Genomic DNA, 242,888 nt, shown 5'->3' with positions numbered 1-242,888 from the left:
CACGGCCTGTGGGATCTTCCCAGACCAGGGCTCGAACCCATGTCCCCTGCATTGGCAGGCAGATTCTTAACCACGGCACCACCAGGGAAGCCCTATTGATGTAATTTTATATTAATAGATAAATGATGAAAAACACAAGATTATTTCAATTGAATTTGGAAAAAAGGCACTTTATAAAGTTCACCTTATTATTACAATACTTTTTAAACTCAGCAACCTCAACCTGGTAAAGATTTTATACCAACAATTTACAGCAAATATTACATTTAATTGAGGCTTCTTAGTGTGTTGCTTTTAGACTTGGAACAAGACCAGGATGTCCAATCACCACTATTGTTTAACATATTACCGGAGGTCTGGTCAATGCTGTAAGGAAAGAAAAAAGACTGAAGAGACATGTTTTAGGTGGAGTAACTCAAAATTATATAAATGTCAACTCTCCCCAATGATCTACAAATTAATTGCAATCTCAAAAAAATAATTCTAGATTAAAGATCTACAAGTAAAGTTCCACCTTGAAAAGGCTTTGTGAAGAAGGGAGACTAACCTTATCAGATACTAAAATACACTACAAAACCATAGGAATAAAATATATTGAACACATTTTTGTTCAAGAACAAACAGACCAATGAAATAAAATCCAGGTAGATATGAGAACTTAGTATACGAGAAAGGTGGTACCACAATCAATGTAGAAGGGGTGGTTTATTTTTTACGTGGAGGTGGGAAAACTGACTCACAGTAAATGTGATATACAAAGGTAGGCTCAAAATGGTATAAAGACCTGAAAAGGCAAAAGTCTTGAGTTAAAAGGAGAATCTATTTCACCTAGGAGTCGTTAAGTATTCCTTAAATAAAATTTAAATCGAAAGCACAAACTATTTTGATCACATTAAAATTAAGGATTTCTATTCAAAGCATGATATAATGGACAGAGTTTAAAGATGGAATACAGAGTGGAAGAAGATATTTGTAATAATTAAAACTGACAATGACTAAACAAACTAGAATTCCTGCAAATTAGCATTGGCAAAGGATATATGAGCAGACAATTTACAGAAAAGTTAAAGTGAAAGGCTAACAAGCAAATGAAGAGATGCTCAAGCTTATTAGTCATCAGAAAAATGCAAATTAGAACTATGGTGAGATCCCACTTCATACTATTAGAGTAGCAAACAGTAAAAAGGCAGATAATCTGAATGTTGTCAAGGACAGAGGCATATAGGACCTCAGGTCTGCAGCCATTTTAGGGATCAAAATATCTGAACTTGATCAGATTAAAGATAAGCACATCCTATGATACATCAATTCACTTCCTATCTTATATTCCAAAGAAATGTTTACAATGGTCCTAACAGAACTTGTACAAGAATGTTCATCACGGCCTTGCTTGTGTTTTCAGAGATGATGAGGCACAAAGTGTCCATCACTGGGGGAAGGGAAGGATGAAATGGGGCAGATGCACTCAATGGAGTGTTAGGCTTTGGTACACAGAGCACTAGGAATGGATCTTTGAAGCATACTGTCATGGAAAAAAAATTTTTTTAAGTAAGAAACACAGTCCCCAAACAACCCAATCAAAAAATGGGCCGATGGTCTAAATAGACATTTCTCCAAAGAAGAGATACAGCTGGACAAGAGGCACATGAAAAGATGCTCAACATCACTAATATTAGAGAAATGCAAATCAAAACTACTATGAGGTATCACCTCACATCTGTTAGAATGGCCATCATCAACTATAAATAGCAAATGCTGGAGGGGGTGTGGAGAAAAGGGAACCCTCCTACACTGTTGGTAGCAATGTAAATTGGTGCAGCCACTATAGAGAACAGTATGGAGCTCCCTTAAAAAACTAAAAATAGAGCTACCATATGACCCAGCAGTTCCACTCCTGGGCATATATCCAGAGAAAAACATAATTGGAAAGGATACATGCACCCCGTGTTCATTGCAGCACTATTTACAATAACCAGGACATGGAAGCAACCTAAATGTCCATTGACAGATGAATGGATAAAGAAGATGTGGTACAGGGGCTTCCCTGGTGGCTCAGTGGTTAGGAGTCTGCCTGCCAATGCAGGGGACATGGGTTCGAGTCCTGGCCCGGGAAGATCCCACATGCTGCGGAGCAACTAAGCCCAGGCGCCACAACTAAAGCCTGCACTCTAGAGCCTGCGAGTCACAACTACTGAAGCCCGTGTGCCCTAGAGCCTGTGATCCTCAACAAGAGAAGCCACCGCAATGAGAAGCCCACGCACTGCAAGGAAGAGTAGCCCCCGCTTGCTGCAACTAGTGAAAGCCCATGCACAGCAACGAAGACCCAACGCAGCCAAAAAAAAAGAAAAGAAGATGTGGTTCATATATACAGTGGAATATTAGCCATAAAAATGAATGAAATAATGCCATTTGTAGTGAGCGACATGATGGACTTAGAAATTGTTATACTGAGTGAAGAAAGTCAGAGAAAAACAAATATCATGTGATATCGCTTAAATGAGGAATCTTAAAAAATGGTACAAATGAACTTATTTACAGAACAGAAATTGAGTCACAGATGCAGAAAACAAACTTATGGTTACCAAAGGGGAAAGGAGCAGGGGAGGGATAAATTGGGAAATTGGGAATGACATATACACACTACTATATATAAAATAGATAACTAACAAGAACCTACTGTATAGCACAGGGAACTCTATTCAATACTCTGTAATGACCTATATGGGAATAAAATCTAAAAAAGAGTGGAGATATATATATATGTATAACTGACACACTTTGCTGTACAGCAGAAACTAACACAACGTGGTAAATCAACTACACTCCAATTAAAAAAAATAATTAAAAATAAAGAAACACTGTCTCATTCTCATAAGTTAAACTCAAACACACAAAGGTACTGTTATTAAAACATTATTGAGGGCTTCCCTGGTGGCGCAGTGGTTGGGAGTCCGCCTGCCGATGCAGGGGACACGGGTTCGTGTCTCGGTCTGGGAGGATGCCACATGTCATGGAGCGGCTGGGCCCGTGAGCCATGGCCGCTGAGCATGCGCGTCCGGAGCCTGTGCTCCGCAACGGGAGAGGCCACAGTAGTGAGAGGCCCGCGTACCGCAAAAAAAAAAAAAAATTATTGAAATTTATAATAATAATTATAATTCCAAGGATTAACTAAATTATTGTCCTTGAGGGGAGAGGAAGGAGAATGGGATTGGAAATGAGGGAAAGAGAGATGTTATTCTGGTAGCAGTGGGACACTGTATAATAAAGGGGCAGGAATGTAAACGAGGTGAGAAGTGTGATGGGGAAAGCTCTGCTATCAATTCTGTACTTGGATCTCTTCAACAGTTTCCAGATAGGCAAGTGAAAATTTTGACCCTGGGTCTTTGGGTAGAATGATCATATGCCAGTTTGCTGGCAAAAAATCTTGGTTTATACTCAAGATATCCCAGAAAATAATGCCTCCTTTCACTCCTGGTTGGGATGATAAATTATGGTCACCATACTTTTGGGATATATCAGTGAATAAACAAATGTCTTTGCCCTCAGGGAGCTTAAACTCTACTCTGGAGAGAAAGACAATAAACTTCGTAAATTATGTATTTCATTAGAGAGTAAAAGTGACAAGGAAAAATAAAACATAGATTAAGGTAAGAGAAAAAAAGATTTAGAGGACTCAAATGTGCTGAGGGTGGGGGTAGGGCACACAGATTGCAGCGTTTAAAATGGGTCCCAGGGCTTCCCTGGCGGTGCAGTGGTTGAGAATCCGCCTGCCAATGCAGAGGACACGGGTTCGAGCCCTGGTCCGGGAAGATCCCACATGCCGCAGAGCAACTAAGCCTGTGCACCAAAATTACTGAGCCTGCACCCCTAGAGCCTGAGCTCTGCAACAAGAGAAGCCACCCCAATGAGAAGCCCACGCACCACAACGAAAAGTAGCCTCTGCTCGCCACAACTAGAGAAAGCCCACGTGCAGCAGCAAAGACCCAACAACAAAGACCCAATGCAGCCAAAAATAAATAAGTAAATAAACTTTAAAAATAAATAAATAAATAAATAAATAAAAAGGGTCCTCAGGGTAGATAAGCCACATTGAGAAGGGGACATGTAAACAAACACTTGAGGGAGGTCAGGGAGTTGGCCAAGCTGACACCTGGAGGGAAGAGCAATCTAGGCAATGGGAACAGCCAGCTCTCGCAAAGGCCCTGGCGTAGGAACAGAAAGAGCAAGGGATAGAGAAGAAAGAGTAGGAGAGGAGGTCTGGCCTAAGAGGCCATGGCGAACACTGAGATGAGGAGCCACTGCAGGATATTGAGCAGGGCCGCCACATGATGTGACTTATGTTTCTATAAAAGATCACTCTGGCTGTTGCCTCAGGAATAGACTGAGCGGGGGCAAGGATAGAAGCACAGAGACCTACTTGGAGGCTGTTTACAGTGAACCTAAAAAAGAGATGATGCCAGCTCAGACAAAAGTGGCATCAGTGGAAGTGCTAAGAAGAGGCTGGCTTCTGGCTCCTTCTTGAAGGTAGAGTTAATAGGATTTCCTAAATAAAGGAATGAGGCAGGGGAGGGTGAAAGAAAAGAGAGGAATTAAAGAAGGTAGCATAGCAAGGGGGGTGGTCATGGTGATGAGGCGGTTCTCCCTGGATTTAGGCAATAAGGAATAAAGGTGTGCATTTTCTGTAGAGAATATAAAATAATAAAATGGGCTAGATGTTGGTCTGCTGTTTGTTATCAACATGCACCAGCAATTTTAAGCAATGTCTAAAAAGTTATAAAATACTCCCTCTCCACCACAGCAGACCACTGCATTGTCTGTCCCACTCTCCATCCCCACCTTTGGTATACCACTAAGATCACTTGAGGATTTGGAGGCCTGAGTACTGGAAAGGTGCCCTCAATTTTGGGGGGGAAGGCTATGGAATGAGGAATTTGGGGGAGCAGAGGGAGAGATTAGGAGTTCAGTTCTGAACATTTTTTAAAAATATTTATTTATTTATTTGGCTGCATTGGGTCTTAGTTGCGGCATGCAGGATCTTTGTTGCAACGCATGGACTTCTCTCCAGTTGTGGCGCCTGGGCTTAGCTGACCCTGCCATATGGGATCTTAATTCCCTGACCAGGATGGAACCCGCGTCCTCTGCATTGGAAGGCGGATTCTTAACTACTGGACCACCAGGGAAGTCCCAGTTTTGAACATTTTAAATTTGAAATATCTATTCAACTTTCAGCAGATTCAAGCAGTATGTGACTAGACAGATGAATAAATTTGGAGTTCAGGAAAGAGGTCTGGGCTAGAATATAAATTTGGAAGTTGCTGGCATACAAATGGAATTTAAACTATAAAACTGGACGAGATTGGCAAGGGGGTGCAAGTAGGGAGAGAAGAGAATAGGATCAGATTTTGAGATGCGGAGCACTCCTACATTAAGAGGTCTGGGAGAAGGGGAGGAATCCACAAGGAGACAGAGAAGAGATGGGAGGTGGATGACGTGGAGTCCTGGAAACCAAGACAAATAAGCGTATTGAGGAGGAGGAGGGAATTTAACAAAATGGAGGGCATTGGTGACCTTGGCCAAGCAGTTTCAGTGGAATCCTGGGGCCAAAACCAGATTGGAGCAGGATTAAAAGAGAATGAGAGGAGAGGAATTAAAGATAGTGAAGAGACAAGACATAACTCTTTGGAGGACATTGGCAGGAAGGTAGAGTGAAGAGAAGTTTCTTTTAAGATGGTAGAAGTAGAATGTTTGTAAACTGATGGGAATGATCCAGTAGAGAGCAAAAGTGGGTGATGTAGAGAAAGAGGAAGATCAATGGAGCAATGTCCTCAAGACTAGTGACTCGGGTGATTGGCTTTAGGTAGGAACACGAAAGTTCATCTATTGTAGTTAATAGGAAGCGTGTATGTAGGTTTAGAGTTTGAAATTGCCATTGTTTCTAGACCATTTCTTTAACTAAATCTGCACCATGAAGTCAAAACACATGGGCCAAAATTTTATATTCAAACATAGAAAAATGTCGTCAGGCACCTAGTAAGTGCTCAGGGAATGATAGATATAATAATATTATTATTCCTAGCTCTTTATTTTCAGCAGACTCAAGTCTCTCCCCACTGGCTCAACTCAATCTCTCTCTTCCCCTTCGTAGCCAAAGTACTTGAAACAGTTGTCGACATAAAGATTCTACTTCTTTGCCTTTCCTTCATCCTTCAACCATCGAAATCTTGCTTCACTCTCACCACTCCAACTAAAATCTCTTAATGCTAAACCCAGTAAATATGGCTCATTCCTCATTCTCCCTGATCTGTCATTTGACCCTGACGACTATGCCCTACTTGAAACTTCCTCTTTTCTTGCTTCTAGTAATACCACCCTCTTCTGGGGTGCACCTTAGACCCACTACTTTTCACCTCCTTCCTGGGTTTATATCCCTTGCTATGTAATGGGCATTGGTGGCTTGTGCATACACAGGCTCCACTTCCCCTTCGACTGAGAAGAATAGATCCATTTTCCTGTGGGGAACCATCCTTCCACCTATCTTGGTTCAAGGGACACCAATCCCACCCCCAAGACAAGAGAAAGCTTATGACCTAGGCCTAGCCAATTCATTATGGCTCAAGAAATGTCTAATGACTCAATACGGACCATTGAGAATCATTCCCAGGACTTTTGCTAGAACTATTAAGAAAGCACTATGTTCTTCCTATGGACTTTAGTTGTTATCTTTTTGTTTTTGTTTTTGCGATACGCGGGCCTCTCACTCTTGTGGCCTCTCACGTTGCGGAGCACAGCCTCCGGACGCGCAGGCTCAGCGGCCATGGCTCAGCGGCCTAGCCGCTCCGCGGCATGTGGGATCTTCCCGGACCGGGGCACAAACCTGTGTTCCCTGCATCGGCAGGCGGACTCTCAACTACTGCGCCACCAGGGAAGCCCTGTTGTTATCTTTTTTATAGAAAGAGCTTGCTTGAGAAGAAAGCTAACCCAGAGGACAAATGCCATGGATCTAGCCATACCCCAAAGCTAGTTTTTTTTTTCTGAGTCAAGAAACTCTTTTTTTGTTTTGTTTTTGCTTAAGTCAGTTTTATTTGGGTTTCTATTATTTACAACAGAAGAATCTTGGAAGATATAGCCTGCATATTTTATGTTGCTGTTTCTCATGCTTTTAATCCTGGATTCTCTTTTTTTAATTGATCTTTCCTTGGGTGATTCTATTCATGCAGCTGCAATTTATATACTAATTATGCTCAGATTTAAGTGTTCAGTACTGACTTTTCTCATAGCCATCAACTGTTTATTAGACTCTTCCACATGGATATCCCACAAATATTGAAAACCCAGTTTGTCTAGACCTTCACTCATCATCTTACTCCTCCTCCCCAAACCTACTGTTTATTCCTAATTCTGTAAGTGACACCACCATTCACCCAGCTGCCAAGAAAAATTATACTAGACTTTTCTGTGTTTCACCCAATCAGCCCAGAAATCTCAGGTCATGGCACCTTCGTTATCCACACTCTTTCATCCAATCCACCACTGAGTGTGTGGCAAGGACTGAATGAGATAACCCAAGTAAACTATTTAAAATAGGGTCTGAGGGACTTCCCTTGTGGCACAGTGGATAAGACTCTATGCTCCCAATGCAGGGGGCTGGGGTTCCATCCCTGGTCAGGGAATTAGATCCCAAGTGCATGCCACAACTAAGAGTTCTCATGCCACAGCTGAGAAGCCTGCCTGCCGCAACTGAGACCTGGTGCAATCAAATAAATAAATATATATATATATATTTTTTTTTTCTTAAAAAAAGGGTCTGAAACATAGTAAGTCTACCTGCCTGTCTTCCATTAGTCCCAGAGGCCAGGGACTATGACTGGTCCATTTTCAAACATCCTGAGTCTAGCAGGGGCCTGATATGCTTATTGAATGAATGAATGAAATGAATGATTGACAAGATGATATAGGGAGAAGCCTAGAGAAGCGATCTAAGGTTATATCATCATGTACTTGAGGAATGTAGGAAGAACCAATTAAAAAGTTTTGAGAGGGACTAGGTAAACCAAGATGGTGCTACACTTCAGAAAGCTAAAGCAGAGTGAGCCTGAGTAAGGACTAGCTTGCTCATAGGTCCCAGGGTTTTTGTTGTGATTTTTTTTTTGGTTTTTTTTTTGCGGTACGCGGGCCTCTCACTGTTGTGGCCTCTCCTGTTGCGGAGCACAGGCTCCGGACGCTCAGGCTCAGCGGCCCTGGCTCACGGGCCTAGCCGCTCCGCGGCATGTGGGATCTTCCCGGACCCGGGCACGAACCTGTGTCTCCTGCATCGACAGGCGGACTCTCAACCACTGCGCCACCAGGGGAGCCCAAGATCTGCTTTTTTGACTGCAGTGTTGACGAGTTATCATCTAAAAAAGAAAAGAAAAGAAAAATATCCTATTGGTATCTGAGGCCTGGCCAAATGTGATATATTTTATCTATATTTTATAGTTCACACCATCTGCTTCTATGTGTCTGTACTATGAGGTTACTGTTATTATTAGTAGTAAATTAAATTTACTAATACTTTCATAATGACACAAATTATTATGTAATAACTATCATGAATCCACCATTAAAAATCTACAGGGCTTCCCTGGTGACGCAGTGGTTGAGAGTCCGCCTGCCGATGCAGGGGACACGGGTTCGTGTCCCGGTCCGGGAGGATCCCACATGCCGCGGAGCGGCTGGGCCCATGAGCCGTGGCCGCTGAGCCTGCGCGTCCAGAGCCTGTGCTCCGCAACGGGAGGGGCCACAACAGTGAGAGGCCCGCGTACCGCAAAAAAAGAAAAAAAAACAAATCTACAAAGAATTACATAGATAAAATTAAAGATTATTATATAATGACCTGCCAATTATATCAATTGTTTATTTACTGTTATAGAAATTTCATTACTACAAATATTATATACTGTTAAAGTTTATTAGTACATAACACTGATAATATTTTAAAGTGTTATGAATAATAAGATAAAATACTAAATTATAATATTATTTCTTCTCAGATAAAAAAAAAATTTCTTTTTTTAAAGCACCATGAGATCCAGGGACCTCCCTGGTGGTCCAGTGGTTAAGACTGCACTTTCACTGCAGGGGGCACAGGTTCGATACCTGGTTGGGGAACTATGATCTCTCATACTGGGCAGTGTGGCCAAAAGTAAATAAATAAACAAACAAATATTTAAAAAATAAACTTAAAAAATTAATCATGAGATCCAGAAAAAGAAATCAGAAAGCTGTTAAATAAATTTTATTTATTTAAAAAATATGTATGTAGTTGCTTACAATGATCTAGGCACTGTCTTCAGCATTCTGCTTCCATTAACCATACTTAGCAATGCCTCTAGATGACTAGATTTCTGGAAAAATTAAATGGATTGCCAGAAGAAAGGGAAACAGTTCAGAGGTACTAGTTTTAGCAAAACACAGCACTAACACATTGCTGGTGGGGCAGGATGGGAGTTTACTTTGGTCTTCCACACTCTCATAACTGATGGAATTCAAGAAAAACTAGAAGAGAGGAAAAAAACAAAAACTAAGAATCCATTAAACCAAATGTACTTGCTGCCTGTCAGGTACCTGACCACAGAACCACAGAACTTTGCATATTAAACAGGCAACCCTGGTTGAAATGATGTATCTCAGGTAAGAAATGTTGTTTCCAAAGAACAACATTGGTAGGAAGTTTTGGAAAATTAATACTCTCAGTTCTTCTAAAAAAAATAATCACTAAATCCTGGTTACTTTATTCTACCTCAAAGGATTCTTTATTTTGTCTACATTGTAAAGTCTTTGGGGATGGGAAAAAACACACACACACAAAACAAATCAACACTAGAATGAAAATGAAAGCAAAGATTGGCAGCATTTACTGCATATTCCTAATAAACATGAAGAAAGTTAAAGGCACACCCACCAAATTGAAATCTGATTCCAAAAATATATCCGGTGAAAAATGAGAAAAAATGGGTGCTGTTTTGAACATATGATACTTATGATTCACTTTTTGATGAAGGAATATCCAAGCTCATCCAAGAAGTTTGAGTGTGGGAAATGTTCTTAATTTGGCAGTAATCATAGCAGAATTTGATACAGTTATGTCAGAATATTTATGCAAAATATAAACACTGACACAAAGTAATATTACACATTGTTTAGGGAATAAAAGACAAAACAAAATAATTAAATATATGTAGATATAGATGCAGTGAATAAGAACATGTTGAATAAAGTAAGAAATGTTAGACATTACTCAGTTATTTTAAATACAGTTCTAGGAACAAGTTATGTAGAATACATAACAATTATTTCAGATTTGTTGATTTCCAAACTACAAAAATACCTATACGTGAACATCTTGGGGAATTTTGTTTAGCAGATGAATTGACTAGAGAAGGACTTTACATTCTCAGTAGACCACTTACCAAAACTGAATCTAGACAAAAATAACCCAAGAAGCCAGGAATATGACAATGCAGCAAAAATGCATGGAAAACCATAATAGATTGTAACAAAAGATTCTTGAAAAATAATTCTGGGAAATCTGTTTTCTTTGTTTTCTGTATTCTTTAAAATTAATAGTGAATGATGTGGTAAAATATTCTTTTGACATCACGGAATTTTTAAATATTGTCCAGGAAAAATCCAGCAAAATTTCAGTTTTGATGAAATGCTGGAGTGTTTTGTTTTTCAGGGGGGTACGCGGGCCTCTCACTGTTGTGGCCTCTCCCGTTGCTGAGCACAGGCTCCGGACGCGCAGACTCAGCGGTCATGGCTCACGGGCCCAGCCGCTCCGCGGCATGTGGGATCTTCCTGGACCGGGGCACGAACCCGTGTCCCCTGCATCGGCAGGCGGACTCTCAACCACTGCGCCACCAGGGAAGACCGCTGGAGTGTTTTAAACATGTATTTTCAAACATAAATTTTCCAACACTGAATGGCAATGTTGAATTCACAATGAGAAAGTTAAGTGAATGCCATAATGTCACTAAAAACTCAAGAGGCAGGATGCAAAGCCCTTTTTAGGAACTGTTAATTATATTATCAATAATAATGATATACATTCTAGAATGCAAAGTATATGCTAGCAAATTTCAACTTTTAAATGTATTTGCTCAGGGCTAATATGAAATGGTGTTTAGGTAAAATCTTTTAAATAAACCTTACAGGAACCAAAAGTTAATATACATAATGCCCTTGAAAGCGCTGAAAACGTTATGTTCTCTGTCTAAAACAGGAAGCAAGATTTATGAAAAATAGGTTATTGATATCAAATTACAGAATTTCAACATTGATGCCATTCCCATGTAGAAAATGCTAAGAAAAAGAAGGAAGACTCATTTTATTGTGATTTCCAAGAACTAAAATTTAATTTCAAAATTATTTCAATTTATTTTGCTATACCCGACCCACTAATAACATCCTTTAAAGAAAGATTTATGATACTGAAAGAATATTATGACCTTTTAAAAATGTTCTAATCCAGACAACATATATAACTTGAAGAATATGATAAATATGGACTACTGCAACTCTGTATAAAATTTACAATTGAAATAAACTTTATACATAAAAGAAGATTTTGATGGGACATTAATGTATTAAGAACCAAACATCTTGTTATTTTCTGAACTCCAATATGACTACCATTGAAGAATTGTAATACATTTGCAACAATGATAATTTTCTATTATTTTACATTCAGTATTTGTGTAATTTACACAGAATGCCTTAATGTTTGTCATAATTGTAATATTGAGAAATAATAAACTAACTTATAAAATGTCTTATTGGAGAAGAGGGTGACTTTTTCTAATTCTTTAAAACAGGGATCAGCGAATTCCCTGGTGGGGCAGTGGTTGGGACTCTGTGCTCTCACTGCCAAGGGCCTGGGTTTGATCCCTGGTCGGGGGACTAAGATCCCGCAAGCTGCGAGGCACAGCCAAACATTAAAAAAACAAACAGAAAACAACAACAAAAGAAAACAACAACAAAAGAAAACAACAAAAAAACCCGAGGATCAGGCTTCCCTGGTGACGCAGTGGTTATGAATCCGCCTGCCAATTCAGGGGACACGGGTTCGAGCCCTGGTCCGGGAAGATCCCACATGCCGCGGAGCAACTAAGCCCGTGCGCCACAACTACTGAGCCCACATGTCACAACTACTGAAGCCTGCACGCCTAGAGCCGGTGCTCCACAGCAAGAGAAGCCACTGCAGTGAGAAGCCCACGCACCACAACCAAAAGTAGCCCCTGCTCAATGCAACTAGAGAAAGCCTGTGCGCAGCAACGAAGACCCAACGCAGCCAAAAATAAATAAATAAGGCTTCCCTGGTGGCGCAGTGGTTGAGAGTCCGCCTGCCGATGCAGGGGACACAGGTTTGTGCCCCGGTCCGGGAAGATCCCACGTGCCGCGAAGCGGCTGGTCCCGTGAGCCATGGCTGCTGAGCCTGCGCGTCTGGAGCCTGTGCTCCGCAACGGGAGAGGCCACAACAGTGAGAGGCCTGCGTACCGCGAAAAAACAAACAAACAAAATTAATTAATTAATTAATTAATTAAAAAAAAAAAGAGAGGATCAGCAAAGTACAGCCTGCATGTTGAATTCCCAACCTGCTCCCTGTTTTTATATAATCCCTACAAGCTAAGAATGGTTTTAACATTTGTCGATGGTTGAAAAAAAAATCAGAAGGAAACTATTTCTTGACATGTAAAAATGATATGAAATTCAAATTTCAGTGTCCATACATAAAGTTTTGTTGGAACACAGTCATGCACATTTGTTTAAGCATTGTCTGTGACTGCTTTCATGCTCCAACAGCAGAGCTGAGTACTTTCGACTGAAACCATATGATCCACAAAGCCTAAAATATGCACTATCTGGCCCTTTACAGAAAAAATTTGCCAACCCATGTTCTAAAAGGTACCCTATGAGCTTGGTGCGGACCTGCAGAGCCGTCAATCCAAGCAAAGTTCCCTACAGATCTCCCCATCACCTAGCTGCCCCTTGAGCATCTCACCTTGATGGGTCACAGGCATCTTGAATTTATCCTGGCCCATACTTCCCCACACCTGCTTCTTCTGGCACCTCTATCAACCCAATGGTTCAAGCCAGAGCTTTAGAGGTATTCTTGAATCCTCTCCACTTGAACTTCCTGCTCCTCCATCATTAATACCTCCTCTGCATCTTGGAAGCGCATACCCTTCTCCATATACTTCCTGCCACCCTGGCTGAATTCATTAGCATTTCCTGCAGGATGACTAGACCAATGTCCTCAGTGGGGATCCTAGCCCCTACTCTTGGGCCCTCTAATCCATCCTGCACCAGGGAGCCAGAATGGTCTTCCTAGAATACAAATGTGACCATCATTTCCCTCCTTCCATCACCTCCATGGTAGAGAGCTAGACCACTTGTCTATCCACGATCTCTTCCAGTTATGGCACCATCTTTCCTCTGGCCTCTTTGCTGGATTGACAATCGCAGCATCCGGCCAATGGGCCACCCCAGATGGGCAAGAGTCCCACACTGGGCCAATCAGGCTCTCTTTCCTGGGATTTTTTTTTTTTTTTTTTTTTGGCCACACCTCGGAGCTTGCAGGATCTTAGTTCCCCAACCAGGGATTAAAACTGTGCCCCCTGCAGTGGAAGCATGGAGTCCTAACCACTGGACCGCCAGGAAATTCCTTCTTTCCTGGGAATTTTCATCTTGAGTGAAGATACATAGAAATGTTAAATCTATTGATATGAGGGGCAGCTTTATGGGGTGGGGTTTTGGGTGTGGGCTCTGGAGCCATATGGCTTAGATTTGAATTTCAGCTCCACCATTCATTGAACTGTATGACTTTGAGCAAGTCACATAACTGTCCCACGCCTCAGTGTCGTCACCTATGCGGTGGGGAATCAGAACAACTGGTCCCACTTATTGAGGCTTGGCCACTTGAGGATTTAATAGGCTCATGCATGGGAAGGGCTGAGAGCAACACTTGGCACATGGTGGGAGCCTAGTAAAGGAAGCTCTCCTTACTACCTAGAGAGTTAGCACACAAGTTCCTGTAGCTGGGACCCCCCGCTTCCTCTTCCCTGGGCCTGCCTGTTTGTTCTTTCAGCTCTCTTTAAGAAAGCCTTCGTCTTTCTTTCTTTTTTTTTTTTTTAAAGAAGATGTTGGAGGTAGGAGTTTATTAATTAATTTATTTAGTTTTGCTGTGTTGGGTCTTCGTTTCTGTGCGAGGGCTTTCTCTAGTTGTGACAAGCGGGGGCCACTCTTCATCGCAATGCGCGGGCCTCTCACTACCGCGGCCTCTCTTATTGCGGAGCACAGGCTCCAGACGCGCAGGCTCAGCGGTTGTGGCTCACGGGCCCAGTTGCTCTGCGGCACGTGGGATCTTCCCAGACCAGGGCTCGAACCCATGTCCCCTGCATTAGCAGGCAGATTCTCAACCAATGCGCCACCAGGGAAGCCCTGTCTTTCTTAAAATAGTTCAAGTGGAATTTTGTTCATTTTAAACAAGGAACTCTAGCCAACACTCTGTGGTTTCTCACCACCCCAGGGGCCACAGGTCAGAAACCTCCACAAGGGCTAGAGGTCCTGGGTGCCCCAGCCCTGTCAATCTCCCTTTCCACTGCCTCTCTTCACCACCTCCCTCTCCAGCTCCTTGTGTGTCCCTGAATTTGCCAAGCTCTCCCTTTGAACCCAGGCTTCAGATTCTCTGCTTCCTAAACAGAAGTGCTCTCTCCTGGCTTCCACACACCTACCCCCTTCCCCGCTTCAGGTAACAACCTTTTTTTTTTTTAATTTATTTATTTATGGCTGCATTGGGTCTTTGTTGCAGTGCGTGGGCTTCTCATTGCAGTGGCTTTTCTTGTTGCGGAGCACGGGCTCTCGGTGCACGGGCTTCAGTAGTTGTGGCGCGTGGGCTCTAGAGCGCAGACTCGTAGTTGTGGAGCACAGGCTGAGCTGCTCCACGGCATGTGGGATCCTCCTGGACCAGGGCTCGAGCCGTGTCCCCTGCATTGGCAGGCGGATTCTTAACCACTGCACCACCAGGGAAGTCCCAGGTAACAACATTTTAAACTCCTTCCCATTCTGGTAAATAAAAGCAGGTCACATCCACCCACTCCTGATAGGCCTCTGGAAAGGGACAAGGCCCTGCCCCACCCCACCAGGTTTGGGATCACTGATAAGAGACTTGTGACAACCCCTTTGACCAGATTTCTTGACCAGATTTCCTTCCATTTTACTTTTTATAGTCTGCATTAAGAAAAAAAGATCCGGGGTACTTCCCTGGCTGTCCAGTGGTTAGGGCTTGGTGCTTCCAATGCAGGGGACGCGGGCTCAATCCCAGGTCAGGGAACTATTGATAAGATCTCACATGCTGCACGGCGCGGCCAAAAAATTTTAAAAATTTAAAAATTAAGGCTTCCCTGGTGGCACAGTGGTTGAGAATCCGCCTCCAATGTAGGGGACATAGGTTCGATCCCTGGTCCAGGAAGATCCCACATGCCGCAGAGCAACTAAGCCCGAGTGCCACAACTACTGAGCCTGAGCTCCAGAGCCCGTAGGCCACAACTACTGAGCCTGCACGCTGCAACTACTGAAGCCCACATGTCTAGAGCCCGCGCTCCGCACCAAGAGAAGCCACCACAATAAGCCAACGCACCACAAGGAAGAGTAGCTCCCGCTCACCACAACTATAGAAAGCCCGCACGCAGCAACGAAGACCCAATGCAGCCAAAAATAAATAAATAAAAAATAAATAAATTTATAAAAATAAATAAATAAAAATTTAAAAAATCAAGGGTTGGGGGAGGGATAAATTAGGAGTTTGTGATTAGCAGATACAACCTACTATATAAAGTAAAGAACAAGGTGCTATTGTACAGCATAGGGAACTTAGGGAACTATATTCAATATCTTGTAAAAAACCATAATGGAAAAGAATATGAAAAAGAATGTATATATATGTATATATGGGTGCACATATATGTATTATACACCAGAAACTAACACAACATTGTAAATCAACTATACTTCAATAAAGAAATAAAAGCTAAGAGTTTTGTTTTGCATTTCCAAATAAAAGTGCTGTTGTAATATATTAATATAATATTCTTTTTTAAATGGGGGTTCTGCTACATGCCCTTCCTTCCCTCTCCTTTCCCACCTCTCTCCCCTACTTTCCTGGGGACCCCCACATTCAGTACCTCTTACTTGTCCCTTGTCCCCAGGCTGAGAGCTCTTGGAAGGCCAGGTCCTCAGCTTCCCCACCTCGGAGGCCCCACGGCCTGCCCAGGGAAGGGGTCGGTTAATGTTTAATGAGAGAGTGAATGGATATATTTTAAAGGGAGAGATAAAGGAGAGAGGGGTTTACCCTCTGCCCTCTGGGCCCCTTTCCGCTGAGTAAAGTGGCCGAGACGGAATCTCTGGTCATCTTATTGGTCACAGAACCCTTTCCCCCTTGCAGCAGCAGAACAAATTGTTGCCACTCCCCGCCCAATCCTCCACTCCAGACCCCGCTTCCAGGTAAACCTCTCCCAGAGCTGCGCCCTTGACTCCGCCCTCTCCGCGCGGGAGGGGTGCAGGGAGTGAGCGGGCCCCGACTCTTCGTGGACCCAGGAGGGCTGTAACAGGTGAGGACGGGGTGTCTCTGTCCCAGCCCGACGGGTAAATAAACGTCACAGATGTCCTGTAACCCAAAGAGAAGAAACAAACTGTTAACAGAAAGGTTAGCTAGTACCTGATGCCGGGAGTCGCTGTGTTTTCATTTTGTGTTTTCCATTTCGTGCTGTCTAGAACATGTATTACCTTTTAAAACGAAAGGAAAACCAGAATAAATATTGCTTTCCAAGTTGTCTTTTTGTAAATGTGTCTTGATTTTGTGGTTTACTATTCTTTATTTTCAGTTGTGTAAAGCCAGGCTTCTCTCCCCAGGGCACACACAGACTCTGCACACATACAAACCCCAGGGATGAAGCCGCTCTACGAAATTATAAGTGGGAAGAAAGGGCTGGGAGAGGAGCCAGGCCCTGGAGAGGTCCGGGTGTGGAAAGGGCATTGAGTACGAACAGGAGAAGATGCTTACACCCGCTGCCCTCTGGACTATGGCCCCGCTGCAGGCTCTACGCCACCTTACCCACCCCCCAGCTTGGCCACACTCAGTCGGGGGAGGAGGGGGGTGGGGAGAGGAGGAGGGAGAGGAGGAGGGGGAGGAGGGAGGGGGAGGGGGAGGAGGGGGGGGAGGGGGGGGGGGGGGGGGGGGGAGGGGGAGGGGAGGGGGAGGGGGAGCACAGGTGCGGGCAGCCTTGAGGAAACTTTAGATTTTTGCTACAATCCCTCTGTGACCTGTCTTTTCATAAAAAAGAATGATTTCGCATCGGCTATTTTCCTGTAAACATCTAAAACTTTTCAAAACCAAACAGCTAAGATTTTTTTTTTCTTTTCTTTTTTCTTTTTTTTTTTGCTGCGGTACGCGGGCCTCTCACTGTTGTGGCCTCTCCCGTTGCGGAGCACAGGCTCCAGACGCGCAGGCCCAGCCGCCATGGCTCACAGGCCTAGCCGCTCCGCGGCATGTGGGATCTTCCCGGCCCGGGGCACGAACCCGTGTCGCCTGCATTAGCAGGCGGACTCTCAACCACTGCGCCACCAGGGAAGCCCCAGTTAAGATATTTTTAAAATGTGATTTTCAAAGCAACTGGTGGGATGGAGCTCTCTTTTTCTTCTTTCACCCTTCCTCTGTCCCTACAGCGTCCCCAGGGGTGGGGGAGGGGTGCGTCCGGCTGGACCCTTGAAGTTCCCGCCAGGCCTGCCTCCACCGCTACCACCCCCAGCTGGAATTTTAGAGGGAAGCAGTTCCCTCGGGCCTAGAAGGAAATGAGTCCCCGCAAGATGGCTGACCCCGGAGACCCTCCCAGGGACTTGCACAAATTCGTTTTACAACCGGCCTAAAAATTCTGGGGACCTTGGAGTGCGAAGGGCTTTGCTTCTGGCTTTCTTAAGGCTGTCTCCTGCTTAATTAAGGAAATCCCTGCTGTGCTCAACAGTTGAAGACACACGAGAAGGATCTAGAAAGGAACTTCTCCCAACTCCACCTCCCCATTCTGCCTCAGAGTCCAAGCGAAAGCTTGGCTCCATGAGTAGGGCTGATGGAAGGACCAACAGGCTCAGCTGCAGAGCCAGGCCATTGGATGTGGGCTAGAATCCCTGCTGAACTACCTCAGTTTCTTCATCCAGGCACTGCCCTACAGGCTTGATCCGTATCGATTCATCCTGACCACAACCCTATGAGGTGCGTGCTATTATTATTATCTTCATTGCCTGGACAAAACCAAAGTGGAGAAAGTTGCTAAGGTCACACAGCTAGAAAATGGCATAGCTGGGATTTGAACCCAAACAGTTTGGCATCACTAAACTTCACTGCTGCCCTTTGTGGAACACATTTTCATCTCAGAGAATCTCTTAAAGGAAACAGGAATGTAAAATGCTTCCCTGAGACTTCGTGAACTCTCAGTCAACAGCCCATCATCATGGATTGTCCTATCCGGTCTGTTCGGAGGCAGCCACAGCCTTGGCCCTGACTGCACAAACGTGGCAGTGTCCTTAGGTGCTTAAAAAAAAAAAAATCACACTGAATTTAAAAGAAGGAAGGGCTTCCCTGGTGGCGCAGTGGTTGAGAGTCCGCCTGCCAATTCAGGGGACGTGGGTTCGTGCCCTGGTCCGGGAGGATCCCACAGGCCACGGAGCAGCTGGGCCCGTGAGCCATGGCCGCTGAGCCTGCGCGTGCGGAGCCTGTGCTCCGCAACAGGAGAGGCCGCAACAGTGAGAGGCCCGCGTACCGCAAAAAAAAAAAAAAAGAAAGCAGGAAAAGGAAGAGGAGGAGGAGGAAGAAGTGGAGAAGAAGAACTAGGAAAGAAGGAGAGAAGGGAGAAGAGGGGGAAAAAACCAAAAACCAGACCCTGGTGATTTAGACAGACCACTGGATTTTTCTCTTTAGTGCTTTTGCTTTAAAAGAGCACTTAGGTTTCATTAATTTCTTTATTGTTTAAAAAGTTATAATTCTCATATGTGCTCATTATAAACATCTCAAATATAACCCAAAAAAGTCACAGCCATTATGGCAAACAGTATGGAGATTCCTCAAAAAATTAAAAATAGAGCTACCACATGATCCAGCAATCCCACTCCTGGGTGTATATCCAAATGAAATGAAATCAGGATCTTGAAGAGATATCCGTACTCTCATGTTTACTGCAGTGTTATTTACAACAGCCAAGATACGGAAGCAACCCAAGTGTCCGTTGCCAGATGACTGGGTAAAGAAGATGCTGTGTATGTACAATGGAATATTATTCAGCAGTGAGAATAAAGGAAATCCTGCCATTTGCTAAAAGCTGGGTGAAGCTGGAGGATGTTATGCTAAGTGAAATAAGCCAGACAGAGGAAGATAAATACTATATGATCTCACTTGTATATGGACTCTTAAAAAAAAAAAAAAAAGGAACTCATAGAAGCAGAATAGTGGTTACCAGGTGCTAGAGGGCTGAGGGAAATGGGGAGATGTTGGTCAAAGGGTACACAGCTGCGTTAGGTAGGATGAATGAATCTAGAGATGCAATGTACAGGCAGGATAACCACACTTAATACTACTGTACTGAGCACTGGAAATACACTAAGAGAGTAGGTTCCAGGTGCCTTCATTACACGTACAAAAAAGGTAACTAGATGAGGAGATGATATGTTAATTAGCTTGACCATGTATATGTAGTAATCATTTCACTATGTATATGTGTATCAAATCATCACATTGTATGCCTTAAATATATATATATAACTTTTATTCTTAAATATATAAATAAATTTAAAAGAAAACCCCCAAAGTCCAACGTGGATGTCTTCTCTCAGCCCACATCTGTTGCTGTACAACTTATTTTTCTCCTTCAATGAAATATCACAAACGGGGACTTCCGTGGTGGTGCAGTGGTTAAGAATCTGCCTGCCAATGTGGGGGTTCAATCTCTGGGCCAGGAAGATCCTATATGATGCGGAGCAAGTAAACCCATGCACCACAACTACTGAGCCCGAGCACCCAGAGCCCATGCTCCACAACAAGAGAAGCCACTACAATGAGAAGCCCACACACCACAATGAAGAGTAGCTCCCGCTTGCCACAACTAGAGAAAGCCCTAGCGCAGCAATGAAGACCCAATGCAACCAAAAATAAATAAACAAAAATTATTTTTAAAAAATCACAAACTATACCTTCAGCTCTACTGCATCCATTTTACCAGCTGCATAGTGTTTCATAATGTCATTTTTTTCACGCATCCCCCTTATTAGGGAATATTTATTTTGTTTGTAATTTTCTTTTCACTATTTCATATAATGCTTCAATAAATATTTTTATAGAAATGTCTTTGTCCCCTTATGAAAGTATTTTTCTTTTTTTTAAATTTATTATTTTACTTATGAAAGTATTTTTCTTTCTTTTTTTTAAAAAAATTATTTATTTATTTTGGCTGCACCAGGTCTTAGTTGCGGCACTCAGGATCTTAGTTGCAGCATGCGGGCTTCTTAGTTGCGGCATGCGAACTGTTAGTTGCTGCATGCATACGGGATCTAGTTCCCCGACCAGGGATCGAACCCAGACCCCCAGCATTGGGAGCGTGGAGTCTTACCCAATGGACCAACAGGGAAGTCCTCATGAAAGTAGTTTTCAATGATAGATTCCCCGGCATAGAATTTCTGCACCTAAAGAAATATAAATGTTAAATTCATGCATTTCTTTAGTAAGTTAAATATTTATCAAAGACTTATAATGCTATGTATTCTTACTGGTGCTGAGAACACAACAGTGGGTATGACAGATGAGGTTCTTGCCATCATAGAGGTTACATTCTTGGGGAGGGGGAGGGGAAGGCGAGAAAGCAAATAATTCAAGTGTTAAGACACACAAATTGCTCTTCAAAATGGTGGCCCAATTTCAAATCCATTAGTAAAATATAAGGGTATACAAACACACACAAACACTTCATCACCAGCACAGGACATCATGAAACTTTTTTAATTTTGTCAATCTGATAGATGAGAAAATTGTATTCTTTTGTTGGATTTTTGTAACTTTGCATAGTTGGGATTTTAAAGCTCTCTTTATCTTTCTCAGCCATTTCTTTTGTGAATTGCCTATTTGTATTCTTTATTTTTCTATTGAGTTGTTTATTTATAGGTGCTCTGTGCTTACACTATGTTTATCAGTTATATATGCTATAAATATTTTCTCCCAATCTAACATTCGTCTTTTAACTTAGTTTTGGACTCTTTTGCGGTGCATAACTTTAGATTTTTTTCTCATCAAATTCATCAATTTTTTACATCATGGCTTCTGTTTTTTTGTCCATTAGGAACACCTTCCTCAACCCCACATTATAAACTTATTCATCCTTTTTTTTTTCCTGAGTTTTAATGGTTTTAGGTTTAATATTTAAATCTTCAAGGGAGCTGGACTCCATCTGGATGAGAATCCATCATCTCTCTGAGAACTGTCACTCCTCAGTCATGAGCAACATGGGGGGGGGGTCCTTAAATCTGATGGCCCTGTGTTCCCTGCTACAGAGGTTGATACATACTAAGCCATCCTTAAACAAAGAACTCTTTTCCAAATAATCCTGCAAAAAAATCACTGCAAACTCCCAAAATGGACTGCCTTGGTTCAAATTCCAGCTCCACTACTTAATAATTGTGTGAATCGGGGCAAATTACTTCACCCCTCTGGGGTTCTCTTGGGGCCCTCATCTGCAAAACAAGGATGAGGACAGCACGTAACTCACCCTGTTGATGTGAAGATTAATTGCGCCATTGCGCGTGAAGTGTTTAGAACAACAGTCAACCAACTACAACTCATGGGCTACCCATTTTTAGAGACCTCACTATCTGGGGCTTCCCTGGTGGCTCAGTGGTTAAGAATCCGCCTGCCAACACAGGGAACGTGGGTTCGAGCCCTGGCCGGGGAAGATCCCACATGCTGCAAAGCAAGTAAGCCTGTGCACCACAACTACTGAGCCTGTGCTCTAGAGCCCGCGAGCCACAACTACTGAGCCTGCATGCCGCAACTACTGAAGCCCACGTGCCTAGAACCCATGCTCTGCAACAAGAGAAGCCACAGCAACGAGAAGCCCACGCACCACAACGAAGAGTAGCGCCCGCTCACCCCAACTAGAGAAAGCCAGTGCGCAGCAACGAAGACCTAACGCAGCCAAAAATAAATAAATTAACTAACTTTAAAAACAAAAACAAAAAAACAGAACTCACTAGCTGAAAGTGGTTTTTACGTTTTTTAAAAAAATTTTTTATTGGAGTATAGTTGATCTACAATGCTGTGTTAGTTTCTGCTGAACAGCAAAGTGAATCATACATATACATATACCCACTCTTTTTTTAGATTCTTTTCCTATATAGGTCATTATAGAGGTTTTTACATTTATAATTTTATAAAAAATTAGTGGAAACTTGTTTTCTGTCCTGTTATATACATCCCTATTTGATAGTGTCAATTTTGGCTCTTGACCTGCAAATCTTAAAGCATTTACTGTCTGGCTTTTTACAGAAAAAGTTTGCCAACCCCTGGTTCAGTCTGATCCCTGACCCCTAGCAAGAGCTCAGTGAATGTTAAGTATTTATTAAATGGGAAGAGATAAGTATTTTTTTCTGTTTTTACAGATGGTGAAATTGAAGTTTAGAGATGGAAGTGACCCTGGCCATGGCTATGATTCTTGCAGTATTGCTCTGGGATGTTTGAGATGCTGTGAGAGTGCCCTCGGGACCACCCATACAGATGCCTCTTTAATCATCACTTAGTCATTGGGAGTCATGTTGGAAAAGACTTAGAGACTTCCTGGCCTCAGCACAGGAGGTGAGGTACAAATTCCCTTCACTTGTAGATCTCCCCTCAAACTGTCTGGGGATTCTAGCAGCCCTGCATCATCCACCCATCACACATTCATAAAATAATATTTATGGAGAAACTCGGGACTTCACTGCTTCCCTTCTGGGGCTGCGGGTGGAACAGCTAGGCAGCTGGTGGGCTTCTGCCCACGGCCTCACTGCTGCAGCTCAGAATGGGACAGAAAGCTCTGTGGGAAGATGATGGATGGTGGATGCTGAGAACAGCTGGAGAGACAAGAGACCTGGCCACATGCTGACCCCCGAACAGAGGTTTGTGTGCCCATGAAGTTGAAGGCTGTTTCCCTGTGAACTGGGCATCATAAATCTGTACTGGTTTAAAAGTTCAGGGTTTGGAGTCAGGCGACCTGGATTTGAATCCCAGCTCTAGCTGCTATATATGTGGCCTTGGGCCAACTGCTTCCTCCCCCAGGCATGGAAGCAGAAGTGACCTTAACAACCATCCAGGCTGAAGTCTTCATTTGCAGTTGAGAAACTGTTATGAAACTATGTCCCCCTAAAATTCACATGTTGAACTCCTAACCCCCAATACCTCAAAATGTGGCCTCATTTGGACATAGAGCCTTACAGAGGTAATCAAGATAAAATGAGGTCATTAGTGTGGGCCTCAGTCCAATATGACGAGAGGAAGAAATTTGGAGACAGACATGCACACAGAGAAAACACCAATTGAAGATGAATGAAGAAATTGGATGATGATTCTATATGCCAAGTACCCCCAAGATTGCCTGCAAACCACCAGAAGCTGGGGTGAGAGGCATGGAACAGATTTTTCCTCACAGTCCTAAGAAGGAACCAACCCTGTCAACACTTTGATCTCAGACTTCTGGCCTCCAAAACTGTAAGAAAATAAATTTCTGTTCTTTAAACCAACCTGTCTGGGACTTCTCTAGCAGTCCAGTGGTTAAGACTCTGCATTTCCAATGCAGGGGGTGCAGGTTCAATCCCTGGTTGGGGAACTAAGATCCTACATGCTGCGCAGTGCGGCCAAAAAAAAAATAAAATAATAAATAAATTTTAAAAAATAAACCAACCGGTCTGTGGTACTTTGTTATGGCAGCCCTAGTAAACTGCTACACAAACTGAAGCCAGGTGACCTGTGTTCTGTAGACCTGTAGAATTAGCTGTGTAACAACATTGAATCCTGTCTTAAGCTCAATTTCCTCATTTGTAAATTGAGATCAGGATCCTACCAATTCAAAAAATATTTCGGTCTCCTCTTGTGTTCCAGGTTCTGGGAACTCAGAAGTAAATAAAACCCTGTTCCTGCCCCTGGAGAAAGCACAATGGGGGCACAACTCTGCAAATTTGTTGCAATTTATAATGCAGTAAAAGATTATCAGCAGGTTGATAGAAATCAGTATAGAGTACAGTGGGAGCAGGGAGGAAGGAAAGGTTGATCCTCCCTGGGAGGTACTAGATGACATGTGTGCTGGGTATTGAAAAGTGTGTTGGTGTTCACCAGCCTGGCAAGGCAAGGCAGGAGGGGTAGGTGAGGCATTCTAGGCAGGAGCAGCTTGGGCAAAAATCCAAAGGCATGAAACAGCAAGATGGGTTTGGGAAATTGCAAGTCATTCAGTAGTGTCAGTCCTCCAGCAAAGTAGACAGATGGGAAGTAAGGCTGCCCCTGAGTGTTAGCCTGGTCAGAGGAGTAGGCCTGGAGTCACACATTGCCTCCTATCAGGCATCCAGTGTGAACATGGGCAGGTTAATCGACTGCTCTGGACCTCAGTTTCCTCATTTATTCATTCATCTGACTATTAAACATCTACTCTGTGCTGGACACTGTGTTGGATGTTCATAATACAATGGCAAACAGGGTAGTCAGGGCTGATGGGTCCTTGCGATCACGGAGCTTCAAGTCTATTGGGAAAGAGACTATAAAACAAATAGTGTGTTTTTTTTTTCCTTTGAGGTTAAACTTTTTTTTTTTTAACTGATGTATAGTTTATTTACAATGTCGTGTTAGTCACAGGTGTACAGCACAGTGATTCGGGTATATATATTCTTTTCCCTTATAGGTTATTACAATATACTGAATATAGTTCCCTGTGCTATACAGTACCTTGTTGGTTATCTAAAAACAAATAATGTTTATTAGGGTTAGGTTTAGCTGCAAATGCAATTAAGCCCAAACTAACTGTGTCTGGGTGGTGGTTCAGGATTTGTATGTCGTTCTATTGCCAAGATATGTTTCCTCTATTTTTGTGGCTCCACCATACTTGGTCTATAACTTCACGGTGCAAGAAGCCAGATCTACACTCCAGGAAGGAATTAAAAAGAAGTGAAAGAGGCATGAGCCATCACACAAAGTTCCTTAATAAGAGTTTATGCTTAGGACTCTTAAGAAGAGTCTCTTAAGAATAGAGTACTTCCATCTCCATCCCATTGGCCAGAGCACTGTCATATGGCCACACTAGATAGATGCAAGGAAGTCTGGGAAATGCAGTCTTTATTCTAGGTGGCGTTGTGCCCGTTGAATACTGGGAATTCTATTATCAGAGAAGAAGAGGAGAAAACTAACAGGCTCTGCCATGCAAACATAACAGGAAATAGTGTTGAAATTTTTTTGTTGACCAGATTTGGGGATTTGGCCCCAAAGGGGTACAAAGGTGATAAGTGCCTCAAATTCTGAAAAGAACCACAATAACTGGGGAACCTCCAGATAGCACTGACTTCAGGCATGTGAACTCTGCAATCTCAAGGGGCCCCATCCTCCCCAGGGCCTCAGGCTTGGTTAATGCTCAGCTGTCGCCATCCTGACATTCTTAATCATTCTGTCTTTGAACTTGTGTTTTGTATGAGAAATCTGAGGGAATGATGAAGCATGCTCAAGAGCAGAATAGATAAGCACGATATGTGTCTGCCATTCCTCGCCACCTCCATTTGCAGAGAGTGTTCACAGGTGTCCAATGGACCCGTGATGTGCGGGAATTCAGCAGGATTCAGTAAGTGCAAAGTAAGGGGGTTACATCTAATGGTTGAGTAAGCAGGAACTTTGATAGTCCCAACAGGTCATGGTTCCTGTTCAAACCAGAACTTGATTGGAATGAAGAAAGAAGGTGATGGCATTCTAAGAAACACAAATGACCAGGGCAACCTTCCATATCCTTTCTTATCCATGTTACTTCCCTGTATTAGCCAATCACCCTGAGAAGGACAACAAGAAGGAAAGGGAAAGATAGGCAACTCATAGGTCATTTCATTCCTTATTTATCAGTATTTCATATGATTAACTATTAGTAGTAGTGCTTATTATTTAGATTAACATTATTATTATATATAATATGTATTATTATTATATTTCATTTCTTTCCTTATTCATCAGTAAGTCAAAGGTAGACGGTGTTGATAGAATCTGTGCACATCCAGAAGTGAAATAAAAGCAGCTGAGTTAGTTCAATACAGTGTTTCCATTATTCTGGTAAAATCAAAATACATATGCATGTACAATTATGAAATACAAATTGTGTAAGTTTGGTGAGTTAAATGCTCTTGTATCTGCATTTAAAAGCAGAATTTTAGGGAATTCCCTGACGGTCCAGTGGTTAGAACTCCTCACTTCCACTGCAGGGGGAACAGATTTGATCCCTGGTTGGGGAACTAAGATCCTTCAAGCTGTGTGGCACGGCCACAAAATAAATTTAAAAATATATAAGAGCAGAATTTTACATAAAATGTAAAAATATAACGTATAAAAGTACATAAACATAGGGACTTCCTGGTGGTCCAGTGGGTAAGACTCCGCGTTCCCACTGCAGGGGGCCTGGGTTCCATCACTGATCGGGGAACTAGATCCCGTATGCATGTCGCAACTAAGAAGGCTGCATGCCACAACTAAGACCCAGCGCAGCCAAAATAAATTAAAAAAAAAAAAAAGAGCTGTTTATTTTTTTTAAGTACATAAATATATAAAATATAAAGAATGGCAAATTTAATTTAACAATTTATTATTTTAATTTTTTTACTTAAATGACATTAAAAAGCAAACGAAAAACACCATGACAAGTCAAGCGCAAGACCACACATTATTAGCATTATGTTTTCAAGGTTCATTTAAGCTGTAGCCTGTATCACTACTTCATTCCTTTTCATTGCAGAATAAAATTCCATCGTGTGAATATACATTTTATTTATCCATTTATCAGTTGATGGAGATTTGGGTTGTTTGCCCTTTTTGGATGTTATGAGTAATGCTTCATTTATAAACATTTGTGTACAACTTTTTGTGTGGATATAATGTTTTCATTTCTTTTGTGTATATACCTAGGAGTGGAATTGCTGGGTCATATGGTAACTTTAACATTTTGAGTAACTGCCGAACTCTTTTCCAAAGCAGCTGTACCATTTCACATTCCCACTAGCAGTGTATGAGAGTCCTAATTTCTCAACATCCTAGCCAACACTTATTATTTACCCTTGTGATTATCGCCATCCTAGTGGGATTAGCTAATTGTTTCTGTAGAGGGCAGGCAGTTACTCAAATATGATGACGTAGTGTACAAGCAGCCATAGACAATACAGAATGAATGAGTGTGACTGTTTCCAAAAAAAACTTTATTTACAAAAACGGGGCTGGGAAATTTGGCCCAGAGGCCATAGTTTGCTGATCCCTGTTGTAGATCATTATAATGTGTGAAATCCAGCACATATTTAATATCTGAAAGTGACTGAGGATTTGTGGTCTCTGACCTAGAAGTCATATCATTAAGGGTTTTATTACTTGGCTGAGGGTAAAGATGGAAGAAATAAGGAACTATCATGTTTGTCACACCAGCAATAACAATGAAATGGTATAACTGGTATGGAAACTCGTTGTAGGAGTGCCTAACCTAATTCAAGATGAGGATGAAAATATGGGGGCAAGGGGAAGCGATCTGGAGGCTGAAGCCTGAAGAGTGAACAGCATGTGGTTGCAGGAAGAGAAGTAGAAGAGTGTCCAGGTGGAGAAAACCCAGTAGCAAGAACAAGATTACTATGTTTGAAGGAAAAGAGAAAAGTTCAAAGTTGCTGGAACCCAGTGTGCAAGGCAAGGTGAGAGCAGTGTAGGGGGCTGGGTGTTAAAGTCCCTTATTATTATTATTTTTTAATAAATTTATTTGTTTTTATTTTTGGCTGTGTTGGGTCTTCGTTACTGCATGGGGGCTTTCTCTAGTTGCACTGCGCAGGGGCTACTCTTCGTTGCAGTGTGCGGGCTTCTCATTGTTGCAGAGCACGGGCTCTAGGCGTGCGGGCTTCAGTAGTTGTGGAACGCGGGCTCAGTAGCTGTGGCTCGTGGGCTCTAGAGTGCAGGCTCAGTAGTTGTGGCGCACAGGCTTAGTTGCTCCACAGCAAGCGGGAGTTTCCCAGACCAGGGCTCGAACCCATGTCCCCTGCATTGGCAGGCGGATTCTTAACCACTGTGCCACCAGGGAAGTCCTAAAGTCCCTTATAAACCAAGATAAGGAAACTTGAGTCTGAGTGTAACAGGAAGCTGTGAAAAGATTTAAGATTTAGGAGCTGTGTTTCAAAAAGTCTTGCTGCACAGACACCTTCACTATAAAATGGAAAAGTTAATATCTACTTCCTAGTGTTACTGTGGCAATGAAATACAATTATGTTCATAAACTACTTAGCACAATGCCTAATAGGAAATACACAGTAAAACTGTCATCAGTAGCAGAAGTAATAAAAGTGCCCCATAAATCATATGTGATTAGATACCTAAGGGAGTAAATCAGAAGTAACAGATGTGGCCTTATAGCATGTTTTCTTTTGGCAGAACTGTATTTTACAAGTTTAAAATTTAGTTGCTAACATTTAAAAATCTGGAATTTTTACATACATTTTAGATTCCCAGTTTCTCTTAAAATCAGAAGACCTGGCAACTTTGGTCACATAACCAGACGGCAGAGATGTGAAGAGTTGTCTGGTGGCAGCTCTCCCACTAAGAGGCACAAACTCTCAATTCTCCCCAGTCCCCACCTGGCCCAATTCATTCATTGATGATATCTGCCTAAATCCTCCAGGCATTTGAATTTGAGAATCAGGGAGGAAATTAACTGTGTGACCGAGGATTTAGGAAGCAACCAAAACTCTGATGCTGGGTACCTGGGAGTGATCTCAAGCAACAAGCCAGGACCCTGATCAGTTGCACTGCAGTGTCTTTGCAAAAAGGCTGAGGGAATGGTGGGGGGCCTAAGCCGAGAGCAGAGAGAGAGAGAAATTGACGATGTCCCTCTATCTTAGAAATGTTTTGGTTACTGGTAGCACAGGCAAGTTTCAGCTAGCTTAAGCAGAAAAGGGAATTCTATGAAAAGGTGACCAGAGAGGCTGTGGTTCAAGATGGCAACCCGACCCTTGAATTACATTCTGTCTGGAAACCCAAGTAAAATGATAGAAAATGACTTCCCTGGTGGCGCACTGGTTAAGAGTCCGCCTGCCAATGCAGGGGAAACGGTTCAAGCCCTGGTCCGGGAAGATCCCACATGCCGCAGAGCAACCAAGCCCGTGAGCCACAACTACTGAGCCCTTGTGCCTGTGTGCCTAGAGCCCATGCTCCGCAACAAGAGAAGCCACCGCAATGAGAAGCCCCGCGCACCGCAACGAAGAGTAGCCCCCGCCCACCGCAACTAGAGGAAGCCCGCGCACAGCAATGAAGACCCGCTGCAGCCAAAAATAAATAAATAAAATAAATAAATTTATAAAAATAGATAAATAAAATAAAATAGAAAAATATTTGGAAGTTATGTATCTGCACCTTAAGAAAAAAGGAGATTCATTCAATAGTGTACTGGAAGTTTCAACAAATTTCAGGATGATGGCAAATGGATGGCAAAGAGTTGACTGAGGAAGCATAAGCCAGAAAGCAGCAAATCAGAAGATGTGGACAGAGGACTGTAGGAAGAGAGAATCTATAATCCTGGCAGAATTCTAGAAAGGTTCCTGACTGGGAAATGAGAATTGGGATAAAGGGTTGGCATCGGAAATGGGCTGTAAATGTAGGTACTAATTGAATGTCCCACCCAAAGGCTCTCCCACCCCCTAGAACGGAAGGCTATAATGGAAGGCTCCTCTCTAAAGCAATTGAACAGTCTCTGCAGACTATGAAGACAGCTGGAGTGGGAGCTACTGCTCCAGTAAATCTTTCCTTTAGAGGCCCTCCGGCACCACGACGGCCCCTCCCACTCCTCCAGAAAGGAGGTCTTCAGTCAGAAATCCTCTGGCAAGTCCTTGCCTTTCCATTGCCTCTTTCTTTCTTTCTTTTTTTTTTGGCTGCGTTGAGTCTTCGTTGCTGCGTGCAGGCTTTCTCTAGTTGCGGCGAGTGGGGGCTACTCTTCGTTGAGGTGCACAGGCTTCTCTTCGCGGTGGCTTTTCTTGTTGCGGAGCACGGGCTCTAGGCTCACAGGGTTTCAGTAGTTGTGGCGCACGGGCTTAGTTGCTCCGCGGCATGTGGGAATCTTCCTAGACCAGGGATTGAACCCGTGTCCCCTGCATTGTCAGGTGGATTCTTAACCACTGCGCCACCAGGGAAGTCCCTCCATTGCCTCTTTCTTAGAACTGTACAACACACAAGGCTTCCCAAGGCTTCTCTCTTTCATTTGATGAAAGCCTGCTGCGTGCAAGCGTGAAAGAGGAAGGCCAAGATAAACAGGTAGAAAAAAAGATCACAGAGGTAGCAAAGATAATTTAGCCACCCTAGTTAGTATCCTTGGAAAAATTCGAAGTTATTGTAAGCCATGAAACAGCAACAGCATGCTTTTTTAAAATGAACTGAATAAGACTTCTTGGAATTAATAATATGCTTGGTTTTCAAAAAACAGTGCAGTTGAAGAATTTTAAATAAAAGTTCTCAGAATGTAGAACTGAGAAGACAGGCAGAACATTTGAGAGCTGACCCAAGAATGAATAGAAAGCTTGAATCACGGATCACCAAGAAGACATCGGAAAGTGACTAAAGCTCTATTACTTTTTTAAAAAGGTATGAAGTCAGATGTTCAATGAGGAACAGGTTACTTAAGTGATCTCAAAGTAATGCCCCATAAATATTTATTAATTTCAAAGAGAAAAAATTGTAACTTTGCAGTGAAGAAACTTGGAGGACACCAACTTAATCAAATGGTCAAAGTTAACATCACCATGATTGGGACAAGCTGATTTTATCAGGGTACTATGCATTGAAAAGGACACAGCTCATTTCTGTGATATTCCTGCTGAAAAGGCATAACCTGAATCCAATCATGAGGAAACATTAGACAAAACCATCTGAAGGATATTCTACAAGATAACTGACCTGGACTCTTCCAAAATGCCAAGGTCAAAAAAAACAAATAAAGGCTGAGGAACTATTTCAGATGAAAAGAGATTAAAGACAGGACAATTAAATGCAACTCATGCTCTTGGATTCGATCTTGCACCTGAGGAAAAATAGCTCCTAGGGCATTATTGCAATAATTTATGAAATTTGAATATGGATTATATATTAGGTAGTAGTCATGCACTAATATTAAATTTCCTGATTTTTACAATTGTACTGTGGTTATATAAGAGAATGTCCTTTTTTACATGTGGGAAGGTGGGAAAGAGAGAGAGAAAGGATGAGAGAATTATGTAGGGCAAAATGTAAACAATTATTGAATCTGAAATTCCTTGTTCTTTTTTTTTATAAAATTAATTTATTTACATATTTATTTTGGGGGGCGTTGGGTCTTCGTTGCTGCACGCAGGCTTTCTCTAGTTGTGGTGCGCAGGCTTCTCACTGCAGTGGCTTCTCTTGTTGCGGAGCATGGACTCTAGGCGCACAGGCTTCAGTAGTTGTGGCACATGGGCTCAGTAGTTGCGACTCGCAAGCTCTAGAGTGCAGGCTCAGTAGTTGTGGCGCAAGGGCTTAGTTGCTCCACAGCATGTGGGATCTTCCCAGACCAGGGCTCGAACCGTGTCCCCTGCATTGGCAGGCGGATTCTTAACCACTGCGCCACCAGGGAAGTCCTGAAATTCCTTGTTCTTATGACTCTTCTCTAAGTATAAGATTATATCAAAATAAATAAAAAATCATTTTGAAAGATGCCAGATTATTTCACAGCTGAATTCTCTCTACTCATTAAAAATCAAGTATATCTAAGATTATTTTAGATCATAAAATTGAAAGCCTCACAATTTATTTATATGAAACTAGAATAACCTTACTATGTAGACTTGATAAAGAAGCATACAAAACTACATACCAAATCACATTATATAGATGTAAAAGTTCTTAATAAAACTTTGGCAATTCAAATCCAGCAACATATTAAGAAAATAATACACTATGGCCAAATAGACTTAATCCTAGGTATATGAATGCATTAACTATGAGAAACTATAATGACATAACTTAAAGAAAACCCATAAGATTATATGAATTGAGGCTGAAAAGGCATTAGCAATTGTTCCTAATAAAAACTCTTAAGTAAAGTATGAATAAATGAAGACAGTAGCAGTTGTACTAATAATGGCCAAATATTCATCAACAGGAGATGTGAAAAATGAATATCTTATATTTAAATAGTGGAATATCATAGAGCAATGAAAAAGAATCAGCTCTCACTCTACACAATAACATAGGTGAATTTCATGGACACAATATTGAGTGAAAGAAGCCAGATGTCAAAGAGTACATGACACATGGTTACATTTATATGAAATTTAAAAATAGGCATAATTGCTCTATCATAATAGAAAGTTGAGGGGTATTGCTGGGAGGGGCAAGAGAGAAGCTTCTGGGGTGCTGGAAATGTTCTCTATTTTGATCTAAGAGTCAGTTCCATGGGTATGTTCATTTCCAAAATTTAAGGAGATATACATTTAAGTTTGTGCACTGTATTGTATCTATGTTATACCTCATTAATTCCTTTAAATATGGATAAATTAAAACTACTTAAATATGATTTTTTTAAAAGCCCAACAACTTATTAATCAAACATTAACAGCAAGCATCATTCTAAATGGTTGAACCCTGGGACTTCCCTGGTGGTCTGGTGGCTAAGACTCCGTGCTCCCAGTGCAGGGGGCCCGAGTTCGATTCCTGGTCAGGGAACTAGATCCCACATGCTGCAACTAAGAGTTCGCATGCTGCAACTAAAGATCCTGCATGCTGCAACTAAGACCTGGTACAGCCAAATAAATAAATGTTAAAAAAGAAAAGGACTTCCCTGGTGGCGCAGTGGTTGAGAGTCCGCCTGCCGGTGCAGGGGATGCGGGTTCGTGCCCCGGTCTGGGAAGATCCCACATGCCGCGGAGCGGCTGGACCCGTGAGCCATGGCCGCTGAGCCTGTGCGTCCAGAGCCTGTGCTCCACAATGGGAGAGGCCACAGCAGTGAGAGGCCCGCGTACCACAAAAAAAAAAAAAAAAGTTTGAACCCTAAAACCATTTTCATCAAAATTGGCAAAAGATTGGGATATCTACTTAAATGTTATTACTCAACATTGTTTTCAGAGGTTTTATCAAATTAGACAAGAAAATGAAGTAACTAATATAAATATTGGAAAACAAAGGATAAAATTGTTATTCCAGATTCCTTGAAGCCTCCACCCCACTTCTTTGGTTCCCTTACTGCAAAATATCTCAAAATAATAATCTAGTCTTATTGCCTACACTTTTTCTCCCATTTTCTCTTAAATGTACTCTAATCAGGCTTTTGTCCCCATTCCTCCACTGAAACAAGGTCACTGATGACCTTCATGCTGCCAAATCGAATAGTCAAATTTCAGCCCCCTGTACCTGCCAGATGAGCCATTTCTGACCCAGTTGATGACTTCCTTCTCCCAGAAACCCTTTCTTCACTTGGCAGGTGGGGCACCACACTCCTGGTCCTCCTACCTCTTTGCCTTCTCTTCCTCTGTATTCTTTGCCAGATCTTCCTCACTTTTCCAACCTCTAAGTGTTAAAATTCCCCAAGACACAGTCCTTGGATCCCTTCTTATCTACATTCTCTTCCTGGGTTATTTCATCCAATTCCATGGTTTCAAATTCTGTTTCTATTCTGACAATCCCAGATTTGTATCACCAGCTCTGACTTTTCCCCTGACCTCCAGACAAGGAATTCCACTGCCACCTAAACTTTTCCACTCCGCAGTCCAAATAGGCACTTCAAACTTAACCTAATCAAAATGGAATCTTGAGGGACTTCCCTGACTGTCCAGCGGTTAGGACTCGATGCTTTCACTGTGGTGGCCTGGGTTCGATCCCTGGTCAGGGAACTAAGATACCGCACACCTCCCAGTGTGTCCAAACAAAAAACAGGAATCTTGATTTTCCCTGCAAAGCCGGGTCCTCTCCCAATCTTCCCAATCTCATTAGTGACAGCTCCATTCACCGAGTTGTTCAGGCCAAAAATATAGTGACCTTCTTGATTCTTCTCCTTCTCTTATGTCTCCCCTTTCCAATCCATCAGCAACGCTGTCAGCTCTGTCTTCAAAATATACCCCTAACTGGGACACATCTTACACCCGTACAATCACTGGGAGAGCTGCCATCATCTCTCTACTGAATTATTTAATTTGACTCCTAATTGCTTCCACCTTTGCCCCCATAGTCTATACTCAGCAGCCAGAGTGATACTTTTAAAACTGGTCACTTCTCTACTTAACCCTTTATCCCCCAAACACATCAAGCACATGCTCACCTAAGACCTTTACCTCTGCCAAGAATATTCTTCCAGTAATTTACATGATTCGAGTCACTGCTAAAATGTCACCTGATCACAGTGGTCCTCCGTGATCATTGTATCTAAAATAGCCCTGCTGGTCACTCCCTACCTCTAAGCCTGCTTTATATTTCTTATGGCAGTTTATCGTCCCCTGATAGATATCGTCCCCTGATAGATTATTTATGCCTGATTATCTATCTCTCCCCACTAGATTGTAAGCTCTGTAAGGACAAGGAGTTTCCTATGTTTCACATATTAATGGTATCCCGACACCTAGAACCTTTGGCCCATAGTAGTCCTTGCCTGATAGTTGGTGTTCAGTAAATATCTGCTGAGTTAATGAATGCTGAATGATATTTTTATTTACTTAGGAAAACCCAGTAAACGCTAGTTAGAAAAACAAATAACAAAAAACACCAAATTAGCTGTGGTAGGTTGAATGGTGGCTCCTCCCAAAAGATATGTTTACCTCCTGGGTCCTGTGAATGTGACCTTATTTGGGGAAAGAGTCTGCAGATGTAATTAAGCTAAGGATGTTGAGACAATCCTGAATTATCTGGGTGGGCCCTGAATCCAATGACAATTGTCCTTATAAGAGAACACACAGAGCAGAGATGGACAGAGTAGAAAAGAGACCATGTGAGACAGAGACAGAGATTAGTTATTCAGCCACAAGCCAAGGAACACCTGGAGCCACCAGGAGCTGGAAGAGGCAAGGAAGGGTCCTTCCTCAAACAGCAGGCCCCTGCCACCTTGATTTTGGACTTCCAGCCCCCAGAACTGTGAGAGAGAACAACTTCTGTTGTTTTAAGCCACCAAGTGTGTCATAGTTTGTTATGGCAGCCCTAGGAAACAAATACACTACCAGACTATCAGTGGAATTTGGCAAGAAGGATGACTGCAAGATAATGACAACGGATGACAAAATCAATAGTTTTTCTTTGTATTCTCATCAAGCAATCAGAAAAAATTAGGAGAGCCACACACACACACACACACACACACACACAAAGTTACTGCACCTACTTGTAGAAAAGTATAAAATTTTGTAGAACAATATAAAATAGGACCTAAATAAATGGAAAAAATATACAATTATTTCAGACTTCATGCAGAAGAGTAACATTTTCAACCGGCCAAGAAAATGATAAAAAAAAGAATAAGGATGGGGTCTTGCCATACCAGCTAATAAAACTTGCAGTAAAGAAGTCTGACAAATATTATAACTTAATACATATATTAAATACTATAAAATTAAAAGAACCAAGAGGAATCCAGAAATAGATTTATGTATACACACACACACACACACACACACACACACACACACACACACACACTTATGTATGTGTACATATGGCAAGGGTAGCATTTCATTTCAGATCAAAAATATGGTCATTTACAGCTTCCCTGGTGGCGCAGTGGTTGAGGGTCCGCCTGCCGATGCAGGGGACACGGGTTCGTGCCCCGGTCCGGGAAGATCCCACATGCCGCGGAGCGGCTGGGCCCGTGGGCCATGGCCGCTGAGCCTGCGCGTCCGGAGCCTGTGCTCCGCAACGGGAGAGGCCACAACAGTGAGAGGCCCACATATCGTAAAAAAAAAAAAGAAAAGAAAGAAATTAAATGGAGATGTACATAATATGATCCTACTGTTGATTTAAAAAAAATGACAAAAAAGGGTATATATACTATATATACATAAAATAATTGTGTGAGCATGACGAAAGACATGGAAGGATATACATTATAACGTTCAGAATGTTGTAATTGATTACCTTTGAAAAGAGAGGGGGAAAGAAGAGGCAAGAAAAGTTTTTAATTGTTCAAACAAGGACAATAATATAATTGTTTTTAAACAAGTATGAGAAATACATTCATAACAAAAATGAGGGAACAATCTAATTGTTTGCTTCAGGGGTTTGGTTAAATTAATAATGGAATGGAAATCCCTCCAGAAAAATAAAGGATAGCTATTAGGAAACAGTGCTATACATGTATATTTCCATGCTGAATGTGCCAAGTGAAAATAACAGGCTACACAGAGCACACACACGTTAAGATCTCTTCTATTTATGTATGTGTATGTAAATGAAAGGTAGCCTGAATGGATAAGGGCAAGAAAGTTCATGGTAGTACCTGTGCTTTGGAATTCAGGGTTATCATCCCGCCTCCCCATACCTGCCTTAATTTCGTTTACCTGTATTTTCTATTTTTTCTAAATTAACTTCAAATCTAAAAGAAAAAAGACAGGAAGGTGAATTCAGAAGGAAGAAGAATATCTGACTACTAGGAATTACAGAAAGAGAAGAGAGAAGACATGTTAGTCCTTCAGACATGGTCTAATAACACTGACCCTTGAAGAGAAGGGTCGGTGTTTCAATCTGATCATTCCCAGATTGCAAATTTCCTTCCCTCCTCCTGTTTCCATCCAGATACCAAATTGGAGAGGCAGCCCTTGTTAGGCCACAAAGGGCACCTTCGCACACACACACGCACACACACACACAAATACATAACTAATAAGGATCACTCCAGGAATCCTTTTCTGGACAGTTCAGCCCCTAGGTAACTGTCCTTCCAGGCTGAGAAGCAAGCAACAACTTTAAAACAGCAGCTTCTCTTGCTAAACCAAAACTGAACATCTATCTCACCAGGCAGGCTTCTACATTATTAACAGCTAACAGACCATTAAAACCTGCCCTATCATGTCCTCCCCTGACCCCACCCCAGGCCTAGAAGAATCAGAAAGCCCGAGCTAGATGTGCTAGCAGGACCCTAATTTCATATGCCTGGGCTTGTCCCTCCTGTTATTTACAGAGGATCAACCTAAATTTCCAGTCTGGGCAGCAAGTTCAAGGTGGCTCATCTCAGGGGCTACCAAACTCAGATCAGACCTGGTCTCCTGTGCCTTTTCCACTCCACTATTTAGAAAGACTTATGTGGGAATTCCCGGGCAGTCCAGTGGTTAGGACTCCGCACTTCCACTGCAGGGGGCCCAGGTTTCGATCTCTAATGGGGAACTAAGATCCTGCAAGCCGTGTGGTACGGCCAAAAATAAAAATAAAATAAAATAAAATAAAAGGCTTATACGACCACAGGTGATTCTGCGCAGGAAAGGGTGACCAGCGTGTTGGAGGCTACCTGTGGTGTGCTGGTCAGTGCCCAACGATGGGCTCTCTGGGGAGAAAAGACAGCTCTGGTTTGCGGCATTTGTCAATTTCCTTGGTGTAAATCCTCTCACTATGGCTGATTGCAAGCTGATTTCCAACTTGACGTCCACCTGAAAATCGAACAGTCTGCTCTTGGACTCTAGCATACCATGGTAAACTCAGGGCCCTTCGCAGGGGACATACAGACCCAGGGTTCTGACACCTTCTAGGTCAAGTCTTGCCCTTGTCCCACCTCAGCAGGGCCCTGTTATTTAAAAAAAAAAAAAAAAAGTCATTTATAAGGATTTACGCTGAGGCAACGTGAGCAGAATGGGACAGAAGCTTGGGAGTCCAGTAACCTTAATTTCCTACCAATTAAGCAGCCTCACCTCACTGGACTTGAGTTGCCTCACCTGTAAAATCAGGATAATGATTCTTGACAAATTTGTTGTGAAAAATGAATGAGATAATAGTCATGAAGTACTTGACAGTCAATATGACTTCCTTCTATACATTACCATGAACAACTGCTTATGACATGACACTACATGCAGAAATCAGAACACCAAATTCCTCCTAAGTTTTATTATCAGGGATGCACTGATTGCCTGGGATGAGGGTGAAGAGACTAACAGAGAAGGGCATGAAGAACCTTTTTAGGTGGTGAAAATATTCTTTATCTTGAGAAGCCTGTGGGCTACAGGAGTGTATGCCTTTGTCAAACCTCATCTAACGGTACACTTACAATCTGAGGATATCATTCTATGGAAATTATACCTCTATTAAAGAATGAAAAAAAGTGGGTAAGGGGACATGATTATAGATTCCAAGTGACTTTTGAAAGCATACAAATTAGCAAATGGATGAGAAAGAGCTGGGTGGGCAGGCTTATCATCAGGAAAGGCCAAAACCCTCCACCTGGCTTTGCCGAGGATAGCCCGGCCCAAACTCTCTCAGCAGCGTGGAGACAGCTGCTAATCACAGCTCTGGGGGTTCTGGAGTTAGACAAGGGCACCGTGTGTCAGGCATCATCACACACCAGCTAACATCTCTCCAGCAAGCCACTGCTCTAAGACCAAGTGCTAAGGGAAGCAGAAGTTAAGAAGTTAGTTAAGGCTTTGCCTGGGCGAGGGATGCTCAACCCAGGCAACAGGACTCAGCTGAAAAGTCTCACCCAGCCAGAGTTGGCTGTTGGACCAAGTTTATTGGACAGACACAGTCATTGACCCCAGCATACCTTTGAAGACTGTTGAGCAACACCTTCCTGCTTCCTAGATTCCTACAGCCAGTGCCTCTTGTACTGTACTGAATTCAACCCTCTCCAACCTGCTGGCATCTGTGATCTGACCGGAGACTATTGCCAAGAAAGAAAAGGCTTAGGAAGCCCAAAGGAAACCTGTCCTGCAACATTTACAAAAAAAAAAAAGAAAAAGTTGTCAGAAACATTCTCCCAAACAGAAATCAATAAGAGCTTGTCTATTTGTACTCTTTCCTAAAAAAAGAAAAGGAGAGAAAAGAAGAAAAGAGAAGAGAGAAGAGAAAAAAGAAAAAGTGCCACAAATAAGCCAGGAAACAGCAATTACTTCAAAATGAAAACTGAGTAATTAGTAAGAAGAACAGAACTTCCCTTTTCTATCATTCAGAAGATAGATACTTGGCCTGAGACCCTAGCAGATATACATTTTTTCATGGTGTGTTCCCATTTCGTTTCCACTGATTGTAATCTGGCTACCAAAAGACTGCAAAAGAATTCAATATTAACATTCAGCTTTTACAGCACTATTTACAATAGCCAAGGCATGGAAGCAACCTAAATGTTCATCAACAGACAAACAGATGAAGAAGATGTGGTATATATACAATAGAATATTACTCAGCCATAAAAAAGAATGAAATATTGCCCTTTGCAGCAACATGGATGGACCTAGAGATTATCATACTAAGTGAAGTAAATCAGAGAAAAACAAATATCAAATGATATCACTTATATGTGGACTCTAAAAAAATGATACAAATAAACTTATTTACAAAACAGAAACAGACTGACAGACACAGAAAATGAATTTATGGTTACCAAAGGGGAAAGGAGGAGGGAGGGTAAATTAGTAGCTTGGGATTACTATATATAAAATAGATAAATAACAAGGATCTACTGTATAGCATAGGGAACTATATTCAATATCTTGTTATAGGCTATAATAGGAAAGAATCTGAAAAAAATTATATATAATACTGAATCACTTTGCTGTACACCAGAAACTAACATTGTAAATCAACTATACTTCAAGTTAAAAAAAAAAAGATTCAGCTTTCACAACTTAAATGTCCATCAACAGATGAATGGATAAGAAGATGTGGTATATATATACAATGGAATACTATTCAACCGTAAAAAGAATGAAACTTTTGCCATTTGCAGCAACATAAATGGACTTGGAGGGCATTATGCTAAGTGAAATAAGTTAGAGAAAGACAAATACTGCATGATATCACTTATATGTGGAATCTAAAAAATACAACGAACTAGTGAATATAACAAAAAAGAAGCAGGCTCACAGACAGAGAACAAACTAGTGGTTACCAGTGGGAAGAGGGAAGTGGGAGGGGCAAAATCAGGGGTAGGGGATTAAAAAGTACAAACTATTATGTATAAAATAAGCTACAAGGATATATTGTACAACACAGGGTATATATATTCTTTTTTTTTTTTAACATCTTTATTGGGGTATAATTGCTTTACAATGGTGTGTTAGTTTCTGCTTTATAACAAAGTGAATCAGTCATACATAAACATATGTTCCCATATGCCTTCCCTCTTGTGTCTCCCTCCCTCCCACCCTCCCTATCCCACCCCTCCAGGCTGTCACAAAGCACCGAGCCAATATCCCAACACAGGGTATATACCCACTATTTTGTAATAACTATAAATGGAGTACAACATTTAAAAATTGTGAATCACTATATTGTACACCTGTAACTTATATAACATTGTACATCAACTATATTTCAATTAAAAAAAAATAGATTCAGCTTTTAAAAGTCTAGGACTTCCCTGATGGCCCAGTGGTTAAGAATCCGCCTGCTAATGAAGGGGACACGGGTTCAAGCCCCGGTCTGGGAAGATCCCACATGCCACGGAGCAACTAAGCCCGTGTGCCACAACTACTGAAGCCCATGTGCCTCAAGCCCATGCTCTGCAACAAGAGAAACCACTGCAAAGAGAAGCCTGAGCACCGCAATGAAGAATAGCCCCGGCTCACTGCAACTAGACAGAGCCGGCAGGCAGCAACGAAGACTAACGCAGCCAAAAATAAATAAATAAATAAATTTATTTAAAAAAAAAAAAAAGAGTCTAATGTGGTTTACTTAGTTTTATCCTCTGGGTGGCCAATTAATACAGAAACATCTAAACATCTAATTAGGGACTTCCCTGGTGGTTAAGACTTTGCCCTCCGACGCAGGGGGTGCGGGTTCGATCCCTGGTGGGGGAACTAAGATCCCACATGCCTTGTGGCCAAAAAACCAAAACATAAAGCAGAAGCAACATTGTAACAAATTCAGTAAAGACTTTAAAAAGGGTTCATATCGGGCTTCCCTGGTGGCGCAGTGGTTGAGAGTTCGCCTGCCGATGTAGGGGACACGGGTTCGTGCCCCGGTCCGGGAAGATCCCACATGCCGCGGAGCGGCTGGGCCCGTGAGCCATGGCCTCTGAGCCTGCGCGTCCAGAGCCTGTGCTCCACAACGGGAGAGGCCACAACAGTGAGAGGCCCGCGTACCGCAAAAAAAAAAAAAAAAAGGTTCACATAAAGAAAAAATGGTTAAAAATGGTTCACATCAAAAAAAAACAACAACTTTGAACATCTAATTATACTGAACATAAAATTTTTTTTACAATAAAGAATAAAGGAGCACTTGGTTGTTATCTCTTTTTATCCATAAGAGTAATGTATTTATAGTGTTTCCCTATTTTTCTGGGAAAATAATTTTTTAAATTACATAATACTGATTTGGGGGAAAGTATCTCAACAGGGGTTTTTGTACGCACTGATGCCAAAAAAACCTCCCACAATTTTTACTCTAGGACACAGCTTGTGATGCTCTATAGCTATAAAATGGAATTCTGAATAAAAACAATGTGTCTTACAAATTAGGAATTTCAGAGTATAAATTCACTACTGCCTTTAAAATAAGACACTTGTAAACAAGTTGTCTACATATACTGAATTTATTTTGTTGGTGAATGTATTTCAGTTTATCTATTTCAAAATAACCCAGGTAGAATAGTCAATAGTCAATCTGCTATAGAAAAATCCGTCAAGTGACACTGAGGACAATATTTGTAAATAACTTACTTTTATTTTTCTTTTGAAAGAACATGTGCGTTGAGAGTTATGATTTATGCTAGAAATTGACACCATGATATGAACGCTTGAATAAACACCAAAGTTGCTTGAATTTTCTCCAGGGGCAAGCTAAATTAAATCTTGTGTTATCAGAGGTTACTCAGCTAAAGAAATGTGTGTGTTGCAATCCACTTCCCAGTTTTTCTTTCTGTCCAAATATGCCTTGATGAGTAATAAACCAAAGTACAACAAAAGGAACAAAAGATAACCCGTGGCACTGTGTACAGCAAGCATTCTCTGTCACTAGGGAATAGAAATATAACAAGCGTATCTGAAAAAAAAATTCCTGGACACAAATGGCAGTCATAATTAGTAAACAGGAATAGCAATAAAAAGACTTTACAGGGTTAGGGTCACAGGTCAAGGGCATCTTGGAAAGTAATTTACTTTGCTGCAGAAGGATCTTTGTCTCTGGTGAAAGCAGTTGGTACTGGCTAGCTTTCAGGGCCATCTGACCTTAGGGATATTGAGTATAATCTGAGTGGCCATTTTGTCATCATTATAGTACTAGATTTCTAAGTGAGGCAGAGGGGTTGCATGCTTAGGCACGGTGGCCAGGCATGCGGTGGGGCAGAATGTGGAGCAGCATACCAGAGACAGAGTGGTTACTTCCTTATGTATTGATACAAAATGTCCCATTTCACCCTTACTTCACTTGGGCTAAATCAAATTAACATTCACAAGCTGAATGTTAGTCCCTGCCTTTGAATAATTGTTCCCCTTCCTAATATTTTACAAATGCTAGCAATGGTTAAAATACGAATGCTAGTGCTTCCCTGGTGGCACAGTGGTTAAGAATCCTCCTGCCGATGCAGGGGACACTGGTTCGATACCTGTTCCGGGAAGATCCCACATGCCGCGGAGCAACGAAGCTCACGTGCCACAACTACTGAGCCTACGCTCTAGAGCCTGCTAGCCACAACTACTGAGCCCACGTGCCACAACTACTGAAGCCCGCGCGCCTAGAGCCCATGCTCTGCAACAAGAGAAACCACCGCAATGAGAAACCCGCACACCACAACGAAGAGTAACCCCAGCTCACCACCACTAGAGAAAGCCTGCGCACAGCAAAGAAGACCCAACATAGCCAAAAATTAAATTAAAAAAAAAAAAATACAAATGCTAGCAAGTGATTTTTGTAATTTTTTGGTGAAAAACATTTTTCCTATACTTTAAAAATTTTAATTCACTGTCAATCTCTCAAAATGGACAAGACTTTTACAAGGATTGCAACTACATTTTTCTTTTAACATTCATTTCTTTATGAAAGTTTCTATATTGCCACATTTTAATATTAATATCACGTGCTTTCCAAAATTGTTGTAGACTGTTGAACCATCACTACATTCTAAAGCATTCTTTATTGATCTATTATAACACAGTCAAAGTTCAGGGAAAAAAATTAAAGATAATACTAAGAACTTGACCCAGAAAAAAAAGAGATGAAGGAAAAGAGAGAGAAATTAAGAGACGTGGAGGCCAGATTGAGAGCATCTAACAGGCAATCCAGGAGTTGAGAATGGGGCGGTTGGCAAAGAGGCAATACTGGAAGAAATAAGGGCTGAAGATTTTTCCAGAATAGAAGAAAGACATAAGTTCTTCAGATTGGAAGTGCCCAAGTACTGAGCAGCTTCAATAAAAATAAGTCAGCCAACTGATAGCAGTGGTTACCTCTGAAAGGGTTGGGATTGGCACGATGCTCAAAGCAGATTTTAGCCTTAGCTGTAATGCATGCATTTTTTATAAGGAGACTGCATCTGTGTATTTCATATGCAACCGGGAGCTCTTTTTTTTTTTTTTTTTTCGGGAGCTCTTTTTAAAAGAACCTAACCAGACTGAAATGTTGAGTTTCTTACTGGGAGACCAATCAGCTGGAAGCCGGGGAGAGGAGTCTTGAGTGAGCAGCCACTTGGATGACCACCTGGGTGTCTGCCCTGGAGATGCTGATGCCTGGGGCAGACAGAGCCATGGAAAAGTACACTGTGGAAACTCTCAAAATAGACGGAGACATCAAGTGCTGGCAGCAGCAGCTCCTGTTCATCATCATGCGGATGATAATGCCAGGTGGTTAACAAGCAGTAGCTGATCCGAATCTCACTACACTCCAGCAAGGCTGGGCTCTCGCGATTTTCATGTTAGAGATAAGGAATCTAAGGCTTAGAAAGATTAATGTACTTGCTCGAGGATAAAGTTATACATTAGCAGTCACCATAGCCAACACTGAACTGAATGCTCACTACAAAGCAGGCACTGAGAACTTGTTATATGCATGTATTAACTCATTTAATCCTCACAACAACCCTGTAAGACAGTACTAGGTTATCCCATTTTACAGGTGAAAAAACTGAAGCCCAGATGTGTTAAGACCCTTATCGAAGCAAGTAGGTGGTAGAGCTAGGATTTGAACTTCAGCTGAACAGAGCCTATGCCCTTAATTTCATAATATTTTGTATATGTGCTGAGGACACAGAATAGGCTAGGAAATAATCTGCACTTGAGGATGAGGGGTTCAGGTTGGAGCAAGGCAGGATACTTGTGAGTGGGTATTAAAGGGTGAATAGGATTTTGCCAGGGAGAACTGAGGAGGAGATAAAGCCTGAGCAGGGTGGCCAGGGGTGGTGGTGGGGGGGGAGTGTGGGCAGGAAGGGAGTGTCCCATTGAGGGGAGGGCCTCTGATGTATTGTACTTGAGTTTTAGTCTTAGACGGCAAGGAAAAAGAAACCCACCTGTTTCTTTATCTGTTTTATGGAGAAGATAAAGGGACCTACCTTAAGGGTCTATTGGGAAGATTAAATGAGATTATACACTGAAAACATTTTCACAGTGCCTGGTACATCATAAATCTCAACACACATCAGTTATAATTATTAATTATTACATAAGTAAGTGTAGTTGCCCTCACACATTTCTATATTAGGCACAGATCTTTATTTCAAATGATGGAAACCCAGATCAGACAAATGTTTTGGGTTTTGTTTTGGAAGACTCACTTGGCCATGGAAAGTACAGCGGTCCAGGGACTTCCCTGGTGGCACAGTGGTTAAGAATCAGCCTGCCAATGCAAGGGACACGTGTTCAATCCCTGGTCCAGGAAGATCCCACATGCCGTGGAGCAACTAAGCCCGCGTGCCACAGCTACCAAGCCCTCATGCTGCAACTACTGAAGCCTGCGCGCCTAGAACCCGTGCTCCACAACAAGAGAAGCCACTGCAATGAGAAGCCCCATGCACCGCAACAAAGAGTAGCCCCCGCTTTCCACAGCTAGAGAAAGCCCATGCGTAGCAAAGAAGACCCAACACAGCCAAAAGTAAATTAAAACAAAAAAGAAACAGACTCCGCGATTCCAATGCAGGGGGGAGTGGGTTTGATCCCTGGTCAGGGAATAAGATCCTACATGCTGCACAGTGCAGCCAAAAGATTAAAAAAGAAAGTACAGGGGTCCAGCTTGCACTGGATTCAGGGACAGCCGACTCACAGGGCTCAGACACTGCCAAGTCTCTCATCTCTGCCTCTCTTTGCCTGAACGCTACTGTTTCAAACATATGTTGGGATCACGGTGGCCAGCAGCTATAGAATCTCCCATCTTTACCACCCAGGAGAAAGTTAGAGTTGTTCTTTCTAGCTCTGCATCTAAACAGTCTTGCGGAGGCTCTGATATAACATGGCCAGGGAGTTGGGGGCCTGTAAGACTAGGGAGCCCCCATTTGAAACACATGGTTTATGTGGGGGACAGAGATAGGACCATTTCCCAGAAGAGTGAGATGTAGTTCTGAAACAGGAGGGAAGGGGGGCAGGGCACAACCCTTAAAAGAATGACATAGCCATAGAACGTGACAAAAACTGGTCAGAACCAACTAGGTCCAAGACAGTGGAAGATTTGACTTCCAGTGGACCTTGACCCTCATTATACACTCATTGTTATACATTAGCATAAGCTAAGTGACATACCCGCCAGCGCGCCATGACAGTTCAGAGGCTGACCATCAAAGATCAAACAGTGGGTGGTGGCCCAATTCCTGGAAATCCCCAGCCCTTCCCCTAAATAGTTGGAATAATCCTCCCACTCATTAGCCTGATAAATTACCCAGCCCATAAAAACTAACCACATATTTCAGGGTCTCTTGCCTTCTGAAATGGCCCACACTTGTCTGTGGAGTGTGTTTCTCCCATGGTCCCTCTCACTTTCCGAGACGTCCCCATGCTCTGGGGCTGCTGTTGCCTTTTGAGACAGACTTTATTCCATCTATGGAATGTACATCTCTATAAATTAATCCACTTCTTACCTATCACGTTGTCTCTCACTAAATTCTTTCTGCAACAAGACATAAAGAGCCTGAATTTCATTAAGTTCTGAGACCAGGTGTGTGATCTCAATTAAAAGACAGTGGGTTCAGGGGACTTCCCTGGTGGTCCAGTGGTTAAGACTCCATGCTCCCAAAGCAGGGGGCCCAGATTCAATCCCTGGTCAGGGAACTAGATCCCGCATGCTGCAAGTAAAGATCCCGAATGCCACAGCGAAGATCCCATGTGTCGCAACTAGGACCTGGCGCAGCCAAATAAATACAAAAAAAAAAAAAAAAGGAAAGTGGGTTCAAGTCCCATTCTGGGTTCTGGCTGGGCTTGAGTCCTGGCCCGTGGGTTCAAGCCCCGATATGAGTTGTACAGTTTCACTTGTACATCATGCTTTTTGCGTAGTAACAAAGTCAATGTCCTTTGCTTACCAAGATTTAACATCACAACCAGACTCTGTGTGTGCATGCCTGTGGAAAACTTGTTTTTCTCTCTGGAATCTTGTAACATCTTTTTTTTCCTATTGTTCTGAAATTTCCTGCCGATGTAACGTGGCATGGAGTGATTTTCATCTAATTTTCTGGGAACTCAGTGGACCTCACTATGGTAACTAGTGTTCTTCAGAGTTCCTGAATTGTTTCTTTGAGGATTTCCTCTGCTCTGATTTCCTCTCTTCTTTCCGGAACTCCTGAAACTCAGACCTTCTAGGGTGGCCCTCTAATTTTCTGATAATTCCTCTCTTATTTTCCATCTCTTTGATGTTTAGCTCTACTTTCTGTGACATTCCCATAACAACGTTCTTTCCAACTCTTCTGTTCTCATTTTCATTGCTATTATCATCATTTTCATTCCAAAAGCTGTTTTACATGTGTGTACAACATCATTTGACACAGGGGAAAGAAAGGTTTGAATTTTTTTTTTTGGTCATGTCGCACAGCTTGCAGGAACTAAGGTTCCTTGACCAGGGATAAAACCTGGGCCCCTGCAGTGAGAGTTCTGAGTCCTAACCACTGGACTGCAAGGGAATTCCCAAAAAGGTTTGAATTTTTAAAAGCATCTCCACATGCAAAATAAAGAACAAAGTTCTTTTTACGAGACTGGTTTTCAGAGTATTGGGTCCAGCTCATGAAGGTAGTTTCAACTTCACACAATTAATGGCTGAAAGCAAGATGCCTTTGTGCAATGGCCCAAGTGCTGATTTTACTGGCTTGCATGGAATTAGTGAAAATTGCATTTTGGACCAAGAGAAACATCATGTTTTTGTTTGTTTGTTTGTTTATTTTTTATAAATTTATTTATTTTATTTATTTATTTTTGGCTACTTTGGTTCTTCGTTGCTGCAGGCGGCTTTCTCCAGTTGCGGCGAGCAGGGGCTGCTCCTCGTTGCAGTGCGTGGGCTTCCCATTGTGGTGGCTTCTATTGTTGCGGAGCAGGGCCTCTAGGCGCACGGTCCTCAGTAGATGTGGCACGTGGGCTCAGTAGTTGTGGCTCGCGGGCTCTAGAGCGCAGGCTCAGCAGTTATGGCGCACGGGGTAGTCGTTCTGCGGCATGTGGGATCTTCCCAGGCCAGGGTTCGAACCCGTGTCCCCTGCATTGACAGGCGGATTCCTAACCACTGTGCCACCAGGGAAGCCCTGAAACACCATGTTTAGAAGCAAAAGGAAATGGGAAAGATATCACTTTAGACTAATACTGTGCCATTAGCTGGACATTGACAACATGTCAGACGATTTAGCATTAGTCCAGAAAAATGTTAAATACGATAAAGTTTTCATTGTAGATTGATGATCCTACAGACTGTAGTAATTGTTGTATTTATGTGGTACCAGTTAGAATCCCAAAAGAGTAAAGTCTGGAAGAACTTCTGAAGTTCCAAGACAATCTGCTGGAGATGAAATATTCAAAACGGTAATAAAGGCTTTGAAACTCATGAGCTATTTGGAAACACTGGGTGAGTCTGGGTACTGATGGCCAGGCAGGAAGCAGGCAGCTCTACATCAGGAATTCCTTCTGGGAAACCTGCAAGTCAGGTAATGCTTGTCTTATTTGTAAGGAAGCTTTTCTGTATGAGCTTGCAGAAGTTTGCCCATAGATCTGAATCCCACATTAAATGAGGTTAGCAGAAATGATGGATCTAAGGAATACAAACTGCTGCAATCTCTTCTGCTTAGGATCGGGATACCACTTCTGAGATTTCATATCAGAGTACACGGCTTCCAGGGACAAGTTTATAGCTCAAAGAAAGACCTTTTTTTTTTTTTTTTTTTTTTTTTTTTTTTTTTGCGGGCCTCTCACTGTTGTGGCCTCTCCCATTGCGGAGCACAGGCTCCAGACGCGCAGGCTCAGCGGCCATGGCTCACGGGTCCAGCCGCTCTGTGGCATGTGGGATCCTCCTGGACCGGGGCACGAACCTGTGTCCCCTGCATCAGCAGGCGGACTCTCAAAACCATTGTGCCACCAGGGAAGCCCCTCAAAGAAAGACTTTTTTTTTGTGAATAATTCTTACTTTTCAGATTTGTCAAAGGTTATTATTATCTTTGAGAAGGTTTTATTCATTTGACTTTTTTTTTTTTGAAAACCTGATTGATCTTAATTAAAAATTGCAAAGATGGCATGAAACTAGTTAACCAGTATTGACGAAAATGTTCATAAAGTTAAGGCATAATTGAACTTTGGGAAACAGATTGAAAATGATACGTTGGTGGTATGTGAAATAGGAGAAGAGTCTGAGGGTCTTACGCTTCTCAAAGAGCATTTCAACAAGCCTCCAGTTCCTAGCCCCACCCTCGCTCCTAAGCCAGAGCCACCTGGTTCTACCGTTTCCTGAGCTTTGTGGGAATGCTGCAGTGAAATTAGGTGGCTTCTCAGCTGTGCCCTGGCTGGTTTAGATTCAGCTCAATCACCTTTCTTCTCATTTTAGTTAGAAGAAACACATATTGAAGTGTGCGTACATTCTGCCATATTTAACTAGAAATAGTGATTTTTCAAACTCTTTTTTTTTTTTAACCAGAGAACCTTTTTTTTTTTTTTCCAGGGGGAAGTCACTTCAAAGTCCAATTTATGAAAGAGAAAAAGTGGAGTTGCTTTGGTTGGGGTAGGAATGAGGCTGTTTCCACATGGGATATTTTCTATTTCTGAGTCCCTTAATCCCTGACCAAGGATTCATTTGACCCAGTTTGACTCAATTAATTGGCAGCAATAATGTGATTTTTATGAGCCAGGCCTTGTGCTAATTCCTGAGGATACAGATGTGGACAACAAAGTCCTTGCCTCAGGGAGTTTATGGGCCAGTGGCAGAGACAGATGGATAATAAAGAATGACGAGGTTGCAGCTTCCTGAAATGAGATGTGGAGTGGGCATTCATTTTTTTCCTAATGGAAACCCAATCAAACTAGCTTAAGCAGAAAGGGTGGGAGTGGGTGAACCTGAACTGGTGTTCATCGGAATGACACAAGTGCATGTGATGGTTTCCCAGGGCAAGACGTGGGGCTGGAGGCCCTGGACCCAGAAACCGGCACAGCTGTCTCTGGCAGTCACGTGGGCTTTCTGGTTGCTGGTTTCTCTTTCTCTGCTAGTCATCCTTGGAGTCATCCTTTTTTTCCTTTTTTTGGACGCACTACAAGGCTTGCAGGATCTTAGTTCCCTGACCAGGAATTGAACCTGGGACCTCACAGTGAAAGCGTAAATCTGAACATGTCACTCCTCTGTTCCAAACTTCCCAGTGGCATTTCTCATTCATAAGGCCCTACAGATGCAGCCCCGATGGCTTATCCAGCTCACTCCCACCCCGGGCCTCTGCCTGGACTGTTCTTCTCCCAAGGACCACTGGGCTGGCTGCCTATCTTCTTTCAGAGCTCTAGTCAAACATCACCTTCTTGCTGAAGACTTTCCTGGACGCCTTAACCAACATTTCAGTTCTTGCCCCAATACTTCTTTCTACCCCTCTTCCCAGCTTTATTATTTTTTCTTCTTAGCTCTGAACATCATCTAACTTTTATTTTTCTTATTCATCTTGCTTACTGTCTCTCCCCCACTAACCAAGAGAGCACGGATTTTTGATTTCATGGTTCACTTACGTATCTCCAGCACAGGGAATCATGCCTGACACACTGTTGCTGCTCAATAAATATTTATCAGATCAAAGGAAGTCTGGTCCCTCTTTACTCTCAGTAGCTTCTCTTCTCCCGTGTCCCTTCCTCTTCTTCCTCCTGCTTCTCTTCCTTTCCTCCTCCTCTTCTGCCTTCTTGCTTCTGGAGGTAAACTGCTGGGTCAGTTCTGGAGCTCTATGATAAATTCCAGCTTCTCAGCTCAAGGACTCTGCCTGACCCAGTTTGAGTCAGCTGTTGTGCCCTGGACCAATCAGCTATGGTCACTGGGGTGGGATCATATACACACCCTGCTCTGTGGTGGGGGTCAGTTCTCAGAGAATCCAGGCTGGACACATGGCCCCAAATGTCTCTATGAATGGGAAGAAGCAACAGAAAATTTCTCTAGAAAACAGAAGCTGCTATATCCATTTTCTTAAAGCAGAAAAAAAAAAAAAAATTAAAACCCCCCAAAAAACCAACTTTGTGTTTTTGGTTCCTTTTACATTTGTGGCAAAAATGCAAGTCAAGTCTCCTGCCACATTCAACTTCCCCACTGACTTAAGCTGCCCTGGTTCCCACAGTCCTTCTGAGGCTGTCCTGGCCAGAGAGGAATGGCAGGGATGGTTCCCTGGCCCCAGGAAAACCAATCCTTTTGTTGGGTTGAAACAAAGGAGACTCTTTCCCAGGAACTTGAGTGAAGAGACCCACAAACAACGGTCAGTAGGTGCTGGGCTCCAGAAAAGGTCCTGATGTGGAGGCAAGACCTTGATGGGTCCAGGGGCACCTGAACTGGGGTGGGGGTGAGGGGGCAAAGTGATGGGAGGGCAGCAACTAGCTGTGAGTGGTTGTCATTGATGTGTAGAGAGGAGTGGCCCGGGGTGGAGGGGAAGCCCAAGAGCAAAGCAGAGACAAGAGACAGCCTTGCCTCAGAGAGAGAGAGACGGAGACAAGCTGCCTGCTGACGTCCAGCTCCTCCTCACCATCACTCGGCAGCCAGTTGTTGAGCATCTCTTCCTTGCCCTGGGCTGCGCTAGTCACTAGGGATGCGAGTGAACAAGACAGAAGGGGCTGCCCTTGTGGAGCTCGCACTCCAGTGGGAGATAAAAATATGAAACAGAGAGTCATGGGATAATCAATTCATTAATTAGAAGCATAATCACCAATGTGAATTAATGACAAGACAAACTATTTATGCGTGCTCCAAAGTAAAACACAGAGTGCTATAAAGACAGAGGACATGGGATGTCACTCAGCCTGGGACCCCAGGGGAGGCTTTTCTGCCAGGACCTCATAGATAAGTAGGAGTTAGCTAGGCAAAGAGGGAAGGGGAAGAATATTCTAGAAAGAAGAGATGGGCTGTGCAAAGGCACTGAGGCAATAAAGGGTATGGCACATTCTAGCAACTGAGTAGAGTCCACTGTGGCTGGAGTGTCATGCACAAGTGGAGGAGAGCGTGAAATGAGATGGAAGTGGTAGGTGAGGCTATATGAGGCCACCCCTGTAGCCGAGGAAGGAGTTTGGATTTTATTCCTCCAAGTGCAGCGGGAAGCATTACTTCAAGGGCTCTATCAGGGGAGTAGCATGTCACAGGCAGTTTAGGAAGGTCACCCTGGAGGCAGGTCTAGATGTGCTGACATGGACATTCAAGACAGATCTTTAAAGAAAAAAGGCAGGTTGCCAAATGCAACACACAGAGTGATCCCAGTTATGAAAAACAAGCAAACAAAATACAAGTCTGAGTGAAAACACATAGTCGAAGGTCTGAAAGGACACACATATAATCAACAGCACCGTTTGCCCTCTCAGGGAGCAGTGGACTTGGGACTTAGGAAATTAATCATTGCTCTGTGCCCAGTTTTGTTTGAATTTTACAGGGATACTAAAGTAAATGTCTGGGGCTTCCCTGGTGGCGCAGTGGTTGGGGGTCCGCCTGCCGATGCGGGGGATGCGGGTTCGTGCCCCGGTCCGGGAGGATCCCGCGTGCCGCGGGGCGGCTGGGCCCGTGAGCCATGGCCGCTGAGCCTGCGCGTCCGGAGCCTGTGCTCCGCGACGGGAGAGGCCGCAGCGGTGAGAGGCCCGCGTACCGCAAAAAAAAAAAAAAAAAGAGTAAATGTCTATTACTTGTTTAATTCAATAAATAAATAAATGAATTCTGTTTTAATAAAAGCAAAGAAACAAATAGGTGGGTTTTTCCAGAAGCAGATCTCAAGATAAAGATTCTTCTACAAGTGATTTACTACCAGGAGAAACTGGTTAAGGGAGCATGGGAAGCAGGTCAAGGAAGGGGAAGACGGCAAACAAGGATGTGATTTCAGACAAAATCCTGAGGTGGCTGTAGCATCTGCTTGACCCTTGAGGGAATTCTGGAGTGGAAGTACAGCCTCTAAGTTGTCTGGGCCTGAGGCGAGGGAGCTGGGCTGCCATTTCCGTTCTGATCAGTCCTGCCCACATAGGGTAGGGGTGTGGGGTATGAAGCCAGGGCTGGAACTTAAGCTTCCAGGTACTTCTAGCTCCCTGGAAGGCAAAGCAGCCCCAGCAGCTGAGTCCAATCTTCCAGAGCAGGCTCTCAGGGATGGGCCATTGGAAACTATATCACCAGCACCCAAAGCAGGGGAGATGCACACAGAAAAGGATAAGTGGGAATCTAGATTTAACATCAACAGTGTCCACTACAACGTTAAAAAAATTTTTTAATAGGTAATATGTACAGCGCAGAGTAACTAAGCCCATGCTCCACAACTCCTGACCCTGCGCTCTAGAGCCCACGAGCCACAACTACTGAGCCCACGTGCCACAGCTACGGAAGCCCGCATGCCTAGAATCCATGCTCCGCAACAAGAGAAGCCACCGCAATGAGAAGCCCGCGCACCACAACGAAAAGTAGCCCCCACTCACCGCAACTAGAGAAAGCCCGTGTGCAGCAACAAAGACCCGATGCAGCCAAAAATAAATTTATTTTTTTTTAAAAAAGGTAATATGTATACACGGTATGTTCCCAGAGCTATTCTGTACATGTACAAGCTTGTATGTATATATTTCCTACCCTCTTTAAAAAAGAAAAGAAAACAAATAGTAGCATACACTGCATATTGTTTCTTCCTTTCCTTATTCCACATCCTGGAGATGGCACATGGCAGTACGTTTAGATACATCTCATCCACTTCAGTGACACAGTATTATATTATATGAGCAGACTTTAAGTATTTGAGGGCTTAACATTTGGATTATACCTGGCCTTTACTATAACAAAAAAACTGCAATGAATCTTCCTTGTATATGTCTTTATGTACATGTTAGATCTGTAAGTCAGATTTGTAGATGTAGACTTTTTTTTTACATCTTTTTTAAAAAAATTTATTTATTTATTTATTTATTTATGGCTGCGTTGGTTCTTAGTTGCTGCGTGCAGGCTTTCTCTATTTGCAGTGAGTGGGGGCTACTCTTCATTGCAGTGCGTGGGCTTCTCATTGTGGTGGCTTCTCTTGTTGTGGAGCACAGGCTCTAGGCACGCAGGCTTCAGTAGTTGTGGCACGTGGGCTTCAGTAATTGTGGCACGTGGGCTCAGTAGTTGTGGCTTGCGGGTCCTATAGTGCAGGCTCAGTAGTTGTGGTACATGGGCTTAGTTCCTTCGCAGCATGTGGGATTTTCCCGGACCAGGGATCAAACCCATGTCCCCTGCATTAGCAGGCGGATTCTTAACCACTGCGCAACCAGAGAAGTCCCTTTTAACATCTTTATTATAGTTGCTTTACAATGTTGTGTTAGTTTCTGCTGTATAACAAAGTGAATCAGTTATACATATACATATGTCCCCATATCTCTTCCCTCTTGCATCTCCCTCCCACCCTCCCACCCTCCCTATCCCACCCCTCTAGGTGGTCACAGAGCACCCAGCTGATCTCCCTGTGCTTTGCGGCTGCTTCCCACTAGCTATCTATTTTATATTTAGTAGTGTATATATGTCCATGCCACTCTCTCACTTCGTCCCAGCTTACCCTTCCTCCTCCCCATATCCTCAAGTCCATTCTCTAGTAGGTCTGTGTCTTTATTCCCCTCTTGCCCCTAGGTTCTTATGACTTTTTTTTTTTTTTTTAGATTCCATATATATGTGTTAGCATACAGTATTTGTTTTTCTCTTTCTGACTTACTTCACTCTGTATGACAGTCTCTAGGTCCATCCACCTTGCTACAAATAACTCAATTTCATTTATTTTATGGCTGAGTAATATTCCATTGTATATATGTGCCACATCTTCTTTATCCATTCATCTGTTCATGGACACTTAGGTTGCTTCCATGTCTTGGCTATTGTAAATAGAGCTGCAATGAACATTTGGTACATGACTCTTTTTGAGTTATGGTTTTCTCAGGGTATATGCCCAGTAGTGAGATTGCTGGGTCGTATGGTAGTTCTATTTGTAGTTTTTTAAGGAACCTCCATACTGTTCTCCACAGTGGCTATATCAGTTTTCATTCCCACCAACAGTGCAAGAGGGTTCCCTTTTCTCCACACCCTCTCCAGCATTTACTGTTTGTAGATTTTTTGATGATGGCCATTCTGACCGGTATGAGATGATATCTCATTGTAGTTTTGATTTGCATTTCTCTAACGATTAATGATGTTGAGCATCCTTTCATGTGTTTGTTGGCAATCTGTATATCTTCTTTGGATAAATGTCTATTTATGTCTTCTGCCCATTTTTGGATTGGGTTGTTTGTTTTTTTGATATTGAGCTGCATGAGCTGCTTGTAAATTTTGAGATTAATCCTTTGTCAGTTGGTTCATTTGCAAATACTTTCTCCCATTCTGAGGGTTGTCTTTTCGTCTTGTTTAGGGTTTCCTTTGCTGTGCAAAAGCTGTTAAGTTTCATTGTCCCATTTGTTTATTTTTGTTTTTATTTCCATTTCTCTAGGAGGTGGGTCAAAAAGAATCTTGCTGTGATTTATGTCATAGAGTGTTCTGCCTATGTTTTCCTCTAAGAGTTTGATAGTGTCTGGCCTTACCTTTAGGACTTTGATCCATTTTGAGTTTATTTTTGTGTATGGTGTTAGGGAGTGTTCTAATTTCGTTCTTTTACATGCAGCTGTCCAGTTTTCCCAGCACCACTTATTGAAGAGGCTGTCTTTTCTCCAGTGTATATTCTTGCCTCATTTATCAAAGATAAGGTGACCATATGTGCGTGGGTTTATCTCTGGGCTTTCTATCCTGTTCCATTGATCTATCTTTCTGTTTTTGTGCCAGTACCATACTGTGTTGATGACTGTAGATTTGTAGTATAGTCTGAAGTCAGGGAGCCTGATCCCTCCAGCTCCATTTTTCTTTCTCAAGATTGCTTTGGCTATTCGGGGTCTTTTGTGTCTCCATACAAATTGTGAAGTTTTTTGTTCTAGTTCTGTGAAAAATGCCAGTGGTAGTTTGATAGGGATTGCATTGAATCTGTAGATTGCTTTGGGTAGTATAGTCATTTTCACAATGTTTATTCTTCCAATCCAAGAACATGGTACATCTCTCCATCTATTTGTGTCATCTTTAATTTCTTTCATCAGTGTCTTATAATTTTCTGCATATAGGTCTTTTGTCTCCTTGGGTAGGTTTATTCCTAGATATTTTATTCTTTCTGTTGCAATGGTAAATGTGAGTGTTTTCTTAATTTCACTTTCAGATTTTTCATCATGTGTATAGGAATGCAAGAGATTTCTGTGCATTAATTTTGTATCCTGCTACCTTACCAAATTCATTGATTAGCTCTAGTAGTTTTCTGGTAGCATCTTTAGGATTCTCTATGTTTAGTATCATGTCATCTGCAAACAATGACAGCTTTACTTCTTCTTTTCTGATTTGGATTCCTTTTATTTCTTTTTCTTCTCTGATTGCTGTGGCTAAAACTTCCAAAACCTTGTTGAATAATAGTGGTGAGAGTGGGCAACCTTGTCTTGTTCCTGATCTTAGTGGAAATGGTTTCAGTTTATCACCTCTGAGGACGATGTTGGCTGCGGGTTTGTCATATATGGCCTTCATTATGTTGAGGAAAGTTCCCTCTGTGCCTACTTTCTGGAGGGTTTTTATCATAAATGGGTGTTGAATTGTGTCAAAAGCTTTTTCTGCATATATTGAGATGATCATATGGTTTTTCTCCTTCAATTTTTTAGTATGATGTGTCACATTAGTTGATTTGCATATATTGAAGAATCCTTGCATCCCTGGGATAAATCCCACTTGATCATGGTGTATGATCCTTTTAATGTGCTGTTGGGTTCTGTTTCCTAGTATTTTGTTGAGGATTTTTGCATCTATGTTCATCAGTGATATTGGCCTGTAGTTTTCTTTTTTGTGACATCTTTGTCTAGTTTTGGTATCAGGGTGATGGTGGCCTCGTAGAATGAGTTTGGGAGTGTTCCTCCCTCTGCTATATTTTGGAAGAGTTTGAGAAGGATAGGTGTTAGCTCTTCTCTAAATGTTTGATAGAATTCGCCTGTGAAGCCATCTGGTCCTGGGCTTTTGTTTGTTGGAAGATTTTTAATCACAGTTTCAATTTCAGTGCTTGTGATTGGTCTGTTCATATTTTCTATTTCTTCCTGGTTCAGTCTCAGAAGACTTCTGCATTTCTAAGAATTTGTCCATTTCTTCCAGGTTGACATTGACTTTTGACACATCATCTCATCATGGTATCTTTCCCAGACAGGAAAGGAAGGGAACTGTTTGTAGTTGAGTACCTACTAGGCCCTTGACATCTATTATCTAAATTGGTCCATGGTGTTGTGTTTACTCCCCACCTCTCACATCCATTCCACATCCAGGTGATGCAGCCGAGCTGGTCATGATAATTCTACCCCCCTCGACCACGATGGCTCAAGAATGATCATGGGAACAAATTCTGTCCTGACAGGGCTCTGCTGGTGGGCTTCTGGGTAATGTTTTCTCCAAAGAGAGACTCACAGGATGGTGTGGATCCCCTCTCCCCCTGGACGTAAGGGCTGGAACTGTAGCTCCATCTTTCAACTGGCCTGAGGATGAAGCCAACACTAAGATTGGCAGATCAGAGAGATGGGCAGAACTTGGGACCTGGATGGCATTGTGGAATCATCAGCCAACCTGGAAGCCCTCCCAAGTCTGGGCCTTGTTTAATGTGAAGTAATAAACATCCTTATCCTTTAAGCCAGTTTGAGTTGGGTTATCTGTTCTGTGCAACAGAATGCAGTGCAACTGATTCATACCAATATTGTCAACAGCCCTTCATCACACAGGTAGGCTGCTGAATTTGGATCAAAACATAAAATGCTTTTACTGTGCTTTACCTGAGGATACATACAGTTACCATGATGTCTGGCAGACAGATGGCTGAGAGGTGTAACAACTTCAGCTGATGCCCAGTAGAGATCCTGTCTGGACTGTAACATGCAAGACGTTAGCCTTCTGAGTATGAGAGAACACGGTGAAAGTGGGAATTGTTCTTCTCCAACAGTAAAACAGTTCTAAAGGCACCTGACCCAGCATGATACCTGTGAGTGTTTTGTAGACATCATGCAATGTCAAGGTTCTGTGGTTATATTGCACTGTAATTACTTCTAATTTGCATGGTGTGATCATCAGTCTTTACATTCTTTCAAGGTTGCTACCAAAAGTTCTTTAAATTTAAAATGTGAAGGGACTTCCCTGGTGGTGCAGTGGTTAAGAATCCGCCTGCCAATGCAGGGGACACGTGTTTGAGCCCTGGGCTGGGAAGATCCCACATGCCACAGAGCAACTAAGCCCGTGTGCCAAAACTACTGAGCCTGAGCTCTGGAGACCACGAGCCACAATTACTGAGCTCACGAGCCACAACTACTGAAGCCCGTGGGCCTAGAGCCCGTGCTCCGCAACAAGAGAAGCCACCGCAATGAGAAGCCCACGCACCCCAACGAAGAGTAGCCCCCGCTCGTCGCAACTAGAGAAAGCCTGCATGCAGCAACGAAGACCCAACGCGGCCAAAAATAAATAAATAAAATAAATTTTAAAAAAATGTGAAATAAACATAAAAAGGTCAAGACTGAACCACTGCTATATAACAATGCTGTGAGTTAGCAATAGAGGCTCAAAGAGCTCAGTGTCAGACCCTGGGCTTGAGCTCAGACATGTTTGCCTCCAAAATCTTGCCTCTTTCCAGTACAAACTGTAGGCACAACTTTCCAGGTTCAACTACATAAAGTCATAATGGAATGGCCAGAATTTTTTGAAGAAGACTTGTTGCACTGGCCTGCCCAATACTCCTTCCCTATCCTTTTGGGGATAAAAACCTTTTTTATAAGGATCTATTCTATGTGGTTTGACTGATTCTAACTCACCTATTCCTGCATGACAGGGGTGGGCACATGACCATGCCTTGCCCAACGGAGTATCCTATTGGCCTAGCCTCAGTGATTGGATCAGGGAAAGAATGGGCTCTTGCCTCTAGGTGAGTCAAATGAGTGTTCCTGAGAGATTTTCTCCCAGAACTTTTTTTTTTTTTTAACATTTGAATTGTGTCATATTTAATTCTGCATGCTCATGTAAGTCAGCAAAATATTCCATATATCATTTAAGTTGTCACTTACTTTTTTTTTTTACATCTTTATTGGACTATAATTGCTTTACAATGGTGTGTTAGTTTCTGCTTTATAACAAAGTGAATCAGTTATACATATACATATGTTCCCATATCTCTTCCCTCTTGCATCTCCCTCCCTCTCACCCTCCCTATCCCACCCTCTCCCAGAAATTTTGGAGAAAATTACCTCTTTTCCTTGAAGTTGCTAAGCTAAATCTTGGACTGCTGGAGGCCGTCATACTTCCCACTTAGACATCCTGTAAGACAAGAGGAATGGAAGGTATCATTTGAGCTCCTGGATCCAGCCATACCTGAAGCCAATAGTGTCATATTTCTAGTGTTCTAATCTCATTTTTCTTCAACTTATTTGATCTGAGTTTCTGCTCCTTTCAAGAGAATCAGTCCTATCATACATCACAACCTACAATACTGACACATGTGCTCCTTGAGTCTCTCAAATATATGAAGAGATTTTTACGTGTAACTCAGGGTCAATACTAAGAACTTGCTTGAGAACATTTGGATGTCATTCATTTTGCATAGGTAACTTTTGGGGGTGATGTAAATAGGTGGATGGGATTCTGACCCCTTGAAGGTTCCTTTGGAGTATAAGGCCTCACCCTGATCCATGGAACTAAAAAGGCCTTGGATCCTCCTTTATGGTAGAGCAAAAAGAATTGAGTGCCAGCCAGGAAGGTGATATTAGGCAGAAGGGAGGGGGGAAGGGCATAGTTTACAGTCATTGTCCAGTAGGGTTAATTGCACAAGCTTCAGGGTTAGTGACTCTGTCTGAATCCCATCTCTACCTCTTAATCTCTGTATGGCCCTGGGAAGTTCACTTTCCCTCTCTAAACCTCAGTTTTCTCAACTGCAAAATTGGGTTAATTATAGTGGCAATCCCATAGATTTTTTTTAAGGATTAATGAAATAATGCACATAAGCTAAGACTCACTTCATTTCCAAGTGATAGAACCCCAAATCAAACTCTCTTTAATCATAAAAAAGAATTCATTGGCTCATATAACTGAAAAGTCCAGGAGGGACAGTGTCAGGCATAGCTGGATCTAGGGGCTCAAATGATGTCATCAAAAGCAACTCTCGGGGCTTCCCTGGTGGCGCAGTGGTTGAGAGTCTGCCTGCCGATGCAGGGGACACGGGTTCGTGCCCCGGTCTGGGAAGATCCCACATGCCGCGGAGCGGCTGGGCCCGTGAGCCATGGCCGCTGAGCCTGTGCGTCCGGAGCCTGTGCTCCACAAGGGAAGAGGCCACAGCAGTGAGAGGCCCGCGTAACAAAAAAAAAAAAAAAAAGCAACTCTCTAGTCTCTGCTTTCTTTCTTGTATTTTATTTTATTTATTTGGCCATGCCACACAGCATGTGGGATCTTAGTTCCCTCACCAGGTATTGAACCCACAACCCCTGCATTGGAAGGGCAGAGTCTTAACCACTGGACCACCAGGGAAGTCCCTCTGCTTTCTTTTGCTCGGCTCCATTCCGAAATGAGCCATGCCAAATCACTCTATTTTTCACCACAGCTACTACCCTAGTCCAAAGCACCATTGTTTCTACCCTGATGACTATAACAGCCTCCCAACTGGTCACCCTTCTTCATACACCCCTACCCCTCACTCCCAGTCTCAACTCCACAGAGTGCTCTTTAAAGAGCATGAGTCATTACATGACTCCCCTGCCCAAAACCTTCCAAAGATCCTTGGAGTAAAATCCATATCCCTCTCTAAGGCCCACCCGGCCCTTCAAGACTGGCCTCTGCCTGACCCCCTGACCTCATCTCCTGCTTCCCTTCTCTCTCACTGTACTGTACTGGCCTTCTTCCCATTTTTCCTCATGCTGGGGGTGTTCCCTCTGCCAGGAACTTAGCCCTGTACCTTGTTCCCTAACTTAATACAAAACTCAGCTTCCTTGATCTCATCTCTCCAGTCTTCCTTCCTCACAATTCCAAGTCCAGTAAGAAAAAGAGAGCTCTCTTGCCCAACAGTTTATACACAAGTCCGGGGCTAGCTTTCATTGGCCCAAATTGCACTCTGGGCACATCCCTGAACCAATCACTGTTGCCAAGGGACTGAGATGACCTGATTGGTTAGGCTCGAGTCACATGTCCACCTGGACCTAATGCAAGTGTGGCCTGCCCATGGAGGAAGGCAATTCCCCAGAGAAAATTTGAGGCCATGTTACCAGATGGGTGAAGTAATGCTAGGCAGCCGAAATAACAGATGTCTATTTTCTGTGTTTTCATAAGTGCTTGACAAATAAGTGTTTGGGGAAAAGGAAAGAAAAAACAAAAAGGGAAGAGAAAAAAGCTAGCAGCCATTGCCTGCAAACGTCCCCTGGGATCTTCTACAACGTTCATTCATTTAACAAATTTTTATTGAATCACTCAATTCCAGGCTCTGTCCTAAGGGACTCTGCTACTCTCTTAAATCAAAATGTGATAATATAATAGATTATATGACTTGTCTAGAACAGTGCTGGGCATTCATTCAACAATATTTATTGGGCTTTTATTAGCATTGGGGAGGAGCTCAGATCACAGCGGTGAACACCATAGGTGGTCCCTCTCCTCCTGGGGCTTATATTCTAGTGAAAAAAAGACAAATAGCCAAAAAGAACATTTAATCTTAAAGGAAGCACACGACATTCTTAATTAAGTCTGATACTTTCTAGAGAGAAAAAAGGAGTGGCCTGGGCCTCTTCTTTTTTTTTTTTTTTTTTAAATTAATTTACTTCTGTATTTATTTTTTGGTTGCATGGGTCTTTGTTGCTGTGCGCGGGCTTTCTCTAGTTGCACTGACCGGGGGCTACTCTCCGTTGTGGTGCGCTGGCCTCTCACTGCAGTGGCTTCTCTTGTTGTGGAGCACAGGCTCTAGGCACGCAGGCTTCAGTAGTTGTGGCACGTGGGCTCAGTAGTTGTGGCTCACGGGCTCTAGAGCGCAGGCTCAGTAGTTGTGGCGCATGGGCTTAGTTGCTCCGTGGCATGTGGGATCTTCCTGGACCAGGGCTCGAACCTGTGTCCCCTGCACTGGCAGGCGGATTCCTAACCACTGCACCACCAGGGAAGTCCCTGGGCCTCTTCTTTACTGATGAGCCTTTTGAACCTTTGGAATTGTGTACTCGTATTAATCATTTAAAAAATATTGATTCATTATTTTTAAAAGTAATGCCATAAGGAGATACATTGCACCCACTAGAATGGCTAAAGTGAAAAGATTGGCAATGCCAAACGCTCAGGAGCACGTGGAAGAACTGGAACTCTCTCACATCGCTGATGAGAATCTAAAATGGTACAACCACTGTAGAGAACTATTTGGCAGTGTCTTATCAGATTAAACCTACAACAACCCTATAACCCAGAATTCCACTCCTTTACCTAAGAGAAATAAAAACTCAGGTCCACAAAAAAAATTGAGACGTTCATAGCTTAATACTAGCCCCAAACTGAAAACAACCCAAATGTCCATCAACAGAATAATGAATAAAGAAATTATGGTATGGCTATATAATGAAATACTACTCATCAATGAAAAGAAGCAAATTACTAATCATACGATATGTATGAAATCTCAAGAAGAATATGCTGAATGAAAGAAAGCAGACTCAGAAAAGTCATACTGTATGCTTTAATTTATATGACGTTCTAGAAATGGCAAAACGTATCCAGGGTGATAGAAATGGGAACAGTGGTTGCCTGGGGTGGGAGGTGGGATTCATTGGGAAGGGAACTTTCTGTGGGGCTGGCAATGTTCTCTGTTTTGATAGAAGTTTAAGTTACAGGGATATTTTCCTTTTTCGGTTTTTGGTTTGTTGCTGTTGTTGTGTGGCCACGCAGTATGCAGGAATTCTACTTCCCCCACCAGGGATCTAACCCGTGTCCCCTGCAGTGGAAGCGCAGAGTCTTAACCACTGGACAGCCGAGAAAGTCCAGGGATGTTTTCAATTTCTCAAAACTCGTGGAACTGCATGTTTAAGTTCTGTTTGTGCATTTCATTGAACGTAAATTATACCTCAATTAAAAAAAAAAAAGTAATTGCAAGTATTTGAATCGGGGAAGTTACTGCCTACTAAGAAATGTGTGACAGGATGACTCCAGGAGCCTGTAGGTGCGGGGGAGATCAGGGAAAGCCCTTACTGAGAAAGTGCGATTTCAAAATCCTGAGGAAGGCCAAGAATTGTCCGTGCAAAATGGGATGAAAAGAAGGAGGTGAACTCAACACATAAGTGTTAGCTTTTTATCAGTGGCGACCTTCCAAAGCCAGGTATTTAGCGTTCACTTTGGGCCTGCACCTTTCATAGCTGTGTTTTCGCAGTTAATCTCCCAGATGACGCTTCGATAGCAGCATTTTGGTTCCCATTTTACAAGTGAGCAAACTGAGGTTCAGGAAGGTCAAAAGACTTACTCAACGACTAGGACGTGGCAGGAGCCAAGTTTTAGGGCTGCATATTTGGTGTCACTGTCCCGAAACGTAACCTGAAACAGTAACCACAGACTCCAGGTTGGGAAGGCTGGAGCAAAGGAATGTTCTCTGAACAAAAGAAGGGCGGGGCCGGCGCGGTCGCACCTCCCACATCCCCAGGCGCCAACCTCCAGTTCTCTTGGGAGAATGGGGTAGGGGTGGGGCGCCAAGGTCTGGTTTCATTCCGCTGAGTCAGCAGCTCCCAACACCCGGGACCCTTGGCTCTGGAACAAAGGAGTCCATGGGGCTGAGGGGCGGGGCCCGAGCCGGGGAAGGAAGGGGTGGAGGCCGGGGCGGGGCTCAACTCTGGGGAGAGGGGGCGGGGAGCGGCGGGGTAAAGTGCGGAGTGGGCGGGGCCCGACCTGGGGGAGATGGGCGGGGCTCGGAGGGGCCCGGAGCCTGGGAGACGCGCTCCACGGGGGTGGAGTTGGAGGCGGGGCCCGAGCTTCGGGAGCTGAGGGCCGGGAAGGACAGTAGTGGGGGAAGGCGTGAGGTTGGAGGGGCGCAGTGGGCGGGGCCCGAGGGCCGGACGCCGAGTCTGAGCGCCTGGGGGGGCGCCCCAGACGTTTCCAGGAAGCAGCTCGCTCCGCAGCTCCACCTGCTGGTCCCGCCAGATCCGCCCGTCCTGAGGACCAGCAGGTCCGATACTCTGCTAAGTCCTGGAGCAAGTCCTCCCCCTGCGCGGGTCCTGCTCCTCTTCTCGTGGTCACAGGTACAGTGACCACGACCTGTCTTGTTTCGCAGGGTTGTTGGAGAGTGGATTGGGAGAATGGAAGTGAAGAAGACGCCTTGTTGTCAGACCCGTAACCAACATGCATTTTATATACTTGCTAGGAAGAATTGTATTAATAGCTGTACTAATACTTCACACAATTTCCATTTTTCCCACACGACAATCCGTAGAATAGGTAATATTATCATCCTGTTTTACACTGAGAAAACTGAGGCTCAGAAGCGTTTATGTGGCATGCCCACGTTAACACAGCCAGTAGGTGGCAGAAGCACTTAAACCTGGGGTCTGACTTAGCATTTTTGGAGTCTTTCTTACCCTAAAGCCCATGCTCTTAACCACCATGTAATTACTGCCTAATTATTTATTCACTGATTCATTCATTTAAAAAATATTTATTGATCACCTACTCTGTGTTTGGTCATATAATGGGTGGAAGGTATGTAGTGAAGAGTTTCTACACAAATAAGTCTTACAGTCTAATTGGAAGACAGTGAAAAATTAATGACAAGAATAATTACTCAATTAAAATCGTGACATGTACTTTGGTGGAAAAGTATAGGGAACTATAAAAATGGTGTTTTCTGGGCGATGCGTGCCTATTATGTGCCAGGTTCATGCTAAACCTTTTATGAGTTCACTTGGGTCTCCTGCCCACTTTAGATCTAGATTAGACTTGTTTGAACATTGTGGTAACCAGGATTCTAGCAGTTGCAAGTGGCAGAAACCTACCACAAACTAAAGCCAAAAAGGGTTGGTGGTGGGCGGGGAATTACTGACAAGCTCTACAAGTATACTAGTTTGAGGTGTGGCTCCATCTCTCTCATCATCCCTCAATTCTCTTTTCCACGCAGCCAAGCAAGATGATTACAAACAGCCCTAGGCTTTCATTGAGTTTACAGCTCTCAGTCCCAGAAGAGAGAGCCTACTTCTGCCCAGCTTCAGCATAAGAAAAGAAGTCTTGGGACTGTTTCCCCTAAACTTCCTGAAGTTGTCCTAAAACCTTGCAAAAGCTGAATCCCAAAGCCAGGTCTGTCTGAGCTCCTCACTGTCTCCTATCTAAGGTTACAGCATTAACTGTTTTTCTTTTATAACAAGTATTGAACTTAATGTCTGTACCATTTGGCTTTAAATTAAGCATTGTTTTGTCACATTCTGGATCATGACCACATTAACAGGTTTTGATTCAGCTCCTCCCCCTTGTGTGTTGGGGGATAGGCACATGGATGTACAATTTATTCATTCAGCAAATATTTGCTGAGCTTTTGTTATGTGCTAGGTAAAAATCATCTGGTGAGGAGAACAGACCCCAATCTTGCCCTCATGGGAATTTATTGTCTGGTGGCGAGACTGATAACAGACACTAAACACAAATGAGTATATAACTATTCTTGTGAGTAGTGCTAGGAAGAAAGGTAGGATGCTCTAAAGGCTTCTAAGCGGGGACACTGGCCTGGTCTGAAAGGTCAGAGAAGACACCCACCCCCCCACCAGAGGAATGTTTGATGTGACATCTGAAGGATTGATAGGTTAATTAGGCAAAATAGGAGAAAGAGCATTTTAGACAGAGGAACCTGCATGTGCAAAGGTCCTGGAGTAGAAGGGAGCACGGTAATGTCAAGAACTTGAAGGAAGATCAGCGTGGTGCATGCAAACAAGAATGAGGACTGGCATGAGATGAGGAGGAAGCGGTGATCAGAAGCTGGTGGATTTTCTCAAAGCTTACAGTCTGAGGAGACAGGAGCTGTGCACAGAGGCTAGTAAGGATAGTGGCTACCATTTTTGTGTGTAGGTGGAAATCAAATGAGGTGATGTGTGAAAAGGCATAACAGTGCCTGGCATTCAGACAGTAAATGGTAGCTTCTAATATTGTTCCACTGAACTGTGAATTCCTAGGGGTCAGGGATTGTATCCAATCCATTTCTTCTCTGTGTCTACAGGCCCTCTATGGAGGGAGAAGACTCAGCAAATATTTGTGAACCAAGCTGGAAAGGGTGGCGTTTAATCTATGTCTCAGAAAACCAGGAAAAGAAAGAGCACTTCTGGCCAGGGGAGGGTATAGGCCATGGCCTGGAGGCAGGAATAGACTTTATTTGTTTGGGGAAGGGGGAAGAGACTTTGAGGTTGGTGGAAAGCGGAGGGGGTTTGTACCATAATGGTCATTGGTGGATTGCCTCCCAAGCAACCATTCCCTCTGATGATTTTTTTAGTATAAATTTATTTATTTTATTGTTTTTGGCTGCGTTGGGTCTTTGTTGCTGCGCGCGGTCTTTCTCTAGTTGCGGTGAGCGGGGGCTACTTTTCGTTGCGGTGCGCGGACTTCTCATTGCGGAGGCTTCTCTTTGTTGCGAAGCACGGGCTCTAGGCACGCAGGCTTTAGTAGCTGTGGCTTGCGGGCTCTAGAGTGCAGGCTCAGTAGTTGTGGTGCTTAGTTGCTAAGTGCAGGCTTAGTTGCTCTGTAGCCTGTGGGATCTTTTTTTTTTTTTTTTAGCCTGTGGGATCTTCCCGAACCAGGGCTTGAACCCGTGTCCCCTGCATTGGCAGGCAGATTCTTAAGAGGGAAGTCCCCCTCTGATTTTTATTTGGAGATCTACCAGTTCCCCTGCATTTAGACAGGTAAGGATGGAGCTATAGCCTCAGCATCAGAGCACATGAGGTGGCTTGGCCAATCTTTTTATTTTTTTGCGGTACGCGGGCCTCTCACTGTTGTGGCCTCTCCCGTGGCAGAGCACAGGCTCTGGATGCGCAGGCTCAGCGGCCATGGCTCACGGGCCTAGCCGCTCTGCGGCATGTGGGATCTTCCCGGACCGGGGCACGAACCCGTGTCCCCTGCATCGGCAGGCGGACTCTCAACCACTGCGCCACCAGGGAAGCCCTTGGCCAATCTTTATATCCATTTTCTTGGCTGTGGTGATTGGCTCATGTGTGGGCACATGACCTACACAGGTCCAATCAGAATGGGTTTCAGGCAATGGCCTGGTGAGGTTGGGGGCTGGAGCATGTCCCTACCATGAGGGCCTGTCTGAGATTTGGGCCAATCCAGAAGCCTTGTCACCGAGAGATGAAGAGGGAAAAACCAGTCTTTGGGGACATGATTCGAGAGCCTGCAGCCAGGCCTATACCTGGGCTGTTCAGCTGTGGGACCAATAACTTTGTGCTTCCCCTGGTGGGCATTAGGCTTTCTGTCACTTGGCTCCTGAGGTTAAAAAGTTGGTGAAACCAGTCTGGGAAGAGCCTAGATGTGGGTCCAACCTGACTTCAATGAGGAGACAAGTCAGCCCCATGCTATGTCTTTTTTGACCCACAGCACAGGAACATGGTGGAGACAAGGGTTCCCAGTGCAGAGTGAGCAGCAGGAGAGGAGCAGGCAGTGGAGGTGTGTGAGCTGAGACAACTGCAGAGACCTTGATGATGACAATTTTGCAGAGAATGGCCTGGGTCCTTGAGTAACTGCAAGGAACAGAGCTGGCCACCCACCTGGATGATTAACAAACTAATTCATTCTGGCTTGACACAAGCTAATTCATTCTCCCTGTTGCCCAGCAAGCTCCTTCTCATCCTTTGAGGCACAGCTCAAATGTCCCCTCCTCCAGGAAGTCTTCTCTGAACTCACCCAGAGGAATAATCAGTTCTCCCTGCTCTGTGTTTCAAGGTTGTGCTCCTAAGTCCCTCCTTCAGGCCTCCGTCACCGGCCACATCTGATTCCGATGTGCTCCAGTTTTGTCGAGGGTGCCTCCCCTGTTGGATTGTGACACACTCCCCCACCAAGGGCAGGAATCGTGAACCCAGGTTGTGATGGATCATTTGATTCCTCCATTCATATACTCTGCAGAGGTCCCTACACTTGCAAGATGTCTGCAAAATCCTGGAAATGCAGTGTGGGGATGGAGCTAGGAATTTGAGCCCCTGTTCGTGCTTAATTAGTTCAGCTCATGGAAGTATCTCTGTCCTGTTCTCCTGTCTCTGGTACTAATTTTTTAAACCAGATCTAGAACTCAGCCTCTTTCTCTGATTCCCACAAATCCCCCTCACACAGGCCTTTGTGTGGGTAGCAGACTACTGAAGTAGTTGTGGCACGCGGGCTCTAGAGCGCAGGCTCAGTAGTTGTGGCGCACGGGCTTAGTTGCTCCACGGCATGTGGGATCTTCCCAGACCAGGGCTCGAATCCATGTCCCCTGCATTGGCAGGTGGATTCTTAACCACTGTGCCACCAGGGAAGTCCTGCAATTTGTAATTATTATTTTTTAAAAAATATTTTATTTATTTATTTAGGCTGCGTCAGGACTTTTTTTAAATTTATTTATTTATTTTTGGCTGCCTTGGGTCTTCGTTACTGCACGCGGGCTTTCTCTAGTTGCGGCAAGCGGGGGCTACTCTTCGTTGCAGTGCTTGGACTTCTCCTAGCGGTGGCTTCTCTTGTTGTGGAGCACGGGCTCTAGGCACACGGACTTCAGTAGTTGTGGCACACAGGCTCAGTAGTTGTGGCTCACAGGCTCTAGAGTGCAGGCTTAGTAGCTGTGACGCATGGGCTTAGTTGCTCCACAGCATGTGGGATCTTCCTGGGCCAGGGCTCGAACCTGTGTCCCCTGCACTGGCAGGCAGATTCTTAACCACTGTGCCACCGGGGAAGCCCTGCATCGGGTCTTAGTTGCGGCACACGGGATCTTTCATTGTGGCACGGGCTCTTTGTTGTGGCATGGGGGCTTCTCTCTAGTTGTGGCATGCGTATTTTCTCTCTCTAGTTGAGGCACTGCAGCATGTGGGATCTTAGTTACCTGACCAGGGATTGGACCAGCGTCCCCTGCGTTGTAAGGTGGATGCTTTACCGCTAGACCACCAGGGAAGCCCTGTAATTGCTATGCTTATCTGTCTTTTTACTTTTTGTTTGTTAGTTTGCGTCCTCCACGAGACTGTAAGTAGGGACCTATCCTGCTCATCATCATGTTCACAGTGCTCAGCACTGGTGGACAGGAGATAGACATCAGCTGAATGAATGAATGAGAATATTAGACATCTGTCTGAAAAGTTCTTCCATCGGAAGATTTTCATCCAGCTCACCCCCTGCAGGTTTCCCAGACTTTTCCCCCTTTCTCCCCTTCTTCCCAGTTTGTTCCACAGGGCCTCCAACTTTCTTCTCTCCCTGTACGTGGAAGATGTTCCATTCTCTCTAGCCCCTACTCCCCTGCAAATCCACCCCCTTAGGAATTCAGAAGAAACAAGACGCCTTCTGTACGAGAGAATCTTCACTCCTTAGGACACAGCCGTAGCTTTAAATGTCCCCTCTCCTCCGCCATTACCATTTCATCTTTAGTACCCTGTACATTGGCACAGTTGGAGCTGAGACTACCTATGTTGTATTAAATTCAGGGGAATGGAGAGACTTTAGATGGTGTGACAGATTGAAGGTGACCACAGATTCTTTGCCAACCCTCTCATTAAGAGGTAGGGTCAGGAATTGCCTGGCGGTCCAGTGGTTAGGACGCCGCACTCTCACTGACGAGAGCCTAGGTTCAATCCCTGGTCAGAGAACTGAGATCCCACCAGCCGCGTGGTGCGGCCAAAAAAACAAAAGAGGTAGGGTCAGTGGTTCCCTCTCTTGAATCTGGGCTGGCCGGTGGCTGCTTTGACCAATGGACTATGGTGGGGGTGATACTGTCCCAGTTCCAAACCTAGCTTTTCTGAGTACCGGCAGTTACCACCTTGGTTTCTGGGAGCTCTGAATCACCATGTGAAACTCCAACCATTCTGCTGGGGAGGCCACGTGGGAAGACCCTGAGACGACACGGAGAGGGGCCCAGTTGAGCTCAGTCTTATTGCTGTTGCCACCAAGACGCCAGGCATGTGAGGGCAGCCTCATGGGTGCCTTGGATCCTAAGACCAGACTAACCTAACCACTCACTAAATATTGCCCGTGGCCTGGGTTGATGCCATGGTGCAGAATAGCCCAGCCGAAACCTTCCCAAGTCCTGACCCTCCAGATTGTGAGACATATTAAAATGTTTTAAGCCACTACATTTTGCGTTGATTTGTGAGGCAGCAATAAATCATTGGAACAGAGGGAGCAAGCCCTTTGGGGAGCCAGACCAAGGATGCTGGCTGGGCCAACACCAGGACTCAGGAGGGCAGGCGAGTGACACTCTGGTGGGAAAAGGGAAGCAAAGAGAGCTTCATTTGCACCCTGATAGGGCTGTGGCTGGAGGCACAGGCAGTCACGGGCCACCCCGTCTCTCCCTGGCTGGCCTAAGCTGAAAGACTCCTTGGCGGTCCATGGCATTGGCTTCACCATGGAGGTGCTGATGTACCTTGTACTGATGACATGGGACAGAAAAGGCGCATGTATATTGAGTTCCTACCGTGTGCCAGGCACAGTGACGCATGGCTCCTTACAAACCCAGTACACCCCAGAGACAGAGAAAGAGGGAGAGAGGTGTGCAAATAACAGGTCTGTATAAGGAAAACAGAGGCTTGCAGAGGGAAAGTGATTTGCCCTGGGGCGGAGCTGGGATTGGAGCCTGTGCTGCCTGTTCCAAAGCTCCAGCTCCGGAACTGTGGCCTGGCCACATCAGAGGGGTCAGAGGGCCTCGAAGACTTCCTGGTGGTGGTGGCGGTGACCACAGGTCCCGGTGGGGCCGACCCGTGCATTCACCCAGGGAATTAGGTCAGCTGTTCTTACCAAGCCCTCGGAGAGCAGGAAATGCCGCAGGACCCAGGCACAGAGGCAGAGTCTCCACCCAGAGGAGGACAGTGGGTTTAGAGTCGGAGACAGGAGTCTGGTCACGGCTGCGTGGCTGGCGAGGGAAAGGGCCCTTTGCCTCACCAAGCCTCAGTTTCCTCATTTGTAAAAGGGAATAACCATACTAGCCGCCCTGCTGTTCTTTCACACATTCGTTTAGTCATTCATTCATTCTCTTACTCACTCAGCAAACACCTACTGGGCACCGACAGGACCAGGCTGATCACCTAAGGTGCGGCCCCAGCAGCAGCGTGCCCGCGACCTCCAGACCCCCGGCCAGTCCTTGCAGGCATGGAGTGGGGAGGCAGGATGTTCCCCAGACCTGGAACAGTTCCTTTCCCTTCCAGGGGCTCTGTTTTCACTTCTGGGCAATGGGAGTACTTATCACAGTGAAGGCTCAGGACACTTCCTGGGGCCTCTGGACAAAGGCTGCAGGGAGATGAACAGATCATGGGGTGGAGAGAAGGCACAAGGAGATGGTGGCTGGTTCTCAGGGCCAAGGCCTGTGACAGTGAGATGGGTCCTTTGCCCATTGCCATCCCAGGAGGGCAGACTGGGGCTGCAGAGGCAGATGGAGGAGGCCTCTGTGAGCCCCATGGGGGGTCAGAGCTAAGACCCAGGTGCCACCAGACTGCTCCAGAGTGTGGGGTCTGGCAAGGAGGCCTCAGGCCACTCCCAAATATAATGAGTTCTTTCCCTGTGTACAGCTTTTGCAATTTCCAAAGCCCTTACCCTATAGGGCCTGAAGATATAAATTATTAGGGTCATTTTACAGATGGGAATCTTGAGGCTCAGAACAGCAGCTGACTTGTCTAAAGTGACCCATTAAACTGAGAAAAGAACTCACCTTCCTGGTCGCTCCCAGTGCTGTATGTCACCGTGACTCCTCCCATCTCCCCATTGACCTTCTCCCAATGGGGTCCCATTGACCCCAGCTCCCCATCTACCATCTCCTTGGGGCCCTGAAACCTCCCTGTCCCCATCCATGGTAATTCATGAGATGTTATCTTTCAGGAAGAGGGGAGATGCCAGGGAAGGGCAGGGATCCAGAGGGCACAGGCTGGAGTGGAATCCTACTGCATCACACTCACTCCAGGCAGGCAGAGAGGACACCTGCTGTGCCTGGAGGCCAAGGGAAGGGAACTCACACTTCATATGTTACATTCAGCACCACCTGTGATCCTCAGAGAACTCTGCCCAGTGAGGGATTTTACAAGTGACACAATGAGCTCCTGAGAAATGATAAGACTTGGCCAAGATTACCCAGTTAGTAAGTACCAGAGCCAGGACACAAACCCTGGTCAAACTCCAGGGCCCATGATCTTTCTGAAGCTGAGAACAAGAAAGGAGAGGGAGAAGGAGGACACTGGCTAGGCCGCAGGATGGCCAGGCATTCAGGAGGACATGGACCCAAGGGTGAGCTAGGTGGTCCCCTCCCAGTCCAGATGTCTGGAGGCAGCACAGATGCAGCGCCAGCCAGCAGATGTCGCTGTGACGCCGTGCTCCCCAGTTTTCTTACGGAAGGTGGCAGAGGGAGATAATGCGAGAGCAAGATTAAGATTGTGAAAACAAGCGAGAGACAGCAAGGGTAAAGCAGGGGCTGTACCTCTGCTAGAGATGGTGGGGAGGATGAACCATATCATTTATGAAGAGTGCCCAGCCAGGCGCTCTACAAACAGGCGTCTTCCCCCTTCACCACCTGTGAAATCTTAATTTCTCTGTGCCTCAGTTTCCTCATCCATAAAATGGGAATTACAGCAGCTGCTTCACAGGGTCTCTGTGAGGATTAAGGGAGTTAATGTAAGTCTGGAACGTTGAGAGGACTCGGTGAGTATTTAATATTGATTATTTTCTTCCTGTCAGTAGCATCCTACCCTGCTGGGTCCCAGGCCTTTAGTTCCCACCACCCTCCCAAACCCCACCAGTCACACTGAGGACCCTCCCTAGACACAAGAGCAGGAGGCCAAGAATGTGGACAGAAATGCATATAGGGTGTGTTCACCTGGAGAGTGAGAGAGTTTGGAAGTCAGTGTCCTTGGCAGGTGACATGACACGATACTATATATAGAAAACCCTAAAGACTCGACACAAAAACTACTAGAACTGATAAATGAGTTCAGCAAGGCAGCAGGATACAAGATTAACATACAAAAAATTGTTGCATTTCTTTACAATAAAAATGAAATATCAAAAAGGGAAAGTAAAAAAAAAAAAAATCCCATAAAAAAAAAAAAAACTTCAGAATAAACCTGACCAAGGAGGTGAAAGACTTATATGCTGAGAACTATAGGACATTGATAAAGGAAACTGACAATGATTCAAAGAAATGGAAAGATATCCCATGTTCTTAAACTGGTAGAATTAATGTTGTTAAAGTGACCATAGTACCCAAAGCAATCTACCAATTTAATGCAATTCTTATCAGTGTCCTTATCTATGAAATGGACACGATATCACTGAATGAGGCAGCGGCGCAAGTGAAACCCCAAGCTATGTGCCTGGCACAGTAGCTGCAGGACTTGGTGTTGGTGCTGGGGGCTTGGGAGTCCCTGCTCTCATATAATCATCAACCGATTTGTGATTCTGTTTTTTTTCTTTGCAGTACGCTGGCCTCTCACTGTTGTGGCTTCTCCTGTTGCAGAGCACAGGCTCCGGATGCGCAGGCTCAGCGGCCATGGCTCACGGGCCCAGCCGCTCCGCGGCATGTGGGATCTTCCCGGACCGGGACACGAACCCGTGTCCCCTGCATCGGCAGGGCAGGGGACACTCTCAACCACTGCGCCACCAGGGAAGCTCACCGATTTGTGATTCTTAGTCTGCTATTCGGAAGCCTCTGGTGACAAATGGGGTCCTTGTGCTCTCGTGGTATTTCTGAATCCAGAGAACCATCCCATATTGATGTGGCAAGAGGTTGTCAAGCCAAGAGGGGAATCTGTTCTGGGCTGGGATCACCAACTCTCTAGGAAGTCATGTGGTGAGTCCTGCCCCACAGAGCTGGGACAGCTGCCTTGGGCAACTGGGAAATAAATTAATCATTTATCAATGCTCTCTTTTTAAAAATGGGACCAGGATGAGGGTGGTAATTAGAAAGTTGGGAGGCATTGATGTAGCTTCATTCCTCTTCACCCCAGTGCCACTGTGTGGGCAGAGACACCGAGGCACTAGTTTGGGGCCTAAGGATCACAGTCTCAAAAGCCGTCCGTGGTTTGACGAGACTGGGGTCAGGGGTTGTCATTTTTGTCTTACAATGGAAAGGAACTAACATTTATTGGGGGCCTTCTATGTGTCAAGTGCTTTACAGGTATTCTCATTAGTTACCACAATAACCTTGCAAATATTGTGCCATTTTACAGATGAGGAAAAGGAGGCTCAAGTTAAGTGTTTTACCCGAAGTCTCACTCACCCCTCCTTGATGACTTAACTCACTTTATTTCCTCTGTCTAGAGAGGTAATTCTCCACCAGGGGCAATATTGCCCCTCGGGGATATTTGGCAGTGTCCGGGGACACTTTTGGTTGTCACTGCTGAGGGTGGGGTTACATCTTGTGGGCAGAGCACGGGGTGCTGCTAACCGTCCTCCAGTGTACGGGACAGCTTCCCGCAGCAAGGAATTATATGGCCCCAGATTGGAATAACACTGAGTTGGAGAAACTCTGATCTAGAGAAATCCATGCCTTTCCCTCTGCGTCACTCCAGGAGGCCCTCCCTGAGTGCCCTGGGAGAGGTTGTGCCTCCTTGTAGCCCCTGCAGCCATCACCTCCCCGAATAGGTGCTGATCGTGCTGCCTCGAACCAGAGCTCTTTGGGTAAATGGAATTGGATTGATAATCAGTAAATGCTTCCTGCCTTGACACACAAGGTAGTGCCTGTCTTTCTTTTCTTTTTTTAAAAAAGTTTATTTATTATTTTTGGCTGCTTTGGGTCTTTGTTGCTGCGCGCGGGCTTTTCTCTAGTTGTGGCGAATGGGGGCTCCTCTTCGTTGCGGTGTGCGGGCTTCTCATTGCGGTGGCTTCTCTTGTTGTGGAGCACGGGCTCTAGGTGCACGGGCATCAGTAGTTATGGCACGCGGGCTCAGTAGTTGTGGCTCGCGGGCTCAGTAGTTGTGGCTCACGGGCTTAGTTGCTCCGCGGCGTGTGGGATCTTCCTGGACCAGGGCTCGAACCCGTGTCGCCTGCATTGGCAGGCGGATTCTTAACCACTGCACCACCAGGGAAGCCGGTGCCTGTCTTTCTATTAAGGCTTTGCTTCAATTAGGCTGGTGATTCCTAGCATTTCAGGACTGGAATGAAAGACCTCCACGGCCTCTTTGTCCTGGCCGGAGAGATGGTGAGCTTCCCGTCACTCCAAGTGTGCAAGTTGAGGCTACGAGACCACTTAACAATGCAGATGTAGTGCAATGCAGAGGTTAAAAACACAGGCTTGTATGTCAGAAAGATCCTGATTCAAGTTCCAGCTCTGCCACTTACTCACTGTGCAGCCCTGGCCATGGTACTTAACCTCTCTGAGTCTCGGTTTCCTCAATTATGAACTGGAGATAATCGTAATAGGCACCTTATAGGGTTGTTGTGAGGTTCAAATCAGACAGTCCGTCCACAGTGCTTAGCACAGTGCCTGGCAGGTGGCAGTCATCTGAGAATGTTGGCTATTACTATTATGAGGAGAGGCAAGGAGCACTGGGGTTTCCGCTAAATAATACCAGGGTTCCTTCTAACTCTGAAACTCCCCAAACATTCTAGGTTCTCTCACACCTCTACGTCTTTGAACAAGCTGTTCTTTTGGCCTGAAATGCCATTTCTCTCCACACAAGTCTTCCAAACACACTCCTCCTCATTCTTCAAGTCTCAGTTCAAAGTGCCACCTCTTCTATGAAGCCTCCCTCGATTGCTCTCTTCTTCTGTGCTTCCACCATGATTCTCCACTGCATCCCCAGATCATACTGCCACTTACTGCATCTATTTTGCTTTTTGCTTTTTGTATTAAATTTCCCCCCCTTCCAGTCTGAGGGCTCCCTCTGGGGACAGGGACTAGGTCAGCTCTATCTTTGCACCTTTGCACCAGAACAGACATGTGGAGGCAGCTTATGAACCCATGGGTTCATAAACCCATGGAATGAACCCATATGTCTGATTATAGGAGGTCCTCCAGCAGGTGTCTTCCATAAATATTTATCAAGTGTCTACCATGTCACAGGCACCATGCACTCTCCACCAATGAACAGATCAGATCCCCTTTTCCCTAGTGCTCAAAGTTTTGAGTTTTTGAATCCAGAAGGTCACAGGGAAGAGTGGAGGAAAGGAGACCGACAGTCCATTTCTTCTATGCACCTGTTTGGTTTCTTAAAAATATTGGGTTGGCCAACAATTTGTTTGGGTTTTCCCATGTTACAGAAAAACCCAAACGAACTTTTTGGCCAACCCAATAATGTAAACGTATTATAACAACAATCAGAGTCGCTGTAGGGCTTTTAAAGTATGTCTACAAATTCTTTGACAATCTTTCCCTCAAAAGGTGAAGACTAATTGCTTACTCATTCATGTGGACTGGACTTAGTGAGTCACTTCCAACCAACAGAATGTGGTGGCAGTGATGGTGTGTGACTTCTGAGACTAGGTCTTCCTAGCCTCCTTGCTCTCTCTTTCTCTCAGATCACTTGCTCTGGATCCACTTTTTATGTGGCTCACTTCCTCCATGTGAAAGGGAACTGAAGCCTTCTATCAACAGCCGCGTGATTATGCAATCTTGGAGGTGGACCCTCCAGCCCAGCCAAGCCTTCACACATCTGCAGCCCTGACCTAACTCTAAACTGCAAGTTCATGAGAGACCCTGGTCAGCACCACCCAGCTAAGCTGCTCCCGAATTTCTGACCCATAAACTTTAAGACAGTGTTTGTTGACTTAAGCTGCTAAGTTCTGGGGTAATTTGCTATACAGCAGTAGAAAGCTAAGAGTATCCTAGAGCAGTGGTTCTCAGCCCTCTGTTATCCTAGAGCAGTGGTTCTCAGCCCTCCCCATGAGGCAGTATGTGTTCAGTGGTTAGATAATGAGTCAGGGGTCAGAGTGGCTGGATTTAAATGCTGATTCTGCCACTTACTAGCTGGGTAACTTTGAATAGGTGACTTAATCTCTCCCAGCTTTAGTGACTCCATCTATAAGATGGTGGTAATGGAACTTCTTAGGATTGTTAGGAAGACTAAACAAGAAAATATATGTCAATTCTGCCTAGAAGCTAAATTGTAAGAGAGAAAGCTAAAGCGTTGTCTGCGTTGTTCATTGCTGTAGCCTCGGTGTCTGGAACAGTGCCTGGAATATAAGAGGTGCTCAGTAAATATTTCTTGATAGAGAGTGAAATCAGTAAACTGAGTGAACTCAAAAGGCTAGTTTGTATCAGCTCCCTGGTTTGCCTACCTCAGCCTTCTCTGCTGGTTCCTCCTAATGTTCTCCAGCTCCAAATGTACAAGTGCCCCAGGACTGTCTTCAACCCTCTTCCCTGTCTACATTCACTCTCTTGGTGATTTTATCTATTGTCGACTTGAAACACCGTCTCAACATCAATGATTCCAAACTTCCTATCTTCAGCCCAGAACTCTCCTCTTTTATACCCAACTGCCTCCCTGACATCTCCACTTGAATGCCTAACAGGCATCTCAAACTTTAGGTGTCCAAAACCAGAACGTGGGAGTCTGTCCCCAAACTTTCTCCTCCTGATGTCATCCCATCGCAAGGGCAACTCCATCCTTCTGCTCACTCAGGCTGAAAACCTTGGGGTCCTGTGTGACTCTGCTCTTTCATTCACATCCCACAGCCACCCCCCCAGCAAATCTTCTTGGTCCTACACTCAAAATATATTGGAATCCAGCCGTGTCTCATCTCCTCCACTGCTGCCATTCTGACCAAGCACCACCATCCCACACCTGGATTATCTTGATAGTATTCTGACCTGGTCTCTGTGTTTCAGCCCTTGACCCCTTACAGTGTGTTCTCCACACAGTATCCAAAGGGATTCTTCCCAGCTCTGTGTTTTCCCATCTCAGATTAAAAACTGAAGCCCTTATGGTGTTCTTCAAGCCAATACAGCACCTGACACTCCCCCCACCCCTTTATCTCTCGGACTTCATCTACCACTCTCTCGTTTCCTTGCTTTGAACCACCCTGGCCTCCTTGCTTCCCTCCAGTATTCAGGCTCTGACTCAGAACCTTTGCACTTGCTGTTCCCTTTGTCTTCTTCTTCAGGTATTTTATCAAAACTTTTTCTCAGTGAGACCTTCCTGACTAACTTGATGTCCAATTTAAAACCAGAATCAATCCCTATCCTGTGTTCCCTTCCCTGCCCTGTTTTGCTCCATGACACTTATCTGACACACCATATACTTTACTGGTTTACCTATGTATGTCTGCTTCCATAGATATCCCCTACGAGAGCAGGGATTACGTTCTGTTTTGCTCACTGCTGTATCCTCAGTGCCTGGCACATAGTAAGTTCTTAATAAATATTTGAAGGATGAATTCAGATGCTTTGGGTCCAATGAATTAGAATCTGGTACATGAGTGGAGCCCAGAAATCTGTATTTTAAAAAGACATCCCAAGTACAGTTAGGATGGAGAAGCCCTGTTCCAGGTCAGCAGTAAAGAAGCCCAGGAATATTCTGCAAAGTCTACCCCTCTCATTTCACTGAAGTAACCAAGACCGGAGGCGGGAGGAGTGGCCCCAGGTCCCAGGATGAGAAAGGGGCAGAGGAAGAACTCAGACTTCAGTTTTGGAGTATTTCAGTATTGGATGCCCAGCACAGGGCTCTCTCTGCAGCCCCAGTCGGCCTGGGCCTGATCAGTCTGGTTGAATCGCTGAATCCCTGGAAGCAAGGCTCAGGGTGGGGTGTGGTCCCCGGCACAGGTGGTGGCAGGCAGACTCAGACCTGCCTTTGCTCAAACTAACCAAGTGGTAAAGTTGTCAGTTTAAGTTCAAGAGTTGATCCTAGACTTTGAAATTATTAACCCATTTTTTAAAAATTTAAGACTATAACAATTATTAACAAATGCAATTAAACTTGGGGGAGAGAGTCTTAGAGTCGAGTTCTGATGTGAGGGAGCTGGCAGGCATAATTTGGTAGGCCTTCCATGACACTGGAGGAGGGCAAGTTTCAAAAATGTTTGAATGCCTCTTTACCTGGGTCTAGGATTTCCCAAACCTGGATCACCTGGGGCACTAGTGAAAAACACAAGTTCCTTCCACTGCCCAGATGTTGGGTTCAGTGTGGCTCAGAGCAGGCTCAGGAATTTGGATTTTTAAGAGATGCTTATGCTCTGCAAGTTTGAGAAACCCTGTCCAGGGCCATGCCTGTGGAGTACTGAATCTTATAAGGCAATAAGGTCTTGGTGTCAGGCCCTCCCTCATGCCTAGTCTGTTTAGAAACAGCAAGACCCAATTCCAACGCATTCAAGCAAACACTAGTCTGTCTACAAATCCCAGGAGACTCTTATGCTTGTCAAATGCACCTTGGGGAATTTGTATTCTAGTGCTTCAAAGAATGGCTTGAGGGGACTTCCTTGGTGGTCCAGTGGTTAAGACTTCGCCTTCCGGGCGTCCCTGGTGGCGCAGTGGTTGAGAATCTGCCTGCTAATGCAGGGAACATGGGTTCGAACCCTGGTCTGGGAGGATCCCACATGCCGCGGAGCAACTAGGCCCGTGAGCCACAACTGCTGAGCCTGCGCATCTGGAGCTTGTGCTCCGCAACAAGAGAGGCCGTGATAGTGGGAGGCCCACGCACCGCAATGAAGAGTGGCCCCCGCTTGCCACAACTAGAGAAAGCCCTCACACAGAAACGAAGACCCAACACAGCAAAAATAAATAAATTAATTAATAAACTCCTACCCCCAACATCTTCTTAAAAAAAAAAGAAAACATTAAAAAAAAAAAAAGACTTCGCCTTCCAATGCAGGGGGTGTGGATTCGATCCCTCGTCAGGAGCTAAGATCCCACGTGCCTTGGGGCCAAAAAAACAAAAACATATAACAGACCAATATTGTAACAAATTCAATAAAAAATTCAATAAAGACTTTAAAAATGGTCCACATCAAAAAAAAAAAAAAAAAAAAGAATGACGGGCACCGTTATGACCCAGCAGTTATTGGAAGGTATGTCCTACCTGGATTATTCGAACGTGCAGAGGTTGCTGGGAGATGGCCCCAGGATGGCAGGAGCCCCACGGGGCTTTGTGGGAAGGCCAGCTTGACTGGTTCCAGAGTGATGAACGGGGACCCAGGGATGTCTGACACCTGAAGTTCATGCTGACATTTACCTCCCAAGTTTACACACATACCCACAAGAACACACATTTACACAGGGAAGTAAGAAACCCTAGGCCTCTTCCAGACAAAACACTGCTTCCTGCTTCCTTCCTCCAACCCACCCTTCCAGCCCTGCCAGTTCTTTCTACAGAACAGTTCTAATTGAGTAGCTTCTGCTCAAAATCCTTCAATAGTTCCCCCTGCCATCACACCAGGCCGATGCACTCTGGTTTGACATTCAGGGCTTCTGGATACGACTCCTTCCCTGGGAAGGCAGAATAATGGCCCCACAAAGAGGTTCACATTCTAATTCCTGGAACCTGTGAATGCATCACATGGCAAAAGGGACTTTGCAGATGGAATTAAGGACTTTGAGAGGAAGAAATTATCCTGGATTATTCGAGTGGGCCCAATCCAATGACACGAATCCTTATAAGTGGAGAACCTTTCCTGGCTGTGGTTAGAGAGATGTGATGGAAAAAGGGTCAGAGATTGGGACTTCCCTAGTGGTCCAATGGTTAAGACTCCACGCTTCCACTGCAAGGGGGCGCGGGTTCGATCCCTGGTCAGGGAACTAGGATCCCACATGCTGCACGGCCAGGGAAAAATCCAAAAGGTCAGAGGGCTGTGATGTTGCTGACTTTGAAGATGGAGGAAAGGGGCCACGAGCCAAGAAATGCACATAGCCTCTAGAAGCTAGAAGAGGAAACGGATTCTCCCCAGAGACTCCAGAAAGAAATGCAACCCTCCAGACATCTTGATTTTACCCCAGTGAGACCCATGTTGGACTTCTACTGAACTGTAAGATAACAAATGTATACTGCTTTAAGAGACTAAAGTTGTGATAACTTATGACCACGATAGAAAACGAATACATTCCCCCCTGAGGCTCCCTCCAGCTAGTTCGTCTCTGGCCATTTTTACCCCAGATACTACGGGTTTTCCTCCCTCCACACCTCTGCTCGTGCTGTCGGTCCATCCAGGATGTTCGGATCACCTCTTTCCCGAGCTCCTACTAACCACCACCTTTCACGCTAAACTGTCCTCAGCATCGACCACCTGCTATCAGCGTCAACTTCTGCCTGCTCACCCTCTGGGCTCCCCACTAGACCATAAACTCCTTATTTCCCTCTGACTCCACGACCAGGAATGGTCCACAGAGGTTTGAAGAGTGGACCTGGGCATCCTTATGTAGAACCTCTGGCTCTTGGCCCCTAACTGCATCAAGGTCACCTGGGGATCTTAAAAATCCCAATTCTACCAAATCATTGTGGAAGAATGGGAGGTAGCGCCACGTGTGTTATTGGGAGAAGATTTCCAAGATTCAGAGTTAGGTGAGAGAAGCAGGGAGTTGAAGAGTGAGTAAAATATGTTTCCATTTGTGTGAAAAAGGGAAAAAAAATTTTATATAATTAAAAAATTTTTGACTATCTTCAGAAAGATATGAAAAATAAGTGAGAGTATATAGCCCCCTGGAACTTTCTGAATCCTGTACCACATATACTTATTACCTATTCACACACAAAAGTAAAATTTTAAAATTGAAAATACTGATTCTTCTTGTACAGTCAGAAAAGGAGCCAGGATGTCCCAGTTGGGATGCAGGAATCTGTGTCTAAAGTACTGTCTGCCAGCTTATTCCAAGTCAGGAACCAAATTTTTAGGAAGAGGACAGAACCAGGATGCAAAGGATATTTGAAAGCATAACCTTAAAATGCACTTAATCGGAAAAATGAAAGCTCTCCAAGGGATTGCAAAGCCAGTTTTGGGAACCCACTGATTTAATCCCTTCTCTGCATTTTATGGATGAGGAAAGAGAGGGAGTGTGACTTGCCCAAAGCTACACAGCCAGCCAGAGGGACAGGCCAGTGCCCCAGCAATGTCTGATAATGACAATGACAGATTCCCAACCTCTGCCCACCCTCCATGCAAAGACTTCTCCCTTAGAAGACCCTGCCGACTCACAGGGCAGGAGGACAGAAAGATAGAGAAGAAAACACCATCTTTTTTTTTTTTTTTTTAATTTATTTATTTTTTGGCTGTGTTGGGTCTTTGTTGCTGCGCACGGGCTTTCTCTAGTTGCAGCGAGGGCTACTCTTTGTTGCGGTGCATGGGCTTCTCATTGTGGTGGCTTCTCTTTGTTGCAGAGCACAGGCTCTAGGCACGAGGGCTGCAGTAGTTGTGGCACGTGGGCTCCGTAGTTGTGGTTCACGGGCTCTAGAGTGCAGGCTCAGTAGTTGTGGCACACGGGCTTAGTTGCTCCGTGGCATGTGGGATCTTCCCGGACCAGGGCTCGAACCCATGTCCCCTGCGTTGGCAGGCGGATTCTTAACCACTGCACCACCAGGGAAGTTGGAAAACACCATCTTTAATCAACCCACCTGCACAGAAACCAGGGCAACACTCCCTGCCTTGCAACGTCCCAGTGAGAAGAAAACAGTCTCCTTGAAAAAACCATCTTACAAAAACAAAAGGCTTCAAAGCACCAGTGGCTCAAGTCGTTGAATAGAAAGGGGCTTGGGGGTGAGATGACAGCTGGCTGGGGGTGGCTCTGAGAAGAGAGGGCTGGAGGCAGGACTTGGTCCAGGAGCAGAGCAGCAGCCAGGCCTGAAGGGAACTGTTGCCCTCCTGAGCTGTACCCATAGCTAACCAGGCTCACCATTTGGGACCTTGGGCCCTGTAGTGACCAGAGGGACTCCTGGGTTAGGCTCTTTGGCACAGACCTGCAGATGGGATAGTAGGGTGGGGTCCAAGTTCAGGATATTTTGGCCTTAGATGGGAGGGAATGCTAGATCAGAGGGTGGAGAGCAAGGAATGGTCCCCATGGATGGGCTCAGGTGTGCAACCGTCTGTATTTCCATCTGGTTCCCCCGTGCCTCCCACCCTCCTTCCTAAGCCAGGACCACTCCTACTTCACAAACTGGAAGCTGAGGCCTGATCCTCCTGCCCTGAGATTCACCAGTCAGCGCACAGGATGCAGGGTCCTCAGAGCGGTCTGTGGAGGGAGGCGAGGAGAATGGGCCCTCATCTCTACTTGCTCTTAAGGAAGGGTGCTGGCCCTCCAGACCCCCCACCATGACCCCCACCCCCATTCTGCCTCTTCAGAACAACTTCTGGATTTGTTAGAGGTTGCTTCTGGACACCGGCATGATCATCAACACTGGTGATCTTTGAACACTATTGACCAGGCAGCACAGGTGAGCCCTTTTCCACTCCGGAACCACAGGTCTTCCAACTGGTGAGGTGGATGGAGCCACCAGGGGTTGGCAGAGTTGCTGAAAGGGTGGGGGATCGTGGGTGCAGCAGGCTCAGGGACGTGGAAGGGGGTGGGGCGACTGAGTCGTGTCCCCCCTTTGCTAGAGAGAGCTTGAAAGCTTTGCCAAGGGTGGACAGAGGCCGAGTCTAAGAAGGCTTCCCTGTGGGTCAGGCTGAATTCAGGGCTCTGGGATCCGTCCATCCTGTTCCCAACAAGAGAACGAATATATTGCTTTAAGAGAGGAGTTAGCAAGTGGTGGTGGTGGTATGTGAGTGTGGTGTATATCACATGGGTTCTAGAGTGTCCAAGCTGGAAGGGGGCTTGGAGATGGGTTTTGGAGTCTGAAACTACAGATCATATTCAAGGCCTGCCGCCACCAAAAGCCCAGCTGTGTGGCCTCAAGCAAATTGCTTTACATCTCTGGGCCTCAGTTTCCGTATCTGCAAAATGGGGATTATGTAAAATCCCAGTATAGTCCAGGGAATTGAGAGTCAAGTGAAAAGGCTAGAAAGAGCTCCATTTACGAAGGGATTATTTTAATTATTTGAGGTCGGAAACTGAGGCCCAGAGAGGGTAAGGGCTTTGCCAGATGTCACATAGAGAGTTAGTGATGGAGCTGCGATTAGAACCCAGAACTCCTGCTTCTAGTTCAGGGTAACTTTCCCCAGGGCTGGTGAATGAATGTGGTGAGATGGGGGTGAGTCTGTCTGTCCTGTCCTTTCTCTCTGGACAGGGGACAGGATGCTGGGTGAAGAAGGGTGAAAGGGAGAGGCTGGAGAAGGGCGGGAGGCTCTGGCACACGCCAAGGTGGAGATAAAAAAATACAAACCCCGCGAACCCCCTCCCCCGCCCCACCCCCGCCCCACCCCTTAAGTCCAGGCGGCTAAGCGCCAAGTCCATGTCTGCTTCGGACCCATGTCAAGCCGACCCAGGCTGCAGTCCGGTCAGCGAGCCGCCAGGGGGCACGCCTGCCATCTTGGCCAGAGCTCGCGGCTGCGGCGGTCTGTCTAGCCGCGGGGGTGGTCGTGGGGCAGAAGCTACTACCCCGCCCTGCAGGAAACAAAGGCAGGTTAGGGAAGTGGACCCCTAAGTACGGAGGCGGCGACAGCCGGCTGCCCTCTCCGCTCCTCCCTCCCCTTCTTTCTCCTACACTAACGCCCGAGCCGGGGTCCCTCCACCCCACCCTGCTCCGCGCCGTGACCCACGTGTACAGAGGCTGCAGTTGTAAATGCGACGTCTTCTGCGGCGCCTGGTATCCATAGGAGTCAAAACCGCCGATGAAATCAACTGCGGAAGGGCAGACGGCACGTGGTTAGAGACGGGCCTGTGAAGGGGGCAAGTTATGGGAGGCTGGGTCCTGAAAGGGAGGGATCTGAGGCCAGACCCTGTACAGGGCCTTAGGGGTTGGGCTTTGTTCCAGTGTCCTGATGGACGGGCCAAGGCCTAAGAGGATAGAGAGCTGGGGGGTGGATGGGGAGGGTGGCCCTTTAAGGGAGAAGGGTGCGGAGAGGCAAGACCTGTTGGGCGTGGGAGTGGGACGAACTGGGAATGGTTGGTGCTTGACAGGAGTGGGGCTGTGGAGCCCCTCAGAGCTACAGGAAGGGGCCTAAGAGGGGCAGGTAGGGGGGCAGTGCTGGAGCCTTGGATCGGGCACCTGGACTTCTGGGCCTCAGCCCAGAATGGGCTGGCTATGCAGATCCCCACTCACCCTGCTGCCTCTTCTTCCCCAGCCCCCAGAGGGGCCCCTTAAATCAGGGATCCCCAACCCCCAGGCCACAGACCGGTACTGGTGTTAGGAACCGGGCCACACAGCAGGTGAGCGGCAGGCAAGCAAGCGAAGCTTCATCTGTATTTACAGCCGCTCCCCATCGCTCGCATTACCGCCTGAGCTCCGCCTCCTGTCAGATCAGCAGCGGCATTAGATTCTCATAGGAGCGTGAGCCCTACTGTGAACTGCGCATGTGAGGGATCTAGGTTGCACGCTTCTTATGAGAATCTAATGCCTGATGATCTGAGGTGGAGCTGAGGCCGTGATGCTAGTGCTGGGGAGCAGCTGCAAATACAGATTATCATTAGCAGAGAGGTTTGACTGCACAGAGGCCATAATAAATCAATGCACTTGAATCATCCTGAAAGCACCCCCCCACCCCCCGTCCACGGAAAAAATTGTCTTCCATGAAACCGGTCCCTGGTGCCAGAAAGGTTGGGGACCGCTGCCTTAGATAACCCAGGGCTCCCTCCTGCTCTGGCCCCTGTCCAGGGTGCTGACTGCGTGGGGTGGCACGCGGCCAGGTTTCCCCAGTTCCCTAGGGGCTCCGCACTCACAGCTGTCCTCCTCCTCCAGGAATACTTTGCTCACGTAGCAGGCGAACACGAAGCCGAACAGCTGGGGGAGGACACAGCGCGTCAGGGAGGGAGGGAGGGAGGAGAGGGAAGCTCTTCCTTCACCCCCTGCCTGGCCCTGCCCACCCCCGCTGGGGGGTCCATGTGTGCTAAGAGGAAGGCAAACCCATAACAACTCCAAGTCAAATGACTGCGCCTTAAACTTAATATACCTGGTTCTATTCTCCGTTCTGGGAGTATGATTTTGGACAAGTAATTATTTTACCTCTTTGAGCCTCAGTTTCCCCAGTTGGACCTGGGCAATACCTTACTGGCTTGTTAAGAGGAAAGAGGATCATGGAACTGTGTGTGTAAAGTGCCTAGGGCAGGGCTGAGACAGGCAGGGGGACAGGACAACTCACAGCCAGGAAGATCTGCAGGGCACTGCTGAGTGCTTCAATGTAGGGATAGTCAAGCAGGCAGCCGGTGACCGAGATGACATGGTGGTCCTCCAGGGCCAGGCGGGAGTTCAGGACAGGTGTCACCAGGCAGCCTGGCCCGTTCTCCATCCACCAGGAGCGGTGCAGGGATGTGTTGAAGGTCATGATGAAGTCCCGGTCCTAGGGGCAGAGGGGCCTAGGATACTGAGCTTGGGCCGGAGGTGGTGGGGGTGGGGCGGAAATCCTCCCCAGGCTCCAGGAGACTTCTTTTTTTTTTTGGCAGCACCGCACTTCTTGTGGGATCCTATTTCCCTGACCAGGGATCGAACCCGGGCCCCGGCAGTGAAAGTGCCGAGTCCTAACCACTGGACCCCCAGGGAATTCCCTCCAGAAGACTTTATATAAGGTCTGCTTCACACCTGGGTTGTTGTAACAGCTTCCCTTCCTGGCTTGATTTGCGAAAAGTATGGAAGTCTGTATCTGCAAGTCTACATTTGGCCAGTAGGTGGCGCTTGATGACCATGCAGGCCTCACTCTATCAGAGATGGAAGGGGCTGCTTCAAACCCACAGGAGTCTCAGAATTTCAGGGCTGGAAGGGACATTAATGGTGACGGGGTCCAATTATCCAGCTGTTGGTGAAATTCTCAATACAGACCCCTTCACAGCCCATTCAGCCTCTCCACTGCTCCCTGTGTGTGACCCTGGGCAAACCTCTTTAGACCTTGGTCTCCCCGTTTGAAATGGAGAAGGGGCTGGCCTACATCGGAAGTTCTCACCCACGTGTGCATCTGTTTTCCTCAGTCCATTCACTCAGGCAGTCTATTAACAAATATTCACTGCATGCTGACTTGGTGCCAAGCACTGAGACGTTCGATCTCCTTTCATCCCCTCAGCAACCACATGAAATTGGGGTTTCTATTCACTATACTTACTAGATGACGAAATTGAAGCTCAGAGAGGGTAAGCCACCCTCGGGACCGCGAGGGAATTCCCCATCACTTGTTTTTAAGAAGTACAGAGGATGCCAGAAATGAAAACGTAGGGATAGGGGATAGGGAGCACAGATTACTCGAATGTGTAGAGGGCGGTCTCTTCAAGAGATGCTGCCCCTGAGACCCACACCACAGGAGCCCTTGGGGCAGGGGATGGGAAAGGTCAGTCTCTGCTCTCTGGCACTGCCAGGCCTGAGGCTTACCTGGGACAGCTGTCCGACCTCCAAGTAGAAGCAGATGATAAACGCATTCCAGCCAACCCAAAGCACCAGCCAGGCTGCATACTGGGGAAAGCAGAGGTGGGATCAGGGTGGGGCCTGGAGGAGTGGGGATGGGGCGGGTCAATGGACGGAGGAGACCTTTGCAGAGGAAACTATGACAATGCCTCACTCAGAAAGCAATATAGTTTACACATCATTTTACAACCATCCAGTCCTTACCAGAGCCCTGCAGGGAAGGCGCTGTCTTTCTCTTTAAAGATAACTAAGTAAAGGCTCAGAGAGGTTGACATTTTCCAAGATCACACAGCTAGGAAGAGGTAGGGCTGGCATGCAAACCTAAGTCCTCGGGTAGCTAATCCTATCCACTCTGCAGAGAACCACAGACACCAGATGACATCCTACCCATGGCAAAGAACTAGAGAGGAGCTGGATATTTCCACCCAAATCCCATGCCTAAGCCAGTGGCAGCCATCTGGCAGACAGCGCCGTTTACAGTGGTGCCGGGGGCTTTCCTGAGAACTGGAGAGAAGGGTCCTCTTATCTCAGGTGAGGGAGAGCTTTGGAAGGGCCCTGTTCACCTGGCTTCTGGAACTGAGCCTGTGGGAGGTGTGGAGAAGCCCTAGAATGAGCGCGAGTGGGTGCTGGGGGGGGCATGACATTACATGGCATTGTTACTTTGGGTGTCAAGCATTTCTGTCGTAAATCTATCGGAAAGCCTTTTCCCTCAAGAGAGGTGTATAAATGAGTCACTGAGGAAGAGCAAGGGACAAGGATGAGACTAGTTGAAAACAGTTTGATAATCACGGACCAGAGCTTGGAAAGAGGAAGTAGGAGGGAGCCAGGGACATAATACATTCCTGGGATTGGGGCACGGGAGGCACTGGCCTCAAGGCCACACTAGCCACACTAGACCACATTTTTGATGAACATCAAGGGACAGAAGCCAAGCCTTCCTGAAGCAACTTGAGAGACCAAACAAGACGAAGTCCAGCCCTCACACGGGCTTACTGGGCAGCGTGGTGATGCGGCAGGAGACTTCGCTCTGGACAGGATGCTCTAACCCTGCCACTTATTAGCTGTGTGACTTTAGGAAGCCTTGTCACCTTTCTGAGCCTCATTTCCTCATCTGGAAAATGGAGATAAGATATACTTCGCAGGGCTGTCGTAAAGATAAGTAAAGCAGGTGAAACTCTTAGCACGTGCCTGGAATATGGTAGGCACTCACTAAATGATATACCTTGTTAATATTTGGAATTTTCTGTAGAAAACTCTTTAGGAAAAATACTAATTTTGTCTCCACTGAGCAAAGAAGCATTGGGATTTGAACATCCACATCACCAGCTGGGCTGGAGCCCAGCCAGAGGCAGGGGTCTAGGTGCCCAGGGTGGAGGGCAGCTTTGGCTGGAGAACAAGGTGGGAACGGATGGGGATGAGAAGAGGGGGTTGGCTTGTGGAGAGGCCAAGTGAGCCATACCAGAATGAGGTACCGGGAGCGGTACTGCACGGTACCAAAGATGCCCAGGATAACTGCCATGATGTGCAGGAAGTTGGCTAGGATAGGAGCCCACTGGTAGCCCAGGAAGTCAAAGATCTGCCGCTCCAACGCAGCCACCTGTGGGAAAGAGCAGGCTGAGGCCACAGTCACCACCTAAAAAAGGAGGACAGGTACTCCTTTTCAACCCTGTGGAGCAGGTGACACCAGTTACCATGGTGATGAGGAACCATGACCTGATTATACACAAGTCTCAGAGCCATCCCAGCCCCGCAGTACCAAAGGGATGCTGGGAAGTGAGGACAGGTCTGTGAGGATGAGCGGGACAGAGCCCTGTTCATTACTTAGAGGTGGGCTAAAGGGAGATGGGAGCCGGGGTTCAGAACGCCTTCCTCCCTGCCAAGAAGCCTCCCCATTGGCACCTATACTTTCCCTGGGGGGCGGGTTTCTGCCCGTGGTCAGGATCCAGACTGCCTCCCCCTAGCTCTGGCCTAGGGCTGAGCCAGGGCCCTGGAGACCCCGGGGGAAACCTGGGGGCTCGGTCACGTTCTTCCAAGGACCCCTATCTGGAGGTTGCCCTGGCCCACGGGATCCATGGGCTACAGAGAAACGGGATTTTTTTCACTCCCTGTCCCTGAGGGAGCTGTAGTAGGTTGCACAATTGGCCTCAAATTCTTTCTCTTCCTACTTCCGTGCTCTTTAGCAGTGCCCTCCCACACTAATTTTGTGCTTGGTCACGTGACTTGCTTTGTTCAAGGGGACTTTAGCAAAGAGCAAGCAAGTGAAGGCTTGAAAAACGCCGGTGCGTTGGAGCTTGCCCACTTGTTGTACTTGTAACACAGAGAACACCTTGTGAAAGAGCTCAAGCCGACCTGCTGGAGGAAGAGAGGCCACAGAGAAAAGAACCAAGGCACCCCAGCTGACAGACAGTCAACCATCAACACACACGAGTGAGGCCATCCTAGATCATTCAGATGCTAGCCAACCCATCAACTGACCAAAGACAGGTCGCCAGACCAAAAAATCTCCCAGCTGACCCACAGAATCGTGAGCTAAATAAAATGGTTGTTTTATTTTTTATTATTATTTTTCTTCAATTTTTGGCTGCGCCACGCGGCTTTCACCATCTTAGTTCCCTGACCAGGGATCGAACCCAGGACCATGGCAGTGAAAGTGCTGAGTCCTAACCACTGGACCACCGGGGAATTCCCTAAAATGGCTGTTTTAAACCACTACATTTTGGAGGGATTTGTTACGCAGCAAAAGGTAACTGATATAGGACTCAATCAACACTCCCTTTCCAGAAGCCCCTGGTTCAACCTTTCAGCTGATACATTTAGGAACAAAGGTACCAAGGATACCAGTTGTTATTGACTGTCCCATATTCCTTCTTCTGTTGACAGAACTTATCTCTTTGTTTTGGAAACTGCCTCCCAGACCCTCAGTCCATGTGGCTTGGGTGGGGCTGAGCCCACTTCTAATTTCTTTTTTTTTTAAAAATAAATTTATTTATTTTATTTATTTATTTTTGGCTGTGTTAGGTCTTCGTTCCTGTGTGCAGGCTTTCTCTAGTTGCGGCGAGTGGGGGCTACCCTTTGTTGCGGTGCGCGGGCTTCTTATTGCAGTGGTTTCGCTTGTTGCAGAGCACAGGCTCTAGGCACGTAAGCTTCAGTAGTTGTGGTACGCAGGCTCAGTTGTTGTGGCTCATGGGCTCTAGAGCGCAGGCTCGGTAGTTGTGGTGCACGGGCTTAGTTGCTCCACGGCATGTGGGATCTTCCTGGACCAGGGCTTGAACCCGTGTCCCCTGCATTGGCAGGCAGATTCCTAACCACTGCACCACCAGGGAAGTCCCCCCACTTCTAATTTCTGCAGTGGGCTAGTGACCCAAGTCTAAGCAAATAGGCAACACACAGTGATCTGTCCAGGGATGGGCACTCAGCCTGCGCCCTGAGAGTTATCCTGGATACTTGCTGGGGCATCAGGACAGAGATGCCACCTGCCAAGATACCTGGATGGGCATAGTGTCAGCTGAGAGCTGTTGGTGGCTGTCTTTGCCACCACTTGGGGGACAGCCAGCTTGAGGAGGAAGCCAAAGCTAAAGGAAAGAGAGTGAGGAAGGAAGAGTGAACAAACAAGGGGAGTGTCTGGGAGACATCGTTTTAGGTCTGAGGAACTAGCCATGCCTAAACAAATTCTCCCTACTTGTACTTCTGATTCTGTCACTTGCACCCAAGAGTCCTGACTACATAGAAGGAGAGAGAAGAGGGTCTGCCTAGGGAGGAAGAAAGAAGATCCTGATAAAGTAAGAAGATCCCAGAAGCCTTTTTCCTGGCAGGGAGGCAAGAGGAGATGGAGCTGATGGTACCACACAGATGGCAAAGCTTGGGCAGAGACCCAGGAAGCTGCAGGCCCAACCCTGGCACCCACCCACCTGGCACCAGCCTGCCTCTTGCTGGTGACTCCCCTCCCAGAGCTCTGCAGATTGTAAAGAGCCTTCCAAGTTCATCTCTCACTAGATACTTCTTGGCAGAAAGGCACTGCTGAGATCATTAACGCAGAAGAAAGAAACCATGAGGCTCAGAGAGGGGAAGTGACTTGCCCAAGGTCACACAGCAGGTTGGTGGCAGAGCCAGACAGCCATTCTGCCTTTGTCTGCCTCCTGTCCCACCTTGGCACCAACACACCACCTTTCCCAGTTGGCACTGGCTCGGGAGTTAAGACATGTGGTTTCTGGTTGAGAGTCTGACACTGGTTCCTGGCTTACTTGGGCAGGCTGCCTTCTCTGTGGGTCTCGAGATCCTCTTACATAGAGGCTGCCAGACTAAATGACCTCTAAGGGCCCTTCTGGTTTTGAATCCAGTGGCCTGCCAACCTTGGGGGAGAAACTCCCCAGGCTGCTTCCCCTCCCCACAGCTCCTGCCCCACTTCTCTTCTCCTTTCTACCCTGACTCTGTTAGGCCTTAGGGAGTCCTGGTGGTTTGCGGTCCAGCTGGATGCTCTCAATTCAGCTGTCCTGGCAAGGAGGGTGAGACAGAGTTGCCCAGGCTCATCGTGTAGTTGGGGAGACACCCTGCCTGGATACAACTACCTAAACCTGACATCACCCCTACCCCCACTCTGGCCCTAGCTCAAAACTCCTGTGTTCTCAGGGACCTCATTGATAAAGTGAGCAGCACTGGAGTCACCAAAACTCAAGTTCAAACTGCAGTTCTGCTGTGTGACTTAGGGCAAATTACTTTCCCTCTCTGAGCCTATTTCTTTAACTATAAATGGGGAAGATAATCCCTCCCCTGAGAAGTTGTTGTGAGGATATGGAGACATCACATAAACTAATAATTAGACTTAATATACGGTGGTTAATTAGTAGGAGACCTAACAGTCAAAGCTTCTTAGTTGGGCTTTGAAGGCTGCTAGGATCTGGTTCAATTCTTTATTCCCAGCCAGTTCCTGCCCCCAAGCAGCTGAAATAACAGTTGAGGATCCACCATCATTTCCCTTTCCTTATATCCAAGTCCTCCTTGGTTTTCAAAACATAGCACAATTTTCTCCATTCCTAGGAAGACCTCCTGACTGGCCCAAAGGGATCTCTCTTTCCACTGAATATGGAACACTGGCTGTTCTTGTCACTCTGAGCCATCCTTCCAGCCTCCCTCCAGCCTCCCATCCAACAACTGCCCACTCATTCATCAAAACGCCATCCACATCCATTTACTCCTCCATCTGACATCTGACATGCCCTCATCCATCCAGGGTACATCATTTACTTATTCACAGAACGTTTAGTCTGTGTCAGACCCTGTGCTGGCGCGGATATGCTGAAATGAATACGTTGCAGTCCCTGCCCTTTGGGAACTCAGAGCCTAGGAGGGGAGACGGATGGAAAATTGGACAGTTAAAAACCACTGTGATCAGCGGGATAACCCAGGCCTGAACGATGCTGTCTCTCCCTCCAATGGTGAGTGCAGAAATCGAGGTAAATAAATAAATAGTTTAATTGAGATTCAGTGTCTTATAAATAACCCCAATTCTAGAGTTGTTACCTTTTATTCAAAAACAAAGGCAAATATTCCAGAACTCCTGCTTCTGCAGCAGTGACATGCAGGTAATTAACAAATAAAGATAAGAACAAAAAATAGGAGGAATATCTTCCCCATCTGGTTGCAATGGTTTAGAAACAATAATCTCAGGGCTGCAGTGGTGGTAAATCATAACTGGCCTTGGAGTGTCTCTTTTTTTCTTCTTCCTTCTGGCCGCACTGCTCTGCATGTGGGATCTTACTTCCCCAACCAGGGATGAAACCTGTGCCCCTTGCACTGGAAGTGCGGAGTCTTAACCACTGGACCACCAGGGAAGTGCCTAGAGTGTCTTTTTCGCTTTGATGGGAGGACCTGTGTGGAGACAATAGCAACCTACTCCGTTGCAAAAAGTTCAAGTACACGTGCATTGAGAGGGCAAAAGTGACTTCGGTGGGCTTCCCTGGTGGTGCAGTGGTTAAGAATCCCCTGGCCAACGCAGGGGACACAGGTTCGAACCCTGGTCCGGGAAGATTCCACATGCCACAGAGCAACTAAGCCAGTGCTCCACAACTACTGAGCCTGTGCTTTAGAGCCCACGAGCCACAACTACTGAAGCCCGTGAGCCTAGAGCCCGTGCTCCCCAACAAGACAAGCCACCGCAATGAGAAGCCCACGCACTGCAACAAAGAGTAGCCCCTGCTCGCCACAACTAGAGAAAGCCCGCACACAGCAACGAAGACCCAACGCAGCCAAATTAATTAATTAATTATTTTTTTAAAAAAGTGATTTCAGGGATATTTTTTCCTGGTTAGCCTACAAGTTAGGTGAGGCTGGCTTCTTGGGTCTCTCTCCTAAGTGGGCCAGCACAGAAGCTTCCGTGGGCAACTGCTGTAGCCTCCCGCCTCATCTCCTGGCAGAAGGAGGCTGCCTACCAACCTACCAAATGCTTTTTCTAAAGCACAAATCTGGTCGAATCACTCTTGTCATCAATGCAGCCCAGAGAGCCTGGGGTAATCCTTATGGCCTCTGGGTCAGCCAATCCCCTGGTCACAAGGACCCCAGATAAGTGGGATGAGTCCCCTGACTGTAGTCCCAGAAAGACAGATGAGATCCAGTCCCCCCAGCCTCACAGCCCTGGCTGGATCTGTCAATGCCCACAGAGTAAGTCCCACTTTCCTGCCCATTGGTCCTCTCTGCCCTTGATCTCCACAACGCTCTATGCCGCTTCCTCTGACCCAGCCCTCCCCTGGCCCCCGGCCCCCTTTCATGACCCCTTCCACACCAGCAAGTGTCTCTACGGCCTCGGCGCCTTCCCTAAGGGGTCCCCCCACCCCTTAAACGTTGCATCCAAGGACGCTGTCTTCCCTGTAGTCTTCTCAGTGACTCTGTTTCTCTTCTCTCATCCCATGCTCCTCAGGCCCAAAGGTGGGGTTGGTATCCTCTGGGGTCCCCAAACTGCCTGCAGAACTGTGCGACCCAGTGGCTATCCCACCCTCATCCACTGCTGGACCCATCATCCACTGGCCTCCGGGTCTTGTCCCTTCCTTGAAAACGATCCCATGACCGCTGCATCATCCTGGTCGACTCTGACATCTGGGGGCCACCCCCTCCAGCACCCTAACCTCTCAAGTCCTCTCCCATGACCTTTGCTTCCATTCTTCCTTGTCCATGGCCACTTCTTGGAATGTGTCATCAGCCATAACTGCCCTGCCTCCGAAGTCGCCAATTTGAGAGCCCCTCTCAGACACCCCAGCTCCTTCCCAACACCCTTCATGATGATGACGGGCCCATCAGCCTGCTGGGATCACATGACCCCTCACTTCACCATCAGCTTTGCCTGTAACCCAAACTGTCATACTCCTCTGCCTTTTCATCACGTCTGTGAGGAAGAGCCCACACCTGGATAAACCCAATTAATAGTTTTCTCAGTTCTCGCAAAGCAGCCAAGCACTTCTGGAGAAAGTCACTCCACGGGGCAGACTGGGGCCACTGGAGATCCGGAATAATCGACTACAAGAAGCTCCCCGATGCTGTCCCACAACCCAACTAGGCTTCTCTGAGGAACTCACTCCTAATATTTCAGATCTTCTTGCTGTCCTCAACCCTCCTGGGTCCCCTTCGCCCCCACCCTGGTAAAGACCTGGTCTCCCCCCACCCCCTATACTTGACGCTCTGTCCCTCCCCGCACTAAAGGTCAATGCCTCCTCCTGCATTCTGAACCCTGTCTTCTACCTACTCGGGAGCCCACATCATCCACGATCTCTTCTCTTGTAAACCCAATCTCTTCCCCTGCCCAGAATCCTTCCCACTGGCTCCTAAACATGCTTAAGCCTCTTCTACTTAAAAAAATAAAATAAATTGGGCTTCTCTGGTGGCGCAGTGGTTGAGAGTCCGCCTGCCAATGCAGGGGACACGGGTTCGTGCCCCGGTCCGGGAAGATCCCACATGCTGCGGAGCGGCTGGGCCCGTGAGCCATGGCCGCTGAGCCTGCACGTCTGGAGCCTGTGCTCCGCACCGGGAGAGGCCACAACAGTGAGAGGCCCGTGTACCGCCAAAAAAACAAACAAACAAGCAAAAAACAAAAAAAAAATAAATAGAAAGTCCCCTCTTCCCCCTCCAACTAATGCCTTATCTAGTCCAATGCTCTTACATCCACAACTGTTTAAAGGTCTCCATGCCCTCCCTGCTACTCACCCCTCCAGCCACTTGCTACAATTTGGTCCAGGGGTTAGGAGCAGAGCTGGGTTAGAATCCTGGTGCCGCTGGTTTTTCTACAACTCTGGGAAGTCACTTAACCTCTCTGTGCCTCAGTTTTCTCACCAACAAAATGGGTATGATTCATGGTACTTCCTTCATCTGGTTGTGAGAAGAGTCAGCATTATTTAAAATTACATTCCGCTGCCGAGCTCCCTGCCTCCCCCCTTGCTTTATTTTCTCCACGGCACTTATCACTGACTAACATACTATTCACTCCTTATTTACTGCCTCCTGCATTAGAAGGCAAACTCCACGAGAGTGGGGATGTTCACTGCTGCATTTCCAGCGGCGAGAGCCGTGCCTGGAGCACACATTCTCCACCTCCTTGGCCTGATTCCGGTGCAGCCTATCCTCCTGTGCGTCAGGCCCCTAAGTATCAGAGCATCTCAGGGCCACAGCCCAGCCCCTCTTCACACTCCACGTGTCCCAGCAAATGCATGTCCCCCCCCCGCCCAGCTTCAGTTCCTTCAGCCTCCAGCCCCTTTATAACCAAGTACCCACTGGATGGTTCATCACGAACTTAATACATCCAAACCTAGTCCATTTGCAGTGATGTGGGCCCCATGATGTGTCCGGCTGCATGACCAAGAACGGTAAGCTGTAGGCCCTGGTCTTCCTGCTGCTCACCTGCGTTCCCAGTGTGTCATCAACTGGCTCTCTGCTTTTCTGAATCTCTCTCACATCTGGCCACCTTCCTCCCTCTACCTTCTCTCACCTGGCCAACTGCAATACCAGCCCCCAGTCTACTTCAAGCCTAACCCACCCCTGTTTCCGAAGTGAGGCTTCCACGAGGCTCCCCTGCTGCCCCTCCCCCTGCCCTTAGCTCCCCACCCCCATCCCTGATTATTTATTTATTGGGTAGCTGCCAGCTGAGGGGGATGCAGTTGCCATGGGAACTTTCAGCCCTGAGTCAGGGCTGCCTCTGCTCTCAGTAGGATGCTCTTGTCTGTCTAGACGCCAACCCCAGGAGCCCAACACCAGGTGGGGGGTTGGGGATAGGGAGTGAGAAATGAATAATGCAGATGGGCCCACCCCGGCCCCCAGGAAGCCGGCTGGGGGAGAGGGCGGGCAGAGGGCTGGGCTTGGGGCCACAGAACCCAACAGAAGCCTCTTGTGTCCAAGCCCTTGCCAGCCAGTTCTGCAAGTCAACTACTTTCCTGTCCAAAATTCCAGCCATATCGCCAGGGGACTTAGATACAGAAGTCAGGCTGTCTGGGGAATGACGAGGAAGGGGCTCCTGAAGTTTCTGGAGAATAGTTTGGTCGCACCTGGTCTCCTTTACTGACATTAGTTCACACAGATGCTGAGGTGGGAAGAACCCGCCATTGGGGGTCAGGCACACCTGAGTTCCATTCCCAGCTCAGTCCCTGACTCACTGTGTGACCTCAGGCAAGTTACTCCCCTTTCTGGGAAAACGTCCTGAGGATTTGGACAGTGCATGTAAAGCTCTCATCCCGGTACTTGGTACACAGTTGGTGCTCAGGATATGACTACGGCCTTTGCTGCATCCCCAAACTCAAGCCCCCCTTTTCCCAATGGATTTCTGAGGCAGCTGACAAAATTAAACTCGACTCAGCCCCTCATCCGTGAAATGAGGTAGTGGGACTGAAGCTGCAGATGGCAGAACTGGAAGGACCCCTGGAGATCTGTTGGTCCAACCCCCTCATTAGAGAGGTGAGCAAACTGACAGCAGAGAGGGGCAGTGACTCGTCTAAGGAGAGGGTCTTCTCTCTTTCTCTGAGCTCTGTCCCCATCTCCAGGGTCCATCTGGCGTCCATGCCATTTGAGTATGAGTTGAAATAAACAGCCAGCAAGAGATTAAAAGGAGTACAGTCATGGAGACCAGGTAGTCTCTGGCAGGGTCAGGGAAGATGGGCCTAAAAGGGACTCAATTCAGCGAACAAATATTTCTTGAGCACCTACTACGTGCCAGGCCCGGGTATACAGCAATGAGCAAGCTGGCGTGGTTTCGGCTCCATAGAGTTCTAGTCTAAAGACAGATACCACAGTCCTCTGGGAGCTGATGAAGGGGGCTTCTGTGCCTGGTTTCCCACCCACTGTGCATAGTGACCTGTGGGGAGTTCTTTCTACCCCCAACACACGCACACATTCTCTCTCTCTTTCTTTTCCAGGGCTCCCACAGCCCTTCTGCCTCTCTCTGTCCCAGCCTGCATCCTGCTGGAAAATGGCCAAGGCTATCAGAGTTAAGTGAAAAAAAAACCAAAACAAGCTGCAGAACAATATGATTCCATTTATGTAAAAAAAACAAAAGCAAAAAAAAAAGACACATGAAATGTGTGTGATTGTAAATGCAGAATCAAGAGCCTGGGAAACATAACAAACGGTTATGAGAACTTCTCTCTAGGGAGCGGGAAGGGGGAAACTTTTACTTTTAAATACATAAACTTTGGTATTTCTAAGATGTTTTAAAACAAAGCTATAATTTTTAAAAAGTTAAGAGAAATGTTGTAAGATGTTGTTGACTCGTTGTTAGACTGTGTGAAAGAGCACTTGGGCGGCTCAGAGGATCTGAGGTCTCCTTCTGTGATGTGAATGTGCCTTGGGATCCAGGGCAAGACTCCTCTGGGCCTCAGTGTTCTCATCTGTACAATGGGGGCCTCTGCCGCTCCAAGTCGCTATCTAGGCCTGGTGTTGCTGCAGCCCGCCTGCCTTCAGGGGAACTGCCTTGGGGTCCTGTGACCTCTGCTGAGAGCCTAATGGCCCGTCTTCACCAGAAGGTGGTTCTGCCAGTCCCTGGTACAGCCTGCCTCTAGGTTCTGCCTGGGTCATCAGAGCCCTGCCTCTCCCTGACTACACACAGATCCACCATCATCCCTCCTCCAGGTGCCATCAGCCCTCTCCCCACAGCCCTTGTGTGGCCACCTTGATATGAGGAGGCTCAGTGTGGTCACTTGAGTCTCCTGAAGTCACTCAGACAGGATGTGGCAGAGCTAAGGTCTGAGCCCTGTCTCTACACCCACTGCTCTTCCCACTCACCAGACATCTCTCCAGAGACAGTCACGGGCATACGAAGGGACAGAGTGGAGGCGGGGGCAGAACCTGCTCTGCATCAAAAGGCCTCTGATGAGCCGCCCAGCCCAGCCTCCCATGGGCAGTGAAGTAACAGCTAATGTTTATTAACCTATTAGTGCCAGGCACTGTCCTGAGTACTTCACACCTGTTCATTCATTCATTCTACCAATTCATTCATTCATTCTACCAATTCATTCATTCATTCTACCAATTCATTCATTCAACCAATTCATTCATTCATTCTACCAATTCATTCATTCGTTCTACCAACAGTTCTTGAGCGTCTTTTCTAGGCTTAGTGCTGAGAACTCAGTGGTGAATACAGAGGGCCCAGCTCCTGTCCTCACGGGATGACAGTCCTGCCCGTAGCCTCCTCAGTGCAGTCATCAGAACACCTGCCCCAGGCCAGAGAGCAGGGGAAGTGGGAAAGGGGCAAGAAGAGAGGAAGCTCTTTCCCACTAGAAAACTAGGGAATTCCCTGGCAGTCCAGTAGTTAGGACTCCGTGCTTTCACTGCCGAGGGCCTGGGTTCAATCCCTGGTTGAACTAAGATCCTGCAAGCTGCGCGATGCAGCCAAACAACAAAACTAAACTAACCTCTCCCAATGGGTCTTAGAATTGTAGAGTCATTTATTGAGTACCTACTGTATACTACCCCTCATACTCGGGTCACATTTCTCTTTTTTTTTTTGGCCTGTGCCGAGTGGCTTGCAGGCCCAGGCCCCCGGCAGTGGAAGCGCAGAGTCCTAACTACTGGACCACCAGGGAATTCCTGGGTCACATCTCTTAATCTTCCCCCTACTGATAGATGAGGAAACTGAGGCTCAGGAAAGCCAAGGGGCTCGCCCACGGGCACACGGAAGAGCTGAGTCTGCAGCCGGTCTGCTGGGGCAGAGCCCTTGGCTCCCCACCAAGTGGTTCTTTGAGACCAGGCTACTCTCAGCCCTACAGCCCTGCTGCATAGCACCTTCTGCTCTCAAGGGTAACCTTCCTCCGCTCAGTGCTGCGCCCTCCTCCTCGGACAGCTCCCCAGCCCCCAAGTCCTCAGACTGCCATCTGTCTGTCCTCACACCCTCCCACTATGGCCCAGCCCCCTACCCCAGTTGGGCCTGGGGGAGCCAGGGAGCAGCTGGTCACTACCTTCCACGTAATTAGCCCTCAGAGACCATGCCTGGAGCTGTTCGAGAGGCCCAGGACTGTCTCAATGGGCTGGTCTGGCCAGCCCTGAACCTGTCAGGAGGCAGCGGCTGGGGCTTGGCCTGTCTCCATGGCAACCCCATCCCCTCACCCCAGTGATTACTGACCCGTCCACAGCTGGGGGGCTCCTCAGGCCCCTTCTGGGCAGACCTATCCCACTATACCTCTGAGCTGGCAGCTCCATTAGAACAACAGGTCTGGTAGTGGTCTAATTAGCATATATCTACATTAATTTGCATAACGCCTGGGCCTAGCAGCCCAGGGTGATATCAAGGTCAGTCTAAAATCAAAGGGTCCCTCTAATCTCATGGGGTGCCTAGCTCCTCATCGACCATCTGGTCCAAACTCACAGGCGCCAGACTGGGAGGTGGTATGGGCAGTGCAGAGAAGGGCCTTCAGGCCAGTGACTCTCTGTGACTCAGTCTCCTGCTCTGTAGAATGGGCACAAGGTGCCTACTTCACAGCGGTGTTGAGAAGATCAACACCGGGACTTCCCTGGTGGTCTGGTGGTTAAGACTCCAAGCTCCCAATGCAGGGGGCCCAGGTTCCATCCCTGGTCAGGGAACTAGATCCTGTATGCCGCAACTAAAAGATCCTGCCTGCCGCAACTAAGACCTGGCGCAGCCAAATAAATAAATATATTTAAAAAAAGATCAAGGGGTCTTCTAGATTCATTCCCAAGTCCAGGCCTCACCCCACTCCTCCAACCCCCAATCTCCACTCCCGGAGCGCTCTGCTTCCTGCCTGTGGGGCAGGCCCTTCTTACAGGCCCATAAAAGCCTGCAGGAACCTGCTCTCCCCCAGGAGGCTCCTCCCACCAGGCCCTCCCTCAACCTTAATTTCTGGGTCCTGGCTGGAAGTGGATTAGAAGCTGCAGGCTACCAGCTTTGGCCTTTCATCAACACCTCTGGGCTTTGACCTGGTTGGTGCACAGCTGAGAAGCAGGGGAACAGAGGGCATCTGGCCTCACCCTGGCCCCCAGCACCACCCACTCCAGCGCACCCTTTGGAAAACCATGTGAGGCAGTTTAGGGCATGCTCTGGAGTCACACTGCTCGGGTTTATCTTCCAAATGAGCCTCAGTGTCTCCATCTGTAAAATGGGGATAACAAGCCACACTCCTTGGAGTCATGAAAATTAAATGAGATAATGTATGTCAAGGGCCTGACATAGTAAGCACTCCATAAATGTTAACTGTTATTATTAAAATAATGACAGTAATAAGAAAGAAACCTGACACCACCTTGAGGGCCAAAGAAGGGTTTACAGAGGAGGTGATATTTAAATTTGGCCTTGAACTGACTATAAAAAAAAACCCAACAGCACTGCAAACACTCTGGATGTCCATCAGAAGGACACACAGTAAATTACGGCATCTCCCTGTGATAAAACCAATACAGCCGTTACAATGGTGAGGAAAGAGGGCCAACCTGCGTGGTGTGAAAAGGCTGCAGGGCCACTTGAGATGTATGATCTTATTTTTGTGTAGAAGAAAGAAAAAGAGGCTTCCCTGGTGGCGCAGTGGTTGAGAGTCCGCCTGCCGATGCAGGGGACACGGGTTCGTGCCCCGGTCCGGGAAGATCCCACATGCCGCGGAGCGGCTGGGCCGTGAGCCATGGCCGCTGCTGCTGCGCCTGCGCGTCCGGAGCCTGTGCTCCGCAACGGGAGAGGCCACAACAGTGAGAGGCCCACGTACCACAAAAAAAAAAAGAAAGAAAAAGAATCATCAAACTGTTAACTCTGGAGAGTGGCATTGGAAGGGGTCTTTGAGAGTCAACTAGAGATATTTCTCTAAGGTTGTTACATTGATGAGTAATACTTTTATAAGAAAACAAAATAAAGAAGAAATTATTAGGGGATGAATGAGCATGGGCAAAACCCCTGAGGTGTGGGCGGGGTGACCAACTGTCCTGGTTGGCCTGGGGCTGTGGAGTTTCTTGAGGTGCAGCACTTGAGTGGATAAACCCCAAAGTCCCAGGCAAACTGGGACAAGCCGATCACCCCAGATGTGGAAGGGTATGGACCACTTATGGGCCTGGGGACAGCTCTGGATGGATGAAATGAGGGGTGGCAGGGTGGGAACACCGGGCTGGGCCTCAGACCTAGAGCTTTATCCCGCTGGCCCCAGGAGCCAGGAAAGGTTTGAGCAGAGGGACATGGAAGCTGGATGCTTCAAAGCACGGGGCTCTCTGGCTGGGGAGGAGGCTGGAGGGGGCGATCAGGTGGAGACGCAGAGGCCTTCCTTGGACGGCTGAGGGCAGGGCCCAGAATCCCCCTCCATGCTCGCGGTCCCACTCTCCTAGAAATTCCACCTTCTTAGAGATGCCCTCTCTACCTCTGCCCCTGTCCCCGTGTCCAAACTGTTGGCACAGCCCCAGTGCCAATCCTCCAACAGGCTCCGGAGCAGGCAGTGAAGGCCTGGGAGGAGGGCGCCCTCCAGAGAGAAGCACGTCAGACAGGGTGGAGGGGAAGACAACCCAGATGGAGAAAACCCACCAAAAACCAGGCTCTCCCAGGAGACGCCAGCTGCAGACAAATGGACATTTGGATAAATATAAAGGTGATTAACCAGATCTCCCCATTAAGTATAATGAATGACACCACATAATTAAGTCAAAAACTCATGGCAGAAAGCACCTTAATGGAGCAGGCACTTAGGCAGGGAGAATTCACTAAGGAGGTGTGGAGAATTTCAGGAGTGGCTATGAGGATGGAGGCAGGTGGCAAAGACCAGAAGGTTGACAAAAACAATCGGGAGTTAACATCTGTCCAGAATGGGACTGAGAACAGAGCCCAGGAGTTATCAGCCCAGGCTCTGGAGTCAGGCAGACCTGGGATGGAGTCCCAGCTCTCACTTACAAGCTGTGGGACCTGGGAAAGTCATTTCTTGGAGCCTCAGTTTCCTTACCTGCAAAATGGGAATACTACTATTACTAATAGCCACTTCCTGGGGTTGTGAGGATTCAGTGAGGTAATGTGAGTAAAGGACTTTGCATATAGTAAGTGCTCAGTAAATTATCATTAATTGGACAAGTCACTTTCCCTATTGGGATCTTAATTTCTTACTGACAAAAAGAGGATAATGTCCTATCTTCTTCCCAGAGAAACTGGAGGATGAAGTAAGATCACAACTGTGAAAGCAATTGCTATACTATAATATGCTTTTTAAACTGTGGAGTGCTCTACCCACATCTGTCATTATTAGGATAATTATTAAGTCCTTGGTTTCATCCCAAGGCCAGATTCTTGCTGTTTCTTCCCAGAGAAGCTATACAGTGTAGTGGTTCAAAGTGTGGCCCAGAAGCCAGACTCTGTGGGTTTGAATTTGACCTTTAATGCTTACTAGCTGTGTGACCATCAGCAAGTCACTTAACCTCTCTGTGCTTTAATGTCTCCATCTGTAAAATGAGGATGATGATAATAGTACCTACCTCATGGGGGTGTCGTGAGGCCTAAATGACGGAAGATGTGTAAAGCATTCAGAACATTTCCTGGCCGACAGCTATAGGTAAAGCCAGGTTAACTGCGATGATTGTTACCCATCGTGTAGACTCCAGGCCTGAGTCCCTCACAGGTTCAGAGGACTCCTGTTCTGAAGGAGACGAGACCACAGTCGTCCTGGTATGCAGGCCCCTTTGGGGCCAGGTATTACTCCACGGCCCCCCCAAACCCCCACCTCACTCCATCCAGTCCAGCAGCTGCCTGGCCCAGCCTGGCCCCTTGCTCCACCCTTGCTCTTCTCACTCACCCACCGAGCATTCGTGGACACTGACTCTGTGCCAGGCCTGCACTGGCTGCACAGACGACCAACTCCAAGTGTCTGCGTAGTGACAGCAGAGAAGAGAGCCAGGCCTCCACTCTGGGCACCTGCCCTGTACACGTGGCTTCATGTCCATTTCACTGACTCCTTTCACTCTTGAGAAGTGTCATTTTACACATGTGGAAACTGTGGAGCAGGGAGTAAAGTCACAGACCCCAGGTCACAGAGCAGGATTCAGACACACAGCTGTGGGCTCCAGAGCCTGCACACCGCCCCACGTTTCCCTATTAGCTCCTCTGGTCCATGCACAACATCGCTGCCACCGTGGCCTGACCACCTCCACCCCTCCGCCACTGCTGAAACTGGTGCCCTCTCAAAGGATCCGTGACAGCCACGGAGAATGCTGCGATGTGTTCTGTTCAAGCCCATCATTTGGGGACCTCCCTGGTGAGGCAGTGGTTAAGAATCCGCCTGCCAATGCAGCGGACACGGGTTCGAGCCCTGGTCCACGAAGATCTCACATGCCGCGGAGCAACTAAGCCCGTGCGCCACGACTTCTGAGCCCGCGTCTACAGCCCGTGCTCCGCAAAAAGAGAAGCCACCGCAGTGAGAAGCCCGTGCACCACAACCAAGAGTAGCCCCTGCTCGCCACAACTAGAGAAAGCCCACATGTAGCAATGAAGACCCGACGCAGCCAAAAATAAGTAAATAAATTTATAAAAAAACAAAAAGCCCATCATTTGCGAGCAGTGTGAAGTCCAACAAGTCTAAACCTCCTAAGCCTCGGTTTCCTCGTCTATAAACAGGAAAAGAATTAAATCTACCTTTCGGAGTTGACATTAAAGGATGTAAAGCAGGGTACCTGGCACAGAAGGCGCACCCAACAGATGCCATTCTTTGGTCCCTCTGGGTCCAATCCTTCCGCCCACCCCCATCCCCACTTTTGTAGATGGTGTTCTGAAGTTTTCTCATTCCTTCAGTGAAGGTTTCTTTCATTCCTTCTGGAGGCCTTTCTTCTAATAAGACAAGGCCTTCCTGCAGCCATTCTGCTATCACCTCAAGCAGGGCGGCCTGCCTGCCTTCACAGCACCCCCGCAAAGCTCCAGTGTTAAGTGTGCTATTCGCTGGGTCCCAGGGCTCCTTCAAAGAGCTCACTTGAAGCTGACCTGGCGCTCCCTCTGAGCCAGCCTGGCTAAGCCAGTCTTTTTTTTTTTTTCTTTTGCGGTACGCGGGCCTCTCGCTGTCATGGCCTCTCCCGTTGCGGAGCACGGGCTCCGGACGCGCAGGCTCAGTGGCCATAGGTCACGGGCCCAGCCACTCTGCAGCATGTGGGATCTTCCCGGACCAGGGCACGAACCCATGTCCCCTGCATCGGCAGGCGGACTCTCAACCACTGCGCCACCAGGGAAGCCCTGAGCCAGCCTTTGAGAGCGGTCAGCCCTTGCCTGTAGCAGAGGCGCTCCGACAAACACCGGACAAGATGCCTCTGTATAAAAACCTCCCGACTTTCCGTGCCTCCTCCCGACTCTGCCTTTTCCTTCCTGGACTCTGGTGTGAGTCTATGACAACCTGTCTGACTCAGAAACTGATGATGCTGAGACCTTGGGCAAATCATTTGACCTTTCAGGGCCTCAGTTTTCTCATCTGTAAAATGGGACTTGTAACCCCTACCCTTCTTGCCTCCCAGGTTGAGGGGTGGATTCAATGGGATAACTGACACCTGGGAACCATCAAGCTCCCCCCCTTGCTGGGGAGACCTCCAGGGCTCGCACTTTCTGTTCCAACTGGGTCAAGAGAAGCAGTGCAGTAAAGCCCAGGCCCCTCCTTCCCACCTGAGCACCCCCAACAGCGAGTCTGGTGCAAGAGAGGAATCTCCTGGAAGTCTGTTTTATCTTAAAAGAATATGCCCCTAATATTGTGCTCTGACACAGAGCCTTCTCCTTCGGTCATTTCCCGCCAGGTCAGGATAGAATAGATGCTCTGCAAAGATGCAGATCTCTATCCCGTGGCTCAGCCTCCTCCTGCCCCCAGCCAGGCAGGTACAGGAACTGCAATCTAAGGAGCCAGCCAGACCGGGTGCAAATCCTGCCTCCACACTTACCCACAGGCCACACAGCTAGTAAGCCATTCAGCATGGCTGAGGCTGTTTCCTCATCTGAAATGGGGATAACTGATCCCAGGGCCCACGTCTGTGGGTCAGGCCAGGGTAAGGCTGAGGGGAATGAGTGAAGAGAAAGGGTCCAAACCTGAGGTCAGGGACGTGGAAGCTGAGTCATCGTAGGAAGGGTCTTGAGAAGACTGGGCTCTTCAGGCCATTATGAGACCTTTTCATTCTCCTTTCATTTGCTCAACCATTACATCGTTACTGAATGTCTGTCCCAATACTAGACACTGGAGATACAGCGGTGAACAAAAGCAGAAACAGACACAGCCGCTGACTCAACCAAACACTCCACTACATGGGAGCAGAAGGGAGCGTCCTCAGCCTGGTAAAAGGCATCTATGAAAACCCCCACAGCTAATCCCATACTTAATGGTGAGAAACTGAACGTGCTTCTCCAAAGATCAGGGATGAGACAACGATGTCGACTCTCCTCACTTCTGTTCAACATTGTATTGGAGGTTCTAGCCAGGACAATTAGGCAAGAAAAAGAAAGCAAAGGCATCTGGATTGCAAAGGAAGAAGTAAAACTACCTCTATTTCCAGATGGCATGATCTTTTTTTTTTTTAATTGAATGAAAGATTCTTTAAATTCTATAGTGCTTTACAATTTTCAAAAGTTTTACCATAATGGAAAAGAATATGAAGAAGAATATGTAAATATATGTATAACTGAATCACTTTGCTGTACACCAGAAACTAACACAACGTTGTAAATCAATTATACTTCAATTTTTAAAAAAGTTTCACACAACTAATTTCATATAATAGCCCTTTTTTTCCCATCCCCATATTGCCCCTCCCCCTTCCCTCTCCCTACTGTAACCACTAGTTTGTTCTCTGTGTCTGTGAGGCAGATGACATGATGTTGTATATAGAAAGCCCTAAAGAATCCACAAAAAACTTAGAGCTACTAAACCAGATCAGCAAAATTGCAAGATCCAAGATCAACATACAAAAATCAGTTGTTTTTCTTTCTTAAAAAATTTTAAAATTTAATTCAATTTATTATTTGTTTATTTATTTTTGGCCGTGCCACGCGGCATGTGGGAGCTCAGTTCCCCAACCAGGGATAGAACCCACGCCCCCTGCAGTGGAAGCACAGAGTCTTAACCACAGACTGCCAGGGAAGTCCCTCAGTTGTTTTTCTATACACTAGCAATGAACAACCCAAACTTAAATTAAGAAAATTCCATTTACAATAGTATTGAAAAGAATAAAGTAAATTTAACCAAGGAGGTGCAAGACTCATACACTAAAAACTACAAAATATTACTGAAAGAAATTAAAGAGCTAAATAAATGAGAAGACATCCAGTGTTCATAGACTGGAAGACTTAATGTTGTTAAGACTGCAATACTTCCAAATTGATCTACAGATTCGATGCAATCTCTATCAAAATTCCAAGTACTATTTTTGCAGAAATGGATAAGCTGGTCCTAAAATTCGTATGGAAATGCAAGGGACCCAGAAGAGCCAAAATAATCTTGAAAAAGAACAAAGTTGAAGGACTTACACTTGTTGATTTCAAAACTTACCAACACACTACAGTAATCAAGACAGCATGGTAGTGAGATAAGGTTAGACATATAGACCAATGGAATAGAATCGCGAGTCTGAAAATAAACCCATATATTTACGATAAACTGATTTCCAACAAGGGGGCCAAGACTATTGAATAGAGAAAGCACAGTGTTTTCAACAAACGGTGCTGGGACAAATAGATATCCATATGCAAAAGAATGAAGTTGGACTCCTACCTCGCACCATATATAAAAACTAACTCAAAATGAATCACAGACCTTAATGTAAGAGCTAAAACTATAAAACTCTTAGAAGAAACCACAGGTATCAATCTGAGTGACCTTAGAAAAGGCAACAGTTCTTAGATATGACACCAAAAGCACAGCAGCCATAGGAAAACTAGATAAATTGGACATCATCAAGATAAAAAACTTTTGAACATCAAAGCACATTATCAAGAAAGTGAAAAATCAACCCACAGAATAGGAGAAAATATTGGTAAATCATAGATGTGATAAGGGTCTAGAATCCAGAATATACGAAGAACTCTTACCAATCAACAATAAAACGATAAATAACCCAATAAAAAATGGGCAAAGGATTTGAACAGAAATTTTCCCAAAGAAGATACACAACTGGCCAATAAGCACATGAAAAGATGCTCAACATCATTAGTCATTAATGAAATGCAAATCAAAACCACAATGAGATGCCACTTTACACCCACTGGGACAGCTATAATAAAAAATACAGATAATAATAAGTGTTGGTGTGGTGAGGATGTAGAGAAACTGGAACCCTCATGCATTGCTAGTGGGAATGTAAAATGGTGCAGCCACTACGGAAAACAGTTTGACAGCTCCTCATAAAATTATATAGTTATCACATGGCCCAGCAATTCCATGCCAAGGCATATACCTGAAAATTAAAACAAAGTTCACACAAAACTTGTATAGGAATCTTCATGGCAGCATTATTCACAGCAGCCAAAAAGTGGAAACCCAAATATTCATCAAGTGATTAATGGATAAACAAAATGTGATACGTCCATTCAATGGAATATTATTAAGCCACAGAAAGGAATGAAGTACTGACCCATGCCACAACACGCACGAACCTTAAAAGCATTACGCTACGTGAAAGAAGACAGTCACAAAGGACCACGTATTGTATGATCCTATTATACCAAGTATCCGGAGTAGGCAAATCCAGAGAGACAGAAAGTAGATTAGTGGTAGGCAGCCAGGGGCCAGAGGGAGGGGGCGATGAGTTTGAGGTTTCTTTTTTGGGGCAATGAAAAATGTTCTGGAGTTAGATAGTGGCCATGGCTGCAGAACTCTGTGAACATATTAAGAACCACTGAATTGTTAAAATGGTGAATTTTATGGTATGTGAGTTTTATCTCAATAAAAAAAGGAGAAAAAAAACCTCCAGACATTTTTGCCCTCCTTGTCCTTATGGAGGTTCCATTCAGTGGCGGGTAGTGGGAGAGGGAACCCCCCCCCACCTCCCCACACCACACACACACACGTGTGCACAGAGACAAACTGAAATTACTATTGTGCTAAGTGCTCTCAAGAATGACAGCTATGGGCTTCCCTGGTGGCGCAGTGGTTGAGAGTCCGCCTGCCGATGCAGGGGACACAGGTTCGTGCCCCGGTCCGGGAAGATTCCACATGCTTTGGAGCGGCTGGTCCCATGAGCCATGGCCGCTGAGCCTGCACGTCTGGAGCCTGTGCTCCGCACCAGGAGAGGCCACAACAGTGAGAGGTCCACGTACCGCAAAAAAAAAAAAAAAAAAAAAAAGGCAGAAGAATCCACCTGCCAATGCAGAGGACACGGGTTCGAGCCCTGGCCCGGGAAGATCCCACATGCCCCAGAGCAACTAAGCCTGTGCGCCACAACTACTGAGCCTACGCTCTAGAGCCCACGTGCTGCAACTACCGAAGCCCGCGCGCCTAGAGCCTGTGCTCCGCAACAACAGAAGCCACCGCAGTGAGAAGCCGGCGCACTGCAACGAAGAGTAGCCCCCGCTCACCGCAACTAGAGAAAGCCGGTGTGCAGCAACAAAGACCCAATGCGGCCAAAAATGAATAAATTTAAAAAAAAAAAAAGAATGACAGCTATAATGGAAGTAGTTGAGGAAGACTTCCGGGAGGAAGTGATCTGAAGGAAGAGAGATTAGCAACGAGAGGAAGGGAGGGAAGAAGTTTCAGGCAGAGGGAAGTGCAAGGATCCTGTATGGGAGGGAGCTCGGCAAGTAGAAGGGTCCAAGACCCCTGTGTCTAGAGTAGGGGGAATGAGAGGGCGCAGGGCACCAGAGAGAAGGGCTGGGAGGCCCACTGTGGCTGGGGAGGGGCCCCAAGCCCTCTGAGTACTCTGGGTCAAGATTCATGGGGCGGGGGCGGGGGCGGGGAGGAATATGCACCTTCTGCAGGGGTCAAGTGCTCCCAGTCAACATCTGGAATGAGTTGGGAGGTCATTTCTCCCGACTGAATCACTCTTCATGTGACCTGATGGAAGGAGGAAAAAATCCAGTTCCCTGACTTATTCAGTGGCACCTCTTGTACTGATGCTCCCAGGGAGGAAATACTGATGAAAACCAGCCTCACTGCTATGGCAACAGCAACCACTTCTCACTTTCCATCCCGATGAAAGGCCAGGTGGGAAGTCTGCCTAGCAGCAGTGCTAGGCGACAGAAGCCCCTCCCAGGGGCTTCAGGAGCCCCTCCCATCACCGTCCAGGCTTTGCTGGGGTCCCAGCTTCTCCTTCCAATGGAGAATCACGCAGCTGCCAGCATCTGAGCAGCCCTTCCCAGCTCAGGGCGTGACTTATGCCACCACCCTGTAACGTAGCGTCGTTAGCCCCACTGGACAGATGCAGACAGTGAGGCTCAGAGAGGTGAAGGGTGCTTCCAGCATCCTTCCCTCTGTGCTGCCTTTACTCCCCCATATGGTAAAGGTCTGTTTATCTGTGCAGGTCTCCTGCTCTGATTCATCTGTGGCATGAAGGAATAAGTGAGTGGAGTATCACCCCCCCACTCTCCTGTCACCCTCTTCCCTCCTTGGTGATCTACAAGTTCCGGGGGACCCCACCCCGCAGTGTTCTGTTCTGGCCAGGGGAGAGGGTCATGTGGGGCCTGTGAGAGCCAGGGCGGTAAGGAGGGATGGCAGGAGAGGGCCTGCATGGGAGGGGGTACCCCCCCTGCCAGGGGACAGGGCTGAAGTGTTTCCCTTCAAAATGCCTGGCTCGGAACTTCGACACGAGCATTAATATCGATGGCTAATATTTTGGGTGCACTTACCGTGCACCAGGCTTTGTGGCAAGTGCTTTGCGCGCGCCCTCTCATTTGAGTGAGGGATTGGTTATCACCCCTGCTCCATGGAGGGGAGTGCAGCCTGAGATCTGAGCTGGAGAGGCGGCAGAGCCGTGGCAAACCAGGTGGTTCTGGAGCCAAAGCCTGGCTCTTAACCAGATACCTGCAGCCCCGAGGAGACCATCTCGTCCTCACCTCCCCATCCCCCATCCCAGAGGCTGGCTGGGAAGATGAAAAGGAAGGGCAAAGGAGCTGAGGAGTGAGAGTGGAGCAGCCTCCTGCAATCGTCTCCTGGCCCCGGGCCAGAAGGCTGCTGGTGGGCCTGTTGCAGAAGATGGTGCACTGTCTGTGTGGCAGCAAGAGTGGAGGGAGGGCCCCTCCCGAGGACCAGGCCCTGCCAGATCTTCAGGCCTGGTTTACAGAAGGAAGGAAAGGGAACGCATAGTCCTCAAGTGCCTACTGTGTGCATATGCTGAGTATCGCCCTTTAGAGGTGGCATTTCCCTTTACCCCCAGAATGACACTGAGAGAGACTAACAGCTAACGCTTAGGATAAGTCAAGCATCTCGGACGCTCACCATGCTTCGATTCATTTAATCCTCACAGAAACACGCCAGCTACAGACACTCTGCACATGGGAAAACGGAACCATGAAGAAGAAAAGTATCTTGCCCAAGGTCACACGGCTGGTAAAGCTTTGATCCAGGTCCTCTGGCCCTAGAGTCTATGAGTAACACACTTTGTATCCTGCTAGGGGAGTGTCGTCCCCATTGTCCACAGCGGGAGAGTGAGGCCCTTTCTTGAGGTCACCAGGGGTCGGAGTGGGGTTTGAGCTCCGTCTCCTGGGAATGTCTGTGGCATTTTGACTTCGTGGCACCCTGCCCCTGCTCCCCACCAACTCCTGCCCAGAAACACTGAGACCACAGGAATGGTTCTAGCTGTAGCCGCTGGCCCATGACTGCCCAGAACTGAGCAAAGAGCAGCCCCCTTCCACCCACCTGGAAAGCTTATGTTTGTTCAGGGTTTCTTTGTCTGGAATCACACATCCAACCGCCATCCTTCCCAGAAATGGCGCCAGCCTGCTTCCTGGAACAGCCCACGAAGGGCCCCGATGCCAGGCTCCCTGACTTTCTTTGGGGCGGCAAGGGAAGGAGACAGGGATTAAACCCCTCGGGCCCTACCGCCTCCCTGGGCCTCTGTGGACCCATCCATACAAAGAGTTGGCACGATGTCTCTGGGGACCTTCAGGCTCCTGCATTCCAGGATTCTCTGCCAGGAGCTTCCCACTCAGCAGTCATAACTGTGCGCCTTACAGACGCACCACCTCCCAGAGCCTCAATGCCATTCCCATTGGCTGTAATTACAGCAGCTCCCATTTCCTAAGTGTTGACTAAGTGCCAGGTGAGTGACTTTCGTGGATTCTCTCCCTGAACTTGCTGGACAGCCCTAAGAGGCAGGTCCAGTGACCTCCACTTTACAGATGAAGCAGCTCGGCTCAGGGAGGCTGAGCGCCTTGCCTGCGTGCACACTCCCTGGGAGCAGCAGAAGCAGGACATCTTACCGTTGCCTCATGCAGCTGGGAGGGGGAGAGCCCATCGCGTATGTCAAGGATTTGGCCACAGGCCTTGATAAACCACGTCCCCACACCCTCCATCCTGCCCCATCAGGCCTGGGCGCCCACCAGCCCAGCCTGTCACAGCTGACAAGCATGGTGTGATTCCCAGACAGCCTCTCACTTCAGTGGAGGATCCCTGTGTCCCTGGAAGCCTAGCATGAGAATGACAGCTAGTGGCAGCTTGGGGACAGCAGCCCACTCAGACGGCCCATGGGGCTGCTGACCGGCAGACAGACAGTGCCAGGCTGGAGCAGCTGGCATCGCCGGAGGCAGGTAAGGCACCTGGGAGCGTCTCATGGCACCCACCCCCAAGTCCAGACCCTTCGCTAACATTTGGGGGCCTTCAGGACCGAGGCAAGAGTACCAACAGCGCACCATGTGTCCAAATATTTAAGTTACAAATCAAGCTGACTAACTCTTAAATAAAATATGTTATATCTTCCCACCCAGACGTAATGGTCTGGAAGGCCAGCCTGTGTGCTGAAATTTCTCAGACTCCCGACTTCCGTGCCAGGAGACAGCAGTGCCTTCTGGGTTCCTTCTGTGCAGGGGCCTCATACACAGGTCTGGACACCCTGGGACACACATGTAGGCAACATCCACACCTGTCCCTCCCCCAGGCAGCCGGCCTTTGTCTATCCCGGGGGCTCGGGGGGCGCACACACCAGCTGCACAGGCTCCCTCCCTCCCCTCCCTCCCTCCTCCCAGGAGATGCCCTGGCAGGTCCTGAAAGTGGGCTTGGAGCTGACCTAACAGGGGACCCTGGGGTCTGTCATGAGCAAACTGGTAAACCCGCACTTGGAGACACGTTCCGAAGAAAGAGTCTCGGACCACACAGGTGCCTGGACTCCGGGCGGCCCAGGGGGAGGGAGAGAGCTTAGGACTGAGCATCAGGAAATCCAGGCAGACACCAGCTCTGCCATGTGCGTGCTGTGACTTGTGGCCAGTGAATCCCCCTCCTGGATCCCATTTGCTCATCTGTAAAACAGGGACGACAGTTCCTGCCTGGTGGGGCCGTAGTCAGGAGTAAATGCAGTAAGTCCATGAAAAGGTTCCTGCCTTGCTTCCAGACTGTTCAACTCCACTGAAGACTGTCTCTAAGAAACCCTCCCTTTAACACTGGACTCCTTTACCGTCTGCTTTTCCCTATGTCCCTGGCCACACCGCACCATGAACACTGACAGCATCTGAGCCCACGCTGGCCGGGTGCCTCCCACACCACAGAATCCCCAGCACCTAGCAAAGGGCCAGACACAGAGTAAACAGAAGCTCTGTGATTATTCACCCGGCCTTTCCACCTGCTTGTGGGGTTCACCCAACCATCGCCATCACTGAGGGCCTTCTGAGGGCCAGATGGCTCAGGCACCTCTCCAGGCCACACGGAGCTCGCAGTCTAGAGAGCGATTTGACATGGAAAAGAGAACAGGTGACAAGAGAGGGATGCCTGCTGTCATGCGGGCAGTAGGGGCAAGGTGTTCCCAGAGGCCAGAGGAAGACGGGTGCAGGAGTACAGTGAGGCCCCAAGAAGGAAATGATGGGTGAGCTGGCCTTAAGGAGATTAAGAGCGGAGGGGACTTCCAGAGACAGGAACAGCCAGTGCAAAGGCACAGAGGTGTGAGGTACAGCTGGTGTGCTTACCTCAACGTGGCCAGAGCTCAGTCTCTTAGGAAGTGGTGAGTGTCAGGGTTGGCGGGGCCGCCAGGGCCACCTAGCGTCCCACCAGCCAGCCCAGTAATTCTCAATGTGTGACTAGCAGAATTAGCAGCACCTTGGAACTTGTTAGAAATGCAAATTCTCAGGCCCCACCTCAGACCTACTAAATCGGAAACTCGGGGCAGCATGCAGAAGTCTGTATCTGAACGAGCTCTCTAGGTGTCTGTGATGCACGCTAGTTTGAGAACCACTGGACTTCCTCCTGAAGGCAACAAGGAACCATGTTATAAAGCGGCCCACATCTGAAAGCTGGCCTCACGCGAGCCCTCGCCTCCAGCGGGACAGCTGTGTGTGGCAGAATAATCTATCTTCACCTGTGAGGGAGGGGGCCGCTGGGAAGTCAGAGACCCCTGGTGGGCACAGGGCCCATTACCAGGGTGACCACCTGTCACTCGGAGAAAGGGGGCAGCACCCTACAGACGGTCAACGGAGGGGAGCTTGTTATCACAGCTACCTCCCCTCAGGTGGGACAGGGTAAGGGAAGAGGGGAGCCTGCGGTGTCAGGTATCCACCCCCATCCCCAGGTGGGAGCATCACAGACCTAGGCTCCTCTTCTGACTGAATCTAGCCCACCATCCCCTTCTCTGTCCATCTGGGCCCCAGGTGGCAATTTCCTCCCCTCCCCATCATGAAGCCACACCCTCCTGTCACAGCCTAAGGGCTGTGGGGCTGTCTCCTTGGTTACAGCCTGGGCTCCTTTATCCACGGTGAGCCTCTCTCAAGAGGCCCCACACCCTCACCTGCTAGGTCTTCACTTTCCTTTGCCAAGGCTGGCTCTAGGGGCCGTGACCCAGATCAGTAGCAGGGCTCTCCCACTCTCTCTTCAGCTGTTGGCACATAGTGAGAAAAAGAGGAACCAGAGGATTCAACACGTTACCTTCGACCAGGAGACGGACACAGAGGGTGCGTCAAATAGCTTTACAAGGTGCAACTTGAAGTTCAAGAGAGAGCAAACTGCACCCTCAAGCCTAGTCAAGTACAAAGCATGAGAAGGTAGGGTTCTCGAGCCCGAAAGCCCTGGGTGTGAGTCTGCACCAACCCTGCGTTATCCTGGGCAGGCTTTGTTACTTCCCGAGCCTCAGTTTCCTCACCTGCATATTGGAGATAATATTAATATCTACCCCCTAGGCTCTCTGCAAGATTAAGTAAGAAAATGCATCTGAAATGAGAAACATAGTACCTGGCACCTCGCTGCATCTTACCTTCCTGCTCCTCAGAGAGGGGGAGGAATGCCTGTTCCCGGGTGACCTCTCTCTGCTGGTGGGACACCTGGTGGGGAAGAGCAGTGGCTCTGGGGTTAGAAACAATCCATAAACATCCACTGCCGGTACCGTTATGATTACTATTAATCACGGGCAATGAATGGAGCCCGGCCTGGTAAATTGTCTCCTCCAGGTCATTTCCATTTCCTATTGTCATTGTAGCCTTCCTTCAGCGCAATCTGATACAGGGATGTTTTCTAGAAAGCGGGAGCCATGTTGTGCTTCTTAGTTATCCTGCAGTGCCTGGCCCCTGGCCCTGGCAGGGAGCACCCAAGCAGCTCAGCGTGGAAGGGACTTGGAAATCACCCACTCTAACTTAGTATGCAAGGCAGAAAGCTCTCCTCCCTGGCTTTATCAAGTGCTTGGATGCCTCCAGGGAGGAAGTCCTTATTCTCTGCTGAAGATGGACTAGTGCCTGGGGCTCCAGGGAGGCTGAGCCCTGCGGGGTGAGCAGGAGCTGAATGGGCAGCCGCAGGAGTTGGGGTGATGGGAACTCCTAGGGCCACCCCTACACCCTAGCAGCCCCCCTTCCTCTCCCGCTGAGAGTTGATAATAGGAATGGTTCTAATTATGCTCTAATTGCTTGCTTCCAGGCAGTTTCTCTGGAGCCAAGGAGTTCAGAGTTCATGAATAAATGAAGAGGGAGGAAGCGGGAGGGGATGTTTATTGATCCACAAATCTCCACGTGCCAATGTCTGCCCCACAAATGCTTGGGCGTGCAGCTGCGTGCAATTTTGCATACATACAAACACACAGATATACACACCACAGCCCCCCAGACGCCTCTCTCCAAAGGACTGGTGGGGGGTAAAAGGAAGGTAACAAGAAGTGTCCTACACTGGCTTTGGGCCCCAGTCTCAACTCTGCCACTGACTTGTATTGTGGTCTTGGGAAAATCCTAGTTTTCCCAGCTGTAGAGTATGGAGGTGAAGTGATGTCTGATACCCTCCTCTCAGAAAACCCAGCCTTTAGGATTTCAATGGGGTATCATCCAGTTAGACAGAACCCTGGGCAGTGCCAGGTGGGCACTGTCGCCCTCAGATTGCCCTTTCACCTGGATGCCTCATTCCCTAAGAACTGGCCAAGCAGCCGGGGGCTTCAGGGAAGTGGTAGGAGGAACACACACATCTCCATCCTGGTGGGACACTTAGTAAAGATGAGTAGGGGCTCTGGACTCGGGGCTGTGGGGGCCCTGGGCAAGGCGCTTGAACTTCTTGAACTTCAGTTGCTTTGTCTGTTAAACGGCAATGAGAGACTCTGTGTTATGAAGGTTCACCCAGGGCATATAGTGACCTCAGTCGAGCGCCTGGCACACAGTGAGCATCTGGTAAGTGGTAGTTGTTATTGCTAATACTGTCAACACCCTGCAAGGTATAGATTGGTGCCTCATAACAGATGAAGAAACTAAGGCACAGAATGGTCAAGCAACTTGCCCCAGGTCATGCATTAAGTGGCAGGATTTTAACCCAAGCCCATCTGACCCTGAAACTTCTGTGTTCCAGTCTTGTTTCTCCACTGTGTCTGATCCACCTGGTCCCCAAGAACTGGCACACAGTAGGTATCCATAATATGCTGAATGACAGAGAAATGTGGAAAAGAAAAACAGAGCATAAAAATACGCTCTGTTTCCAGTGACCAAGGTGGGGTAGACAGATGAGAGAAGAACTAGACCAAGACTCCCTCCAAGATCAAATCGAAGCGTTGGGTCTGGGCGGACCCCAGGCCTCCCTGCCTCGTGGCTGGGGCTAGTCCAGGTGGGGATCAAGGGGGTCCTTGGTATGTGCTTGAGGAAGTAAATCTTTTCACTCTTTATGATTTCCACTAAGAAGCCAAAGCTAGCAGTCCTGGCTTTTGGCATCAGCCCGAACCTGCTATGTCACTGCCTTGCTGTGTGACACTGGGCAATCAACTGCAGCTCTCTGCGCCTCAGAGCCCTCATCTAGGAAATGGGGATAACAGTGGTCCAGCCCTGGGGCTGCTGGGAGGGTGATAAGGGATGACACATGTGAGGCCATACGCTAGAGGTTAAGAGTAGGGCCTGGAGTCCGGCTACCTGGGTTGGTATCCCAGCTCCTCCACTGCCTGACGTAACCGACCGCAGCCTCAGATTCTGCTTCTGCAAAACGGGGATCATAACTGTCTACCACAAAAGGGTGCAGCGAGGGTGAATGAGCTACCACAGGTAGAGCGGTTGCGACAGTTGGCAGTGCTTTGAAACGCTCAGTAAATCTTCTTTACTGGACATTTCACATATGGGGAAACCGAGCCCCTGAGCGGGCAAGGTCTTGTCCAAAGTCACAGAGCCAGTTCAGAGCACAGCCAGTCCTCTGTGGGGGCTGGCTGTTTGCAGGGCCCCTTGTCCAGACCACGGCTTCAATGGGTAACCACAGACCTTTCACAGTACCTGGGCTATCCTGCTCCAGCCTTGAGGACTCTGGGGGACTGAACCCCGCCCCCCTTCCTGTCCTCCCCGGTGCCTCTGAGGCTGGCTCAAACCAGTGGGGTATGTCAGAGGGCAGGAAGGGCTGACCTGCCTTCCTGGCCCACCTGGCCGGCCCCTCCACTCCAGGACTGGCTGCAGAGGCCTCAGAAACAAGCCAGGAGTCCAGGACCAGAACACCATTTGTCAGCCCTGCATGGTAGTGGCAGGCTCATCTCCATGGCAACAGTGCAGTGTGAAGGCATCCTAGCATCATTAGGGAGAGCTCTGAGTAGTATAAACAGAGGCTGCAGTAGATTACATGCCTATTATGAGCAGTCTCAGGCTCTGAGCACTGGTAATTATGCCTAATTGTGCATTTAATTCTGTAATTGAAAACCCACATCTCTGGTTCAGGCTGGGGCTGCAGAACCTACCCCCCAACCTCAAAAGAAAGAGGCATAGGAGCCACCCCTACCCTACTAATCCCAGGGCTGCCTCTCCTTCTAGGGCAAGGGGTAGCCAGAGTGGGCACGGAAGTAAAGCACCTACAGACTCCCATTTCCCCCACTTCCTGTGCCAGGAGCTCTGCCACGCTCTGTGATTTGGGGTAGGGGGGAACATGCTTAAGGCAAAGGGACGTGGTAAGAAAAGCACAAAAATGCTCACAATTTTCATTATTCATAATAGAAACCATTTTGCACTATTGCCACTGTCCTCTCAGGAGCCAGAATCAGCCTCTGGTGGTTCCAAGGGACTCGGATCATCACTAGATCCATTACACATCCAAGTCATCCAACCTACATATAAATTCTTAATCACTGCCAGAGACAGGGAACTCACCACCTGATTGTCAGTCCACCACTGCAGAGCCTCTGTAGATAGTTTGAAGACCGCTGATGGAGTTCAACACTCTCTCCTCCATCCCCTGGTTTCACACACTGGAGAAAATGAGACCCAGAGAGGGGCAGGGCCAGCTCAAAGTTGCACAGGAAGTGAGTACCAGAACCCTGGGATTCTGACTTGCAGCTCAGGGTATATTTTGTACCCTAAAGTGACTCAGCACCAAGAATCGTGCCCAGCACTTTGTAGGTGCTTCATAAATACTTGCTGAATGCAACTCAGGGTAGGGTTAGTTGGTGGCAAAGTTTACTCTCTTACCCAACAATATTTTGCCTTTCTAGGGGTCAGGAAGTCCCCCTGTAGTGGCTCAGGGGTTAATGATGGGCTAGAACCTCCTGCTCTGAACCTCTGGGGTCTGAGACTTGATCTTACAACCAAATATGCCATGTAGGCATTTGGGATGGGGATAGTACCGACACTCATTCAAACAGACAGAGGAAAGAACAGGTCACCTGAGTCCCTGACAGCCTGACACCCAGGTGTCAAGCCTCTGGCACGCCACTGGAGGCAGGAGTCTCCTCCTCTCCCCAGAGCCTGATACTCCCATCTGTCATCGCTGCCTGCAGCAAGGTGGGCTGATGTGGCAGCAGCTCTGATCTCCACCTGGGAAAGGATGGAATTCACTGATGAGTCAGGGCTGGAGGAGACCTTTGAGATGGTGAGTCCAACCATCTCCCTTTAACAGAGGGGGACACAGAGAGCCAAGATTCCTCTCTGATTTCCTCTGAATGAGCACTGGACTCTGTGCCCAGAGCTCTCCCTGCCTTATCTCAGGTCACCCTTACTATAGTCCCATGAGGATGTGCAATTATTATTCCCATTTTACAGAAGAGAAGATAAAGAGACAGTAAGACCAAGGCCACAAAGGTTTAGCAGAACCTCTGCTTCAACTTGGGCCTTCAACTGGTTGAAAAAAAGGACATGTCCATTTCCCATCCCACAATATTCACGTTCACAGAACCTGCTGTCTCACTTCCGGGGCACTGAAGAGTGTGAACCCTTTGTGAGCTCCTACTCAGTATATCTTACCTACGGGAAGGACAATTCTCTGAGGACGATTACTAGTATCCTGATGTAGAGAAATGCAGGTGGAAGCTCAGAGAGGTTAAGTGTCTTGCCCAAGGTCACTCAGCTATAAAGAGGCAGAGATGGAACTCAAACCCCAGCCTGACTGCACAGCTCAAGCTCTTCCCAGTTGAACTCCCTGCCTCTGGACGTACCAGCTGCTCTGAAAGGCAGGGGCCAGGAGGCCAGAGTATCCCATTAAAACCTGCAGCCACAGTAACTGCTCTTCCAAAACGCTGGTACTTGCTGGCAGGAGCACATGTCCCAGAGAGGCGTGCTTTGCTGCCTGAGTCTCTCCCTCAGTCTCCGAATCACCATCCCTCTCCCTGTCCAGGACCAGCAGGGAGACAAGAGCATTGGGACTGGCGTTCCCCAGACCAAAGCCAGCTCCATCTGCTGTGGCCAGGAGTTAGCTTTTAAAAACACATCTCTGGTCTCATCTTGCTCTCCTATCACCTACTCCTCCCTGAAACTAGATGAGAAAAGAGACTTCAACCATTAGAGCTGACCATCTCCACTTGGTCTAGATTTTGCCATTGTTCTCAAACCCTTTCCCTGTGATCATTTATGTGAAGCCTAGACTGTATCTTTTGTTTCCTTGGTAACAAGTCACTTCATTCTCCTGACCTCAGTATGCCCATCAGTAAGTGGGTATAAAGACCATCCCTATCTCATAGAGTTGTTATGAGGGCAGATAACTCTTCAATACAGGTTAATTTCTTTCCCATATAACTTGTTCTTAACCTGCATCACAGTTCCCTTAAACCCAACCCAGGGCTTGGGGTGAGGAGAAATGGGGACGGGGGATGGGGTTAGCATTTGAATAAGCAGCTCAGAAGGTCTGGCATCTAGCAACAACCCTTTATGGATGAAGAAAGATTTAGATCTCTACATCGGTTTCCACATCCAGCATCGCCACAATCCTACGGGGGAGCAATAGGGCATCCAAGGTAGAAGCTGTGGAGTCCTGATGTGTGAATGCTCACTCTGTCCCTACTATTTATGTGGCCATGGATAAGCCAGATAGTAACAAGGGACAAGGTATACAGAGCACTTAAGCACAGTGCCTGGTTCATAGCAGACACCAAATACAAGGAAGTTGTTGTTATTATTTCCCACAGAACCATTCGTTTTCCATATAAAGAAACTAAGACTTGAAGAGTTTATGGGTATGAGTCTGGTCACTAAAATCTCTAATCCAGGCAGAGATGGGGGCTGAAGTGACTTATCCAAACTGCAAGGCAAGTAATAGCCAGCCGCAGGGAGCACTGCCTGGGCCAGTGCTGTCCGGGCACCATCTCAGGGAACCCTCCCAAACTACCACGGGGTAGGAGCTGTTGTCCTGACTACTTTACAGGAAAGAGGCAGAGGCTCAGAGAAGGTAAGGGACTTTCTGGAAGTCACAACGCAAGGCAGCAATGTCTGCCTGATCCCAGAGGTCCTTCACCCCTCTGTGCCAGATGTCAGAGCGGCTGCCATTTATGGGGTACTTATGTCAAAATCCCCCAGCCACCACCCCTGCAAAGGAGCAGAACCAGGGCCATCCACTGCACCTCCCCCCCGGGCAGGGGCCCCTGCTCCATTCCACCTTGCCCACCTCATAAGGGTTTTGAGGGCAGTTTGGCCTCAGTCTGTCCATCTGCAAAAGGGACTTGATCACCCCAGCCTCTACCCTGTCAAAGAGGTATAAAGAACAAAGAGGGTCAGTGGCCTGGACGATTTCGTGCTCTGACTCTGAAGCCCGGCCCAAGGACCTGAAGCACCCAGAGCAGAGCCAGCCCCTCCCCAGGAAGCCATGAGCTTGCAGATGCAGCTGCTTCTGAACGCAGGCCCCTGCAGAGCCTAGCTCCCTCCGGTCTTCACGTCTTCACCATCCGCTGCTAATAACGACATCAATCAGGTTGACCACGTTTCACACCATTACTCGCAGCTCAGCAGGAAGCAACATATTTCCCCCCTCACCCACCATCTTCCAGAAAGCAAAGAGCTTTCCAGAGGGGAAAAGAATGAAACTGATGTGTTTTCTGAGTACCTACTGTGTGCATGGCAGCTGCCTAAGCCCTTTTTCTAACTCTGAGAGGTAAGGAGACTCTTTTTCTTTGACAGGGAAAGACATTGGGGTCCAGAGGAGCGAATGCATGTGTCCAAGGTCACACACAGCCAGGACAAGTACAATCATGGCAGTGATGTATTACTGACCACTCACTGGCTCATGGTGCCAGGCACGTGCGTGATCCTATTGAAACAGTATCATTTTCATTTTCAGATAAGGAGACTGAGGCCTGAAGCAGTGAAGAGACCTGTCTGAGGTCACGGGCTGCTTAAACGTGAGGAGCAGAGTGACATGGGGCGGAGAGGGTGGCTCTCTGCTCCGGCAAAAGAGCGCATGAATCTTGGTGCTGTCACTGACTAGCTTAGAGACCTCTCTGAGCCTCAGTTTCCTCATCAGAAAAAGGGGCTCATAAAAACATCTATCCCATTTTGCAGGATAAAAATAAGAAGGATAAAAACAGTAAAACAGCTAACGTTTATGGATCGCTGAACATGTACCAGGCAACTTTGCCAAGCACTTGACATATGTAAGCTCACTGGGTTTAATGAGGTTATGCATATAAACTGCTTAGCACAGAACTCCAGAAATGGGACCGATCATGGTGATGATGAAGAAATTGATGATGATTCCCTTGGGCAAATCTCCCTGGTTCATCCTTTTACTGGAAGAATAGAGTAGCCTGTAAGCTTTCAGGAAGGAGGTGGACCAGGAAAGAAGGGCAGGGTTTGGACAGGGGAGGGAAAAGGGAAACACATAAAAATTAGGGTGTGAATAGCATTAGTAATGTTAAGATGATATGCCAAGTAGGGAGAAAGCAAGGCACCCAAGACGTTCTACAGAGTGGAACTAGACTGAGACACACGGAAACCTCCAGGCCAGTCCAGACATCCTCCCAGGGTCCCAGATGGGCAGAACTGGCAGGACCCTAGAGACACAGACCAATGGTTCTTCCCATTTTACAGATGGGGAAAAACCAAGGCTTGCAGTAGGGAAAAGACTTGTCCAAGTTCACAGGATGTCAGTGGCAGAGGCAGGCTTGAATCCAGGCCTCCTGACTCTTAGCTCCATGCCCAACTACCTGCTGCTTCCCACAAAGGAAGAGTGCAGGAGGGCATTTGGATATGTCTGGGTCACAATTCCAGGGAAGCATACCAGGGTATACATCATTAAGATAATAACAATCAAAAACTATAGTTTATTGAATGCTCACTCTGTGCCTGGCACAGTGCTAAGCTCATCTGCATTAAGCTATAAGCACTTCATCCTCACAACAACCCTAAGACTTGGGAACTGTTTCTATCATCTCTATTTAACAGATGACAAAACTGTGGCTCAGAGAGGCTAAGCAACTTGCTTAAGATCACACAGCTAGGAAGTGACAGAGCCAGGGCTCAAACCCATGTCTGTCCTGTCAAACTCCAGAGTCTTGTCTCCTTTACTTGTCCACCTGAACGGTCCAGCCCCCACCTCCTTCTCCCACCCTCCAGTGCACCCTCACATCCTACTCCCTCACCCAAAGCAAGTCTACCCCAACTACAGAACAGTGTTTAGAACTGGCCTGTTATCTTGTAATCATCAAGCCCCATAAAGAAAGAAAAACGACGCAGTTCCTCTTCTAAAGTTTTCAGCTGAGCAGCATTTAACAGTCTCTTCCTTCTCTGCGCCTGTCCACTGGATGAGAAAACAGGCTCCCTTCTCCCTGGAATGATGTCAGGCTGGTGAATTCCAGCAGCCGGGAGCACATTACCAAAGCTGCCAGGCAGCGAAGGCTCCTGGGGGTTAGCGACAGCTGAAGGGACCCACTCTGCAATCGGACCAGACAGAGCAACAGACTCAAGAGACCAATTTTCAAGTCCCTCCTCAGAGCACCTCTCCAAGTTATGTCATGTAACCCTCAAACTGCCCAAAGGCACCCAGCCAGGATGTAGAAGGGTCAGAATCCCACCCAGGTCTTGTCTAATTCCAGAGCCCCTTGTGCTGGTGAGCCCTCCAAGTGGAAGCGTGGCTTTAGCTGAGCTGGGGAGAGCTATGGAGGCAGGTGAGTGAGAGGCAGGGATACTGTCTCGCCACCTTCATCTCTCTAGAGTAGGAAGCACCTCCCAAGGGACCCCTGAGTCACCAGAGCCAGAACTACTTTTACAGTTAAGAAGGCAACAGAGGATGCTGGGCAGCTGTCTGGCTTCACAGCCTGGCCCCTAACTGCAGAACTTTGGGCAAGCTACTTCATAGGGTTGTTAGGAGGATTAAATGAGTTAATACATGGAAAAGTGCTTACAGAGTACCTAGCACCTAGTAAGTGCTCCCCAAAGCTAACCACTGTTATTATCATCAACAGAGAATGACCGTGGGCCAAACTGTTAATAGTGCTTACCTTTGGGGTATGGGACTGGGCATAGAAGGAAACGTCTTTAACTGCTGCTCTGTTTGGTTATTTATTGATTTAATCATTTTATAATATGTGTGTGTTACTTTTCTAATTAAAAAAAAAGTTCTAGTTTAAAATTTTAAAATTAACACAGAAAAAGAAATTCCTCGGAAAATTTCAGCACTTCTCTTGGCATTTTATGTTCCTCAAAGGAGATAAAGAGGAACTGGGAGCCTGGAGTTGCCAAATAACTGATTCACTCATTTATTTTACAAATATTAATGGAGTGCCAGGCACTGTTCCAGCTGCTGCGGATTTAGGGGGAACAAGGAAGGTAATCTCTGCCCTTCTGGAGTTTCCATTCTACCTGATCTTAATTAATCCCCTGTGCCACACTCAAGGATGAGGAATTCACCGAGAGGCCGACCAAGATGGCCCAGCCCGGGGAAGTCACTTGCCCTGCAGCCCACAGCTGGGAGCAGGGCTACAATCTTCAGGGCCCAGCTGTTTCAACCGCTGCCCAAGAGGGCAGGTCTGTGGATGCAAGTTCGGGGCTGGGGTCCACAAGAGGAGAGAAAAAAGATGAACGAGGAGGCCTGTATAGCCACACTCAAAGCTTCATTCTGCATTACTGTACACACCTGTGGTGGAGGAAGGGCAATGGATGCAGGCAAAAGTGGAGACCCAGACCACGGAGTCAGGCAGTAGTGAGGCTCAGGTTCCCCCAACTCAGACTCAGACCTGAGTTCCGTCCATGGAGGTCCCCATGCACCTCTGCCCCCAAAGTCCCCAGTTGTTGGGCCTCAGCTCTAGGGTAGGCAGGAGATCCTGGCCTCTCCTTAAACACCTTCCCAAATTCACCTGCCAGAGTCTGAATTGAAGGGCAGAGCTGGTCCCCTTCGGCCCCCAAATTCACTCCACTGGCCTCCCTGAGACAAGAACCTGAGTTCCCTGGGCTGGGATTAGGTATAGTGTCCCCAGATGCTCCCATCCTCCCCAGGGCACCCAAGTATCCCACCCCTATCAGTGCCAGCCCAGGCAGAGGAGCCTGCCTCCCCCCAACCCCCACTCTGGTGGCAATGGTGACTGACAGAATGCCTGTGGCCTCAGCCAAAGCAGGGAGGGCGATCCCCACCTGGTTGGTCAGACTGGCCCAGGACCTGGTAGCTCCTTGTGACCCTCTCCAGGGAGGGGCTCTCCATTCCCAGGCCTGCCCAGTCAGGAGGATAGAGGGAGGCAGGAAGAGCACAAAGGAGTGAACGGTTCCTGGAGTCTATGGTCCCGACACACACAAATGAACATGGACCAGAAATGGTCAGAGATCTAGAGACATACCAAGGAGAAACCAGGAGAGAGACACACACAGGAGCAGAGACTTTGTGAGAAACACTGGGGCGGAGACCAGAGGCTGAGACCCACGCAAACGAGTGATCTAGAGGAAAACACACGGCAGTGACCTCAACGGATCCACACACCAGCCTCGGAAACACCCCCAAACCCCGGTGAGCCACAGTCCCACAGCGCATCTCCCCAACAGAAGGCCGCTCGTACAGTGCGGGCGAGACGCGCCGAGCCCCAGGCGCGGAGCGGGCCGGGGACTCGCGCACAGGACGCACTCGGGGACTGGGGAGCGCCGGGCGAGAAGTGCACACAAAGAGACAGCCGGGCCAGCCCGAGCAGGCTCCGCCCGTCCGCTTCGTGACTCCAGACCACCCCCCCAACCCGGGCGCTCGCCCCAGACCCACACACAGAGACACACACCCCAACCGCACGCCCCGGGACCCCGCCCCGCCGCGCCCCACCCGGCCCGGCCGCCCGGGCGCGCGGCGCTCACCAGCTGCAGGCAGCAGAAGGCGACCAGCGTGCAGCGCCCGCTGCACTTGCCCATGGCTCTGGGGGCCGCGCGCGCCGTTCGCCGCGGCGCCCCTCTAGCTCGGCGGCCGCCGCCTCCTCCGCGCCGCGCGGGCTCCGCGTCCTCCCAGCTGGGCGCCCCGGGCGGCGGGGCCGGGCGCCTAGGGCCGGGCCCGGGAGCGCCGGGTCCTCAGGGCTGCGGCCGGCTGCTCGCGCTCGGAGTCCATGGTCAGTCCGCCCGCGCGCCGGCTCTGCCGCGCCTCCTTTGTCTGGCCGGCCGGCCGCCAGGCGCGTCTCCCGCCCCGGGGCGGCTGGCGGGGAGCGCGGAGCGGGGAGCGCAGGCACCAAGAGCGGCGCAGCGCAGAGCAGCACTGCCCAGCAGGGGCAGCCGCCCGGGCGCTCGGCGGCCGCGGCTTCCCGGCCCCACCACGTGGCTCCGCCGCCGAGAGGTAGGGAAGGAGGGAAAGAAGGGAGGGAAGAGGAGGGGAGGAGAGGGGTGGGGCGGGGCGGCAGAGCAAGCGGAGGGAGGGGAGAAGGGGGAGGGAAGCGCAGAGCAGAGGCGAGAGGCAGGAGTGAAGTGGCAAGAGTGCAGGCTTGGGGACTGATGGCCCTGGGTCAAACCCAGCTTCACTGCTCACTCGCTGTGTGACCTTGGGCAAATCACGTCACCTCTCTGGGCCTCCGTTTTCCTAACAAAATAGGAATAATAATGACTGCTTCAGTGTTGCCACAAAGATGAAATGCAGTTAGGTGAATAAAGCACTTAGCTCTGTGCCTGGCCTCCCGAGGGTGCTGGAGCATTCCTCTGTCCACCTTGTCTCTAGGGCCCGGCGGCTCCAACCTTGGCCCTCTATTTCCACTCCACTTCCCAGATCTGCTCCCCATCCCAGCTTCCCTCCTGAGTTCTTCCTTCCCTCTTTTCTTCTACTGGCATTTATTGAGCCCGACTGACCACATACACACCCCTGGGAGCCCTATGATCCAGAGATGAGCCCTGCAGCACTGTTCCAGAACCCACTGAGCTTCCCAGGCCAGGGAACAGGCAACCCCCAGGGGCATAAGCAGGAGATGACTGATGGCAGCGGTCTGCCCAGGGGGCTGAGGCCAGCCCCTCACCCAGGCTGCAATGGGGAGGGAGTCAGGAAGGGCTTGCCAGTAGAAGACTGCCTTCTTCAAGGCGCCCCCTCCAAAAGCACTCAAGCTCTCAAACACATCCCCAGTCCACTGAATCATCCCAGCCCCACTCCTAACTTCTTATATAGGGATAGCATCACTCAGGTGGGAATCCCTGCAGCATTCTCCCCGCTCCTTTATCCCATCTGACCTGTCATTACATTCTGTGAACTTACCTTCCAGCTGTTATCTATGAAATACCTACTACCTACCAGGCTCTCCACTGGGGATTAAGGGCTGAACCAGTCCTGCACTCACTGAGAGAATAGTCTAGTGAGGAATTGTCATTAAAACCAGAAAACATGCAAATAAATAATGAAATATTCTGATGAGTACCTTAAAGGATAACAAAAAGTGAAAGAATAAGGGGGCCATAACTCAGGTCCGGAGACCAGGAAAGGCCTCCTTGAGGACATGGCATTGATACTGAGAAGACAGTAGGAGGGAAGGAGAGGCCAAGGCCTGGTGAACAGTGTTCTGGCAGAAGAAACAATGTTTCTTTTCTTTTCCTTCCTGTCAGCTCTCACGGGCCCTCTGGACTCAGAAAACAGTATGACACAGATTAAGACCCATGGTTCTGGAGCCAAGCAGCTTGGGTTCCAGTTCCAGCACTGCCACTTAGGCGCTGTTTACAGAGTAAGCACTCAAATGCATGACTTCTCCTAGGACTGGTGACATAATTTGTGTCCAGTGCATAATTTGTGTCCAGTGCATAATTTGTGGGGGCCAGTGCAAAATGAAAACGCAAGACTCCTTAAGGCCCATTAGGAAGGAAGACACAGCAGACCATAAAACCAAGCACAGGGAGGGCCCTGTGTGGCTGCAGAGGACACATGCCCCTGAAGCCAGTCGTGTTTTCTCCCTGGACTGTCAGAATGGTCTCTTCACTGGTCTCCCTCCTCCACCCACTTGTCAGCCGCCACTTTTATTTTATTTATTTTATTTTTCGCCACTTAGTTGTGCTTTTTTTTTTCTTCTTTGACTGCGTTGTGCGGCATGTGGGATCCTAGTTCCCCAACCAGGGATCAAACCCGTGCCCCCCGCATTTGAAGCTCTGAGTTAACCACTGGACCGCCGGGGAAGTCCCAACCACTTAGTATTTTAAAACACACAGAATATTCGTAGAGTTGAAATTATGGGGAGTGGGATGAATTGGGAGATTGGGATTGACATATATACACTACTATGTGTAAAACAGATAACTAATGAGAACCTGCTGTGTAGCACAGGGAACTCTACTCAGTGCTCTGTAGTAACCTAAGTGGGAAGGAAATCTAAAAAGGAGTGGCGATATATATACGTATAACTGATTCACTTTGCTGCACAGCAGAAACTAACACAACATTGTAAAGCAACTATACTCCAATAAAAATTAATTTAAAAATTAAAAAAAAAGAAATTATATGAGCTGAGGTTTTCACCTGGAATAATAAGCCGAGATAACAGTGGGAACTTTTCTCAGCCATGCTTGGCGAGTAACAGCTGTGTCCAACCAGTTTCCACGACTAGACAGGCCTCCAGGAGTCTGTGAAGTCCCTGAAATAATATGCAAATCTTCATCTGAGCAGATGTGTCATTTTCTGGGGAGAGGGTCCACAGGTTTCATCAGATTCTCCAAAGTATATTTCCCACAAAAGAATAAGAACCAGCCCTGCAGAGTCTCAGCCCAGATGTCACAGTTCTCTAGGAGATCCTCTTTGGGGGCTCTTCCACACAGAGCGTCTGCCAGTTCCCTCTGTGACACTAACAGTGCAATTCAGTAATAATAACCATCATGGCTCCCACTTACTGAGGGCTTACTCTGAGCCAGGTACTTGGCATACACTATCTCATTTAATCCTAAAAACAGTGGGTTCCCCTGGGGCTGTGACCTGCCTTTGCCAGGCTGTTGGCTGTACCACAGCATGCCTGTGACGCCCTGTCCCAGGGCCAGGCTGACTCACTCTTAAGTTTGTCCTATGGGACCAGGGATGATGGCCTGACATCAGCAGAACTAGCCTCTGCCCCTGAGCCATTCCGTTTAGTCGAAGTCTTGCCCACACCACACACACACACAGCATGCCCTCTCTCGCTTCCATGATTTGCACGTGTAGTTCTGTCTAGAATGCATCTCCCATCCAAATTTTCAGCCTGGAGGCCTCCTATTCAAATTTCAAATCTCAGCTCACCTGTCACTTCCCCCACCCAACCCAGACCTTCCTTAACACTCTGTGACCTCAAGGAGGCACCCTCCTTTGGGATCACATGTGGTCTGTGTTATCTCCATGAGAGATTTTACTGGGATTTACTGTCCTTGTCTGATTTTGTTCCCCCAATAGACTGAGCTCTATGAAGACAGTGACTGTGTCATAAATTCTCTCTATATTCCACAGGACTTGGATCACGTCAGGAGTCAACAAATACGTGGTGAATGCCTTGGGCCCTAGCATACCTTGTGCTCTCTTTACCACGGGGAAGTCCAGGATGCTAAGGGGGAAGGCAATCTAACTATAGGAAGAGATAGAAACATCTTTGGCAAGAAATTGGGGATGTTAGGAGCTGAGGATGATGTCAGGAGGGGCTTGTAGTAGTCAACACAAAAGATGACTAACCCTTGGACTAGGGAAAGAATGTGGGGGAAATGAAGCAGGATTTAGAAGTAAAGGACAGAGATGATTCAGAACATTCCCACGCTTCCTGAGTAAGAAGGCAGGATCATGGTCAGCCCTAGAGAGAGGCACATTGCGGAGCTGCTGAAGTGAGGACATTTCTGAGCTGTTATGTCCTTCCCTTGCCCTAAACCAAGCCTAGTCACCATGTCTGAATCTTCCACCATTAGTCCCTCTCTGGGTTAAAACACTAAAAGCTTCTGAGAAAGTTCATTCATAAGATAGCAGAAATGTTAAACCTATTAATTTCTCCTTCCAAGTTAGAGGACTGAACGTGCTCCCTAATTATAGTTTGTGGGGTGTTTTCTGACACCAACCAATTCTCCAACACCAGCTGGTTGTCCAACAATTCAATTCAATTCAATGCGGACACTACCCAGAGTTGGCGCAGACCCACAGCTTAAAGGTTCAGTTCCACAAGACTGCCTCTCCTTCAGATGCTAGTTGCAAGTCTCCAGCCAGCCCTACTTTTGACCAACCAGCTATAAATCAGGGGTCCCCATGACCTCCTCCTCAGGTTGGATAATTTGTTTGTGAACAGCCCACAGAACCCAGGAAGGTAGATTACTTACATTTACTGGCTTATTATAAAGGAAACAGATGAATAGCCAGACAAAGAGGTCTGTAGGGTGAGGTCTGGAAGGGTCCTGGGTACTTCTGTCTCTGTGGAGTAGGGGTGCACAACCCTCCCATCTGGTTCACCTACCTGGAAGCTGCTCTGGATCTCATTGTTCTAGAGCTGTTAAAAAGCTTGGTCACCAGCTACCACCCCTCCTCCCTGGAGCTCAGTAGGAGGGGCTAAAAGGTTCGTCTCTAATCACTTGGTCTTTCTGGTGACCAGTCCCATCCTGAGTCTGTTGAGGGGTCTCTTCCTAAGTCATCTCATTAGAATAAACTCAGGTGTGATCAAAAGGGACTCATGAATAACAAGAGACACACCTGTCACTGAGGACACTCCCAGAGTTTTAGGAGCTCTGTGCCAAGACTAGGGACAAAGACCTCATTATATCACAGTAGCTAACACCTCTTAAGCATTCTGTGCCAGGCACTGTTCTGAGCAACTTCTGTGCATTAACGCGTTAAATCTCACAGGAGCCCTCTGAGGTGGGTACTATTATCACCACCAGCAGTTTCTAGGAGAGGGAACTGAGGCTCAGAGAGGTTAGATCATGTGCCTGGGGTCATACAACAAGGAAGTAGCAGAATCAGGATTTGAATCCAGGCAGAACTACCTATACCATTCCTACTGCATTCCTTACGGTTTTTGAACTTTAATTTTTTTAGCAGCAAACGCTTCTCTTCAAAAGAAATCATATATTTCTAAAACTGAAAAAATGTTGGACCACTCTGGTTTTGTGGAGCAAGAGGACTGGGAACCTGCTGTCTCAGTCTGCCCCTGCATCCTGTGAAGATCAGCCCCTCGAGCCAAAGTCCCTCAGGAACAAAGTGAAAAAGCCACTGACTGGCCTAGATGATCTGCAAAGTGCCTTTTCTGAAGAGGTGTGAGATAAAGAAAGGGAGAACCTGAATGGCAGAGAGGTTGAGTGAGTTCTGTAATGTCACACAGCACGTTAGGGCAGAGCTGGTTCTCAAGACCTCCGGGTAAGTTCCATTACTGTGTCAGGCACTGAGCTAGGAGCTTTGGAACCAAAGATGAAAAGGATAGGTGCCCCCGACAATCCTTGGGCTGAAAGCCTGAGGGTTAGCATACTGGCCAGCAGTGTGACATCGTCCACTGCTTGTTTCCCTAAACCCAGCAACTTCACCCATTTGCTTTTCCTCTCTGGGCCGTGATGGCATCTGAGTTTGTGACTCTTGGGCCTGTGGGAGAGGCAGACGTATAAACAGACAGTTATGAGTGATACACAGAAGGGCATAGTGCCTATGAGGTACAGAAATCAAATGGTGGAAAGAATGGCTAACTCTGCTTGGGAATAGGCAGTGATGGAAAACTTCAGAGAAAGGATGATGCCTGAAATATAGGCTGCCAGACAGAAAAAGAAGTGCAAGAAAAATTAAAAATAAATAAATAAAAGAAAAAGAAGTGCAGACACAGAAGTATTTAACAGCAAGCTGTGTTCAGGAGCTATGACCCCTTCTCTTTAATTTCTGTGCATACTTTTTACTGCTTGTCACCTCCTTCCTGCCACCACCCCTGTCCAGCCAACTTCCTTCAAATCTTAAAAGGAAAAAAATTTCTAAGAAAGAATGGTTGAGGGACTTCCCTGGTGGTCCAGTGGTAAAGAATCCTCCTTACAATGCAGGGACACGGGTTCGATCCCTGGACAGGGAACTAAGATCCCACATGCCATGGGGCAACCAAGCCCACACGCCACAACTACCGAGCTCGCGCGCCTCAACTAGAGACCCTGAGTGCCGCAAACTACAGAGCCCACGCACCCTGGAGCCTGCGCGCCACAACTAGAGAGAAAACCCGCACGCCACTAGAGAGAAGCCCACGCGCTGCAACGAAAGATCCTGCATGCCTCAACAAAGATCCCACATGCCGCAATTAAGACCCGATGCAGCCAAAAATAAATAAAATAAATAAATAAATAAGAAATAAATCTTAAAAAAAAATGATTGAGAATAAAAGAATAGGAAGAACAGGGTGTATGTGAATGGGCAGGGTCTAGGTCAGGAAACCCTAAACAGCTCTGATGGCAGGCAGTAAAGCTGTAGAAAGTTGACTTTCCTTGTCTCGTTCCAGAATCCCTAGCACAGAATCTGCTGACAGCCAAGACAAATCTCCCTTTTCACTAGCCCTTAGCAGCTGCCTGGGCTTTCAGTTAAAGTCTGCCCTAAGGCCAGCTGAGCTGGGGACTTTGAGAGATGGCAGGAGGCCCTCTCCAATCGGCCCCATACTTCGCTGGGCCTTTATTATGCTGCACTGGGCTTGCCCAAGGGCCACCTGGGGATAGGAAGACAGATGGGGTCAGCTCAGGCCTGGCCACTCCAGCAGGTCCCAAATGCCCTGATAGGATTCTCAACCCCCTGCTGGCTCCCCACCCCGTTATCATTTTCCATAAGCCCTGACTGACCCAGACATCCTTTCACAGCCAACAATTCACTGAATCCTAAAATTACCATCTTAGAGTCTGAGGTAAATGGCATGTAAAATCATAGAACAATGGTGTTGGAAAAGACCACAGAGGTCCTCTAATTGAGTGGCTCCCAAATATTAGTGTGCAGACCACTTGCATCTGAATCAGGGCCCCACACCAGTTCAACTTCAGCAAAATCTCTGGAGGTGGGACCTGGTTACAGGTATTTAAAAAATATACTCCCCAGGGATTCTGCTGAGCAGCTCTAACCCTCTAAATCAATTCTAACACAGGCATTCCTGTCAAATGGTCACCCAGCTTCTGCTTGTACATTCCAGAGAGGAGCACCTCTTGACCATTCTGTGTTTGGACAGCTCTGACTCAGCTGGTTTCTTTGTTGAGTGTAAGTCTGTCTTCTTATAATCCACTTGTCTTGGCTTTGCACTTTGAGGCTTCCCAGAATAAGAGCATTTTCTCTTTTCCAAGGTAGTCTTTTGATGTTTGAAGATACTGATCTCATCTATCTCCCCTGGTTCCTACAACAGTTCCCTATAATGATTTTCTGGGAGGGTACCCAGAATCAAAAGCATCCTCAGGTGTGGTTGAGCTCCTGGGCAGAGTACTGAGAGAACTTTGCTGGCTTCCTTCCCATGGAACAAAGCCCAGAGCTGCCCCACCTGGCTTTTAGACTCTTTGCAATCTGGCTCCAACACTTTCCAAGGTTCCTACTCATCTGTCACTCCCCCAACATGCTGTTACCACCACCATGTGCTGTGTGTCATTTTTGATCGCACCAGGAGTTCTGGTGATCTGTGAAGTTGTCCACTATATCAGACTGTACTTACTCTCCTCCCAGATCCCTCTGCTCCCCAATTTCCAATCTTCCTTTAAGATTCACTTAAAGTGTCATTTCCTCAGTAAAACTTTTTCTAATTTCTCCTGAGGCACTTCCTCCTAGTTTGTAGGTATACCTCGGACAGTATGTATTAAATTGAATTTGAATCACTTATTCATATCTGTTTCTAAAACAAGGACATAAGAAGACACAGAGCACAGATAAATAAGGTACATCTTCCTGGAGTGTTTTACTTGGTGCTCAGCCATTTAAAACATTTATTAATGTAAAACAAGCACAGCTATATTATGAAGCAGCATACAAAACCACATACATTTAAGTAGTCAATTTCACTGGGGAAGAAGGTATGGGGGAATGTTCTAGATTAAGACACACTAGAGCGAATACCCCAAAGCATAAAACTTGAATCTAGATTGAAAAATTAGCTATAAAAGACATTTTTAATACTGGGGAAATTTTAATATGACCATAAGATGGTATTATGGAATTGCTGTTAATTTTCTTAGATGCGGTAATGGATTGTGGCTATCAAAGAGAATGTTCTTAGGAGATAGATACCTGCTGGAGTATTTAGGAATATTTGGGAGTAAGGAATTATGATGTCTGCATCTTACTTTCAATAGTCATTGAAAGTTGTACATATACATGTGTGTGTGAGAGAGACAGAGGAGAGATTATTGAATCTAGATGGAACATATACAGATATTCACTATGTTAATCTTTCAATTTTTATGTTTGAAACTTTTCAGAAAGTTGAGAGGGGGAATCATACATTTTATAGATTCAAGGTGAGATTTCAAAGTTATTAATTTCAGGAGTCCCTCCTGCTCCAGTTCATTCTCCTCTGCCATTAAGGCACTTACGGGGAAAAGTTTGAGAAGCCCTGATTTTTGTTTCCCTCCCCACTATTCTGCCCTGTGAGCCTTCAAAGATGAGGCTATGGGCTTCCCTGGTGGCGCAGTGGTTGAGAGTCCACCTGCCAATGCAGGGGACGCGGGTTCGTGCCCCGGTCTGGGAAGATCCCATATGCCGTGGAGCGGCTAGGCCCGTGAGCCATGGCCTCTGAGCCTGCGCGTCCGGAGCCTGTGCTCCGCAACGGGAGAGGCCACAACAGTGAGAGGCCCACGTACCACAAAAAAAATAGATAAGGCTATGACTCAGTCATTTCTGTATTCTCGGAGCACAGCACAGGGCCCACCACAGAGGCCTGTTGAATTAATGTTTCCTGAATGAGCAAAACCTCTAACTTAATATGCATGTGACCTTGGTTAAACAGTACCTCTTTTCAGTTTCCCCTTCTGTAAAATGAGGTTGGACTAGATGACCTAAGTACCTGTAATGTCCTTTCTGGCTCTAGTATCTTTGGATGCTATACTTTGAAGGAAGATCAGAGGTCATTTTTCTGCACAAAGCCCCACAGTCAGTCAGGCAGAGATGACCACAGTAGATCAACCTCTGCTTCCTGGCCAAACTCCTAAGTTTCAGCTCAGCCATGGGCACTGGGAGAAGTGTTCTTAAGTTCACACAGACCACATGTCAGAGCAGTGGTTTCCCTGAGATCCAAGGGGTGCCAGGAGAAGTCAACTTGGCTTTATGCTACCCTCCTGTCTATAGTTATAGCCATGGCTAACACTAGTGTCAACTTTAAACTGCACATTGCAATCAAAAAAGAAAGCTTTAAAAAATACTGATGTTTACCCTGGAGATTCTGATTTAATTGGTTTGGGGTATGATCTAAGCATCTGGATTTTTAAAGGCTCCTCAGGTGCTTCTAATGTGCATTCAAGGTTAAAAGTCACGAAGGCCTACACTGTGGTGATGGGGTAAGATCTCTAGCTGGGTTTTATGACCTGGCTTTGCCACTTACTAGCTGGTTGATCTTAGATGTTACATCTCTTTGGACATGTTGCCCCAAATGTGACAAGTGAGATAAAGCATGTAAGCCAAAAAGAACAGTTAAATAGTAAAGGACAACTATCACTGAATAAACAGGAGAAGCCTCTGTGGCTCTCCCAGGAAAGATTAAAACTTTGAGTCTATAGAGCAGTGGTTCTCAAACTTGCATCAGAATCACATGGAGGACTTGTTACACCGGAGTGCTGAACACTCTTTCCCCCAGTTTCTGATTCAGTAGGTCTCAGGCAGAGCTCTTGAGTTTGCATTTCTAGCATGTTCTCAGATGTTGATGATGCTGCAGTTCCAGAGACCACACTTTGAGAATCACTGCTCTAGAGCAGAGTTTCTCAACAGCAACACTAGGGACATTTTGGAGCACCTACTTCTTTGAGCATCCCTGGCCTCTACTCACTAGATGTGCTAGCATCCCTCGAGTTGTGACCATTGAAAATGTCTCCAGACATTGTCAAATGTCCCTTAGGCAGCAAAATTGTGCAGAGTTGAGAACTACTGCTCTAGAGGATATAAATTAAAGAAGAATCTAAGAGTGTAGGTGAGTTGCAGAGGCAAGTGAGGAAAAGAAATTGAAACCTAGAAGAAAGGAGGAATTTGGGATAGCTCAGGGCTTGACATGGAAAGGGTGGGCGCCCACTCAGGGGTTTTTCGAAGGATTATGTGTCTGCGGTATACAGACAATTGACCAGAGGGCAGAGGGCAGGCTCAGAGGTCAGACTTGGCTTTATTTGGTTCCACAGGAATAGTAGCTGTCTTTTAAGTCTGGCCCCTCCTTCCGTCCCGGGACACAGCTGTCAAGCTCTAAAATCTCTTGGAAGAAATCCTGTCCTAACTCAAATGGCCTTCCCCTAAGGCTCAAATGCCTGCAGCCCCAAATTGTTCAGAGCTCTCTCTCTTACCTCTATTTCCCATCCACACCTTGACATCCTTGACACCTTGACACCTTGTTAACATCCCATGTTAACAAGCAGCAGACTTCAGATCTATCAGGAGAAACAAATTACTCTGTAGTTTTGCTGTGAAGAAGCAACTCTGTTAAGAGCCCTGACCTGTCCAAATCCACCTCCCTGACAGTTCAGCTCACAAAACTTAACCACCCAGTGAAAAAAAGATTTGGCTCTTTAAGTGCCAATGGTATTAAGTGCTAGAGACTGGAAGTCATAAAGGGAAATTAACTGAAAACCAGAGATGGCATTACTCATTCGGGAGCAATCTATCTCTCCCAAAGTGAGAATACAATTTGCACCCTCTAGGGATGTTTTATACTCAAATCTTTATTCCCCAGGCTAGGGCCTCTATTCCCTACAAATTCTAAGTGGTGCTGCTATTTCCTGCTAATGGGTTTCTACCCAGCCTTCGAAGAAGGCACTTGGGAGGAGTGAAGAGGCTGAGGTTAGAGGAAAGCCCTTGCAGCCTCCAGGACCTTGGTTCTTCCCAATCATTGCCAACTTCTCAAGGGATTGGTAGGCTTTTAAAAGTGCAGCGTCAAAGTTCAAGCCTTGTTTTACCCCAAGCCAAGAAAGATGAGGGTGTGTGGAAGGGACTGGACTAATTGTGAGGTATGTAGCCCGGGTATTTGTAAGGGATTAGGGAGTGAACTGTGATTGTGATAGAGGTGTGAAAAGTGGCTTGCAAACTATCTTTGGCCAAGTCTCTTCTGGTTAAAGGCATAACCATATCTATAATTATTGCTTAGGTCTGAAATCTGAGTCACCATTCCTTTTGAAGATCTCACTCTACTTAGTAAAGGTTCTAAGCATTCCTGCAGTAAAGGAATGCTATTTCACTTTATTTAACCCAGTCTTTCCTGAACTTATGTGCGCATGGGATCTTTATGCCCAAAGTACCTAAGATACCTGGGAAACAGTGTTCTGTGGAATACACTTTAGGAAACCTCAACCTATAAGATAAATTATAGTACAAGCTCTCCAGCACTTGGCTCCTACTTAATTTGGCCCCATCACTAACCATGCTGAAGTTCTTTTGGTTCATGAAAACACACCAAGCTTTCAAGCTTGTGCCTGCTGTTTGTTAGAATGCACATGTTTTTTGCCTACTGGCAAAGTCCTACTCATTCTCTAAGTCCCAATCTAAGCATAATCAATCTGTGAAACTTCCTTAACTCCCAGGAACAATAAAGTGCTTTCCATTTCCAGTGTAAAGTGAATAAACTTTATACTTTATTCACTGTACTAAAAGTAATTGGTTTGACAGGTTTATCACCCTGCTGGTTCCTTCATTAATGAGTTAAATCTTGGACATGTGCTCACTTAAAACTATCCTCTTTCTTTTATAACTTAAGTAGATGATTCAGTTTGTGAGCTAAAACCAAACAGGTTCAGAACAGGTTGGAGGTGTGAAGACCTCTGTGTTGAGGTAGGAGATTCAGAAAAGACACACTGCGCTCCCCAGTGCCAGATGAGATTCATCAGTGCTGATCTGTGTGCCGGGCAGAGTCACCCCGTGAGCCAGAGTCAGCACCCGTCATGGGGGTAGAAGGCAACTAATAGCATTTCTTAATGCCTGTCAGTTTAAGAAAGACAAGCACAATGATAAAAAAAAGTCTTAGACAATGTCATGGCCCAGCAGCACCAAAACTTTCTCATATTCTTTTTGAGTTGAGTTTGATACAGCATTCCAGCCAATGCTATTGCTACCAGCTGAGAATGCCCCAAATCTGCCCACTTTAGGAAACCAGAGGGTAGGGATTGCTGCTCAGAAAAGTGCTTTTGGCAGGAGGCAGAGTAGACACAGACTATGTTCAGCTTCTTGGAAGTTTAAATGGACTGTATGTATCCCCTGGCCATATCATGCTCTGCTAAGATTTACAGTGGTCAAGCCTCAAAGAAAAGACAGCAATAAATCCAATCCACATGGCTCTTGTAAAAAGGCATCAATTTGGCTTTTAATACAAAATGAGTCAGAGAAACAAAGAAAGAAAATATCATACAAGTTATTGAGTTAAAAAAAAAAAATCCCCAACGAATAAATTTCGGTCACATTCCCTGTCTTCAGCCTAAATTAGGAAACAGGAGACTATGCACCAACCAATGTGTGTCCCTTTGAGGAAGCCTTACTTAGAAAAAAAAAAAAAAAAGGAAAAAAAAAAGTCAATCCCTGAAATCTGGCAGGTGGTTTTTAAGAGGCCACTGTAAGGTTGCCTTAATGATCCTGATGAAATAGGATACTGGGATACTTGTGGTTGCTGGAATATGGCCACCTCCTCCTTGTTTCTTGCTAGTAATGATCTTCATCTGAAGGGAGGATGCTCGCTGGGCATCATTTGATGCCACTTATGCTGTCTGAGGTCTCAGGGTCAAGCAGCCTTGTGGAGTCTTCCATTCCATATCTTCACTGAATCTCTCCCATATATAGTCTCTTGTCACTGGATGCTGAGAGAACTGAGGTGCAAACAACAGAGAAGATAACTGGAAATAATGAAGGCTAAAGGAGACCTGGTGCTCAAGGGCTCTTACGTTAAGAGGCAATTTTGGTATAAAAGAGCAATTGGATTTAGCTTAAATTCCTCTCCTCTTAAACACCATTCACAGGAAACTACAGTATAGTCTGACTTTTCAATCCAAGTCCTCTCAAAACCATGAGGGTGGACTGTGCTATGGGAAATACATTATCAGGGTCTAAATCCTGATGTCCCTTGTCACTCAAACCTTAAGAAAAAGACCTTCTCAGTCATTATAGAAGAGAAGAATCAATGTCTTTGTCAGTCATTTTGTAAACGTGCGTCCGCTTGGAGAAAGTTACGTTTTCTCCTTAAATTCAAAGCTCATTATCTAGTTTAGCTAGCCAATAAAATGTTAAGTTGAAATTTATATCTGAACATTAAGAAACTTTTTTTTTTTTTTGCGGTACGCGGGCCTCTCACTGTTGTGGTCTCTCCTGCTGCGGAGCACAGGCTCCGGACACGCAGGCTCAGCCGCTCTGCGGCGTGTGGGATCTTCCCGGACCGGGGCACGAACCCATGTCCCCTGCATCAGCAGGCGGACTCTCAACCACTGCGCCACCAGGGAAGCCCCGAAACATCATTGTTTTATCCAACTACATCACTGAATCATAGACCTGAAGCAAGTAAACTCAAAAGAACTAGAAATAAACAGACTAACCAACCCCGCTTTGAGGTTAAGAAAATGGATTATTGCTCTTACCCTCACCACTTAGAACAATGGTGAGACTGTCAACGATACCCATAAAGACTGTTTAAAAGGAAATTCACATAAAACAGATGCCCACCTCTGCCTCTGTATTCTTAGGGCTCTTTAGGGAGATTCCCTCACTTTCCCTTTCCCCACAGTCAGGACAGACTTACTGATGGGTTCGTCGGGGTGGAAAGCCACTTCATTGATGGAGCCAGCGTGGCCGGGTAGCTTATACAAGATCCTCCTGCTTGTGGTATCCCACACATACACAAACCTGCAAGGTATCATGAAGAGCAAGGCTAAGGCCTCCCAGAACTGAGGATAGAGGAGAAGCATGGCTTTTTCAGGGAAATGGAAGCAACCCTTTATTTATTCAATCCTTATTTATTGAACTGTGCTCTGACGTTTAGAAACTAGGAATATAGATTTTAAATAAGGCATGGATCCTGCTCTTGAGCAACTAAGTGAAAAAATAGGAATAGCTAAAAATATCAGCATTACTGGTATTTTCAAACACAAGCTTCTGAAATAGGAAAGATCATGGAGAAGAAAGACAAACGTTTTTCCTACAGATCCCACACAGAAATCTTCTTTAAAGAGCACCCAATATAATTAGGGTGTAGTTAACTTCATATGCACCTAGGAATGTCTTAAAGGTAACCCAACTCATGGCAGGTTGCGAGACTAGGCTGTAGATCCACCTGAATTTCTCTGTACTGTATTCAAATCACAGAGCCCACAGGCGGGACAGGACATTTCTGCGATATAAACAAAACCCAAACATACACTTGATCCAAATCTTGCATTGAATTCATGGACAGAAAGAATACTGAATTCTAGCATGGGAAGGGGCCAACAGAAACCAGCTAGTCTAAACTCATTTTACAGAAAAGAAAACTAAGGTACAGTGACTTTTCCAAGGTTACACAGTTCATTAGTGGCTCAGTGGCAGAATTAAAATGAGAACTCTTAATATATTCTGGTATTCTTTCTCTTACCACCCTCAAATACCTTGTGTCCCTTGCCATCCTCCATTCTCCCCCACCCCTGCCAAAAGAAGTTCCTTTGACCCTCAGCCTTGCTTGGGTCATTTTAAACTGAAGGTAAAATAAATAGATATTATCTTCATATGACCATGCAAAGACAATCTGTTGGTAAATTTAAAAGGCTGGTTGTTTTCAAACAGGTTATACCAATTATTTACGTATTTGTTTTGTTCAATCAACACCTAAAAGGGTACACTCATCAGCACTTGATTATAAAATACCTACTTCTGAACAACATTACACTTTTGGTCTAAAATGCAAACAAACAAGAGCTTATTAATTACACTGTTTAGCTCACAAGGGCTAGGCTCTGTAGGAACTAAATAAAAGTTCCATGCAAGGTGGAAGAGAAGGAACCCCATCTGTCTAGAGACTCCCTGGCTCTCATGCTCATATTTTCCTCAGTGTCTTCTTTCTTGCCATAACTGTCCTCATTAATCCATCTACAGCTATGTGGCCTACTGAAAAAGTGTATAAGTTCTGGGTTCAAGTCTCAATGCAACTATTTAATAGTTAAATAACCTTAGACATTCATTTAACTTCTCTGAGCTTCTCTTTCCTTAGTCAAATGATGGAGTAATGATGGAGACAATGTTGATCTCACAGCTTTGTTGAGAGAAATAATGAAATAATGTATGCAAAGTGCCTGGCACAGAGAATTAATGATAGCTATTGTTATGATGAATAAATAAACGAGCAAAACAGAATCACATGAAATCAACAGGCTGAATATGAATAAATCACTCACAACAGAGAGACTGACCACTCTTCTCGTAGTCCTTGATAGGAACTGTTGAAGGGTTTCAAATCTGAACATGAGGAGGTAGGTGAATTGCAAGTAGGGAGGAGAAATTTGCCAAATTCAGGCCAAGCTGAAAAGCAGTTTTCTGAGAAGGAACAATACATTTTCCAGGCACATAAAAGCCAGCAAAACCCCAGCTCCAAGGGTTTACTTTGAGGCCTCACTCTGCATGGCTGCCGATTAGATGCTAAATTTAGAGGGGTTCCTTATCCTTTCCTTACTCTGGCATGGCAACATTTGGGAGGAACCAGGCTCCTTACGTAACAGCGCTGCTTGTTGACTTGGGGCTAATTGGTGAGGTGGCCGGTGAAATGTGGCCAACCCTCAGCAGGTAGACATACAGGCTCTTCCTAGACCAGAGCCATGCTTCCACATGTAAGGTTTAAAGGAACAGTGGGGAGGGAAAGAGGGAAGAGAGGACACTGAAAGTTAGAAAGGACCAATGTCAGAAACAAACTGCTCAGAAGAAAAGCTAGGCAGATATCATTTAAAAGCTTAATTACATAGGAAAGATATATCTCTGCTGAAAATCATGTAAAAATACTTAGAATGGTTCTTACTCTGTCAGAATGTAAGACATCTTAGGCTGTGGGCCTGTTTTTCAAGGTCTTTAGAAACCTAGCAACTGAAAATCCCTTAGATTCCCTCTTCAGGGCAGCTTGCTAAACCACCAGGACTCAAACCAGCAATGTGGCATGGTTTTACCTGTGCCCTTTTCCCCCCATAAAATACTCAAATACTTGTCCATTTTTCCTGGCATTAAACATGCCAGGGAAAGAAAGTGGACTCTGGAATCTTCAGGTATGTTCAGCATTGTTCACAAGTCAGAAAGGGTGGGACAGACCAAAGTGAGGTTTCTTTATGGTTGTGCTAGAGCCCCAAATAGGAGAAAACTCTGGCACATGCTGAAAGCCCAAGCTAGCCTAGGAAAGGCTTCATGCTTATAGGATGGTGCCTGTTTTAGTCAGGTAGCAGGAAAATCTCTAAGGGGGGGAGAAAGATGGGGTTAAGCTAAAAAGGGTTAAGACACCTCCCATTGGGAGCTAAACCTAGAGTCTGCCATCAGAGGGCCTCATCATTCTTTACCATTCCACATTTGCAGCCCTAGGCACTTGGACACCCCTACTCAACCTCTGACTCCCAATTATAGGTCACCACAGACATGTCAAATACAACAGCATCGGAATGAAGAATTCTCTCCCTTCTGTTTCTCATTCATCACCTAATTCCTCAGGCAGTTTAAATTGATAGTTAAAGCTTCACAGTCTCTTAATTCAGCTCAGGGTTGGAAAATACCTAGCCCACATGCTGCCATACCCCTCACTTAGCAATCTTGACACTTTTCCCATTGAACCCAGACCCAGCTCTGAATCATCCCCAACATAGGCAGCCATTACCAATAGATGAGCTGATATGCAGGGCAAAATTTGACTACCATCCTTGAGCTAGGAATTTATTCATGTAATATTCACTAGCTGCTTACTCATTCAGAGATGAGTAAGACTCATTTACTGACCTCTAGGAGCATATAATTTAGTAGGGGTGCCCCACTATGTTTGTCTTACTGTAAGATGTAACAAACGTTAATAAAGGTTAGATGTATACAGTGTGACTACAAGCCAGAACAAAGAGCAATTAGTAATGCTTGAGAGGTAAGGGAAGGAGAGAGCCAGGAAAGTTTATAGATATAACATAGGTGATTACTGGAGAGATATAGGAGTTTGGATAATGGAGAAGAGGAGATATAAGAGAGAAGCCTGGAGGCATAAGGGATGTAAGAACAGGGAAAGTTCCATGTGAGTGAAGCATTGTGGTGATGGTGGGGGAGGAGTACACAATATGTATCTGAATGAACTGAAGCACGGCAGAAGAATCTCATGAGGGAAACTGGAGCCAGATTAGGAGTTTGAATTTTACTTTGATGGCAAAGGGAATCCAATAACCAAAGAAACTGTTCACACTCCAGGTATAAAATGTATCCAGAGAGGGCAGAAATGATGTGTTTGTTCACATGATCCTTAAACTCTTCAGACCGCACATGACTTCATCTCTGAGTACAGCTATAACTCTCTGTCTGCTATAGCTCAGTATCTGCACTTAATGTATTAAACATGAGAAGATACCTGCACGGCTACATCATTCTTTACCTCATGCCCAGTAATCCTTACCTGTCGGCTGAGCCAGCTGCTATCTTGCTTCCATCAGGTGACCAAGAACATCTCAGAAGATTCTATAATGATGAATAAGCAGGAATCCAATGAATATAATAATGCCCCAAACCCCTCTTTATTAGACTACAGCATCACTAAGAGACTTTAAATTTCCTGAGTTTTTTCTTGGCTGTGCCAGACGGCTTGTGGGATCTTAGTTCCCCGACCAGGGATCGAACCTGTGCCCCTACAGTGGAGGCATGGAGTCCTAACCACTAGACCACCAGGGGATTCCCCCTCTTAAATAGAGTTTTAATTATTCTCCTCAGCATATAATCAATAATTATCTTATATTCTGTGGCCCAAGACAGCCTAATTTGATATATTTCAAACCATATAAAAACCAGCTGTAGAAACTGCTTAATTTACAGTAAATTAAGAGTGGACCTGGCAACAAAATTTTATTCTGCCTACACATGGAGGCTCCCCTTGCTCCTTTATCTTGATCCTCATTAAATTTTTTGTTTATATTATAGGAAAATAAAAATAAAACCAATTCTAACAAAAGATAAAATTTGATTTATAAAGTGAAAATGAATTTTAATGGGTTCTCAAAAGAAAAATATTAGTCTATATTAACAAACTATCTGGAGGAAAAGCTTTTTTGAAGAGCTGACCTGGGATTTGAGAGTTTAGAAAAAATTTCTGTCTCTCAGAACTTGGCCTGTGGTGCTTACTGAGGGAAGGGATGTATTCTCAGGGCTCTAATAGCTGGTCACTGGGAGGGTGAGGGAGGCCATCTGGATAATAGCCATGGGAATCTGAGTCCCATATGGAACACTGATCTATGAGGGTCAAAGTTCCCAAGGAATTAAAAAGATAGGAGTGTCTTGTTGAAGCCCGAAGTCCTAAATTTGAGGGGGGCCCCATCACTATCTATCTATGTGATTGCCTTCTTGCCTATGCTTCTGTTAGTTTTATTTCTGGCAAGAACAGTTTTGATGCAGAACAGTGTTACTAGAATGCAGCCCCTTCTCAGTAGAGCTGTTGTTCCTTATCCTTAGCACCATCCTAAATGTTTCTTTGAATCAAATGGACAGTAAAATTCCTCTGCCATGAAGAACTCACCTTTTCAAAGTTGTGCACATTTCCTTGAAATATCTTCACACACCTTTCTTTGGGAGCAAATGGCCGGACATCCCAGACCCGCACTGCAAATTCAAACAAACAAAGCAAAACAGCTATCAGCCAGGGGCCTCCTGAGAACCCAGCTGAAATCAGTATCATGTCAATGATAGATGCTGTTTCCTGGGTGGAGAAAGACCAACATGATACACTGCTACCTGACAAGGCTTTTTTATTTTTCTAATGGGAACGAAATGCATCCAAGTTCTATTAACAGGGACTAAGGACACAGAGGAAAACTGAGAAGGTAGGAAGGGAAAATATCAAACACATTGCTGGGGATCTGCAACAGAAAGTAGTTGGGTGTGATACTGATTTCAACAAAACATTCTGCAAATGATTCCTCTGCCAACCCCAAGAGTCACATCTAGCAAAGTTTCAATATGACAATCTAAATACCACTGACTACTGTGACAATCAATCTATAAAAATCAAACTCAGGACTAACCTTTTCTAATTTTGCTCATAGGAGAAACTGACAACTACCAAACTACCAAGAATTAGAAAAAGTGAACTTTGATTCCAATTCTAGCTCTGCTGTATATATGGGGGATATCAGGAAAATAGTGAGGTTCTTTGTGTTTTGGTCGCCTTTATAAAACGAGAATACCACTTGCTCTTTTTTAAAAAATAAGAATATTTTAAGGGTCAAATAAAATGATACATGTGAAAGAGCTCTAAAAGATTGGCAGCAATAAACAAAACAATAAAAACAAAAAAATTTGTTATTTTATTGTATAGCTATAACAAGAGATTCTTATTTTTATTTTAATAACCATTTAGGGAATCTCATCTTTCCTTACTATGCACAAAGCTAGAATTAGACAATGGCAAATCTATTGAAATAGGATATAAACACCCACAGTAAGCAGTGGCCACAGCCATTGTTAACTAAAGCTAAACCTACAGTGGAATTTGAGTGATGTCATTTTATTTGACTGTGAAAAAACAACAATCCTTGAAGTCAAACAGGTATAAAAAGGTGAGGCTATGCATGAAAGTTTGCTATTCAGCTGAGAATACAGTCAGAAGGTAAGGATGTTCATTCATTCAAGTATTAATTGAGCACCCATTGAGTGCTAGGCACAGTTTTCATTACAAAATGTCAGTGAAAACATTTTCATCTATCAGAGGGGCAGTTCCAAACTCTCCCAATATTAAGCATATAATCCAACAGGTCATCTTTCTTTTTTGCTATAGTAAACCCACCCTCCCATCCAACAATTCAAAAATAAGCAAAGAAAGGACAAGTGTCTGTGTAAATCCAGAATATTGAGGTGTTTTAATGAGGACCTCTTGTCACATAGGGAAGGGAAGATAGACTGGCAGAAAGAGCACAACTGAGATATCAATAGGTCTACTGATCATCTGAGCTTGGTACTCTTTGAAAATGCTTGAGAACTGCCTTGGATGGATCTCCAGACTCATCTTCCTCAGTAAACTAATCACTATTAGTTTTTTGTACACCGCTTGAATCCATAGCCTTGGATTCATAACATACCAGAGCTGAAATGGGCCTTAAAAGTAAAGTCCAGGTCTCTTATATTATCAGTATAGAAACTGATGCCCAGAGAGGACAAATGCTATGTGCAAAGTTGCTCAGGGATTAGATGGCAGATCGGGGACTAGAATCCTGGCCTCTTGACCATCTCTTCTAAAGTTTTTTCCTTTTCTTCCTTTTATTTTTTTTTCTTTTCTTTTTTATGCCCCTGCCTCCTCCCCTCAAAAGTCAATTTTAAAAGGTTACATATTCCAAGGTATTTAAGATATAGTTCCAACAGAAAAACACAAGCTCTGCAGCAAGAGTTGTGCTGTCTCAAGATAAGCAGGCTTCACAGTCCAGGCAATTCAAAATTGACTCACTATCGCCCCCAAACTGACTGTTCACTGGCAATTTAGAGAATCTAAAGAAGTCATATGGAAACAAAAGCATTTTGTAGGTTTGCATGTACCTCTATCAGTTAGATAATGAAAATGACTCCTGCAAAGTTAAGACAGCCGCACACATAAGGCAGTGGTGGTTGTGACACGCAGAACGAGTCGCTTAGTAATGTCAGGGTCGGTTTTTTCTTACGCTTCTGCTTAAAATATGAGCACTTTCTTGTTCCAAATAATTTTTACTAAAACCTAAAATAAGAATAAACTACATAAGGACTAAAATTCTACTGAGATGACCATGATTTAAACAAAAATCACTGGAGGTTAATGGGGAAGGCACTAAAGAAAGAACAACATGGTGCCTGCTTCTATTTACCCACTGCCTTTCAGAGTCTTTATATACCACCGTGTTAACAAGGAACTGATTTCAAACTACAGTCTATACAGACCAATTTCTACGTAACACTATTTTTAAAAGCTAAAAAATGTTCAACTTCAACTGCTGAAATTCAGAGATATCAGTTCATCAGAAATGCCTAAAGCATCCTCTGAACTCCTTTGTCCCTGATCACAACAGAAGTAAAAAAGTAAAAGGTTTCCCCTAGGCCCAGATATCACATGTCCCTTAGGATCTATCTCACCAAGCAGGCAGGGAACAAATTTATTTACTTTCTTCCCTATCCACTGACTAAACATTTAAAAAAATTACTTCCCAACTGGTGTCTTATAATGCAGTATGCTGGACATGTAGACATTGGTCTTTCTGTTCAGGCTTTTATACTTTGGGAGCAGCAGGTTCACTCCTGATGTCTTTGACATCATTGTTTTGGCCCATCAGATAAAATTCTTTGTTGGGAACAAGACTGACAAAATGAGCAAGGTGGCTGGACATGGCATAAAAAGGCAGAAATTGCAGCTATATCCCAGGCATCTTCTTGGTTGAAGACATGCACCTCGAGCTTTTTGAAATGGTCATCTGTTATGTCATCAGCTCAGGAAAATAGCAAGAGCAAATTCCAGCATTGCCTTTTCCTGGGCAGGGAGGTCAGACTTTCTCTTTCCAGAGTTCACACAGACCTGGTCAGAGAGCACTGGGTTCTTTGAGAAGACCCTGTACCGGGCACTGTGGACAACCACGCTATAAGAGCACCTGTCAGCCAGGCTGGTTACCACAATGATGAGTTCCTTGTCAGCTTTGCTGAGCTGGCCTGTTTCCTTGTTACAGATGGCACTGTAGTAAGCAAAGAAGGCTCTGAATTCCAATGGCCGGTGACACAACACTTAAATACATTTGTTAAAAATCCTGTCTTCTTTTCTATCTCCTCCATGAGCTCTACAATATCAAAAGGCAGGTCCTCTTTGTAGTGAATCGGGCAACGGCTGATGGGTTTGGACTTCTCTTCTGCTGAGTCTCATAAAGGTGCAAGTTCAGGGTCATCATAGGCAACTTTTTCCAAAACCTATTTGTCACAGGCAAAGAAGAGACATCTGCCTCACAACGCCGAGGCGGCAAAGCATCGACATGGTGGCATGTGGCGTGGAGGCCAGGCTGCCTTCCCGCGCACCCAGCCCTCTGGGCCTAAAGTTTTTTCTATTACAACCTGTTTTCCTAATTGTCCTGGTGGACACCTGCAAGCCATCCTGGACTCTTTCCTTGGACCCTCATTTACCCAGCACACATTTCTAGTTTCTAATGCCCACTTTCTTTAGGGTCTACAGTGACTGGGCACTGGGAGAGCTTTCCTTTCCAAAGTTACCTGTATTGTCCATTGCATTGGACAAGAGGTAAGAGCCTTCAGAGCTTAAACTCAGGCCAGTCACTGAATCTGCATGGCCTCTCATCGTGTAGGTCAGCTTATTTTGGCGCAGGTCCCAGACCTGCAAAACAAAACAAGGCAGCACTCCCAGAAAATCAAATTGTGAACAGCAAAGAAATAGTTATTAAAGAGTCAACTGCCTGGGAAAATTAGTATGCCTTCTTAATCTGCCTCTGGGCCAAGCATTACTTTACCACAAAATATAGGATTTCTACCAAAGAAGAAAAAACTCTTGCCTTTCTAACACAGAGTCAAAGTTACTAAGTTTGACTAGAAAAATATGAACTAATGAATGTCAAATATTAAGATCAAGTTTAACAAAAAATAATAGAATTTAAAGAGGTTATTTTCAATTCATAACAAAATATATTCGGAATTAAAAAACAAAATAGCATTTAAAACACTTAAACTATGATTCTTAGCAACTAAAAATAAACTATTATAACTATATAAAAACAAGTAAACAAGTCATTTGAAAAAGGCATTATGATTGCATGTAAAATGCATATAACAAGGTAATATGCAAAAATACAGAGGCTTAAAATTTTTCATTTAACGTCATAACATGTATACAATGGAAAAGCATATTTATTAAAAGAAAAATAAATTGTAGGTTCACTGTTCCCTGTGTAGGAAAGGTAAGAGAAATAGTTCAGCTGAAAATAACCTAATGTCAGACAGAAAAAATAAATTGTTCATTAAGTTATGGCTCATAAACACACTGTAACACTATGAGCTCTCATGCTAGCATTCGAAGAGCAGAGTGGAAGGAGTGAGCATTTAGGGTCAGACCGAACCAGTCTTTGCAACTTAAGAGTTATGTATCACTGGGCCACTAACCCTCTCTGAGCCTGTTTCTGGTCTGTAAGATGGGGATAACATTTACTTATGGCTGTTGTGAGGATTACAAATAGAATGCCTAGTACACAGCAGGCCCAATAATAATTGGTAGCTATTATTAAGCAACTCATACAAATATTCTGAAGATCAAAATGTAAAAATGTTTATAAAATAATCTATTATTAAGCAAAGAAGGAAAATACAAAACAGTATATTTACATAGACTGAAACTATGTAAAAAATATATTAAAGGCAATAGAAATAGTCTGGAATGTCATATGGAAAAAGAACAGCAATTTTGTTAAGGTCATTGTTATTATATAAAATTTCATCCAAATTCGATTCAGTACTGACACATAGTTTTTCTAAATGAAACAATTTTCTGCTGTCCCTTTAAGCAAGGCACCTTCCTCATCTAGAAATGAGTTTGATGTTGTATGTCAAAGCAATACATAAGGCAGACAACTCCACTTTCCCCATCAATAATTCATGTGTGGAACCCAACACACTTCATATACAACCATTTTTGTGTCAGGATGTTTGTTGCCTCAATAATTAGGGAAGCTTGAAGTGGCTGACATTTTTTTGTTCAAGCTATTGTTCCTTCTCTTCAGAGAAGGCATTGTTGAAATCTTTAGCTTTTTAGGAGAGAATGTAATTCATCATCCCTCACAACACCTGGGTGCTCCTTCCAGACTTTCCTCTTTGAGGCCTGCACATGCTGTTTTGCAGAGCCAAAACGTATCTGGGATTTGCCAAAGAAGAGTGAGTAGGGCACTAATTTAAGCAAAATATTTTGCAGATGTCCTAATCAGCTGTTCAGTGAATGTTTGGGCATCTGATTAGTGGCAGGCGCTGCTGGAGATAAAAGAGATGTTGTCCCTGTTCTCAAGGAGCTAAAAAAGTGATGAGAGGCCTGGAAAGGGGGCAGTAGCCAAGACAGCAGAGGGATTAATGTTCCCATGGTACATGGATGGGAGGGAGAAAGGGAAGGTTTCACAGACTTGAGCAGGATATGGACAAAGGAGATTTTTGTTTGTTTATTTGTTTGCCGTACCACGCAGCTTGTGGGATCTTAGTTCCCTAGCCAGGGTTGGAACCTGGGCGCATGGCAGTGAGAGCGCAGAGTCCTAACCACTGGACCACCAGGGAATTCCCAAGAGGTTGTTGGGTTTTTTTAAAAAAATTATTTATTTAATTTATTTATTTTTGGCTGCGTTGGGTCCTCGTTGCGCATGGGCTCACTCCAGTGGCGGTGAGCGGGGGCCACTCTTTGTACGGTGCGTGGGCTTCTCATTGCGGTGGCTTCTCTTGTTGTGGAGCACGGGCGCTAGAGCGCAGGCTCAGTAGTTGTGGTGCACAGGTTTAGGTGCTCAGCTGCAAGTGGGATCTTCCCGGACGAGGGATCGAACCCGTGTCTCCTGCACTGGCAGGCGGATTCCTGAACCACAGCGCCACCAGGGAAGCCCCTAAGAGGTATTTTTTATTTAGACAAAACAGAAGGGTATTCCCAGGCAAAGATAATGCATGAAAGCAGAGAGGCATGAAAAAATTACTGGGTTGTAGGGAATTAGGCAAAGAGAGGCAGCAGACAATGCTTGAGTGATAGGCAGGCAAAGGGCAGCTCATGAAAGGTTCTGAATGACTGGATTGGATTTGATCTCCCTCACTGGGGAGCCACAGAAGGGTTCAGAGTAGTGGAATGAGTTGGCCAGATTCCAGAAAGATCCTTCTGGCCCAGATAATCGGAAAGGATGAGAGCAGAGGCGGGAAAATCTATCTTTACCCACTACTTTAAAAAAAATCATCAACTAAACTCCCATTCTGACTAGAGCTCAGGATTACAAGCAATGCCAAAGAATTGCCAATCAGATCTTCAAGTCATTAAGAAGAAGCGCATTTTCTTCTTTTATTCATTTTCCTCTGACTCCACAATTCTATGCCCAGGAAGAAAATCCCAAGAGGTTGGCAGGAACAGTATATTTGCTCACAAACATATAGAGAATTTGCTCACTCCAGATTTTAAAAGGGGCTTCCATTCCCTGTTTGCTCCCCCCCTTTCTCAGAATAGGCAGTGTATCTGAGAGACAGAAGCAAACAAAAACCAGGCTAGTCAGGAGTACTTCCTAATGTAGTAAGGCAGTAGGGATTTGTCAAGCAAATGCTCAAGGCTGGTAAGCCCCTGACTGCTTAAAAGGGTACTTGTTAACTGACTAGAGGCAATTTGATAGAGGCAATTTGCAAGGGACATGGGTTGGGTTCAAGCCCGGGCCATAGCTACTGAAGCCCACACTCCGCAACGAGAAGCCTGCGCACCACAACGAAGAGTAGCCCCCGCTCGCCACAACTAGAGAAAGCCCGCACGGAGCAGCGAAGACCCAACGCATGCATGCATGCATGCATACATACATACATAAATATTTTTAAAAAGAGTCTTTCTGGGTCCAAGGGCAGTTACTCACTCCTAAGCATGTCAGAACAGGATGTTGTTAAATAGGGAGAAGACTGAAATTCTATGGTCTCACATCTCTCAAGCACACCCCTTAGTTATACAAGAGCAAAATGAAGCCAAATAGCTATAGCAACCTGATTTCAAATTATTAACTACTGTCGCCAAAAAACAATCTGGCGACCTGTATCCAAAATGTGAAACATCCTTATATTTGTTAACACATTAATTTTCATCTAGAAATCTATTCTGAGAAAGTAACTAAATATGGAAAAAGTTTCACACACAAATATGTTGGATACAGCAGCATAATTTGTGATAGTGATACATATGAAACAGACTAAATGTTCAGTATATTGATTGCTGCTTACTACATTATGGAATATTCTAAAAATAAAATATCTAGAATATTCTAATATTCTAGATGATGGTAGCTGACATGTGCTGAACACTTACTATGTAACTGCCATGTTGCTAAGAATATTATATTTTTTACCTCATTTAATCCATGTAACAACTGTATGAGGTAGGCTGATTATTCCCATTTAGAGATAAGAAATGGAAACTCAGAGAGGTTAAATAACTTTCTTAAGATAACATAGCTAGGAATTAAGTGGCAGAATCAGAAAAATGATCCTAAGTTCTGGGGATGTTATGTACATCATGGTGACTGAAGTTAACAATACTGCATTGTATATTTGAAAGTTGCTAAGAAAATAGATCTTATCACTAAGAAAAAAGTGCTAAGAAAAAAGTTCTTATCACAAGAAAAAATATTCTAACAATGTGAAGTGATGGATGTTAACTAGACTTCTAAAGTTACTCATTTTGTGTTATATAAGTCATTATGCTGTATACTGAAAACTAATACAGTGTTATAAGTCAATTATATCTCAATAAAACTAGAGAAAAAAAGAAACAGAAAAATGATCCTAACTACAACGCTAAGAAGAAAATAAGATAAGAGTGATGTGATGGAGAGCAACTAGAAGGAGGGCCTAGTTTCATCTAAGAAATCCTCTCTACAGATATGTCTGAGCTGACATTTGAAGACAAGACTAAGCCAGCCATGGCAATATCTAGTGTCGGGGGTTCCAGACAAAGTAGTAGCTATATGTTACTAAGTGAAAAGAGCATCATATAAAATTTTATCTGAACATTAAGACATTTACATACAGAACACTATGGCACAGAAAGAGACTGAGAGGAAATAAACTGAAATATCAAGAGTGACTAAATCTGAATGATGAGACTACGAGTGACTTTTTTTCTATTTTTATTTTTTCTAAACTTTCTTCAATGAACAAATGATCATTTTTACTACTAAAAACATTTAAATTGTAATAAATAATTTTATCTCAATTTTTAATAATTTTATTCCCAATAAAGTTGATTTATTAACCATACATTTAAATGCATTTTTACATCTCTGCAAAACTTTTAAGGAAAGCCTACCCTGATTTTTAGCTTGGAAAATAAGACATGCTGTAAACAGCACACAAACACGGAGTTCCCAATGCTGACAAGAGAACGTAATGATCCAGAGCAGGTACATGATAAGAATGCTTGAGTTTTTAGAATACTGTGTGCATTTCTAATAAAAAAAAAAAAATCCCTGAAAATGAGCACTGGCAGAAAAACTTGAACGTTTGTGGACAGAATAATGACTTTTTAGTTTAGAAAGATAAAGACTACAAAGCTATGATATGATCCAACAACCCCACTCCTGGGCATACATCAGGAGAAAACTCTAATTTGAAAAGATACATGCACCCAATGTTCACAGCAGCACCATTTACAACAGCCAAGACATGGAAGCAACCTAAATGTCCATCAACAGATGAATGGATAAAGAAAATGTGGTATATTATATAATGTAATATTACTCAACCATAAAAAGAATGAAATAATGCCATTTGCAGTAACATGGATGGACCTAGATATTATCATACTAAGTGAAGTAAGTCAGAAAGGGAAAGACAAATACCATATGATACATCACTTACATGTGGAATCTAAAATATGACACAAATGACCTTATTTACAAAACAGACTCACAGACACAGAAAACAAATTTATGGTTACCAAAGGGGACAGGGAGTTGGGGAGGGATAAATTAGGAGTTTGGGATTAGCAGATATAAACTACTATATATAAAATAAACAACAAAGGTCCTACTGTACAGCACAGGGAACTATACTCAATATCCTGTAATAAGCCATAATATAAAAGAATGAGAAAGAATATATATGTACAACTGAATTACTTTGCTGTATACCAGAAACTAGCACAACACTGTAAATCAACTATATTTCAATTAAAAAAAAAAAAAGTTACAAAGCTATGATGTAGAGTTATCAATTGCCGTACTCATGGGACTATATTTATATATTACTCATATTTGAGATATATTTGGATTTCAGAAAAAAATTGGTATATATCAAAAGACAAAGACTGAGATTAGCTATCTGAAAAAAAGCTGATCCTAAGAGAAGGTATAACATATAACGTGTGTCTGAGAAGACATGGAAAACCTTCAAAACCTGAAAAGGGACTCAGTTCCCTTCAGGACTATAGTACAACTGAATATATTTGTTTATAAAACGCCCTGGAACAGTCTACACAAAGAGCCCGGAATAAGCCACACTACTTGTGGTAAGAAGACATTACTGACACAAGAGTATTAGGCTAGTCTATCCCCACAGTAGATATGAAAAGATCAAATTCTCATAGTTTAAATTTAAAAAGCCAGTCTCAAAAGGTTACATATTGTATGATTCCATTCATATGAAATTCTAGAATAGGAAGTATAGGACAAGGAACATTATCAATGGTTGGTAGGGGTTAGGGATGGGCAGAGAGTTTGACACAGAGGAGTATTATGAAGATTTTTGGGGTGATGGAAATTGTTCTGTACTGTTTGTGGTAGTTACATGAATCTGCACAAGCATTAAAATTCATAGAACTGTACACTAAAAAAAGGTTAATTTCATAGTATGTAAATTTAATAATAATAACTTAAAAGTATGAAAATTATCATAGCTAGATGACACTAATCCACTTTTATGTGTATTAGAGCCCTCTAGTGATTCTAATGATAGTGGGCCCCCAAACTTCACTCAGGGAAATAATGCAGTAGCTATTAAGATGATCTAATTAAGCCCCCATGTTCTGACTGTACATTTTCCAAATAGTTATAGGGTGGAAAAGGGATGTGAAGCTGAATTTTGGAAATGGTGAATTTTGAAGTACTTATGAGACATCCAAGTGGGGGATGCTGAGTAGCTGGTTGTACACATGGGCCTGAAGCTGAAGATCTGGGTTGAGAACAGACTCATCTGAACAGAAATGACAATTAAAGTCACAGAATTAGATGAGACTTGTCCAGGGAAAGGTATATATAAGAAGAGCATCTAGTTAAGAACCTGGGGGAATAATGACATTTAAAGAATGCATAGAGAGAATAGCTTGTAGAGGTATCTGAGGAAGGATATGCCTGATGGAAGGGGTAGGAAAGCATATTGTTAGAGCCAGTTTAAAAAACAAACAAAAAAGGACTAAAAGGATCTACTGGGTTTAGTAACAGAGAGATCACTGGTGGCCTTGAAAAGAACAGTGCCAATAAAACAGTGGAGGCAGAAGCCAGACTGCTGAGGAGTGGTCAGAAGATAGGGAACTGAGGAATGGAATGGAGATAAGGCATTAGAGACAGTGAGTGTGGGAAATATTCAGGGGATTTCTCACAGGTATTAAGTAAGAGCAGGACTCTGGAACCAAACTCTGCATTTTGAACTGAGGTCTCATCGCTTATTAGCTGTACAGCCTCGGGTTACTGTGCCTCTCTTAGCTCAGTTTCTTCGCTGGTAAAACGGCATTAGTAGTACTTATGTCAAAGGATTGTTGTGAGGCTTAAATGAATTAATAAAGTAAAGCTCCAAGAACAATGTCCGACACAGTTAAGTATTAGAGGATAATGATAACACTATTATCATAACCACTATCACCATCTTTCAAGAAGTCTGGCTGGGGCTTCCCTGGTGGTGCAGTGGTTGAGAGTCCGCCTGCCGACACAGGGGACACGGGTTTGTGCCCCGGTCCAGGAAGATCCCATACGTCGCGGAGCAGTTAGGCCCGTGAGCCATGGCCGCTGAGCCTGTGCTCCACAACAGTGAGAGGCCCACGTACCGCCAAAAAAAAAAAAAAAAAAAAGAAGTTTGGCTGTAAAGGGGAAGATTGACAGGGCAATAACAAGAGAATGTGGAACTGAAGGAAGACTCCCTACCCCACCAAGAGAAGACCTGAGCATAATGAAATGCTAATGAGAAGCAATACAGTTGTTTAAAAATATAGGATCTGGGGGACTTCCCTGGTGGTCCAGTGGCTAAGACTGCGCTCCCAATGCAGGGGGCCTGGGTTTGATCCCTGGTCAGAGAACTAGATCCCACATGCTGCAACTAAAGATCCCGAGTGCTGCAAGGAAGATCCCGAGTGCTGCAACTAAGACCCAGCACAGCCAAATAAATAAATAAATATTAAAATATATATATATATATATATAGGATCTGGGAAAATTGATGGCATGAGATCCCAGAGACAGGAAAAAAAGGTTGAAATCCTTCCATTTAAGGGACTACCTTTAGACAAAAGGACATTCCATCCATAGTAACAGCAAAGGAGGCAAGAAGAGATGGGAATACAGTACAATTTCTAGGTAGAGACAACATAAGTTGAGTATTTACCCAACAGTTACTAGTCTCAGAAGGTAAGCAGAAGGTAAGTCAAAGTTTGAAATACCTAAGGAAGCCAATAAGTAAAAGCAGACACAAACTGAGTGGCCTCTCCCCACCCCCACACATTTCATATTTACTGGCACTTGCTATGTCCAAAAACTCTGCGAGGTGCTCCAATGAATTTGGCTCATTCAATCCCCATGACAACCCTATGAGATAGATACTATTATTACTCCTGGTGCACACATGATGAAGCAGAGGCTGAAAGAACTAGTGTGAAGTCACAAAAAACTAGAAAATAGTGGAACTGAGAACAGACCCCCAAGTCAATTACTTGAAAGCCTGAGCTACACTGTACTGCCTCTAGACACTGTAGTCTATTGCCTCTTTCTCCAACATCATTACCATCTCACATTCTTAGCTATGGACCCCCCAAAACTTCCTTTCCATAGTCTCAAAAAGAAAGACACACTGAGAGATTAGGGTACAGAATCACAAATTGATTTACTGCTATCTCATGAGGCCAATGCACATTTTAAAAAAAAGTTTCAAATGCCTCTAGGCAGGGAATGCACCCTTCATTTTTCGGAGTTCCCACACAGGGACTTCCCACTTCACATTAACTGCCTACTCCCTAATGGCATTTACATGAGCTATAATGCAATCCTGACTTAGGAAGTCAATGAAGACAGGACAGAAGGAAAATAAGTTCTAATTTATCTTCCATTTAGTTGGCATAAAGTGCAAAGCTAAGAAGTTTGGAAAGATTTACCTCTGTGAGTGGAGATAGGTGAAAGGTAAATGTAAGATAAACATCTAACATACCTTGATATCGTTGTCTATTCCACCAGAAATAATCTGATCACTTGTGTCATTGAAGGTCACAGCTAACACTTGGTAGGTGTTCTGAAATGTCTGGATCGCTGCTTTCTTACGGATGTCCCAAAGCTGAAAAAGAGGGCAAGAGAGTCTATAGTAACAGCAATTGCACAGTATACCCCTAAATCCAAGGACTGTGGAGATGAAAACATCTGTAATGGGGACCCTGTTCAGAAACTTGTCTGAGTATCCCATTAATATGGTGAGAAGTGACTATAATTTTGCCAACATATCTGAAGGCTGGTGGAACAAATCACTTTGGTTATATTTTCAGTCTCCTTTGTTAAAGTTTGAATAAACATAATTAACATGCCCGCAGAGTGGAAATCTTCACCTCGCTTATTAGTTCATGTGTTCTTAGTACACCAAGGATATTAGACCAGTGTTTTCGAACTGCAGATCTTAATTCATTAGTGGGCTACAACTTACGTTTAAAAAATATATATGGAGAGGAGGTTACATCAGTGAAAATGGCAGAGTAGGGAATGCTCAAAGGTTATCCCTCTACAAAAGCAGAGAAATACCCAGCAAAAAAACCTGACAGAACCAACTTTATCAGAATTCTAGAAACTAAAGTTTACAGCAACTAGGTGAATACTTATTGAGGACAAAAACCACCTGGGTCCTAGTAAGACAGTTTTGTAGCATTTTAACTTATCCAGGCTCCATCCCTACTCGGCAATAGTTTTGAAGACAACAGCCTACATTCCTAGTATAGGTTCCTAAGTACCCAAGGAAGAATGGACCTTATTTCTCATTTTCAAAGAATTGTAGGTTTAAATATAAAAAAAAAAAAAAAAAATTTTTTTTTTGGACCTGTTTGGTGGCTCCCTGATGGCTGAACTCAAAGGGTTTGACTTTATTTTGCCTAACTTGGAACTCTCCCAGGGCAGAAGCAATTGTCCAAAACATTTAAAGACAAATGCATGAGCCTCTGCTGAATGGGGCAAGGGATAAACAGCAAACAGGAAAGGCTGGGGAATGAGACAGTTTGGAGAATAAGGGCTTTGAAAAGCTTTGACATATTTTTGCAACTCTAGAAGGCCACTTGCATGCCATGGCTGGGCACATGCTTAGGAAAGACCTGAGAAGGCCCTAAGCTCTCAACCTCTTGCTGACCACAAGCAGGAAGTGAAGGCTAATACAGAGTTGTAAACTGCCTGGCTGAGAGGTGATAGTAGGCCCCAACACACCCACAGAGCCAATCTACAAAGACTGGAAGAGTCCTCCCTGCCCCCCCAGGTGTTTAGGGAAATCTCTGCTGAATCGTCAGTGAACCACTAAGCTGATGAAACAGAGATTTCAGTGTCTATACATGACAAAGAATACAGAGTTTACAAAACTAGTTCATAAAATTCACTAAATAAACAACAGCTTCAAAAAGGAGCAACAGGGCTTCCCCGGCGGCGCAGTGGTTAAGAATCCGCCTGCCAATGCAGGGGACATGGGTTCGATACCTGGTCCGTGAAGATCCCACATGCCACGGAGCAACTAAACCCGTGTGCCACATCTACTGAGCCTGCACTCTAGAGCCCGCGAGCCACAACTACCGAGCCCATGTGCTGCAACTACTGAAGCCCGCACGCCTAGAGCCTGTGCTCTGCAACAAGAGAAGCCACCACAATAAGAAGCCCGCACATTGCAACAAAGAGTAGCCCCCACTCGCCGCAACTAGAGAAAAGCCTGCGTGCAGCAGCAAAGACCCAACGCAGCCAAAAATAAAATAAATAAAATAAATAAATTTATTAAAAAAAAACAAAAAGGAGCAACAACAGGGACTTCCCTGGTGTTACAGTGGTTAAGAATCCACCTGCCAATGCAGGAAAATGGGTTCAATCCCTGGCCCGGGAAGATCTCACATGCTGCGGAGCAACTAAGCCCATGCGCCACAACTACTGAGCCCTCGCACCACAACTACTGAAGCCCACGCACCTAGAGCCTGTGCTCCCCAACAAGAGAAGTCGCCGCGAGAAGCCCGCGAACCGCAACGAAGACCCAACGCAGCCAAAAATAAAATAAATAAATTTATTAAAGGAAAAAAAGAGCAACAACAGACTCTGGAGAGCATCTAATTTCCAGAGTTGCCACACTATAATATTCAAACGTTCAGTTTTCAACAAAAAATTATGAGGCATGAAAAGAAGCAAAAAAGTATTGCCCGTACAGAAGAAAAAAACAGTCTTTCAACAAATGGTGCTGGGACAAGTGGATAACTACATGCAAAAGAATGAAGTAGACCCTTACCTCACACATGCAAAAATTAACTTGACATGGATCAAAGACCTAAATGTAAAAGCTAAAATCATAAAATTCTTAGAGGGAAACATAGGGGTAAATCTTCATGACCCTGAATTTGGCAATGAATTATTAGATATGACACCAAAAGCACAAGTGACAAAAGAAAACAGATAAATCAGACTTCATAAAAATTAAAGACTTTTGTACATTAAAGGATATTTATCAAGAAAATGAGAAGACAACCAACAGTGGGAGAAAATATTTGCAAAACATATATCTGATAAAGGTCTAGTATCCAGAATAAATAAATCTTATAATTTATAAGGTTTATAAATAAATATAAATAATCTTATAATTTAGCATCAAAACCACAAAGAGCCCAATTAATAAATGGGCAAAAGGACCCGAGTAAACATTTCTCTTTAGAAGATATAAGCACATAGAAAGATGCTCAATATCACAAATTATTTGGGAAATGCAAGTCAAAACAATAATTAGGTATCACTTCACACTCACTAGGAATGGTTATAATTAAAACACACAAACACAGAAAATAACAAGTATTGGTGACAATGTGGAGAAATTAGAACCCTTACACATTGCTGTTGGGAATATAAAATGATGTGGCTGCTATGGAAAAGTCTGGACGTTCCTTATTAAACAAAGAGTTACCATATGACTCAGCAGTCCCACTCCGAGATATATACCCAAGAGAAACGAAAACAGTTGTTCAAACAAAAACTTGTACGTGAATGTTTGTAGCAGAATTGTTCATGATAGGTAAAAAAGTAGAAACAACTCAATATCCATCAACCGAGGAATGGATAAGCAAAAGATGGTATAGCTATACAGTGGAATATTATTTAGCCATAAAAAGGAATGAAGTACTGATAACAATACAACATGGATGAACCCTGAAACCATACACTGAGTGAAAGAAACCAGACACAAAAGGCCGCATACCGTATGATTCTATTTATATGAAATGTCCAGAATAGGCAAACCCATAGAGACAGAAATAGATTAGTAGTTGCCAGGAGCTGGAAGGCAGAGGAAAAGTAATGACTTGCGTAATGGGTATGGGGATTCTTTTGGGGGATGATGGAAATGTTCTGGTATGGGATTGTGGTGATGGTCACACAACACTGTGAATGTACTAAAAGCCACTGAATTGTACACTTTTTAAAGGTTAAAACAGTGGATTTCATGTGAATTTTACCTCAATTAAAAAAATTATGGGAGATATCAGAGAATGTCACATATAGAATGGGTTGGTTCATTCACATATAAGACATACTGAAAGGAATATATACTAGACCATAGTATAAAATGTATTCCTTAATGTTGGTTGTGATAAAAATATTTAAGTTACTGTGCATAAACTACCTAGATGAGGAAACTAAAGCTCAAAGAAGGAAATGACTTGATGAAGAATACCTAGGAAGTCAACAGCAAAATGAGGACTAGATTTTAGTACTGTTTGATTCTATTACGTTAACATTGCATTAATTTAAAAGTACCAAAACGTGCGCTCATTCCTTATAATAACTAAAGTAATATATGCTTGTTTAAAAAAATTAACATTTTTTTTTAGTTCTGTTTTTTTTTTTGGCCATCCCTCGCAGCTCCTGGGAACTTAGTTCCCTGACCAGGGATTGCAACCGGGCCCTCCGCAGTGAGAGCGTGGAGTCCTAACCACTGGACCACCAGGGAATTCCCAACACTTACTTTTAATGGGGGCTTGATTCATTAATAATAGAAGAGGAAGAAAGATGAAGATTAGGTATAACAACTCTAGATTCTCATACTCCAACTAACCAATTGGTTTCTATTTTTTTTTAAATAATAAACTTACAATACAACATGGGTCTACATTTTTAAAGTGTGGATAGTAGGTCCTTAAATATGGTTCAGTAAATGACTGACAGACTTGAGAAGAACCATGAGGAAATGTCTTAAGCGTATGGGTCATTTCATTCAGAAGAGAAAGACTTTGGGGTGACTATGTTCTAGGTTTTAATTTTTTTTTTTTTTTACGGTACGCGGGCCTCTCACTGCTGTGGCTTCTCCTGCTGCGGAGCACAGGCTCCGGACGCGCAGGCTCAGCGGCCATGGCTCATAGGCCTAGCCGCTCCACGGCATGTGGGATCTTCCCGGACCGGGGCACGAACCCGTGTCCCCTGCATTGGCAGGTGGACTCTCAACCACTGCGCCACCAGGAAAGCCCCTGTTCTAGGTTTTAAAGGGTTGTCATAAAAAAAAGAAATCAACCATGGAATCATAGTAAAGGCCAGGGGTTTAAATTCAATCCTGTGGTAAACAAGTAGAATATGAGTTGTCCTTGTGCCAAGATACCTCTTCTTTCCAATTCTCATGGTTTAGGATGAAAAGTAGTTTCTACTTCATTGATGGAAACATGAACTAAAAAAGGCTTAGTGTTACTCAGATCGATGATGCAAAAAGACTGCTTCACTCCTCTTCTAGAGACCCAACAGCCAATCCTTACCCATCAAACTCTCTGGCTATAGAATGAAGTCCAAACCTCTTAGCTTGGAATTCAAGGTCTTGATAATCTAGCTCTCACATCTTACCAGACTTACTACAATCTCTGTCTTAACAAATATTCTCTACTCAGGTCAAATCAATCTGTCTTTATCGTAAAAGCTATGGTAGCCACTTAAAGCTTGATTCAAATATTTCAGAATTTTAGTTCCAGACAACCAAAATTTTTAAAAGATTATTTTATTCTGAAATATTCACTTACCAAAAAAATTGTAAACGAGAACTTTTTTTTGCCTAAATCATTTGAGTTGCTGACCTAATGCCCTGACACTCCTAAATACTTTAGTATATTTAGTGTGCTTGTCTCACAAGATGTTCTCCTACGTAATCTCAACACAACCATCAGAATCAAGAAACTAACACCCATACATTACTATCATCCTCAGATCTCATTCAAGTTTCACCACTTGTCCCAATAGGGTATTTTATTGCAAAAGGATTCAGTTCAGAATCATATGTTGAATTTATTTATTTATTTATTTGTAAATACTTATGTATTTATTTGGCTGCGCCGGGTCTTGTTGCGGCACGCGGGATCTTTAGTTGCAGCACGCGAACTCTTAGTTGCAGAATGTGGGATCTAGTTCCCTGACCAGGGATCGAACCCGGGCCCCCTGCATTGGGAGTGCAGAGTCTTGGCCACTGGACCACCAGGGAAGTCCCCATATGTTAAATTTAGCTGTCATGTTTCTTTAGTCTCCTTCAGCCAGGAAGAGTTTCTTAGACTTTTGGAGTTTCATAACCTTGACGTTTCGCAAAATTATAGGACAGTAATGTTCCTCAATTTGTGTGTCGGATGTTTTCTCATGATTAGATTCAAGTTATTTGGCAGGACTATACTGAAGTGATGTTGTATTTTCATTGTATCCTATCGAGTGGCTCACAATTTTCATTTGTCCCATTACTAAAAACATTCAAAACATTTTTTTTTCTTTTAAATTTTGGCTGCACCACATGGCTTGCAGTATTTCAGTTCCCCGACCAGGGATTGAACCCAGGCCATGGCAGTGAAAGTGCTGAATCCTAACCACTAGACTACCAGGGAACTCCCATAACATTCAATTTGATCATTTAAGAGATTCCTCTGGCAAGCTTTTTTGCATAAGACATTCTAGGCCCACCGTGTACTTTCCCTGCCCAGACCTGAAATAAGGAGCCCTTTTAGTGGAAAATGGTATTTAAAGGCCAAGACCTATATAGTAGATGTGCTCATTGGTTTTGGGGTGTTGTTGTTCCTAGACCCTCTAAGTGGACAGTTCAGCAATATATGCATACATAGGTGCACACACATACATCTACAAACACACATTTACATCTAATTTTTTTTCCTACACTTATCTGTTTATATATTGAATGTCGTGAGCTCACACTGATACTCTGAATTCGATACTGACAACACAAGATGCATTTTAGTTTTCTCTTTCTGTATTGGTAAATCCTTTCTCTGACAGTGAGAAATCTGCCCCCCATTATACTTATTGTATTTACTTATTTGATCAGGCTTCCTGTATGTAACCAATCTCCTACATCCTCTTCCAGCTGTCTCCTGCATGGATGTCCTCTTTCCCTGTTTGAATGTGACTCCCATTCTGGGCTGATTCTATGTGAAACCCCTCCTCACCCCATTTGGGTGACCCCTCTGTGTGAACGCTCTCTTCACTCTGCTCTGGCTCTAATACCACTTTCCAGGCTGCCCTTCCTCAGGGACTCCATCCTTGTCTGAGTCTGCTCAGACTCAGACTCCCTACCTGAACTGCTCCCACCCTGTGTGGGCACCTCAACTCAGGCTCTGACACCCACTGTCTCCCCCACACCAACGTGTAGATGACTCTTTGACCCTGCTACGGCACTGACTCTCCATGCTGGGCTCCTCCCTCCGGTTCCCCACATTGGGCCATCTACCTCGTGCTGTGTGGATGCCCTCCTTACCCTATGCAGTTTCCATCTCCCTACACTGGATGCGGATACTCCCCCATCCAGTGTGGATGCTCTCCTTTCATCTCACTTGGGTTCTGACACACCACTCTGGGACACTTTGGCCTATCCCTACCTCTAACCCAAACACCTTTCCTACTTCGGTCTATGTAATGGTACCAGGACTTGAATTGTTTGTAAAAGGGAATAACATATATGATTTCACTTAATTGCTTCATTAGAAGAAAGAATGGATTGCTGAAAATGGTTTGAAAAGACTGGTATGGACAATGCTGAGGATACCACTTCTAGACTGAAAAATACAAGAGTTATTGAAACCTCTGCTTTCTGTTGAGAACTCTGACAAATAAGAAACATGACATATTCCTTCTTAGATAAGCACAAGTTATTAAACTCCTATAGTTATAAACCTAGCAACAGAAAGCAACAATAAAGCATTCCAACTTGGCAAGTAACTAAAAGGCATATGTAAAAGGCTGTTCAATGAAGCAATAATTATATAAATAATATATTGAAATTAAAGTACTGGTTAAAAAGTCACTTTAAGTAATGTGATATATTGCACATTTAAAAAATACTGCCTTGAAAATAAATACTGCCTTGAGTATGATTATTTCAAACCACGTTTAATTAAGGGAGAAGAGAAGCAAGAAACTGAAAGAAGGAAAGAGTAGAAAAGAAAAGAACGTATACAATGGAAGGTAGTAGAAAAAGAAAAAGCTAAGGAGAGATGGAAAGATAAATATGAGCACAAAGACAAAATGAAACAAAGTCAGAGAAAAGATAAAAGAAGAAAAGGTGAAACTAAACAAGAATAAGTTCCTAAGGACTTCCCTAGTGGTCCAGGGTTAAGACTTCACGCTCCCAATGCAGGGGGGCCCACATTTGATCCCTGGTCAGGCAACTAGATCCTGCATGCTGCAACTAAAAGATGCTGCATGCCGCAACAAAGATCCCACGTGCCACAACTAAGACCCACCACAGCCAAAAAAAGAGAAAAGAATAAGTTCCTAAATGGTTACCATAGCAAGCCCTCAATAAATGTTTGTTAACAAAATTCATTAGGGCACTCTTGCCTCTGCCTTTTGAAATGCCAATTAGCAAATCAGCTGTTAGGTCTCTCCAACTATAGTACACCTACGTTAAGATCTCTGGGAATTTCATGCGAAACTTGTGAAATCTGAACAAGATTGAGGGATCACAGCAATGTCACCTTTTATAGTTATGAGACAAGTTAACGTTGCTGAAAACTGGGTGAAGAGTAAATGGGATCTCTGTATTATCTCTTAGAACAGCATGAGAATCTATAATTCTCTCAACAAAAAGGAAAATAAACCTATTAAAAAACAAAAACAAAACAAAACAAAACAAAACAAAAAGACCTCTGGTAGTTATTCCTAAGCCACAGACTCTCAGCCAAGCATCAAGGGGCCCAAGTGATTGTTTATTACAAGACCATTTAGTAGAAAACATCTCAAAGCAGATAATCCAGTAGGTGAGTGTCACCACCTTTAATTATGAAAAAAAGCAAATTCATTTAAAAAAGCAACAAACAATCACAAGTTGAGTGTGATTTCTCAGATGTTCTCCTTTGAAATCCCTCCCTGTTTAATCATTAAAAAAAAAAATCCAGAGTCAAAAACTAGTGCCAAAGAAAGAATAAAATGGTACTACAAAGCAGCGTGTCCTGTGTGCCCCTGAAGTAGGTTACTATTTCTAGGCCTCATTTTCCTCATCTGTAAAGTGAGGATGCTGGAGGAGATCAGTGGCTCCCAAAATGTCATACCTGCTACATCAAATCACTTGAGGAACACATTTAACATTCTGATTCTAAAAAACACAATACCATTGACATTAGCATCCAAAAAAAGAGAAATACTTAGGTGTAAATGTAACAAAATCTGTACACGATCTCTATGCAGAAAACTTAAAAACTCTAATGAATGAAATCAAAGTAGAACAAAATAAATGGAGAGATATTCCATGTTCACAGGTAGGAAGACTCAGCATTGTCAAGATGTCAGTTCTTCCCAATTTGATCTATAGATCAATCATACTGATCAATGCAATGTCAACCAAAATTCCAGTAAGTTACTTCACGGATATCAACAAATTGGAGTTTATCTGGAAAGGCAAAAGACCCCAACTTGCCAATACAATACTGGACAACAAAGCTGGAGGACTGACACTACCCAACTTCAGGATTTACTATAAAGCTAGTAATCAAGACAGTGTGATATTGGCAAAAGAACTGACAAATAGATCAATGGAAGAGAATAAAAGGCCTAGAAATAGACCCCCATAAATACAGTCAATTGATCTTTGACAAAGGAGCAAAGGCAATACAATGGAGCAAAGACAGTTTCTTCAACAAATGGTGCTGGAACAACTGTATGTACACATGTTAAAAAAAAATGAATATTTTTTTGCACCTTTCACAAAAATTAACTCAAAATAGATCACAGACCTATATGTAAAATATTAAACTCCTAGAAAGTAACACAGAAGAAAACTTAGGTGACCTAGGGTATGGTGATGACTTTTAGATATAACACCAAAGGCACAATCTATGAAAGAAATCATTGATAAGCTGAACTTCATTAACATTAAAAACTTCCCTGTGAAAGAAAATGTCAAGAAAATTAGAGGACAAGCTACAGACTGTTGAGAAAATATTTGCAAAAGACACATCTGTTAAAGGACTATTATCCAAAACACAGTAAAGAACTCTTAAATTCAACAATAACAAACACGGACTTCCCTGGTGGTACAGTGGTTAAGAATCCGCCTGCCAATGCAGGGGACACAGGTTCGAGCCCTGGTCTGGGAAGATCCCACATGCCACGAAGCAACTAAGCCCGTGTGCCACAACTACTGAGCCTGTGCTCTAGAGCCCATGAGCCACAACTACTGAGCCTGCATACCACAACTACCGAAGCCCGCGTGCCTACAGCCTGTGTTCTGCAACGAGAAGCCACCACAATGAGAAGCCCACGCACCGCAACGAAGAGTAGCCCCCGCTCTCCGTAACTAGAGAAGGCCCGCATGCAGCAATGAAGACCCAACGCAGCCAAAAATAAATAAATTTATTAAAAAAACAAAACAATAACAAACAACCAGATCAAAAATTGAGCTAAAGAACTTAACAGATACCTCACCAAAGAAGTACACAGATGGCAAATAAGCATATGCAAAGATGCTCAACATTGTGTTACCAGAGGAGGAGGGTAGAAGAAGTGGGAATTGGAGGAAGGTGGTAAAAAGTACAAATTTCTAGTTATAAGATACATAAGTACTAGGGATGTAACGTACAATATGATGACTATAGCTAACACTGCTATACGATATATAGAAAAGTTAAGACAGTATATCTTAAGGGCTCTCATCACAAGAAAAAAAATTTTCCCGTTTTTTTCCTTTTTGTTGTATCTATATGAGAAGATGCATGTTGGTCAAATCTACTGATAATCATTTCACAATATATGTAAATCGAACCATCTTGCTGCATGCCTTAAATTTGTACAGTGATGTATGTCAATTATTCTCAATAAAACTGGAAAAAAGAAGATGTTCTACATCATATATCATTGGGAAAATGCAAAGTAAAACAAAAAGTAAGATACTACTACACACCTATTAGAAAGGCCAAAATCTGAAACACTAACAACACCAAATGCAGACAAGGATGGGGAACAAAGGAACACTCATTCATTGCTGGTAGGAAGAAAAAATGGTGCAGCCACCTTGGAAGACAGTTTGGCAGTTTCTTACAAAACCTTTACCGCACAATCCAGCAATTGTGCTTCTTAGTATTTACCCAAAGAGTTAAAACCTTAGGTCCACACAAAAACCTACACACAGATGTTTAGAGCAGCTTTATTCATAATTGCCAAAACTTGGAAGCAACCAAGATGTCCTTCAGCAGGTGAATGGATAAATAAACTGTGGTACATCCAACAATGGAATATTATTCAGCACTGAAAAGAAATGCACTATTAAGCCATGAAAAAACACGGAGGAATCTTAAATGCATATTACTAGGTGAAAAAAGCCAATCTTTAAAGTCTATACAATTTACGAGTCTACCTATATATGACATTCTGGAAAAGGCAAAACTAAGGAGACAGCAAAAAGATCAGTGGTTCCCTGGGGTTGAGAGGAATGAATAGGTGGAACATAAAGGATTTTTAGGGCAGTTGAAATACTCTGTATGATACCATAGTGCCAGATACATGTCATTACACATCTGTCCAAACCCACAGAATGTACACCACTAAAAGTGAACCCTAATGTAAACTATGGACTTTGGGTGATAATGACATGTCAATGTAGGTTCATCAGTTGTAACAAAGGTACCACTCTGGTGGGGGAAGCTATCCATGGTGGGGGCAGTGGATATACAGGAAATCTCTGTACCTTTCCCTCAACTTTGCAGTGAACCTAAAACTGCTCTAAAAAAAGTCTTGGGACTTCCCTGGTGGCAGAGTGGTTAAGAATCCGCCTGCCAATGCAGGGGACACGGGTTCGAGCCCTGGTCCGGGAGGATCCCACATGCTGCGGAGCAACTAAGCTGGTGCGCCACAACTACTGAGCCCGCGTGCCACAACTACTGAAGCCCACACACCTAGAACCCATGCTCCACAACAAGAGAAGCCACCGCAATGAGAAGCCCACGCACTGCAATGAACAGTAGGCCCTGCTCCCCGCAACTAGAGAAAGCCCACCTGCAGCAACAAATACCCAGTAACAAAACAAAAAAAATCCCATTCCAGACCTACTAAACCAGAATCTGGGTATTTTTAGCATGTTCTTCACGTAATTCTGATATGCATACAGGTCAGCAATCATTGGACTAAATGACTTTTAATACCCCATCCTGTTACTAAAACCACGTACTGTATAGTCAGTATATAAAACCTTTTTATTATACTGACTATAATTACACAACAGTCTTGTAAGACATGTATATTATTGTCAGTGTTCTGAAGACTGATAAGCTGAGGATCAGAAAAGTGAACTGCCTATGGTCACACAATTAAGTAAACAGCTAAGTCAAGAATCCAATTATTCTTGGATGGTGGTCCACTTTATTCCAAGTCACAATGGTTCAACAGTTGTAATATTATTCTATATGATACCTAAAAAAAGAAAAAACCCTTAACTGCTTATTATTTTAAACATATTTTAAATAGTGTCTGTTTTGGGAAATGTCTGATGAAACAAAGTTGTGGAGAGGAGGGTAAAGCACAGGTGGGAAGACAAGATAAGGTTCACATTATGTCACCTCAGAAACCCTCAACACACAGACAGACAACACCCACCTTGACTGTACCGTCGTCACTGCCAGTGCAGACAAGCTGGGGACCCCTCCTGGCCGGATAACAGGAATTCACAAAGGAAGTGTGCCCCTTCAGTCTTTTAACTCTCTCGCCTGTTTCACTATCCCACACCGCCACAGTTTTATCTGTGGATGCTGAGAAGAGCATACTAGAAGGTGAGAGGAAGAACAAAAAAATAAGTGAAGACAAGGAATAGCAATCTATCTTCTCCACTTGCCAAAACGTGCCAGTTTTCAAGATCACTAACATGTGCTCTGACAGCTTGGCACCTGATGCTGGAATGCCTCACCTTACATAACAAAATCCAAATCATGCTCTAGACCCAGTTATAAGGTCTGCTCTACGAAATGTAAAAAAAATTTCCCTGTCAGTCCCCACATTATACATCTAATACAGCAGTCTTCTCAATCTTTCCCTCCTTTTTGATATACAACACTTTACACATCCTTCCACTTGGAAATGTTTAATCACTCCCTGCTGTAGAGGTGAGACACACTGTAGCAATTCCTGACCCAATGGCTTGGTAACTCTCTTTCTCTAAAACTCAAAAGGTTTTGTCTCTGAGGCTGATTTCTAAGTTATGATTGAATTTACAATGCTTTCTTTACTCAAATAGGAAAAATTTATACAAGGCTATGCACCCAGTTGTTCAGGGAACCCTAAAATTTTTAGGGGTCAGAGCTGTAAAACAATAAATGTTTACTGAAATACTGAATGGGATTAATTAACTTTGTATAACCACATTTTTATATTATCTGTAGTTATTCTGAAGTTATGCAATTGTTAAAATATTTATAATAAATAGTATGTTATAGTAAACAGATATGACAGGTGAATAACGTTAAGGGTAAAAAGCAGCAGACAAGATTGTACAAGTAGTTCTTTTTTTTTAAATTTGGCTGCGCTGCATGGCTTGTGGGATCTTAGTTCCCCGACCAGGACTGAACCCAGGCCACGGCAGTGAAAGCGCTGAGTCCTAACCACTGGACTGCCAGGGAACTCCCACAAGTAGTTCTAATATATACAAAAAAACCAAACTGTTTTGAATAGGAAAAAGGCTTGAGAAAAACATATCATAATATTAACAGTGATTATCTTTGGAGTGGTAAAAACGTGGGCTATTTGGTCATTTTCCTGCTTTTTTTTCGAGTTTTCTTGAAATAGATTATTTTATTATTACTTTTATAATAAAAGTCGCTAATTTTTATATATGTAAATTACATTTTATGTCTTAAAATTTTTTTTTCTGCGATGTTGATATGTTAGATAGAGGTGATATGTCTATAAATGCCTACATGGAACAATAACACCTTACTTGGGTTACAGCGATAGGATAATAAAGTGGTTGTCCAAAACGCAGATTTTTTTCTTTTTAAACATCTTTATTGAAGTATAGTTGCTTTACAATGGTGTTAGTTTCTGCTGTATAACAAAGTGAATAAGCTATACATAAACATATATCCCCATATCTACTCCCTCTTGCGTCTCCCTCCCACCCCTCTAGGTGGACACAAAGCACTGAGCTGATGTCCCTGTGCTATGTGGCTGCTTCCCACTAGCCATCTATTTTACATTTGGTAGTGTATATGTGTCCATGCCACTCTCTCACTTTGTCCCAGCTTACCCTTTCTCTTCCCCGTGTCTTCAAGTCCATAAAACGCAGTGGTTTTTGACAGCACAGTCTCCTGAGAGAAAACTCAGGGATGAAATGTGAAAGGATGCCAAGAATTACTATAAGAAGCAGTTGTCACCCACTATGCAGAATACTCACCTGCCGTCTGTGTTATAATGCAGTTCCATCACTGCTCCACTGTGTCCCTTCAATGTAGCATAGTTATCGCAGTCACCATAGACATTCCACAACACTGTTAGGGCAACAGGGGTTCTGTGAGCATTACTAGGCAAAAGAAAACTCACTATTGGCCATGGAAAGGGTACTTATGAATTCACTAGAACAACAGTTCTGAAATTATACTCCTTTGGAACACTATTAGTTCTATTAGCTAGATCAATTTTCTTCACATTAAAACAAAAATAATGCAATATTTTCACATTGCATAAAATAAAAACATTTTAGTTAATGGCTATAATTTTTTAAATCTTAAGTGTTTCTCCTGTACTTTTAAAAAGTTGGCACTCACAGCTACTGTCTGCTATGAGTAGAAGCAGACTGCAAAATGATGGTACTTATGGGAAACCCTGGAAGCTGCAACTGACTTGAAGGTCATAGGAGAACGACTTTATACTACATTCACTCATTGCAAATGTACTAAATACCTATGCCAGGTGCTGGAGTAAAATAAGGTAAATGAATAGACACAGTTCCAATCCTTAGGGAGCTTGGTCCAGCACAGAGTGAAGTCTGATGAGTGTTATTAAGGAACACTCTATACACAATAAGGTATTTAGAGTTATTTTCCTGCTGATAAAACGGTTTCTAGTTTGTTCAATGAAATTAAGCAAATCAGTAGTTCAAGTATGTTCTGCAAAGATCCTTAAGCCTTCCAGAGACTTGGCCACTAGTAAGTTTAAGGAACATAGAACCAGAACACCAAAATCAAAGCAGACATCATCCACCCTGAGGCACAGTTATAAGCAAAGAGCCAAAAGACTCTTCTTGACTAGTAGCTGAGAATCAGGTAGCAGATCCTATTGACGGACAGGTAGATTATCCAAGTGAGTTGCCACGTCAGGACTCCCTCCTTCCTTTCCAAATGCTAAGATTCTGAGGGAATGGATCAAGAGGAGAGCCTCAATATCTTTGGGAAAAAGTTATCTCTCTCCTCTTTACTCCCATTAGCCTGTTAAGCCTAGATCTCCAGTCTTGCTAAATCAGCTCGAGATTTGCCTCCATGAGGACAATGTTCTCAAACTAGAGCGACTCACTTTCCAACTGGTAACGTAATTCCTTCTGTATTTACCACATGGACCCTGAGTTCTCCACCCAAAATCATTCAGCATTTTCATGACCCTATTTTAGCATATTAGCCACATAGTTTGTTATGTGACCAACTTAGACTTATACTCTCTATGGCACTGAAGGTTTTAAAAAGTAATCACTATTTGGCAGACAGCAATTACTCCAGATTCAAAAACTATGCCTTACATATCAGTCGGTCAAATCCTGCAGATGCTAAAGTGGATCCATTGGGGTGAAACTTGCAGCAATACACTTCCCCTTCATGTCCTGAGAGAAGCATGATTGGGGCTTGAAGGGAGGAACATCTTGGAGGCCCCTAAACAAAAGAGAGAAGTACAGAGTAGTCACTACATACAGGCAAAGGAGACTGAAAGGTCAGGGAATGGGGAGTATAAGGAGAAGACAAGGGAAACTGATTGAGTGTATTTCTCCTGATTTAGAGAATGACAACTCTTCGCACATAACTTATGTCTCCAATTTTATACGCTCCTGCTGAAGTTTCCAGTGTCTATCTGTTATACTAACTCTCTTCCTCCCTCACTGTGCTCCCATCCCATACCCAACTTTTATTTAGTTAGTTAGTTTTTAAATTCGAGCGCTCAGTTGCCTGCTTGCCTCCTTTCAAGTTTGACCTCATTTCTTAGGCTGAGTGCCCATATTTTTGTCTTATCATTGTCCTACATCATTTTTTAAAAATTAATTAATTAATTAAATTATTTATTTTTGGCTGCGTTAGGTCTTCGTTGCTGCGTGCGGGCTTTCTCTAGTTGCCGTGAGCAGGGGCTACTTTTTGTTGCGGTACGCGACTTCTCATTGCAGTGGCTTTTCTCGTTGTGGAGCACGAGCTCTAGGCGCGTGGGCTTCAGTACTTGTGGCATGCGGGCTCAGTAGTTGTGGCTCATGGGCTCTAGAGCGCAGGCTCAGCAGTTGTGGCACGTGCGCTTAGTTGCTCCGCAGCATATGGGATCTTCCTGGACCAGGGCTCAAACCTGTGTCCCCTGCATTGGCAGGTGGATTCTCAACCACTGCATCACCAGGGAAGCCCTATACCCAACTTTTAACTGTTCAAACACATTAAACTAATTTCTGCCTCAGGATCTTTTACACTTGTTGTTGCCCCTGACAGGAACCCCCTTCCCCTAGATCTTCCTATGTGTGGCTCCTTTCAAATGTTTCCTCTCCAGAAAGTCTTTCCTGGAACACTCAAGCTCAAGCAGCACCCTACCTCCCTCTGCATTCTATCAACCCTGCTGTATTCTCTCACAGCACCTATCACTATCTGAAATTACCTTCCTTATGTGTTTGTTTACATTTTGTTTCCCCTGGCCTGCCACTAGAAAAGCTCTGTGAGTGCTGGAATCTTACCAGTGTAATTCTACACTGTTTTCCCAGTTTCTAGTTTGATGAATGAATGATTGAACTAAGCTTTCCCAAAACCCTGCAGGGTACAGTTATTAAGCAAAGTAGTTTTGATTATGGTCTTGGACATTAAGCCTAGGCTTGGACAATTCAAAGAAACCTGGGCTGATATTCTTACTTGTCAGACAGAAGAACAAGTTCACTATTAATAATCCCCAAATCTCTTCAGTCTTCCAGCTTACTCATTTACTCAAAAAATACTATGTGCCAGGCACTGTTCTATGCACTGATAAAACAGGATTGAACAAAATAAACAATGGAGCTTGTGTTCTAGTGGGAAGGAGGGGCAGAAAGGAGGGAGGGAAGGCAGAAACAAGTAAAACATATAGATGGTGGTATGTGCTATGGAGAAAAACAAAGCAGCAATGTGGGCTAGTGAGCACAGGGTATTGCAATTTAAAACAGGCTCGTCAAGAAAGCTTTCACGGAAAAAGTGATACTTGAGCAGAGGTTGGGAGGAGTTGAGTGTGTAAACCATGTGGACATTTGGAAGAAGAGTAAATCCGTAGGGGGAGCAGCAAATGCAAAGGCTTTGTGGCAGGAGCATGGAAGCCAGTGTGCCTGGAGCAGGGTGAGCAATGGAAAATTGGTAGTTCAGAGAGGTCAAGGGAAAGAGGGCAAAGGACTGTCAGGATTTTAGTTTTACTCTGAGTGAATTGAAAAGCCAGGGAAAGTTTTCAGCAGGGGGTAATACGATCTGAAGTTTAGAAGGATTCCTCTGGCTGCTGGATTGAGACTAGACTGAGCATCCGTGAACAGAAACAGGAATACCATTAGGATCCTACAGCAATAATGCCAGCTGAGATAATGATGGTTTTAGACCAGGAGCTAGTGATGGAGCTGGCAGAAGTAGTAGCAAGCCTGGATATATTTTGAGGACAGTGCCAGCAGGATTTATTGACCAGCTGGTTGAGGAGTTGGGGAGGGGGGTACATATATTTCTTCCGCTGAGCCTAACAGGACCGAGGGAGAGGTGTGATCACGACCTCTATCGTACAAGAAATGTAGTTAAGAGCATGGATTCTGAATTTAAAATCTGTTCCTATCAGTTACTAGATAACTTTGTTTCCCCATCTACAAAATGGGATAATAGCAATTCCTAACTTTCAGGCAGTTACCAAGATTAATGGACTTTTCATATACAAAGAAAGCACTTAGTACAAGAGCTCAATGGATGGTAACTATTCCACGGTTGTTACTAATACCAGTCAAGAGAAACAGAGTGAAAAGCAAGTTGCCCCAAGTTCCAAAGCGAGCCAGTATCTTTCATTTCCTTCCTTCCTTCGTTCCCTCATTCATTCATTCATCCATCCACTCTTCCAACTTTCCTGAACGTTTATTCTATGCCGGATCCCTGGAACATTTAAGATTCCAAAGCCCCGGCCCCGGTTTTGAGCTCAAGGTCCTTAAGCCTAATTCTAACGCCTCCTCACAGGGCGGTGGAGATGCCGAAAACGGGCGTCAAACGGGGAAATATATGGAGCATCGCAAAGTGTTGGCTGCTCTTACAGTGCTTTTCTGCTTTAACACCAGGGTGAGAGAGTCCCGTTCCGTCCCCGCAGTGTGGGGAAAGGGCCGGTGCGGGATCACCAGGTACAGCGCTGAGGCGAGAGGAAGAGCTGAGGGCCGAAGGCCGCCTGCTCCCTTACTCACCGCTTGCAGCAAAGCTCCCGGCGCCGCCTGCTGCTGCCCGGCTCCGGGGCCCGACCCAGTCGCTCCCAAAAGCAATTCATGCCGCGGCCGCTTGACTGGGACCAGCGGCAACTCTGGGCCCTTTCGCTTCTGCTGTTCTATCATGGCGGCAGCCGCTCTCCTCAAGCCGCCACTGACCGCGCCGACACCCTCAGGCACCACACGATTGGCTCCAACTTAGTCTTCCCCCGGAACTTCCGTCTTGGAGAAGCCAATCAGCTTCCAATACTCCCCTCTGCACCGCCCCCTGGAGAGTCTCCTGTTATTGGTCAGTTCTTTCTGCCCTTACGAGAGTACTATTCCAGGATTGGTGAATAGAGCTGGAGTCCCACCTAGGCGCGCTGTGTCCTGTGGGTGGAAGCTCGCTGACTGGGTTTCGGTGTTGCGCGCAATGCTGCGGCGAGGAGACCGGACTCTGATACCGAGTAAGTGTAAGGAAGATCGGGGGTGGGGGCAGTGGAATCTGGAGGCGGCGCCTCCGTTATGTGGTCTGAGGCTGGCCCTTCTCAGCTGCAGGTTTGATTGCAAGGCGCAGAGGGGGGCCCCGAGTTCCTAGCTCTTGTGTGTAGTAGCCTGGGTTCCCTTTCTAGGGCTGGAGCAGAGCTTTGGGGTCTCTGCGCCTGCCTGGGGCCCTCGACGACTGACTTTTTCAACAAGAGCCTTCCTTGTCGAGCCCCGTGCCAGGCACTCCCAGGGAGAAGAGGCCTGTCTCCTAGCCTCCACTAGGGTCCTCTCTGACTGAGGAGGCCGACTTGTTTCTGCCATGATTCTGCAGCCTTTTTTTTTAGCGCCTGCTCAGTGCTCCTGAGAGAGACGGAGATGAAGGAAATGTCCGACTCTCGGCTTCCAGAGCACAGTCTTGTTGAGAAATTCGGATTCATACCTGTGAACTAGGCCTTCTCCTTAATCATGCAACTGATATTTATTGTGCAAAGCACTGGGGAGACATTGTGAACCAAACATGGTCTCTGACTTCAGGGCTGTTGTTAGTCCGGTGGGGGAAACAGATGCTCACCAATGATCTCACTAAGAAATGCAAAGTAAGTGCTGCCTACGAGAGGAAGCTGGTGTTATGAGTGCCTGGAATAAGCAGGAAGGTTTCTCTAAGGAAAAGATGCCTGAACGGATACCTGAAGGAACAGTTCTAATTAGTTGGGTGAAGAGAGGAAGGCAGCGTATTCCATACAGAACAGCATGTGCAGAGGTCCTGTGGCAAATGTGAGGAAAGTGACTAACAGGCACAAAGAGGCCAGTGTGGCCAGGACAAAGGGAACAGAGGGGAATGTGGTACAAGATGAAGCTGGAGGTGGGCAAAGGCCAGACTTTGTAGCTTTGCTTTAAGACTGATGGGAAATCCCTGAGGGCTTTTTTTTTCTTGCAGGTGGTGGGGTGGGGGAAGCAGCTTGATCCCTCAGGCCTTAGTAGTGTGAACAGATTGGAGGGGAGATAGATGCAGATAGACCACTTTGGTGAGAGTTGTTGGCAGTGAAGACTGAGGTATTGGTGGAACTGAGAGCTAGATATTTCCTAGACTCCTCTGCACCTAAGATGAGAATTGAATTTGGAAATGAGAGGAGGAGGAGAGTGAGAGGCATGCCGTTTTGCTGGCAAATACCACAGCAGAGGCAGTGAGTTTCTTAGTCATCTGCTTTTTGGTTTCATGACTTTCTGCAATGATAGCCATGACTTTCTTGATCATGGCAAAGACTTGTTTTGTGGGTTAGGAGGTGTTCCTGGGAAGTTCTACCAGTACTTCCTATAGCCCTTGCAGTAATTTTGTAAGTCACATAATACCTGGCAATAAATCCCAGTTTCTGTTTAACCTAGCTAGAATGTGTTCCAATATGTGCAACTGAACTCCATCAGGGTAGGGGTACTGCCAGTTAGGTGAGCTATAAAGACAGAGTTAAAGGGAAGTTAAGCTATTGTTTGAATGATGGACTATGGAATCTAAGCTGGATAGGGAGGAAAGTGAAGACAAAAAGAGGGCTGATAGATTGGAAGAAAATAGAGGTCAGTATATCAGGATTCTGATGAGGTCAATCTGCTAGAGGACTTCCATTTATCCTTAAAGGCCTACTCAGTTGTCACCTTTTAAACTTCTTGCTTCCCCCAGGCCCTTCTTCTCTTTCTTGTTTTCTTAATACTTTGAACCTAATCACTAGCCCTGATCATGCTGCATTGTAATTGGTAACCATTATCCTTACAGGACTAGGAAGCCTTTGATGACAGGGACTGTGTTGAAAAGAATGGTTTAGTGGCAAGTGTGTGTGGCTCTTGGAATGGCCTAAGATTTATCTCTTTCTAGCTATGAATTTTCGACAAGTTACTTCATTCCTGTAAAACAGAGATAGCTATTTTGTAGAGTTGTTTTAAGGATTGAAAGGAGGTTTATGGGGACTTCCCTGGTGGTCCAGCGGTTAAGGCTCTGTGCTGCCAGTGCAGGGGGCCTGGGTTCAGTCCCTGGTCAGGGAACTGGATTCCGCATGCTGCAGCTAAGAGCCCACATGCTGCAACGAAAATGCCGTGTGCTGCAACTAAGACCCGGCACAGCCAAATAAATAAATAAATAAATAAATATTTTTTAAAAAAAGAAAGAAAGGAGGTTTATGAAGTGCCTAGCACAGAGCCTGACATATAAACATCAATAAAGGTGCTGAACTGATAAATTAACTAACAATTTAAAATAGAGTAAAATTAAGTACTTCAGTATTTCAGTAGACAGTTACAAATTCCTGTGTGCTCTATACTGTAGTAAGCACTGGAGAGTTGAAGGATATGATGGAGTGCAAGACAAGGACGTGCTTGGAAGAATTTCACAATCCATAAAGGAAAGAAAAAATATTCGTAAATAGGATTTGAATCCCATCTCCATCATTCATAGTTTTGTAATCTTGAACAAGGTAATTTAGCTTCTCCCTGTGTCTTAGTTTCTTCATCTGTAAAATACCTTACCAAACAGAACGATAATTGCCTATCTTGTTAGGGAGGTCGAAAGGGAATTAACTTAGTTAAGACAAGTAAAGCTTCTAGGTTAAAGGCAAATAGGGAGCACTCAAATATTAGCTATTATTATTAGAAGACTTGGAAGGGACCTTAGGGGTTGTTGACTGGTCCTGGGGTCCAGTACCAAAATGGCTAACTCTGAGCAGCCCTTGTCAAGACATTTGACCTCTGTTAGCCTCATCTTCTATAAGAGTAGTGGACTGAATGACCTTAATAATTGCTTTCAGCTTTCACTTTTTATGGTCCATTTTTGTTTTTCCTTGTTTCTTACTATTTTTCCTCTTTCCTGCCTTTGACCATTTTGTCAACAGATCCATGACCAGAGTGCAAAATGGGAAAAGCATCAGTCTAAGATAGTTACTCTAGAAATTTGATGGGAAGGAGGAGGATTGGGCCACCAGTTTGATATTTGAAAGTCTTCCATCTTTTGACCTACCCAGCGAATTGTGTGGAACTCAGTTCCTTCTGCTCCATTCTTTAGACCAGAATGCTTTCTTCTTTCTTTACCTGTGTTTGCCACATAGTAAGGCTCTATTCACTCATTCAAGAAAACTTTGAGTACCTACTGTATACAGGCACTGGGAAGACAAAATCAAATGAGAAATGGTCCTTGGTTACATGAATGAATAAATCCAGACCCTGCTCATCCTAGCCTCCAGGAATGATGCCCTTCTAATTACTCCTTACTAATTTGGGACCTAGTTAGTGTTAGAACTATATACTACTCTTCAGGGACTTCCCTGGTGGTCCAGTGGTTAAGACTCCTCGCTCCCAATGCAGGGGGTCCAAGTTCGATCCCTGGTCAGGGAACTAGATCCTGCATGCTGCAGCGAAGATCCTGTGTGCCGCAACTAAGACCTGGTGCAGCCAAATAAATTAAAAAAAAAAAAAGAACTACATGCTCTTCAAAATTTAGATGTGGACGGTGAATTCTTTCTGAGGCAGTGTGGAATAGTGGCTGAGAATGAAGGCTCTGTCATTATTCTGTCTTTGATGTGTCCCAGTATTTTGACTTATCAATTGATTCGCCTCAATTCTTACACATAACTTAAAAATAAATTAAAATCACTTTAACTCTCAGAGGTCTATCTAATTGGTACTGTTAAGTAACAACAGTAAATCTAAATCTTAAACTTAAAAACAACAACAAAAATCTTGGCCAGATCAGTGAGGTGACATATGAAATGAAGTTTCAAAGGGGCTACATATTATCTTTCCAATTTAATATTATTCTATGAATTGCTCATTGCTTGAGGGGAAGGAGGAGAGGACATGGTTATTTTTTTTCCTAATTGCAGGCACATTAAAAAAAAAAGCTGAAAAATCACAAAATTATGGAGGTACAGTACAAATAACACTTCTTGCGGTACGCGGGCCTCTCACTGTTGTGGCCTCTCCTGTTGCAGGGCACAGGCTCCGGACGCGCAGGCTCAGCGGCCATGGCTCACGGGCCCAGCCGCTCCGTGGCACGTGGAATCTTCCCAGACCGGGACATGAACCCGTGTCTCCTGCATCGGCAGGCAGACTCTCAACCACTGTGCCACCAGGGAAGCCCCAAATAACACTTCTTAATGAATCATTTGAGAGTTAAGTTGCTGACTTGATGCCCCATCACCCATGAATACTTTAGTGTTCCTATAATCATGGATATTCTTCTATATAACCATAATATAACTTCTATAGTCAGGAAATTAACATTACATAATTACCTCTAATCCTCAGGCCCCGCTCTTCCATGTTTGGGCACTGACTCCCCATTCTGGATTGCCCCAGTGTGCAGACACCCTTATAATCCTGCTTCTCCCCATACTGGGTTGCTCTTTGTAGATTTACTCCTCGCCCAGCATAAGCTCTGACCTCACTCTAGGCTACCATTCCCCTGCCACAGCTCCCATTCCCGTTCCCACGCTATACTTTTCCTTGCTCTGCCCTTTGTTTTGGGAAGGAGGTGGCTAATAAATAACTGGGTCCTTATTGCTTCCCTCCATATCACAATTGTTTAAAACATTCAAGTAAAATGAAATGCATAAGGAATTTTTTGTTTCTAGAACTATTGCAAGGCAACTTCAAATGGTGTACCTCAATCCTTGTCAATTTACTTGCTCTTTTAAGTCTACAGATGTGGTCCTATTGAACTACACTATATTTGTCTCAATGTTTTATAAACTTTTTAAAAGCAGCAGAACTATTTTTTCCAAATGAAATGTTACATAGAAGCTTAATAGGTAAACCAGATCAAAGCAGAATATGCTGTTAAAAGTAGACCTTCCTCACATAACCTCCCTTCCCCCTTGCTACCATGACCCACCCCAAAGCTGGGAGGGCAAGTGGGAATCAGCAATAATCAACCTCTGCCTAATGACTGAGGAGAGGCTCCTAGCTTTGCAACTGCTCTGTGTGGGACCTCCCGTAACTCAGATTTCTTTGGGGTTGTTCTCCCCCACCTTTGGTATGGAGGCTGTCCTCTGGTTGGTTGACCTAGGGCCCTTCTTCTTTGGCCTTCCTGATCCTGTTGTCCCTAGATATTTCAGAACTGACTTTTTAAAATAAACTTGAGTTAACTGAGAAGCTTCTGGATAACCACCGTACCTCCTTAGGTAGGTTTTTTCCTAGGTATTTTATTATTTTTGATGCGATTGTAAATGGAATTGTTTCCTTAATTTCCCTTTCTGGTAGTTTGTTGTTAGTGTATAGAAATGCAACAGATTTTTGTATATTAATTTGTATTTATATTAATTTCGTATCCTTCAACTTTAACAAATTCATTGATGAGCTCTAGCAGTTTTTTGGTGGCATCTTTAGGATTTTCTATGTATAGTATCATGTGATCTGCAAATAGAGACAGCTCTACATCTTCCTTTCCAATTGGGATTCCTTTTGAATAACAACCATAGAACAACCCTAGGTTTCTACAGAATATAATTCAAAAAAAATTTAAAATACCATTTGGGAAGGAGGTGACTAATAAATAACTGTGTCCCTGGCAACCCTTTACAATTCTGAAATCGTAAGCCTGTTACTGTCGTATAACAGGATTTCTCTCAAAAATGCATGCCAATTTCCTGCTTGAAGAATTGCATAGGGTTTCTCAGGCTACTGTTCTACAAAAGGAGCAAATAGGGGAGCTTTAAACTTAGCTGTTCATACTCTTATCACTGCAAAAATCTGTACGAAATAACTTAAGATTGTATTGCTCTTTCTGTGACCTTTGTTTAAAGAAGAACAGTTGATAGACTAAGTTGTTTGAGCTTAATTTAGATGTCCTAGCTGCTGATGCCTCTATGGATTCTGTACCTCACTAGTGCTCCAGAAATTGGAGGGATAATTAAGGTTTCTTGATAGAGTCATTGGCCTCAGGTTAATAACCTTTGTTCTATGATATGAGGTGAGGATGCTGGGCAGAGGGAAGGGAAGGACTAGAGGTGAGACTGCATAGCTGGGAAGTGGAAGAGGCAGGATCCAACCAGACTGTGATACTTGGTGTTTTTTTTTTTTTTTTTTTTTTTTGCGGTACGGGGGCCTCTCACTGTTGTGGCCTTTCCCGTTGTGGAGCACAGGCTCTGGACGCGCAGGCTCAGCGGCCATGGCTCACGGGCCCAGCCTCTCTGCGGCATGTGGGATCCTCCCGGACCGGGGCACGAGCGCGTGTCCCCTGCATCGGCAGGCAGACTCTCAACCACTGCGCCACCAGGGAAGACCCAGACTGTGATACTTGGATTTAAGCTGTTTGTCAGCCATTTCTCAAGAACGGACAAATCTGCCTTCATTCTATCTGTGTGCTTTTAATAATGTAATAAAACCCACTTCTGGCTGACGTAAACAGAAAAGGGCAAGTTTATTATACAGATACAGGTTGTCTTATGGAACTCAAGGACAGGGATGTTCCTGGGCTTTGGGATGATACTAGAACTAGGGTCTGGAACCTGACAGAATTTTCTTTCATTTCTGTTTTAAGTGAGGCAGTTCAGTTAATGGATGGTTATTGTAAATCAGGAAGACTTTCCAAAAGTAAGACCTGAAGTAATCATCTGAAAGTGTAGGGGTGTGCTCAGGGTTGAGGAGAGAAGGAGGTATTTGCACACGAAAACCCAAGGAAAATAGAGTTTCAGGTCTTATTGATGTCAAGTAATTAGGAGGAAAAAGAGAACTGAGAACTGTAGCATTAACTTTATCTTTATGTAGCAGTGATTTATGCAGCAAGTAAAGGGGCATGGTTAAGAGCCACTAGACTGCTGGTTTCCTCCCTGTTTAAAGCCAGAAGGCTGAGCAAGAGTACCTCTAAGATCCCTTCCAACTTCAAAGCTCTAAGACTTGGTACTCTGGCAGCATCAGCATCACCTGCGAGCTTGTTAGAAATGCCCACGGAATTCCCTAGTGGTCCAGTGGTTAAGAATCTGCATTCTAATGCAGGGGACTCGGGTTCGATCCCTGGTAGGGGAACTAAGATCCCACATGCCTTGGGACAACTAAGCCCATGTGCCAGAACTACTGAGCCCACACACCACAACTAGAGAGAAGCCCGCTCACCTCAACGAAAGATCCCACGTGCTGAAATAAATAAATAAATTAAAATAAATAAATAAATAAATATTTTAAAAAAAGAAAGAAATGCCCAATCTCAGGCACCACCCTAGACCTACTGAGTTGCAATCTGCATTTTAATATGATTCATAAATAGTTAAATAAGTTAATAGTTAAATAAATAGTTAAATAAGTTTGATGCATCCAGCAATGGATTATTATATAGGCATTAAAAAAAGATGTGTTTGTGTATGAATTGCTAAAAAATGATATAAAATGACTATTAATATTAATGGTTTCATGATTCCATTAAAAAAACCTACTTGTACATGTAAAAAAGTCTGAAAGGATATAAACCAAATTGAATTATAGATGATTTTCTTTTCTTCAAATTAGTGTGTTATCTGAACTTTTAAAATGAGCATGTGTGATTTTAATTTCATTGGAGAAAAAGGTAAGCTATGCTTTCTTTCTGCTTTGTCTGGCTGCGCCGTGCACGGCTTGTGGGATTTAGTTCCCTGAACAGGGATCGAACCTGCGCCCTTGGCCGTGAGAGCACAGAATCCTAACCACCAGAGCACCAGGGAATTTCCCTATGCTCTCTTTTCGAAGTCACTTCAGATTTAACGCCTAGAATAGTGGTTAAAAGCGTGGACTCTGATGTCAGCCAGAGTTTGACTCTACCATTTTCTGGCTTTTTGACATAGGCCTAATAAGTTGGCCTCTGGAAGTCTTGGTTTTCTCATCTACATAATGTGATAATTAATAGAACCTACATCTTGAGAGTTTTGAGGATCAAATGAGATATTGGATGTCCAGTGCTTAGCACAGTGCCTGGACATAGTAAGTGCCTGATAAATGTTAGTTCTTATTACTATTATTATTCCTTTTTTACAGATCCGTTCACACCCTCCCCCACCAAAAGCTTTCCCTTGGCAAAAGAATAGCAATAATAACAATAAAAACAAAACAGTAGGCTAATGGCCTTGGTAAAGTATCAAATTGAAAAGAAATAAGATCAAGGTTTCCAAAACTCCCCACAGTTATAGTGGACAAAAGAGGTTTGGATAAAAGTACATGGTGGGGACTTCCCTGGTGTCACAGTGGTTAAGAATAATCCACCTGCCAATGCAGGGGACATGGGTTCGAGCCCTGGTCTGGGAAGAACCCACATGCTGCGGAGCAACTAAGCCCGCGCACCACAACTACTGAGCCCGTGTGCCACAACTACTGAAGCCCGTGCGCCTAGAGCCCATGCTCTGCAACAAGAGAAGCCACTGCAATGAGAAGCCCCTGTACCGGAAAGAAGAGTAGCCCCTGCTCGCTGCAACTAGAGAAAGCCCGCACACAGCAACGAAGACCCAACGCAGCCAAAAATAAATAAGTAAATAAGTAAATTTAAAAGTACATGGTATTAAATCTAATGGTATTATCCTGTAGGGACAACCTGTGGATTGGCAGCACATTTTTTTTGTTGTTGCAAATGTTTCTCTGTTACCTGTTCTGTTTCTTTGTGACAGGACACTTGAATTAGCTTTAGCAGAAGAGAAATGGAGGAACCATAGAACATTAAGGATGAATTCAGGAAGACCCGAGACCATGGAGAACTTGCCTGCTCTCTACACTATTTTCCAAGGAGAGGTATATTCTTTTGGCTTTGAAAACGTCCCATTTATATTAAGCGTAGATTGAAGGTGAAAAGCAGCTGGGTTTGGAGCTTCTGTCCACTTGAGAATGCCTTGAACATTACAATTTAAACGGGAAGGGCTAGCAGAACATCTGGCTCCCACATGTACCTCCTCTGAGCTCCAGACTTCTAACTACATACTTGGCATCTTCATTTGGATACCTCACAGCATCTCTAATTTATGCTTTTTTCTTTTTTTTCGGCTGTGCTGCATGGCTTGCAGGAATCTCAGTTCCTCGCCAGGGATTGAACCCGGGCCACAGTAGTGAAAGCCCATAATCCTAACCACAAGGCCATCAGGGAACTCCCTCTAATTTATGTTTTAAACTGTATTTTTGGTTTTCTCACCAAATCTGTTCTTCCGGTCTTTCCCATCTCAGCAAACGAACCCATTATTCATTCAGGTACCCACGCTAGAAATCTGGGCATCATCTTTGATTTCTTCCCTTGATTTGATCTTGTTTCCTTCCCTCTCCAGTCCATTATCAAGTACTGTCTTTCTGCCTCCCAAATATGTCTCTGGTGTCTATACTTCTTTATCCCTTTGGCACCCCATTAGTTTAAGTTTTCATCTCTTGCCTGGCCCTCCTGGGCTCCCTACTTCTTTTGTGGTCCACTTCCAATCAGTTTTTCCACATTGCAGCCAGAATAACACTTGATTGATTGATTGATTGATTTGGCTCCCTGCACAGCTTGTGGGATCTTAGTTCTCTGACCAGGGATTGAACCCAGGCCCTTGGCAGTTAAAGCCCCGAGTCCTAACCAGTGGACCGCCAGGGAATTCCCCAGAATAACATTTTTAAAAACAGATTGGACCAAGTTGCTTTCTTGAAGTTCTCCTAGGCTTCTCATTGTACTTGAATGTATCCAAACTTGTTTTCATGACCCTTACCTGACTTGGCTTCTGCTTACTCTGGCAATGTTGTTTAGTTCCACTCTACTCATGCTGTGGCCACTCTGGCCTCCTTATAGCTCCAAACATCTAAGCCTGCTTCCTTCTCAGGACTTTTACACATGCTGTTGTTTCTAACTGTCCCATTTTCTCACCAACTTCTTTTCATCTTTTAGGTCTCAGCCCTAATGTCATCTCCTCAGATCTTTTTCCCACCATAAATAAATAGGCTCATGTTATATTTATTTTGTACTTGTTTAAAGTCTTTCTTTCTCAGAGGACACTAAGCTCCATGAAGACAGAGCCCTGTCTGTTTTGTTTACTGTTGTATATCTCAGTCCCAGGTAGGTGGGTAGAAAATAGTAGGTGCTCAATACACCTTCATAACTGAGTGAATGATCAGTCTTTGAGGGGGGAGACATTGTATTTGTTTAGAGAGCAGAGGCTTTGGAACCAGGCACAACCTGGATTCCGTCCTAGCTCTTTTACTTACTAACTGTGTGATCCTTGAGATCGTCACTTAATTTCTTTGAGCCTCAGTTTTCTCTTTTGTTAGATGGAGATAAAAACAACTTTCATAGGATTGTGATGATGGTTAAATAAGCTATCATCTGTAAAAACACAATGCCTGAGACGAAGTAGGAATTCATTAACGTTATCACCCTTTTTTTAAAAAAATTATTTATTTATTTATTTATTTATTTATGGCTGTGTTGGGTCTTCGTTGCTGCGCGCAGGCTTTCTCTAGTTGCAGCCAGTGGGGGCTACTCTTCGTTGCGGTGTGCAGGCTTCTCATTGTAGTGGCTTCTCTTGTTGCGGAGCACGGGCTCTAGGCGTGCGGGCTTCAGTAGTTGTGGCACTCGAGCTCAGTAGTTGTGGCTCGCGGGCTCTAGAGCGCAGGCTCAGTAGTTGTGGCACACGGGCTTAGTTGCTCCATGGCACGTGGGATCTTCTGAGACCAGGGATCGAACCCGTGTCCCCTGCATTGGCAGGCGGATTCTTAACCACTGTGCCACCAGGGAAGTCGTCAGTCGCCCTTCTCCTGAAGCAAAAGTAAAGCCAAAAAATTGTTTTCAGCGTCTTATGAGTGCCTGTAGTATTTTAACTGTATCATTCTTATGGCATTCATACTTGCTTTATGGTTGACAAAAGTTTTACCACCTAATAACATGAGGCCTTTGAAGACAGACTTTGTGACTGTTGGTTGGTTATAGATAAATGTGGCTCTAGACTTCCGTTAAGTGTATCCCAACTTGTAATGTAATAGACAGGATACAAAGGATGATAACATTCTAACAAATAGCAAACAACTGTGCTCTTCAGAGCCTCTGTCCTCATTCTTTAGGGCCCATAGTATCCCCAGAGATCAGTGAGGTACCAGGGCTTAGAAAACGGAAATGGTAGCTCTGGAGATGAAATTGATTTTTCTGATCATGAAGCCCTCACTTGTCAGGTGTTGCACAAAAGAAAGAAGAGCTCTCTGCCCTCCACAAACTGACTCAGATTTCTAGTAAAGTGGCTCCTGATCTATGTCTTTTTCTTACATGAGATGGGGCTTGAATTTGTGTAGGTTTTATATTTTACTGTCAAGGATGGATGGGCTAGGGTGATGTTCAGAAAGAAGTTTATAGTTCTAATACTAGAACTATAGTTTTACTATTTCAGGAACACATTTTGAAAAATGCCTAGGAGTGACTGGAATTAGGGAAAGAGAAATTTCATGGTAAATTGGAAACAGGAAACTATTTTTCAGAATATTCATCCAACAAACACTGAGTGCCTAATATTTAAAAAGAAGAATTTACATTAAAATTCAAAAGAAATTTTGTAGGCCTAATGTATGTTAGCACTTTGACACGTTACGTGTCAATTGACTTTCTCCAAAGAAATTGTTAACCCCATTTTATGGTAAGGAAACTTTTTAGAAGTTAAGTAATTGCCCAAATGATTAATAAATGGCAAGTTCTAAATCAGGTTCTCCAAGTCTGCAGCTGGGGTTGTTCAACTGTTCATAAATGCATGGAGGAACCAAAAGACCCATAAGAGAACTCTTTTGACTGAATTGGGGTAGTATAGGAGGAAGGTAGATGGTAAATCTGGTTGTTCCACAGTCATTTGTTTGTACCTCTATCACGACATTTATAGTCTGTCTTGTACTATTGTTACTTGTATATGTGTCTGTCTCCTCCATTAGATTGGGTGTTACTAGAGAGCAGAGGCCATGTTTATCCCATGTATCTTGGTAACTTATTCAAATTCATTTAAAAACAGACTGGGCATCTCTCTTTTTTTGTTTGTTTTTTGTTTTGGCTGCACCAAGTGGCATGCAGGGTCTTAGTTCCCTGACCAGGGGTTGAACCTGTGCCCCCTGCAGTGGAAGCATGCAATCTTAACCACTGGACGTCAGGGGAAGCCCTGGGCATCTCTTTTTATACGTTGTTTTTATTTCACAGTGCTTGACATGGTATCTTGCATGCAGGTGCTCAGAAAATGTTTGAATTAAATTGAATCCAAGTCTCTTAGGACCAGTTGCCTTTGAAGAAACTGGTAGTGCAGCCCATGTCCTAGCAGCTCTTCTCTTAGCAGGCTCAGCAGGGTTGGGGGGCCCAGTGACAGAATAGCCGAGAAGCTAGTATTCATCCTTCCCTTGTCCTCTGAGGGACTTCTTGGTGCCGGAGTCCATTAAGCATGGTAGGGAGCCCAAGCATAGCATTGAGATTTGGGATTTGGCTTAGCCCAGCCATAGCCAAAGAAATGCTGAAGCGAGACTGGTGTTGGTAAGTTGGAAATAGCATTGGACTAGAAGTCAGAAAACTTCTTTTCTGTACTTGGTCTTGATACTTTCCAACTTTGTGACTTTAGACAAGTAACATATCTCTGAGCCTCAAATTCCTCATTTACGTTATGGGGATAACAAGTTTCAAGGCCAGTGCAACCTCTAATCTGAAGATGGTAAATTCATTTTACCCAAGACCTGATTTCAGTTGAGATAATCACTGAATTTTCTCCCCTGAGCTATTTGATTAATTGTTCCTGGGACATCAGGCAGACTGTGTGAACATCTAAGGCAGGTGCCATTCTGTTAATTTCAAGTCTGACTGCTCCCTAGGAGACACGGTGATGGAAACACCTGCTGCTGGAAATAGGCAAGAATGTGTTTTCCCAACTGAACAGTTGGGTGCATTAACCTTTCCTTTGGGAAGAGGCCAAATTTAGGTCTATTATGATATTTCCTCAAAAGATAATAATGTGACACTGGAGCTTCAGTATTGAAAAGTGAGGTTGTTTTAATTTATAGCAGCAAGGTGATTTGGGCTCCAACTTCCAGGTGCTGCTTTTAAGTTGTTTAGATAATTATGCCCTTAACTAATGATGTTAGACAGTATGAAGCATTTTAGCCCTCTTTCTAGAACCCTGGAGCAAAAGCCAAAGTGCCTTTAGTTGGTCCAGAAAGAAGGGATTTTCTTTTATTGCAGTTAAAAATATTAAGTCTTCTTTATCCATGCGGCCCTGTTTTACAGAGAACAACTCGCTTTGTGAACTTGGATAAGTACTTCATGTCTCTGGTCTTCACTTTCCTTATTTGAAAAATGACAGGATTAGATCAGCTAATCTCTAAAGTCCACCTTGCCTTGATTTTAAGTACTAGTGTCTGCCTGGTTGTACTGTTTCTTTGGGAATATCTGGTCCCTAACCCGGTGTAGCATATTCATCATTGTAAAGCAAGAGTTTAGAAATTTTGGTTCTTAACCCATTCTTTTTTTTAAATAAATAAATTTATTTATTTATTTATTTTTGTCATTGTTGGGTCTTCGTTGCTGCGCGTGGGCTTTCTCTGGTTGAGGCAAGTGGGGGCTACTCTTCGTTGCAGTGCACGGGCTTCTCATTGCTCTCATTGCTCCTCTTGTTGCGGAGCATGGGCTCTAGGCGCGTGGGCTTCACTAGTTGTGGCTCACGGGCTCTAGAGTGCAGGCTCAGTAGTTATGGTGCATGGGCTTAGTTGCTCCATGGCATGTGGGATCTTCCCAGACCAGGGCTCAAACCCGTGTCCCCCGCATTGGCAGGCAGATTCTTAACCACTGCGCCACCAGGGAAGCCCCCCCTTCTCCTTCTTCCTTCCCTTTGTTTTAGTTATGTTTAAGCCAAAACAGTGATTGCCCAATATGAGATAACTAATTTTAAAGTCACTGGAAAGGACAAAGTTTATATGTATAAGATCGTATTGAATATTTTATAAATAATAATGAATTTAGTGATGAATATAGTATATAGTGACAACTTTAATCCCAATCCACAATTGGGGGGTGGGGTGGGCTGGAGGAGAGCAATAGAGGTAGAGGCTGGGATAATGATTTATCTGGCAAGGCTTTTGGGCCTTTTGTTTCTATTACATATTGCATATTACATAGATCCATCAAGCCTCTAACTTCTCCATTTTAGGTCAACTCTGCAAAAGACAACTCTTTTTCTCTCTGATTACATCTTTTCAGGTTCTGTCAGATGTCTGTGTATTGGCTTTTTCTCTAATTGTCTTGATAAAACCCAAGACTCTGGTTTGGAGTGAAGTGGAGCAAGCTGTATGGTCTGGTTGGTTTGAAGGTTAGGAAAAAGAGATGTTCTACATGATCCATTTCAAATTATTAAACTTCTCCATTTGGATTGGAGGCCTCAGTTCCAGATAATATAAAGTGTAACTTTATTACCTAATTTTCTGCTGTTTGTTCGTATGTCTTTTTGAGGGATTTCAGTACATGTGGGATTTGGGCATTCCTAAGTACTGTCATACCATCTGACAAACACACCAATCTCACCAGTGTTTTTTTTTTTTTTTTTTTTTTTTTTGCACGTTATGCGGGCCTCTCACTGTCGTGGCCTCTCCCGTTGCGGAGCACAGGCTCTGGACGCGCAGGCTCAGCGGCCATGGCTCACGGGCCCAGCCACTCCGCGGCATGTGGGATCTTCCCGGACCGGGGCACGAACCCACGTCCCCTGCATCAGCAGGCGGACTCTCAACCACTGCGCCACCAGGGAAGCCCTCACCAGTGTTTTTAATATGATCACACATACCTGTCAGTCTAAACTTCAAAAAACCAAAAAAAAAAAAAAGCATTGCAGTACTATTTAACAATAGCCAGGTCATGGAAGCAACGTAAATGTCCATAAACAGAGGAATGGATAAAGAAGATGTGTTACATATATACAATGGAATATTACTCAGCCATAAAAAAGAATGAAATAATGCCATTTTCAGCAATACGGATGGACCTAGAGATTGTCATACTGAGTGAAGTAAGTCAAAGAAAGACAAATACCATATGATATCACTTACATGTGGAATCTAAAAAAAAGCTGCAAATGAACTTATCTATAAAACAGAAATAGAGTTATAGATATAGAAAATAAACTTATAGTTACCGGGGAGCAGGGATAAATTGGAAGACTGGGACTGATGCATACACACTACTATATATAAAGTAGATAATAAGGACTTACTGTGTAGCACAGGGAACTCTACTCAATACTCTGTAATGGCCTATATGGGAAAAGAATCTAAACAAGAGTGGATATATATATATATGTATAACAGGTTCACTTTGCTGTACACCTGAAAGTGACACAACATTGTAAATCAGCTATACCACAATAAAAATTAAAAAAAAATTTAAATTGGGGAATTCCCTGACAGTCCAGTGGTTAGGACTCTGCACTCTTACTGCTGAGGGCCCAGACCCAATCCCTGGTCAGGAAACTAAGATCCCACAAGCTGTGCGGTACGACCAAAAAAAAAAAAACTTCAGAAAGAACATAATGTTTGACAGAACATCACTTTTAGGCAGTTTTGCAGCAGACAGAAGCAGTCAGTACCAAGTAGAAATTCAGGGAGACAAGGTTAAATGCTATGGGAGAGAGATTCTTATTTGTGTGACAAAGATTTTTTTTTTTTGTCTTTATAGGTTGCTATGGTGACAGACTATGGAGCCTTTATCAAAATCCCAGGCTGTCGGAAGCAAGGTGGGAAACTATAACTTGAAATTCAGTGCTCTTATTTCACTCTCTTTACTGTCACCCCCACCACAGTTTAATTATAGGCTCTACTTTTTTCAGAGAGTAGTTTGTGTTTTTAGTGTAAAGATACGAATACGGACAGTTGATGACAGTTCGTTTTTAGCAAGTCTTAACTCAGAAGAATGGTGCTCTCTGACTTGTGGGGAGGGCTGGGGCATAACCACTTGTGTTCACTTCTAGAACTGACTCTTCCCTAAATTTCACCTGTGATCCTAGGGCGAGTCACTTGACCTCCTTTGGCTTAGGGTTTTGGGGAGGGCAAGCTACTTATTCTCTGAGGCCAACATTGTGAGTTTTCTGGTATATGGCATGTGGAAAGGAAATAGTATTGTAACGAATACAAATATACATAATGCTTTACTTTTCTTCACAATTGAGAGGTATCTATTGAACATTTTTGGAGTATCCTTTTCACATCTGTAATCTTATTTGTTTCTCAAAACAATTGTGTTAAGTAGAAAAGGTAGGTTCCACAGACTGGTGGCCTGATCAGAATGATTGAGCTAGGTCGTGGCATGGCCAGGACTAGAACCCAGGCCTCCTGATGCCTAGCCCAGTGGGCTTTCTGCTCTGTTATACTGCTAGTGAATCAAAAGACTCAACTTGCTAATTCCTTGTGCTAAAATAAATGAAAGATTTATTAAAGATTTTAATGTAAAAGATGTAACCGTAAGTGTTTTATCAGAAGAAAATAAAGAAGAATATTTGACTATATAAAAGTCAATATAGGGCTTCCCTGGTGGCGCAGTGGTTAAGAATCCACCTGCCAATGCAGGAGACACGGGTTCGAGCCCTGCTCCGGGAAGATTCCCCATGCCACGGAGCAACTAAGCCTGTGCGCCACAACTACTGAGCCTGTGCTCTAGAGCCTTCGAGCCACAGCTACTGAAGCCCACGCACCTAGAGCCCGTGCTTCGCAACAAGAGAAGCCACCGCAATGAGAAGCCCACACACAGCAATGAAGACCCAACGCAGCCAAAAATAAACAAATTAAAATAAAAAGTCAATATAGAAGTATATTTGACTACGTAAAAGTCAAAAACATAATTGCAAAAATCATCATATGCAAAGTTAAGTTAGGAAAAAGAATTTTCAGTCCATATCACACAGGACTAATAAAAAAGAGGAAAGTAGGAAAAGGGGCCAAGGATATGAAAGGATAATTCATAGGAGAAAAAAATACCAGTTGAGCAGTAAATATCTTAAAAGATGCTCATTCTCAATGTTGATTAAAAATATAATATAAACTGTGATATATCCATACAATGGAATACGGTTCGTCAGTACAAAGGAATGAGAATGAAGTATTGATACATGTGACAACCTGGATCCGTTTCCAGAAAATTTTGCTGAGTGAAAAAAGCTAATCCCAAAAGTTTACATATGTTATGATTCCATTTATGTAACATTTTTTAACAGCTTTTTTGAGACATAATTCACATACCTACATTTCATCCAAAGTGTACAATTCAGTAGTTTCTAATATATTCTAACATATTCACAGAATTTTGCAACTATCACCACAGTTTGAGAACATTTTCGTCAGAAAAAAGAAACTCTGTACCTATTAGCAGTCACTCCAAATTCCCTGTCTCCCTCTCTCCTCTGCCCCCAGCCTTAGACAACCAGCTATCTACTTTTTGTCTTTATGTATTTGCTTATTCTGGACATTTCTTATAAACGGAATCATACAACATGTCGTCTTTTGTGGTGGGCGTCTTTCATTCACTTAGCATGTTTTCAAGGTTTACCTGTTTTGTAGCATGTATCAGTACTTCATTCCTTTTATTGCCATTGCAAAATGTGTGGAATCAACAGCCAGTTCTCCGGTTCTCTGATTCTTTGATAGCAAGTGGGCGTCCAACAATTCAGTTAATTCTGACACTAACTACCCAGAGGTACTGTCAGACTCTACAGGTTTAAGGTCTCAGTCTCACAAGACTGCCCTCATTTCAGACACCACTTGCAAGTATCCTGTCCCTGTGTTACGCACACTTCTGTCTGACCTGGCTATGAATTTGAAGGTTCCCACACCACCTTCCCAAGATTGGATAACTTGTTAGAACAACTCACAGAACTCAGGAAAATGCCAGACTTAACAGTTACAGTTTATTATAAAAGATACAAATGAACAGCCAGGTGAGGAGGTACATAGGGTAGGGTCCAAAAGGACCCTGAGTGCAAGAACCTCTGTCTCTGTAGAGTTGAAGTTCATCACCTTCATGGTGTGTGGATATACTTGCCAACTTAGAAGCTTTCCAAACCTTATCACTTAAGGGTTTTTGTGGAGACCCCATTACATGGCCATAATTGATTAAATCATTGACCACTGATCATTTAACTCCATCTCCAGCCCCTCTTCCCTCCCTGGAAGTTGGAATGGGGCTGAAACTTCCAACCTTCTAATCACACAGTGATTCCTCTGGTCGTTACCATCTCCCATCTTGAAGCTCTCTAGCGGCTGACCAATAGTCACCTCATTAGCATAAACTTGGGTAAGATTGGAAGGGTCTTGTTATAAATCACTAGATGCTCCTATCAGGAAATTCCGAGAGTTTAGGAGCTCTGTGCCAGGAACCAGGGACAAAGACCAAATACATATTTCTTATTATACCACAGTATCAGTGCCGATATCCTAGTTGTGATAGTTTTGTGATATCCTAGTTTTGCCAAATGTTACCATTGGAGGAAACTGGGTAAAGGGTTCATAAGATCTTTCTGAATTATTTCTGTCAACTACATGTGAATCTAAAATTATTTTTAAAATATTTTTTAAAGTGTTGGCTATTTCCAACAATAGTTCCATTTACTATTGAGAACGTAAATTGTTACATACTTTGGTAATATCTGTTAATGTTTTTAATGTGCTTACTCTTTTGATCCAGCAGTTCTTTAGGGAATATAGTTTGCTTTATGGAATTACGTAAATTATGTACATCTATGCAGTGAACTATGCAGATGATAAAAAGAATGATAACTGTATTTCTAAGATACTTTGGTGCTGGTACTGTCTTCCTTTTACCATAAGGGTCAATGGAAAGTTTTTATACAATTCCACCACACCGATACCTGACTGATAGCAGTTGTAAGACACCATTGGTTTTAAGAAGCATTCCAATTTCAGAGATGTTAAAGTGAGGGGGAAAAGTGCATCAGTAAAACAGGGTAAGTCTCAATTTACTGAAATGGAAAGGTGTCTAAGCTAACAAAATGAAAAAGCATGTTGCACAAGAATTTGTATAGCATGACCCTTCCCCCTTTTAAAGCATGTTTACATATGCCTAGTATTTTAAACATTATTGCGTATATTTAGAAGAAAGTCTGGAAGAATAGGCAACAAATTATTAACAGTGGTCACCTCTGGGGAGCTTGGTTTGCTAAGGGAGAGATGTACATGGAAAAGGGACTTTCACTATTTGCAATTCTTTAAAACAAAATTTTTCTTTTACAGAAGTCCAACAGCTGATTTTGCTAATAAAGCCATACCTCTAGCCTTGGAGACTATGTACTCTGCTGCAAATTGCATCTTGGCGAATTAGAAATGGCTCACCAGTAGTTTCCAAGCTTGCAATAAGCAATCTGTAATAAAGTTTCTCATTTTACGTTCACTGGGATGTAATGAGGTGTAACTCATCCTCATCCCTATAGGGTATGCACCTCTTTTGATCCGAGGACAGCTTTTCTTGTCAGTGTACTTGCCATAGCTGCCAGTATCTGAAAGTCCCATCCTTACTTGAATATTTATGTGACACTTTGGGGACTGTGTGGCAATTAAAGGCCTGCCATCTTCCAGCAGTTAGTCTTCAACTCACTTGTGTCCATAGCCTGTCAGGTGATGCCTCTGATTGTGACTGCCAGTTTACAAGTCAATCTGTCAGTCTGACAGCTGTGCTAAGACAAGCCTTGGAAGGGGAGCTCAGGGAGCCAAATAATTAGATGGAAACTCTGTGAGTTCTAATCCTGGGCACTTCTGTAGGTTCATTGGGTAACTGGAGCAGTTACAGTGTATTTTAGCTTCTCCACCCTTGCATGGAGGAAGATTATTAAGTCCCACCCTGAAAGGACTGAGTTATGAAACAACTGGTCTGTAGATTTTAACATCTCTCATTCAGGAAGGTAGACTCTAATTTGAGTCATTTTTCTCAGATTTCTATTTTCAGAATTTTTTAATCACTACTGAGTGAAAGACCCCTTCCTAGTATTGAAGTCTAAACTAGATTTTCCTTCCCCTCTCATGGTGTTGTCCAATAGAACTTTCTACAGTGATGGAAATGTTCTATATTTGTTCTGATGTGTTTTCTAACACCAACCAGTTCTCCAGTTCTCTGCGCACCAACGGGGTGTCTAACAATTCAATTCAATTTTGACACTACCGGGAGTTAGTGTCAGGTCCCATAAGTTAACGGGGCTCATTCCCACAAGAATGCCCCCACTTGAGATGCTAGTCGCAAGTCCTGAGCCACCCTTATTTCTAGCTGACCCACTATGAATCAGGAGTTCCATTGACCCCCTCCACAAATTTGATAATTTGCTAAAATGGCTCACAGAACTCAGGAAAACACTTTCTTTTTGTTTGCTGGTTTATTATAAAGGATACAAACAGGAACAGCCAAACGGAAGAGATGTATAGGTTAAGATACGGGAGGAGGGGTACACAGAGCTTCCATGTCCTCTGGCATACGACCCTCCAGCAAGCTGAGGTGTTTACCAACCCAGAAGCTCTCTGACTCTCATTGTTCAGTTTTTATAGAGCTCTATCTCCAGCCCCTCCCCCAGGAGGTCAGTGGAGCTGAAAGTTCCAATCCTTTAATCACTTGGTCTTTCTGGTGACAGCTCCATCCAGAAACTATCAAGGGGCCCCACAACTAAGTCACCTCATTAGCATAAACTCTAGTATGATCAAAAGGGGCTTACTATGAATTACAAAGACACCCCTATCACTGGGGAAATTCCAAGAGTTTTAAGAGTTCTGTGCAGGGACCAGGGACAAAGACAGAATATATTTTTGTATTATACCACATCTGTGCTGTCTAATACAGTAGCCCAGCAACTTTTAAATTTTGTTTATTTTGATTAAACTTCAGTGTAAAACATCTGTAGTTAGTGACTATTGTAGTGGACAATGCAGCCTTATATATTTATGAAGTTCTTTTTTTCTCTACTATCCTCTGCCCACCAGCACTAAACTATGAAATTTTGAGAGTAGAGATTGTTCAGTGTTAAACACTTTTAAAGTGGCTTGCTTGTGGTAGTAGCACAAATATTTTTAGCAAAGAATTCAGGTTTAACAAATAATTATTGAGTTCTATTTTCTGGTCAGTATGTTATGTGGGAACACAGAGATAAGAAAACATAGTCCCTGCTGCTCTCAGATTGTTCACAGTCTAGAGATGTAAACAAATTACAATGTGGTGTAATAAAATAAGTGAAGTTGCCGTTAATCCACTGAACTGTGGAATAGTTAGGCTGTTGGGATGAGTCGGGGCCTACTACAGTGCCTGAGATATAGTGGGTGTTCATTGAATTTTATTAAATGAATACATGAATCCTAGTCCCAGCTCCCCCATTTACTAGCTTCTTGACTATAGCAGGTTGCTTAGTCCTTGAGCCTTAGTTTCCTTATCTGTGAAATGGGATGATGTGTATACTTTAGTTTCTTGACAAGCAGGATGATGTCTTACTCATCCTTGGATCCACTTTTGCTTATAATATAGTGGATATTTAGTAAATGTTTGAAGGAATTCATAATCTCAACAAGATAAAGGATGTGCAAGCACTTTAATTTATGTGCTTACATTATTGTCATATACTGCTGATTGGAGATAACTTATTTGACAAGTCTAGAGAGGGAATGCAGATGCCCCAAAGATAAAGGAGACCTTTTATTTTGACATTTTTGGGCTGCAGCTGTCCCCTAATAGTTTGTAAGTTTTAACCTCTTTCCTTTATTGTCAATGGAATTTGTGAAATTAATGGTGAACCTAACACAGTTGGGAGAATATTTTTAAGGGAACTATAATAGGCTGTCTGTTTTTCTCATATGGCGATTTAGATGCTAGCTCTTTCCAAGTTGTCAGAATTTTTTTTTCTTTCTTTTACCAGCATACACTCAGATGGGACTCATTCTGTTTAAGTGTTATGTTAGGTTTACTGAAAGATGATGGATTTGATATGCCCTTTGGGCATTTACGGCTTAATGTCAGAGATCCAGACACACACTCCCCCCTTCCATGTGACATGATGAGCAAAGCATTTTTGTTGGTTTCTGTTCTGGAGCGTTTGCTAGAACAGAATTAGATGTGTTTCTACTGTTGTAGATGAGATCTTTCTCTTTTTAATTGAAAAGATAACAGATTGATAATAAAGAAAAAAATGGAGAAATATCTACTGTGTTGTAGAAGACCTGACAGACTCATATTTGAATTGCAGTTCTTTCTTTATCAGCTTTGTGACCATGGACAATTTACTTAACTTCTAGACTATTTCCTCATGTGAACCTAATGTCACAGGGCTGATGTAAGGTTTAAATGAATGTGTGGATGTTCTGTATCTAGTGAAATATCCAGTACCAAGGAGGGAGCCTCATGTTTTGTATGGTGCCTTCTACCATATGCATTTAATCCAACTGTTGGTGGTGTATCTGGGTAACAATGAAGTACCTCCCAAGAATTCAGGCTGTCTTCTGAGAATGAAACTAATGATGAATCCTACACAGAGTGTAGGATTAGCCATAGACAGAAATATACCAGGTAATTGCCTATAAATCTGTGACTGAGGAGTTGGGAGCATTCAAGACTTCAACAAGATAATCTGGGTTTAATTCTAGGGAAAAAGGGATTGGAATGAAATTGCACTTTAGTAGGCTGAAGTCTAATTGATTGTATCATTCTACTAGGGAGAGATTATATGAGCAGATATCAATCTCTGGAACATAGTAAAAGAAAGCCTGAGAGCCTGAAGTTGGCAGTGTTTATTTTGCCTTAATAAGGAAAAAATGAATCTGATGGTAGGAACTAGAGAGATGGATTCTTTTATGAGGGGGTCCGTTAAACCTTCATGGACTGGAAACATCTCTCAAAACGTTTGTCTCCCTTTTGTTCTGATTCCGTGTTGAAGCAATTTTTGATCACTAATCTAATTTTTCGGTATTTGATACTGGGGTCAGTGGGTAGTTTACCTAGATAAGGACTTGGAACCTTCCAAGTATAAGAAAAGTGTATCCTCTGTTGTAAATTAATAAATTGGTGAATTGTGTCTATCACCGAACCAATCACTAAATTGACAGTCTGATTAATGTATTTTGGCATGTAAGCATCTGCATGCTGAAGGCTCCTACATTTGTATCTTCAGCTTACACCCCTTGTCTGAGCTACAGACTTACATATCCAACTGCCTACCTGACATTTGCATTCAACACTGTGGGCTAGACCATTTCTCTTGTTTAATTCACCCAATAAACTAAGGAGATAAGCCATTAATGTTTCAACTATAAAAATCCTACACCCCAGCATAACAATTTTTATGTTCCCTTTTCATCTGTGTGCATATGAGACATAATTTTACATAATTTCAATCATAGTGTACATATAATTTTACATTTTGCTTATATATATATATATATATATATATATATAGGTTTTTATGGTTAAAATTTTTATGGTTAAAACTATTGCATGCTTATAGAAAAATAAGGGAAAAAACTACCAAAGCAAATGATCGTTGTGTGATATTACTACCACACAGAGATAGGCACTGTTAACATTTCAGTGTATTTTTTTTTTTTTTTTTTTTTTATTTACTTTGGCTGTGTTTGGTCTTCGTTTCTGTGCGAGGGCTTTCTCTAGTTGCGGCAAGCAGGGGCCACTCATCGCGGTGCGCGGGCCTCTCACTGTTGCAGCCTCTCTTGTGGAGCACAGGCTCCAGATGCGCAGGCTCAGTAGTTGTGGCTCACGGGCCTAGTTGCTCCGTGGCATGTGGGATCTTCCCAGACCAGGGCCCGAACCCGTGTCCCCTGCATTGGCAGGTAGATTCTCAACCACTGCGCCACCAGGGAAGCCCAGTGTATTTCTTTATGGTCACATATGTGCATAAAAATTAACATTGAGATTAAGATTATATTCTATATATACATTTTGCAGCTTTTACACTTAATGAATGTTAAACATTTCTTTGCCTTTTAAAATACTTTTTGTAAACATCTAAAAGCATTATTCTATCATTCAGATGTACCACATAATCTTTTTAAGTTGTTTGTAGTTTTTCATTATTAATGCTTTACAAAAGTGCCATATTTAACTAAGAGAGATGACTGGGCCAGAAAATATCCTGCTTTGGGATCACATGGGAGAAGGACAAATGGTTAACTCACTCTTTCTTTGTGGTACTCCAATAAATAGACCTGTTTGAGAAAAAAAAAAAGTTCTCTCAACTATATTAGGTTCAACAGTAATTTCTTTCCCAACTTCCATTAGCAGTTCAGGAAAGAAGTGAATTTGAGAATTAGAGGACAGTTGTAGCGGAAAAATGTCAAAATGAAACGTTACCCATTCCTTTAGGGCATCTGAATTTCCTCTCTGGATTTTCCATTTAGGTTACTCTGCTCATTACATGATCATGAAAAAGAAAAAAGCCCAGCTCCATGAATTTTATCCAATTTAGAGATTATGTGATGGTCTAAAATTTTAAACATGGGTTATATAATGTATATAGAATATTTTGGTTCCTGGGGTATTGAACGATAGGCTATCAACCTCCAGAATCAGCTGAAGTAGGTCTGAGAGACCCAATAACCATGATCAGAGAAAGCAGTGGCTTCCCACAGGAGCTCCAAACACAGAGGGTAGATATTTTGAGTTACAGGCATGTGCTGACAACTTTGCGTATGCATGTGTGTGAGAGAGAGACTGAGAATAAAGGTTAGTAATTCTCTCAGGAAACTTCAGGTAAGGCAGGTTTTTTGGACATAAATCTTTGTTTGACTTGTCAAGTTTTTTCTTTAGATTCCTGGTTTATTTTCATTCAAAATAATTGTTTATTATATTCATTTCCCTCAATATAGTTTTCTCTATTATTAAAACATCTGAAAATAAAACATTAACCTGCGATCCATAGCAGTTTAGATTATTTCTTTCTAATTTTTAGAATCTGTGTTAAGCATTTTTATTATTTAAATGAGAAAATGCTAGTTGCCTACAATGTTTGGCACATAGTAGGCACTCAATAAATATTTGCAAAAGAGTGAATTATTGATGTATTTTTACATAATCTTTTGAACATTGTTTTTAATGGGCCAAGTAGCTGTACCATAGTTGACTTAACCATTACTCTATTGCTAGGTATTAGGTTGTTTCTAATTTTTTTCTGTCTTAAAAATACATTGAATATTTTGATATAGATCACTTTTCTAGGTGCATATAGATTTTTCTGTGTATAAGATTATTTTTTTAGTCTCAGAAGTGATTATGGGTCAAGTTAATTATTAGAACTCTTGGTTGCAAGGGACAAAAATACAGGAGAAACGTTTTGTCTAATTTAGTTGGGGAGTAAATTTAGCTTCCACCGGGGCTGGATCAGGTGCTCAGTTTATGCCTTCAGGGCTTTGGTCGCTTCTTTATGCAGCCTCTTCTTTTGCTTCCCTCTGGCTTACTCTTGCCACCTGGTGGTAAAGATGAGCATTGGTAACTTTCTGTAGTTTATAATCCTGACAAAAGGCTTGAGAAAGTGGATTTGATTCAGCTAGCATCTTGTGTCTGTCCCTGAACCAATCAATTGTTGTGGCCTGGGGAATGAAGTAACTTGATTGACCACGCCTGTGTCATGTGCCCACAGCTGGGGGTCAGATCAGCTCCAACTAAATTACAAGGACTGACCAGATTATTTTAGAATGTAGGGAAGGTGGTCCTCCCAGAAAAGGACCTTGGACAGACAAGGAAAAGGATTTAATTTTATTAAATATTTTTATCACTCTTGATAGCCATTGCTAAATGGTTTCTAAAGATTTATATTAGCCTCAGAAATATTTCTTATTTTACTATACTCATATCAACATTGGATATTATCTTCTAAATATTTTGCTAATTTAATAGATTAAAAATGTCACCTTGTTTATATTTACTTTTTTCACTTATCATAATTATTTTCTGTAACTGTCATTTAAATGGCTGCTTACTCCTTTCTTTTTTGCTTTGGCTGCATTGGGTCTTCGTTGCTGCGCGCAGGCTTTCTCTAGTTGGGACGAGCAGGGGCTACTCTTCGTTGCAGTGCGTGGGCTTCTCATTGCGGTGCTTCTGTTGTTGCGGAGCACGGGCTCTAGGCGCGCGGGCTTCAGTAGTTGTGGCGCACGGGCTTAGTTGCTCTGCGGCACGTGGGAGCTTCCCGCACCAGGGCTCGAACCCATGTCCCCGGCATTGGCAGGTGGATTCTTAACCACTGCGCCACCGGGGAAGTCCCTGTTGACTCTTTTTTGAAAGATTTATCATAATTTACCAAGCTGTTTTCCAATTATTCGTCGTTTAGATTGTTTCGTAATTTTTATTTTTAACCTTAGTAGGTAATAATACTGCAAGTATTTTTTTTTTACATCTTTATTGGAGTATAATTGCTTTACAATGGTGTGTTAGTTTCTGCAAGTATTTTTATATGCCATAGATTTTTGCCTCTACTGAGTTTTTCTTTTGGAAAAATTCCAATGGTGATATTCTTGCATCAAAGGTATAAACATCTCTATGCCCTTTGTTTTCAAAGAATTTTAACAACTTGTATTTTTACCAGTATTATATAAATGTAGTTGTTGTATTACATCTCTACTAACATTAAACACTATTTTAAAGAATATTTGTTAGTTGATTAGGTATAAAAAGTGATCTCAAATTGTTTTTTTAAATAAGTTTATTTATTTATTTTTGGCTGTGTTGGGTCTTCGTTGCTGCACATGGGCTTTCTCTAGTTGCAGCGAGCAGGGGCTACTCTTGTTGTGGAGCCTGGGCTCTAGACGCGCGGGCTTCAGTAGTTGTGACATGCGGGCTTAGTTGCTCCGTGGCATGTGGGATCTTCCCGGACCGGGTATCGAAACCATGTTCGATCCCTGCAGTGGCAGGTGGATTCTTAACCACTGCGCCACCAGGGAAGTCCTCAAATTGTTTTAATTTGCAGTTTTAAATTAATGAAACCTTTTTCAGTGAATCTCCAACTCTTCTCCTTACTGTGTTATTTAGAGTATGAATACCAGACATGCCCTGTGCCTTATTTTATTTCTTCTTCTTGTGCTCAGGTCTGGTCCATCGAACTCATATGTCATCCTGTCGCGTGGATAAGCCCTCTGAGATAGTAGATGTCGGAGACAAAGTGTGGGTGAAGCTTATTGGACGAGAGGTAAAGTTCTGTGCAACTTTAACTCATTAGAAAGGATTAGGAAAAGCTGGGATTTTCTTAGTATTTCATGATGATATTTCATGAGTGTGTATGCATTGTTAACCATGGCTGATAATCTTATTTTTGAATCCTGCCACTATAATCTGACTTGAATTTAAACCTTTGGGCTGTCTGTCATGCAAACTCAGAAGGAATGGTGTGAACTGTATGTAATAAGTGTGGTGCAATAAGTACATGTTTATAAAACTTCCTTCCCTGAAGTTCACCCACATGGTGGGTGTGAAGAAAATACCAAAAAAGTAAAGAACCAAAAAGAGAGAAGAACACTTAATCTATGAGACTATCTTTTAGTAGAAATCTTCCAGATGGACTTCAATTTGGACCAAAGCAGAAAGGGGCATAGAGTTTACAGTCATTTTTTCCTCATACCTGGCACCATGCAATATGAGGGAAATGAGAAAGCACTGGAGGATCCTGTTAACAGCAACTCACTTGAGGGTCTGCGGGTATGGACAAACCACAGGAGAAATGTGCACATACGCTGATACCTGCTCTTTTACCAGAGAATTGCAGGGGAGACAGGCCTGAAAGAAATATTATTCGACAGTATTTGAGTGCTTATTATGTACTAGGTCTGAGGGATACAAGAATCAGATGTAAATGACTCCAGTGGTTATGGAACTTATATAGATTATAACTGGAGGAGACAAATAAAAAGTAAGCAAGCTAAAATAATTAAAAATATGTTATAGTAAGTGCTCTAACATGTTCAAACAATGTGGAGGTAGATTTAGATAAAGGGGTCAGGAATGGGCTTTCTGCGGGGATGGTATATGAGCTGAGACCCAAAGGAAAAGGAACTAGTCATGTGAAATGTTAGGAAAAGAATATTCCAGGCAAAGAGAATAGCTAATACAAAGACCCCAAAGTGAAGAGGGCCTTCAAATGCTGGAGGAAGCAAAAGAAGACCAATGTGGCTAACAACTGTCTTCACATTTAAAGATGCTCTTAATTGTTTTCATGTTTTGTTTTGTTTTGTTTTTTTGCGGTACGCGGGCCTCTCACTGTTGCGGCCTCTCCCGTTGCGGAGCACAGGCTCGGGATGCGCAGGCTCAGCGTCCATGGCTCACGGGCCCAGCCGCTCCACGGCATGTGGGATCTTCCCGGACCGGGGCACGAACCCGTGTCCCCTGCATCGGCAGGCGGACTCTCAACCACTGCGCCACCAGGGAAGCCCCTGTTTTCATGTTTAAAAAGCTTTTAGACGAAGTCCAAAAGGAGATCTAGTCCACTGGAATGTTCTGAAACCTATTCTGTGCTCATGGATCTCTGAACAGATTATTATGCTGAACTATCTAAAAGAAACAGCTTTCATTTTCTTCCTGGTTACTTCCACAGGCCCCAGATTTCTGAGCAACCATTTTTGTCTTTCCCCCCAGGAGGGTCAAGAATGATAAGAAAACCATTTCCTAAAATGCTTTTGCCATAGGATCTGCCTGTTATGCTTATTAGTACCCGCAATGTTCAGAGCACAGGACCTTGGCCATAAGAGGAACTCAGTGTTTGTTACATGATAAAAACTTCAATTCTTTGATAATTTTAGACCAGCAGTCTAAATGATGTACTTTGAGCTTTTGCTGACTTTGCTTTTGTTTTTTTCAGATGAAAAATGATAGGATAAAAGTATCCCTCTCCATGAAGGTTGTCAACCAAGGGACTGGGAAGGACCTTGACCCCAACAACGTTATCATTGAGTAGGTAAAATGTTTGGAAAGGCTAAAATCCTTCTACTTCTCAAACCACAGAATGCTGTAGTGAATCAGGCCCACTTGGGAACTCTACTGTTTGTAGGCTATGATATTGATGAGTTATGTGACCTTTGTGAGCTTTGGTTTTTAGAGGTATAAAGTGTTAACGATAACACATTACTGCATAGAGTTCTAAGATGAAATGCTAACATGCACCTCCTAGCATAGAAGTGCACTGTCAATGGTTTCATTTCCTTCCCCTTATTCTTTTTCAGCTTCTGACCTTGAACCAGTTAGCCAACAGCATTCATCATGAGATATTTGTTATTTGCCTTTCTCCTAGCTCTGGGACTGAAAAAAGGCAGAGACCATGTAGGAGGAATAACTCCAGTGGGGTTTTAGACTCCTGCATATTGGGATGTGCTGTGTTCTGAACACAGCACCTTACTTTCACTGGCTCTTCTGACCTTTCATTTATGAATGGAAAATTTTCTCTGTAGGATACTGGCTGGTGATACAGGGAATTTGCTGTCTCAAAATCTTTCTTGAATACAGGCATACTTTGGAGATACTGTGGGTTCAGTTCTGGACCATCACAATAAAGCAAATATCTTAATAAAGTAAATCGCATGAATTTTTTGGTTTCCCAGTGCATTTAAAAGTAATGTTTACACTATATTGTAGTCTATTAAGTGTGCAATAGCATAATGTCTAAAAAACAGTGTATGTACCTTAATTAAAAAATACTTCATTGCTTAAAAAATGCTCAAACAATGACAGTAGTAACATCAAAGATCTCTGATCAGAGATCACCATAACAAATATAATAATAATAATAATGAAAAAGTGTGAAATATTGCAAAATTACCAAATTTGATACAGAGACATAAAGTGAGCAAATACTGTTGGAAAAATAGTGCCAGTAGACTTGCTCAACTCAGGGTTGCCACAGACCTTCAAATTGTAGAAATCGCAATATCTGTGAAGCTCAGTAAAACGAGGGTATACCTGTATACGCCAGTGGTTTCTAACCAGGGGTTCCTAGGTCGCTAATACCCCTTGAAGGAGTTTTGGGGGTTTATGAACTGTTTCAAGTATTTCAGAAAGCCAACTAAAAAATCATACATTTATCCTCAGGTTAACCATGACATTATTTCACTGCTTCTGATGATAAAATATCATATTCTTTATCTCATGCTAATTGGGTGCTCTTAATGGCCATCATGTTATTTTTTTAAAAAAATAAGAAAAAAATAAGAAATGTTGTTTGAGTGGGATCTTGGCGGTACAATGTTTGGAAACCCTTAGGTTTATAGTTCTGAGCAAAATCATTTTGGATATGAAGGAAATATACCTAAAAGGAAGGGAAATGATATTTATTGAGTACATACTATGTGCCAGGCATTATGCCAGGTGGTTTGTGTACATCAGTGCATCTAATTCTCATAACAACCTGCAAAGTGGGTGTTATCTCCATTTTACTTTATTTTCTTAGTTTTAGCTTGATGCTTGGTGATAATTTGCCTGTGGTTATATAACACTTTCCATTTACATTAGAAATCTTTTATAACTCTGAGCTCAGAAATGTTATTTAAGTCTGGCATTTACTGATTGCATTGTAATAAATTACTTCTGCTCCAAAGAATCCTGTCTATACAGACTCATTAAAAGCAGTGAAATTTCCCAAAGCCACCCTTATAAGGATAAAATATAAAACAAGTAAGATAAAAGAGCTACTTCTCTTTCTCACAACAAGGGAGGGGAAGGGAAAGGACCCCCTGGTTTTATGATGAATGTGTCTTTATGTATGGACTACTTCTAGTAATGACTAAGTGACCGAACAGTAACTTCTGTTGTAAACTATTTCTAGACTGCATCTAGGAAAGAAGCATGGCATAGTGGAATGATGACAGGTTTTAGAGTTAGACTTGAATCAGAAAGAGTCCTAGTTCTGCCACAAGCTAGTATACCACCCTGAGCAGATTAGCTAGCCTCTTTGAACCTCAGCTTCTTCAAAATGGAGGTAATGACACCTACATCTTAGAAATGATGGTATGATTTAAATAAAATCTTGTTTATAAAGAGCCTAATTGTCTAATCTATAGTAGAAACTTAACACATAGTGACTACTTGTAGTTATTGTTTTAAAATGTTTCTTTGTTTTTCCTCTAATATCTGAGATTATCATACCCTTTCTTTTGAAAGGATATATAAAACCCATGAGGCAGAGGCCACATCTTATCTCCCATAGTGCCTAATGTATAGTAGTCGTTAAGTTAGTGCATCCATTTACTCATTGTTCAACATATATTTACTGGGCTCATATTCCATGTGAGGTATAATGGCAATACCAAGGTTTCTGCCTAAGGACCTTACTGCCTAGTGTAATGTGATAATTATGCAAATAACTTTAATTTTAAGACAACATGTAATAAATGTTAAAAGAATGTTTTAAAGGAAGGATTCTAGGAATTCGCTTGAAGAGGAAGAGTTGATATTAGGCCCTGATGGTCAGAGAAGACATGGCAATTGAGCTAGGTCTTGAAGAATGGATAAGATTTTGTCAGGCAGCAGGGGAAAGAATAGTATTCCAGGCAGAAGAAATAGTCTGAGGAAAGGAATGAGGCAGGAAAGCACATGGCAATTCAGGAGTCTTGTTGAAGGAAAGAAGAGGGTATGGTCAGGTGCTAGAATGTAGGGCTTGAAAGATACCTTGGGGTCAGATTGTGAACAACTTTGAATAGCAGTCAAAGAATATGAATGATTTTTAAAGCCTTTGAGTGGGAGAGACTCCTGAGCAGATTATTCTCCTGTTAGGCTCAGTATCTTCATGCTACACAGCTACACAGAGTTTGTCAACTACCTTTCATTTTTCATCAAAACCTAGCTGTCTTATATTTCATTACCTCAGGCCCCAAAGTATTAACAAGGTCATCTAATAAGTGAATCTGCAAATGGAAAGGGGTTAAATGCAGTGTCCAGTTAGGTTTAGCCGGCATAGTATAGTCTTAAGAAAGAGCATTTATGTTTCGCCACACTGTAATTATCCATTTATATATCTCTTTCCACTGGTAGGCTATCTACCATGTCCTATCATTTTAATGTATTTACTCATATCATTGTACTAGCACTGGTGCTTGCCACTTACTAAACTTAAAAAAAAAAAAAGAAAGATTAATCCAACTATGTGTGCTGGATGGATTAGAGGCAGGGAGACCAGTAAATGAATTATTACTGTTTAGGTGAAATGTAATGAAGCCTAAACTAGCATGATGGAAATAAGGACAGAAAGGGAGACAGGTGGTGAGTGACACATTTGTTGAATTGGGCGTTAGGTGGGTGGTATGATTCGGCTTATAGTATGTTTGAATCTGCAGTGTATTGGAATTCATTATAATGAGGGTTTGATTAAGCTGCAACTCATAGTCACTTGAAACTCAGTTCTACAAATAAGGACATCCGAAAACAATAGAGTTTTCGTGACTGTTCAAGTTATGTCCCCAAGATCCTGCCTTGGTGGGGTTTTCTGTTTGTTTGTTTGTTTAATTTTATTTTATTGTGGTGAGAACATTTAACATGAGATCTACCCTCTTAAGAAATATTTAAGTGTATAATAGTATTGTTGACTATACATACAATGTTGTACATTAGATCTCCAGAACTCACTCATCTTCCTTAACTAAAACTTTATGCCTGTTGTTAAGTAACTCACTCACATTTACTTCTCCACTCTCCTCGCCTTGGTTTTTGTTATTCAAGCTTCACCCTTTGAACTGACCCTCTCGCATGACCCATACCAGACAGTAGACCTCCTATCATTTGACTAAGATTCTTCTAGGGCAAAAGCTAGGGATTTGAACAGACATTTTCAGAACTTAAACCATATGCTTTTCTGGTCTGTCCCAACTGGGAAGCCACTAGTCACATAGGCTATTTAAATGTAAAGTAATTAAAAGTAAATAAAATTTGGGGGCTTCCCTGGTGGCGCAGTGGTTAAGAATCCGCCTGCCAATGACAATGACAGTGGCAGACAAAATAAATAACTTTATTTTTTAAAAAAAGTAAATAAAATTTGGTATCCAATTCCTCAATCACTAACCACATTTGAAGTGCTCATTAGCCATAGACATAAACTCAGACATAAATAGTCAGCAGTACAGACATAAATTTATAGAACTGTCCATCTTCGCATTCTTTTGGACAACGGTATGCTAGATGGTGTGCTCTCTGCTCAGATATAGAGAAGAACATGACATAGACTTTACTATTCAAGTCCTGGTTGTGGTACAGAGGGTGAGGCAAAATGTAAACAAATCAGTAAAATAAAGTGAGTATTTAACTCTGCTTGTGGTAGAGTTTATAGAAGATACGATATTTGAGCTGAACTTTAAAGAATGAATGGGACAGAATATGGAGTATCTTTACCCTCTCTGTTTTTTCTCTTGAGCCCACATATCCCATGAAACTGTTGGCTGAAATTTGTGAAGTGAGTAGCTCTGTTTTGCTTTGATATTGTTATCCTGCATTTCTCTGGGTAATGTGGCTCTTTTGGTAGAATATTTCTGTTTTTGCTGGACTCTACAGAGACCTGGTTGGAAAATCTTAGGTGAAGTCAGAGGTCAAAGTTAAAGATGTTCAGGTAAAGAAAAATATTTTGGATGAAGAACAAAGAAATTTCAACAAGCTTTTTTTTTTAATTTTTAAAAATATATTTAATTAATTTATTTATTTTTGGCTGTGTTGGGTCTTCGTTGCTGCGCATGGGCTTTCTCTAGTTGCAGCGAGCGGGGGCTACTCTTCGTTGCGGTGCGCGGGCTTCTCATTGTCATGGCTTCTCTTGTTGCGGAGCACGGGCTCTAGGCATGCGGGCTTCAGTAGTCGTGGCTCACGGGCTCTAGAGCACAGGCTCAATAGTTGTGGCGCTCGGGCTTAGCTGCTCTGCGGCATGTGGGATCTTCCCAGACCAGGGATCGAACCCATGTCCCCGGCATTGGCAGGGAGATTCTTAACCACTGCACCACCAGGGAAGCCCCAACAAGCATTTATTGATGCTGTTGCTTGCCAAGCCTTGGGCTGAGGTGCCAGGGAAACAAACACAAGTAAGATATTTTTTAAACAGGCCCACGATCTAGAGAAGAAACAACTCTGTGGTGTGATATGTGCTAGGATTGACATGTGTATAGGATACAGTTAGAGTTTGAAAGAAAGAATGATCAGGAGTGATACACTTCAATTAAACATTTTCTAAGAGTACTTTTTGCAGGTACTGTGTGTTATAGTAAAGATAAGAAATAAGAGCTATGACAACTAGGGTACTTTGGCTCTTCTTGTAGGAGTGTAATTGGTAAACACACTGTCTGGCAGTGTCTACTAAGGCAGATGCCCTACAACCCAGTAGTTCCCCTCCTACGTGGAACTAGGCATTTCCCAAAAGAATGCATATACATATATATGTTCACCAAAAGACGTGTGCTAGAAAGTTCACAGAAGCACTTTCATAATGGAAATTACTCAAGTACCCATCAACAACAAAATACTTTGCAGCAATGAGAATAGTTGATCCACAACTACACCCAACAGTTGGTTGGATCTCACAAAGTAGCGAAAGGAGCCAGACACAGAAGGGCCCATTCTCTGATTCTGTTGATATAATTTACAAAAATAGGTAAAACTAATCTGTGCTGTTAGAAACTAGAGTAGTAGCTACCCTTGGGGGAAGCACCGTGACTAGAGGGGCTTCGGAGGTGCTGGTGATATTCTGCATCTTTATCTGAATATTTCAAATTGTAAAAATCAGTGAAGCTGTATACTTGTGAACACTTTTCTGTATGTATTTTATACTTTGGTCAAATGTTTAGAATTTTTAAAAAGTGTCATGCGAATGTGAACAGAGATTAATTCTGGCTGAGGGGCTCAGGGAAGATAACTGGTTAGAAGGAGGTGCAGTAACTGAGCTGAGCCTTGAAATGTTTGGGTGTAGTTAGGTGGTGAAGTGGGAGTAAAGAGGGGAAGCAGAGCATTTCAGAAAGAGGGAGCTGCCTGAGCAGAAACAATGAACCATCTGGGGAAGGTAAAATAGTCTGGTTTGCCTTGAGCATATTGTACAAGATGAGGCTGGGAAAGTAAGTTAGAGACAGACTGTGAAAGGCCTGGAATACCAAGGAGCTTGGACTTGATTTTCTAAGAAGTTTTTGAAGGTCTTTTAAACCCAGGAGTGACCTTGTAAGGATTGCAGGGCACTTAGCAAGGTGAGTAATTATATATTCATCCCCTGTGCATCAGTGAGATGGAATCTAGTCTCATTCATAATTATTAATTCAGAGCCTTGTCCTGAATGAAAAAAATTGTCATTTCATGTCATTTCTTTCATTGCCTGTTTCCTTATGCCCAGTGCTTTTCCTTTCTCCCTTCTACCTGACAGAACAAAACAAAAAAACAACATGGAGTATTAACTTGTAGTATCTCTGGCCATCTCTTAAAAGGGCCAACAGTCAGTATCATTTCATTACAGGCAAGAAGAGAGGCGGAGGCGGTCCTTCCAGGATTACACTGGGCAGAAGATCACCCTCGAGGCTGTCCTGAACACTACCTGCAAGAAGTGTGGCTGTAAAGGTAAGGCGAAGTCTCTATCATTTTAGTTTTTCTCTCTTGTGGATGGACCCTTTATGGGATGCGGGAGGCCCCCTGGTGTGGGTTAGCTCACTGTGGTTTTTAGCCAAATGCTGGCCTCACCTGCTCATCTGCTGTTCCTACTAGACTCACATCAGAGTTCATGGCTTGTTGCTTTTTCTGTTTCCTTTTCTGAATGCTGGCCCTGCCAGATACTACACCACCACCACTACTCCCCTCTCTCTACGGGTGATGCCCTGCCTGGGCAAGGTCCCCATGTACTATGCCAGGAGGGGTAAGAGTGTTGGATTATGATTAACACTCTAAATTTTTATCTCGAAGGATGATTATTGTTCTGCTGCAAAAATTAAGTGACTTGGAAATATATTCCTCTAAGGATCCAAGTCAAGCTCTTTCTTGCTTATTACCTTTATCTCTATAACTTCAGAGTTCTGAATACAGTATCTTTTTAGTAATAAAGAATACAGGCTAGTCACTTCCTTTTAGCTTTGTTTCTTCAAGTTTCCTCCAGTCCTACTCAAATATTAAAGAGCTCTTTCAGCCTGACTTCCCTTGTTGGAGCTATAATGAGAGGTATTGCCAGCTTCTCGTTTTCAGAGTGACCTCAATTTGTCACCCCTTCTCCCTAGCCTTTCACCTACCCAGCTCTCTTGATTTTTCTACAATGAGTGGTAGCAGATTTGTGCCCTGGTTGAGGTCGTGGGGTTTAAGCCCCAATTTATCATTAATGTAGAGGGAGGAAGGGAAAAATAAAATAGAAAGAATACTTCCTCATGAGTATTGTGGGACCATTTCCAGCATAGATATTTGGAAAACTCTATGCTGTATTCTCCTTCCAGGCACCATCCCGCTTCTGGACTCCGAGTTGCAAAGTAGTTTACACATAGCTTTTTGATGACTTCATCAAATTCTTTATGCCCCTGAGAGAGGGTCTACAAAGAGCTCTACAAAGACAAAACCAGCTGTGTAGCATCTGTTAAAGGGCCGCTTAATAGCAGTGTAGGCTCAGGGAGGGTGGGGTTCTCTTACCTTCAACTTGTGTCCGCCAGGTGTTACATGAGGCAGAGAAGAATAATGAGAGATGGAATTTGGCCCAGGCAGGCCAAAGGTGGTTGGTTTTGATGCAGCAGAAAGAGCACAGGGCAGGGAGGTATGAGACCTGGGGTAAGTTTTAGCTCTGCTGCTGTCTGTGTGACCTTGAGGTACTTCTCTACTCTGGGCCTTCATGTCCTCTGCAAATGCAGTGTTGGATTTGATGATCTCTCAGGCCCTTGCCAGACCTGACAGTCTGTGAATGTTGAGTGCCCCTAGGTGACTGCTGTCTTTCTGTGTGTTAGCTTGAATCTGAGTGCTGCCTTCCTGCTTGCTGCCTAAGAGCTGTCTTCCTTTGGGGCTTGGCCTGCCACTCGGCTCCCTCTGCTAAGTATTCCGCTCTCTGGAGCAGCCTTTCATTGTCAGGAATAAGTTCCAAATAGACCTTTAAAAATTCCTGAGCCCAGTTGCTAATGGAGGGCAGCACAAGCCTGTGTCCTCACGTCCTTTGCCATTTCCAAAGCGGTGCCAGGGTTTCCCACAGCTCTAGGACCAGATGCTTGTCTGGCTCTGGTTAAGTGAGCAATGCCATCTTGAGGTGACAGAAAATCCGCTCTGAAGGCAACAGCTGCTCTGAATGAACTCATTAGTACCTCCTGAACGAGCCAACCCTTCAGGAACTTCTAGGGAAGATCCACCTGCTAAGGTAAGAGACTGCCTCTTCCCTCCCTACCTTTTCTACTTCTCTTCTGCAGGCCACTTTGCAAAGGATTGTTTCATGCAGCCAGGTGGGACCAAGTACTCTCTGATACCTGATGAGGAAGAGGAGAAGGAAGAGGCAAAGGCAGCAGAGTTTGAAAAGGCTGACCCCACGAGAAATTCTTCTAGAAAAAGAAAGAAGGTGAGTGCTGTCTTTATTTTATTTATCATATTGAGTTTTAAAATAAAAATATACTTTCTGCAGAAATTTTAGAAATACTGAAAAACATAAAGAACATTAGGATCTCTTGTAATCTTTCCACCCAGTGAGACTCTTATAGTAGTTTTGGTATATTCTAATATTTTTTCTAGGTAAATATATACATACATATAATATAAACATATATATAATTTTCTAGGGAAGTGTATATATAATTTTCGTATATGTATGTGTTTACATATAAACACACAAGCATGGTCATACTAGGTATAGTTTATATCCTACTTTTTTCATTATATTTATCAAAAGCAGGGCTTCCCTGGTAGTGCAGTGGTTAAGAATCCACCTGCCAATGCAGGGGACACGGGTTCGAGCCCTGGCCTGGGAAGATCCCACATGCCGCGGAGCAACTAAGCCCGTGCGCCACAACTACTGAGCCCGCGTGCTGCAACTACTGAAGCCTGTGCACCTAGAGCCTGTGCTCCGCAACAAGAGAAGCCACTGCAATGAGAAGCCCGCGCACCACAATGAAGAGTAGCCCCCACTCGCCGTAACTGGAGAAAACCTGCGTGCAGCAACGAAGACCCAACGCAGCCAAAAGAATAAAATAAATAAAATATATAAATTTATATTTATCAAAAGCATTTTCTAGTATCCTTAAGTGTTCTTCAAAAACTTGATATAAAAGCACCATATGATATTCTAATCTATGGCTATATGATGGTTTATTTAATAATTTTTCTATTGTGGGATATTTTTGATTACTTCCAACCTAAATCTTTGGCCATATCTCTTATTGCTTTCTTCGGATAAATTCCTAAGTAAGATTACTGAGTTAGGGCTTTAAGACTCTTGATACATGTTATCAAATTGTCTTTCCAGAAAGTACTTATTTTACACCCAGCAGAGGATAAGAGTGCCTGTCTCACTGAGTTGTATCTTCCATCTACTACTTCTAGCAAAACAATTCATAAAGCAGACATTAGGGCTTCCCTGGTGGCGCAGTGGTTGAGAGTCCGCCTGCCGATGCAGGGGACATGGGATCGTGCCTCGGTCCGGGAAGATCCCACATGCCGCAGAGCGGCTGGGCCCGTGAGCCATGGCCGCTGAGCCTGCGCGTCCGGAGCCTGTGCTCCACAACGGGAGAGGCCACAACAGTGAGAGGCCCACGTACCACAAAAAAAAAAAACACAAAACAGACATTATTGTGGTGCAGGAAAAAAACAGTGCATTTGTAGCATACAACATAGAGAGGAAATGAAAAAAAACTATGTTATAGTTTGGTCAGAAATAGTTGTTCTCATGTAGTATAGTGTTTTTCTTTTTTTTTTTTGGCCACACACCACAGCATGTGGGACCTTAGTTCCCCGACCAGGGATTGAACCTGCGCACTCTGCATTGGAAGGCAGAGTCTTAACCACTGGACTGCTGGGGAAGTCCCTAGTGTAGTGGTTTTCTAATTGTGGCTGGTTATTAACTTTTGGGTTTTTTTTTGGTTTTGTTTTGTTTTTTCAAAGCTTTGGCAAACTTTTATTGAGTGGTCATTTTATTCCAGGCATTGCAAACCTAGGAATATAAAAACTGTGATAAGGTTCTTGCCCTCAGTGGGCATTATCTACAAATTCAGTATTATCTTCATTTTTTAGATGAGGAGGAAGGTCCATTGCACCATTATTAAGAATTGCCCCAAGTATATGGATAATAATATATCGATCTGTATATTCTTTCCCTGGGTGATCACATCCCTCCTAAGACTTCAGCTGCCCTGACCACTTTCACATCACTAAGTAATATCCCACTGGTACTTCAGACTTTGGCTTGGAGTCAATCAGACGTAGGTTTGAGGCCCTTCTGTGCTACTTACCAGCTATATAACTTTGGGCTCAAAGTAGGATCATTGTGCTCCTTGAACAACCAAAACCCTTGTTTCTACCTTGTATTACTAGTTTTAATGACAGCAGTAACCTCTCAGTCTCCCAAGAAAGAAACAATATGTAATTAATTTTCTTCTCCTTACTATCCCATGCCTAGTCAGTCACCAAGTCCTGTCCATGGTACCTTATAATATCCCAATTCTGTTCCTTCCTCCCACTCCCACTACTACTGTGCATTTCACCTGCTTCCCTCTCTCACTTATATTCAGACTATTGAATTAGCCTAGGGAGATTTTAAAACTACATATTTGCCTTCTACCTCTTGAGTACCAAGTTCACATCTGGGCATCTGATTTTTTTGAAAAAGCACCTTCTTTATCTCACTGCTCAATTCTCTTCATTAATGTTTTTTTGCCCTCTGCTTTAATTCTGAATGTGGACTGCTTGAGGCTGTGTCTGTTTTTATTATTCCCTTCTCATCTCTACCTACCTTCTCCCTAAGTGATCTCATCCTGTCCAGTGGTTTTGAATACCATTTATATGCTAATAATCCCCCAATTAAGTATATGTATCGTTTTTTAAATCCAAGTCTGTAATTCTCCAAGTCTGTAATTCTATCTCTAACTTTTTCTCTGGAACTTCAAATTTAGATATTCAACTGCCTATTTGACATCTCCATCTGATTGTCGAGTTGACATCAAGCTTAGCACACTCCAAAACTCTTCAGTGTTCCTCCTACCCAAGGCTGCTCCCTTCATATTCCTCCCTATCTCAATGAATGGGTCACCCGTTGCTGAAACCAAAATCCGCAGCCTTTGGGTATAGTGTTGTTATTGTTCTAATTGTAGTAAAAGATATGTAACATAAATTTTACTGTCTTAATCTTTTTTTTTTTTTTTTTTTTTTTGGCGGGAGGCTGTGCTGCACAGCTTGTGGATTTTAGTTCACCAACCAGGGATTGAACTCGCCCCCTCGGCAGTGAGAGTGTGGAGTCCTAACCACTGGACCACCAGGGAATTACCCCATCTTAACCATTTTTAAGTGTACAGTTCTTTGGCATTAAGTAAATTCATATTATTGTGCAATCATCACCACCATCCATCTCTAATACTCTTTTTTTTTTTGGCTGCGTTGTGTCTTCGTTGTGGTGTGCGGGCTTCTCATTGCGGTGGCTTCTCTTGTTGGGGAGCACAAGCTCTAGGCACGTGGGCTTCAGTAGTTGTGGCTCACGGGCTTAGTTGCTCCGCAGCATGTGGGATCTTCCCAGACCAGGGATCGAACCCGTGTCTCCTGCATTGGCAGGCGGATTCTTAACTACTGTGTCACCAGGGAAGTCCCTCTAGTACCCTTTTCATTTTGTAAAACTGAAACTCTATACCCATTAAACAATAACTCCTCATTCTCCTTTTCTCCCAGCACCTGATAACCACCATTCTACTTTCTGTATGATTTAGACTACTCTAAGTATCTTATAAAGTGGAATTATATAGTATTTGTTTTTTTGTGACTGGCTTACTTGAGTTAGCATAATGTCCTCAAGGTTCATCCATGTTATAGCATGTATCAGAATTTCCTTCCTTTTTAAGACTGAAAATATTCCATTGTATGCATATTCCATATTTTGCTTATTCATTCATTCGTTGTTGTTGCTAGGATTGTTTACACCTTTTGGCTTTTGTGAATAATGCTGCTGTGAACGTAGTTGTACAAATATTTCTTTGAGATCTTGCTTTCAATTTTGGGGGGTATATACCCAGAAGTGGAGTTGCTGGATCATATGGTAATTTTTTTTTAATTTATTCATTTATTTTATTTATTTTTTGGGTGTGTTGGGTCTTCATTGCTGTGCACGGGCCTTCTCTAGTTGCGGCAAGTGGGGGCTACTCTTCGTTGTAGTGTGCGGGCTTCTCATGGCAATGGCTTCTCTTGTTGCAGAGCACGGGCTCTAGGTGTGTGGGCTCAGTAGTTGTGGCACACGGGCTTAGTTGCTCCGTGGCATGTGGGATCTTCCCAGACCAGGGCTCAAACCCGTGTCCCCTGCATTGGCAGGCAGATTCTTTAACCACTGAGCCACAGGGAAGTCCCATATGGTAATTCCGTTTTAATTTTTTTTGTGGAACCACCATACTGTTTTTCACAGCAGGTGCACCATTTCACATTCCTACCAACAGTGCCCAAGGGTTCCAATACAGCATAGTGTTTTATTACTGTCAATTAGGTAAAGGTGGATGATGTTGTTGTTCAGTTGTTCAATTCTTCTGTCTCTTCTCATTTTTTCTTTTTTTTTTAATTTATTTTTAATTCCCAGGAAAGGGTTGTTAACGTATCCAATCAGAACATGTCTCTTCCTGTTTAAGATCCTTCAGTGATTTCCCATTGTACTTTAAAAAAAATCCAGACTGCCTCCTGTGAAAACAAACTGTCAAACCCTAGTCTTTTTCAAGTACTGCCTTTAGCAGGCAGTAAATTATATCTAGCTAAAACATTGTTGTGTCTTTTTTTTTTTAATTTATTTATTTGGTTGCACCGGGTCTTAGTTGCGGCAGGTGGGCTCCTTAGTTGTGGCATGTGAACTCTTAGTTGCGGCATGCATGTGGGATCTAGTTCCCCGACCAGGGATCAAACCTGGGCCCCCTGCATTGGGAGCGTGGAGTGTTAACTGCTGCACCACCAGGGAAGTCCCTGTTGTGTCTTTTTTATGTATCTATTTTTATAGCTATCTTCTGCTTAAGACAGGGGCTGCAAGTTTTCTATTTACAGTGCTGTTATAAAGTTTCCCTTTTAAGTAGGACTTTTTAAAGCAAAAATTCAGATATTAAGAAAAAATTTAAGTAAAAAAATAGCAGTTTATAAACACACGGAATAAAAATTGTGGTACTATTATATGAATGAATGGCACTTGGAAGACACTGATTTAGAGCAGTGGGGATATTATTTTAATTTGGTACTGTTCTCTTGTGAACCAAAGAAATAGAAATTAACAAAGGCCCCTACTTCAAGTGCTGCCCTCCAGAAGCCTTCTGCAAACCTTCAACATTGCCATGTTTAGCCTAACTCCCTCACAGAGGCAACTGTCCCCAACCCTGCAAGCAGTATTGCTTTCTTTTTTTTTATTTTTTATTTTTTTGCGGTACGGGGGCCTCTCACTGTTGTGGCCTCTCCCGTTGCGGAGCACAGGCTCTGGACGCGCAGGCTCAGCGGCCATGGCTCATGGGCCCAGCCGCTCCGCGGCATGTGGGATCTTCCCAGACCGGGGCACGAACCCGTGTCCCCTGTATCGGCAGGCGGACTCTCAACCACTGTGCCACCAGGGAAGCCCTAGTATTGCTTTTTAAAAAAAATTTTTTTTAATTGAAGAATTGTTGATATACAATATTATATACATTAAAGGTGTGCAGTATAGTAATTTACAGTTTTTAAGGTTGTATTCCATTTATAGTTATTATAAAATATTCGTTCTCTTCCTCGTGTTGTACAGCAGGGGTCCCCAACCGTCCTCCCTACCTGCCCCTCGGGGCCACACAGCAGGAAGTGAGGGAGGGAAGCTTCATCTGCCGCTCCCCATCACTCGCATTACCAACTGAACCATCCCCCCCCCCCATGGAAAAATTGTCTTCCACAAAACCGGTCACTGGTGCCAAAAAGGTTGGGGGACCACTGTGGTACAGTGTATCATTGTAGCTTATTTTATGCATAATAGTTTGAGTATTGCTTATTTTTGAACACAGGGTTTGGCTTTACATATCTTTATTCTTGATGCTAGCCTTCTTCATAGAGGTCTGAGGACTTGATTTAAAGAGGGAAATGGGAAGCTTCCACCATATTACCTCATTATTTAAATATAAAACAAAAGAAGGGCAACCCATAATCTTACTACTTTACCAGAATCTATATTATTGTGGCACATATTTTCTTCTAGCTGTTTTCAAATGCATGTTTTACCTAGATGTAATTAAAATGTATGTATAATTTTGTTTCCTGTTTTTTACTTTGTCATGTCATCTTTCCATTTTTGCCACATAGTCTTTTTTTTAAAATAAATTTATTTATTATTTTTGGCTGTGTTGGGTCTTCATTGCTGCACACAGGCTTTCTCTAGTTGCGGCAAGCGGGGGCTACTCTTCGTTGTGGTGCGCAGGCTTCTCATTGTGGTGGCTTCTCTTGTGGTGGAGCACGAGCTCTAGGCGTGCGGGCTTCAGTAGTTGTGGCGCAGGCTCTAGAGTGCAGGCTCGGTAGTTGTGGCGTACGGGCTTAGTTGCTCTACGGCATATGGGATCTTCCTGGACCAGGGCTTGAACCCATGTCCCCTGCATTGGCAGGAGGATTCTCGACCACTGTGCCACCAGGGAAGCCCACCACATAGTCTTAAAATGTTCATTTGCAGTGGCTATGCAATATTACATTAGGCGGATGCTGAGGAATTGCTTTTCTGAGGGCAGTGGAGGATGTACTTAAGAACCTGGGCTGTGGAGACAGACTGCCCGGCTTCTAATCTCAGTTGGGTCACCTCCTCACTGTGGAACTTAGGCTAATTACTAAACTTCTCTGAATCTGTTTCCTTTATAAAATGGGAACAATAAGCATCTACTTCATAAGGTTGTTAGGATGCGGAGATGCACATAAAACTCTGAGCACAGTGCCTGCATACAGCAAAGCCCAGTGCGTGTCAGCTACTGGTAGCTGTTGCTTAAAAACAGAGGCTTTACATCACTGTGCAAGAGGTGCACAGTGCACCTCTTGCACTGTTGATGGGAATGTAAATTGATACAGTCACTATGGAGAACAGTATGGAGGTTCCTTAAAAAACTAAAAATAGAACTACCATATGACCCAGCAATCCCACTGCTGGGCATATACCCTGAGAAAACCATAAGTCATAAAGAGTCATGTACCACAATGTTCATTGCAGCTCTATTTACAATAGCCAGGACATGGAAGCAACTAAGTGTCCATCGACAGATTAATGGATAAAGAAGATGTGGCACGTATATACAATGGAATATTACTCAGCCATAAAAAGAAGCAAAATTGAGTTATTTGTAGTGAGGTAGATGGACCAAGAGACTGTCATACAGAGTGAAGTAAGTCAGAAAGAGAAAAGCAAATACCATATGCTAATACATATATATGGAATCTAAAAAAAAAAAAAAGCTTCTGAAGAACCTAGGGGCAGGACAGGAATAAAGACACAGACATAGAAAATGGACTTGAGGACACGGGGAGGGGGAAGGGTAAACTGGGATGAAGTGAGAGAGTGGCATGGACATATATACACTATGAAATATAAAATAGATAGCTAGTGGGAAGCAGCCGCATAGCACAGGGAGATCAGCTCAGTGCTTTGTGCCCATCTAGAGGGGTGGGATCGGGAAGATGGGAGGGAGATGCAAGAGGGAGGAGATATGGGGATATATGTATATGTATAGCTGATTCACTTCGTTATAAAGCAGAAACGAACACACCATTGTAAAGCAATTATACTCCAATAAAGATGTTAAAAAAAAAGAAAGAGGCTTTGTGGTCAGAGATGGGTTTAAGTACAGACACTGGGTTCAAAAAGTTCTTTATATATTCTAGATATCAATCTCTTATCAAATATATGACTTGCAAATATTTTCTCCCATTCTTTGGATTGCCTTTTCACTCTGTTGGTAGTGTTCTATTTTTATTTTTCAGATTTACATTAAACAAATTGTGGTGAACAAACACATAAAACTTACCATCTTAACCATCTTTAAGTACAGTTCAGGAGTGTTAAGTATGTTCACATACTAAGTATATGATAGTGTCTTTTAATGTACAAACATTTTCCATCATGATGAAGTCCAACTTATGTATTTTTTTCTTTTGTTTCCTGTACTTTTGGTGTTGTGTTCAAGAAATCATTGGCAAATCTAACGTCATGAAGCTTTTTCCTTCTGTTTTCTTCTAAAAGTTTTATAGCTTTAACTCTTACATTTAGATCTTTGATCCATTTTTTGAGGGTTTTTTATTGTTGCTGTTTGTTTGTTTGTTTTAACATGGTGTAAAGGAAGGTTCCAACCTCATATTTTTGCATGCAGATATCCAGTATCCCCAGCACCATTTGTTGAAAAGACTGTCCTTTCTCCATTGAATGGTCTTGGCATCCTTTTCAAAAGCTATTTGACTGTACACATGAGGGTTTATTTCTGACTCTTCATTCCATTCCATTGGTCCATATGTCTGTCTTTTTGCTAGAGCCACACTGTTTTGAATGCTCTAACTTCATAGTAAGTTTTGAAATCAAGAAATGTGAGTCCTCCAACATTGTTCTTTTTCAAGGTATTTTGGCTCTTTGGGGGTCCCTTGAGATTCCATATGAATTTTAGGATGAAATTTTCTAATTTTGCAAAAAATGTCATTGGGATTTTGGAAGGGTTGCATCAAATCTGTAGATTACTTTGTGTAGTATTGACGTCTTAACCATATTAAGTCTCCCAGTCCATGAACATTGATGTTTTTCCATATATTTGTGTTGTCTTTAATTTCTTTCAGCATTGTTTTGTAGTTTTCAGTGTACAAGTATTTTTGCCTCTTTGGTTAAGTTTATTCCGAAATATTTTATTCTCTTTGATGCTATGGAATTGTTTTGATGCTATGGAATTGTTTTCTTAATTTTCTTTTCGGATTGCTGATTGTCAGTATATGGAAATACAACTGATTCTTGTGTGTTGATTTTGTATCCTGCAACTTTTCTGAATTCACTGATTAGTTCTAACAGCTTTTTTGTGGAATCTTTAAGATTTTCTACATGTAAGATCATGTTTCCAAACAGGCAATTTTACTTGTTTAGTAGAGCTAGATTTTTAACTGTGATTCTATGTGTATGTTCCAGGAGTTTTTCATTCTCTTTTAACCTTTTAGGGGTTAAATGGTATTTATCAGATTCCTGAAGTGGTTCTGTGGATATCTCACTTCTGTGGGTCTTTGGTTGTTTTTGTATTGCTTAATACACCTGGTGCAACTAGTTATTGCTTTGCTTCTAAAGCTGCTTTGAGATGTGTATTTCAGTTCGCCAAAATAATTATTAAGGATCTGCTAGGTATGAGGCGCTTTATGACCTGCTTAGTCAACCCATTATCCTACCCTCTGTTGCTCTTCACTTAGTAGAGAAATGGTCTGATGAACAATGGCAGTAATAATCATCATATCTTATTATTTTTAAAGTATCTTTATGTATATGAATTTCTAACTCATGAGTCCTCTTTGATTAAAAAGTGCTCCAGGGGGCTTCCCTGGTGGCGCAGTGGTTGAGAGTCTGCCTGCCGATGCAGGGGACACGGGTTCGTGCCCTGGTCCGGGAAGATCCCACATGCCGTGGAGCGGCTGGGCCCGTGAGCCATGGCCGCTGAGCCTGCGCGTCCGGAGCCTGTGCTCAGTAACGGGAGAGGCCACAGCAGTGAGAGGCCCACGTACCGCAAAATAGAAAAAAAAAAAAAAAAAAAATAGTGCTCCAGGGAGCTGAAACTGTAAAAACTTCCCCCTTGATGCCCATTGTTTCTACCAAGATATCATCTAGCGTCATTGTCTTTTCACCTTGTCGTTAATCGCTTTATTATCTTTTATGCCTTATATTTGTTTAGTACTTACAGTTCATAAAATATCTTCTTTTTTCTTTTTTGGCCACACTGCACAGCATGCAGGCTCTTAGTTCCCCGACCAGGGATCAAACCCATGCCCCCTGCAGTGGAAGCGTGGAGTCTTAACCACTGGACCACCAGGGAAGCCTCAAAATATCTTCATTTTTTATTTTGTTTTATCCTGACACAATCCTGTGTGGTAGCCAGAGTAGGCATTATTATCCCACCATTTTATACCTTAGGAAAATGGAGATTAAGAGAAATTGTCTCACCTGAAGTCACACAACTATAAGGGATAGTGCTGAAATAAGAACCCAGTTCTTCAGATTACTAACCCAATATTCTTTTCTATACCACACTTCTACCATTAATTCATTTAGCTCTTCAATTATTTATTTACTCAACAACTATGTATTGAGTGCCTCATACTTTTCTATTGTGCATTGTGTTAGGTGATTGACTTATCAGGTCTTATAAGATCACTTTTGGGCCAGATTTTGCTCTGTTACCCGCTACCCTTAGTAATCATCTGATGTCATCTATTGATTTTTTAAAATTTTTCAAATGTGTTTCATTTATTTGTTTTACGTGAATTTGTATTCCTTAAATGTATTTCACCGAGCTGATAAAGTGAAGTGCTGTAGGAATGTGCTCTCTATTGATCTGTTTCTGTTCATAACCGTAAATCAAGTTTCCAGGCCTCCTGTTTCTTTCCCCCATCTAAATCTTTGATTCCAACAGGAGGTTGGCTTTCCTTATCAGTAAAAACTTCTACCTGAGATGGATATTTTGGAGTGTGCGAGAGTGGCAGATTTGGACACCTGTTCCAGCACTAGTTGGCTCTGGGCCATCCAGAATTAGAACCAGAAAGTCAAAAACAGTCTACTGGGTTCTCATCTCTGCTTCTTTACGAGACTGCTTCATTGTCCCACTTCTTTCTGCAGTCTGGTAGAAGAGAATGTCTAATGTAAAGTCTCTAAGACAGGAGAAGGTGCTAGGCATGTTGGGAAATCAGGAAATGGCCAGGATAAAGAAAGGGTGTCACCTGTTTCAAATAGTGCCTGGCACATATTGGCATGCACCTTTGAATTGATAGACTCCATCATATGTGCCATGTGTAACTCCTCGGGTTCCTTCCCTCAGTGAGGCCTACCCTCAGTTTGGAGAGTAATAGGGACTGACTCCTGCTGCTGCTGGTGAGTAGGGGCAGGAGTAAGGGATCTTTCTAGCCCTGAGCCCTCCACTTCTTTTTATCAAACATACATGAATTGAATGCATGTCCTTGTCCAAAAATCTAGTACGTATTGGTTTAGTTCTATGCAATACCTATTCAGTACCATGACGGTTTTCATCCCAGTGTCTGAAAATTATAAGTCATTTTTGTTGGGCATAATTAGAACAGGAGGAAGCTTTGTGTTGCAAATGGAAATGGGCTATGAAGAGGTTGATAAAATAGGAATAAAGGTTTTTGTAGTGAAGCCCTGGATAATCTTTCATGAACCTGTGGTATGTGCTTTGCTAGCCTCTTTCACTTATCATATGCCATCATGGGTCTTTCTGAATCAGGCTATATTATGAGGAAGCATCTGCTTTGGGCATCAGGCTGCTAACTTATTATAATGAAGTTTAGCTATATTTGATCCAGAATGTAATTTTCTTCCTTTCATATGGCTACTATAATTACTCTCTGCTGTACTATATTTAGAAGAACAGAATAGGAATGTCATCCCCTTGGCTGCAGTGCTGGCTCTGTTCTGTTCTCCAGAGAACTTCTGGTGCCTATCTGAGAGAGAGGTTGCCAGTCCTGGGCCTGTTCTGCTGGAGCACAGAGAGTCGTCCAGTGTATTCTGCTCGAAAGCCTTCAGGATTCTCCTTCTTCTATGGAATAAAGTCTGAGTTCCTTTAAGACTCTTCACAATCTGTCCAACATCCCAGCATCATCTCTCACCAGTCCTTTCCCTCACACACTGTACTCCAACCTCATTCATTAAAAGAATTTCTGTTGTGTGCCAGGTTCTGTTCTAGTCGTTGCAGCAACAGTAGTGAACAAAACAGGAAAATCCCAGTCTTCATGGTACTTACTTTCTAATGGGAGTCACAGACAACGAACTAGTAAATAAATATAAAATAATACTAATATTTCAAGTACTGAAAAGTGCTATGGAGAAAAATCAATTTGGTAATGAGAGCTAGGGAGTACTAGAATAGGGGTAAAGGGATAGCTGACTTGCCATTCTAGATAGGATGGTAAGGGCAGACCTTTCTCATAAAGCATCATTAGAGTGGATCTTTGAAAGAAGTGAGAAAGCAAGCTACTCAGATAAGTGGTGAGAGAACATTTCAACAAGTACAATAGTTAGAGATTGGGAATGAGCTTGGCATGTTTAAGGAACAGTAAGGAGGCCAGTGTAGCTGGAGGAAGTGAATGAGTTAGAGGAAACCAGGGCCTTATAGGAGAATCTGAGGACTTCAGCTTTCACTTAGAGTGAGATGGATGTCATTAGGCATTTTACTAGAGGGATGACATGATCTGACTTATCTTTTAAGAGAATTATTCTGGCTACTGTATGGAAATTAGATGGTTAGAAGGCAAAAGTGGAAGTAGCAAGCTAGTTAATAGATAGTATTAGTCATCCACATGATCAAGTAAATGAGGCCTAAGAACTGACCATAAATTTGGCCATGTGGAGATCATTGGTAACTTTGACAAGAGCTGTTTCAGTAGAGTGGTGGGTTGACAACCTGGTTACAATTGTTTAGGAGGGTTGTTTTTTTTTTTCAAAATGGGAACTATTATAGCACATTTGTTTATTTTGGGGAATGAGCCATTAAAGAAGGACAGATTGATGCAGGAGAGAGGGGACAATTCCTGGACCTATGTCTTTGAGTAGGAAAGAAGGGATGGGATCCAGTACAAGGTAAGTATGCCACACAGGATCTTTCAGGCATTTGCTTCATTCTGTCTTCCATCTGGCTGGAAGGCCCTCAGTTCCCTTCTTCTGTCAGCACTACTACCACTACTCCACCTGCCAAAGCCATGTTCATCCTTCAAAAGCACAACACATTACATATCCTTCATGAGGCCATCCTCAAATTCCTCAGACATAATTGCTTTCTTTCCCTTGTGTGTCCATGGCATGTTGTTTGTACTTTTCTTACATCACTTCTGTGGACTGCCTAGTATCTTAATTAATCTTTCTCCTTGATTCGTGTATCCCTTGAAGGCTTCTGTTCCCTGATTTCTAGTGTCATTCAAGTACTATAAGAGACAAATTAGTTAATAGATATTACTGGCTCTTAGAAGGTACTCAACAAATATTTGTTGCATGAATGTACTGTATGGTTATTGGGAGTTATTCTTTCCCTTGTTTGATGAGGTTGGCTCAGGTTTGGAGGAATGGTGCCAGTCACCACTCCTGAGCTACTGAATGTGTTTACTTTGCATGCAGCTATGGCTTTGCACTAGTAGGTACTCTGTATTTGTCTGAATTCTATTAAAAATATGTTCTTATCTCCTAAGCGACACTGTATGTAACTATGGCTCTCTAAAATGCTTTATAGGTAGTAAAGTTCAGTAAATACTTGTGAGTTGATTAATAACCTTCTCCCTCTGGTCTTACCCTTTCCAAGCTATGATAAACTGGTGCTTATAAGCAAATTCTAACCAGGAATCACCCTCTATCCTACTTTATAAAAATTAACCCTAGAGAATCAGTTTGAGAATCAAATTATCTCTTGAGAATCAATCATTTCTCAAGAATAAGAGAATAAATAACCAGTGCTTTCTCGAGAATAATTCTTAAGAATAAATAAAACAGAATAAATGCTTGCTTGCTTGCTTGATTTCTGGCTAGATCAGTGCCTTTGGGCTAGAAAATGCTAACTTAGGTGCTGGCTTTAACACACAGAGCTAAAAAGAACATCTAATTTGGGGCCCAGCCTGAGTCAAATCCAGGTTCTACCATTTGGGCAAGTTACTTTATCTCAGTAAACCTCTCTGAAGTTATAATTTTCTTTCCTGAAAATATAGAGATTATTATGCCCACTTAATAGATTTGTTTTGAAGGTCATGGGGTATGACCCAGCATCTAGAAAATTAGGTACTCAATAAGTGTTAACTGCTGTTACTCCCCTTTCTCAGTTTACGCTGGGCTGCTGCTAACCTTTTTTTAGAACTATAGAGAAAGTGGATGGGCTAGCTGCTGTAGCACAGGATATGTGCTTCTCAGAGAGAGGTTTTGAGCAATGGCTTCTTTCCCCTGCCCCTCTGGCCTGTCTACCATGAGCTCCCACTTCTGGGTCATTACCCTTTACCTTATGCTCCTCTTCCCCAGAATGTAGCCAAGGGACCAGAAGCCAGCTTCACCTCTGACTTTCCAACTTCACCTCTACTCCAACTCCCAACTTTCCTCTTGAACTACAACATACGAAGTAATTTTTGTTCTCTAGCTCAAGGTTAGAGACAAAATGAAAATGATGCCACCTGCTGGAAAACTAGATTTTCTTTATTCGGGTTGCAAAAGAGCTTTTACATCAAGATTGAGGTCTAGAAAGCCATCTCCCCAAGTCCTCCTTGCTACCTAGAGTCAACGTTCTAGCTTGCCAGGGTTCTCTAGTGATTTGCTTTTCTCTTTCCTCCTTCTGAGCCTGTATCATTGAGAAAGTGGAAATAATGCCAAACTCTGAGTTAGAAAGTGTGACGTGCTTGTCTTGTCTTTGGTCACTTCTTTGAGTTGCAGTTTTCACCTCTGTAAAATAGCAATAATAATTCCTGACTTCTGACCTTACCGGATTATTATTACAAGATACGAGATGCAGAAAGTTTGATAAACTAAAGTGCTATTTGTTTGTAAGGAAGTATTATTACTTTCCTTTCTCATTTATGTATCCAGGCTGGGCCAGTCTTAGGGGAATTGGTGCCAGACTCTGCATCTGCTTGTTTACTTTCCCAGGACTCTGTCCTACCTAAGGGGCAGAGACTGGTGAGGCTGCCAAGCCCATGTAGCCTGTGATTGACTTCCATTATCTTGCAACACCATAAGCCAAACCATGGATTTGCCGACTCTCAACTTCTCCCAGCCATGGTTCCTACAGCTTGATAACTTGGGCCTGGGAAGCTTCCCCTCTCTCTACTCCACTGGAGACTCCAAGAAAGAATTTTGGTTTAATCTTCTCTTAGAACTTTGACTCATCTGCTGTAGATACTTGGCCAGATTGTCAGAACATTCTGGGAGTTCTCTGAAATAAGAGAATAATACAATACTTCTAGCTACCACTGAGTTCCTACCATGTATCAGGCACTATAGTTAGTACTTACCATGTTTAGTCCTCATAGCATCCTTTGAAGTAGGTATTTATTATTTGTAATTTACTGAAAGGAAAACTGAGGTTCAAAAAAGTAAAGTCTTGGGACTTCCCTGGTGGTCCAGCGGTTAAGACTCTGTGCTTCCAATGCAGGGGGCGCCGGTTTGATCCCTGGTTGGACAAGTAAGATCCCACATGCCACCCAGCGCGGGCCAAAAAAGAAAAAAAAAAAGTTAGGTCTTTTGTTCTAAATCACATAGTTAGTAAGTGGCAGAGTTGGAATTTGAACTTAATTCTTTTTTTTTTTTTTAATTTTTAAAATTTATTTTTGGCTGTGTTGGGTCTTTGTTGCTGTGTGTGGGCTTTCTCTAGTTGCGGCGAGCGGGGGCTACTCTTCATTGCGGTGCACGGGCTACTCACTGGGGTGGCTTCTCGTTGCAGAGCACAGGCTCTAGGTGCACGGGCTTCAGTAGTTGTGGCGCATGGGCTCAGTAGTTGTGGCTCGTGGGCTCTAGAGCACAGGCTCAATAGTTGCGGCACATGGGCTTAGCTGCTCCGCAGCATGTGGGATCTTCCTGGACCAGGGATCGAACCCATGTCCCCTGCATTGGCAGGCAGATTCTTAACCACTGTGCCACAAGGAAAGTCCCTGAACTTAAGTCTATCTTATTCCAAAACTGTTGTTCTGACCACCATATACCGTGAGGCCTCCCATCACTATACAGGAAGAGGGGCCATGTGCAATCAAGGAAAACTCAGGAGATTTCCAGTCATATGATCTACATGCAGATCCCAGCCCTGCCTGTGTGATCTGGGGCGAGTGGTTTCCAACTTCTCCAGCCACAGATACTATCTCTTCACCACCATGTGACACAGGTGCTGTTCTTATCTCTGTTTTACATTTGAGGAGACTAGGCCTCAGTGAGGTGAAATGACTTGCCCAGGGTTACAGAAGAGTAATAGTAAGTGGCAGAGCCAGAACTCATGTCTGGGTCTAACACCTGGTTCTGTGTTTTGTCCACCATTTCTCACAGCCAGCTCCCAAGACCTAGTCTATCAGGCAGACTTACAGTCTCCGGATGCTGGATGGAAGCCTAATGGGAGGAGCAGGAGCCTTGCCCTCTTCTACTCTCACTTTCGCCCCCCATAGTCTCTCCTTAGAAACCTTACCAAGGCAATATACATATTTGCAATTCAATGAAAAGGTTTATTCAGTGCTTATAAACTGCTCCAAGTACCCTACAGAAGCCTGGGAATCAGGGTCTCAGCCTTTGTGTGCGTTTGTGCTGTTAATTTGGTGGCGTAGTGTGGTGGGAAGTGTTGAGAAAGTTCTTTCTGAGCTTTTTTCTTTATCAGTATACTCTTGTAAGGTTGGTTGCGAAACTTAGAGATGGTAAATATTCAAGGGTAGCAGGTGGGGCCTTATTAATTGATGGCGGTTATTTTCCCTGGCAGCAGGGTCTAATAGAAACCAGACTGGGAGTCAGGAGTCCTGAATCCATTACTCTCATATTCTTGGGCATGTGAAGTACTGTCTCTAGTCAGACTAGGTGATCTCTAAGGACTCCTTTCAGCTTTAATATCCTGTGCTTTTTAAAAATGAAAGTAATAGGGAGTTCTCTGGTGGTCCAGTGGTTAGGACTCAACGCTTTCACTGCCACGGCCCGGGTTCAGTCCCTGGTCGGGGAACTAAGATCCCTCAATCCGCGTGGCACGGCTGAAAAAAGAGAAAGAAAGTAATAAATGCTTGTTTAAAAAAAAATGAAAAAGGACAGCAGAAGACCTCAGCTTCCCTGTATGCAGTTCATTCCTGAGGTAACACTTGTAACTGTTTGTGTCCTTTCCATTGTTTTCTGTGTATTTTAAATATATACAGGTCTGTTAAATATACATATTATATTATGATTTAATGTACTAAATATAATTTATATATGTAAATATATATAATACATATGGTATGCATGTATATGTGTGTGTGTGTGTATAAACATACACACATATATTGTTACATACCCTAGAACCTAGAATACATACTGCATTATGACTTGATCCTTTTTCGCTCATTTTGAGCACTTTTTCTTGTTAGTACTTAAAGATATAATTTGTTTTTTTAATTAATGTTTTTTTTAATTATTTATTTTTGGCTGCATTGTGTCCCCGTTGCTGCGTGCAGTCTTTCTCCAGCTGCGGCTCGTGGGCTGTAGGCACACGGGTTTCAGTAGTTGTGGCGCACAGGCTTCGTTGCTCCGCGGCATGTGGGATCTTCCCGGACCAGGGCTTGAACCCGTGTCCCCTGCATTGGCAGGCGGATTCCCAACCACTGGCGCCCCCAGGGAAGCCCTAATTAATGTTTTTTAATCTATTAAGTTATCTCCTAATGATTACAGGCCATGATTTTTTAAAGCAAATATATACATACAATGTTGAGTTTTTATTTTATTCATTTATTTTTTTTTAGGAAAAGAAGAAAAAGAAACATAGAGACAGGAAGTCATCTGACTCTGACAGCTCAGACTCTGAGAGTGATACAGGCAAGAGGGCAAGGCACACGTCAAAAGACAGCAAGGCAGCAAAGAAGAAGAAAAAGAAGAAGAAGCACAAGAAGAAGCACAAGGAGTGAGAGTGGAAAGAGTGGAGGGGGTGGTGGAGAGAAGGAACCAGGAGCCTTGTGCCTTGAAGCGCTGGCTCCTGGAAAGACTCAGTAGTGAGAATATGGCCTTCCACCCCATTGACTTCTCTCCCATGGGAGATGGCTTCCCCTCCTGCCACAGGCAGGTTTGGGAGATATCAAAAGTATCTGCCTGAATGAGTTGTTTTCTTATCACTCCAGTCCCTTTGCAAGTGACCCCTGCAGCTGACCCATTCATTCACCCAACTTCCTTCATTCAGCAGAAGGTCCTATTACCCTCTTCCAGCTGCCACTGCCAGAGCAAGAGTCCAGACTAGAGCCACAGGTACTGCTGTGGAGGTGAGTCTGGCTGTAGTTGGAGAACACAGTGATTGGCCCCACCCTGTTGGCCTTCCTTGGGCTGATTGGTGGGTGATCTCTGCTGCATCCAACACAGGGGCAGAGGGAGACTGGCAGTACTAGGGAGAACATGGTAAGAAGTGGTGCTCACTTTTTCCATTCCCCCTAACATGATTCTACTATGTTAGAATGACAGCCAGGGGTCACAGCCAGAAAACCATTGTTTGCAGTGACTGAGCTTGTGTGTGACGTTCCGCCCGATCACTGAACCAGACAGCTCAAGCCAAGATCATTGCTTTACTTTTATTTACTACAATGTGAATCAGTTGGTTCCATTTCAGGTCTCTGCTTAAATTCCTGGCCCTAAATGGAAGTGTGCTTGGTTTTAAACTTACTGAGAGTCCTTATTGGTATAATCCCTCTTCCTGTAACTTACAGACTTAAAAGTCACTGAGGCTGCGTTAGGTGACAGAAAAACATTTAACATGTTACCTTAGACCTTAGAGAGTGGCCCAGCTAAGGTACAGCGCCAGAGGCACTAGCAAGTCACAGCCTTCTTAGATCACTTATAAGCCCTCACTTCTGTAATGATCAGATGACCTCTCCCCCAGGGCTGATTAGAGAACCAGTAAGAATTTGAACCATGAGTAATGGCCTAGCACATAGGCAGATGCTCAGCAGTCATCTTCGCCAGTGGGCATTTTCTCCCACTACCACTGGCACAAGCCTGGATCCTGTGTCCTAAGCCTGTGTTCTGGAAAGAGAGAGACCACAGCATTCCACAGAGAAGAGCAACTGTCCAGACCCAAAGGCATTCAGTGCAGGATGGACCTGAGGTGACAGTTCAGAAGCCCCACCACTGAGTGATTATTCCAGGTTGGACTAGCTCATTTGGCCATAGGGAGGGGGCAGTGTAAAGGGAAGTTGTAGGTACAGCCGTTTTATTTTTTGTACGTGTAAGGTGATCAGCTATCACTGTCTCTGAGACTGTCCATTGCAGTCTCTCATCCAGTGCTTCTTCCTGAGTGGCAGTCGTTTATGCCTACTCTCTGACACACATAGAAACTGAGACTCCCAGAATCATGTCACCAAAAGCAAAAAGGCAACTGGGTGGCCTAGGTGCTGCTTTATTGACCTCAGAGCACCCTTTGGGTGCAGTTAAAAAAACAAACATACACAATGAGAACAGAACTGGATCCAGGCTGGTGCCACCTGACCCCAGGAGAATTTCCCCAATCAAGGTGGATTTATACAAAATGCCAAAGGAAAAAAATGAGTCAATCTGGTGCTGAGTCCAGGAGTAGCCAACTGGCAGAGGAGGAGTTGTTGAGGGAGTGGGCAGGTCATGCCCCTTTCTCGTAAGTGCGAGTGCTAACTGCATTGCAGTGGGTGAGTGTCTGGAAGAAAAGACAGAGTCAGGTTAGGGCAGGGGTGTAGACACAGAAGGTACTGGGAATACTCTCCACTCTGATGGGGAGAGCCCTCTACCTTCATGCTAAAAATTTTCATTTACTGCCTACCTACTATGTGCCAGGTACTTTACATGTATTTTTTCCTAATGCTTACACCAAGTCTTCTTTTTTTTTTTTTTGGCAATGTCATGTGGTTTGCGGGATCTTAGTTCCCCAACCAGGGATTGAACCCGGGCCACAGCAGTGAAAGCACCAAGTCCTAACCACTGGACCACCAGGAAGTTCCCCTAAGTCTTTAAGTTAGGCATTGTAATTCCTCTTGTAGAGATTTGGGGAAATGAGCTTTCAGGGAGGAAGTAACTTGGTCAAGATCCCAGAGTGTTTCTCTTTCCCTTGTACCACTCCTCTCCCTTCATCTTTAGTGCCTAAGATGGTGCCTGGCACATAGTAGACAAACAGGTGAATAAAAATGTCCAGAGGCTCTTGGGAAAGGACTTTACTAGGCCACCAACTCTCCATTCTTTCCCTAACTTAGGGTAGTGCCAGGGCCAGAGGCCTGAACCCCCAGCATCCTGCCTGGCATCACAGAGCCAGGCCCATGGTCTCACCATAGCTTAACTGCCCAGTGAGTATTTGGTGCTGTATATCACATTCCCACCAGAGCTAGGTAACTCATTATTAACTCTGCAGGGCCCCCTGCCCCGTGTAAGTGCAAGAATGCAGTGACCAGGTTACACTGACCCAAGAAGGTCTGCAGTGAAGATGCTGAGGCGAAAACCTGAGGCCCTACAGAATAAGGAGGCAGAGATCACGGGTGGCTGCTGTCTCCACCCCTGGGGGTGTTCAGTCAAGCTACATTCTTCAAGTGAAGTCCCCAAGTTTGTCCCTAAACAGACAGATCTGCCAGCTTGTTTGTCATTTCCAACCCAGGCCTTAGGTACTTGTAGTAGGCCAGGCATGGAAAGCTCTGAGAGGAGGTGAGCCTGGAATGAAGTAGAAATGACTGTGCTGTCAGTTGGGGCCCACCGATCACCAGCCTGTCCCTGCCCAAAGGCTTGGGAGATGGGAGCCTCTCCTATGGGCCTGGAATCAGATTTGGCCAAGCTTTCTACCTCTCCCTGGGGCAAGGCAATGCGGCAATGCAGAGAATGAAACTAAGGCCATGGAGTGCGCCCACTGTAGTGGTCCCACACCAGTGATGCTCTGTGCTCTGCATCCACTGTCTCCTTCAGACTTCCCAGCAGCCCTACAAGGTTAGTGTTACTAACACCCACTTTACAGTTGGACTTGGAGAAGGTGACTTGTCCAAAGTCATGCACCCTATAAGCTGAGATTTAAACCAAGTCCAAAGCCACTACATAGAAAATTCCTACCTAATACCACCCAGGCCTGCCTCCACCCTCCATTGTTCCAGCTTCCATTGGTCCTGCTGATGACCTTGGCTTTTCACAATAGGCTTGGCTGAAGGGGCAGTAGAAACGAATTGGGTGAGGCTCCAGAGTTATCCATCTTACCAGGATGAGTTTCCCAGCAACTACTTCCCGCACAAGTGTTGTCTCTTGTCCGTTCCACTTCTGCACGTGGACGAGTTTGCCTCCATCCAGCGTCACAATGGACTGTGGAAAGAGGGTAGAGGCCTGAGCTGAGATCTGAGCTAGGATTGAGGGGCAGGAAGGGGTCTGGTCACTGGGGCCACAAAGGACCCAGCCTCTATCCCTATTGACAATGCTAGGATCAGAGATCAGGCAGCCCACCTCCAACCTAGCCCCATAGGATGTCTAGTTCACCACTGCTGCTTGGCCGGGGGAGGGGCCTTCAGCTGTTGGGCGAGTAGGGAGAGGCAGATGGCACAGTGGAGAGGAACAGCCTGGCTCTGAGAAGCGCCACCAGCCTTCAGGATGGGCACTTATCCCGTACTCTAGGTGATGCCCACAGCCCAGTCTCACTAAGACACAGAGTAGGAGGACCAGCCCAATGCCTGTGAAAGACTGGTGAGGAGGAGTAATCCTGAGACTCTCTGGCCAAGTGGTGATCACACGTAATGTCTAAAAGACCCTTGGGGGCGGGAGGTATTGGATAATTGGACCCTGCCGTGTATTCCTACTCCTCTCGGTCCATATCAAGTGACCCCCTTCAGGTGACGAGTGGGCAGCAACTGCCAGGTCCTGGGACTGCGGGCCCTTGGAGTGTTCCACAGCCCTGGTCAAATGTCCACTTAATCTTATGGGTGCTGCCAGCCTGCATCAGCTGGCTCTCATTTGGCAACTCTCCCAGGTCTCTCTTCTCTAGAAATTTGGGGGCTCTAAGCCAGGCTAGGGTACCCTGACTGACCAGGGTTCAGTAGAAGGTCTGCAAAGGCTGTGTGTATGTGCTTTGGGGCCAGTGGGTCGGTGGGTGTGCACCCTTACCACCACCTTCCTCCTCATTCTCATTCCTCTAGCTTTTTGTCCATTCAGAGCAGGTTAGGTTTAGCCTAGGCATCCCAGAGAACTACTGTTGTGTTTAACTGGGGTTCTTGCCCTTCAAGAAGGTAGGCTAGTTCAAGGAGGCAAAGGCATGTGGTAGGGCAGGCACCTCTCTCCAAGGTAGGCTGCCATCTTTGGGTACCATCCCATCTCTGCTGCCAGCTTCCTGTATGATCCTGGGCTGGGCTCCAGCTTCCTCCACAGGGAGGAGATTAGACCCTCTCCTCTCCTTGGGAGCAGCTGTGAGGAAGAAGAAACAGCTGAGGAGCTGAATGGAAAGGTCTGGTGGAAAGGTACTGCTATAGGTACACCCTGTTGAGAGCAAAACCCCTTAGTTCTCTCTTCCATGCCTGGCTCAGTGGCTGGAAGGCCTGAGGCAAGCTGCCAAGACAGCCACCACCGGGTGACGAGTCCTAAGACTGGGGGCAGATGTACTCTCCCTCCCCAGAAGGAGAGGGGCTGAGGCTTGGTGAGAAGACACCAAAGACAATGCTCTATCCAGAATATAGTTTTTCCTGCCTGTAGGCTGGCAGCATTGGAAATGGTTTCTCAGGGTCACTGGCCAAGCCCTGGAAGTGGAGGCTGGAGAAGAGGAAGCATCTGAGTAGGTCTCAACCTCTTGTCCCCAGCTGTCTCCTTGGCTCCTGAAGGCCAGGATGACCTTTCGGTGGAGGACCTTGACTTCTGGGCATTGTTCCCTAAAGCACCCGAGGTCACAGCCATGTCCACATAAGCCCCCATCTATGGAAGGGGAAAGAAAGCCAGAGCTGTTGCATGCCATACACAAGGTCACCCAGCTGGAGCTGGCGTAGACAGTGAGGTCAGACTATCCAGGCTCTGTGCTGCCCACTCCCAGAGGCAACAGGTAGATGCTTCCCAAGATGGGAGGGAGAACAAGATAGGACTAACATGCATTTAGCACTTGGGACATCCCAGCACTGCACAGGCGTTATGGACCTCATTTGCCACTTCAATCCCCCATGATAGCCTACCCCTCAACGTGCAATAATAGGGCGCCACCGTAATCCCCTTCAGGGCCTTCCATTCCCCATGGACCCTTCCTTGACTCACCTTGACCTTCCTGTCATCTGCTGTTGTCTCATCGAACTCCACTCCCAGCTTGAAGCTGACCTCCGTGTTCTTAAAGGTGCTTTGTGTTTTTATGGTGATTGTGTCCCCGTTCACTTCGATGACTGTGGTAGGCTTGGTCACGTTGGCCACCTGCCTGGTAGCAAAACCCACACCTGAGGGCAGAGGGAAGGGTATGAATATGAGCTAGAGCGAGAGGCAGGGTACAAGGAGCTCAGTGACCAACTCTTAGGCCTGGATGTGGGGAAGGGGGAAAAGAAGGGTGAGAACTTTTAAAGACTTTGCATGGCTATTAATTCAGTCTTCCCGTTAGCTCTGGGTGGTGAAGAGACATTACTGATCCCATTAGACAGATGAGAAACTTAATGGACAGGCATGTCTCAGAGCAAGTCAGTGGCAGAGCTGAGATTAGAATAAGCTACTATTAAGTGCTTTCTGTGTGGTAAAAACTACACGTGTAATCTCATTCAGTCCTTCCAGTCTCCCCGAAGGACTGATGCTATTATCTCTATTTTACAGATGCAAAAACTGAGAATGAGTTGAAGCCCAGGGTCACAAATCTGGAATTCAAATCCAGAATGTTCAACTGCAGAGCTCACTGTACTGCTCATCTATAAAGGCTGGAGCGCAAGGCTCCCTTCCAGGGCACCTGAGCAGCTTTCAAGGCACAGGCTGAGGGAGAAAGAAGTATATGTGGACTTTGCCTTCCAGAGCCTATGGACAAGAATTTTCCACCTTTGAAAGTTTTTACCCTGAGATGCACTGGTGCTCTTGTGCCCCATGTATGGTAACAAAGACATTTTCCAAGCCTCTTAACCATGATCTAGGAGGAGGCAAAAGGGAGTGTTTGTCTCAGTGTGCAGATTTAGGAGAGGCCTAAAGTGGTGGCAGTCAGGACTCCAATCCAGGTCTCCTGGTCTAAGGCTCTGTGGGAACTCCCCTCCTGGCCCAAGCATGGCTTCCCTGAGCGCTGCAAGAGAGTGTGGAACAAAGAGCCCTGCAGGTTGTGGCTTTCCTGAGATCTGTCCTTTTGCCTCCAACCTCCCCCTCTGCTCCGAGCAGCCTCTGCTGTGCTGTCCTCCAAGGGCAGAGGCTGTGGTGAGGTGGTGGGTGGAAAGTCTCCAGATGTGCCTGGCTACATGGGTTGTTTTACTTAATGTTTATTACAGCCCTGAATGGTGGATTTTATTATCCCCAATTTACAAATAAGGCTTGGAGAGTGAAGTGACTTTTGCCCAAAGTCAAAGGGTTAAGTGGTTGACCTAGATTTGAATTTAGGCTCTAAAACTGTTCACTTTTCCTCCTGGGCCATCCTGCTTCCCGGCATGTACTTCATCTGTGGCCTATGGCCACCAAGTGTGCCTGAGACCACTGGTACTAACTAGGCTGGGCCTCTTTGTCCTCTGAGAATTCTTGGTTTAAAACAAGAGGGGCACAGGCAGCTGTGCTGCTGCTGGCCCACCCTGCCTGGCTACTGAGGGACTTGGCCTTGCCCCCTGTTATCAGAGTGAGTCAGGTCAGTCCCACGCCCCAGCACAGAGCAGGGCCTTGTCACTGCGCAAGGAGCTCTGTTTACTTAGGACCTACCCAGAGGTGTGGAGCGTTTGAGGAAGGAAGGCATTGTGGAGTGGGTGAGAGACTCAGCTAAGAGAAAGTTACAGAATTTGGAGTCTTGCGAAGAGATGGGTTCTACTTAGAAACGAAGCTGAAGCTATTTACCGAGAGCTAAGGAAGGTCTTTTCTCCCCCATGGGTATCTCATTTTTTCCGTCTAAGGAAGGTCTTTTCTCCCCCATGGGTACCTCATTTTTTCCATCTAAGGAAGGTCTTTTCTCCCCCATGGGTATCTCATTTTTTCCATCTGTACAACAGCAGGCTAGCTGGATTCTCAGCCCCCTAACCCAGGTTGGGGCAAAATAAGGGAGCAAGGGTGGTACGGATGGTATGACTCACTTCAGGGACCCAGGTCTTCAGTCCTAATGTCTGCTGGGAGACACTTGGGAGAGGAACTAGCTATGGGCATTCCACCTTCCCCAACAGCTGCCAGGGTCCCCTACTTCTCCAAGAATTACTACCTTCCTGGAATCATTGGGCATAATGCTCAGCATAGAGTAGGGGCAGTTGAGCACTTTGGCCTTAAAAGCCAACAGTTGCGGTCCTTATTTCAGGGGTCAGGAACAGGTGGGAGGTGCCTGGAGTGGACCCCCCACCCCTTCTTTGGGTTATCCAGCCCCCCTTCCCTGGAACGAAGGCATGGAACCTAGCTCAGTCATGAATAACATTCCAGTTTTCCCTATCCTAGCCTGGGGGGCCAGGATAAACTCATAGCTGGGGATTCCAGAGAAAGGATGTCAGCCTCTTGCCTAGCCCATATTAGAAGGGGAAGGGCTGAGGTCAACGCTTAGTTAAGCAGTTCTTACCACTCCCACCCCTGGGGTCCATAATGGGAACTTCTCTGGGTTGCCGATCTAGAAATTTAGGCTTTCATAACAGCTCTGCTGTGGAATTGATTTGACAAGTTTCTACTGTCTCTGGGTCTTGGCTTCTTCAACTGTTGAACCAAGGCACAGAGACCTCCAAAGTCCTCCTCTGCAAGATTCTTTGAATCTTCATTCTCCCCCATCCCAGCACCACAGCCTCCTAGACCAAAGACCCTCCCTGGCTTTACCAGGTCTTGGCTTTGCTCCAGGCCCCTTTGCTGTACCCCTCCACCAGACACCTCCCCAGTGAGCAGTTATCCTTGGGTTGCAGCTGGTGATGGGGCCTCTTGCCCTACCCTACCACTAGGCTGGTTAGTGAGAAAGAGGGCACCCTGCAGCGACAATCCTTTACCCTAACTAACCCAACGTAGAGGGTGAGGGGTTGGTTGTTGCTAACTGTGCAGGCTCCTGTCTCAGCTCCTCATATCCTGTTCAGGGCTGTTCCCCCTTCCATCTTCTTCCTCCTGGGGATACCCTACTTTAAGCCATAGGACACTTCCCATCAATCTGCCCCCTTTCACTGTTCAGGCTCCAGTTCTTAGACCACCCATGCTCCTCTTCTTTTCCTCCCTCCCCACCCGTTTTATCCGAACCCGCCCCCTACCTCCAGATCAGAAGCCTTTCTTCCCCGAAAGCGCCTCCCTGCCCCCACATCGACCGACACAGCTGCCTCCTTGAGCCTCCTTGCCTGGGAATCCCTCTTGCCAAGTTCAGAACATGAAAGCCCCCTCCCCGGAATTCCCTGGCGGTCCAGCGGTTAGGACTCTGCGCTTCCACTGAAGGCGGCAGGGGTTCCATCCCTGGTCGGGGAACCAAGATCCCGCGTGCCGCGTGCCGTGTGGCGAGCGCGGAACTGGAAGAAACCCCTCCCAACAGGCCTCGCATGCCCTAGCGCAGGCTGCCACCTTCTCCGCATCCCCGGGTTCCCCAACTTTTACCAGGAGGGATGCAGCAGGCGTGCAGGGTAGGTAGCCACAGCTGGAGCGCTGCTCCGACCCGGCACGCGGCCAGCCCATCCCCAGCCCAGCATCCCGAGCCGCCCTCACCGATTGACTTCATGTAGTCATCGAAATTCTTGCTGTCCACTAACTTCCAGGTGCCCACGAAGGCGTCCACCATGGTGAGGCTGGGCTAGGCCGAGAAAGAGACGATAGAGCACGCGTGCAAGGATTCCGCGACCTGCGGCTCCCAGCCCGCGCTGCAGCTTTAAAAGGCCCTTGCATCACGTGACGGGGCGTGGCCCACACCCCGCTCCCGAAATAGGAAGCCCCAGGCAGGCACTAGCTAGCCTGGGGCTGGCCGCCCATCCTCCAACCCGCCGGGGGCAGGGGGAAGGGGCACCCGGTGGCGCCCGGCTCGCCTACGTCAGCGCGGGTCCCGGGGGTCCGAGTCCCTGCCCCGGGCTGGTAGGACCTACTCCCTTCCCTGGCCTCAAGGCGCTCTTCAGAATCTAAAAAGAAAACAGTTCGGGGCACGGTGCCCGTGAGCTGGGGCGCACGCCAGGGACATCTTCCCTCCCCTGGTCCCTCCCCGAGTTTGAGGTCAGAACAGAGATGAGAGTCTAGAGGAGAAAGGAAACTTTTGGGCTGATGCCCACGCCGGGAAAGCTCTGGCCGACTCTTCGCGGCGCAAGCATCTCGGTCTTCATTTTACAGGTGACGTGTCCAGGGCTCAGAGGGGGAGTGACAAGGTCGCAGGAAATAAGGAGTGAGTTGGAGTCCAGATGGCGAGCCTGGTCTAGCCGGCCCCAGACCCTGCGCTCTGCCGCCACTCCCCACTGCCGGTGGAGGGGAGAGTCACCGCGGGCAGCGAGTGCCCTCCGTCTGCTCCGGGCAAAAGCGTGACCCTTCCCGTCGCGCCGCGCCGCGCCTGCTCCTCACGTGCTCGCCCCTGCCTACGGAATGTCTCCCGCGCTAGCCTTTCCCTCCTGCGGTCCAACTACCCCTCCACCGTGCCAGTGCGCCAGGCTTTTCTGACCTCTACGCACAGCTCCGAGCGTTTGCTCCGGTCGGCCGTTCCCTCCTCACCCGCCTTCAGAAATTCTGTCCTTCCAGCCAGCTCTTCAAGGCTCAAGGACAGCTCCCCGTTCTGCCTGACTGCTTCGGCCCCCACCTGCTGCCCTTCTCTGACCTCTGCACACTGGCAGGCAACCGGCACTTTCAGAGACCGGCAGTCACCTACCTTGTTTGACACTACAGTTTCCAAAGCACTTTTAATAACAATCAGATCAACCTTGTATTGCTGTTTATTGCATGCTGAGGGCTTTCAGTGCATTGTCTTATTGAACTTTTAAAACAAAGTCCCTGAAGCAGGTGTTATTATTATCCTTTTACAGATGAGCATAGTTGAAGCTTAGAGGAACCCATTCATTTCTTAATCCAGCAGTTATTAAAGCACTTACTTTGTGCCAGGCCCTGGGCTAGGCTCTGGAAAGACAGCCATGAACAAGACACACGCTCATGAAGGAAGACACAAAACATAATGGAGTGGTGCCCAGCTGAACTCGGGCCCGCAGAGGTCCTCACAGAGGGGCCCAGAAGGGGCCCGCCAGCTCTGCCACACATGTATCAATACAGAGTGGTGGGCTGCCTCCCTGTACCTCTGTTTCTCCATGTGGAAGTAGAGAACATCTGCTCCCTTCCCCTAACTTTCTGGGAAGAAGGCCAGGGAGGAAGAGCCCTTTCTCTCCCAAGGTCTTGGTTCTTTTGGACAGGTCCACTTGCCAGAAGACCAAGGGGGCTTATTTCTGCCAAAGCTGCAGGACAGGCCTCAGGGCTGGGCACAGAGCCCTAATGACCTCACTGCCGGAGCAGGTACAGGGGGAGGAGGGGGATGGGATAGTTTCTAACTCAAGGGCACAACCTTTAGACACAGGGCCTCCTCCTCTTTCAAACACTGAGTGGCTGGAGAGCCAGGGACCAGAGCTCTCTCCCTACATGGTCTTTATAAAGCAGTGCTGGAGAGCTGGGGCTGGGCTAACAGCTGCTGGCAGATAGATGTGGGTTCCAGTTCTGATTCCAGTGGGTACTAGCCGTGGCTGTGGGCAGCTCACTTAAACCACTCTGAGTCTCAGTTTCATCTCGAAAATGGAGGAAATGACAATATTTACCATATAGAGGTGTTGGGAGATCAAATGAGATAATGCATTTAAAATGCTGTACAGTGGTTAAGAATCCGCCTGCCAATGCAGGGGACACAATGTTCAAGCCCTGGTCCAGGAAGATCCCACGTGCCGCGGGGCAGCTAAGCCTGTGCGCCACAACTGCTGAGCCTGCGCTCTAGAGCCTGCAAGCCACAACTACTGAGTCCGCATGCTACAACTATTGAAGCCCCTGCACCTAGAGCCTGTGCTCCGCAACAAGAGAAGCCACCGCAATGAGAAGCCTCACACCGCGACAAAGAGAGTAGCCCCTGCTCGCCGCAACTAGAGAAAGCCCGCGCGCAGCAATGAAGACCCAATGCAGCCAAAAATAAATACAATAAATAAATTTAAAAAAATTTTTTTTAATGCTGGGCAAGGTAGATTGAATAAATATTTGCTTGCTGCTGCTGTTATTATCTCCACGGATAGTGCAGGGCTCCTAAGACCTGGTATCAGCTCTGCCCCTCACCTGCTGGGCCACCCAAGGCAGATTGCTTTGCTTCTCTAATCAGCTTTCTTATTTCTAAGACAGGATTAGAAACTGCTGTGGCTGTGAGGAAGTGGTATAGAGATCTTCAGGGCGGGCTGAGGGGGACGCTGCCAGAAAGTCCTTTGGCTTCCTCTCTTGGGCCCTGCCTAAGTTGAGCAGCATGGTGCTCTGAGGAACTCTAGACAACCCCCAGACCCACTATTCTCGCTGCCCTAACCCCATCTCCCCACCGCGCTCAGACCTGGCTCATCAAAGTTGACGCCTAGCCTCACCCTATCTCCTTTCCATGTGACTTTTATCCTTATCCCTTCTAGGTATTTGCAGCCTTTTCCTCATCCCTCTGATTACCTGCACCCTCCCTGCCCTTTTATGCTCACTACATTTGGGGAAAGAGGGGCAAGAGGAAGGAATGTGAGCCCTGTCCCTTTTCCTGCCCCCCTTTCTTGCCCTTGGTAGA

The 242,888-nt window shown here is 44.7% G+C and overlaps 4 protein-coding genes across 6 annotated transcripts; 1 reads left to right on the top strand and 3 right to left on the bottom strand.

Annotated features, from left to right (window-relative positions):
* Positions 1-82,593: 82,593 nt before the first annotated feature.
* NKAIN1 (sodium/potassium transporting ATPase interacting 1) lies at positions 82,594-127,917 on the bottom strand. 2 transcript variants are annotated; one of them, XM_027109368.1, is made up of 7 exons: positions 126,053-127,917; positions 89,045-89,182; positions 87,553-87,633; positions 86,339-86,536; positions 85,920-85,980; positions 84,800-84,881; positions 84,528-84,644 (listed from the first exon to the last, which is right to left on the bottom strand). In XM_027109368.1, the coding sequence occupies exons 1-7, from the start codon at positions 126,104-126,106 to the stop codon at positions 84,635-84,637; spliced, it is 624 nt and encodes a 207-aa protein (XP_026965169.1). In that variant the 5' UTR covers positions 126,107-127,917; the 3' UTR covers positions 84,528-84,634. The 2 variants fall into 2 exon arrangements, with proteins under 2 accessions (XP_026965168.1, XP_026965169.1); XM_027109367.1 differs by lacking the exon at positions 85,920-85,980 and having other exon boundaries at positions 82,594-84,644.
* Positions 127,918-138,579: 10,662 nt separating this feature from the next.
* Positions 138,580-175,872, bottom strand: SNRNP40 (small nuclear ribonucleoprotein U5 subunit 40). Of its 2 annotated transcripts, XM_027109365.1 has the most exons (10): positions 175,698-175,870; positions 172,812-172,941; positions 171,477-171,570; positions 169,688-169,853; positions 157,578-157,700; positions 148,674-148,794; positions 144,982-145,064; positions 143,872-143,933; positions 140,026-140,129; positions 138,580-139,102 (listed from the first exon to the last, which is right to left on the bottom strand). In XM_027109365.1, the coding sequence occupies exons 1-10, from the start codon at positions 175,839-175,841 to the stop codon at positions 139,053-139,055; spliced, it is 1,077 nt and encodes a 358-aa protein (XP_026965166.1). In that variant the 5' UTR covers positions 175,842-175,870; the 3' UTR covers positions 138,580-139,052. The 2 variants fall into 2 exon arrangements, with proteins under 2 accessions (XP_026965166.1, XP_026965167.1); XM_027109366.1 differs by lacking the exon at positions 138,580-139,102 and having other exon boundaries at positions 140,072-140,170; positions 175,698-175,872.
* Positions 175,873-176,096: 224 nt separating this feature from the next.
* Positions 176,097-231,757, top strand: ZCCHC17 (zinc finger CCHC-type containing 17). The gene is made up of 8 exons (XM_027109363.1): positions 176,097-176,161; positions 184,784-184,904; positions 191,797-191,854; positions 203,178-203,278; positions 204,941-205,032; positions 211,538-211,638; positions 213,444-213,589; positions 230,845-231,757. The coding sequence occupies exons 2-8, from the start codon at positions 184,839-184,841 to the stop codon at positions 231,004-231,006; spliced, it is 726 nt and encodes a 241-aa protein (XP_026965164.1). The 5' UTR covers positions 176,097-176,161; positions 184,784-184,838; the 3' UTR covers positions 231,007-231,757.
* Positions 231,758-232,434: 677 nt separating this feature from the next.
* Positions 232,435-240,242, bottom strand: FABP3 (fatty acid binding protein 3). The gene is made up of 4 exons (XM_027109364.1): positions 239,846-240,242; positions 236,303-236,475; positions 234,281-234,382; positions 232,435-232,751 (listed from the first exon to the last, which is right to left on the bottom strand). Exons 1-4 carry the CDS (start codon positions 239,916-239,918, stop codon positions 232,698-232,700), a joined length of 402 nt encoding a protein of 133 aa, XP_026965165.1. The 5' UTR covers positions 239,919-240,242; the 3' UTR covers positions 232,435-232,697.
* Positions 240,243-242,888: the final 2,646 nt, after the last annotated feature.

The sequence above is a fragment of the Aethalodelphis obliquidens genome, unplaced genomic scaffold (assembly GCF_003676395.1).
Source record: "Aethalodelphis obliquidens isolate GAN/ISIS:26980383/991018 unplaced genomic scaffold, ASM367639v1 scaffold9, whole genome shotgun sequence".
Taxonomy (NCBI): Eukaryota; Metazoa; Chordata; class Mammalia; order Artiodactyla; family Delphinidae; genus Aethalodelphis; species Aethalodelphis obliquidens.
This window is presented reverse-complemented; position numbering and strand designations above follow the sequence as displayed.

Excerpts from the sequence above, each read along its gene's own strand:
- NKAIN1 (XM_027109367.1), bottom strand. The coding sequence starts at position 126,106 with ATGGGCAAGTGCAGCGGGCGCTGCACGCTGGTCGCCTTCTGCTGCCTG. Across the intron at positions 87,634-89,044 it reads GCTCCCGGTACCTCATTCTG|TATGCAGCCTGGCTGGTGCT; the intron begins GTATGGCTCACT and ends TGCTTTCCCCAG. Across the intron at positions 84,882-86,338 it reads CCCTGCAGATCTTCCTGGCT|TTGATTTCATCGGCGGTTTT; the intron begins GTGAGTTGTCCT and ends GCCCTTCCGCAG.
- SNRNP40 (XM_027109365.1), bottom strand. The coding sequence starts at position 175,841 with ATGATAGAACAGCAGAAGCGAAAGGGCCCAGAGTTGCCGCTGGTCCCA. Across the intron at positions 171,571-172,811 it reads AGGATTTGACCGACTGATAT|TGTTGTGGAATGTCTATGGT; the intron begins GTAAGGCATAGT and ends TTGCCCTAACAG. Across the intron at positions 143,934-144,981 it reads ATGTGCACAACTTTGAAAAG|AATCTTCTGAGATGTTCTTG; the intron begins GTGAGTTCTTCA and ends TCATCATTATAG.
- ZCCHC17 (XM_027109363.1), top strand. The coding sequence starts at position 184,839 with ATGAATTCAGGAAGACCCGAGACCATGGAGAACTTGCCTGCTCTCTAC. Across the intron at positions 205,033-211,537 it reads CCCAACAACGTTATCATTGA|GCAAGAAGAGAGGCGGAGGC; the intron begins GTAGGTAAAATG and ends ATTTCATTACAG. Across the intron at positions 213,590-230,844 it reads CTTCTAGAAAAAGAAAGAAG|GAAAAGAAGAAAAAGAAACA; the intron begins GTGAGTGCTGTC and ends ATTTTTTTTTAG.
- FABP3 (XM_027109364.1), bottom strand. The coding sequence starts at position 239,918 with ATGGTGGACGCCTTCGTGGGCACCTGGAAGTTAGTGGACAGCAAGAAT. Across the intron at positions 234,383-236,302 it reads CAGATGACAGGAAGGTCAAG|TCCATTGTGACGCTGGATGG; the intron begins GTGAGTCAAGGA and ends CTCTTTCCACAG. Across the intron at positions 232,752-234,280 it reads TTGCTGGGAAACTCATCCTG|ACACTCACCCACTGCAATGC; the intron begins GTAAGATGGATA and ends CTTTTCTTCCAG.